Source organism: Tauraco erythrolophus, chromosome 4 (genome assembly GCF_009769465.1).
Source record: "Tauraco erythrolophus isolate bTauEry1 chromosome 4, bTauEry1.pri, whole genome shotgun sequence".
NCBI lineage: Eukaryota > Metazoa > Chordata > Aves > Musophagiformes > Musophagidae > Tauraco > Tauraco erythrolophus.
In genome coordinates, this window is record NC_141468.1 from 39,199,542 (window position 1) to 39,443,334 (window position 243,793).

Consider the following 243,793-nt stretch of genomic DNA (forward strand, 5'->3'; position numbering starts at 1 on the left):
CCTTGATGACATGCTGGCGGTGCACATCTGCCTGCCTCCTTGCAAGATTTGCTGGCAGCTGCAGCCACCACATCTGCTGAAGCCACCTGTGTCTGATACAGCAACAAAGAAGGTGGAACATGCACATTTTATGCTGAAAGGTCAACGAGTTTTGCCACCTTGGCTCATGTGGCTGCAACCGCTCTGCTGTGCAGAACAGCCAGCCCCGCACACGGCCTCAGAGCCGAACTAGTCACTACTGTCTATTGTCTGTTGCAGGATATGTCATGACATGGCGACAACAGAGAGGGGATTTGAGAACAGCACTTCTAGGGTTTCCTTACTTGCCTCATATATGTGTTTGATGCTCGATGCAATGCCTACCTGTCCAGGAGGTGACAATATCAGATAGTCCAGTGACACATGGTCCTTCCATGAAAGCCCCTGGCCACTCCTGCTGGAAGGTCTATAACTTACAGGCAGCCTGGCCTGAGGCTGAATTCAGGAAGCACTTGTGTGGTTTGTGCCCAGGAAGAAGTAAAGCTGCATACTGCTCTCCAGGGTGGTCTGTTGAGTGCTGCAGACAACTTGAGAGGATCTTATCTACTGTGGGGTCTTACGATGTCTCAGCTAGTGACCTTGAACACTGGCAGGATACCTGACAAGGTGAATCTTTCATCTGATCCATACACAGGCAATCTCGCTTTTGGACATTTTGACCTTTACGATGTATTGCAAGAGAGGCTTTCCCAAAAATTTTATAAAGGAATGGAGGAATCTGTGAACTAAATTTGGAAATAGAGCTCAGATATTAATGTAGATGCCATTAGTGTAAGAGCAGGACGTGGTATAAGTGAGATGTTGGGAAATTAAGTTTTGAATCCTGTTCACTACATTAAAATTACTTTTGTAATCTGCTTAGAATAGCATCAAGATGCAATAAGACTAATTTTAAGTATAATAAATAAATGAGCAGTAAGGGGAGTTCGCTGTAGGACTATTATGAAAGAGAAGTGAACACCTGCAGTGGGGCTTCAGTATCTGATTAAGAAACCTGTCAACAGTCATTAAGTCTCTGTCTTTCCTCCCAAGACTAGCAGCTCCTGCAGCTGTGGACTCTCTCCTCACCCTTTCTTGGAAGAAGAAAGCCTGAAGAAACAAGTCAGGCCCTAGATAGGAGTGTCTGAAAGAAACCCTGATGCTTTGGTCTGATTCTGAGGTCTCTTATAAAACAGACTTCTTCAAGTCAGTCTCCTTTTTTTTTTTTTTTGAATGAGCAAATTAGACAGGTCCCAGTCTCAAAGCTACTCTTCTCACGGGCGGTATTTATAAATGTTTTATGACAAACTGAAATTTTCTTTAACAGAAACAGCAAAAAGCAAATCTTTACCTACAATCATGTTGGTTTGTGCAAGCTGTCTCACCAATAACCACAGAAAAATTTTCTGCAAAAGTTTTCTGCAAACTCCCTAGTTTTGACTACTTATGAGCACTACAAGATTAAAATCAATGTATTTTAGAAGTTTCTAATCCACTTCAAAAGCTACATTGCAGACAGCCATCAACAGCCAAACCAGACAACTTGGTACTCTGAAATTAGTCAGCCAGGCTCCTGTAGCAGCCAGAGGTTGCCAATATCTATTTAGGTTCTGTGTCTCTACAGAACGGTTTCTCTCTGGTGAAACTGCCCATCTTCATGCAGCCCTCCAAATGTGTGCACATTATCCCTGTCGTATTATTATTCCTGCTGTCACGGCAGGGGGGTGGCACTAAACAACACTCTGAAAATGATGTTGATAAAAAGGCTAGTGGATGCCTGAAGAGGAATCATGGTAGGTTCCTAGTCCCATATTTTTTATTATTAACAGTTGAATTGGACAGATTCATGCCTGTGAATGTACCATTTATTTATTCAGTGGCATAATGACAGTACCATTTTGTTTTCTGCTTCTTCCCTAATGATCTCTAATGTGAGGCCTTTCTGACATTCTCTGAGCATTAAATTGATGTTTTTGGAGTACTAGCTGTGACAACTCCAGATCTTTTCTCCATGAATCATAACAACTTATTCAGAGACAATCAGTATGCATCCCTAGTTAGATAGATTCTTTCTTTTCCAAACCAAAAGCATTAACTGCTCTTATTGGCACTTAAATTCATCTGCTGTATTGCTGTGCTTTTATGCAGATGAGGTGTCCTCTACTTTAAATGAAGCATGCTATAATGCATACAGCAAAGAAGCCAATACTACATAATGTCCTTGTATAGACATCACGTAAAACACAGTAGAACCAAAGGTAAGAATTTGCAACACACATTACAGCCATTCAAAGGACTGAACTGAAAAATGATGTTACCCAAAGAAAAAGATCTCCCTCTCTGTTTCTCTTACTACCTGGTGGATTTCTCTCTTTCACAGAATATTCCAGAAGAGGATCTCATATTCAAGTATGAGAATCATTATCACTAACATTTCAAATTTAATGAGCTGTACTCTTTCAGTTACTTCATGTGAACAAAAGTTAGAAATAAAACCCTTTCTATTCATTTTACTGTTGGAACATATACAAACCGTGTTCATGCTATGCCGTATTTGTTAATGAACAACTCTATAGAGTTCTCGTATCTTATTGAATACTGATAAATATAAAGCATTAATCAAAATGGAAATGTTCAAAAGGTTATTTTAATTGGTTGCATGAATTTTTGTGAGGAACTCCTATCTTGAAAACAGAAGTTGGTCTAAAATTAACAGGAAAATAAGGGAACAAGCATTTAAAACAATCAATTCCAGCAATGACTGAATGACACTGTCAGCTGACCTCATACTGTCACTTCTCTGTCAGCTTCAAGCTGAAATTTTTGATGTTTATGGGGCCACATTGTTTTCAATCCTAGTAAATGAGCACGTACCATATGACTTCCTGGTACCATGCAAAATAAAAAGAGAAAAAAATGTCAGAGATTACCTTCTAGGACATCCTAAGAAAAGTCAACTGCTATTCGTGTTGCAGCAATGCTTAACACTGCTGATATGTCTTAATGCAGGCCATGGTGCCCTAGCAGGCAGATCAGATATGCAGTCATGAGGATCAAAACAGTGACTGAGTTATACAGGTTTTCTCTCTTCTTTTATTGATTAATGTTTGAATATAGAGAAAAATGAAGTATTAAATAGATTAGAATAAATTCCTGATCACCTTCCACATGATGTGTTAGAAGACTCAGTGCTAACACAATCTCTTTCCCTCTGCCTTCTATCTTGGTTGGTTAGTTTCTGTATTTGCTATTCAATTTTCTTGATTTTTGATCACTTAATTTCTATGACAACCGCTGAGCAGCTCTTTTACCAAATTTGCAACTATGCTGTTCTCAGAAGTCCCAAGGACTTCCAAATCAGGAAGCAATGGAAAAATTCCCTAAATATTGTATCAGATTCATCTGTTTCTCCCTCAACAGGAGTGCTGGTCCTGTGTCTCCTGTCTGGACCACTTCCTTGTAGAGTCCCCAGACTAGAGGCACTGACAGCAGGAACCTGACAGCATGCAATCTAATTCTCCTTACATATTTTCTCAAGACAGCAGAGGTTATGGATATCCCTACCAAGAGTGACACTGCCTCTGGCTGCAATAATCTCTCAGAAAACAGAAAATGTCCTTTCTGACTTAGTGCAAGCACCCACAATGTCAGCCATATTGACATGGCAACTCCCATATGCAATTGAAACCAAACTCTGTAACCAATAATTATAGATTTGTATTCAAATGTGAGTCTTTCAATATGTATTAGATCAATTAAGTCAACAGGTGATAACCTTGCGTTAACAATCTACTTCCCTGCACAGTGATCTGTGCAACGTCCATCTGAAGGCTCTCTAAAATGGAGAAAATATATACAAGTGGATCAAATATGTACAATCAAAACCACAAAATGAGTAAATCAAACATGTGCTAAAGTCTGCAACATTGACACATAAGCTCATTTCAATGGATTAGAAATCAATGCACAAACCCTTTCACTCTCACCCTGTTCTTGTTCTGGTGGGTGTGTAACTCACTGCCTGTAAAAAGTTTAATAGCATTACTGACTTGTCTGAGCTGTCTTTACCTGAGGACGGCATGATCAGAGGCTGCGGTTCCTCAGGTCCAATGTGCTGGGCTGGATTTTATCTTCTTATGACAGTAGGTGGTGTGTTAGGATCTCACTCTGGAGAAGCCTTAATATTCACAGCAGACCAGAAGTAGACTTCAGATTTAGGGTAACTAAAGACATTGATGCATGGACACAAGCAGTTTAACTGCTTCTGAAAGCCTGTAAGGAGGCTGCCACAGAGATGTAGCAAAAACTTCTCCTTAAACTGATAGAAATGTGGTAGATAACTTCATCAATCAGATCTTGTTCTTGTCAATGACATCTGAGGGACAAGTCTCGCAGCAGCACCCATGAGGTCCTTGCAGAGAAGAGATTCTCTTACCTCTGGTGGGTACAAAAGGTGTAGTGTTAAAAAATCAGTGCCTTCATTACGCCAGGATGCCTAAGCAGCTTCAACAGGAGAACAGATTTTGTCCCACCTGATGGACAGAGAAGACAAGCAGAGATTCCATACTGAAAGAGAAACATTCTGTTCTGATTTAAATAGTTTCACTTCTCCCATAACTTACTTAATCATCAGGGAACTGTGAGATTGCATAAATAGATGCCATTCAGAATATAAACTCTGGAGTCACTTTGATTTGTTTCCTTTCGGCAGAGTACATCTGAAAGGAAGATAAGCAAAGATAATGTATCTTGAAATTCCATCATAACAAATAATAAATTACCCTGCTGAAAGCAGGCTTTCAAAGTACAATTCACACAATTTCTCAGCCCAGCACACAGCCAGATGTCTTGAGGCCAAGTAGTCAGCGGTAGATGGCAGGTCATGTAAAGGATCAATAATAAGAGTACCACACAAATCTGTGAAAATAGTAGCAAATGAATCTCATTACAGATTCATAATCAGTTTCAGAAGAGTAGGAATTCTGAAGCTAAAGAGCAGTTTTAGTCGTCTTCCATTTACTATCTATCCGAGAATGCTAAAAGAATTTGTCATATAATTAAAACCTTTCAGTGATATGAAAGAGCTCAACAGGAAAAATCAGATGCTCAAAAAAAAAAAGGTGGCTTCTAAATATAAAATCATACTACTTGTTACAGCTTTCATAATTAGCTTCTTTTTTAGTTCTTTTAACTCACTTCCTACTGGGATATATTCAGAAAGCCGAGGGCTTCCATTATTTCCATGTCTAGTAGGAAAAAAATATAAAAATTAGGAAGATAAAATAGACACAAAGGATTTGATTCAGACTGCATATATAAGAAGAAGGGCACAGCTGTATTTCTTTAGGTAATTCTGGTATAAATAACTGTGAGCAATGCTCACAATCGCAAAAAAAGATGAGTTAGTGTTTCAAAAAGTGATCTTTCTTCCACTGAAAGTTGCTGCTTCTCAGCTAAGAAGCAGTAACTAACTGATTTTGTGTGTCTTCTTGAGACTTATTCAGTGCGAATTAAACAAGGTTCACTTAAACCACCTCAGGCTGACCACTAACATAAAACCCAAACACATCTGTGGCTAACTCTTCTAGGTAGCTAGCCAAACTAGCACATGGAGGAGTGAAGCTACCGTGCTGAAGGAAGAAGAAAGGTTTATCTCAGATCATTTTCTTCTGGTTTATTACCAAAAAAAAAAAAAAAAACCCAACAAATAAATAGCTTTTCTTCAACATGTTTTTTTAATTAAGCCCAGAATGAAGCGGAGGGTAATATATTTTATTTATTTGCACTGATATTTTGAAATGATAAACCAAACTGTTCATTTAAAAATCAAAACGCTCACGCTTTTTCACCTTTTTAAAAGTTTTTACAGAACTCATAGTCTCAGATTCATGAACAGATTTAGTTACTTGCCATGTGCTGTTCTCAATTAAATATTTGAGTGAAAGATCATCTACATACAATATCTTCTTGATTGTTCAAATGGCACGAAAGAGGGTTGGAACAGAGCATGCACAACAATAATTCAGGCTATGGTAGGCAGTAGAAGATGAAAGAGGGGATGAAACCTGAAAAACAGCCATTGTATGGAAGCATTCAGAGAAGTCATTAATTGTATGAAAGCCCCGTCCTTCCTGTTCAATACAAAAGTCTATGAGTTGGAAAATAATATGGCTCCTGTCTCCTTCTTGGAGGAGAAATCATTTTGAGAGAGAGGTCAGGGACTAAAGAGACATTCACAGGTGAGAAGCACAGCCTCCTAGGCTTCAAAGAGGAACGTGAGCCTTTGTATCCTGATGAGACAGACCATAAACCACACTGGCAGAAAAGGCCAAAGGGAACAGCAAGAGCATTATGATCACAGGCAGTCATGGAGGAACTACACTTGCTGAGCCTTTGAGAGATTGTAATAGGTGAAGTTTCATCCTATGAACCAGAATATCTAGAGTTATCCTTTACAGTTCATTCATGAGTGTCTGTTCCTTATTAAGCACATAAAAATCCTTCTTCATTGATATACAGGTTATAAGTCATTACCTCTATGTTCTGATCTTGTGGTCTGATCTTCTTTCATTCTGTTTCTAACTATATGATGCATTATTATTTTCTTTGGGATAGTGTGAAGATTCCTTTCTGACTGTCATGGAAGTTACTTATCAATTAACTGTATCACGATTCAGTATTCTAATTTTAAAATAGTAAGATTACGACTGCTTTCTACCAGAAAAGAAGTACCTTATGTCCGCAATTCTATATGGGCATTTACAGCAAGCATTTTCTAACCTTCTAAGAAAGAAGACATAAAATGGTTTCCATGTGCTTTATGATAAAGCAGTAGTGTAAATACACTGAATATGTGATACACCTTGACCATGAGGGCATCTGCACTTCAGCTAGAATATTAATGATGTTACAGCTGCACATTACATATCTGTCCATTTGACAGTATGGGAGCAGAAGACCAAGCCAGGCATCAGGCACAGCCAAAGCCAATACCCAGGTGGCAAAGCCACACTCTGAAGTGCTGTCGTGGTTTTAGGCTGATCCAGCAACTAAAACTCACACAGTCTCTCCTTCTCCAATAAAGTAGAGAGGAGAGGAAAAAAAAAAACAAAAGGACTGAGGGTTGAGGCAAGAACAGAGGGAGCACCCACCAACCATGGTCCTGGGCAAAACAGGCAGCGCTTTTCTCAAAGCAAAACAGTTTATTAATGATTACTTAGAAGGACAAAGGGAAATAAAAACCGATTACTTGAGAGGACAGAAAGAAACAAAACCAGATCTTAAAACCGACACCTTCTCCCCCCCCCCACCTTCCTTTTCCTCCCGGCTCTACCTCCTCCCCCCAGCAGCACAGGGGGCAGGGACTGGGGGAGTGCAGGTCAGTTCATTCCGTGCTGTTACTGCTGCTTCTTTCTTAAAGGAGAAGGAGTCCTTACACCCTTTTCCCCTGCTCCAATGGATCCCCTACCCACGAGGAAAAATCCACAAACTTCTCCAACGTGAGTCCAGCCCACTGGAAACAATCCTTCCCCACAGATTGCTCCGGTGTGGGCTTTACCACAGTCTCGGGTACTTAGGGAGCTGCAGCCACTCGCTCCGGCGTGGGTCGTCACGAAGACTCCAGATGCCTTTCTGCCTTGCCGTGCCCCCAACACGACCATCCTCGGGCTCAGGCATCTTCTCCCCACGGGCTGCGAGTGGGTCGCTGCTCCACCGAGGCCGTCCTGGTTGCAGGGGGGCAGCCTGCTATCTCACCATCAGCCGCAGGGGAAACTCGGCTCCGGCACACCTCCTCCCGCTCCATCCTCACTGACCTGCTGTCGATGCAGCTGTTTCTCTCAGATCTCAGTCCTCTCCAGGTGAACTCAGCCCAGTGGGCACCCTGGGAGTGGGGTGCCCCCGAGTTCCCCAGCTGGCTCCGCCGCCGCCATCCTCCGTGGGCAGCGCCGGCCCGATGCAGGCAGCTGCCCGGCCGGGAGCCAGGGAGCGGGGGCAGTGCCCTCCTCCCTTCTCTGGTCGATCCTGGGCGAAGCACCTTTTCCGGTTCCCTTGTCCTGACTTAAATAGGGCAATTCGCAGAGGCGCCCTATTGGCTCAACCCCGAGGGGGATGGCAGTCTGATCCGGTGGCCAGAACTAAGCCTAACCCGGATCCAAAACCGGGGAGGTCGCAGGGAGCAAAATCCCTCTCCTGCCACCAGAACCACCCCCCCCTCCACATCAAACCATGACATTCCACCCCTCGCCTCTGCGAATTCCATATTTAGGCACAACTTCAGTTACAGAAAGAGAACACAGAGTTACAGAAAAAGAACACAGTATCAACAACAACATCGAAGAAGAAGAAGAACACACATTTTACAAACAATCCACCCCTTGTCCCTTCACCAGTCACAACAATCAAAGTTTCCCAAGGTCCTTCTGTTTTTCAGCACTGTGAAGTCCATGTTTTGCCCGTTACCTCTCCCAGTCACTATTCTTATCTCAAATTCCTCGAGCCCCACGTTGGGCGCCAAAAGGACTGTCGTGGTTTTAGGCTGATCCAGCAACTAAAACTCACACAGTCTCTCCTTCTCCAATAAAGTAGAGAGGAGAGGAAAAAAAAAAACAAAAGGACTGAGGGTTGAGGCAAGAACAGAGGGAGCACCCACCAACCATGGTCCTGGGCAAAACAGGCAGCGCTTTTCTCAAAGCAAAACAGTTTATTAATGATTACTTAGAAGGACAAAGGGAAATAAAAACCGATTACTTGAGAGGACAGAAAGAAACAAAACCAGATCTTAAAACCGACACCTTCTCCCCCCCCCCACCTTCCTTTTCCTCCCGGCTCTACCTCCTCCCCCCAGCAGCACAGGGGGCAGGGACTGGGGGAGTGCAGGTCAGTTCATTCCGTGCTGTTACTGCTGCTTCTTTCTTAAAGGAGAAGGAGTCCTTACACCCTTTTCCCCTGCTCCAATGGATCCCCTACCCACGAGGAAAAATCCACAAACTTCTCCAACGTGAGTCCAGCCCACTGGAAACAATCCTTCCCCACAGATTGCTCCGGTGTGGGCTTTACCACAGTCTCGGGTACTTAGGGAGCTGCAGCCACTCGCTCCGGCGTGGGTCGTCACGAAGACTCCAGATGCCTTTCTGCCTTGCCGTGCCCCCAACACGACCATCCTCGGGCTCAGGCATCTTCTCCCCACGGGCTGCGAGTGGGTCGCTGCTCCACCGAGGCCGTCCTGGTTGCAGGGGGGCAGCCTGCTATCTCACCATCAGCCGCAGGGGAAACTCGGCTCCGGCACACCTCCTCCCGCTCCATCCTCACTGACCTGCTGTCGATGCAGCTGTTTCTCTCAGATCTCAGTCCTCTCCAGGTGAACTCAGCCCAGTGGGCACCCTGGGAGTGGGGTGCCCCCGAGTTCCCCAGCTGGCTCCGCCGCCGCCATCCTCCGTGGGCAGCGCCGGCCCGATGCAGGCAGCTGCCCGGCCGGGAGCCAGGGAGCGGGGGCAGTGCCCTCCTCCCTTCTCTGGTCGATCCTGGGCGAAGCACCTTTTCCGGTTCCCTTGTCCTGACTTAAATAGGGCAATTCGCAGAGGCGCCCTATTGGCTCAACCCCGAGGGGGATGGCAGTCTGATCCGGTGGCCAGAACTAAGCCTAACCCGGATCCAAAACCGGGGAGGTCGCAGGGAGCAAAATCCCTCTCCTGCCACCAGAACCACCCCCCCCTCCACATCAAACCATGACATTCCACCCCTCGCCTCTGCGAATTCCATATTTAGGCACAACTTCAGTTACAGAAAGAGAACACAGAGTTACAGAAAAAGAACACAGTATCAACAACAACATCGAAGAAGAAGAAGAACACACATTTTACAAACAATCCACCCCTTGTCCCTTCACCAGTCACAACAATCAAAGTTTCCCAAGGTCCTTCTGTTTTTCAGCACTGTGAAGTCCATGTTTTGCCCGTTACCTCTCCCAGTCACTATTCTTATCTCAAATTCCTCGAGCCCCACGTTGGGCGCCAAAAGGACTGTCGTGGTTTTAGGCTGATCCAGCAACTAAAACTCACACAGTCTCTCCTTCTCCAATAAAGTAGAGAGGAGAGGAAAAAAAAAAACAAAAGGACTGAGGGTTGAGGCAAGAACAGAGGGAGCACCCACCAACCATGGTCCTGGGCAAAACAGGCAGCGCTTTTCTCAAAGCAAAACAGTTTATTAATGATTACTTAGAAGGACAAAGGGAAATAAAAACCGATTACTTGAGAGGACAGAAAGAAACAAAACCAGATCTTAAAACCGACACCTTCTCCCCCCCCCCACCTTCCTTTTCCTCCCGGCTCTACCTCCTCCCCCCAGCAGCACAGGGGGCAGGGACTGGGGGAGTGCAGGTCAGTTCATTCCGTGCTGTTACTGCTGCTTCTTTCTTAAAGGAGAAGGAGTCCTTACACCCTTTTCCCCTGCTCCAATGGATCCCCTACCCACGAGGAAAAATCCACAAACTTCTCCAACGTGAGTCCAGCCCACTGGAAACAATCCTTCCCCACAGATTGCTCCGGTGTGGGCTTTACCACAGTCTCGGGTACTTAGGGAGCTGCAGCCACTCGCTCCGGCGTGGGTCGTCACGAAGACTCCAGATGCCTTTCTGCCTTGCCGTGCCCCCAACACGACCATCCTCGGGCTCAGGCATCTTCTCCCCACGGGCTGCGAGTGGGTCGCTGCTCCACCGAGGCCGTCCTGGTTGCAGGGGGGCAGCCTGCTATCTCACCATCAGCCGCAGGGGAAACTCGGCTCCGGCACACCTCCTCCCGCTCCATCCTCACTGACCTGCTGTCGATGCAGCTGTTTCTCTCAGATCTCAGTCCTCTCCAGGTGAACTCAGCCCAGTGGGCACCCTGGGAGTGGGGTGCCCCCGAGTTCCCCAGCTGGCTCCGCCGCCGCCATCCTCCGTGGGCAGCGCCGGCCCGATGCAGGCAGCTGCCCGGCCGGGAGCCAGGGAGCGGGGGCAGTGCCCTCCTCCCTTCTCTGGTCGATCCTGGGCGAAGCACCTTTTCCGGTTCCCTTGTCCTGACTTAAATAGGGCAATTCGCAGAGGCGCCCTATTGGCTCAACCCCGAGGGGGATGGCAGTCTGATCCGGTGGCCAGAACTAAGCCTAACCCGGATCCAAAACCGGGGAGGTCGCAGGGAGCAAAATCCCTCTCCTGCCACCAGAACCACCCCCCCCTCCACATCAAACCATGACAAGTGCGCTACCAAGTTTCACACCAGCAACCAAGTCTCAGCTTCTCAGCAACACTGACACGTAATGTAATAGCTATGTGCCTGCCTAACATTAACTTAGCAAAGGAGCACCTTCTGATACCATCGTTTCTAACCAACTGATAAGATGAAGCGCAGACAGCTATAGTGTCTGTCTGCATCAGGCTGCGCTCCAATCCAGAGATTGTGCAGACAGTAACCTGCTCCAGAGCTGCAGAAGGAATGTTCTGTCCAAGGGAATGAGGTGTCCAATCATTCTCCTTTCCATTTCATCTCTCATCAGCTGGCAGGATGCCACTCTTTTGCAAAATACTCAGTATTGGTAAGGGCAAGGTGCATATAAAGTAGAGTCATTACTGGGGGTCAAAGAATGTATTTGGGTTGGTACCTGGATCTGTTTTGGGAGGCTGGTATAGGAGCTATTCTGCTGCCAATGCAAAGTTGAACTGTGTTGTTAATTTGTCATCTTCCTGGGGTCAGCAAAACTCAGTTCTGCCTACAGCCAGAGCTGCCTCTGTAAAGAAGTGCTAGTTAGGAGCGGCAGAAGTGCTGTACCAGCGCTGGGCACCAGAATTGCACATAAGCTCTAAGGTGACTGCCTTAACTTAAAGTTGCTGCAAATCGTATGGAGACAAGCTGATGCTTAGACATCTTTTTTGTTCTTTACTCAAACATGAACCAAATCATCACTTTCCCACCCTTTCTGATGAAGGAAGTGCAGCTTGATCTCCATTGCAGATCCAGACCAAGGTCTCTAAATGCTCTATGCTCCCAAAAGCCTTTATTCTAATTGCGTCTGTTGAAAGGTTCATTCCACAGCAAACAGGCACTGGTGAGAACATCAGTGTTCAGGAATAACCGCACTTCATTCTGAGAATATGGTCGCATTCAAACACATCTATAGTTACATCTGGAACTATATTCTTTCAGATACAGGGAAGGTCATTTCAGTGATAATCTTTCTTCCTGAGATTAATTCACCAACATGGTCTTTAAAAGCAGATTTCTTTTATATCTTTCGTATCAATCAGGAAAAATATGAATTTGTTACAGCACATCATTCCTCAAACTATAGCAGCATAATAGCTCTCCTTGATGCTGTGCTCTTTGTCATGTTTTAGAGATGTGATGGTTGTCTGAGCACTTCCACGTCTGCTGATAAAAGATCATCTCCTGAAAAGAGTATACATAGTGGATTTAGATTTATGTGCAACCACAAAAACATTACTCATAAATTGTCCAGCATGAAGAACCCAAAATAATAGCTCTGATCTTCAAATACACATGAGGAGAAATAGAGCAGAAGTAACAAAATGAATTGGCATTTATGGAACTGCTCACACCCCAGGAAGGTCTCCAGCGTCTGCTACTGGTGTCCTTTGGAGAAAACCCAGATAAGTCAGACAGTAACCCAAGTTATTAGACAAGTAAGCAAGATTTGGAAGAATCCTAAGGAAGTTATGGTTCAGATCAGATCTGGTTCAGAAGATTTTGATTTAAATGCAAAGACGGCAACTTAAAGAGAATGTTTAAAACAAGGAGGCAGGGAGCCCTTGAACACCTTTTTCCATTGTACTTTTTTTCCAGTCAGAGACCAGGCCTATTGAAACCAGGATGAGTGAAACAAAACCTCTACAACAGAGCCCTGTGCTCAAGCTCAAGACTAGCAAAAGCACAACTTCTGACTGACTTTGGGTCTCAACAGCCTTCAATTCATTCAACTTTTGGCAGTGAGGTGTTGGGTAAGACACACTGCCATATATGCAACCCTTGTGCCTGTTTTCATGGGAGTGAGATCAGATTCCAGCAACAACAGATTCTGATCCAACTAGCAACAGCTAATTCTTCCGCTTTCCCCAAACCGTAAAACTGTCACTATTGATGCCATTAAAGAGATGTTAAACTGGAAGTTACCATGTGAGAATGACCAGCTACTACAGGGACTACGGGATGTTATCTAAAATTTAGGCTGTGTTTAATACTTAAATAAGAATTGAGGTTGACTCACTAACTCAGAGCCCTCCTCCAAATATCTGTGTCCTCTATCTCATGCATCTTTAAGAGATCGGGATTTTAAGATAATGAACACTGAATCTTGGGCATTCCCTACATGCTTCACCTCAAAATAACTAGAAATGCTGGTGGGAAGAATCATAGAAATCTTGGTAGGAAAGTATCTCTGGAGTTCTCTAGTCCTATCTCCAGCTTACAGCAGGACTATCACCAACATAAGATCAGTCAGAGTTTTGCCCAGCTGAGTCTTGAAAATTTCCAAGGATGAGGATTCACAGCTTCTCTGGGTAACCTGTTCCAGTGCTGCACTACCCTTCTAAGGAAATGGTTTATCTTAATGTCCAGCTTGGACCTCCTATGCTGCACTCTGTGGCACTCTCACCTTCTCCAAGTAATCTGCCAGTACCAAGAACATTCTCGCTTCACCATCTTTGTAACTGCCCTTCAAATGGTTGTAAGCTGCTATTAAATCTCCCTTTGTTCTCCTTTTTGCCAAACTAAACAATTTCAGCTCTCTAACCTCTTCTGGTTTTTTGTGGGCTCATGTGCTGACCTCTCAGTAGCCCTCCACTGGACACTCCAGTTTCTCAACATCTTTGCTGAGGTCAGGGTCTCAAAACCAGGTACAGCTGTGGCTTCATCAATATCAAGAAAATGTAGGAGTTTCCTAGATCTGCTCTTCACGCTTCCCCTGGAAGTGCCCAGTATGAGGTTCACCTTATTTGTAATTCACCTTATTTGTAAGGAAAACATTCAGTTGAATAATAGTAAACTTGGCATTTATTGTAACACCCAGGTTCTTCTAGAAGGGTTGCTGGGTCCCACTCTATACCAACACATGGGGCTCTTTGATCCCAGATGTGAAACTTTGCACTTTTCTTTGTTCAACTTCACATGACTTCTGTTGGCCCAAGTCTCAATTTTCTCAAGATCTCTCCAGACTGAAAGTTAAGCATGCCACCCACCCTCCTGCTCAGATTAGTAGCATCTGCAAATTTGCTATCTCATCATTCAGGTCATTAACGAAGAAACTGAACAATATAGTCCTTAATAAGGATCCCTAGGGAATTTTGCTCATTATCAGACACTAACTGGGCACAGAATCATTGACTGCTACTTCTTGAATGCTCCTTCTTTGATTTTTGGTTCATTAAGAATTTGAAAGAAGGCATTCTGCTGAATTTTACAGTCTTCCTACACAACAGGATAATTTGAGTGCTCAGTATGCTTTCCTTAAAATTTAGCCTGCCATAATGAAGCACCTTTCCACATTATGGCAGCTTCCCAGGTGATTCTGTCTAGCAATATATTACACAAAGAGAAGTCTGCTCTCCAGCAGACCAGAGTCTGAAGTCCATTGCTTACCATTCTAGCTTTCCTCCAGCTTTCAAGCAATTCATTGCCTTAAATAATTTTTAAAAGCCATTTTTAAAAGAACTTTAGCTTAAGAATAGGATAAACTCTTCAGCAGAGAAGTCAACAGATAAAGAAATATTGGGTCCCCAAATCCAGACACTTTGACCAAGTTCCAGGCAAGATATCATATTTGTCTATTTCATGAAATATTTCTCCACTTATTATAGCTAACTGCAATTTCCAAACCTACACTGAATGAAGCCTACTGCAAATCCATGATACCCAGCCTCTAAGCCTTTGAGCCAGAACAGCTTTCCCACAGACCTGCCCTGTCTCCTGATAAGTCCCCAGATACAGGCAGTGAATAAACTGCAGCTCACGTGAATTGTTCAGGCGGGTCACACACTGCCGCTCTTCACGAAGTCCTCTGTGTTCCTTCCGGTATCACCTGTGTAACTTCCATGTAAATGAGGCCCATACATGAATATCACAGGAGACAGTCTGATCAGGTGCCAGATGCACAGCTGCTCATGCGCCAGAGGGAAGTGTAAACTACAGCTCTAGAATTCCTCCATGAGAGATGACCTTGCTTGTTCTCTGGAAATTAATTTTTAAAGAAATTGCAGCTTCAATTTATTTTTAAATGGCACTGCAACCACCTCAATTAACACTGTAGACTTTAAATGTTTCCTTCTTTCCCATGTAAGACGTGATACAGAAACTCAGAGTGACTCACATCACAGTGTGGTATGCTAATATAGTTCTAATTTAAAATATGGCCAAAATTCCTGCTAGTATAAAAACCTATTACAGTTCTTTCTAGAAGAATAAATCCCTACCCTTGGAATCTGTTAGATGAATGTGATATACAAATGTGTGTCTTTATGCTACTCAAAGCAAGAATGGGAGGAGGAGAGATTATAATCCCATCTATCCACAAAGTGTTCATTTCTACTGTTGAAAAACTTTAGAGACTTATACAAAAGGCCAATGTAATGGTGTTGGTTTCATAGATACATTTAACACATTTATCTGTCTTAGATTTGTACTTAAAATGATAAAAGATTGTGAAAAGAATGGCTTTTAAGAAGGTGTACTTAGCCTATTGCAAGAGCAAATGAGCCATAAAGCTTTTATCTGGGTGGGAACATCCAAAGAAGTCTTAAAAGGAGCAAGGAACTGACTTTACTGCCTGCCTTCATTATATACCAACTTAACAAAACACTGGAGATGCAACAGTTATGGAAACAAAGGGAAGTATGGTCAAAGGTAGGCATGGCTAATATCAAACCCATTTGGGTTGTTGGAAAGGTCTGACCTAGTCCTGACATAGATATTAAAAAATGTGTAAGAAATGAAACAGTCTTGGAAACAGCAGCTATGAGTCCATCCTTTCTGTTACAGAAGGATTCACAGTGTTTTGAATGGCTTTATGCTTTGACTGGGTAGAATAGAATAGAATAGAATAGAATAGAATAGAATAGAATAGAATAGAATAGAATAGAATAGAATAGAATAGAATAGAATAGTTGTCTGTACAGACTACTACCTGCAGATACTTTAAACGTAACACATGCCACATGAGAGGATAGCATCTAAAAATGTTTTCAGATAGGTATGTCTTGTATATGAAATGTAGAAGAAATAAATACAGCAGTTGGTTTTGTAATTTCATTAGGCTGAAAAAAAACACTTTCTTTGGATGCTCCTGCAGCACATTAGTGTCTCAGGAAGAGGCTGTTCTCATTTAAACTAAGAAGCCACAACGCCACAGATGGACACTATCTTATTGATTCAGCTGTAATAAAAAAAAGAGGTTACTGCCCTTAATTCTTCACCACTATCAGCAGTTCCTTACCATCACTTCTCCGCCTCACGCAGTCACCCCGTGAGGTCACAGTTCAGCCACTGTAATTAGTTTCAGGTAAAAGTGAAGTTAACCTGAGCCTGATTCTGCCTGAAGGGTGATGTCAGCCTGTACTTGTGTGAACCAAAGCCAGCACAGTGAAGATGTGTTTCCATTAGTTGAGCAGTAAGGAGCACCAGGGGCCATTCTCTCTCTCAACACAAGAGACCTATCCAGAGGAGAACGTCTGTCAAGGCCCAGCAAGGGGCACTGTGATCTGCGGCCAGCAGAAAGGCCTCTCTCTGGATTCACTTTAATTGCCTCCTGCAGACTTCTCCCCTCCACACAGCCTTGTACTGTGCAGCCTAACAGGAGACTCGAGCTTTTGTAGAAAAACTGTTAACAGCAGCTGCCTGCTACATTCTGCAGGCGGCAGTAGAAAACCCTGCAAACTTCTTAATTAATGAAAACAGGACTAATAGAGCAGTAATTATACCCCAAAACCTTTCTGCAGGGATTCTGGCAACAACTGTCTTCATTCCATGTTCAGGTTAGATGTCGAACTGATGCTTTTTTTCATTCCTAGCTGTGCCCTAAAACCTTGCTTAGCTGTGCATATGTTACATATCGTTTCATACCATTTTCTAGAACTTCCCAGTGACATCTGTCAATCAATTCCAACCCAACAGTCAGTGAGCTGAGACTAAGATAAGTGATGCTGCAGAATTTAACAACAGGTTTTGTTGGAAGGTTTTAATGAAGACCAAAGAATAATTTATTGTGGGCAGTAGTGAGTAGCAAAAACAAGAATCAGGAAATATTGTTTTTATCATAATATGTACAGAAAAAAAAATCACTTTTCACGGAGAAAGAAAATGCTTGCTTTTACAGCTGCTTACTCAAATTACCCGATGTATAGCAGAAGGTATTTTGACTTAGGCTTCCAGTCACACTCATAACTTGGGATATGGTGCTTAGGGACACAGTTTAGTGGTGGATATGACAGTGTTAGGTTAATGGTTGGACTCAACGATCTTCAAGGTGTCTTCCAACCTGAATGATTCTATGATTCTATTTTATGATTCCACAATAATAATTTTGAAACTCCAGGTTAGTTTTCATTTGTTGCAAGGAACTCTTCAACAGAATAGGCATTTGTTGAATGCACTTGACACCTCTGTGCTCTTTTTTGTTCCTTTTCCTATCTCTAAACACTGTTATTGAACCTGATGATACATCTTTGTCCTGTATCTCCTAATTTATGATGCCTTGTAATCTAAAGAATTTGTAACGTTTGATTGTTTACTGCTCAAAGTCGTTATTAAATAGATTCTCCTTTTTGTTACAACTCTTCCTATCTTTATTTAGTACCTGTCATTTAAAGAAAATGTCAACTATTTGATATCAACTAGGATTCATAACACTCCCAGAAGTTCGGTGTTACGAACATTTTACAAGGAGTCAGCTGGTGTGACATGAGACAAGTTAATTTGCCACAAGATCATACAGCAAGCTGTCTCAGAGGTAAGGAAGAATCTAAGCCTCCTAATTTACTAGATGCGGGTTCAGGATTTTTCCAAGTCTCATTAGCTGCTACTATTGGGTTTTTCACTCTCTTCTACACTGTAGGACACATCTGCTTCTTAATATCATCTAGGAGATTTAATTATCTTGTTTGCACAGGGGTCTAAGACATCACTGATGCTCTCAATCTCCCCTCCCTTCTTGCGACAAATCACTTGGCTTTTGGTCTTCTACAACATAGAATCATAGAATCATAGAATGGTTAGGGTTGGAAGGGACCTCAAAGATCATCTAGTTCCAACCTCCCTGCCATGGGCAGGGAAACCCTCCACTACACCAGATTGCCCAAAGCCTCATCCAACCTGGCCTTGAACACTTCCAGGGATGGGGCACCCACAACTTCTCTGGGCAACCTGTTCCAGTGCCTCACCACCCTCTGAGGGAAAAATTTCTTCTTTATATCTAATCTAAATCTATGAATCTATGAATCTATGAATAAATCTACCCTCTTTCAGTTTAAATCCATTACCCCTTGTCCTATCACTACACACCCTTGTAAAAAGTCCCTCTCCAGCTTTCCTGTACGCCCCCTTTAGGTACTGGAAAGCTGCTGTAAGATCACCCCGGAGCCTTCTCTTCTCCAGGCTGAACAGCCCCAACTCTCTCAGCCTGTCTTCATAGCAGAGGTGTTCCAGCCCTTGGATCATCTTCGTGGTCCTCCTCTGGACCCACTCCAGCAGCTCCATGTCCTTCTTGTATTGGGGACTCCAGAGCTGAATGCAGCATTCCAGGTGGGGTCTCACGAGAGCAGAGTAGAGGGGCAGAATCACCTCCCTCAACATGCTGGCCATGCTTCTTTGGATGCAGCCCAGGATACGGTTGGCTTTCTGGGCTGCCAGTGCACATTGCCAGCTCATGTTGAGCTTCTCATCCACCAGCACTCCCAAGTCCTTTTCCTCAGGGCTGCTCTCAATCCATTCTCTGCCCAGCTTGTACTTGTACTTGGGATTGCCCCAACCCACCCACGTGCAGGACCTTGCACTTGGCCTTGCTGAACTTCATGAGGTTCTCACAGGCCCACCTCTCAAAGTCCCTCTGGATGGCATCCCTTCCCTCCAGCGTGTCCACAACACCACACAACTTGGTGTCATCTGCAGACTTGCTGAGGGTGCACTCGATCTCCCTGTCCATGCCACCAATAAAGATGTTAAATAGCACTGGTCCCAGTACTGACCCCTGAGGAACACCACTCGTCACTGGCCTCCACTTGGACATTGAACCGTTGACCACAACTCTTTGAGTGCGACCATCCAGCCAATTCCTTATCCACCGAGTGGTCCATCCATCAAAACCATGTCTTTCCAGTTTAGAGACAAGGATGTTGTGTGGGACAGTATCAAATGCTTTGGATAAGTCCAGGTAGACGATGTCAGCTGCTCTTCCCTTATCCATCAATGCTGTAACATACCTGAAGTTCATTATAGAGTACTAGGAAGAAGCACTTGGTCGGCCTTTTTAGGCCCCCTCCAGGCAATGTGTATGAAGTACAGGCATTTCCTAAATTTGATATCTACTGAATGTTTTCCCATGATTTCCAGTTTTATGTTCCTATAAGTTTTATCTTTATAGCCCCTAGACAAAGCTCCTACTCTAAGATCACAATTCACGTAGGCATTCTGTTAAGACCATCCCCTCACCCCTCCTTAGTACATTCTTAACGTTAAATAAATTCTTAAGTCCCACTAGTTCCTATGCGATTTGAGTTTGCATTATAGGACAACCATTTACTTGAGTCTGTCCTGAACTGGCTGGACATTTTAAACAGGAGCCAAAGCTCTTTCTATAAAATGAATACCCTTTTTTACGTTATGTATAGCTTTTTCCATCTTGTTTTGCCCAAGAAATGAGCCAATGCAACTTGCAAAATGTACAATGAATTAATAACGGTAGGAAATGTAAGATTAAGATGTTACGCTCAGAAGTATATGCTCTTCCTTCTCACACATTTCCACTTCTGCATTTGAATCTCTTTCCAAATGATCAAACATTGCCACCTGCTACAGTTGTTCTAAGACTTTGACCGCTATAGCCTGTTCACCTCACTTCGGTCGGTATGCCTTTCTCCTCTGCTGTAAATAAGACAACTGTATCATTGCTATTGTGAAAGACCTGCTGACCAAGGATCACTACTGTTCCAAATCACATTCACTTTCTGCTTTTTTTTATTGAAATGCACACATTCAAATGTAGACTTTCAAGATACTCTTATTTTTGAAATGGTCTATAATCCAAACTCTTCTTAAATTAATCCTTCTTGACTTTTTCTTTTCAAGTCTCTTCCGTCATTTTTATAAGAAATTCATCTGTGTGGCAACAAGAGAAAACTTTGTAATTATCATTCAAAGCAGTGAAGCTGTGCAATAGGAACCTGTGTTCCCAAATGATTTAGGTTTTAATTTCTTCTTAATTCATTTTTGTTACCCTCTTCTTTCCTTTTGGTTCTATGTTTACCATACTTTCATTATCATATTCTGTTTTACATTAAATATTAAAGTCTTTGAACAAGAGTTTTTTATTAATTTTTTGCAACTTAGCACACAGATCCCGTTGCTGATAGTCTAGAAAACAGACTGCAGATAAAGCTGAAAATAGTTTATTTTAATACGTCACTGTAGATATCATGCCTCTGATCTTCCCAAAGTTTGTGACTGTACCACTTCACTGTGCATTCACACAGACGCACTAAGCTAGAAAGGCAAGAGAGAAGCTCAGTCTTCATTTTGAAAGTGTTTATCTGGTGTAATTCTTTTGGAAAACTATAAATCACTATAAGCAAAGTGGCACGATGGTGTGTAACAGGAACGAGGGTATTGAGCTTCAACTCTGCAACAGGTTACTGCTGGTGCTGACAAGAGTCACCTGCATTATATGCAGGTTTTAAATGGGCAGGATTTCAACATACAAAGCGACCTCATATGAAAGATGGAGAGAAACTTTCTATCAAGGCCTGTAGTGACAGAAGTGCAACAGTTTTAAAGTTAAAGAGTTTGGATATAAGGAAGGAATTTTTTACAATGAGGGTGGTGAGGCACTGGAACTGGTTGCCAGAGAAGTTGTGGACACCCCATCCCTGGAAGTGTTCAAGGCCAGGTTGGATGAGGCTTTGAGCAACCTGATCTGGTGGAAGGTGTCGCTGCCCATGGCAAGTGGGTTGGAACTACACGATCTTTAAGGTCCCTTCCAACTCTTCCAACCCAAACCATTCTGTGATGTTGTGATCCTACGAAATCAGGGTTACATTTAGGATTAAGAGCTGAGATGGAAGAAAGTGATGAGTCGGGCTAATGCGGACAATCAGAAAGGGATGTCTGAATAAAGGACTCGTTGCTGTCACTGTGGGTCATCAGGCTAGATTTCTAGTTCAGTGAGTGTATAGATCACAAGATCAGATTTAGGATTTGGCAGTGGGGTGATTGCAAGCCTATTTCAGAAGGCCTGCTACGGTAACTAGTTACATTTTGGTTTGGAGCAAGCAGAGGTACATCGAATATATTCTGAGTCAGCGTTAGAACAAAGTTTAGTGTTCGCAAGGGTAAAAAAATTGATCAAGAAAAAACCCGCTCAGATGCAGGGTTGTGCACTGTGTTACAATCTATACTGTACTAGACCCTCTCTGCTGAGGGTAGGGGAAAGTCACTGCGCTTTTGGCTATTGTTAGGATCATGGTGTTTGGAAACAGGCTGGAGGATGCTTCACAGAAGATGTAGTATCTAGCCTTAGAAAGGACTGATGGACAACGTAAAAATTCTTCCTTCCTTTCTTTTACTATGTAACATGACTCAGTTTGGCTGGTCCACAGCTTTCCCTATCATACAAAACTCCCATGTCTTGGCAGTGCTCTTCACCTATCCATTGAATTCTCAATTCTAGGGGAAGTTAGGAGGGGGAACACTAAAACGGCCAAGCTGGACATTGGGAGAGCTGACTTTGGGCTGTTTAGAAGTCTGGTTAATAAAGTCCAATGGGAGACAGCTCTCAAGGGTAAGGGGGCGCAGGAGGGATGGTTACTACTCAGAAAGGAAATTCTGGAGGCACAGGAGCGAGCTGTCCCTGTGTGCCGGAAATCGAGCCGCCGGGGCAGAAAACCAGCTTGGATGACAAAAAAGATTTGGGAACATCTCAAAAGAAAAAGGGATGTCTGTAAGTCTTGGAAGAATGGGCAGGCATCCAGGAATCAATACAGGGAGGAAGTTAGGGCATGTAGGGAGATAATCAGGGGGGCAAAAGCCCAACTGGAACTTAGACTAGCCTGCTCCATAAGGGACAACAAAAAGTCCTTCTATAAATACATTAATAACAAAAGGAGGGCTAAAGATCACCTCCAGCCCCTACTGGACTCAGGGGGTACGTTAGTCACTAGGGATGAGGACAAGGCTGAGGTCCTCAATGCCTTCTTTGCCTCAGTCTTTAATAATAAGGTCAGTAGTTCCCAGGTGAGCTGGCCTTTGGTGTCTGAGAGCAGGGAGGGAGAGCAAATGGAAGCTCCTGTGATCCAAGAGGAACGGGTCAAGGATCTGCTCCTTCGGCTGGATGCCCACAAGTCTATGGGGCCTGATGGCATCCACCCGAGAGTCCTGAGAGAGCTGGCGGATGTCATTGCCAAAGCCCTGTCCATTATCTTTGGGCAGTCTTGGCTCACTGGGGAAGTTCCGCTGGACTGGAGGCTGGCGGATGTTACCTCCATTTACAAAAAAGGGCAGAAGGAGGATCCAGGGAACTACAGGCCTGTCAGTCTGACCTCGGTGATGGGCAAAGTCATGGAACAGGTTATCTTGAGTGCTATTAATGAGCACATACAGGTTAACCGGGTGATCAGGCCCAGTCAACATGGGTTTATGAAAGGCAGGTCTTGCCAATCAAACCTGATCACCTTCTATGACAGGGTGACCCGCCTGGTTGACGAGGGAAGGGCTGTGGATGTAGTTTTCCTTGACCTCAGTAAAGCCTTTGATACAGTTTCTCATAGTGTTCTGGTGGAGAAACTGATAACTGCTGGCCTGGATAGGCACACCCTCCTTTGGGTTAAAAACTGGCTGGATGGCCGGGCCCAAAGAGTGGTGGTAAATGGGGCTAAATCCGGCTGGAGGCCGGTCACCAGTGGGGTTCCCCAGGGCTCAGTGCTGGGTCCAGTTCTGTTTAACATCTTTATCAATGGCCTGGATGAGGGGATTGAATGCACCCTCAGTAAATTTGCAGATGACACCAAGTTGGGAGGCTGTGTCGATCTGCTCGAGGGTAGGGAGGCCCTTCAGAGGGATTTGAACAGACTGGATAGTTGGGCTGAGGCCAATGGCATGAGCTTTAATAAGGCCAAGTGCAGAGTCCTTCACTTGGGGTATAAAAACCCCAAGCATCGCTATAGGCTCAGGGAAGAGTGGCTGGAGAGCTGCCTGGCGGAGAAGGACCTGGGGGTGTTGGTTGACTACCAGCTTGATATGAGCCAGCAGTGTGCCCAGGTGGCCAAAAAGGCCAATGGGATATTGGCGTGTATCAAGAATAGTGTAACCAGCAGGAATAGGGAAGTGATCCTGCCCCTGTACTCGGCCCTGGTGAGGCCGCACCTGGAATATTGTGTCCAGTTTTGGGCCCCTCACTTTAAGAGAGATATTGAGCTCCTGGAGCGGGTCCAAAGAAGGGCGACTGAACTGGTCAAGGGGCTGGAAAATAAAACTTATGAGGAGCGGCTGAGGGAGTTGGGGCTGTTTAGCCTGGAGAAGAGGAGGCTGAGGGGAGACCTGATTACAGCCTACAAATACTTGAGAAGGGATGGTGGGGAGTTAGGGGAAGGGCTCTTTACATTAGCGATGGGTGATAGAACAAGAGGAAATGGGTATAAGCTTAGTCAGGGGAGATTCAGGTTGGATGTTAGGAAGTATTTCTTCTCTGAAAGGGTTGTCAGCCACTGGACTAGGCTGCCCAGGGAGGTGGTTGAGTCCCCATCCCTGGATGTGTTTAAGAATAGGGTGGATGATCTACTTAAGGATATGGTTTAATGGGGATTAGGGACGGTTGTACTCGATGATCTACAAGGTCTTTTCCAACCTAGAAATCTATGAAATCTATGAATTTACAACCTGGTTACACACCACCATCACACAGCTCTCCACAGAAGGTGGCTGCTGGTCAGGACCACCCTTCATCCCACATCCCCCAAGGCACCGAATCGCCGGGCACGGACAACAGGAGCTTCAGCCCATGCTGGGACTGCATATATCAAACGCTGAAGGCGACGTGTATTTACATGTTCCACAGCCTGAAGTTGTTTGACACTCCTGAACCGATCTTCAGCTCACATCGATTCCCTGTTTTCGGAAGCCCTGAGGAGAAGGAGGATCGCACACCGCCGAGCCTGCTGCTCCGAGCCGCAGGGGTGGCAGCTGCAGCCAGGGAAGCACCGGCACCGCCTGGACACCCCGCACCGGCATGAGCGTGGGAGGACAGGGCTGGGAGCACTCGGGTCTCGGCCGCAGGAGCCGAGCCGCCGCGGGACGAGTGCCTGCGTGCGTTCACCGCGCTCCTCAGGCTGTAAGGGCAACGCTCAGCGCGGCTGCTGGGCAGAGGCCGGTCCGGCAGCCCTCAGCCGCCTCACCCGCGGACGAGGCCGAGGGCCGCGGGCGGAGGCCCCTCCCGCCCCAGCGGGCGCGGCTCCCGTCGCCGCCGCCGCCTCACGGCGCCCCCCGGCGGGGCCGCCGCCCGCGGCGGGCGGGATGCGGGGCGCTCGCAAGCGGCTGTGCTCCGCCTTGATCGTCGCGTACGGCCTCTTCTCCCTCTACGCGGCCTACACCGTCTTCCTCCGGCCCCGCCGCCCGGCCGCCCCCCGCCCGCCGCACCGAGACCGCCGCGGCCCGCGAGGTGAGAGCGGCGGCGGGGCCGTTCCGCGTCGCCCTGCCGCGGGCTACGAACCGGTCCGGCCGCCACCGGCGGCGCAGCCCGCGGGGACGGGGAGCTGCGAGTTCGGTGCGGAGCCGACGCGGTTTGTCAGCTCCTGCCTGAGCCAGAGAGGTCTTGGCGCCCGCGGCGTGGGGGAGCGGCGGCGCCTCTCCTTGCTGTTGTCCCCGGCCCGGAAGGCGCGGGCCAGGCTGAGGGCGGCGCGTCGTCTCCCGGCGCCTCTGCTCGGCAGCGCCGTGGCGGGCGGGGCCCGGAGGCAGCCTCTCGGCGAGCGGGGCCCGGGCCGGGGTCGAGCCCCGCCGCCGCCACCACCGCCACCGCCAGGCCTGCGCTGGCGGCGGCCATTTCCCCGGTGCGTGGTGGGGCACCGGTCGGCGGGGGAGGCGGTGTGCCCGGCCCGGGCAGGAGGGAGGGTTGTCAGGTGCTGCTTGAGATTCTGAATTCGAGAAAATTCGTCAGTTTTCTAAACGTGTAAATCTGTTTTTTTTGTGTGTGTGTGAATTACGTTTTCGGGTTTCTTAGATCATGTTGCCTTGGGAAATGAAGAGTGGAATCCATGGGAGGGGGACGAGAAAAATGAACAGGTTGCTTCTCAGCAGAGATACGAAGCTAATCTTAAAATGATAAAAATGCAAGATCTCACTCAGAACAAACCGAGCTTAGAGTACAGATTTGGGGCAAAGCAGCAATTGGTAAGCAGATGTAATCAATGTAATCTTTCTGATGTAGCACTTTTCTCAGCTTTTTTTTTTTTAATGACTGAAATTTATGTGTATGATTAAATATTATAGGTATCTGTACATGAAGATTATTAAGGAAGTGGTAGCTGTTACTCGGGATTATGTTAATACCAGTATAAGAGTAGTTAGATTCCAGTTTCTTTGTATCAGTTCTTTTCAAGGCTTTTTTTCATCTGTCAAAGAAAATGGTTCAAATAGCAGAGAAACACAGTTACTTTTGAATCCAATCTAGTTTACAATACAATGTAAGGACAGGCCTCTTACTTCACTGTAACAGAATATTTAGGTTTTGTCGCATTTACACTTAGTGAAATAAAGTTTCACACAGAGAGAAATAAGTCATTTTCTGTACTGCAGTACTACTGCCACTGATGAACTTGGTAATTCTTCTGTTGTAGAAGACACGAAGTCTGTACATAAACTGGGGCGTAAGGTCCTCTCAAGCTCTTTAACTACTGCTGAAGATCTATCATTGTTCTTATTTTAGCTTTTTTGAAAACACAAAATCTCCAGCTTCAGTTGAACTTTCACGTAGCATTGTAGAACATGTTGGTATATTACACAGTGATGCATTTGATCACAAAAATTCGATGTGTTTCTCGAAAGCTTAAGAGAACTATGCCTGTTGATAAAATGCTGATTAATATTTGCTCATTTTTAAGTGGTAGGTGTACCGGAAAGAGATGCTAATGTGGTATATCTTCATCTACTGAAATTTTTGCAGCCAAAGAATGTTTTTAAATGCCTGCATGTGAGAAAAAAATCATCTTAATTAATTCCAAGTCATACAGAATTTGGAAAACATGTCTATATTGTATAGGAAGCTCTGACATTTTTTTACCTCCAAGTTCTTATGTTGTTATATTTTTTCATTTCCTAGAAATACTTTTTTGCTATTTGCTGGGTGTGTACAGTAGGCAAGATCTGTGCATTCAATTTCTCCATCATATCTTTATTTATGTAGGTCTTTACTTTTGGCAACATATTTTTGAAGGGCACCTTCAGCCAGCTGATGTGACTGCACAGTGGAGAGAAGGAACCCAAAAAGCAGGAAAAACATATTTCAGGTACTAGCTGCATGATGTTGACTTCATTTGTGTTAACTTTAACAAATGATACCCTAGAAAATTAAAGAACAAATTCTAGCCCAAACATGTCACTATTAAAGTATAGAAAACTAGGGAGCAATTTCATCTGCTGTTTTAAGATTTATGTATTTGAAAGAAACGTGGAAAGACCAATGCTGAGAGGGAAGGCAGCCAAGGGACCTCAGGATAGGAGGAAATACAGCCCTGATAAAAGTCTAAGCTAAGAGTCTTGAGGTTGTGAGGCAAGAAGATGTCTCCTGTTGTTTGGGTTCTGTTGTATTCAGGGAAAAGGGATTTCACTCATTCATAAATAAGATTGTATCGAAACCATAATTTGTTTGTATTTATCATACAATCTGTGAGACCTAGCATCTGGTTAACTACTTGATTTGCAAAACAAAATTTTATAGATAAAGGAAGATGACACTTGAAGCAGCTTTAAAAATGGATTTTGATCTGTGATCATGCGTGTTTTAAAACTGTTGTCAAACATTTTGTTTTACTTAGTGAATGATATAGAACTTTTCTCTAAGGTTCTATTTAAAGTCATTTTTAAGGCTTTCTGTAAAGATACAGTGAAAGTTGAAGGACTTTTCATCTATTTGTCCAGTTTGCCAGTCTGCAGTAGTAGCTCTCCTACAACATTTAGTCACTTGCACCAGGACCTGTTACAGAAGTTTTGTTTAAAAGCATAAATGACACACTTAAATGAATTTAACTTCTGAAAAATGTGTTGCTTCAGAAAGGTGTTTTTTCCTCATGTAATAAGACAGAGAGTTCTAGTTCAAATTTGCAGGTAATGTTTGAAGTAAATATGTGATTGTGAATTGAAAATGTTTTTTTTAAGTGATCGCAAAAGTTTTTTATCACTTTGTATTCATAGAATCATAGAATGGTTAGGGTTGGAAGGAACCTTGAAGATCATCTGGTTCCAACCCCCCTGCCATAGGCAGGGAAACCCTCCACTACACCAGGTTGCCCAAAGCCTCATCCAACCTGGCCTTGAACACTGCCAGGGATGGGGCATCCACAACTTCTCTGGGCAATCTGTTCCTGTGCTTCACCACCCTCTGAGTGAAAAATTTCTTTCTTATATCTGATCTAAATCTGCCCTCTTTCAGTTTAAATCCATTGCCCCTTGTCCTATCACTACACACCCTTGTAAAAAGTCCCTCTCCAGCTTTCCTGTACGCCCCCTTTAGGTACTGGAAAGCTGCTGTAAGATCACCCCGGAGCCTTCTCTTCTCCAGGCTGAACAGCCCCAACTCTCTCAGCCTGTCTTCATAGGAGAGGTGCTCCAGCCCTCGGATCATCTTCGTGGCCCTCCTCTGGACTCGTTCCAGTAGCTCCATGTCCTTCTTGTGTTGGGGACTCCAGAGCTGAACACAGTATTCCAGGTGGGGTCTCACGAGAGTTGAGTAGAGGGGCAGAATCACCTCCCTCAACCTGCTGGCCATGCTCCTTTTGATACAGCCCAGGATACGGTTGGATTTCTGGGCTGCCAGCGCACATTGCTGGCTCATGTTGAGCTTCTCATCCACCAGCACTCCCAAGTCCTTTTCCTCAGGGCTGCTCTCAATCCATTCTCCGCCCAGCCTGTACTTGTGCATGGGATTGCCCCGACCCACATGCAGGAGCTTGTACTTGGGCTTGTTGAACTTCATGAGGTTCTCACAAGCCCACCTCTCCAGCCTGTCAAGGTCCCTCTGGATGGCATCCCTTCCCTCCAGCGTGTCCACAACACCACACAACTTGGTGTCATCTGCAAACTTGCTGAGGGTGCACTCGATCCCCCTGTCCATGTCTCCAACAAAGATGTTAAATAGCACTGGTCCCAGTACCGACCCCTGAGGAACACCACTCGTCACTGGCCTCCACGTGGACATTGAACCATTGACCACAACTCTTTGAGTGCGACCATCCAGCCAATTCCTTATCCACCGAGTGGTCCATCCATCAAAACCATGTCTTTCCAGTTTAGAGATAAGGATGTTGTGTGGGACAGTATCAAATGCTTTGGATAAATCCAGGTAGACAATGTCAGCTGCTCTTCCCCTATCCATCAATGCCGTAACCTCATCATAGAAGGCCACCAAATTAGTCAGGCAGAATTTGCCCTTAGTGAAGCCATGTTGGCTGTCACCAATTACCTCCTTGTTTTCTATGTGCCTTAGCATAGTCGCCAGGAGGATTTGCTCCATGATCTTGCTGGGCACAGAGGTGAGACTGACTGGCCTGTAGTTCCCTGGGTCTTCTTTTTTCCCCTTTTTAAAGATGGGGGCTGTTTCCCCTTTTCCAATCATTGGGAACTTCACCAGATTGCCACGACTTCTGAAATATGATAGATAGTGGCTTAGGAACTTCATCTGCCAGTTCCCTCAGGACCCGCGGATGCACCTCATCAGGTCCCATGGACTTGTCCACCTTCGTGTTCTTTAGATGGTCTCAAACCTGGTCTTCTCCTACAGTGGGCGGTTCTTCATTCTCCCAGTTCCTGCCTTTGCCTTCCGTGACTTGGGCCATGCCGCTAGAGCTCTTGCCAGTGAAGACTGAGGCAAAGAAGTCATTGAGAACCTCAGCCTTCTCCATATCCTGGGTGGCCAGGTCCCCCATTTCCTTCCGGAGAGGGCCTACATCTTCCCTAGATCTCTTTTTATCACTGACGTACCTATAGAAGCCTTTCTTGTTGCCCTTGATGTCCCTGGCCAGATTTAACTCTATCAGGGCTTTGGCTTTCTTAACCTGATCTCTGGTTACTCGGATAATTTCTCTGTATTCTTCCCAGGCCACCTGTCCTTGCTATTGTTTGTTAATGTATCTGTGTACATGGTACAGGCCGTAGAATCTTTTCAGTAATGCCTGCATCACGTTTGTAAATGATTAAAAATGTTTTCTAGAAAGGCGTGTGGGCTTGATTTAAACATAGCAGTTATCAGAGTCTGTCATACATCTAAGGAAACAGACAAAATGACATAATTTTAAAGAAAAATAGCTGTATTCCTTGGCTGCAAATACAATCTGATCCTACAAGATTAGGGAATCAACTATGAGTGATGCTACTGCATCTCGTTAGTCTCCTTGATAGAGCCATAGAGCTTTCCATTCACGGATTTGGAGAAAGGATGGATGCGATACTTATTTGAATAGGGAGCAGTACCTGTAGTGTTATCTTGGTGGGAAGAGACTTGTTTGTTTCTGAAATTAATATCTCAGAAGCTATAGAAATCAATGACACTCTACCAGATAGATTGTCTTCTTGGTATGGACATGAGGATTTTTTTTCCAAGCCCTTGCTTTTCGTGTTTATAATATAAAAATAATTTGCTGCACTTAATGAGTCTGTCACTTGACTGATTATGGTTATTTTCTCTCTAGTGTGCCTGTTTCAGATGAATAATAACCTCACATGGTTCCTTAGGGTATGCATCTCTCAAAGAAAGACTTCTATACTAGCATTTAAATATCTTCTTGTTGTGTTTAGAGGAAGCAGGGATAATAGAGTCTTTATTTTAACTTTGATGCTAGATCCTATAAAAATAAAGTTTAAGTTTGGTACCAACGTAACAGAGGTTAAATTTGACAGGCTAGTAGGAACTTGTGCAAAGTACAGAAAATATGCAAAGATAACTGTTATTTTAATGATTAGGATTCTGAAATGAAATACCTGAAGTTCTACTTTTTAGTTAAATTGGAAATGTAATTTTCTATCTCCATTTGATTACTAAATGAGGGAACTAGCTGAGGTGACATATTTGGAGAATGTGTGCTGCTGTGCAGGTTTTTTTGTGGTAAGTCTAATGATTGATAAAACATAGAGCTCTCATTAATGTTTTTAAAGAATGTCAAATCTAAAGACACAAAAATGCCAAAATATCACTTGAACGCCGTTGTGTGAAGAAGCCCATTTTGTGTATTTATGATGGAGAATACACATATTTATTCACATATTTAATATACATTTTGATGACTTCAGGTTTTTACCAAAGAAATTGCCCAAAGAATGCTAAAAGTATCAGCTTCTACATTAAATGCAGGGACATTTGTTTAAAAACATGAGTGCTAAAGGAACTGCGTAGCTGTGAATTTTAGTGATATGCTGGCACATTCATACAAGAAGTAGGAGAGCAGGGTTTAGCACTTTCCTTGGCCTGAAGCAATTCATGTCCTTCTCTCCTGTCATCTAGGAGGATGTTGTAGAGCAGAGAGTGCCAAACTTCTTGTCTCTTACTGTTAAGTAAGAGCATTCCTAAATTTCCATTTCACTGAGATCACACCCCCTCTGTTTTTACATTCAGTGCTGCCTTGCCCCAGTTGCTCAGCAGTTCTTCAGTCCCATTCTTCTGTCCTCCTTATGCAAATTGCAACCATGCCAGAATGAAAGCATATTGGTCAACAAAGCTAACCAGCAAAAATTTCTTTACCTGCCAAAGGATTCCGCCAAGGATAGCTTGTGGTCATTTAGTTTCCTTAATAGCCTTTGGTGAAGTTTTTTGAAAGTTCAAATACACTATGTCTACTGGATCCCCTTCATCTGTATTCTTATTGACACTCTCATAGATCTCCATCAGATTAGTGAGACAGGATTACTCATTTCCAGCAGTGTTCATCCACGTATATGATCAGTGATCATACCTTTTTATAAGATCCAGTGATCTTACTATTTATTATGGACTTTTCCAGAGAGGAAAGTCATATTTCTCTGCTCCAGAGTCTAGTTGTGGAAGTGACACTGCCAGATCCCTTCTCGTCAGGCACAGTGTTACTTCATAATAACAGCTGCATACCTTTGCCAGTAGTTCTGCAATTTCATGTTTGCATTCCTTCAGAACTCTCAAGTGAATGCCATCCAGGTCCAAAGTCTCCATTTGATATTTGTGGTGTTTTACCTCATATTTCTTGCTGAAGAGAATGAGTTAGGAATGGGAATCCTCTCTGCTATGACTTTGTCATCCCTTTTTAAATCATTTTTAACTGTTGTCATCAAATAGTCTCTCCAGTTCTGTAGTTGTCTTTTTTGGTATATTTTTTATATATTTTGGTTTTCATATATTAAAAGAACCTTCACCTATTAGCCAGAACATCCTTTTACAAAGTGCTTTTCAAATTAGTTTTTAGCCTTGATTTTCTGTTTGCATTTTGTCAGCGGTATTTTATGAGCTTTGGTGTCCCCCTTTTTCGGGCAAGCTTTTCATTGTTTTCAATGCTGACCTTTGCCCTTTGACAGCCTCACTAACTTTTCTGTTAAGCCATATGGGTTTTAGGGAGGGTTGTGTTGTTTCCTTTTTGGATTGAGGCACACAGCATGCCTGGGCTTCTTACAGTGTTTTTGAACAGCCTACAAGCTGTTTGCAAGCTTCTTGTTATTTGGGCTACTCCTTTCAAAGTCTTTTTCTTTATTGTCTCATTTTTAAGTAATTCCTTTATTGCATATTGAGTATGTGTAAGCTGGATGTATTTCATACATATGTTATTCTCTCCTGCTGCAGCGTTGAACTTAATCGTATTGCTATTACAGAGTAGCTGTCTGACTAACACCTTTGGAATTAGGTCTGGAAGACCCAGTCTGGACTAGCGTCTTTTTGTATGAGTTCTAAGACTAGTAAGGAAAACAGGGACTTTACAGGAAGCACGTCATTTATTGAGTCAAAAAATGTAATCTCCACATGTCATCCTGATACGGCATTGATCTGTCCTACATGTGAGTAGTGAAAATCTCTTAGTACTACTGTCTTAATTTTGCAGCTTCTGTAATCTCCCTTAAATTTCCCAATCCCCATTGTATTGTTAAATTTCTTATTTTCCTACGCACAGGTCATTGCTTTGCCACCTGTTATTCCTGTAAAATTGATAGTATCGCAGCACTGTGTCCATAGAGAAAACTCTTTTCCCCCAGGTCTCTTTTTACAACGTGATTATTGGACCAGCTACATATTCTGTTTACTATTTTAGGCATTATGATGCTCAAGGTGTTCTTTCTTATGAATGCCAGTGATCTTTTCTCATTCTGTGTTGGACTTTGGATTTAAGTCTTGACCTGAGTTAACATTAAATCTATTAAAAATCTTGATTCCAAATCATGAGTCTCATGAATCTTCGCTCCAAAATATGCCACTCCCACTGACCAGCAGTATGTCAGCTTAACTCAGTTTTAGAATATGCTTGCCTAAGGTCAGACTGCTTAAGGTACCTTCACTGGAGTAGTTTTTACAGCTTTGCTGTGAATTTTCTTTTCCTCTTGAATCAAACTTGAACTGAAACAAGCTGTCAATCTCAGCACTTCATCAGTTAAAACTCATGCTCATTCTAAAATAAGTTTAGCTGGTATCTGAAAAACTTCAGTAATGCAGAAGACCTAGAAAACTAGCATTTCATTGACTCCTGGAAAATAAAACCACTAGTTTTTTTCATCTCCACTCTTTCCCAAGCTGCATAATCACTAATCCTTTGAGTTCAGTCAATAGTCTGTTAACACAGCGGTTAACTGAAGAGCAGGAGCTGGCAAACACTGGTTTGCTTCTTTGCAGTTCATAAATGGCTGTTGTCAGATACTTGTAAATGAACAGTGATGTAATGTTTTTGCCAAAGGATTGAAATTCCTCTGTTAAATAAATACATTGTGCAAGATCTAGAAATGCAATTTTTTCTCTACCTAAAATGTTTCTGCTAACTATCTTGTATCAAAGCCTCAAAATTGACTTTGGTCGCAGAAGCAACTTAAGTTTACATTTAGGTAGGTGCCCCTTGTGTTGTAGATTCTGCTCAGTATCAGATGACACAGTCTTTTTTTGATCTAACCTTAACCAAAATTACAGAGAAAAATATTATGCCAGACCAGCCAATTGGCCTTTGTAATGATACCTGGTTTGGTATACTCTCCCAGATTTTTGAGAGTGCCTCTCTCCTGTTCTAATCCTGTATTCATTGGTTATTACTGGAATTAATAAAAAGTTTGACCTCTAGTGGACATCAAAGCACATCCTTCTTTTAAAGTTGATTGATTTCCCCACGTTTTTATATTTGAATATGGTAGTAGTTGTGATTTATTGACAAAATACCTTATTTTCATTTAAGTCTAAATCTCTTTCTTTTTCGGAATGAAGATGAAGGTACCTTTATTCCTGTGTTATAGCTGTAGATATTAACAACAGAAATGGTTACAGCTGAAGTTACCTTGCGGTATATTGGGTTTACTCTATTGAATTAAAAAAAAAAAATATTCTACGGTGCAGACTGTGAAGTAAGGATTAAGGTCAATAATTTGTCTTAAGGGTGTTTACAGTTTGTATTTTGGTTTTCACAGCTTCATCACTGGTCCATCTGTAGTTCCTGGCTACTTCTCAGTTGAAGCTGAAAACATTGTGCTGGTTCTGAATGGAAGAGAAAAAGCAAAGATCGCTTACGCCACTCAGTGGTTGCATTACGCACAAACGTTGATTCAGACTCACAAAATACAGAAAGTGGCGGTTGTGCTGCTTGGAAACGAGCAGTGTAACAATGAATGGATTCAGCCGTACCTGAAAAGACATGGAGGTTTTGTAAATCTGCTCTTTGTTACGTATGACTATGCGTTGGTAAACGAAGAAGATATTTTCCAGTGGCCTTTGGGAGTAGCTACGTAAGTGCTGTAGACACAAATTACAATTGAAACTTAATTGTTATGCGTGAAGTATGGAAAGTACGTCTGAATGTTACTGCTGATACTCAAAACAGTTATAGTAAGTAAACTGTAGAATATGATCCTATTAATGATTTTCTAAATCAAGCATTGAAATCTTTGGAAATTTCATTTAGCAATAAAAATTATAACAGAGGAAAAGAATGCTAGGATTTAGGCAGCTTGAAAAAAATGAACCTGTGTCTAGTGGGGTTTTCTCTTTGTTTATTTTTTTCTTCTAATATTTTCTTCTAGATTTGATTTTGAGATTTATCATAACTGCTGATGTAATGTGTACCAATGACATGGCAATTTAAAAGATATTTATATAATTAGGTTCCAACTACTGCTTGTTTTGGAAAGGAAAGGGATGGTACTGGTGGTACTTTTTTTTAAGCCCCATTGTGGCTCTCAAAAGGAAACTGTATGCCTCACATCTAGAATTAGTATACTAAAGTATCACAGTAATGTAGTCTGGCTTAACTGCTTACTCACAAAAATGTTTTTGTTATACTTACTGCTCAAACTATTTACATGAAGTAGATAAAGGTTTGATTCAGTTAGATGTATTTTTTTCCAGCTTACTCCTTATTAACAGAGTTAATGATGTTTCAACTACTTAACATGGTAATATGAGAAGCATACAGAGTTATTTTCATATCTTGTGCTGAATTTGAATTCAATATCTCATATTGAGCTCATATTGAATTTAATATCTCCATAGTTGATAAACTGTATGGAGTTTTTATACATAGCTTAAACTTGCTCACAGTGTCATTGAAATACACTAAATTTGAATTCTTGATAGTGTCAGAATTGATGGCATTGGAAGTTCCTAAGCAAAAAGAAGTTGAGTTTTGAGATGCCAAGATTAAGGTGACAGATAACAGAAAGCAGTAACAGTTAAACGGTAAACCTGGGTCCAAAGCTGAGTGGAGAAAAGTAGGTATCAGAATGGGGTTTTGCAGCCCTTGCACACCAAGAGTTGTGAAAATTGTCGTTAAAGGTAGGCAAATGTGCCAGATTTTCCCAGTGAAGAGGGAAAGTAAAGATGTAGAATCTTGCAAGAGTATTTGGTATGAAGAAAAAAATTTTTTCTGAAAACAAATTAATATTAATCGTGTAGAAGAACTAGGAAAGGACTGTTCCTTCAAAATTTGGGAAGGTGAAGAAAGTGAGTGTGTCTTGAGAGAACCATTAATTGCAATAAAGAAATTATTGTGAAATAAAGTAGAAACTTTGAAACTAGTAAAGAACTGAGATCAGGTTATAGTCTTTCTTACAAAAAAAAAAGAAACAACAGGGAAGTAGAACAGTGATCCGTCAAAAATAATAACATTATGTCATGGTTTGATGTGGGGGGAGAGGTTCTGGTGGCAGAAGCTGCCCATCAGATCGGACTCCCATCCCCCTCGGGGCTTGAGCCAATCAGCGCCTCTGCGAATTGCCCTATTTACATTTGTCTTTATTCTTTAAGTAACTGTTAATAAATTGTTTCGCTTTCAGAAAGCCGAATCTGTTTTGCTGGGGACCGTGGTTGGTGGGTGCTCCCTCTGTTCTTGTCTCAACCCTCAGTCCTTTTATTATATTTTTCTCCTCTCCACGTTACTGGAGTGTGAGACCAGCTGCGTGGAGTTTAGTTGCCGGATCGGCCTAAAACCACGACACATTAGAAGGAATATCTGTCTTAATTTGAGAATGCGAAAGAGCAGAAACTTTTTTAACATTCATCTGTTCCAGAAAGAATATTAACTTTATGTAATGAGAAAAGTTAGTGCCAGCCTTTCAGCTGAAACAGTGTTTCACTAGCTGTCACGCTGACCAAAATAAGTGATGTAAGATTTGAGGAATCAGTCAAAAAAGAAAAATGCCTGATGTGGTGAAAATGTCTAAAAGGCTGGCGTACGGTTTGCATTGAATCCCAGGATTTTGCCTTGGTTTTGTTGAGTCCAAAAACACAAGATAAATAGTTTATATGACAAGCTGTTTAGTAGCCAAAAGATTAGATTAATGAAGTCCACCCAGATCAAAGTGACATTTTCCTTTGAGAGGTTACCAGTGGTATTTTCAGTTGATAAGCATGCCCGTGATTGAGGTAGCTCAGACTTCAACTCCATAGTTCCCATTAACCTGGCCATTTCAGTCAGAGCTAGTGCTAGCATCAAGAACAGCTGCTTTTGAAAAAGCAGGTTTCTCAAGAACATTTCGTAACATACACACACAATATCTCTGATGTTGAAAGAAGACATAAGTATTCTGGAATGTCTCTGAAGAGAGTGATGGGGACAAAGGGGATAAAGACAAACTTGTAGGACAGAACTTGCACTGGTTTGCTTGTGAGTCTGTGGTTATACATGTGGATTGGCAACAAGTAAGTGGTTTTAGTCTTAGAATCTGCTACAGTAAAGATGAAATGGTGCAAAATGCTTTTTCTTTGACATAAACCATGTCATTATCTAATGTGTACATTGTTTTTACAGCTACAGAAATTTTCCGGTTGTAGAACCCAGCTGGTCAATGCTACATGATCCAAGATCATATCTATGTAATTTCTTAGGAACAGTTTATAAGAACTCTTCTAGAGAAACCCTAATGGAAATTCTGAAGCAGGACGGGCTTGATAAACTTTGCTGGATTGCAGCCAGAGAACAGTAAGACTTTGGTTTACTTTGTGAAAATATTCAGACTTTTTTGCCTAGTTCATTATTATCAATCCTTTTCTGAGTGTTAAAAATAGTACAAGTAAAAGTAACCAGTCATCATCAGAAGAGAGAATATTGCCAAGACTCTTTATATTTGTAGTGTCATGGCCTTTCTGTTGCTATATTTTGCATAAAGCATGTTTTTAAATACACAGAAAAATCTCCTATGTATACTACATATAAAGACCTTTTTTTTTTTTTCTTGTATACATTTGATGATGGTGGGAGAAGAAATGCTTGTCTTGCACCTGTGTGTATTAATGTCTTACTAGAAGAAAAAGAGAACTGTATTTTGTTGTGTTCACTATAAGAGAGTGGATTTAATCTGAACGGCATGCCTCTTTTTAATTTCAAGTAGGTACAACAGACCTTTTGACTAACAGGAACAGAGTTCTGATTGTATTTCTTAATTTTGCCAAGCAACACCTGTAAAATATTTGATAGCAGGCACAACAGGACTTAGGAAAACTTCAGCTACCCTGATGAAGAGTCTCAGGAGGTGGATTGTATCTGTGACATAAACTCTTATCTCACAGATGTTTTGAGGCACTTCAGGCAGACGGATTCAGGTTAAGGGATTGCTTTATATCCTAACTTTTGAAGAGCAAACCTCTACTGATTTAAAGTATTAGAGGCTGAAAAAAATTCATTAAAAAGTCCATCGAGTGTCTCCCTGTATGTCTATTTCTGAACTGTGCTGTGAAGTAAATTGACATACATGTTATCCAAGTCATGCAGAAGATGTAAAATGGCGTTTCAATTTGCCTCTTACACTTCTGAGTACTAACAATTTCCTAAAAGGGCCATATCTGAAAAGTATTACAATCTATTTTTAACAGTGACATTTTCAATAATTTTTTAGAAAACTCTTTAAGAATGGTTAAGACTAAAAGTAAAAGCCTATTGATTGTGTGTGTAATATAAAATCTTTCATTGACAGCATTTGCAGTTTTATAAATAATTGAAATTAAAGCATATCTCTATTTTTCATTGCAATACCTGTGGGAAAAATGTTAATTTTCAACCCCGTTACTTTCCTAGGTGGCAGCCTCAAGAAACAAATGAAAGTTTCAAAAACTATCAAGATGCCTTGCTGCAGAGTGATTTGACATTGTGCCCAGTGGGAATAAATACAGAATGCTATAGAATTTATGAAGCTTGTTCATATGGATCTCTGCCTGTTATAGAAGATGTAATGACACTGGGTGATTGCGGAAATTCATCAATGTACCACAGCGCTCCATTACAATTATTAAAAACCATGGGGGCTCCATTTATCTTTATTAAAAACTGGAAAGAGCTTCCTGCTGTTCTAGAGAAAGAAAAAAAAATAGGCTTACAAGAAAAGATTCAAAGAAGAAAAAAGCTTATGGAATGGTATCAAAACTTCAAAGCATGGATGAGACAAAAGTTCATTAATACATTGGAAAATTCATTTTTGCCCAGTGATAAAGGATAAATGGTCCCTTTTGAAAATCTAGAATAGATTGAAAGCTGAATTTCCATTAACCTTCCGAGGAAGCTTTTATACGAGAGGAATCTCACAGGGCGGATTCATTCCTTTTGAAGTCAGCAGAATTGCAGTAGCTTAGTCAAGAGCTACATTTGGCCCTCCATCCTTAACAATGTTCAGAGAGGATGCTGACTTAGCAGGATGGTAGTCTGTAAGGGTGACAACAATTTTATTATTATTTTCACAATTTCCATGTTGGTGTGTGATCTGGTGAAGTTTTTTTTAAGATAATATCTCTTTCAGCACATGAACTTGTTAAGATCCAACATGAGTACAATAGTTATGTTTGAAGAAAGCAGAAGAATGAAAGCTGTGTGGTACGGCGTTATTTATTCTGTAAAGTAAAGAAGAAAAGTATGATTATAGCAAAATTGCCAGGTTTAGCACAATCATTAAGATACATCCTGGTAAGTGATTGTTTTGAAAATGTGAGCTCTCTACTTGATGGACATTTCATTTCCAAGAAAGTGGCTATAAAGCTGATTAAACACTGTGGAATAAAAATGTACGTTTCAAGGTAAAAGCAGAGAACTCTTTCTTAGAAATATTTCATAGCAATATATTTCCCCTTTAATTTTAGATATCAAAATTGCTTTCTTCCTTTTCGTTTAGTTTTGGGACATATCTTTCTGAAGTTCTGCTGCGGGAACATTCATTACCTGCAGTCGCAGCTGCGCGTTCTGAACACCAGGCCTTAAACATGAATTTGCTTGTAGCTGATCTGATTTCTCAAAATCTGCTGAAACTTGTCAGCTCCAAAGGATGACAGAAGTATAATATTGCATGTTTATGGTACTACGTGTACCAGGAACAGTTTCAACGGGTTTTGTTAAATGTAGCCAAAGGGATCTGTCACTGTTCTTGTATGTCAGAAATGAGTACGCATCAGTGTGTTTGGCTGAGCGGTGTTGCTGCACACACAACATTGGCATACTGAGGGTGGTGTAATAGCCAGTTTTCTGTCCTTAAATATCAGCAGGCCATATTTTCATTCTCATGCAGGAATTCAAAAGTCAGTGCAACTGTACTGCTCTGTAATATTCATTTGTGTAGTGATACTGTCGAGTTTTGGAATGTGTATTATACAAGAGCACTTTTGTGTTTTTTTCAGTTTTCTTCTGTGTGAAAAAGAAAAATCAAAACCCACCCAAAAAAAAACCCCAAACAAACCCAAAACATAGAAAAATACTGGGGTTTGGTTTGCTAACAGTGGATGATATTCACACTGGCTGCTCTAGATCTGGAATAAGGTATGTTTCAGAACACTCAGATTTTTAGGAGCTTGCATTCCATATGCTTAGTAGATGCTCTCAGAAGACAAATAATCTAAATCCAAATAATCTGAATTGTATGTCTAACGTGCATTTCCTGTGACCCCTCCACCCAATTTACCTGAAGCATCATGCGGTTGCAATACATTGCAAATTGACTCCATTCAGCTGAGACTGGAAGTACAGCTATCACAACTCAGCATTGAGTTGATGAGCCCTGCTTAGAGATGGGCCTTGTTAGACCAAACGTACAATAAATTTCCATACTGAGGATTTGAGGTAGCCATCTACACTGTAGCACGCAGCACTTAAAGGAAGCTTGAGTATCTGCAATAGTGTAGTTTTATTGCTTTAATTTACCTCTAGTAGAATCTTTCTACACAAGCTGCAAAACTGCAGAGCAATGTAGAGTGCTGTTTTTCAACCTGTAGTCAGCAGTTCCCTTGGCATTTCTGCAAAAGTTCAAGAAACTGCAAAAACAGCTGAGAGAGACAAGTCTTTACCAGTCAGCCTAGATTCTTATAAGAGGCTACAGCTCCTAAAAAGTTTTAATGGTATGCAAATTGCAGTCTGAAAAACAATTTGGTGTGTTACTTAGTCGTCAGTAGAAGAAATGTGCTGCTATATGTGTGTTCATTTCTAAGTAAACGTGTGAGTTTATTTCCAAACTCGTGGCAGTTTTATCTTGAGAAGCCAAGACATGCACCAGAATTTTATCAGAATTTCACATCGCAGTTGCTTGCCTGCTGTTGGAGTTCAAAGGGAAGTAATTCGCATTTTATCTATATTTGACCAATTCTTGACACTTCAAATTTACCTGCTTCAATCCAACAGGAATTAGCACTGGAAGTTTTTTCATGTGTTCTATTTCCAGTGCTAACGGAGCAAAGAGAGCAAAATATCTTGCAGGCAAGGGAGGGTTCCTAACACATCGAGCAGATTGCTAGTGTTTTAATTATTTCCTTATTCCACTGTCCAACTTGTGAGTGAGATTGTAGTTCTGTTTTTACTTCCTAATCTTTTCTTATTTGGAAAAATCGTCAGCTCCGTGCCGTATTTGGATCCAGAGATAAGCAAGACAGCAAGAGGGACCTTGGCAAAAAAAGTATGAGACTGAGGGAAGGGAGAGAAAGGTGCAAGAAATTTAAGAGGCAAGGTCTTACCAGTGGTAGAGGAAACTGGTTTAAAAGAAGGGAAGCGGTTAAGCCACTAGCAAAAAAGATAGTTTATCCCCTGCATGACATATCCAGGTGGGAGCAGATAATATCTACTGTCAGTGAGAAAATGAAGAATCAATTCAGTTATTTAATACTGAGAGGAGAATGGATGCTCTGGTTTTGCAGTTAGCCCTCTGGTTCGGGACTGGGATGGCGAAGTAAGGCCTTCCAGAGTACAAAACGAGGAGCTGAGGCCTCTTATAACCACACATGCTGCCTCTGTTGGAGAGGCCGACAGAACTGAGCCTGTCTTGAGTCAAGAATGCCAATTGTAACATCAAATGTTCTACAGATTGCTAATTATGCAGTGTTTTGCATCATACTTAGGTTTGAATGCAGAATATACAACTCTGCCGGTTTTGTTAACAGAGGTATTTCCTGCTCCTGAAGACTTCACGAATTAAGCTGGATTGCCTTGCTATACGAAGAGACAGATCTGGCTTCTCACAGTTTAGTGTAACTGTCTCTCCTACATAACTCTGAACCCCTTAAAAGTGGCTGTGAACACATGGTGTAAACTGTTTGGAAGATCCCCTTCTCGAGAGCAGCATGTTTCCAAAGAAACATAACCAGTCTTTGTAACTGCTGCTAATCCTCTAGATAAGGAAGAGGCTTGCAAAGGATCTGGCTGCTGACTGCTTACCATTCCTGGACATTTAAGTTGTGCTAGTGTATTTCAATAGTTAAATTTTTTGGTATTTTTAGATACTGTATTTCAATGTCTGAAACTTATAGAAGAAGTGATACAACTAAGAGTTCTGTAGAGGCCTCTCTCACAGCAATTATTAAGGACGAATTAGGATTGCTATGTGTTGGAATCGCCAGTTTCTCTCTTGGCTTACTGCCCTCACCAAAACACTTGCAAAGCCACAGAAATAAAATCCTGTTACTCCTTGGCAAACCTTGCATGTTAGCAATAACCTCTATGTCGTGGGTGAAATGTTTTAACAGTTATGATTTAGTAGCAATTCAATATTTATCAATGATATGAGGTATATCGAAAGCTCAATTTTAGCAGCACTCAATGATTAACCAATTCAAAGATTAACAACATGAATCAATAGGATATGTTATGATTAAAACAGTGACTTAATTACAGATTCGAAAATGACAAGATTCACACTAAATTACTACAAAGTATCCTGAATCAAAATATATATATATGCACATATGTATAAAACATAAAGCATGCAGACAGGTAGAAATATTTGGATCCAGTGAAATATAGACACCCACACTCAAGAAGGCAAATGTGTATATTCAAACACATAGATAGAGAGGTGGATGGAAGAGGCCACACTATCGGTATAATTTCCCTCTCGAGTTTAGAGTAAATACAATGCGCATTGGCATTCCTCAACGGGTGATAATTGAGGAGGGTGCCTCACCTCGGCCTTCCGTCACCTTTGTCGGCAGATGGACCACAGAGTTGATACCCGAGAGGTGTCCCAGCTCGGGGGAGATGCTGATCACAGCTTGCTGTGATCCAGGATTGGTCAAAGGATCTCACTTAGAATCACTACAGGGTCTGAGAACATAGACTTTTGTCAGATACTTTTCCATTTTGGCCATAGTTCTTGTCAGGTAATCTTGGCAACTTTCAGAGTGGGCTGCAGTCCAGGCAGGAAGGGTCTCGGGTACGTTTTCCAGGGGTGCTGTTAGGGAGTGCCTAACCACCCCAACTCACTGTACTTGTACCAAGGACAAGAAGGTACTGGACTGTTTCAACTCACTGCTCTAGTGGATGAGATCAGAAAGTGCCAGATGGTTCCACTGCACTTGAAATTGAAACAAGAACAATGTTGGCTGGTGCTGACATCCAATGCGGCCGGGCACCACACCCTAAGAGCTGGGAAAAGTCAGAAGCAGCTTCCATGCTATAGAGTCCTAAAATATTTCCAGGAATTCTTGCTACTGGGATGGGAAAAATGAATGACAGTTGAACAAATTATGTTTATTTTGGTGTGTTCATAAAGGCTGACGTTGGGACAGACAAAAGTATTTCAAATGAGATTCCAACTGTGCCCTAAGAAACTCTTCCTTCCAAGAAAATTGGTACCTTAAGGCATGTTGGGGCTACCATAAGGCACGTTGGGATTTCCATTTTCCAGTAGCTAAGAAGGAGTTTAATGTTTATGTAGTGCTGTGAGTCCTATACAAAGGGTTTGATGAATCAGCCAAAGAAGAAAAACCTGACCTGATGAAAATGTGCCTGAAAGGATGATGTACAGTTTACATTGGATCCCAGAACTTTGTGTCCGTTTTTTTTAGCTTCCTGAGTCCCTAAATACAAGTTAAATAGTTTGTACAATAAGCCCTTCTGGGATCAGGCCAAAGTGGTGCTATAAAAACCATTCTGTGCAGCGAAAGTGACAGTGGCTCTAAAGTCTTCTTCTCATCCCAGCAACTTATGCAGTCACAAAGATTTGCATAGATTTCTTACTAACCACCAGTCCATAAATCATGACTGCTAATTCTGTTGATAAAGAAAAAGCTTGCAAAAGGACACGTCACCGATTGATACTTAAACTCTTTGGGTGGGTGAAATTTCAGGATTTCTTCAGTGTCTCCTGAACAACAAAAAACAGTAAATGTGTATGTGTTTTTCTCTTGTCAATATAAATTCTTTTAGTATCTTTACTACCAGGCTGGGAATGGAGGACTGCTTTGAATGTTAAAATCTCTCCGTATGATTCTAGTTTTAAAGAACGTAAGAGCTGAAAGGCACTAGAGGTGAAATCCGAGGGCCAAGAGGAATGCTAATTGGGAAAAGGTTAATACCTACGTACATTTCTGATGTATTTAATTCAAAGTGTTTAAGAACTGGAACCACACAGCAGTAAAATTGTGAGGCAAAGAGTTTCAAAGCAGGCTATGTAACATTAGTCTCCTAGGGTCTGGCGTTTCAATGTGGGTAGTATTTTAAGTGTCTCTGATTCAAGGTCCCATAAAGAGACCTTAGTCTTCAGAGGAAAATGCTACAAGTTTTGAAAATCAAGAACATTTTAAGATTTCTCTAGTTCAGTACCCAAAAACCACTGTCTAGTTTTGAGAGGCTGGCCACACAGCTGGGTAGTTGTATGGTGGTACCTCCTACCACCTAATTGTGTTGAGAGCCCTGGCAGCACACACTTTGCTATGCACATTTTCTTCTCTGAACACCCTTGGGACCTGAGTGCAACTCGGCAAACACTGCTGTAGTAGAATACAAGATGTTTCTGATCTGTAGTCACACAACACAGATGTGTTTTGTCAAGCGTGCTACGAAATAACATGACTCATTCTCTCAGCCAGTCTTCCACCAGCTGAATCATAGAAGGATAGTTTTAGGTAAGTATCCTCAAACTGCTTCCTAGTTGATACTCTGTACAGTCCCATCTGATAATGCAAAATTTCTCGTTTTCAGGTGACAGCGTTCCCCATTCCTATGGTCTTCATTTTTTTTCATCTTCAGGAATACAACATTTGTAGTTTGCGCTGCGTTTTTAAAACAAATAGAACAGAAGTAAAGTATTACACACAGTTTCCACTGAATGGGTGTTTTCAGAAGATATGAGATGCAAAATAAATGCATGGAACAGAAATGAGTCATTCACTAAGATCCAGATGAAGACATTGAAAGACAGCAAGTTGTGCAGGTGGCCACAAACAAAGAAAAATGAATCTCTGAATGGCTGAAATTAGCCTGATTCTTTCAGATGAAGTTATTCAAACAGCATAAATCTGTTAAATGTCATATTTTGAAGCTTCCTATATTAAAGGAGTTTTGTTCAGGGCCCAAAGTGCAAGGTTTCTACATGTGTGATTTCTTTCTTTTCATGTTTTTCCCTCTGCAATGGAGTTCTTTTCTGAAGAATAAGGATAGTCCCAGGCCATGAGCAGAGATCCACCTTAAGTTATATTTACATAGGAGATACTGAAACGTCTTCCTCTGTGTCTGCTAGTGTACTGCTTTTTAGTGTTTGTGACAACCCTCGTCAGCAATGAGGCTATCACGGTGCTAGATGCTGATGCACAAAATAGTCTGGGATGTGAGATATCAAGGTTTAAGCCTTTCACCCAGCTTGGGCTGAGCCACCACTATTGCCCAGCTGCCCTTTAAGAAACATGAGCACAGGGAAAGTCTGTGTTGAATCTCTGCTCCTACTTTTGACTGGAGCAGGGGGTGGGGAGTGGAGCTTTCCTTTGTCATGGTGGAAAGCTGGGAATAATAAACAAATCTTGAAATTTTGTATGAGATGTGAAAACAGTCCTATTCTATAGAAGGCAGAGTAAACCATCTCTGTCTGAAGAAACTCGAAAGACCTAAAGAAATAATCTGACAGGCACAAAAAAATAATTATTTTTCTCTTCTCTTTCACTTCTGTTTTCTCTTTCTCATACTAATCATGTTTTCTGTTCAATAGCATTTCATCCAAATCACACTATGCTACAATCAATTAAACTATTTGAACAGTAAGATCTATCATGTAATGGTGGAACATAGCAGTAATGTTTGGACCTTGTTTGATGTTATGGAGTTTTACAGGAGAAGCAATACTCCAAGATGAATTTGAAGATGCCCTGTGTTCAGGACAGAATGTATCACTATTTAAGAACCTTCTATTCATGAAAACATGTGAAACCATGCATATATTAGGAAAGGTACTCTTTCACTGAAATTTAGACTATTATACTAGTCCTAAGCAAATTTAATAACAACTAAACTTCAAGATAAAATACTTCGTAGATTTTGATAGCCTTATTACTTTGTTTGCTAGTAACATAAATTAGGCAATTGCTACTTCAGGTTTAGCACAAAGATTTCTTTATATCCTTAGGAAAAAAAAATACTAGTGTTATATAATCATTGTATTATTGCATATAATTTTTTTAAGAATATGCTGTTGGCTGCTGCCATTGGCTATGTGGAAAGAGGTAGTTTGATTTCAAGAGTGTTGACAAGCACAGCCCAGGGGACTTCAGCTCATGGATTCTCTTTTTGAATACAGATCTCCGTATTTGTTCTCTCTGAATATGGAAACAGAGAATTAAGGACAGTTCTGTTCCCCTAAGGGGAAAGGGAATATACTGATTGATCACTATAGGAATTCAAACAGTGCTTCACACTTCTTTCAAATGCTAGCATAGATTTAAGACAGCCAGTGACAGACAGTGTGCTCTCTGGTATGCAGTCTTTAATTACACATTTCTTATTGCTGGAGGGTTCAGGTTATTCATTTAATAGCGATTATCAATCTCTGTGAATGCAGCCCTTTGCTGATGATTGTAGAGTATCGTGATTGTTTTACAGTAAAAACTAAGTAGTCTTACTAATGCTAAACTGAAGACAATATATCATCTGATGAGTATACAAGCAGGAATCTGCAAGTTATGCCATGTTGTACCAATTTTCCTTCCTTCCCCTGTCTAATCAGACTCTGATTGTTTCTTCTTGTATGTCTCCTTTCTTCTTTTCTTTTTTCTCCCTGTGAAGTGATTTTACCCAGCTGACCCTCTTTTCACATTGTTATTTTCAGATTATAGCAAATCGCTTTCTATCCGGTATAGATATAATTTCCTTTTCCCCGTGGAGAATTTCTACCAGGTACCCAATCTCCGTGTGGATGTAATTAAGCTTTTGCTGAATTTCTGCCTTAGCAAAGCTTTTGCTGTTACACAGCAGGCTGCCAAAATATCTCTCTGTAGGATATTACATCATCTGAGTGCTTGTTTCTTTAACATTTATAGTCTGCTGCTTAAGGTTTTTGACTGGCTGTATCAAAAGTTCAGGGAAAAGGATTACATTTGTAGGAGCAGAAAAGGGGACTGACTTGAAGCATCTCTTTGTGTTCCATTTTACAGCAAGGAATGCTCTTCATTCCCTGAATGAAACTTCACATGCAACTATAGATACCTGAACACAGCTTATGGTGTTTGACACTAAAGGCTTTGGCATTGGCTCATGACTTTTGAGATCTGAATTCAGTTCCCTACAACGTAAGTTACCAAGGGCCAAATCCATCAGAGGATATTCACATCCAGCATAAAACGGGGCAGTTCAGTTCTGCTTAGATTAACTGTCCAATGACAACCGGTGATGCTGGACCTGCTGGTGAGCCGTGAAACATCACAAAGCGGTCCATGGAGCAGTTACTTTTTTAGTTTCTCAATTGCAAATGCACATTCCCCACATGCAGTTAAATACAGAAGTTCCCCCTGCTGCCAGTGTTTGTGGTGAAACAAGATTCCTTCGTTTGCTACTGATTTTCGGCGAAGCATTTACAAATATGAAATATGACTTTGTTAAAAAAGTTATCTATATGGTAAGTGTTTTACCATTATTTCCCCCGTCATCAGAGAGCAGCATGATGTAATGGGGAGGCTAGGCTCTCCCTGGCCCCTCGCCTGTTATGTACCCCCTTGGTTAAAACCTGCTGGTTACTCCAGAGCTCCCACACTCTCACCAGTGGAAACCCCTCTACTTCTGCGCCTTCACATGCCCCTGAGTTGCCCGGTCTGGTCAGAGCTGAACGACTCTATTTTCAGCCACATATCACTCCCCAGACTCTGTATTCTGGTGTTCATTTCCCTCAGGGCCCATTACACATGCCCACAGCAAGCCTAATGGGCACCTCTTGGGTTGGGTCCTTCAGAGAGGAAAGACAACTGGTTTTGTTCAGAAAGCAGCACCTCAGAAGAAGGGGATTATGCCTGTTCTTTCATGTCACTGTTTGAGGGTGAGAGCACTTCCCCAGGACGTGTGAGAATTGGGCTCAGTTCCCTTCTCTACCTGTGAAAACTTGAACTCACATGTTCCAGCTCTCAGAGTGAAAAATGGTGTCAGCATAGGCTGGAGTTGGCCTTTCTCCAGTTAAAGTAATCCCACTCTTCATGAAACCTTCCAGTATTCACTGGGATAGCAAATAGACATGCATTGGTTATGGCATTTGCCTAGAGAACAGGCATCCTGAGCTCCTGTCTCTGTTCCAGATGTTAATGATAGGATGATCATTAGATAAAACATCAGTTTTCCATCACTTGTTGCAACCTCCCCTTCCTTTTATAGGGACTTAGATGCATAACTCAGTATGAGGGACTCCACTGCAGAGTGAACCTCAGTTGAACACGGCGACACTGAGCGTAACGCCACTTCCATGTCCTGGCCAAATCCAACCCAGCACACCTCTGTGCTTCTGGTCTGGCATGAATGAGAGTGACTACATCTATACAGCATAAACCAGTGCAAGGCTATATGCTTAGGTCTGAAAGCCATAATGCTACATCCCTCATGCATCCAAATGTGGTGATATGTCCACAGGCTTCTCAAAGGGCCTCTGGAGGAGCAGCAAGCACAATGTGCACAGCAGTCTCCCAGCTAGCATGGTTCCCATTGGTTCCTATTATTGCTACATGCCCGCGGCGGCAATGTAAATGTGGAATCAACTTAAATAATGTTAATAAAAATTAGCTTATGAATATTTTAGAAAGAAACAGAGCAGAAGGAGTGCTGTACCTAAATAGAAACTCATGAACTTCTGAGTTCAGCTCTCGCTCCACAACCTCCTCTCTGCCAGTTTCATTATTTGTAGAATAGCGATATCTCTCCCACTTCCCATGGATGCAGCTGTTGTGAAACTGCACGGATCTGCTGATGTTTGGTCAGTACACTGATGATTCCGATTGCTGTACAAATTTTTATATGCAATCCTTGTGTTGGACGTCTATACATTTTTAAACTTTAGGAGTTGGAGTGTGCCTTGCTATCAGTATCCCAGCAACTTTTACTCCTGGTTTGTATTTTATGATAGTGATTTTATGCATGGTTTATAAATGCATTAAAAATATTTTTTCTTAAACAGAGCTGAGAACTGGACATAGTACTTTTCTGCTTCATACTTAAATCAAGTACTTAACCTGCTTCTGGGAGTATAGTCAACAAGACATTTCTGCTGTGTATAGCAACTATCAGTCTCCTCCTTTTCCTCTGTTGACTTTAATTAGAGTGTTTCAGCTATTGATTGAACCTCCTTCACACAACATTAAACTGTCTTATCAAAGGATCATAGCTTTTCCCTGCTGAATTCACAACCTACCAGTATTTCCCTATTCTCTGGTGTCTTGATTGCTCTGATCTTTCATGAGAGGCAGCTCTTCTCTTTCACTGCTTTGGTTATTTTCATTCCTTGACTGCAAAGCCATGCAGTGTAGTCACCCCCTCCAAAGATTACTCATGATCATGGCTATCCTTCTGCCACCTTGTGCTTACAAATGGAGGTAACAGATGATACTGAAGGAAGCCATAATTTTGTTATGATCCAGAATCTTGGAATGATTATACATCACTTTCATATACCTAATCTCATTATAAGAAGTATAAATCTTTCAAAAACTTTGTTAACGATGTCTCAGCTGTTTAATGTAGCAGATGCAATGTAACGTTCATGCAAAGGGTGGGTGTGTTAGACAGCAAAATGTAAATGGCTGACTTGCAACAGTTCAGTAGGCAGAAAAGAGAGAAACCGATACACTCACTGTATATTTTATGAACTTGCAGCAACACTTGACAAAGAAATATTCAAGTTGCTAAGAAACAAATATAACTGCACCAAAATAAATATGAAGTTTTCACCTTGGTGTTTTCTCATTTATCACCCACAATCAAACAATAGTCTGAGTTTTGGTGACCTTATTGGTAGTTGCACGTTTATTAGCTTGCGTTTCACATGGATGGGACTAGGGGATGAGGCTGAAGGAGGGGCAGAAGGAAGAAACCTGAGGCTCCAACAGCATGGGAGAAATGAGGACTGGAGACAGCAGTAGCCAGGTCTGCTTTGAATATCTTCAAGCACTGCCCAAGACAGTAGCTCCACTTCCCACTCCAAGAAACTTGGCAGTGTGATACTTTTACTGCCCACATAAGGGTATATCCTGGGTGCCACTGTTTCAATAGTCACCAGGAAAGTGACACACAAGAATGCCAGCGACTGTAGCATTGAGGATTTGGGTGGATTTTTCCTGGGTTTATCCCAGACATGCTTGACCTGCTGTGTTGAGCTTGCTGAAAGCTCGAAGGGAGCTGAGATGTCTGAGCAGGTGTGTTTTATTTAGATAAGAAACTGCATGGTGGCAGAAGTGGAGTGAAAACAGAAGCACTGAAGACGACCACAGAGAATTAGGGGTTCTGGCAGTGGTAACAAGTCCTGCTACTCCAGTTTTTCAGAAACAAGATCAGGGATTACTCATTTTCAGGGCTATTGATGACTGGTTGAGCTGGAAAACAAAATTTGAGCATTTTAGATGAGCGCCAGCCCCTAAAGAGCAAAACAGAAGAGGAGCAATGTGTCTGATAAGATTACAGGCTAAACTGTAGTGCTGTCTTTGATTTTTGGTGACTAAAGAAGCCAAACATTATAATATTTTCATTAATGAGTTTGAATATTTTATCTCTTCCTGAGCTATCTTCTACCTTCACTTCAGAAAGATTAGAGGAGGATTCTGTGCAAATTTTCAGCACATCTCTCTTTTCTCTAAAACAATCTGGCAACATTATTGGCAAACTGAAATGAGGCATGTTAGGAAATCTAGTTTGCTACTGATTCAACACTTACAGCAATTGCAATGGCTATGCAAGTCAAGAATGTGAGGATGTAACAAGAGGTGCTGTGGGGTCCCAGTAATCCCATAAGCAATGTTTATGTCACTGCCCAATGCTGGTCACATCGAACATCATTCTGTTGCTCACCAGCCCAGGCTACGGCTCCAAGGATGTTGTTGCATCTCCCGCAGCCAGGAGGAAATGGCCCGCCTTTTGTAGGCAGGGTCTAAACCTTAGGCAAGGTCTAAACCTTAATTAGGGAATTCAATCAATTCAATCCAGCTGGGTAATCAGGGCAATAGCCACAGTTGCAATAGCCATATCATTCTAATAAAAATCCAGTCATCCTGAAAAGAATCAGACAGGTACAGGTAAGAAAAAACTATGCCAAATCACTGCATGCACCCGGTGTTGATATGTCATTAGATATCCCCATAATGAATGCCTTCTAAGAATGTCTCGTGGAGCAGAAGTCACGAAAGTGAGCAGTGTCCCTAAGGAAGGCAAGTTTCGCAGTCCAGAGCTAACTTCTGCCAACACCTTCCTATGATTAGATCTGGCAAAGAGACCTGAGCCAAGTCATTGGTCCTTGGACACTGAGACACTTCAGTCTCCTTCAAGATTGACAGAGGAACAGAAGTCATGACCAAGAAGTTGCATAAATCTATTTTGGTTTTCATTTTAAGCTCTATCCTACTGACAATAAACCTTTTGCACATGAGAAGATGCTTCTGCAGATATTCAGGATGTTGAACAAGCAGCTGTAATACAAGATAATATGTGTGCAGCCAGAAACCTCAGATCATCCCTGCTGAGCTGCAGTGGAAGTGAAGAAGGAGGCCTAGTTCACACATGGAACTGGGACAAGTTCTGGGCCACCTTTCATATTCACATCATCCTGTAATTCCCCTCCCCATGAGGAAGGCTGTCCACAAACAACTCCAAGTAATGGTCCACAAAGGAGTTATTGATTCAAGCATTGAACCTTCTGAATGGCACATGCCAACTCCACTGATGACTTGGAGCTCAAGAAAAATACAAAGTGTATGTGTTATCCCAAATAAGGTCCAACTGCACTGGCTGGAAAATGGCAAAATTCCCAGAAAACTCAATGCCAGACTTCGGGTTTTGGCAGATATTTCTGTTGGTAATCATTCTGTCTGAGAGATTCAGTCACTGGCTCTTTGGATTTTCCTCGTCATGTGAGACCTTTCAGAGAAAGAAGAGGCAGTTGTTGGAAAGTCTGGAAGCAATGGCCTGTTATTTTTACAATATTCCAGTTCATAATTCTGTTGTTAACACTAATAAAAATTACCTAAGCAAAATATTGCAAATACTTCAGGAAACCATACATCATCTGAAGCATAGCAAATGTAAGCTTCAAAAAGACAGTATTTTGCTTTTTGGGCCTCATAATCACTAGTGATACTGATTATTAAAGTAAAAGTAAGAATGAAGCCATTTTCAAAATGTTAGCTGAACCAACTCAAGTCACTGACATGAAACGTTGTTTGTTTATACTAATTTTTAAGGCAGACCAGTATCTGGAACTTCTGGTGCCTACAGCTTTTGCATGAGCTTTACGCTGGTTATTAACACCATTTTAGGAGAAGGCATTTTATTAGATCAGTGAGATTTTTATATCCATTCTGAATTTGGTCATTTCAAAGCAATCGTCACTTTGACTGATTTGTCCAACATCAAATACAACAAAATGATAAGGTGAGCTCTACCATACATAGAACTTCTGATACAGAGCAAATAAATTCCTAGATAAGGGAAAAAGAACTGGCAACCTCAGCATGTCAATCCTTTTGTGACTCTGTCGTAGACTTTGGTGCAACCAGAAAAACTAACAGCAAGCCACTCTCTTTTGGAAATGCTTTGGATCGCAATAAATAACAATTCACCAATATTTTATGATTGATTATTGATTTTGTAATCAATCCTCATAAATAACTCTGTATTCATTTATGATCCTTTATATATAGAATCATAGAATCATAGAATCGTTAGGGCTGGAAGGGACCTTCAAAGGTCATCTAGTCCAACCCCCCTGCAAGGAACAGGGATATCTCCAACTAGATCAGGTTGCTCAGGGCCTCATCCAACCGGGCCTTGAACGTCTCCAGGGATGGAGCATCCACCACCTCTCTGGGCAACCTGTTCCAGTGTTCTACAACTCTCATGGTAAAAAATTTTTTCCTAATATCCAGTCTGAATCTACCTCCCTCTATTTTAAAACCATTACCCCTTGTCCTATCACAACTGGCCCTCCTGAACAGCCTCTCCCCATCTTTCTTGTAGGCCCCCTTGAGGTACTGGAAGACCACTATAAGGTCACCCCGGAGCCTCCTCTTCTCCAGGCTGAACAGCCCCAACTCTTTCAGCCTGTCCTCATAGGAAAGGTGCTCCAGCCCTCTTATCATCTTCGTGGCCCTCCTCTGGACCCTCTCCAACTGGTCCATGTCCTTCTTATGTTGGGGACTCCAGAACTGGACGCAATACTCCAAGTGAGGTCTCACGAGGGCAGAGTAGAGGGGGAGAATCACCTCTCTCGACCTGCTGGCCACGCTCCTCTTGATGCAGCCCAGGACGCGGTTGGCCTTCTGGGCCGCAAGAGCACATTGCCGGCTCATATTGAGCTTCTCGTCCACCAGTACTCCCAAGTCCTTCTCCTCAGGGCTGCTCTCGATCCATTCTCCACCCAGTCTGTATTTGTGCCTGGGATTGCCACGACCCAGATGTAGGACCTTGCACTTGGCCTGGTTAAACTTCATGAGGTTGGTACGGGCCCATCTCTCCAGCCTGTCGAGGTCCCTCTGGATGGCATCCCTCCCTTCCAGCGTGTCGACGGCACCACACAGCTTGGTGTCATCGGCGAACTTGCTGAGGGTGCACTCCATGCCACTGTCCACGTCACCGACAAAGATGTTGAAGAGGGCCGGGCCCAACACGGACCCCTGAGGGACGCCACTCGTGACCGGTCTCCGCATGGACATCGAGCCGTTGACCACTACTCTCTGAGTGCAGCCATTGAGCCAATTCCTTATCCACCGAGTGGTCCATCCATCAAACCCATGCCTCTCTAGTTTAGAGAGAAGAATGTCGTGCGGGACAGTGTCAAAAGCTTTGCACAAGTCCAGGTAGATGTATATATATATGAAGCAGATGCACTGTGAAGAACTCTTGAAAGTTGTAACCAAGAAACTGAAGAACTTGTGTCAGCTAATCCTTACTGCCTTAGATCAGAAGTTATCTGAAATCCATCTGGATGTGAACCGTAGTTGAAATCTAATCAGCTTAGCAAGTCAAGAAAAGATCACCAACTGGCCAGGGGCCAAGTGATTTATCCTATCAAGTATAAAGTGATTTCTGATTACAGACTGTAATGGGGTCATGGACAGTAGATTGTGATACAAGATGGACCACTGATAACAGGATGATTTGATCATCCCTACAATCCTGCTAGCTAAAATTCTCCAGAGTCTACACGATGCACAGCATCAAGATATCACAAAATGCTGAGCAATGCAAACCGGCTAAAGGCCGGATCATATCTCAGGCAAGTACTCATCAGCACTGCCTGATACATCTGCATAAAGAGAACCACAGACATGGACAGTTGTTGTGGATGGACCATGGCCAGCAGCTAAGCACCCACACAGCGTCTCCACAGGACAGGCAAGAGAAGAGGAGGAGCAAAAGTGAGAACACTCATAGGTTGAGATAAAAACAGTTTAATAAGTGACAGAAAGAAGAAAAAACAAGTAAAGGAACAGTAATCATTCACCCCCTCCTACAAGCAGATCAGTGCCCAGCCAGTCTCTGAGCAACAGCTGCTTTGGAAGACAAAAATTCTAATTTGTTAGTGTTGAACATGATGCCATATCATAGGAAATACCCCTGTGGCCAGTTTGGGTCAGGAGTCCCCACTGTGTCCCCTCTCAATCTCTTACCCACCCCCAGCCTACTCTCCGCAGAGGAGGGGGAAGAGTCAGAAAACCAGAAACCATCAACACTGTGCAAGCACCGCTCAGCAGTAGCCAAAACATTGGTGGTATCAACACTATTTTAGTCATAAATCCAACCTCAGCACCACAGGGGCTGCTATGCAGAAAGCAAACTCCACTCCAGCCAGAGCCAGCACAACAGCTTCTGCTGCCTGCCTTCTCCGAAGATCCTCCTTCCCTCGAATGGTCAGTGATGGCTTTTCATGGCTGTCTGCTACTCATGTTATTTCGAGAAGACAAAGTCAGAGAGCTTTTTCTCCAAGGCAGCTACCACATGAATTTCACCACTGACAGACGTGATTGCCAGGAGACCCTGGTGAGAAGCCATACAGGAATCATTCCCAAAGCATCTCTCGTTATCGTAATAGCAAAAGACTAGTCTTACCAAGTCATCCCTTGCTGTTTACTAGAAACTGAGTCCACTGAGGCTGCAGTGAACATAATGGCATTTAGAGAAGGCCAGTGGTTCAGACCAGGCATTACTAGCTTATCATAATACCCCGTGTGCAAATGCTTTTGGCCCAACTCATGAAGAAGTGCTTCTGCACCACAGGTCGAGTAGTGAGTCTATTACAGTTTAAACATCCCTGGCAGCCACAGGAAGGACAAACAACACTTGGAACAACAAAGGAAGAGTTAGAACAGACGTTACACAGCATGACATCTTTGCGGGCTCTGGTTTAGACTAATCAGTCCAGATTATCAGTAGGAACATTGAACAGATGGACAGTTTGCCACATGGAGGGCACTGTAGACATCACACGCTTGTATGTCCTTCACTGCAAGTAGCTGAGGGAGCAATATAGACTCAAAGAAGATGTCAGCTGTGCTCCTGCATCCATGCCCTGTTTGTCATCCCAGCTTGTTGTTCCTGTTGTGCTTCTGGCTGGTAGTTCTGGTTCGTGCTTCTCCTGCTGAAAGCTGAATTAGGTATGAAGAAAAAAATCCTCAGAGGTTGCTTTTTCAAAGTCACATTTAATTCCCTTCATTGGACGTAGTTGAGCTCTTGCTCACCATTTCCCTACACCCTCTAGACTTTTCAGAGAAAGTACTGGTTTGCTGGAGAAACTGAATAAGCAGAGACAGCAGAGAGCAGTACAGTAGGTAGTTTTTATTTAAGCAATAAAAAAGCAATACTGCAATCCTTAATTAAAGGAAGTTTGAGACAATTGTGTGTTTTAGTGATCTAGTAGAACCATTTTTATTCCAAGAAGAGCTACGTTTGTCAAGAAAGGAACAATCAGGGAAATATATCTAGTCTATCTCACAACAGAACCAGTATCATCTCCTGAAATAGCAGAGAGTTCTCCATTTTAGGAAGCGGCTGTAGAGTTAGCTTCTCAGTCTCCTCTTTGTGCCTCTGAGTAAGTGCGTGTAGGGTTATTTGCACAGGAATACCCTCAGAAGACATGGAGCTGGCATCACCTGTTCTGTGGCATCTATTCTCATTCCTCACCTCATCCCAGTATTTTAGTCACACCAGATAACAAACTGTAGCACTGCAGAAGAGTATTGCAAAGAGTACTTGGCAATCCTGGACTACTAATCCGTGCAGTTACAGCAGATTTCTCCAACCCTCCTCTGCTCAGCTCTCTTCATCTCCTAATCCCCCAGGTCATACATGCACAAACTGCCTCTATAAAGCAAGCTGCCCTCTAGCTCCACACTGGTAACATATTCTCTACCTCAGATCCATGATCTTCCATCAACAGCAACTCCCCCGGGGAATGGGAAGGGACATGCAGAAAAGCACTTGTATCCTGCTTCGTCTGGAGATTTTCCCCTAGGATGCCCTGAGTAGCTACGACTACACAGAGCAGTATTGTGCACCATTAAGGTCATAAAGAGACATGTGACAAATGCAACAACACCTTGTGTTCTCAAAGGTCGTTTTGTTCAAAAAAAGTATTGAATTTGCACCTTACTTTTTGATAAGCACGATGCCTTCCTCAAAGCAGCAGGTGGCTGGAAACGTTTAGTCACGTTTGTTCCAGTAATTCTCCTCTGATGATCGCAGTTACTCATGTTTAACTCCTGAGAAGCTGATGAGACACAGGCCTACGGTATCAAGGGACTCTGCAAAAGGTTGGGAGAGATGTTCTCCTCCTCTGTGTTTCTAAGGAGCAGAAACAAAAGCTGACCCTGCTCAGACAAGGGGCTTGTTGCTGGAACCACTCTAGAATATGAAGAGTATTTTCAGAACTGTTTTATGAGTAGAATTTATAATTATCATGAAATACATAGCAGGAGAGGACTCTTTTCTTCTTGGGAATGCCCATAATTGCTACGATATTGGACTACCGTTTTTTCCAAGTGGCATGAGTAGAAAAAAAGACATTTTTCAGTGGTTACAGGTTGGTTTCAATTAGGAATATTCAAGTGCAGTTGGATTGGGTTTCTTTTTACCCCAAAATCTGCTAATAGAGCATTTCCATCAAGACTGTTTAGAAAAATGGTGTGTAGCCAGGCCAGTTTCCATATGAAAAAACTGGTGGATGAAGTTGCTAAGCCACTATCCATCACATTTGCGAAGCTGTTGCAGTCCAGTGAAGTTCCCACCGACTGGAAAAGGGGAAACATAGCCCCCTTTTTAAGAAAGAGAATAAAAAGAATAGCCAGGGAACTACAGGCCAGTCGGTCTCACCTCTGTGCCCAGCAAGATCATGGAGCAGATCCTCCTGGCAAATATGCTAAGGCATATGGAAAAAAAGGAGGTGATTGGTGACAGCCAACATGGTTTCACTAAGGGTAAATCCTGCCTGACAAATTTGGTGGTGTTCTACAATGTGGTTACAGCATTGGTGGATAAGGGAAGAGCAACTGACATCGTCTACCTGGACTCGTGCAAAGCATTTGCCCCTATCCTGCATGACATCCTTGTCTCTAAACTGAAGAGACATGGATTTGACAGATGGACCACTTGGTGGATAAGGAATTGGCTGGATGATCGCACTCAAAGAGTTATGGTCAACAGTTCAATGTCCAAGTGGAGACCAATGATGAGCGGTGTTCGTCAGGGATCGGTATTGGGGCCAGAGCTGTGTAACATTTTTGTTGGCAACATGGACAGTGGAAGTGAGTGCACCCTCAACAAGTTTGCTGACCACACCAAGCTGTGTGCCGTGGTCGACATGCTGGAGGGAAGGGATACCATCCAGAAGGACCTTGACAGGCTGGAGAGGTGGGCCTGTGAGAACCTCATGAAGTTCAACAAGGCCAAGTGCAAGGTCCTGCATGTGGGTCGGGACAATCCCAAGCACGAGAACAGGCTGGGCGGAGAATGGATTGAGAGCAGCCCTGAGGAAAAGGACTTGGGAGTGCTGGGGGATGAGAAGCTCAACATGAGCCAGCAATGTGCACTTGCAGCCCAGAAAGCCAACCGTATCCTGGGCTGCATCAAAAGAAGTGTGGCCAGCAGGTCAAGGGAGGTGATTCTGCCCCTCTACTCTGTTCTCATGAGACCCCACCTAGAATACTGCGTTCAGCTCTGGAGTCCCCAACACAGGAAAGACATGGAGCTGTTGGAGAGGGTCCAGAGGAGAGCCACGAAGATGATCCGAAGGTTGGAGTACCTCTACTATGAAGACAGGCTGAGAGAGTTGGTGCTGTTCAGCCTGGAAAATAAAAAGCTCCAAGGAGACCTTCTAGCAGCCTTCCAGTATCTAAAGAGGGCCTACAGGAAAGCTGGAGAGGGACTTTTTACGAGGGCATGTAGTGATAGGACAAGGGGCAATGGCTTTAAACTGAAAGAGAGTAGGTTTAGATTAGACCTAAGGAAGAAATTCTTCCCTCTGAGGGTGGTGAGGCACTGTAACAGGTTGCTCAGAGAAGTCGTGGATGCCTCTTCCTTGGAAGTGTTCAAGGCCAGGTTGGATGAGGCTTTGAGCAACCTGATCTAGTGGAAGGTGTCCCTGCCTGTGGCAGGGGGGTTGGACCTAGATGATCTTTAAGGTCCCTTCCAACTCGAACCATTCTATGATTCTATAACACCTTTTCACCAGAGGAAAATAGTGCTTTATTATATGGTGCTTTTCAATCCTCTTTCAATGCATATTTTGATGTAAACATTATTTATCTAATATATGTTTACATAACAAATTCAAGCTGTTTATTTCTGAAAGCTCTCACAGGTAGTGACTCATCCATACAGTGGAATAAAAAGACCTGAGCAGACCAAATGAAGCAGATCTGTTGGGTGTCCCGAAAAGGCCCAAGGTTAACCTTCACATCTGAAAACTAAGCAGTTTTATTAAACCAAACAACAGCAAGGCTGAATGCTGGCTGTAGTGATCACCAGGTAAGCTCATGAGATGGGACACAACCAGCCATGGCAGGAGGAGAACAGAGGATCCACGTTGCCAGATGCACACAGGATGCTCAGCATGGAAACTGCAGGTATTAACTCCGGAGCTGAACACCCTGTGCAGAGCATGCCCAAGGGTAGCTGCCAGTCATGCGGGAGATCTCCGCTGGGGTACACGTTCTGCTAGAAAGAGGAAAGAAAATCATCCCATAGGGGATAAGCTGGTAGCAGGAGGGTGCTGAGGGGTTCCTGGGGCCAGTCAAGGTAGGGCTGGATGGGTTTTGAGCTGAGTAAGCAAGGTTGTTGGTGGCCATGTGCTGTGGCCTCTCTGCACAGTCAGCACCCTCGGAGGAGTGTGGAAAGCAGAGAAATATTGAGATGACTTTGAAGCTTCCTCTTCACCACTGTAATCAGAGAAAGATGAAATTCTTCCGTGGTCAGGATCCATGGGATAGAAATTGTTGGTGCAGGCACAGCCAGTGCTGGAGTCTCTACCCTGCCCCAGCCCTCATGGCACCTTGACAAAAAGGAGGAAAAAATGAGCACTCATTTAACCTGAAATCAGGATGTCAAGAACAAGAACTGATCTAGATGCCAAGGAATATAAAGGAAAGAAAGGAATTAATTATCTGTGCACCAATGCTAAGATGCTGGGTAACCAGCAAGAAGAATTAAAGCTATTCCTTTAAGAACATAAATTTTGCCATAAATTCAAACCTGTGGGATGATTCAGACCATTAGACTATTAAAACCATGGCTTACAGCCTGCTGAAGAAATACAGAGAGGGTAAAACAGAAAATGCAGTAGGTCTTTGTGTCAAGCAACACCCTTTCTCTCTAAGTCACTAACAACTTGAAAAAAAATTGTCATGGTTACATCTGGGTTGGTGCTCTGTGAAGGCAGAAAGGGTCTCGCAGGTTGGTGTTTGCTACAGACCATGGTATCACTTTGGTAAACTCAACCACCAGCACACAAACAGATGTTCGTAACATGCAGGGAGAAAACCAGCATTAATTTGAGGCATTTCAGTATGAGTGATTTAAACAAAAGATTCATAAAGCCAGAATGAAATATCAGTATTATAAATGATAATTTATTGCTAACCAGAAAAATACTGCATGCGATATCAGGAGATTCTTGCAAAAACTTCATCTTGCAAAGGCGAGGAGAAAGGACTGTACAACAAAAAAGTAACAGCTGTTCAGGTTACACAAACAGGGTTTTGGCCATGAACAGCCTGTCTGCTATAGAGCAGAATCTCAGCCATCACTGCAGGCTTTGGTGATTGCCCCAAGAAACAACTCCATCCGGGTTTGGAGGGCTCCAGCACTGGAAGTGTTGAAATCAAGATTGGACCTTCTTTTCTGAAAAACATGTCTGTTTCAGTCTGAACTCTTGGAACTGAAGCAGCCATTAATTCCTGAAATCTCATGCCTTCTATAATGCAGCAGATCAGCCTAGAATATCATAGTGGCTTTTTTTTAAATAACTCAGTCTTCATAACTAAGCATTAACATAGGCTAGTGTCATAATTTACTGGTGATGCCATATGCCCAAGCACTTGGTATTCTCAGTGTAAACCCCATAAGCTAAACTTCAGAAATTAATGAATTGTAATGTTTGAGTTTCTTCATACATTTTTGCCTTTAGTAGGAGGCATTCACTTTACCTTTTGCTGTATATGCTATATGTTACTAAGCCAGAGATGTGCAGTCTTTTCTAACACCCAGATGATGTGGAATATCATGGCAAATAAAATGAGAATTGGTTTCATGTAAGACTGAAGAAGGGGAATGATCACCCATAGAGTCAATACTCTGTCAACAAGTATCCCCCAGTGACCAGGAGCTGGCGTGTTTACAAAAATAAAGGAGGAACTGGCATGGTATCAAGCCACTCTAGAACCTACACTTGTCTGTTACTTGCTTTTTATTGTCGTATTTTGCCAGCTTTATGATTTTATTCCTGGTCAGGACAGAATGTCAGGTCCCCAGAGCTGAGGGAGATTAGAAATGGGGAGCATTTAGAAACTATGCACTCTGTTACCATAGCTGAATAATAATATATAATTATTAATAATGATGATGATTATAACAATAATAACATTAATTGCACTAAAATGAGGTATTGGAAATTATGTCTTTTTTTTTTTTTTTTCCCTAGAAAAAAGAAATTATACTTTGAAATTTTAGGTTCGACATTGTGAGGATTAACTAGTTGTCATCCTGATTTGGTGCTAGGACTCCTAGATTTTATCGAATCAACAACATGTGAGTTTTACTGTTACAGATGCATATCAAAAGGAGCTCAAAAGGTTAGTAGAGTTGTTTTTTTTATTCTGCTGGCAAAACAGGTTCCTGTGTCTATCAATCAACCAGATCAGTTAGTCGAAACTCCAAATGGTCTTTTATTTGGCTGTAACTTTTGAACCATTGTTTGAGAAGACACTATTACATTAATCACTGTATCCCTTGGTCTAGTTGCCATGAGAAATACTGCCTTGACTTTTGTAAAAATGTCATATTCTATATTTCTCATGAATTGTACTTCCTGAAGCATTTTTATTTTAATCCAGCCACAGGAAAAACTTAAAGCAAAGATTCCTATAAAACAGCCAGGTTGAGCCAGTTTGAAATAACCAGGAGTATGTTGGTAACAGTATAAAGAAAGTGAGCTTTAAGCTAGCACTGAAGTGCATTCAGACTCAATTCTTGCTCAGTGGGGTCTCCTAAATTACATTTGTGGGAGGAAAGGTCAAGTCACTCTGAAGCAGAAGAAAAAGGATTATGTCCTTTCTGATAGAAACACTGTTCAGAAACTTTTCTTGTTTCTTAGTATATTTAACAATGCACTCATTTTTTATTCTTTTTTTAATCTTGTTTTCTAACTAGTCACTACAAGCCTCTGTGCTACTCACAGTTTTTGTTATCATTCAGCTAACAAGCCTAGTGCTACCTGTGTGCACTGAAACTGCTGCTTAGTGCTCTAATTAAACATTTTCTTTCCACCAGCAAAATTTACCCTATTCCCCTAAGTAAAGGCTTGTTGTTTCAGTTGCAGAGATGAAAAGCAAGCCTTCCTGAGAGTGGACTTAATGGATTACAGCAGACTGTGCATGGGCAGCTGGAGGAAAGAGATGTTTCCCTTAGCATCTCTGGCCTGGCAGCAGTGCTTACAGGAGACAGCACATCGCTTTTGGCCGCTGAGGAACCACCACGGTACCTCGCTGTTCTGTCTCGGTAGAGAAAAAGGCTGGCTGAATCTGAAAAGTCAGACAGTTCATCATCACTATTTTTCATCTGTATGAGGCTATTTTTTGAAATATTGTATTTACCCAATTTAAACCAAGAAATCCAGTAGATTCCATCATCTTAGAAATATTCCTCATGTTACATATTCTTTAGAGATTAATGCTCTAAGCCTGCTGTAAATTATGACAGGATGTGTGTAATCTAATAGTGACACATCTCAGTGCTTAAAAGCCTTTGGCCTCCAGCCTTGGGCGTATGGAGGACGGAGCAAGTTGTTCTTAGATCATCCTGTTCACTCCCTCACAGCTTAGTGCTCACACCTGCCCTCACTGAAGTAGAAGGCAAAGCCGCCTTAATCATTTTTGGCAGAAGAATATTAAGCCTTTTAGCTGTGGAGACATTTTCATTTCACAAGCACATCGTCAAATGAAACACAGGGAAGGATCCAAGTAGCTGTTTGTAAAGGTGAAGAAGGTTGGGATGGTGGAGAGAGCCCCAGCCTAAAAACTGAAAGATCTGAAGACCGTTTGCGGTTCTGCCATGGTCTTTCCATAACTTAGACTAACTGAGGATGGCTACAGTGCTAATCCAAGCCTGGGCTGGCTTGCTGTAACTGTTGAACTCCGCCAGCTCTCTCTCAGCTTCTATTTTCAAGACAGCTAAATTCGCGTTCACACTATAGATGTTGTTTCACAGCACAACTTTCCACATGGCAGGTGGTTTTCTAGTGAGATGACATTCTATTCTAGCGAGATGACATTCTGTTCCTAATTAACGCGTGCAGTTCTTTGCTCAGGCTAGGTGATCAAAATAAGCCCTGCCAAGAAGAAAAGAAAAAAGAATTCACAGTTTGAACACTGGGCCAGCTTTCTTATCTGTTTCAGACAATTAGTTTTGAAGAAGATGTAAAACGTATCTCTCCTTTCTCTTCTTAGTTCTGGTAAATTATGATTATATTGCCTTCTCCAAGATCATGGACAAGGTGAGACCATTGGAGAGCAAGCTGCTCTGGGTGATCTAAAAAGGAAGCAAGCCTCTTTGTTCTTCTCTATTCTCCCTCAATGATTTTTCATTCCTGTATAATGAAAATGAACGCTGAGCTATCTTGTATCATCAGAGAATTTGCAAGTCCATCCATGCAAAGAAGATCTTGGAAGAGGATAACCTTTGCAAGTTCATGATCCCTTCTGGAGAATGGACACCAGAAGACAGGAGGTGGCAATAGATGTCAGCTGGATCAGTGGAACTCTGCAAAACCACTGGAAACAAGGTTGAGAGTCTGCATTTATAAGTTGGGAAAGGAGAACTGGTGAAATAGTTTTTTTAGCAAATCCTGGCTTCTGACCCTGCCTTTTAGATGACCACTGCGTGGTCAGGAGATGCTCCTGCTCAGTGCTTGCATTCACATCCATACAGCCCAGTGGAGGCTGCTCATCATAAGCAATATATTAATTTTCTTGCCAGGAGCTCAGGTTCCAGAAGGCAAACTATAAAAGGCTACATGCAGACACAAGACATATTATGGCACATTTTGAAACTGAAGTGTGAGTTAGTCTGCAAGTGTGGAGACAAAGCCATTATTCACATGCGAGCGTATGAGACTGATACAGCCTGTCTCCAAGTTATTCACGAAGGGAAAGCCAAACACTAGCACAAGCCCAAGGTATCCCTGCACAGTGTGAGCACAACCAGCCCAGGTACAGCACAGGCCAATAAATCAATAGCCCCACACTCAGCTTTTCTCAAGTATGGCAAAGACATTACAGCCAGGCAGACAGGTCCTTGGTCCAGACAGAAAGCACGTCGTGATGGCTTGGTGTCCTCCTGAGGCAAAAGCACTAACCAAAACTGAAGACATGACTTCTGTGTCTCTGATTGCTGTTCCCAAATGGGGCATTGCAGAACTCGTCTCTCATCATCCGGCCTCAGTGAGGACTGTCTCACAGAACGAGCTCCAGCTGCGCAGAAGATGCCGTCGTAGGGGTTATGTGAGTACCACAGGTACAAAGTACCTGCCTTGCTCTTATGCCCAAAGGTTTGTTGCCTACTCCGAACTATTCCTCAAATGTAGAGTTTGCTTTAGTCACCTGGTTAGTGCCATCACATCTCAGTAAATACAGCCGGCCGTGTGCTCCCTGCCCTCCCGCAGACTGCACTAAAGTCTGATGAGCAAAGCCTGAATTGCTGTGCCCTGAGGCTTATGGTTTGTAGCCAGGCACTTGGAGGACACTTTGGGTACATCCATATGGTCATGTTAGCTCAGAGCACCATCTCACAGTCAGCCAAAGCTCCTTGATGCTTCATACCTTGCTTCGCCTCACTCTGTGCCCTAGTCCGGAGTTAGCCAACTGCTGCTACCATCTGTGCAACTCAGGTAGCCCAGCAGAGAGCGGCACTGGCCCATAGGTGTGTTCAACTCCCCTGGCAGGATGGATGCACCTAGTTCTGCAGGTTTGTACCTGGCAGAGCCGGCTTAGCCTCTGCTCACTGGACCAGCCAGGCCAGTAGAGCAACACGGGCACACTGCCCTACTCACTGTTCCTGCATCAGTGAAGCAGGAATGGTGGCTGCTGCAGTGATGGATGCAACTTGCAGTGCAAGTAGCAGGAGAGCTCAGTTGTCCCAAGAAAGTGGAGCACGCCACCTCCCCTCCTCCTCTCCCAGGGGGAGCCAGTCCTTTGTAACGCGCAGCAAGTGAAGAGAACAGGGTAGGTGTGTGATGGGACAGATATGGGCCAGAAAAATTGAGAAGAGAGACTGAACTGACTTTCTAGATCTGGAGTGAACATGTGGTGACTTGGGCTTATCATATACCCAGCAAGTACAAATGGCAGGTGTGGGCCCACGGAGATGCAAATACTCATCACAGGGGAAAATATGCAGTGGGGAGGGTGGCACGGCAGAAAAGTGAAGTCTGCTCTTGGGACAAAGAGGACCTGCTCTTCATCTAACTCAGGAGTCTCTCCTCAAAGGTTTTTTTTCTTTAATTCCTCCGATTACAGAAGGAAGTTATCAGAATATTAAAAGATGCTGGGATAAAGCACATACATCACTATGTGCTCACTTAAAAAAATCTACACCGATATCCTAATGAACTTCCAGCTAAGGCACAGCAGTCTCTTCTTACCTGGTACTGTGAGGAAAATTTTCTTATTTGTCCTCACAGTATGACTCATCTACAAAAAAGGAGCTTATTGCCTGTGTTTGCCATAATTAATGACACCCACATGAAATGAGACTTTTGCCCCCTCTATGAGCTAAATCTTAACTTGCAGAAGGATCCTTTTGAACACAGTGGTGCTAAACTTATCGGTGGCTTAGCACAAAGCATTTTCATCTTGCTTTGAAGCTGTTTATGAGGGTCTTGCAGCAGCAGAGAATAAAGTTACCTTTCTCTTCTACATGCTCCTTCATTACAAGTTCCCCAAGGATCATAGAGAAGCAAGGAAAATAACAAATATGCATTTCAAAAAGTTTAGTTAACGCTTGTGCATGAAGACTTTCAGTGAGTTTATGCAAAAGAACATCAGAGACTTTGCTGTGTTTTTGTGCATAAACCGCAGAATATCACCCACTCAGAAACAGTCATGGTTGATTCTTTCTCTAAATTGTACTGCAAAACTTTATTCCCCCTCTCCTTCATCTTTTTGTCATCAGACAGCTTTAAATAGCCCTTCATCTTGAGAAAATTACAGGGTATGGTGGACTAAATATGACATGCAATAATCCTTAAGAACTTTGCCATGGGACTATGGGTACAGCTGCATCTTTTTAATTATTTTTATACTTTGAGGAGTTCCTTCTTTAAAGTGTATATGTTGTCTTCTTCAATAAAATTAGTAATCACGCTGAATCATATGTCTTTTTCAGTTATATACTATGCAAAATAGATTTTTTAAAATGTGACCTCACCGCCCATATGATGTTTTACCTGCCTGACTTCAGTTCAAGTGCCCAAGAAGTACAGCCATCTACCTATTCTTTGCTTTCTTCCCAAAGTCCCTTCTAGTTTCCTCCTTTTGAAGACGAAAAAAAGGAATAAAATTATAGGTTCTGGTATTTTTAGCTTTTTCTTATTACTTTCAGTAATAACAGACTTCCAATTTTCATCATCTAAGCTGCTTTTCATGGTGCTGCAACAGAGCAAACAGAGCAGTATTTTGACCTGGGCCTCCACGACACGCCTGCTCTCACCACGATCGCCCCATCCTTATCCGTGAGGTGGCTGCTCAGGCAATGAAGCATCCTGATATCTCCAGCTGGAATCCAGTCATTTGGCATCCATCTCTCTGCTCTTCCAGATCCCATCAGCAGAAGCCCTGTCCCTGACTGGTGGTCACAGGGCCACCACCACCGCTGTCCCCAGGCTCCCAGCGCTGGGAGGAGCAGGGGTCTGCAACAGGTCAGGCTACATGCAGGAATCCAGGGGGATAGTGAGATTGACTCTGTCTTGATGACGGGTTAAATTGGTGGGGACACACTTCCTTGCAGGAAGGCTTAAGGGCAACAGGACTGTTGCAAGAGCCCTAGAGGTGCAGCAAAGTGGGGACTGAACTCTCTCTGTCTACAGGACAGAGTGCCAGTGCCAAGAGCAGTGGAAATTCCACTCATGGGCTTTGCTCCTTTGCTCCTAAACAGGGTGGTGTCAAGGGGAAAGAAGGGAGATGGATCAGAGCTACCTCCTGTCTTCTCCTCTCCAGCTTTACCTCCATACAGCAGCAAGGAAGTGTGTGCTGGTAAGACAGGAGCCTGTATCCCACTTCTCGTTTGGTCTCTTCTCACCCACCAGGAATCCATCTTGAAAAACAAGAATTAAAAAGGCTTACTTCTTAGCTGATACAACAAAAGAGAAGATACTTTGACCCACATATAAGAGTTGGGCTTCAAAAACCTTTGAATACTTCCAAAGAGCAACATGAAAATCAGTGTTGTGGCAGGACACAACAACTGAGAATGAGATGAGATTTCTGGAAACCGAGTTGAAGCTAAAAGGAATAAGAGCCCTGATACAGTAGAGCCATCTCACACGGGTGCTGCAATCCCCATGTTCTGCTCCGACAGTGAGGTTCAGCTGGGATGCTGTGGTTACCATTTAATGCCTGGTGAAGAAGCTACTGACAGCATAGCTGAAGGGGGAAAATATGGCTTTCCCAGCAAAGAGAATACAGAATATTGACAAGTAGAGAACTGTTCTCACCAGAATGTAATTTTCTCTTCACTTTTGAGTCTGCTTTCTGTAAAAGGAATTAACTCTGTACTACCTTGGCAAAGTCAACTGCAACAAGCATCCACAGTTTGAACTGTGCAATATATGAACTTTGAAATGTTCATATTTTGAATAATTATTCCATACTAACATTAAAATTTCCGTTGCCATGCTAAAAAAAAAAGTTAATGAGAATGAGGTTTCTGGCAGTGAGAGAACCATCTCAGATAAAATGCTTTCTAAACATTACATGTAGAATTATTGTATTGCTTTCTAGAAAGGAATATAAAATCAGAGTACTTGTCCTTTCTTCCCAGTTCAAGGTAAGTTGTAGCCAATCTTTCAGAGTACTCCTGGATTGTAGTTAAGTTTCAAGTTAAGTTCAAAGTTAAGTTTAAATGTTAAGTTTCTTAACATTTCAAGTTAAGACATGAACTTCTAAAAACAAAAGTGACAGAGGGTTTTTTCACTATCTCTGGCTTTTTTGAAGAGCTAATGGAAGACAAGTTGATTGAAATTCTGTTTGCCCAAGGCAAACAATTTTTTTGATGTGTGAGTAAGGTATTATTCGTTTTTTTCATCATAGTAAACATAGTACAAGTAGGACTGTGTGCCTAGGCTTGTAAATTTTCATGACAGCTTTGCATACTGGAATGATTCATATAATGAAATAATGCTGGAAGTTAATAAAAGAAACACAGCTTGTTGCATCATCCAGACACTCACCAAGATACAGAATCCTACAGATTCTTGAAGTCAGTAAAATGATACCAAATGATTTCAGCAGCTTTGGGACATGCACATAAAGACCAATTCAAATTTTCCTTCCACGTTTGTACCTGCTTTGTTATGCTGATTTATCCAGGGCATTGTTCTAGCAGAACAATGTTCTAGCATTGCCTTCTAGCAGATGGTAAGTAAAACACTAAAGACAGAAGAATTACTTCTGTGTTTCATTAGCACAGTAAAGAAAATCAGGGAAAAGGAACGGTCTAGCTCTAAATACCAATCTTGACACAGTCCTGTCCTAGAAGAGGACTCAAGCATATCTCAGATGTCTGTCTCCATAAGTATGATATAAACATCACTAAACAGTTGGCCAGACATCTAACCTCGCTGCATACATGCTTGTCTGCTCGACCTAACTGTCTCCTCCAGCCCTGCTTTTGGGCACGCAGAGGATCAGACTCACTCGAGCAGCAAAACTGCTGTTCTGGACCCGCAATTAAACAGATCCAGAAAACAGAGGCTGCTTAGCTAGAGAAAGAAGAAAAGGAAACGGTGTCTAAAATTGATATCATGAGCTCAAACTTAGGCACTGCAGGGCTTAATGTTCGATGTCTGAACCCTAAAAGGGAGTCCAGGAGCCTGCGCTACAGCTTCATATTGAATGCACAGAGATAGTTGGGCATCTCAGCTGGGCAACCAAAAGCTCTGTACGTAACACGGACAGACAGCCACTCGGTGTGAGTCAGCAGGAAAAGCCACTCCTCTCAGCACCGAGGGTCCACCTTCCAGGCAGGACCCAGCTGCTCCCAAGGGCAGGTGCTGGCACTCAGCTGGGGACTTACAACTGCCCTCAGCAAGAGAAGAGCAGTGGATTCAGTTTCCACTGCCATTTGCAGATTTTACAATAAGTAGTCACTGGATTACTGAAGGGAAAATAGACTTTGAAGCCAGGAGTAGTATTCAGATTTCTATGACTCCCACCGACTACCCTGAGCTATCAGGCTACAGAATTACAGTCCTCCTCATGGTCCCTTGCTCTCTCTCCAGACCACCGAATATTGCATACTTTGCCGCACAGCAGTGCAACCCCACCAGGAGGAGAGGAACATGTTACAGCATTGATGGATAAGGGAAGAGCAACTGACATCATCTACCTGGACTTATCCAAAGCATTTGATACTGTCCCACACAACATCCTTGTCTCTAAACTGGAGAGACATGGTTTTGATGGATGGACCACTCGGTGGATAAGGAATTGGCTGGATGGTCGCACTCAAAGAGTTGTGGTCAACGGTTCAATGTCCAAGTGGAGGCCAGTGACGAGTGGTGTTCTTCAGGGGTCAGTACTGGGACCAGTGCTATTTAACATCTTTGTTGGTGACATGGACAGGGGGATCAAGTGCAGCACCCTCAGCAAGTTTGCAGATGACACCAAGTTGTGTGGTGTTGTGGACATGCTGGAGGGAAGGGATGCCATCCACAGGGACCTTGAGAGGTGGCCCTGTGAGAACCTCATGAAGTTCAACAAGGCCAAGTACAAGGTCCTGCACGTGGGTGGGTCGAGGCAATCCCAAGCACAAGTACAGGCTGGGCGGAAAATGGATTGAGAGCAGCCCTGAGGAAAAGGACTTGGGAGTGCTGGTGGATGAGAAGCTCAGCATGAGCTGGCAATGTGCACTGGCAGCCCAGAAAGCCAACTGTATTCTGGGCTGCATCAAAAGAAGTGTGGCCAGCAGGTTGAGGGAGGTGATTCTGCCCCTCTACTCTGCTCTCGTGAGACCCCAGCTAGAATACTGTGTTCAGCTCTGGAGTCCCCAACACAAGAAGGACATGGAGCTACTGGAGCAGGTCCAGAGGAGGACCACGAAGATGATCCAAGGGCTGGAACACCTCTACTATGAAGACAGGCTGAGAGAGTTGGGGCTGTTCAGCCTGGAGAAGAGAAGGCTCCAGGGTGATCTTGCTGCAGCTGTCCAGTACTTAAAGGGGGCATACAGGAAAGCTGGGGAGGGACATTTACAAAGGCATGTAGTGATAGGACAAGGGGAAATGGATTTAAACTGAAAGAGGGCAGATTTAGATTAGATATAAAGAAGAAATTTTTCCCTCAGAGGGTGGTGAGGTACTGGAACAGGTTGTGCAGAGAAGTTGTGGCTGCCCTATCCCTGGAAGTGTTCAAGGCCAGGCTAGATGAGGCTTTGGGCAACCTGGTGTAGTGGAGGATTTCTCTGCCTATGGCATGGGGGTTGGAACTAGATGATCTTTGAGGTCCCTTCCAACCCTAACCATTCTATGATTCTATGTCTTGGTCTTCCACCAGCAAGTAATGATGGCATACCTTTTTCCTTCAGCCAAGTTTCAAAACTAATCTATATGCCACAGTCAGCCTTTGGGAAGAAGGGATGTAGGAAGAAAAGGAGATTTCACCTTGGATCCTGAACCAACTGATATTGGCACCAAAATTCTGGCAGTAACAGCTCATCCACCCTGGAGTGGGTGACATGTTGGTTTTCTAGTAATTCTTTCTCCCCATGCACATAGCCTCATACCTGACTTTGTTCAAACTTGGGAGACACCTGACACAAGCCCTGGGACTCTGTTTTGCATGCCAAATACCTAAAGGCCCGTACACCATCTGACTCACCAGCACTGAAGTCCTGCATTCAATTCAGCCAAAGGAAGTAGCAGTTTAAACCCATCAAACAGAAAATTGGGCCTGAGAAGAAAAGGGAAAGTTTAACTGCATGGATAAATGTCAATATTCTGTAGGGTGTTTTGAGAAGGTGCAGCTACAGTTTCTGGTGTTCTTGAGGAGTCGCCAAAAGCTGCAGCTCTGCAAAGTGAACCTGATTTGACTTGTTCCCTGCGGCTCCCAGAACTGAGTCATACTGTTCAGTATGTCCAGCTTTGGTACAAAACCTGTTCATTACATCACCTCCAGATCAACTATGCAAGTAAAGTGGATCTGGCACACATTTTTAACTTGTAATGATTGTCTTTGCCAACTTTTCCTAATTAGTGTAGATTCTCTCTATGACCTATTTTCAGGAACTGAGCAGTTCAGTCAGGCCTGGTTGATAAGAGCCTGTGCTTTTACTTCCACAAAATAATGAAAAACTCATCTGTAACTCCAAATTTCCTTCAAGTCCTCAGCACTGCAAGCATTTTTAATCAGAGAAATCTCTTCTCTGCTTCATCTCCACAATACTCTACATCCATATAGAGCAGATGTGACTCCCCCATCTCGGTTCCTCACCAGACTGTAGAATAAGTCTTGCTCTCATCTTCTTTCTCTTGTGGTCCTGTGTGTGTTATCCTCTTTGCACAGCCACACAGTTTAACCGGTGGAGCAGAGCCTACTTCCCTGGACAGCATTGCCTGTTGTCTAGTGGGCTGGACACTTTCTTGGGCAGTATGAGATGTCGATATAAATCCTCTTAGCTACACCTTTCTGAGGGAGTACTCTAACCCACAGGCAGGTACTCAGCGGAAAAGACTGGACTACATCCCATTCTTTAAAAGAGTAACTGTAGATATCAAGGGCTATCTGCTTCGTACAGCCAAGACAGCTGTTCCCATGCTGGAGAGGTGAGGAGGAGTTCCAGGCTTACCCCCATGCCCATATCTCCTGGCCCACACAAGGCAACTCCCAGACAGGACACAGGATTTTCTGGCAATCACTTGTGCCCATACACTATAAAAGAGAAGTGAACAGCTAAGACTGCATTTGGCATTAGGCATCACAGTGCTTGATTGTAATGATTAAAATCTTACGCTGGGCCAATCTGATGTATCTAAGAGACACAGATAACTCTGTGTCAATCCTTCATAGTTCTCTTTATGAAAAGAGATATAAAGCCCTTCCAGGCTAAAAATTTCAAACCAAAGCAAGAAACCCTCCAACAAAGAAAAATTTTGTTCCAGATCGTTCTGTCCTGACTGCCCATAAGGCTCTAGATTTAAGAACCAGCTCTTTCCTCTGCTTCATGGACTGAACTTGCCAACTTCTGGGTTTGGGTTTTGAGACTGGAGATTTTTCCTCTGTAAGCACTTCCAAGTTAGGTGTGAAGGTTTAGGGGAAGGAAAGAGGGAGAGACAGATAGTAACTGGGTCTTCTGATTAGATTCCCTTCACTATATGTTTAATAGAATCATAGAATGGTTGAGGTTGGAAGAGAACTCTGGAAGTCATCAGGTCCAACCCCTCCTGTTCAACCAAGGTCACCAGGAGCAGGTTGACCTGGAATGCGTCCATATGGCTTTTGATATCTCTAATGAGTGAGACTCCACAACCTCCCCAGGCAACCTGTTGTTTTATAATGCGTATGTTCATATTCATGGTAAATTTAGCACATTTCTTATGTTTTATGAAATTAGGTGAGAGCTCTATATACATAGTAGAACGAAAAAGTGTAACATGAAATTAGTGTTCAAAATTCTGAGTACGAAGTAATAGTGCCCCAGAAACTCTGGCCTTTGCTCTCATGTAACCATACAGTGAAAAAGCTGTACAGAGTTGAGTATGATATGAGGGAGTACTATTAACACCATCTTCTCTTAGATGATCTCCCAGGACTATTTTCTTAGCACTCAGTTATTTCTTGCGGGTTCCTTAAGAGGCCATTAGTTATAAAGGCACCATAAGAGCATAATCTCAATAGGGATTTGGGCCTATATATAAAAATAAGTAAATAAAAGGAAATGAAATGAAACGAAATGAAACGACATAAAATAAAATTAAATAAAATTAAATAAGATTAAATTAAATTACTAATGTTTTGATAAAATAAAGAAATCAGGTAGAACGGAATACCTGTGTGCAAGATTTCAAGTCAAAGAACACTGCAGCAGCTTGCTAATACTGCTGAAAGCACCTTACCTCACTAGAAACTTGCTCATGCAACTTGAAAGTTCTTGTCTGATGTGACTGAATTTCCACACGTATCTGGAATTTCTTACCTATGAACAACTATGTCCTTTTCCCTTAAACTGATCGAGACACAGTGAGAAGAGAAGGGAATTCCTAAGTCCCTCAAGTGCTCAAGTCCAAGAGGTGGTCTCAGAGTTTACTTAAGGCTCTCCAACAGGCAGGAGTCCACAAAAAGGAGACGTGGTGAAATCGTGGCAGTCTTCCTGTCACTTATCTTCTGGTTAGAGTATTCACTCCGAAAATAGGAGAGCTACTCATAATTCACTCTGCCAAAGTGGGCTTGAGTAGTGAGGTGACTCCCACACGGCAGAGTGCCCTGGCCAGTGTGCTGCAGGTGAGTGTTGACACCGCAGGGTCTCCCTTTCCTGCTGAAGCTGGGCCTGCAAAGATTCATGAGGTAGATACACAATTTCTTCTCTACACATGCTCTTCACAGAGGCCAGTGCACTGAAGACCATGGGTTAGAGCGTGCATCAGAACTGTGATTTCTAAAAACGTTTTACAAATGCGTTCCACTCTCAGTCTTTTTAAGATACAGTGCAGTAGCTACAGTTTACAGAAACCTGAGAATATAGTATATATTGGATCTAATTTTTCAGGTGTACTTATCTTACTTAAATCCAGATGAAGCGTGTTGTACACTACTGATATGGTAGAAGATGGTCTGTGTATTAGTGGCTTTCCTTACACAGCCTTACACAGTCCAAGCCATAGGAGAGCAAAAAGGCCCCAAATTTTTGTCTCTGTGGATACAGAGATGTAAGATCAAACTGATAGTGAAAAAAGGAGCAGCATCTGCTGACCACATGAAGGATATTTTATAAATTTTATAAACCCTGAAATATTGAAGGAAAATAAAACAGCTTCTGTGTAATTATCCTTGAACTGCAATACTGTAATGTGTGCTTAGGAACAACAGCAGAAGCACAGAATGCTTCATTAAGGCAAGGCATATTGATGATTGGGAAAGAAGCTTTATTTTTTAATAAATGTCACTTTTAAAGCAATCAGGCAGAATCAGTGCTCTTAATTCTGTGATCATGCAGTATCACAGGAACATAATTAAAAACACTTACTTTGCAGAGCTGCGAGACAAGCAGTTGCCAGGCAACATCTTATGTACCTTGAGAACATAACAATGCACGTGATTTATGTAGCGCTGTTGTGTCTCCAGATGCTGATGCCATTGTATTTAATGCAGATTCTCATAGGCTGAGCCACCACCTAGCTATAACCATCATACTGAGTCTATTCCTTGGTTTGCCAGCACCATCCATCAGCTGCAAGCTCGTTTTTAAACCTACAGCTTGAATCACTGCTTAATATAGTCAGTAATCTCAGCAGAAGCTGGTTGGAAAGGAGCAGTAATGAACTGCACTAAACTCCATTAATTAGTTTTCTTCTCATATCAAATTATCAATCCAATAATTATTAATACACACAGTGTGGTTTACTGTATTTGGGAAAATTAAGATATTTACAAAACACATATGTCACAAGGCATCATCCCTTCAGAAGCCACAAAGATTTCTGCTATGAAAGCACACAAAAAATTACACCCGAAATTAGAAATATTGGAAATCTCTCAAAATAATTGTTCTATGTTTTCAGGTTCTTGGAAAGAAAGAACCCATTCCCTTTCTGGATCTGTTACTTAGCCTGGACTAGGCTTTGTCATTCACATGGATGTGGTTTCATCCATGTCACACTTGCAAACCCATAAAAGGACACATCAGCTCCTGTAGACATTCAAAAATACCAGTCATCTGTATTATGAGACCAAACCTACACCAATCTACATACGTTCAAATGAACGACATGTATTTCATGTTGCATTTGTTGCAGTTATTTGATGCCAGAGAATGATACTTGCAGGATGCTCATATAGGAAACCTTCCTTATCCTAGTACATCTCAGATGTTGTGGTTTCATAAGCCCTGCCACCCTACCCAACATGAACAAACATATTTAAATGGAAGTGAACAGGAAATAACTGGTTTGAGTCTATATGAAAAACTGGTCCGTGTAGGTTAATTTTCTCAGATTTTATACAAAGCTTTGGTTCAAATATTGTTACATTGTGAGGAGAGAAGGGAGAATCAGGTACTGTATTCAGACAAAAAAAAAAAAAAGTGTTTTGAATATTTTGTTTTTGAGGTTTGGAAGCTTTGGGTTGGTGCCTGCAGAAACCTCCTCCTGGCAGCAGCCTGCTGCCCGCCTCTTCCCACTGGAGGGAGCTGTGACATTTGAAATACATCAACAGCCTCGGCTGGAAACTGCCCTGCAGGTCCCCAGGATGGATTTTCTACGCATCTTTTGTCTTCTGCACTTTTGAAAACTATGAATCATCTTAAACACATATTGTCAGTTACATTAAGTCTTTGGTCAAAATGAATTTTTGAAGCAGTTGGTGTTAACAGAAAGCTTTCAGTTATATGTGTGTATGAGAAACAGAGAGATGACTCTATAAAAAAGGTTATTCGCATGGAGACAAGTATTTGTGTGTCGTTTGCAATATTTGCACGCCCAATTATTGGGCCACTAAACAGAAATAACAAAAGGAAGCTAAGCCTAAGAAAAGTGCAAACAAATGCCAAAAATTAAAAGAAAAATTTCTCTTAAACTCCTTACTGATTTTCTTCCATGTGGGACACGTCTTCTTGGACACCAGAACAAAAGCTTAAAAGCTTTACTTTGAAGTCACACTTGCAAGGGTGAGATCATTATATTTTACCTTTGAACTACTGTGTGTCTCCTGTTGTTGAAAGCCAGCAGCCTGAAGTGCAGAGAAGGTCAGCTGCAACCTGAGGATATGACAGAAAACCGAGTCCAATAAAGGACACGGATACCCATAGCATCTCCTGCCTCCTGGCCCCTAGTGAGCCCGCTCCTCTGCAGCAGGCGCTTGGGCATTGCCTAAGGAATGATAGGCACCTCAAAACTCACCCTAAACCCCACATGCAGCACGAAGAGACTCTCACAGCCAGGCAATAAGAAAAGCCAAGACAGAGAAACATCTGAATCATAGAATCATAGAATGGTTAGGGTTGGAAGGGACCTCAAAGATCATCTATTTCCAACACCCCTGCCATGAGCAGGGAAATCCTCCACTACACCAGGTTGCCCAAAGCCTCATCTAACCTGGCCTTGAACACTTCCAGGGATGGGGCAGCCACAACTTCTCTGCACAACCTGTTCCAGTACCTCACCACCCTCTGAGTGAAAAATTTCTTCCTTATATCTAATCGAAATCTGCCCTCTTTCAGTTTAAATCCATTGCCCCTTGTCCTATCACTACACGCCCTGAAGTCTATCTGAATAAGACTATCTGATAGAAGACTATCTGAAGTCTCGCTCCTGCCCAGGGCTAGGTGTTTCACACAGAGTTTTGAGAGGCAGCCTGCAGCAAGGACCACCTTTCCTTTAGAGAATCATGCAAGCATCAAGCCTCTAAAAGAACGTCATTTGGATTAACTCTCATCTTTTAAAACTCTATGGCAGGAGAAGGCCATTGCGATGCCTTTTAATACAGGGGAGCTGCAGACCAAGAAGCGGGAGGTCTGGATTCAATTCCTTCTGCAGCCTGAAATCATTCCAGCAGCCACCACCCAGCTCATCCCAGAGAGCTCTCAGGCCACACTAGCAGCTGGGTTTTTGGTGATGTTAAACTGGAATTAGGCAAAACGTAGGTCTCCCCACACCCAGCTCAGTACCCGTATCCCACCCTCCTTCCATTTGCCCAGATATCATCACCTTGAGCTATTTGACACCCCTCCCGCATGATTCTGGTTCATCTTTTTGCAACAGTGAAGGCAGAAGTAGCTGAGGGGAAAAAAAGAACTTGGGAAAGCAGCACATTGCTACTAGTGATAATCAAAAGAGAAAAATGCTACAGAAATAGCCCTTCTTTTTCCACTCTTGTTTCTCTCCATGTATGCCTCGCTCTTGGGCAAGGGCTCAGCCAGAGGGTGGACCGAGGGGCTGAATCAAAGAAAAGGCAGCGTGCTGGGTCGACCATTAATAGCAAGGCACTTTTTTAGCCTGATAGGCTGCAGCTGTTCCCACCTCTCCAGCCCACACTAATGAACAAGCAGACTTAGCTAGATGTTTCTGTGAAAACGAACAAGGCTGACATTTGAAGTGTCACCGCTAGGCTTCAAAATTAATGCCCTTTTGAGATAAATGAGGGAGGTTCACAACCTCTAAACTACTGGCACAGACTGAAGCAGCGCAGAAAGCTGAGATTCTGCAAAATCTGGATGGCCTGTGAAGGCCATATAAGGAGAGCAAACCCAGGAGTTGCGTTCCCCTGTCTAAGTTCTGAGGGTACAATCCAGCAGCCTTATTCACATAAGCATTCTAGTTAAAGTCAGATAAGAGCAGCATGATGAAGTACATTTTAAAAAATACAATGTTCTTAATTATCTGATACTGGTTCAAGCAGTTTCTCCTCCTTTTAAACATAACCCAACTTTTGACATTCTCCACTCAAAACCATTAGTGGGAGGTTAGCAGTAATGAAGTAGCAGAAGTATTTCACTTTTAGCTGAGAACTGATGGAACAAACATAAACAATGCAAACGGGAAATTTAAAACCAAAAGCTAATTATCAGAGTTGCAATTATCTACTCATCAAAGACTTGAGTTACCACAAACATGGCCCCTTAGGCTCACTTGGAAGAGTTCTCTCAAACACACCGGTGTTCCCCCACCAGGCTTGGAAAGAAAAGCTAAACCAAAAACCATCCTAGTGCTTCTCTGGACAATATAGCTGTTAGATTTAAGAAGTAAGATAAAGATCCAGACTAATGCTAGCGTATATAAGCCAGCAGGTGTAAGGCACTTGCAGTTGCCTAAATTTAGGTGTGTGAAGCTGACAAATTGGAAGTTCAGCTCATTATGTTGAAAAGAGGAATACCAGAGTCTCAAAGGCTACCGACAGAACAAAAGTAGCCCTACAGAGAACACAAACCCTGCAGTGAGAAAGCAATTACTTCTATATTTCTTCTCCTTCAAAATGGCAAGACTGCCTCAGTCTCTTCTCATTAAGTGAGAAAATTATTACTCGGAATTCATTCCTCCTTGTAATTACTAATTGGGAAGTGACTAGCAATACCATATAAAAAAAAGATAATAGTCTTAACAACAGTAAAAGGCATAAAGTAGCCTCATCACTTTCTATATATTAGTTATGTCATTTGTCCTATTAGCACCGCTCAAAATGAATGCGTTAACAAGGAAACATTAAACTGCACTTAATGACTGGAAAGCCAAAGGACTAAATATTGACATATCAATTACTGCTTCAAGTCTTATTAATTTCTTCAAAGAAAACAGCAACAAAACTAACGTGTGGAGGTTTGGCTTTGGTGCTTTTCTTTTTGCCTTAGAAGAAATACAGTGCCTGTTCATGTCCCAGACTGTATCAGTCCTCTAGGGCTGAAATCTTACCTAATTGAGACAGAAGGATCTCTTTCATTTACAGTCAGTGATTTCACCTGGAAGATTATCTTTTTTCTGTGATGTGAACAATTCTCCACCAGATTCAGATGTATTTCATGCTGAGAGAGCTATCACATGTATTTGAACATGGCAAATTGGTTGTATATACAGGTACACATATATAGAGAAGGTTACCTAATGGTATTTTTTCTGAAACCTCCTTCAGACAACAGGTCGACAGGATTACTTTCCAATGCTACTGCAAATAGTAAATGAACAAATGCAATCTGCATACACTTAGCTGTGGATTTCATTCAGGCTCAAGGGACTATATATTTAATCATCATATTTCTAATGCACTGTTGTTAACATTCAACATATTACATTCAGGCTTCACAAAGACAATGTCATTCCTGTCTTATATGACCCCTGGTTACGACAATAAGGAAAACCAGAACAAAATCCATCCTAAACAAAGTGTCTAAAATAAATGAACTGTAGTGATCACCACCAAGGACATGCCCACCTCTCCTGATTGACTTTTGAAGGAGGTTAAACTCCTTGGTTAAAGAACTCATTTAGACCAGGCATATGAGTTTAGTTGCCTAAACGTAGGTACGTGAAGCTCACAAAACAGATACTCAGATCATTATACCCAAATCATTATACCCAGATCATTATACCCAAAATACCCAGCAATTGCTCAACAGACAAAACCAGTAACCCAAAGAAGTATGCAGTAAGCACCTAGAGCTTGAAAACTATTATGGACTCAGGTACAGCATCAATTTAAAGCACATTACCACCTCTACATACTCCACTTGCAGACATTCTCATTGTGAAATAAGATTGCCTTTTCTTCCTTTACTCTGCTTCTCGAAGAGATTGTGTCCACAATCAATACACCCATGCCAGTGGTCAGAGTACTATTCCTGAAAACGAAAAGTTAGCGACAGCTTAGGTGTGCTGGTTTAGAGTTAATTTTCTTCACAGTAGCTGGTATGGGACTACGTTTTGGATTTATGCTGAAAACAGCGCTGATAACACAGGGATGTTTTAGTTACTGGTGAGCAGCGCTCACAGAGAGTCAAGGCCCTTTCTGCTTCTCGCATCACTCCACCAGAGAGGCTGGGGGTGCACAAGAAGTCAGGAGGAGACACAGCTGGGACAGCTGACTCCAACTGACCAAAGGGATATCCCATACCATATGACGTCATGCTCAGCATACAGCTGGAGGAAGAAGAAGGAAGGGGGAAACATTTGGAGTGATGGTGTTTGTCTTCCCGAGTAACCATTATGTGTGATGCAGCCCTGCTTTCCTGGACATGGCTGAACACCTGCCTGCCCACAGGAAGCACTGAATGAACTCCTGGTTTTGCTTTGCTTGCATGCGCAGCTTTTAACTGTCTTTATCTCAGCCCTTGAATTTTCTCACTTTTACCCTTCTGATTCTCTCCCCTATCCCACTGGTGGGGAGTGAGCGAGCAGCTGCGTGGGGCTTAGTCGCCGGCTGGGGTTAAACCATGACATTAGGCTCACGGAGAAACTCAGGTGAGGGAAACATCTTTCCCGGACTACTGAAGTTTGGGCAGCTCACGATCCTCCTTCATTTCTGTGAAGATTCAGCTGAATGCTTTAAAGCCACTCACTTTCAGGTCAGCCAGGGTGAATTCCTGGCTCTTCTACAGCCTGTGACAAACCCTGTAAGCCCAGATTTCATCTCCATGTCTCAAGAGTTTATAAGGATGGAGCAGCATTAAGTGCTGCACTGGTTGGGGGCAGGGGAGAGAAAAAAGCCTCGCTGGTTTTATATCTTAGATAAGCAACTGTGCTTACTAAAATAATCTCATTTCCAAGCAAATAGATTTGATTCTATAGAAATGTGCATCTTATCAGTGACAAACATTTGAACAAGCTCTTTGAATGGTGCCTCTTACTGATTTTTCAATAACAATCAAATGTTTCATTGTTTCAATTAAAGCTTGGTCTTTCATTTAGAGACTTACTGTCCAGCTGTAAAATGACTGATTGACTGTAAGTATAAAGCACGACAATTTATATCTGTCTTCTTTTCAGCCTAAAGAAAATTAGTGTAGGGTTTTGTTGTTTAAGGGGGTCGATGCATTTCAATGCATGCTCGGAGAACAGCTCAGTGATATTCCAGCAATCAGTTATACGGTCTATTTTTATTAGCAGCACAAGAAAGCAAATACTGCACAGCTCATCAGGCTGTGTAAATGAAATGCAATAACGAAGTTCTCAAGCAAGCAGAATCCAGCATGCCCGCATTATTCCCTTTTAGCACTGAGTGCATGAAGTATTGCAGAAACTGCTCTCTGTATAAACACATCTCTGGTTTATCATACATAATTTAGGACTTCCAGTTCCCTGATGGGGTAGATTATCTAACTCCATACACTGAGGTACAGTCCACAAACCCTGCCCCAGTACTGTGCTGCTGTGGTACCCTACTACATGGCATTATTGATACAACTCTGCCTCTTGCAACAACATACGTGCTCTCCATCAGCTTTACCCTAATACTTTTCAAATGTCTAGAGTGTCTTCCCTGCCAAGACCTGGATATACTCTACATGCAATAATTCAGAGTTCATAGAACCACACTGTGGATAAGCAAGCATTCTCAAGCATCATCCACAGGTGCACAGGGTTTCCTGTAACAAGTATTCCACAGCTCCAGCACTTGCTGCTCTTGAAATTGATGGGAAGTCTGCAGGAACCTCTTTGGGAACAGATCTCAAAAGACAGGCCTTTCTATAATAATCTTCTGTCTCCTGTAAGTCACCTCAAACCTGGCATTGCAGAGCCCAGGCAGGGTCTGTTCCTGTGCAATCACCATCCTCGCAACAGGATTGTGGGCTGTGTAAATCAGTGTGGAATTGAGTCCAGAGACTTGAGCTGCCACAAACATCTTAAAAGAAGATTACACCCATGTAATAATGCACAATCCTTTGCCAATCCCCAAAGAAGGGCGGGTGGGGGGAGAATCAGATTTCTCAGGCAGCTCAATCCTGGTTGTCCTGGAGGCTAACCCTAACTCAGGGATCCAGAATCTGTGCAGCTCTGAGCCTGGCACGCTTAAGCCTCCTGTGGAGATGGGTCCATCCTCGGTCAGTGGTCCTGCCATGGACATGCAGCCCCGAGCTGAACAGCTGAGTGCAGGGAAATCAATCTCCAGAGCCAGAAGATGGTTCCTGCATCTTCACAGGCAGCTGCCCTTGCAGAGAAACCGAAATGCTCCATCTGCAGCCTGCTGTTTGGCTCTGTGGAGCCAAGTCCATCCTCTGGCTGAAGCATCTAGTGCAGGGGGAAGGGGTGGTGTAGGCATGGGCGTTCAGCCCTGATCCGTGCGCTTCTCCTGGGGAGAAAGATCTGGGCAGTATTTCCCAGCGGCAAGAGGGGGCTCTGTCTTTAGGAGAAGGCAGATAACTTCATGTCTACAACTCCAGCCACATCTCGGGCATGGTTCGCATGCACAGCTCCTGAGCAAGGGAGATGGAGACTGGCCTGGTTGGAGGTGCCAGCCTGCATGTCCTCGCCCAGGATATGAGGAGACTTGACCACCATTGTCTGTCCTCACCAGTTGTGAAAGCACTTGCAAGATCAGGCAAATTCACAGCTAATTTCCAGCTAGTGCCCTGTGTCCCCCCGGCACGTCGCCTGCTGTCTTGTAAATCAGCCTGTCCCCAGCCTAACGGATGAACTGGAACAGCCAGGAGGCAAGAGTGAGCATCAAAGGCTGAGATGAAAATCAGAGTTGGGTGGGATTACTGAGAAGACTGCTCTTTTGAGGCAGAGTGTCTTATTGAAGGGATGTAATTTGACCATCCAGCTTGGAGTTAAATTGACTTTGGACAATAACCTCCTGTACTAAGATTGCTTTAGGTGATCTGAATTGGAATCGGCACCAGAAAGAGATTGTGTTGGGAAAGCAAGAGGAAGAAATGTAATAAAATTACAGAGAACAACACATGAAGAGGGAAAGAACAGGAATCCTGTTACCCTGATCCCTTAGCAGAGGAGAGCACGGTACCTAATGATAATGAAAGACAAACTGCAAAGGACAGATGTACACTTAGTGCTGAAGGTCAGTGGTGCAGAAGTGAGTGACTGCAACACTAAGGCAATGCATTTATAAGAATTAAATATATGCACTGGCAAGAATGTCAGCATGAGTACAGTAATTGTGCCATTGCTCTCCGAGGGCCAGGTCCCCATAGCACTAAAGCTCACATCCAGCCAAATTACTAGGTAGCCAGCTTGAACTTTCCCAGCAGCAAATGAGCCCACTGTTCACTCCCATTTGTCTTGAAGGGTCAGGCCCTGGCAGTGTCAGGACTTGCTGTCCAGGACAGGGTCTCTGGGCACTTTCACCACACTAATCAGACAGCAGCCATCTTTGGAAACTCCTTGTGACAGCCTGCAACTTTGCCTAATTGCTCCTGGACATACCCGATATCAGTAGAGCCCTCTGTGCCTCCAAAAAGTCCCCTGCCTGCCTTTAACCTCCTCAGAGCCAACCTCTCTGCAGCCTGAAGTCTGCAGTTGTGGCCTTGGTGTTTGGCTTTTGGCTCTGACCCATGAACAACAGCCATATTCTTTGCCCATCACAAGGCAGCAGTGTCCATCACTCTTTGCTTTTTCCATATTTTTTTTAGCTTGGGTAAAGGATGAGTTTCAGGGCAGGTAGGGGAAAGGGGTTGTGCAACCTGAGTCACACCTGACTCCTTTTGCAGCTGACTCTCAAGCTTAGAGGCCAGGACCTAGGAGAAGCGTGGCTGCCAGGTCTGTGAACTGCCGCGCTTGGCTCCTGGCACACCAGGCCTCATCTCTGCCTGCAGAGCTGGCAGCCGGCTCATCCTCTGCAGCCCCGAGGGGTTGAGCCAGGTGCCAGCTCTGCAGGCAGAGACAGAAGCTGTCCTCCTCGCTGCTGGAGCCACCCAGGAGCAAGGACATGCCTGGGCCACCTCTCCCCCTTGCTGCCTGGCCCATGCTCCCAACTCCAGCTCCTCCCAACCTTCTGAACCACCTTCTTCCCCTTCTCACAGCCTCGGCTCCGTGGGGAGCACTGTGCACCATCGCTCGCGGGGCTGGAGCCCACTCTTCTGATGCTGACATGGAACGTGATCGCCCGACAGGGCAGCCCCTATGTGTGCCATGCACAGCACTTCACGGGAGAAACATTTCGGATGGCCTCCCGCGCCGTTTCGCTTGTTTCCCCTGCACACAGGGGTGCTCACAGTCCTGCCCTCAAGAACAAGCTGCATCCGGAGAAGCACACGCGAACGGGCAGAGGAAGCGAGACCGGCGGTGCCGGGGCCCACGGTTCTCCGCTCAGTGCTTCTCTCGGGCCTGGCCCCCGGGCACGCCGGCGGAGCCACGGCCCCGCTGAGCACCGCCGTGCTGCCCTGCTGCCACAGAAACGGGATCGGAAAACAGGGTCCCCAAAGGACACGTCTCCCCTCTGCGTGCAGCATGGCGGCTGCAGCAGCACCGGGCTTTAATTTTCCCCGCGGGATCAAGAGCTTTCTGTCACCGTATCGCCGCCTCACACCCCTGTCCCCCGAGGGCACCCGGCCACCGTATGCTCGGTGCGGGCCGCGGGGCGGGGGTGGCGGACCCCTCCTTCCCTCCCTCCTGCCCGGGCCCACCGGGCCTGCGAGGCCTCCTGCCGCGGGGCAGCCGGGGAAGCGGTCGGCGGGGCCTGCGGTGGGCGGCGGCCGCGCTCCCGCCCGGCAGCCGGCAGGGGGGGAGGCGGAGCGGGCGCCACCGGGGACGAGGCGAGCGAGGAGCGGAGGCGGGCGCGGCGGCAGGAAGGGAGGAGAGAGCGGCGGGAGGGCGGGGAGAAGTTTATTCCCGGAGACACCTCTCCAGGGCGCGGCGGGGGTGCCGCCCCGCCGGCCGCTGCTCGGGCTGCGGGGCTGGGACATGCGCCTCGGCGCTACTGCCCGGGGTTAGTCACGGCGGGGTGCCGGCCCCGAGTCCCCACCCAGGCGAGCGCGGCGGCGGGAGTAGCTAGTGCTTCTGGCGTGCGGACCGAGCGCGGTCGGCTCTCTGCCTCCCGCCCACCGCCCTCTCCCTCTTTCCCTTCTCCTTTCCCGGGTGCGTGAGGAGAGATAACAATGGTGGGGTGCAGCCGCCGGGCCCCCGCCCTCGCCTAGTGGAAGCGGGTGCCCCGCGGCCAGCGGCTGCCCCTCCACCGCCCCGCCCTGCGGCGGCCCCGGGCCGCGGACCGCGTTGCTGCCGGCGGCGCTGCCTGGAGGCGATGGTGCCCGCGCCGGGGTTAGTCTGATCGCCGCCTCCCCGCCTCGCCGCCTCCGGTGCCGGCGGCGCTCCCGCGGGGCCAGCCGCCCGCCGCCGCGCTCGCTCGGGCTTGTGGCCATCTGCTGCAACTTGGGAGCCCCTCCAGAAAAATAATAATAAATAATAATAATAATAATAATTTAAAACAAGCAGAAGAAGGGGGAGAAGCGGAAGAAGCCAGTGGATAATGTCAACCCCGAGCAGATTCAAAAAGGACAAAGAGATTATAGCGGAGTATGAAAGTCAAGTGAAAGGTAAGCGCGGGGCACGGGAGGCGCCTCTGGGGCGCGGGGCGGCGGCGGGAGAGCCCCCGCGGCGGGCCGGACGCCCCGCCGGCCCCTTTCCCCGGGCCGCGGGCCGAGCGGTCGGTCGGTTGGTCCGTGTTGCCTGAACTTCAGGGCGGCGGCGTAGGGGGGAAGTGGGGAGGGGGTGGCGGGCGGCGGCCGCTGCCCCTCCGCGCTCCGAGCGGCGCCGGTTTGTGTGTGGGGCCGGCGGGGCTGGGGCCGGGCGGCAGCTGCGGCGTTGTCCGCTGCCCGGCCCCGGCGAAGCACCTTCCTTTCCTCCACCGACTTCGGTAGCGCCGAGGGGGGTTGGAAATTAAAGGGGGGGGGGGGGGAGGAAAAGGGCTTGGCAGTTAAACTGAGGCGAGAGACAATAGTAAACCGTGCCCCTTTCTTAAGGCACATGGCTGATGTTCCCCACCCTTCCCTCAGGGCTGTAGTTTCTGTGCTGGGCTATAGAAGATGTCTAATAAAGAATTATCCTTGACTATTGAATGAGCCCTTTCAGCCATCCCAGGAAGTGTTTCAGCCTCGCTTCGCCCGGCTGTATCGCATCCAACTATTGTGCCAAGGACAGCGCCGGCAGACCCTGGCTTCAGCCACCAGCGCTTCCAGACCTTCGAGTTGTCTCTGCTCGCATAAGCGTTTTCCCCTCTGCCAGTGTCTTGGGTGGAACAGAGGATGGGAAAGTAGCGGCACGGGCGGTGGGGTGTGGGTCTCTTGGTGCACGTCCTTTTCTTCTGGATGCTGTCGGGGAATATATTGCATAATACACAAATTGCAGTAAACTCGAGCTTCGAGGATGGATGCGAACCTGAAATACTGCATCTGAAAAGCTATGTGACACCTGAACTCTGTTTATTAAAATGATGTGGGTGTGCTCTTTATGTACCTGGGGGGGACCCTCCTTGATACTGCCTGTGGTCTGCGATGTGCAGAGATGGAACGTGTCCCCATGAAGGTCCGTGGGCTTTGGGAGCCTTCCTGCTCCACAACAGCAAGGGCTGGGGTCCTTCAAACCGAGGTGTCTGAAACAGGGTGGGAGGAACCGCTCCTCGGCTGTTGAAAGATTTTTTGACTTTCTGTAATTGTACAATATTTTTTTTTCTCTTACTTGATCCTGTGAGATCAAATTTTCAAGGCAATTCTTGGGGTTTCATTGTTCTTTTTCTTCTTAAAAGGAAAGAGGTAGTTTTTGAGTTTTCTTCTTTCTAGCTTAACTTTTTGTGAAAAATACCTGTCACCAGTGAAAGTCTTTTTGGGTCCAGGAAGGGATTTAGGCTTAAAATAAGAGACTTGCCAGATAGGTGGGCAGTGGGCAGTGAGGGGTCTTCTCTGAGCTGGCAGGTAGGCTGTGCTTCAAGTGTCTGTTTGACATGGGCAGGGCTGAGACAGCGCTCACATAGCTGGTGGTTTCACTGCCATTGAGCCCTTGGAGGATCAGTGCTTCTGCCTCTCTGTGGAGATGGTGGAGATTTGTCTTGATCACTGAGCAGAAAAAATGTTCAAGATCGTAAGCTCTTTGCAGAGTGTGCAGACTGTTCTTTGCCTCCTCCTAACGTGATTGTTACGGGCTCAGCCTTTATTAACTACAGCCGGTTTCTAGATAAGCTCTTCTTTGCTTTTGAATAATGAAGAAAAAAATAGCCTGCCCTTCAGCCACATATATCGGATCATTTCATAAACAACAAAGATGAATATAGCAAGCACCTCTTATAACCTGGCTCCTTGATGTCATGGTCCCCCATCATAATGGCAAAGGGTGGTGGCATTTGTAAACATAGCTTAGTAGGAATTTTGACTTGCTTTTGCTCCTTTGTGGTGGTCTGTGGTGTGTCTGGTCCTGACTGCCTTGCACAAATTGTTGATTAGCAGCTGTTTGAAAAAGTGTGCTGGGCTAGAAATTGTAGCCAAAGCTTCTTTCTTTAACCAGCATCACTACAATTGTGTTTCAGGTGGCACGAGCTGTCTGTACTAAGACATAATTCTACTCGATGCTAGCTCTGTGATACCACAACAAAGTAATGATACCATTGTGTGGTAACTTGAAATTTTTTTGATATTGGGGGTGGGGGTGTGTGTCAAGGGCTAAGGAATCAGTCTTAATTAGCCAGAAAGGTAACTTCAAGTGAATATAACTGCAGGAAGTGCAGGTGCCTATATACTACCTGGAATTTCATGTATTAGGATAGGAGAAAGGGTGTGGCCAAAATGCTTTTGCTGCTTATGATTTCTGGTGTTTGCAGTGACTAGCTGATTTCTTACTGCTGACATGTTTGGTTGCCTGAAGGATGTGGACAATTTGGCAGCAAACTGGCCATTTGAGGTCCTCTGGACAAGCGCGTACAGAGGAGTGTAACACTACGTATATCCCTTACCGTGTTATGAGATTGCATTGAGCCCAGCATGCTGAACACTAGTGTTAGCGATTTAGAAGCCATACTACTGATGTGTGCATTTGTAAATCCTGTCATAAGGTATATGAATATTGATACTGAAGAATGAAGGGCCTCTAATGTGCATGGCCTGTAGGGTATATATGTGGTGCCATATGTGGAAATGAGGATTTAAAAGTGCCATTCTTCACATAGCTTTTCTGCTCTTAACTCCTTGAATAGGAAGCAGTAACAGATGTTAATTTTTCTGCCTGGCTCCTGGGTGGTGTAAACTGACTTCTCCTTGGACACTCAGCAATATCAGTAGATTGGCTGTTACTTTAGTGGAGGTCATACCGGAACAGTAGAAAGCCTGCAAATGTTACCTGTTTGTCAAGCTGAAGTGGACAAGGACTTCTGACTTGTTGGGCAGAACATCTTATTGCACACTTTTTTGCAACATCCCTGTTCTTCAGGCTGACTTTTGTCAAGAAATACCCCGATTGTAGCAGTAAAGGAATTGCGTTCACTTCCCCACGTATCATATAGAAAGCAGAAGGATATGTCTCAAGGATATCTCAGTACTGAAGTTAGATCTGTCCAGATGAATACCTACACCCATTGTTTTGGGAGATATAAGGATATTATGATGACATAGGTACCTTAATGTGTAGACATAAAGGCACTTTGGAAGTATTACTCTTACTCGTTGAAAGTGAGTTATCTTGATACACTTCAGTTCTGGTATGACCTTGTTAATAAGTAAAATTGCTGAAGCACCTACTGCTCTGCAATGTTTCCCTTTCTAATTCAAAAGCTTTAGGAAAGACATCAAAAGGTTGTTTATTCAAGAACATTTTGACAGTTCTGAGGAACAGTTTACGTTATTGTTAAATGGCTTGGTCAATGTGCTTTGTAGACTTTCTGCAGATCATATTGGATTACTGAGTAAAATTGCATCTTTAAATATCCCTGATCATCCAGGCTATCAATTGGATGTGTTTTTTTTTTCTGAAGTGTGTGATAATTTCATGGTACCTCTGAAGTCATTAGAGATAAGCTTACTACCAACCTTGCCACTGGGGTGAGGGATATGACTAGAGCTAGAAAGTAAAGGGAATCCTGTTTAAATTAGCAACAGATTGGTAGTATAGTTAGGAGTTGTGTATTAACTTTCTGATACATGACCCTACTTGGATTTATACGGAGCATTCCTTAACTCAAAGCTCAGTTGACTATAGTAACCTATTATTATTCTACCTTTTGTATTCTGAGAACCAGCTGCTCCTTGGTACTGCTGATAATGTAAAGTAGTATCTGGTGATAAAGTTACCGGGCAATTCACAGTAGTGAAGAAATACCCACACGGATATCAGAGGATCCTCTAGTATCTCAGGTATGGTGAAGGGTGAGCTAGTGAGGTCTTGAATACCTGGCTCACTTCAGAAATTTATTCTTCTGAAGAAACTTGTAGTAGTAGCAGAGAGTTGGAGATGCTGCTTAATAGCTTTCAGATGATTCAATTGTTAAACTGGCACGTTTATCTTCTTAAGACTGGTAGCTGGCCTTCTGTGCACAGGAGAAATGTGTTTTGACTGGTTATCTGGGCCTGTCTACTCAGTGAGATCCTCTGTGTGGTTTGAATTGTTGAGGATCTTTGAAGTTTAGCAGTCTCTTGGCCTTCCTACTCAACTGCATCTCCAACTGAAAAGGACTGCGGGAATAACTGCTTCGATGCTTCCTTTTTCCACCTTCATTTTCCAGCTGAAAGTGACTGAGTGGAAATATGAGCCCAAAAGCAACTTCGTGAAGGGAGATACTTCCCCAAGATCAATATTTATATGTGGTGGTCTTCAGAACTAAATACTCCTATTTTCCACCGGAAACAATTTGTTGCCACTCTATTACACTGCCTAATTAATTTTTATGGAAAATGAAAATTCTCATTTGTGAAACTGAATTTCAATTTACTCCAGATTAAACCAATCTAGAAATAAAACAACAACAGAAGCCTCTCTGAGGAAAGGCTGTGTTCCGAAATACAAATTTGGTTGATGTTTTAGGAAAGTTATCTGATAACTATTTTGAAAAAAATCTTCGTAATGAAAGGTCTGGTGCCTTGGATGATCCCAGACTTCTCAAGTTTATTTTGAAAAATTATGGTAAAGCAATGCTGGTTTCCAAAGTTCAAGTTTATCAAGTGTGGTTCAGTAGAAATTTTTCTGATCAAAGAACTTGACCGCAATGAGTGTTGCCTTACACAGAAAGGAGATTGTTCTTCATGCTGTTTTACAGTTGGAGTTACATGTTGTTTGAGAAAGGCTAATGAAGGATAGTTCCTTACCTTTTCCCCTCACTGCTTTCTTCCTGCTCTCTGATCCTTCCCTGAAGAATACAACAGGTAAATGTTAATGAGTTTGTAGTTGGCTATGCAACTAGAAGGGTTATCTGAAGGTTTAGATAGTTCAGTCATAAACTGAACAATTTATTTTTTTTTACTGGTTTGACCACACACTGCAGCTGCTGTCTCCCAGCACTGCAGCAAAACTACATGTATTATTTTACTTGAATTTAAAGGTGAATAAAGTCCTAATTGCTATAGCACGCATGAAAGGGCGAGCAATAAATAGACTATCTGACCAGTGTTTCATTCTGTCAGTACAGCAATCATAATGCGTACTTAATGTGTAAGTTTTGTGTGTACCTGCACTTTAAGAAAACTTAATTTGCCTCTGACTCTGAAGCAGTTTGGATCTTTTTATGATTACTGTTTTGAGGCTTTTTTTCCTTTCCAAATATACTTTCTGTGCAGTTTCACTGTTGCAGAGCAAGACTCTAAATCATGCTAAGGTTCATTTAATTTCCTGCCATTATCTTTTATTGGTCACTTTTTTATGAACTGAAGTTGTAGTTGCTAATAAAATTAAACTTATAGCTTTGAAATGGCTGTGGTAAGACAGAAAGGGATCTGAATTTCCTCTCATTTTCTGCCTCAAACTTTGCTTGGGTTAGTTTTTGCCTTTTGTGAAAACTGATCTCCTTGTCAGTCGGAGGTGATGGATGGTAGCACTGGAAAAAAGTGGGTCAGTGCTGTTGAGAAGAAATCGCTCAGAAAGTGCTGGATAAGAAATCACCTGCTGATCATTACACAGCCTATTAGAAATCACTGCCCATGACTTGACAGTGCAGCACGTCTGAACTCTGTTTTGGACAGGGTTGGACGTGGAGGAGAGCACGAATGGAGCCAGGCAGGTGTCTATGGTGCTTCCTCTCCCCTTTGCCTTTTTTCCAAGCCCCTGCTGCATCTAGCTGTCGCGCTATCCCATGTCTAACCTCTCTGGTCTCCCTAGTGGAAATGAGTGCTACCTCAACTTGTATTAATCCCTATTAGAGTCTAATCTACTCTTACTGCTTGGCTTTCACAGAACAAAATAGGCTTTGGAGCGTGGGGGTTTGTTTTTGTGTGCGAGTGATTAGTCTAAATGCGTACCGGGGCTCCTTGCACCCTGCGTGCTGTCCCCTCTGCTTCCTGCTGGTTTTAGCCTCATGGCAACGTTTCTGCTGTGACTGGCTTCTCCCACCTTGCCAGTTACTGACCCGACCTTCCTGGGACCCTGCTGTGCTTTCTGCTCTGAGCTGTCTGGGCTGATCCGATCAAGTGCTGGCCACCTCCGAGGCAAGGCTGGCTGACCTTGCTCTGTGCTGGTCAGTTCGGGAGCTGTGAGTCATGAATAGCTGGTTCTGCCTGAAGTTACTTTGTCTTTTCCTTCCCCGCTTCTTGTGTCTCAGACACGGTGCCAAATACCCTGAGGTTCAAGAGATTGTGGGGTTATGTATATATATCATAGAATCATAGAATAGTTTGGGTTGGAAGGGACCTCAAAGATCATCTAGTTCCAAGCACCCTGCCATAGGCAGGGACACCCTCCACTATGCCAGGTTGAGGGTGTTATTATTTAAATATGTATGTATGTACACGTGCACGCGTGCTGAGGAAGAGTAACAGCTGAAAACTGGAGGCAGTGGTTGAAGGTGCAATGGCTGGCATCGCCGCTTGCATGCAACTAATGGGGATGAGGCTGGTGGGCTGTGCAGTAGCAGGTACTTGGTATGAAGCACTGAGGACCATTGCTGAGAGCATATGACCATCTCCTGGGTAAGAGGCAGAGCTGTCTGTGCAGGAAGACTGCTTGCTGCGTGTGTTTTACGTTGCAAAGACTGTATCTGGCACCAAAACCAAAGGAGTTGGTTATCGCTGCTCCTTTTCCTTTGTTTCCAAGACTTAAACAGCTGCAGGCTGTTTGGGCAGTTTGTGTGGTGGCCTGGTCCTGTGGGAGTGCTCTGAGACAAACAATTGGCTTTGATGTCTTGTAACGGGAGCGGTAATTCTGAGACACTGCTTCCTCAGAAATCTGCTGTTTTCTGCAGCTTGTGGAAGTTATCTTCTGGTAGACACAGAAGTGTGTCACAAGTCGGTTATAGCCACCTGGTAGGCCGAAGGTGGTGTCTTACATTTTACCTGTGCTCTGCCCACTAATCCATCTTGTCCAGGCAAAACACTGGTATTCTCAAGCTGTTTTCTGTTAGCTACAGCTTAGTAACTGAACAAGGAAAATCACTTCACCAGCCCCTTCCCTCAACTCTGTTCATGCTGCTATTTATCAGGCACATACCTGTATGAATTTCAAGATGCAGTATTAAATCGTGCATGCTACAACCCACTGGAAACCTGGATTTTACCTGGCGGTAGCTGTTTGATAAATCCTGAGATTGAGCTGCAATTTCTTTATGGAAATCGAAGCCTGTTTTGGAAATAACCCCAAGCAAATCTAATGTTCTGTTTCCAAGAACTGGCTTGTATATAGGCATGGCCATGACTTTGTATTACTCTCTGCTAGTCAGTAAGTGCAAACATTATAATGAACAGTTTGTCTTCTCTAGAAGGAGAAAATGCTTGGTTTAGTTCAAAGAATCATAGAATGGTTAGGGTTGGAAGGGACCTCAAAGATCAGCTGGTTTCAACCCCCCTGCCATGGGCAGGGACACCCTCCACTACACCAGGTTGCTCAAAGCCTCAATGGTTGGCAGTAAAATAATCCCAGCTCTAGGTGCATGTTAATGAGGTGAGTATTACAGGTAGGAAGAGAAGGTGCTCTTTGTAGTCTTTCATTTGAAGCATTTGAGCAAGAAAAGAGCCCAGCCTCCTATGTCAGAAAAGTCTCTAGGAAACAAACACCAGCAAAACCACTAAATGCTCTCAGAAAATGCTGTGGAGAAAGTGTATGCTTTATGATTTGACTTTGTAATAATCATATCTGTGAAATGAGTTAAGGATGACATGTATCATTAACTTCTAACTCTATCCAGTGCAGAACAGTGCAGTTGATCTGGTTTTGATGAAGTCCTTCCAAAGGTGTCTAGGTACTTGTGAAGTATTGGAACAGGCTGCCTAGGGAGGTGGTGCAGTCCCCATCCCTGGAGGTGTTTAAAAACCTTGTAGATTTGGTGTTTAGCAACATGGTTTAGGGACCCTGACAGTGCAGGGTGAATGATTGGACTCAATGATCTTGAAGTTCTTTTCCAACCAGATGATTCTATACTTGATCTGTGTTTACTTTGATCGTAGCATCTGGGGGGGTTGTTTTTAATTACAGAGTGGTGAGAAGGGAAAAAAAACTTTTCTTTGTCTATAGTTTTTCCAGAAAAAGTTTCAGCAGAACTTGCTTAGAAGTGTGATCATGGATTGATCAGTTAGAAGATCCCTATTAACTTTGTTGTGTTATCTATTATTGACTGATAAAATGTGTTCAAATTTCAGTTGCAACCTCCTGAGACTTCCCATTACAGATGTAGACTTGCTGACAAGCAGGCTAGAGAGCTGTGTTAAATAAAGAAAACATTCTCAAAATATAGTAGACATATTTTTTTTTTAATTGTGAAATAGAAGTTACAAAAAACATTAATTAGAACGCTTTGTGGTGTAGTATTTCTTGTTAACTATATTGGAAAGAAAAAGCAAATGCAGCTGGCTTACCGGATGTTGACTTCCAGGATGTAATGATTGTAACCCTTTACGTAATTAGCTGTAACCAACTGCTGCACATTCATGTAAATGGACTGTCCAGACTCCTTAACTGAGTCAGTGCTTACTCATCTCACTTACTCTGTGTGTAGAATCTGCTAGCAGTTTGGTGCTGCCTTGTGTCGAGAGTCTTCAAGATGCTGCTTTGACTAGTTTCTTCCAAGGTGTCGGAAGTGGAGTGATGCACACTTTTGGCTTTACTTTGTGTGTTAAACTAAATAAGGAGATGTGCTGATCCCCTTTCGCTTTCCAGTGTACATTCTTTCATATGGTAAAAGAAACCAGTCTCTACTGTTCTAGCCAGTTCCAGAGTATCTGCTTCCTGAAAATCAGAGGAATCTGCTCATGTTTACAAAGTACAGAGTACAGCAGAAGTCTAATAAGATTCAGTAATAGCTCTTGTATGGCTCTGTTCTTTCAACAACCTGTCTTCTTTCAAGCCTTTCTGTTCTCCGTTCTTCCCCTCTGACTCTTTAAGAGAAGAGAGGATAAACATCTAAAGCATTAGGTCAGAGGCAAGATCAAGTAAGTGTTCATTCAGTACCAAGATGAGTGGGCATCTGAACAAAAACTTTCTAACTCAACAACTAAATTACTCTTTTAGAAAGTAATAGAGAAATTGAAAGGATTACAAGTCACTTACTTTTTTTTTGTTGTAGAACAAGGAGATCTATAATTCTACTTTTTCTGCTGGAAAAAAAAATCAACTTAAGCTTTCATCATTAACTTCTTTTTTTTCTTATTTTTCTTTTTTTTTTTTTTTTAAGATGCCAAATGTCCAATATATAATCTTTTAGGAAAGATTATAAGATAGGATTGCCTGTGTAACAGCAGACTGGACTTGATGATCCACACAGTCCCTTTCTTTAAAGCTTTATATTCCTGGTAGTTCAGGCACTGTGTCAGACAGCAGTATAGTGCCTCTAGTCATTGTTCTCCTTGCTTGCTAGATATGCTGCAATATCTACAATATCTGTACCAAAACACGCTGCCACAGAGTTGATGGGCATAAAGTTACTCTTACTCCTTTGACAGTATTTATGCAGGCATTCAAAAGGTATACTAAAAAGAAAAAAAAAAGTTATCACCCTTATTATAGGATACTTAACACACCAAGGTTGTTGTAAGTGTTTAGACAGCACGGAATGCTCCTCCTCTTGCAAATCACTGATTTGATGATTAGTAGAAATGAAAGTATATAAACTCTTTTTAATAGGTGCCTTATGCACGTGGCAAATTGGTGCCTCTGCATTCTTGGCATAAATAATATTGGCTCCATGAAGAACCAGCTGTGTAATGGAAAGCTAGCTTGTTTGTTTTGTGTTGCAAATGGATAACTGGTATGTTTAAGAACTTGATTTAAGTTTAAGAACTTGACAGCTATGCTGTCTTTGCTGCCCAACAGGCTACTTAAGATTAATACCCAATGTAGTAGGGTTTTGTCTCTTATGTGCCTTTTTTAAGGCTGCCTTTGTGTATTTGTGCCTTCCTAATTTCCAAGTAACAGTGCATAAAATTAGTGAGATTCTTAATGTCATAATAGAAAATAGAACGAAAGCATTAATCTCCTCACATAACCTTGTGTCGAAGTCACAGGCAAGTGTGGAGTGGGAGAAGGTCCCAACGCAGAAGAGATGAGGGAGCCCAATGCAGGTGGCAGGTCCCCACTTACTAGTGGCTCCTCTCCTCCTGGGGTGTTGCAGGGGAGCCTCATGACAGTGAGTGCTGTCGTGCACACCCGGCATTGCTTCTTCCCCGGCAGCCTGCTACGAGCAGCCTGCGTGCATCTGCAGCTGAGCTCATCGGATTATCGTTGACTGTATTGTAATCCTTTAATTGCCAGCCACTTCTGATGCCACGATGTGGTAGTTGTGGGTCAAATCCTGTGCTTCTCAAGCAGTACTCTTGCTGCTGTCTTTAACTTTACCTGTGGGATGGTGGAATACAGTACCCCTTGCAAACTTGATTGTATGGCCTTATTGAGAAACAAGCAGCCAGGAGCATCTCGAACCATCCTTTTCCTTGTACTTGACTGAAGTTACTGACTTTCACTGGACTCTGGACAGACAGCTCTCTATCCACAAACTTGTTTAAGCTAGAACCTATAAATTTAGAATATGGAATAAAATGTTACTTTTTCAGGTTTCTGTTGAGTCTGAGAGATTATAGAGTGTGAGCGTTCAGGGGGTTGTTTTTGCTCCAACCCTCCTTTGAGACCTTCCTGCTTTGGATGGTTTCTGCCAAGGTTTTAATGCATTATCATGATAACCATTCTGAATAAAGGCACCTTAGGGAGACACGATACCTGGTCTTGTGGAGATGTCTCTGGTACTTTACATAAAGAAAAACATGAAAACATTAATGGCAAAACTTGTGGACAAGAAAAATAGCCTGTATTTGAGCAGGCCTCCAGCACTGCTTCTAGCTGGTAACATAGCAGAACAAGGGGAAGTGAATAGTGAGTTGTGTGACTTTGGTTGACTGTACCTACATACCGAAAACTGAAGCATCTTTTCCTTATGAGACTGCTTTTATGTCTAAAAAAAATACCTGTTGAAGTATGTGTGTGTTGCACTAGGCTGCAATGAGGCATGCAGTACTGAGAGGCTGGTGAAAGAGAAAGGATAACTTTCACCACCAAAGGCCAAGTAGCTAATGTGTGTAAAATTTGCTTAGCAGCTTTTGCCCGTCTTTTAGAACATCTTTGGGAAACCTTTCTGGGCAATTCCTGATAACTGGTTTGATAATGCTGAGCAAGAAAATCTTCTTTTTCGTATCGAAAGCACAGAATCAATGGAAATAAGAGCCAAAGTGTAATTCCTTCAATGTGTACCTCCCTGACTAGCAAAATAGTGGGTTGCTGGTGAGAGGGGATGGGTTGGCAGAGGGACTGTTCAAGGAGATACCAAGTGCACGCCTTGCAGATGGCCCACCAGCCAGTTCACTATAGCTCCATGTCATTCCCTGGTAGTTGCAGGATGGCCTCTGTGTAACGGGGGTGGTCTCTGCTCAGGCCTGAGAGAACAGACTTTCAGGTTACGACAGCAGTTTTCACACTCTTGCATACGGGCTCAAAGAGGCTTAGGGTGAAAAATATCCCATGGTATTAAATCCATAAAACAGCTCTAGCTCCTGTGTTTGCCTTTCAGATGCCACATTTAGTTTCCCTCTGGCTGCTGTCTTACTTCAGGGATGTCTGTGGGAATGTTTGTGCAACTGTATATGCTGGCCTACATGTTTATTCTGCATGCTGTTTGCAGGAGTTATAATTTGAAATTCAGCATCTCACTAACGTAGTTCCCTTATTTATGGACAAGAAACTGCTTCACCTTCAGCTGGCAGAGGCAAGTGCTGGCCGCATCCATGCTAATGTCATTTGGGCCTCCAGGAAACCTGGAGAGGGCATGTAGTGACAGGACATGAGATGATGGCTTTAAACTGAAAGAGGGCAGATGTAGATTAGATCTAAGGAAGAAATTCTTCACTATGAGAGTGGTGAGGCACTGGAGCAGGTTGCCCGGAGAAGTTGTGGATGCCCTGCAAGTGTTCAAGGCCAGGTTAGATGAGGCTTTGAGCAACCTGATCTAGTGGAAGGTGTCCCTGCCTATGGCAGGGGGGGTGGAACTAGATGATCTTTAAGGTCTCTCCCAACCCAGACCATTCTATGATTCTATTCTATGAGTTGCCACCGGAGAAGACCTAAAAATTTTAGCGTCCTTTGCTGAGCCATGTGGAAATATGTATGAAATTACAGCATTAGGAATCTGATCAGTGCATCCTTCCTAGTGATCAGAGTATTTGCGTAAGGAGTCTGGTTTCATACCTTGCTACCTTTATCTTACTCAAAATTGAGTCTTGAATCCAGCTCTCCCACTTTGCACGCGATTAGTCTGAGAACTAGGGATCAGAGTATTCTGGGACAAGTCTCCCTGTTTTCTTGTTTGTTGAAGGTCTCCTGCTTTTTCCCAGACTTAATGAATATTTAATTATTTACAGAGTGATTATAAATCCATTGCCTGGTGCTTAGAGCAGTCACCTGAGAGGTACAGGTCTCATTATGTATTCCAGCAAGTGTATGTTCCTGCTCTACTACTTTTTTTAAAGAAATGGAAAAGGGAGAGAACTGTAGGATTGAGATATATGTGTGACCATTCTAAATTAAGAATACTTACTTTATTAATCTGGAGGGGGAAGTATTCAGAGGATGCCTTATTTATTGCATGTGGTCATACTGTATACAGAAAAAACCCCTAACCCTTTCCTTTGTATTGATTTTTAATTTTAACATCCTGACAGCGTGTAAGGCAATTTTTGGCAGATTGTCTCTAGTTTTGCAGGCAACCTATGAAAAAAAAAGTCTGTTCAGAATTATTTGAAAGGTTCATGAATGCATGTTTGTTTGCATGAACCTTTGCTCCGATGACTCTTCCTGCAGCGCTCCCTTCATAGAGCATATTCAGTCTTCTGTCCCATGGCGATTCTGCTCCCCACTTGCCTGAGTTGCAGATTCACCAACAGCTTTCATTGCAGCCACCAGAAACTTACTCTGCAAATATTCCTGACTTATTTCATATCTTTGATAAGTAAAGGATTTTTTTTTTTTGAGGTTGGAAAAATTACCTCCACTGATGTTTAAGGAGGAAAGAAGGGGAATGAGTCTGCAAATATTACGGAGGCAAGCCTGCAGTTGTTAGTCAAATAACAGTGAATGTTTTGGGATTTAGTGACTGGAGGTGAATGATTGCAGTGCATTAATATAGCTGTGAGAAGGAAACCTGAAGAACTTTTTATCAGTTATGGCAGTTGATCAGGTTATTTCCTTGACAGAACTGTTTTGGAGGGCAACAGACAGTACTTCAGAAAGCCAAGGTACTTGTAGTTATTGGGCTTTACTTGGGTGCATTAACATGCCTGTTCTTTACTTGTGCTACTTCAGCGGCATGTGGTGAAATTGGGTTGTTTGAACAGCTGTTTGCAAAGTAGCGTAGCTCAGAATCAGGCAAGAAGATGGAAATGATGGAAATGTCCACATTCTTTTCAACTTAATTTAAAAAGAGAATTTAAGACCCTTCAGGTATGTTTCTCAATTTATGCACTGGCATATTTTGTGTTGGAAAGAACAATTTGTTCTTGGTTCTGTCCTGCACTCTAGTCGGTTACCTGGTTATTTGTCTAGCTATTCATTTGTTTACTGTTTTTTTTTTTTATTTAAAAAGTATAATTGACTTTTGTATTAAATGAACAGCTAATGCATCCTGAATCAGTAGCAGTTCCTGCTGGATAAGAGGATGCATATAAGCTTATTAAAGATGCTGTAAATAAGGAGCTAGAATATACGTGAAAACTTGATAGAAATTTCAATTCCCTAAGTATTTGTATATAATCTGGTGTTTTCTGAGTTGTAACATCTGACTTGCAGAGCACATGCTGTTTACATTATGTGACTTTTTTTGTAGCATTGCTCTTGGGTTAGGATATTTGAAAGTAAATCTAATTCCAAACACATTTTTGTTTTTTTTTAATCACATCTCTGTGATTACTTTTTTCTCAGTTCATAAGATACCAGTAGTACATGAGATCATGGGGTTAGCTATGGCTACTACCTCTAGTTGAGGAACCTTGGCCTTGCTTGTAGGTCTATTTGCAAGATGCTCTGAAAGATTTTTAAGTTACAACTTACACATTGTGTAGTGCAGTGGGGATTCAGACCTGTTATTGGGATCATATGGATCATTATTCCTATTACAGTATGTTTATAACCTTGGAGTTACCCTTTTGAATCTCATCTCAAGAGTCTGTGATTTTGAGAAGACATAACTCTTCTGTAGTTCTTGTGCAAATAGACCTGACTTGGTGGAAAAAACACTTTCCGTCTCCCTCTCCAAGTCTCGGACAAGACTCTGCTCTAACTTGGGCAAGAGCACTTCATTTAAAGTGAAGAGAGATCTTAATTTCATTTGACTGAATGCGCCGACAAGAATCTCGAAGTGACTGAAGGTGGCCTTGCTCAAACCAAAAACTGAGTTCCTTGTAATTTGATGCAGACTTCACGAAGCTGAATGAGTATTGATGAAACTAGCATTTCCCTTTGCAAATTTTATTTCTCCTGTAATGGCTGAGATTTTTACAAACAGTAGTAATTAGTCAGATCCCCTTTACTTTTTAGCTTGGGGTTTCCCAGGCGATGAGGTGGGCCTTGCTGAAGCAGTGCCCCACATGGATGGGGTGGAGTGGGAGCTGGTAAGTGCTGCTGAAACTCCTCAGTTGTGTATAGACACGTCAATTCTCTCTAATGAGCCTTGGCTACAGGAAAAGCTGGAGACCCACTGCTGTAAAATTTCAGTCAGTTAAAGCATTAGGCTTTGTTACGTATTCAGTGCTCTGAATAGTTGCTAACGAATGCCGGGCTGGAGGGATGAATGAAGTGGTATTGCTTTTACAAGCAGTAGAGTAGCTGCCGTGTGTGTCCTGTTATGTACAGCCCTGTTTACTTTACACACATGAATTTGTTGACCTCACCAGAGCTCTTAACCTTCCTAGGTCTGCTAATCTCCATAAATGTCTGCAGGATTGGGCTTAATTTTGGCATGGAAATGTGCAAAACAAATGAATCAAACTGTGAGTCATCGTTTTTTTTACAGTAAAACGTTCTGACACAGTCTGCCTGCCTGGCTGATGCTTGCCTGAGAGCTTGTAGGATCTGACCCATGCTCTGGGAATCCTGACTTCTTAAGCGTAGCAGAGACTGTACTGAAACAAAGGAAATGTAAAGCAGAATATACTGAAGCAAAGCAAGAACTGTCACCTCATTCAGATGCAGCTCTCCAGATAAAATTAATGTAGGTTGCAGACAGGATTATGCACACATTACTGAATGTTTCAGTAGTACTTAAGATGCCTTGTGAAAACTGTAGTGGAGGTGTTTTCAATTTACTGAATGTTTTCCTTTTTTGCATATAGTTTAACTAAAGTATGGTACAATAGAATAAACTCACTTTTAAAATTTGTTGGAGACACTGAATTGTGGAGGTAATGCAGATGAATGATGTGAATGTCACTTTCGTGTCTGCACTATCAAATGCAAAAGCACATAGTAACCACAAGGCTCTTTTTGGTATTTTAATCTTTTAAACCTTTGAAATGTTGGTGTGCTTGAAAGGGCTTCTAAATCCATTGGTTAGTCTGCGCTACCTCGTATTGTGTTCAAAATCATAGCAGATAAAAGAAGAGTGATCAGAAAGCTTAATGTAGGCACAGCGTCACGACCTGTTATGTAAAGCAACATTTGGCAAGGCCTTCCCAGCTGCTGTAAATGAATGTTAACAGCATTTTATCGGCTGCTTTCACTGTCTTTATTACATAATCTGAATATTTATGACCCTATTAATATGTTTAGCTGTGAAATTGCAATATTGATGGAATGAAGGTTCCATAGGAGGTTGAACAAGGAGAATGACTTTTACCTTATGAACAAAAGTTGTGTTAATATTAAAAAGCTTTGAGTTCATATTTCAAAGAAGTTTGCTGAATTGCTTTACAGATGTAGCATGCTGTTTCCCTAAACATCGGTGTAAAGAAAGTACTTTGGTGACAGGATAGTGTTACTGAAGATTGTGTATGTATAAAATACAGAGCACTAACCAGAAAGTGATGATTTTTTTTGCTTTTAATGCAAGTCCCTGAATCCATAGTGATGATACTCTGTAGCCTTGAACAAACATAGCCAACCTGTGGACCATAGACCAGACTCAGTTTATCAGAATCGCCTTCATCCAGAGTGCTGCTCAGGTAGGATTTTGGGGCAAGCTGTGGGCCAAGTCATTATTACAATGATTTCTTTTTTTTTTTGTGAGTAAGATCTTGCTTTCTGCCCCACTTCCTCATGACCCTACACACCCCCCTTCTCTTGTGACTAGATACACTGTTGTCTTGTGACCTGAAATGCACATCATATAATTAGGGCACGTGTGCACCACATTATATGTCTGGGAACTGGTTGTAGATGCTGTCTCGTTACTGGATGTGCACTTGCCTGTATCGTGATCATACTTGGAATGTGTGAGAAGGTAATATGCTTGGTCCCGAGATGAATGAGGAGCTGTAAGGCATTTCCCTTGGGAGCCTCCTAGGTTATGTTATGTTCCCAAACAGAAGTAAACACCACCATTTCAATAGGCATCTGCAAATTTCTGACAAGATGATGTTCAGAGGCTTGATATGTCGTATTCAGTCGCTCCTACCTATGGAATTCACAAGTGATGTTAGTATTGTGCTTCTTTATTGTTCTGCAGGATAAATAGCTCAATTAGCTACAGGCTTGTGTCTGCAGGTTGCCTACAAAAAGCTGAGCTGGAAAAGTAAATTTTGCGTTTATTTTGAGTGGGATGGGGTTGTTGGTTGCTTTTATCTTTGCACAATCTAGCCTGTCTGAAAGCTGCTGTCCTGCATGTCTTGCCACTGATTACCAGGGCTAGAGTGTCTGAGAAGTGCAGCTGTTTGAGGAGGTCCCTTTTGTTTGCAAAAGTCTCATGGGTGGCAGTGCAAATCCTGTGGTGTGTTCTGATGCTATATGTAGTTGTAAGTAACTCTGTCTCTTAATGGTCTCTACTTCCACACTCTTCACAGTTCTAACCTCATGAGCTGGTACAGGAGGCAGCTGCACATGACTGTAAGTGTACAAAATGTTAGAAATGTAAAGATAAGTGAGTACAGGGTGTAGAATGTTAGAGTTGGGGAGAAAGTTTAGATTAATACATATTTTGTAATAGTATTTTGTCCCCGAGCCAGTTAGTTATATTTACTGCAGCGTTCCAAATGGACTCTCTTCCCTTGTGGGGATTAGAGATTTAAATATGTATTGTTCTTCTGGGCAACAGTATTGAGCAGTCAAGTAAGGTTCATAATAGAACAAAGAAACCTTTAATTAGGACAGGAGTTTCAATTACATTCTTTTTTGCTTTGTGTAAGAGAAACTTGCATTAAATCAGATAAATAAATAAAACAATGGATGGGGTGGAGGAAGTTTGGAAGAAGCACATCTGTTTACAAAATTAAGTGCTGAGTTTACAATAAACCAGTAATTTTTACTCAGGAAGCTCTTAAAATAAGATTCCCCTTCTTCACATCCCTGAGCATCAGAGTCAAGATATTTTAAAGAAATATTTTTGAACCTATTCAGTGGTTTGGTTTTGGGTTCTCTTGCTCATTTTAGTTTTTTCATACAGGAAATACATTTATTGCAATGTAAAATTAATAGCAAAGTTCATACTGTTATATTTTGGGTTTAAGTCTGTACATGCATTGTAATTATCTTACTCATCTTTGTACTTAGTTTGTATGATCTGAATACAATGCGATATTTCCTTTAAACATGAAGAATGACAATAAATCCTTTCTGGTCTGTTCTGGAGTGTACGTTGCTCTGTGTTGCCGAGGTCTTGAAGTCAGTAAGCTTCTGTGCAGCCTCAGCAAATTGCCAGTGTGCAATAAATTATAAAACTAGAACCTTTAAGGAATAATATGTAGTAGCTTCAAGAGTTTCTTAATTTGTCTCTTTGACCTTTGGCAAAAATACAAACTATAGTCTATTTCCAGCAGACAATGCTAAGAGGAACCCTACCAGATTTGAAGCTGGTTCCCTTTTGCACTGACATGTCTAATGTTTATTGGTTTCTTATGTGTGATGAGACAATGGAATAATCTTCCATCTTAAATGAGTTTTTTAAAGGAACACCTTAAAAAGATGGTTGTGATGAGGCTTTGTCCGTCTGTCCTATGCCTGTCCTCTGCAGTTTAAATGCCAAATCCAACAATGACAGAAGACCGCTGTTGTCTGGGAAACAATTGATTCTACTCCTTGTTTGGGTATAAGGGCTCTCAGACATGGCTCAAGATAGTCCGTTTCCCTAATTACCTATCTCTTTGGGTATTTTACAGCCTCCTGCTCTTTCCTATCAAGACAGTGCTTTCCAGAGCGAAATCCATAATGTCACTTTAAAAGACTTGCTAAATTCAGAAGAAAGCTACTCTTGACTTCAGTGGACTTTTGGTCAGGCTTTTGGAGAGGAAAGACATAGCCCTTTGCACTAAATAACTGATGTGATCTTCATTGGTCAAAATTTTATTTTGTGGGCTATTCTAGAAATGTAACATTCACGTTTTATTGGGTGAACAGTAAACTCCATTTCAAGTGCAGAACACGGTGCATCTTACTTGTGGAGGTGCAAAGGATACTTCACATTGACAATTTACTTGGAACTTGTTTGAATCTCCTGCCCTGACCCACGTCTTGCATCCCCTTTGCTGCATCCCATACAAGTAATTAATGTGCAGAATGAAACTATTGTCCTCTCTCCCCTTGGAACAACCTCAACTGGTGTGTGGGATCCTTTGCCAGGAAGGAGAGGCAGGGACATTGTGTTGCATTTATAGAATGTGCTAAATGGCTCTTCCTGTTGCCTGACTTGATCATGACTGGTTCTTGTTTGTCACAAGGATCAGTACGGTAACCTCACGTAAGGGAGATACTAGTAACTTGAGAGTGGAAATTTAAAAAGGTCTTTGTTTTCCTGAATGTCAGTTAGTGCCCATTGCCTTTCCTAGTGATTCCTTTCCCTAGGCATCACTGAGAAGGGTCTGACTCCACCTTCTATCTTCCTGTTCCCCATCGGATATTTTTACACATTAAGATCCTCTTTGAGTCTTCTCTTCTCCAGGATGAACAATCCCAGCTTCTCCCTGTATGTCAGATACTCAGTGCTTTAATAATCTTTGTGGACCTTTGCTGGACTCACTCTAGTACGCCCATTGTACTGGTGAGAGCTTACCAGTGCTGAGTAGAGACAAAAAGTCACCTTTCTTGGCCTGCTGGCATTGCCTTCCTAGTGTAACCCAGGAGACTGTTGGCCGTCTTTGCCACAAGGGCACATTGTAGACTCATGTTTGACATGGTATCCCTCAAGGCTTTTTTTTTGCCAAGGTGCTTCCCAGCCAGTACTGTGTACTGATGCCTGGAGTTATTCCTTTGCAGGTGCAGGACTTCGCATTCCCTTTGGTAAACTTCATGGGTTCATGTCTGTCCATTTCTTCAGCCTGTTAAGATCCCTTTGAATGGCAGCACAGCCATATGATCTATCAACTGCCCTCTCCAGTTCTATATCATCTGTAGACTTGCTGAAGATGCACTCTAACCAATCATGCAGGTCATTAATGAAGATTTTAAACAGTCCTGGCCCCAGTGTCAGCCCCTAGGGTTTAGTCAGGCTAATGACTGACCTCAGCTAGACTTCATACTGCTGATCACAAACCTTTGAGATTGACTGTTCAACCAGTTTTCAGTCCACCTTCCCATACTTTTATCAGTTTTTCCAAGAGGATATTGTAGGGGACAGTGCTGAAAGCCTTACTAAAGCCACGATAGACAACATCCACTGTTCTTCCCTAATCTGCCAAGCAAATCACCTCATTGTAGAAGACTATCATAGATTCATAGATTCATAGATTCATAGATTCATAGATTCATAGATTCATAGATTCATAGATTCATAGATTCATAGATTCATAGATTCATAGATTCATAGATTCATAGATTCATAGATTGGAAAAGACCTTAGAGATCATCGAGTCCAACCATCCCTAATCCCCATTAAACCATATCCCCAAGTAGATCATCCACCCTATTCTTAAACACATCCAGGGATGGGGACTCAACCACCTCCCTGGGCAGCCTATTCCAGTGGCTGACAACCCTTTCAGAGAAGAAATACTTCCTAACATCCAACCTGAATCTCCCCTGACTAAGCTTATACCCATTTCCTCTTGTTCTGTCACCCAACACTAATGTAAAGAGCCCTTCCCCCACCTCCCCACCATCTTTTCTCAAGTATTTATAGGCCGTAATCAGGTCTCCCCTCAGCCTCCTCTTCTCCAGGCTAAACAGCCCCAACTCCCTCAGCCGCTCCTCATAAGTTTTGTTTTCCAGCCCCTTGACCAGTTTAGTCGCCCTTCTTTGGACTCGCTCCAGGAGCTCAATATCTCTCTTAAAGCGAGGGGCCCAAAACTGGACACAATATTCCAGGTGCGGCCTCACCAGTGCCAAGTACAGTGGCAGGATCACTTCCCTGCTCCTGCTGGTCACACTATTCTTGATACACGCCAGTATCCCATTGGCCTTTTTGGCCACCTGGGCACACTGCTGGCTCATATCAAGCCGGTAGTCAACCAACACCCCCAGGTCCTTCTCCGCCAGGCAGCTCTCCAGCCACTCTTCCCTGAGCCTATAGTGATGCTTGGGGTTTTTATACCCCAAGTGAAGGACTCTGGTCGGTCAAGCCTGATTTTTCTTTCATAAATACATACTGACTACTTGAAGTCACTTTCTTGTCCTTAATATGCTTGGAAATTATTTCCAGAATTGCTCACTCCTTCACCTTACCCGAAATCAAGGTGAAATTGGCTGAACTGTAGTTCCTGGATTTTCCTCCTTTTCATTCTTGAGGATAGGAGTTGCATTTGCTTTTTTTTCTAGTCCTCAGGAACCTCTTCTGATAGCTGTGACCTTTTGAAGATAATCAAGACTGGCCTTGTAATGGCATTAATGAGCTCTCTCAGCGTTCATGGGTGCATCCCATAAGGTCTGGTGGACTTATGTGTGTCCAGTTTGCATAAATGTTTCCTAGACTAATCCTCTTTTACCAAGGGTGTCTTGCTTGCTCCTGACTTTCCTACTGGTATCAGGAACCTGAGATTACTGAAGGCAAGTCTTGCCACTAAAGTCTAAAGTGAAGATGGCATTGAGTACCTTTGTGTTTTCTCTGTCCTTTGTCACTATGTTTTCTGCTCCATTCAGCAGCGGCCCCACATTTTTCCGTAGTCTTCCTTTTGTTTCTGATACACTTGCAAAAGCCCTTCTTGTTGCCCTTCATGTTATTAGCCAGATGCACTACCAGACAGGCTTTGGCTTTCCTAACTTTGTCCCTGCACGCTTGGACACTGTCTCTGTGTTCTTCCTGGGTTGCCTGTCCTTGTTTCCACCTCTCATATACCTCATTCTTGCGTTTGAGTTTTGTCAAGAGCTCCTTGTTCAACCATATAGGCCTCCTGCCACTCTTGCTTGACTTTCTGCTCATCAGGGTGGACTGTTCTTCAGCTTGGAGGAGGTGATCTTTGAAAATCAACCAGCTGCCCTAGACCCTCTTCTCTTCAGGACAGTATCCCATGGGCTGCTAGCAGGTCCCTGAACAGACGAGTCTGCTTTCCTGAGGTTCAGGACTGCGATCCTACTATTTGTCCCATTCCTGCCACATAGGATTCTGAACTCTACCATGTCATGGTTATTGCAGCCATGACTGCTCCAGCCTTCACATTCCTGGCCAGTTCTTACTTACTTGTAAGTATGAGGTCCAACAGAGCATATCCCCTCACTGGCTCTTTGATCACCCATGTCAGGAAGTTATTATCAGTATGAGATTCCAGAATCTCCTGGAGAATCCAGAGACCTCCTGGATTGCCTGTGCTGTGCTGCCCTTCTAGCAGTTACTGGAATGGTTACAGCCTCCCATGAAGACTACAGCCTACAAATGTGTGACTTCTTCCACATGCCTGAAGAAGGCCTCATATTCTACTTCCTCCTGATTGGGCAGTCTGTAGCGGACACCCACCGCAGTGCTGCTCTTGTTGGTCTGCACACTAATACTGACCCATGAGGTCCTTACTGGCTCATTTTCCATCCTGAGGCAGAGCTCCATGCATTCCCACTGCTTTCTCACGTGAAAGGCAACTCCTTGTCCTCTGTGTCCTGGCCTGTCCTTCCCAAAAGAACCTGTATCTATCCATTGTAGTACTCCAGTTGTGTGAATCATTCTGCTGCATCACTATGATCCTGATGCACTTGTAGCTTTGCAACTGCAATCAAACCTCTAATTCCTTCTGTTTGGTCTCCACACTAGAAATGTTAGTGTACAGGCTAGTTTGAGGGATATCCCAGTCATGCTGGTTTCACAGAAGAGGCATGAGCTTCTCTCATGATCTCTTCCTGTAGGTACTCTTTTATTTCTGTGCATACACTTGAGGTGGTCTCCCTTCAGCCTTGTTTTGTTGAGTACAAGGTCTCCTTTGCCCACATTTCACTGGCCCCTTTGCTTGGCATCCTGGTCTACTGCTTCCTCACTGAATTGGGATTGTCTTCTTCCTCCTGTCTTGTTCCAATTCAAAAGCTCTCCTCATCAGGTTCACTACAGGTTCTTTTGCCACTAGCTTAATGTGGGATTGGAAGACAGATTCTTATTACGTGATGGTGGCAGTGTGTGCTTAATGAAGTGAAAATACACTGCATGAGCACATTGAAGGACTCTACTGCAAAAGGACTTGATATGTTCTTTTACCTTAGTTACTAAAACATTCCTAGCCATCTCATGCAGATTTGTGCTTCCTCCATGCCCTCTGCCTTCTGGACAAGCAGTGGGGAAAAAATTGGGGGTAGTTTTTGCTTGAATGTGTGTTTTTGTTTTTAGGAAGCATTTTCTTTGGAAATGAAATGCAAATATGTTTCTATGATCCCAACCAGTTAAAGATTGCCTGAGTCTTCTAACAGCTGTCTTGAAGTTTGCCTTCAGCCTGGAATAGGTTTCTGAATAAAGTGACCCTGCTTACTACCTACAGGAGAAAGACCTAGGGAAGCTTTCCTGATGTCCTTCTGCATCTACTAGTTTAAGGTCTGCCAACTTTTTCCCTGCTTACCCACTCAGACACACAAGGGGGTACAGAAAAAGGTAGTGGCCTACAAGTTCAGAGGAACTCAGGAATCAATTGCTGTCTGTCTTGATGGCTTTCCCTGTTGCTCTTCTGGAGATATTTTGTCGTACCAGGGCAACTCTAACACGAGCTGGCTCTGCTGCTGTTGGGTAATTCCCGAAATTGCTCTGTCCATAAAGAACAGAGAAGAATGTGTTGCTTGTAAAACTCCCTGTGACTGCTCTTCAAGTCATCTGTGTAGACTAGGACATTTTGTTTGTTCATTTTTCTCCATCTCCAATTTAAAATCAGTTCCTCACCTTCATCCAAGTAGGACGGAACAAGTAGTGAGGATGTGCTGGCAGTAAACATGTGCTTATGATGGATGGATTTATGGAGTTAATTAACTAAATTTAATACAACTTAGATTACATAATTAAAGCAATTGGGAAGATACTAGTACATAGCTATTAAAGTCTGGACTAAAGATTTTGTGAATTAACGTTTATGATTAAGTAGTGATATTCCTCTGTAAACTTTTTTAAACCAATCTTGTACTCAATAATTCTGGAATAAGTTCTGCAGTGTGGATTTAGGACAAGAATGTCCCTAGATCAGTGACACACTCTGGTTATAGTATTTGCAAGAATTTTCTCTGTGAGCAACCAAAAAAAAAAAACCAAAAAAGTGCATCTTCCATCTTAATTGAACCCTCGAAATTCATGCCTACACACCAAATGAAAATGGAAACTTTATATGTCTTGTCAGCAAATTGCAAGCCATCAGTCACAGCTACAGATGAAAGCGAGCACGACCTACATCTGTCGTGTTGCTACAATGGTGCTGGCGTTACAGTTCCATTGTTTAGGTTTAGGGTCAAGCCTGTTGAGACCTCTTTTTATTCAGCTTTGAATGTATCCATTTTCATTAAGTTTTTCAAAGCCAGATGAAAGACTCAGCAGGGCAAGATGTGTTGATGTTGAACCTAAGTTAGTCTTGCAACTATCAAACTGTCTCGTAGTCACAGATGGTCACTGCAATTGTCCACACCAGTCTACCACCGGAGCTGCTATTGAAAGGGCACAAAACTGATGGTACAAAGGGACGCCTTTTTTCCCGCCAATAAATGAGGCTTCTGTTGCTCTGAGCTGGCATTGTCGGAGATTTTGTGCAGGAGAAGAATGGCTGTTGACAAACCAGTTTCCATGCCGAAAAATGCTACTCTTATTCCTAAACTTAGAGATCTTTCCTTGGGTGAATAACATTGTCTGACTAATATCAGAGTGGCATTTTGCAAACTATTTTCATTGATTATGTGGATGGCGGCTGTGCCGGGAGATCTAATGCTGACAGCAGTAAATGCAAGCTTGTTAACGTGCTAAACAAGGCATGCTTCTGTTTCGTAATTCCATTAGAGGAAAATCTCTTTGGCTGTACACTGTTAAAAACATCGGGGGCATTAATGGCTACATTTCTATGTTTAATCCTCAGATGTTAATCCTTACATAGATTGAAAAAGCTTGGATGGTTCTCTCCCCGAGTTATGTAACTTAGTTAACCAAGTAGCAAATATCTTGCTCTTCATGCTATAAAAATGTAAGGTTTTGGAGCTAGTAAGTAAATCTTCCACATCCTCTGTATTGACAACATGAATGTGCTTTTTGTTTTGTTTTGTCTTTAAACAGAACTGCTTCTTCCAATATTAACTATGGTTTTCCTCCTTTTCTGGTGGGGTGGAGTGGAAGCCTCCATACGAATGACCTGCCTGTTTGTTAGCGGCCTGGTGAAGGTTCTGGTGAGATTAAAATAGTTCTTGCCTGAAAGAACGATAAAAAGCAATAAAGCTGATTGCTGTTGTACAGGATCCTTTGTGGCCTCTGACAGATCAGTTTACTGCTGGTGAGGGAACCCTTAAAATTCAAGTGACCACAGTGATAAAATGGATGCTTGTTCATGGGTGAGAAGTATCAAGCCTCTATGGAGACCAGTTGAGTGATTCACTCATAACACTTAGAATTCATACTTCAATAATTAGCGTGTGGGTTGGTGGTTTTTTTTGTTTGGTTTAGCTTTTTTTTTTTTTGGCACCCTTATCCCACCGAAGCTATCCATTGATTAGCCTGTGCTATAGTGGAATTCTTCAGCCCTCCGAGGCCCACCATAATTTCTGAGTGGCCTGTTGCCCCAGGAATTTCATAGCTCTCCAAGTACATGAATGTTTGAAGTTTTGTTCCTTCCTCTGGCCAGGGAATCTGTTGCTACATGAAATGTCTTAGCCAGACAGGTATAAGTTACAGCAGAGCATATTTCTACATGTGAGAGGTAAAGAACCTGGTAATGTACTTCGGCTTGCAGTCACTAGAATTAAATAGTTCTGTGCCAAAGATGGAACTGAAAAAGAGGAATATTTTTCCCATCAGATGAAAATCATTTGCAGAGGGATGGGTCTGACTGTTCCAGAAAGAAACTTCCAGCTTTCTTCTGCCTGGATTATTGTGTTAACAGCGGAATCTAAAGAATGAGACTTCTTGCCAAGAAAGAGATGAATATTGATGATTTTCATGATTCTGAAAGAAGTGAAAAGAATTTGACACTGACCAAAAGCCAGGTCGCTTGAGCAACTGGTCCTTGTTAATGACTTCAGTCAACGTCCCCTTGCTTTTATGATCATGCTTTCTGCTGCCTTGCTTGGGCTCAGCTCTAGTATTGTTTCTCCCCTTTCTGCTTTAAAGTATACTACATGCAAATAATCCCTAAACAAGCATAATGTAAAATATTAGAATTTGTCAAGTGATTTCCTGGAAGCTGTGTCCTGTTTGGGGGGCAGCTTCTGGGCTGGTGACTTCCTTTCGTATAGCTAGCCTGCATTTATCATGATGTCAGCATAGCTCAGGCTGTATATGATTCAGGCAGAGGCTTGTCCCTATTGTTTCTGATGTAGTGAGTGCTGGTTGAGTAAGCAATAAATGTACTTGAGCCAAGCAGTACAGATTTCACAAATTCAAAGCCTTGAGCACAAACTGCTAGTCATTGCAGGCTGTGGACTGCAGAGGTCTGGGAGTGGGGAGTGTTGGAGGTGACGCTCTGGAGACGTGAGCCAGAGCCTGGTCCCTCCACTGTGAGGTGGAACCAGCCTGGGCAAGCACTGGGGAACATCCGTAGCTGCTTCAGCAGCCCCTGTTCCAGGCAGTCCTGGCACCTCTTGCACCTACCTGATACGTGGAAGGGCTCTTCTGACTCCATCAGTTCTGTGTTCTGGGACCCTACCACCTACAGATAAACAGCCCATCAGTGAACTGGTCAGGCACTGGTCAGGTTTAATTACTAGTTTGAGTAATACTGAAAAAGAACTACTTCAGACTTTCTGTAGTTGCTGTCAGGACATAAATACCAGTTCAGCCCTCCCTTTTCAGCTTCAGTTTAACTTCGTGTCTAGGAGGAAATTGAGGTCTTGCCCTGTCAAATGCATTACAGTCAGAGGATCTTATCGACATGTTCATGGGTTGTACCAACACACAAGTACTTGTCGAGTTTCATTTTAAGATATGGTTTTCTGGCTTTGCACGCGGAGTCAAAATTCTAAGGATAAATAAATCTAAAGGAAAAACTTTGGAGTACAGTAGGCTCTGCTAAGGGAGTAGCTTCTGGTACATTTAGACCGGTTGTACCTTCTTTGTCTAATTTCAGATATGGTTGTAAGTCGGATGGAACAGCAAATCCAAAAACTCTGTTAAAAGATCTAAGGGGTCAGGTGTGGTTTGTATGGTGGAGTTTTCTTTTTAGCCTTACATTACAATTAAAGGAAAATCTATCCTATTAGTTATCTCACAGGAGTTAAGGTACTAAATAAAATGCAATGACTGCATAAATTACGTTGAGGTTTAAGGTAACAGCAGATCCTGAAAGAAATCAACAGGCTTGAGCTTTGGATGCCTGAAGAGAAACCTTCTTCCTTCGTAAGAAGTTACTACTCTTCACATTAGGGCAAAGCCAATGTGTTGCTGTTCACATTGCAAAATTAACCTCGTTTTCATTGCCCAATGTCATAGGAGTATTTTGCCCATTACCTACTTAGATGCCCACAGTGATTCTGTATGTGCTTCCTTACTATTCTAGTGTTTTACAATGTTACTTTCTATGCCACTTCTTCTAGAAGATACTTGTAAAATCAAGTTTGCAATTCCACACACAGTAGACTTTGCTGTAACTTTTTTGTTGATGGCTTCTGTATGTGCACAAAACCCAGAACAGTATAGGATTTTTTCCTCTACCTGATGGCATAGGTGAAGGCCTCTCTGTCACCTTTAGAGAGGTATCACGCTCTGTGATAGAATTAAAACATCTGGCCAAGTGTTCTGTATGCTGGTTATTACCATCATAATTTCCTTCAAGACACCTATTTTCAGTGACCTGTGCTACATTACGGCTTTTCTTCAGAAGAAAAGGAGAGATTCTGCCCCAGGTAATCGCCTTCACCCAGACCATTTTCTTACTATCTGGGAGCCCGAGGGATGTTTTAGCATTCCAGCCTGGCAGGAGGATATAAGATCCTAGAACTCGTCAGCTTGGGGCTGTCCTGACATGGGAGCATTCAGTGTGAGGACACCTGGCAGTTTGTGAACTACTTCTGAGAGGGTCTACAGCTGGAAAACTAGGAAGACAAACCTGTTGATAGTAGGCGTATATTTGCTGTGTATGTACCTCTTCTGGAAAATTCTTGAGGAGTTGCTCAACTGAAATGGGATTGAAATGCAGCACAGCCAGGGTGCTGCCTATTGCTGTATGCCTCAGCCTACGGTTTATTTTAACTGCTAGGACTGTATTTCATTGCTCTGTGATGCCTCCTTCTTTTTGTGTTCACTCCTTTACATCCTGGGTCTCAAAGATGGCTGTTGCTTCCCTTTTGCCTGAGGAATGCTGGCAGAGTCTCACTGAGCTCTTCCACCTAAATTCTTAATCAAACAGCCTGCGTCGTGAAAGCAAGCGTGCTGCCTCTGCGTCTCACCTGCCAACAGCACTGAACTGGTATGTTTCTGTGGTGGCTGGACCTTGCCCACGCTGTATCTGTCTGACCGTGGCAGGGTTAAATGTCTTCCTGTGTTTAAAGGTCTTCCTGTGTTTTTGGGGTGTTTGCTGGTGGTTATCAGTTACATGCTTCTACTTGACAGACTGCTGCTGCTTTTAAAGCTCCTTTCCCTCCATCCCTTGAATTCCTTTCAAAAATATGCAAAAACTAAATGCAAATATTTCAGGTACTGCTGTTAATATTAACACAAACCTTTCAAGGCATTCTCCTGAGGGAAATTAGCAACACCTTATTCATCATTGTTCTTTACAGTAGTCTTGCTGAGTTGGGTTGCTGTTGTCATTTGGTTACTTTGCGTTCTGGTATAAAAGCATGGGGAAAACTGTTTGCATGATTTATGAGTAATTTATATCAGGAAGAACTGGAATTTGCCTCTTTAAGTATGTAATTCCTTCATGAGTTGCTTATTAAGTTAAAGACTAATTACAGCTGGAGCTTTACATAAAACTGAGGAGTGGCAGAGAGTAAGAGTCTTCCAGTAATACCCTGAAAGTGCTATGTTGCAGCAGGGGCTGGAATTGGGCCTTGTACTTCCCAGAGGTAGCCAAACCCCTGTGCCTTAAGTTCATCATTCATCACCTTGACTCAAGAAGGAGCTCGTTTCTTTCTCCACCTTGCTGTGTGGTGCTGTCTGTTTGAAAGTAGCTGGAGTTTGATTTTTTTTTTTTTTTTTGGTGGGGGTGGTGTTTAACCTTAAAGCTACTCAGTACACTTTTAAAGAAATATTTTTGGAAAGCATGTGATTTAAAAATCTCAAAATGAAAAGTACAAAGGAACTTCTAACTGCTTGAGCTGCATATGCTTAAAGTTTATGAAAAGAGGCATTCAGGGACAGGGTGCAGTGTTGTGTCTTGCATCCTCAACACAGCTGCTTAGCAGTGATAAGGAAGCAATGCTCTTTTCATGCTGACCTTGTTTCCAAAGAAGCCTTGTCCTATGAACTACTGAAAATAAGGAAGAATTTCCTGTGACATGCTGCTCGTGTTGGCTTTTAAAGGGGAGTAGAATGAAATCTCTGAGCGCGACGCACACTGTATCTAACCACACAGGATTTCCTGTGCTGGAATGGAAGCTTAGTGGAAGCCACGTTTTTCTCTTCCTCTTAATTCATTCAGAAAAATAGAGGTCAGCGTCATGAATTGATATGGCTGCAGTCGCAGTGAAAAGCTAAAATCAGCAATTGCAAATGGATACATTGTGATGCCAAGAGGACTGCAAGGCAAAATTGTTTCCCTTTAACACAATAACGCCTACACATGCCCCTGATGGCACTTTTGAACTCTAGTAAGAGAAGAGTTGTGCAATTAAAAATTCTACCTCACTGAAGGTGAGAAAAATAATACATCCGTTGCGTTAGACTTCGGTGTCTTTTGGTAGTACGCTTCTTTTCTCTAACCAGAATGAATTAAGCTAGTGATGAACTTGCAAAAGACACAGGACCACTTGGATTTTAACTCTAAAAACATTGCTGCAGCTGGAAAGGGTTAAAAATAATTATTTTTCCTTAAATGAAACTTAATTTTGTAATACTTTAGTTAAATAAAATTTCCAGTGTTTTTTCTATCTGCTGCTGATTTGCAACATTATCTTCCTGCCAATGTTTCATGGGGTTTGACTAGTAAAATTGGAGCTTCCTGCCTTAACCACAGTGAAGTTTGGAGTTATGCAACTGATTTTGATAAGATAGAGTGCATATATTTTTAATCCTGTTTAAAAAATAATCACCCTGTTTGCGGTAGATCTTCAGAGAATGAGCTAACAGCCTGTGCCTTTTTCTCATGTCCTACCTGTGCTTAATGGCAAGTGATCTAGACATGCTCACACTATGTAGTGAGATCTCGCAAGCTCACTTTACTCCAGAGCCAAGCTGACCAAACAGCCTCCTGACTATGCTGTCTTAATGGTGAATCCAGAGCCTCCTCGGTAGTTACTGACTTAGGTTCAGTGCTTTTAAGTGATTAACGCATTTTTATTCTTCCTTAGTCCAAATTGTAGCCTGGTGTCATCCTGGAATATGAGTAAGAGTGTGTTTACTGACTCAAGTTGCTTGTGTGTACTCCATGCAAGTCTTCTCCCCAGCTATGGCATTCACAGTGAAGAGTGATTAATTCATCTATAGTTTTCACTTTTACTCAAGTGATGTGATTTGTGTTACTTTAATGTTATTTGGATTTTCTTGGGCTCGTGCCCAAGCAAATTTTTTTGTCTAAGAAGTAAAACTTTTCTTGCATCTGGAATGATTCTGCTCCTCTCTAACAATTCTGAGACATCTATTTTAAAGAGCTTTTTTTCAAAGGGTAAAAAGTCATCTCATGGCACGCCTACATCAGTTTTTCTTGGTAGGGTCCCTGTACTTCTTAATTTTCTTCCGAAGTATTCATAGCCTGGTCCTGCAGTCCCTCAGTGGCGTTAGAGCCAACAAATGGTATATTCAAAAGGTCTGTATGGAGGAACTCGACCTGCTTGACATGCTTTCGTGTTACACATACCAACCTAGCACATCAGCTGTTAATGTACGATGTCTTTGCAGTTCAGTCTTTACTTAAGCCAGGATTTCCGTTTGTATGTTACTGAGGGAATACTTGGATCTTACATGTCTCATTTAATTGATTAAATATTTTGATCTCAAAGCAAAATCACAAGAGGCAAACTGTTAAGGAATTTGTGTGTGTGTTTTACATGAGTACTTCCTTCTGTGCAGCTTTACATGTTATTTTGATTGTGTATTTATCTTGAAAGAGCAGAAGAGTACCCTGGAACCACTACAGATGGATAGGTATGTAAACAGTTTGCAGAAGCAAATATAACTTGTAGATGAGAACATTTCCACTCAATTGGATAATCTGTTAAATAAGGCAGAATTTAAGGGCACTTCTAAAGAAAACATGGTGGGTTTTTTCCGCTCTCTTCCTCCCCAACCCCCAACTCCTCCTTGTTTTTTTAACAAACCTTTTACCTGTTACTGGAATTGGATAGTTAAAGAGGGAATTTGATCTTTTTTATTTTGAGTTCACTATAAAACATTTTGACTTGCGTAGAGAAAGTTAGCATAGCTTTAAGAAATATATTTTACTCAGAACACAAGATATTGCAAGTTTTTAAACTGCCAAAAACTTTAAAATACAGTATATCTTGCAGCACATTTGAATATTGAGGTAATAATGTCTTTTATCTTTTTACCCAAAAGGAAGTGTTGTTCACCTTTTGGTTCTCATGTCATATTGCATGTTTTATTCTGAGTGAGGATAGTAGCATATGCTGTTTAGTCTGGGCAAGCCTGTAGGTGTGTTGGCCCAGCAGGAATAGTTTGGCAACTCAGGGTAAATCCTAGAAGTACTTCATTGAGAGGAATAACGTTTTCTCAATTCTTCCAGGGGTCTTACTAGTTTTAGCACCATTTCCAAGTTTCCCGTTTCTTTGGTCCCCAAAGGAACGACACTTCTGTTCATCGGGTGAATTTCCATTTCTAAATAATATTTTGGATTTGCACAGCACAATCAAAACTAAAACCTAGTATATGTGGGTCTGCTGTGCACTGCTTATCCTAGCCTACAATTTGTTTTACTTGCCAGTCACCTGTTACAACACAGCTAAATTCCAGTAACGGGTTTTACCTGGTCTATAAGAAAGCACCTAATCCATATATTAGTTCTGGAGCCCCCAACATAAGAAGGACATGGACGAGTTGGAGAGGGTCCAGAGGAGGGCCACGAAGATAAGAGGGCTGGAGCACCTTTCCTATGAGGACAGGCTGAAAGAGTTGGGGCTGTTCAGCCTGGAGAAGAGGAGGCTCCGGGGTGACCTTACAGCGGTCTTCCAGTACCTCAAGGGAGCCTACAAGAAAGATGGGGAGAGGCTGTTCAGGAGGGCCTGTTGTGATAGGACAAGGGGTAATGGTTTTAAAATAGAGGGAGGTAGATTCAGATTGGATATTAGGAAAAAATTTTTTACCATGAGAGTTGTAGAACACTGGAACAGGTTGCCCAGAGAGGTGGTGGATGCTCCATCCCTGGAGACGTTCAAGGCCAGGTTGGACGAGGCCCTGAGCAACCTGATCTAGTTGGAGATATCCCTGTTCCTTGCAGGGGGGGTTGGACTAGATGACCTTTGAAGGTCCCTTCCAGCCCTAACCATTCTATGATTCTATATGCTGTGTTCTCTAAAGCTTTCCATTAAACTGAAACTTAGCTGTGCTAAGAGGACGCAAGCAGCCTGCATTTCAATTTATGGCTCCTGAGCTTCTGCTTGACAATTCTTTCGAAATTCTGCAAGCGATGGCAGGCACAGCTTGGCATACTCTTATCTGAATTACAATTTGACTGTAGTGTAAAGTTTTGCGGCTGTGTACTAAGATAATGTGATAATTATGCTCTGTACCTGCCTTTAAGGAAGTAAAAGTAGTTTTAAAGTGATAATTTGCAGTTAGCAACAATCAAATAAGGTCTCAGAGTTGATAAAACTAAAAGGGAGATATCTGAAACTACGTGGCATGTACAAGCCTGTGTGTGTCCTGCTGGCTTAGAGGGAAATTCTGCTGTACACTGCTTCCCCCATGCGCTAAATTTATCTGAGAAAGACACCAGTGCTCATTACTCTGGTTATCGGCTTTTCTTTCAATGCTGCTTAGTGAGTGAGTCCCGAAGAACGGCTTTGCATCTGCAGGTTGTGAATGAAACGTGGGATTGCATATTAAGGTGATGGCCTTCCTGCGTGGCGGTTTGGTTGCTCAGAGACACCAACCACACTTCCTTTTGATACTTGATTTAAGTACATACGTACATTCATACATACTTTTTTGTGTGTGTATATATGTATGAGATAAATAGTAAGATAAATAGTATGAGTATTAAAATGATAATTTTAAGCATGCAGTCATCTTTTACTATGTTTGTGGTAACCCAAAAAAACAGTTAAAAAAAAGAAAATCTAGTGCACTTGAGAATCATACTGTAAACCTGCTGTATCAGCACTTTCCTGACTGTGCCTGCTGAAGGCTGCATGCCCGAAGACTGTGAAGGCGAAGGTGGGATGTCTGCTGACCTTTCTGGATATCAGACCGACTGTTGCTGGATGATAATGTTTAATGCTTGCTGTGAAGCTGCTGAAGGGCGGATGCTGAAGATTATTCCAGCTCACCTTTCTTTGTATTTTTTCCCTTGCTTGCTTGAAGACAAAAGAAGTTTTGGTCACTTGTCGGTAGAATATATACAGTGGAAAGAAGACAGTAAATATTTAAATTTCATTTTAAGCCTGTTTAATTAGAAAATATGAAATTACTGCTTTTACTTTGTAGTGGCAATGATTGTTTCATGTTGCCTGTAAACAGAAAGATTCATCAATAAACATGAATCGATCTACTAGCAACTGCATTTGTGTTTTGTGCAGGTGTTTATATATGATATATGGAAAATAAGAAAATATCCCTGATTTGGTGTATAGGGATTAGTAAGGACAAATTGCCAGAATTAAAAGTGGAGAATGTTTTGCAGACTAATAGATGAAGTGAGGAAAGAGGAATCCTTTTGTTTATGCACCATAATGTGTGTGTTGTGCACATGCAGAATAGGGAAAGTTGTATTACTGAATAGCAAATCTTTGATATGAAAGCACCTGAGAAAGATATCAGGACCTCTTTGGGTTGATACTTTCTATTTTCTTTGCATTTCTACTAAGTCTTTATTGTCATTGCCAATGAAAACAATTGCTAATCTGCCTATAGAGTCACTAGTTTGGTTTGTTTAAGTAGAATCATAGAATCATAGAATGGTTAGGGCTGGAAGGGACCTTCAAAGGTCATCTAGTCCAACCCCCCTGCAAGGAACAGGGATATCTCCAACTAGATCAGGTTGCTCAGGGCCTTGTCCAACCTGGCCTTGAACGTCTCCAGGGATGGAGCATCCACCACCTCTCTGGGCAACCTGTTCCAGTGTTCTACCACTCTCATAGTAAAAAATTTTTTCCTAATATCCAACCTGAACCTACCTCCCTCTATTTTAAAACCATTACCCCTTGTCCTATCATAACTGGCCCTCCTGAACAGCCTCTCCCCATCTTTCCTGTAGGCCCTCTTGAGGTACTGGAAGACCGCTATAAGGTCACCCCGGAGCCTCCTCTTCTCCAGGCTGAACAGCCCCAACTCTTTCAGCCTGTCCTCATAGGAAAGGTGCTCCAGCCCTCTTATCATCTTCGTGGCCCTCCTCTGGACCCTCTCCAACTGGTCCATGTCCTTCTTATGTTGGGGGCTCCAGAACTGGACGCAGTACTCCAAGTGAGGTCTCACAAGGGCAGAGTAGAGGGGGAGAATCACCTCCCTCGACCTGCTGGCCACGCTCCTCTTGATGCAGCCCAGGACGCGGTTGGCCTTCTGGGCCGCAAGAGCACATTGCCGGCTCATATTGAGCTTCTCGTCCACCAGTACTCCCAAGTCCTTCTCCTCAGGGCTGCTCTCGATCCAATCACCACCCAGTCTGTATTTATGCCTGGGATTGCCACGACCCAGATGTAGGACCTTGCATTTGGCCTGGTTAAACTTCATGAGGTTGGTACGGGCCCACCTCTCCAGCCTGTCAAGGTCCCTCTGGATGGCATCCCTCCCTTCCAGCGTGTCGACGGCACCACACAGCTTGGTGTCATCGGCGAACTTGCTGAGGGTGCACTCCATGCCACTGTCCACGTCACCGACAAAGATGTTGAAGAGGGCCGGGCCCAACACGGACCCCTGAGGGACGCCACTCGTGACTGGTCTCCACTTGGACATTGAGCCGTTGACCACTACTCTCTGAGTGCGGCCATTGAGCCAATTCCTTATCCACCGAGTGGTCCATCCATCAAACCCATGACTCTCTAATTTAGAGAGAAGAATGTCGTGCGGGACAGTGTCAAAAGCTTTGCACAAGTCCAGGTAGATGACATCCATTGGTCGACCCTTGTCCACCGATGCTGTCACCCCATCGTAAAAGGCCACCAAGTTGGTCAGGCACGATCTGCCTTTGGTGAAGCCATGTTGGCTGTCACCTACCACCTCCTTGCTCTCCATGTGCCTTAGCATGGTTCCCAGGAGAATCTGCTCCATGACCTTGCCAGGCACAGAGGTGAGGCTGACCGGTCTGTAGTTGCCCGGGTCCTCCTTGTTCCCCTTTTTAAAAATGGGGGTTATGTTCCCTCTCTTCCAGTCATCGGGGACCTCACCAGACCGCCACGACTTCTCGAATACAATAGCCAGTGGCTTGGCAACTTCATCCGCCAGTTCCTTCAGGACCCACGGATGGATCTCATCAGGTCCCATGGACTTGTGCACCTTCAAGTTCCTCAGATGTTCTCGAACCTGGTCTTCAAGTACAGTGGGCGGTGGTTCATCCTCACAGTCCCTGCTAGTTCTTTCCACAGCTTGGGTGGTAAGACAAGAGGCTTTACCATTGAAGACTGGGGCAAAAAATTCATTGAGTACCTCAGCCTTCTCTATGTCCCGGGTAACCAGAGCACCAGTATCCTTCCGGAGGGGGCCTACATTCTCTTTGGACTTCCTTTTGTCCCCTACATACCTATAGAAGCATTTCTTGTTGCTTTTTATATCCCTTGCCAAATTCAATTCCTTCAGGGCTTTAGCCTTCCTCACTTGATCCCTGGTCACTCTTACAGCTTCTCTGTATTCCTCCCTGGCTATCTGTCTCCGCTTCCACCCTCTGTAGGCTAACCTCTTCATTTTCAGTTGGTCCAGGAGCTCCTTGCTCATCCACGCCGGCCTCCTGGTCTTTTTGCCCGACTTGTTCTTCGTCGGGATGCACCTCTGCTGAGCTTGGAGAAGGTGCTCCTTGAATGTGGACCAACTTTCCTGGGCCCCTTGTCCCTCCAGGGCCACCTCCCACGGCACTTTGCCCATCAGGTGCTTCAAGAGGCCGAAGTCCGCCTTCTTGAAGTCTAGGGTACAGAGCTTGCTGAATGGTTTCCTTGCTTGGTAGACCAGGATCATCTCCTTTAACAATTTCCAATTCTGCCATTGGGTAGGCACAATTCTACCATGCCCCAGTAAATTCTGCAAGGTCCTCCACACACACGCGCTTTGATAAATAACAAACGGCAGGTGCAGCTGGTCACAGATGTTACCGAATTTGGCTGTCTGGTCAGATTGATGACGTTATTTTGAAGCCGTGACATGGAGTGAAGTGTTCCCTGTGCCTCTTCAGAGAGCTGATGCATGTCAGGTGCCAAAACTTCTCTGGCAAGCTGGAATCACAAAGTACACATGGGCTTTCTGGAGAAGAGAAAGTCATAATACATATTCAAGGAGGACTGCATCTTCTGGTAGACTGCTTATTTAAAAGAGATGCAAAACTTTCTTACAGAAATGCTCTAGTTTAGGAGTAGTCATTTTACCAAAGTAATTCCCAGAGTCCACAGCCTGCATTTTTCACCTCCTCCTTTGGACGAGGCAGAGGGTAGGCTGCAGATCACAATTAGTCATCACAGATCATGCTGTAGTTCTTTCTATCCCAGGGGACCTGTTTCCCTTCTGCTGCCACCAAAATGCTAAGGCTTGTCCCATCACGTGCTAGACACGCATCTCATCACAGGACTAGCTATATGTGCAAGACACCTGCGTTTGGGTGTATGGTAATTACAGGCAACTTCTAGTTGTATGTTCTTTTTATCTGGCCTTCGGACTCGTTTAGTTTCTCATCTTCAAAATGATAAAGGTACCTTTTGCAGTCTCTGGAACAAACAGAATCAGGATTAAGAAGAGGAGGGAGGAACACTGAACAAACCAGAAACAACCTTGTGATAGGAGCTTGAATAGATTAGAGCAGTGAAGAGGACCAACTGAGCTTTGAATTTTACCTGAACTCTTGATATCAAGATACTGTTGCATACTATTCTTTTTAACATGTTAAAGATAGGGTAGAAAGTGCATTTTCGATTTTTGATGAGGACTATAAAACCATAATGACATTCCTAAATATTTGGGTTTGCTTTGTGAATCAAATAATATGAGATAAATACGTGTTCTTGGCACTTGAGAAGGATCTGATCTTTGGTAAACTATTTTATTCATTCTGCACATTACAAGAGTTGATGAAAGTTCTCCAAGTTTTCTGCATGTTTTTAGTTCAGAAGTGCCATTAGTGTCAAAGATGTAGCAGGGTTGGGCCTGGTTATTCTTGCCTCCAGCTGAAGAGACTCAGTCTTACAGTTCCTTTCCCTGATGAGAATGCCCTCATCATCAGACAAAAGCCTCTTTTGGGGTAAGAACCTTCTCTTACCTTCCCTCTGGCAGCATTTAGCTTTCCATGGAGTCCTGTGTAATCATTAGAGAGTCTGAGGAAAAGGGAGAAAGAATGACTTCTTTTCAAAACTCACACATTTCAGTGGGAATTTTCTTGCAAGCCTCTTACTCATAAAGAGGGAGCTTACTTATTTGTTTTTAATTGCTGAAGACCAGGTGTGACCACTAGACTGTGGTCATTGATAGGGTGTTCTCTCCTAATCTCTTGAGACAATGAATCTCTGAACTTAGAGCATGAAGTGAGGTTTCTCAACATAGTCCACATCTCAGTTTTTGTGACAGCCTGGCTCTCATTTCTTTCAGACAGAAGAACTCCGACCTAGAGACTGTGTCATACTCGGTGACCACTCTTCCCAACAGGCTTTTGAGTATCATCCTTCTTTTGTCTGTCTGTCTTTCAAGGAAGAGTTAGAAGTTTGAATCCTCTCTCGAAGTGAGTGCCTGAGGGGTGTGTATCTCAGTATAGGGAGCTGTTTCTGAGGCTCAGATATAGCCTGCAAAGTCTCTTCTGTATTCCAGTGGAAGGCAGAAATCGTCATCCTGGGGTCTGGAAGCAGCAGAACTGCATTTGCACGATACTGCATTGGAGCAAGTAGCTCTTGCTTCTCTACCCAGTCCTCTCCCAACCTAAAGATTTGGAAAAATAAATGAATGCAAACAAATGTGCATTTTGGGATAATGTCTCTTCTGCGGTAGAAAGTGTAAAAAATTCTCTGGGGAGAGCAGGTAGAAGTATTATCGGGTTGTATCAAGAAACAAACTGCAAAGATTCCTTCTGACAGTCTCCTTTAAACAGGGAGTATAAAAACAGGAAATCGGACCAAGACCCAGTCTGCAAGTGTTACTATACAAACATCTAACCCTTACAAGTTAATACATATGGATTGGAGTGTCTGGATTTTAGTTAGGATACTTTTACAGTGAATATCCCAGAAGTTGTAATATTGGGTAATAAGTCAGAATAAGAGTAAGTTACACTGTTAGGATAATGGCTTTGTGCTTTAAGGAAAGTGAAACTGGATAGCATTAATAAGCCGAATGTATCAAGAAGTGACTCAGTCCATATGGATAGAAATTCAGTGAATAGCTAGAAATGATCCTGGAAATCTACCAGCAGTTATAACACACAGTGGTGTAAGTAATGCAGAATACAGAGGGAGATGAGGATTACTGTGATATTAGAAAATAATAGTGACCAGAGACTTCAGTTACCTCTGTGTACATACGGGAGAAGTCACAAAAGGTATGATTTGGAAATAATGGTAAAGTGTAAATTACTTTCTTGGAGAACCCACAAGAAAAATTCTGATTTTTGTCCTGGGGCTTCATTCACAATTTATATGCTGAAGAGTTGTAATAGACAAGGTCATCTATTTTAATTCAGTTTCCTCATTAAAAGTGAGAAGGCCTCCAAAAAAAAACCTCACTTCCCACTATAATGTTTCAGAAAGGAAGTAGATAAAAATGAGGAAACAATCAAAGGCATATTAAAAGGAGCAGCTGAAAGGGTAAAATACATAATAGACTATGGATTAAACTGCGGATGAAGCTATTAAACCATGAGTATGGTTTAATGTGTTGTCTTTAAGTGTTTAAAGTTTATAGTGTCCTATATATCAGAAAGAATCTGCTATATAGATCCATGGTGCAGAACTTCTTCAGCGCTGTATGATTGTAGTCACTTTGTCTCAGAAAGAAGGCAGCATAATTAAAAATGTTCAGAAGGCAATCAGAAGTATGGAACCACTTTGGTGCAAAAGGTGATTCCAAGTAGCCTGGGAAGAAATGGCTGGGGAGGGAAAGGGGAAGTTGTGTGCAACTGAAGTCAGCAAAATAATGAAGGTTATGGAGAAGATGACAAGGAACAACTGAAATGGTGACATTCTGGAACACTTCCTTCCTGGAGATTGTGAGTACAAAGCATGTGTAGATTTGGGAAGGAATTAGACAATTATTAACCCTCATTAAAAGTGTGCAGTGTGGAAGATGGTGATCTCTCACCTGGGAAGCAACTGCCAACTTGCAAGTTCTTCAGCCACCAGTGGTCTGAGACTGGAATGGCATATAGGAGCCAGTCTACATTTACTGTTTCTCTGCTTACCCTGGCTTTTGTTAGGCGTAATGTACAGGGCTGCATGGACTTGCGTACCGAGTTGTTATGGCTGTTCTTCTATTCTTATGTAGTGGCTACAGTGTTGAGTTTCATACGGATGACCTTGCTTCCTCCAGCCTGTGGACATGAAGCATTGCAACTCACAGGTAAAAATGACTGGCTGATGGAAAATTCTTACTCAAGAAACTCTTCATTCAGTGTTGAGTAGGTAGAAATATCTTCTGACTGACAATTGAAAAGAATGCCTTGTTGCCCTATGGATAGGATATAGTTCTGTCTTGCTGTGTTTAATTCCTTACTAAGAAGAGAATATTCAGTTGAAGGATGAAAACAAGTATTTGGGATGCTGGAAAGCCTTGTACTACGAAAAATGTCACCAATTCAAAGGCTAGATTTATTTAGGGTTTTTTTTCCAGAGGGCAGGTTACTTTTCTTTGAGAGTTGTTAGCATTTCACTGAATCATCTGAAACTATTGCTTTATAACAGAAATGTAAAGGAACTGGTTCTGAACCTCTTAGGAGAGATCTTCAGGGAGTGGTTGGGCTTTCCTTTTAACTTTTTTCTGAACTTGTCTCCATTAAGTAGTTTTGCTGGTATTTCGAGTATGTCAATTACATACTAGAATAGTAAAATTTAGAATACATATCACTTAAACATGAATATCTCAACATTTTTATTCATGAATAATTTTATTCCTATATCCTGAAACTGTCCTACATTCCTGCACAGACACTAAGTTACATTGAGAGATGCAAATTTTTTTTCCTTGATTTTTGTTAGGCTGATCTGCTCATGCTTACATTTTTGGATGACACTTCTTCCGAAAGGTAATGCATGTAGCAGCAGGATTCAGTGGCTATTGACCTTGTCATATTAAAAACATGAAAGATCTTTTAATCTACCCTGGTGCATGTCAAATAAGCAGAGTTAACAGTCACTGCCATTACAGAACTCTGTCTTCTTCCAGGAAGATCTAGATGTCTTAGTGATCCAGGCAAATTCTGTGCACAACGATATCGAGTATTTTTATTTTGAGAATGATTGTTCTCATTTCCAAGCCAGTTTAGCATATGATTCTGTTCATTTGAACAAAAATTCTTACTTGTCTAGGAGACTGTCTACAATGCAAGGAAAAGTCCAGTCCAGTTAAGTTTTCCTTAGCTGTAATTGTGTAGCAAAATTTATTTATTGAGAAATAGGTGTACATGAAGCAGAATATGTACATTCGCTTTGCTGGTGAACATGCAGATTATCTTTTCAGTGCCTGGATAGAATCGTATAATTTAGGTTGGGAGGCACATCTGGAGGCCATGTAGTCCAGCCTGCTCCAAGCAGCCCCTTAGGTCAGGTTGCCCAGGGCCATTTCCGCTTGAATTTTGCATATGTCCAAGGATTGAGATTTCACAACCTCTCCAGGGAAACTATTCCCTTTTTTGACCACCGTCACAGAGAATATTTTTTCCTTGCAGCTAATCAGAATGTCCTGTCATGCAGTTTGTGTCTGCTGGCTCTGTCCCTATCACTCCGCACCTTTGGGAGTAGTATGGTCTGTCTTCTGTATGCCTTCCCGTTAAGTAGTTGAGGATAGCACTAGTATCTTCCCTTGTATTTTAATCAGTGATTAAAAGTGGAAAAACATTCCAGTTGCCATTTTGTTTTCCTCTGAGAATTATAATATGGAAGTCTTTTGCCTCAAAAGCCTTCTGTCAGCTGAATTTTCTGATGTTAAGCATTTTTCCCTCTCTTTTTAAGGGAGTGTAGTCCAGTTGAACTTGTCCATTAGATGGTAGTGGAAAGTATAGATCACTTGAATTACATCTCTCTGAGAATTACAATTTCATTCTGAATCCAGATATTTTCAGCTTGAGGTGTTTTGTTTTTTCAGGCCCTCTTCCAACAAAATGTCAAAATCTTGTGTGTGTAAAGCAGTTTTTATAGGAAAAACTTGAACTTTGCCATGCAATATAAAATTTGGTTTTGACTTAATTTTGCCAGAAAGCTTTTAAACAGATGTTTAATACATCTAATACATCTGGATGCATCTCTGCTGCTGCCAGAGGCATTGTAGCCTAGTGTTTTCTGAAAACGATGGCCTTAATCATGTTTTCCAAGCCCTGTGAAAGTTAATCTTTGGCATATTCTAAGTTGTGACAGTTTCTGATGTTCCAACCAATTTTGATTTAGTTGGAATCGTTGACTCTTTTTAATAATCAACTAATTTTTCTTTACTATTACATCAAGAAGCATAGAATGAGTGTAGTTTTTGTGTGCTTTTCAGATATTAAATTTGAACTTGCTTTCAAATATCCAGAAAACAAAACAAAACAAAAAGGCAGGAGAAATTGCTGTCTTGAACTGTGATGTTTGGTTCTGATGTATCGATTCAAACAGATTTAACTGCTCAAAACATACCATGCATAAGCAGGCATACTGCAGTACTTTGACAACAGGACCATACTGCTTTGTATTATGGAACAAACATTAAATGAGACTATTTTATCTTCTAAAGTTTATAAAGAAGCGTTTTGTTGGTTGGAGGCTTATATGATTTAAAAGATACAAAATGCTGTTATTTTCAATTTAGTAAAAAGGAAAGAGAATTGAATACGATTTATTGTGGTCTCTCAAACAACATAACTCAACTTGTTCAGATGCGTAAAATACGACAGGTTCTTAGGGCCCAATGTTTGAAGCTGATGAACATAGTCCCATGGCTTTAATTTAGTTTGCATCACGCCTTGTTGTGTTTGGCCTGGTTTGAGCCTTTTAAAAGCATGAAACACCTTCACCTTCTCAAGTTCATTCCTTGGAGGGCAAGTTTTGAAAAAGTCTTTTCATCTTGAAAGGTTTTAAAATGGCTCATTGTGGCAGGCAGAGGCAAACTCTGTCCGTTGCTTGCGCTTGGATTCCAGAGGGAATTAAAAGAAAAATGAGAAGAGTTTTATAACTTATTTTTGAGGAGTAACAACATTGATAAAAGTTAATACAGCTAAGGTTAGAAAGATTGTGTGAAAGCACTGACAATTTCTTTTCAAGTATTTCTCATGACACATGCTGAAAGTGCTCGTAGCAACTATCACCAGGGAGACCGGTGAAATCCTGAAAAATCCTGAGGTCAGATGTGAGCACCAGGAGACATTCCATCTCGATTAACTGGGCTTTGAATCGAGCAATGCCTTTCCCCCCATTTCAATGTTTTTTAAATGGCTGAAGAACACCATGCTTTAGAATAAAGTTAATTCTTCATTGCTGAAAAAAGTTATATGGACAGAGAGAGTATTATGTAAGTCTAGCATGGGGCTGGCATCGTAATGATCTCAAACCTCAGAGTAAGCTGTCAGGATACTAAATGGCTGTGAAAAGTAGTTGTGATGGACACACTTAATGCATATTAGGCATGAATCCACAGTCTAACGACTTGCAGCTTCTTTACTTTTTTAAGTAAAGGCCACGTCCTGCAGACATTGCCTTTTTTTTCTTGTTGTTTCCTTTTTTCTTTTTGGAACTTAATGGAAAATTTTAAGTAACATCTCAACAAATTTCTGTTTTGAATACTGTGAAACAAAGTTGTTAGATGCAAAGCTTGGAGATACACTGAAAGATGTGTTGTTTGTGTTTGTTTTATTTTTAGCTTGTAAATTGGGAGGAAGTATTTCACAATACTGTTAGAATATTAAGTAAAAAAGGATATTGGAAATTCAAAATGTGTAATTGGCAAATTCTGGGACAAATTTTTAATGATTTTTGAAAGAATGACTGCTGAATCCAAATGCCCCTTTTCTCTAAAAGCACTTAAATAGTGGGTATGACATCCTTGGTGGCGCTATCAGAGATTTTCCAGTTGTTTTTGTTTTCTTACAGTGCTTTCTTGAAAGAGAATACCTTTGCATCTACTTCTTCATACCTCTTAGTTGCCTCCTTTTTTTCAAGTTTTATTTTGCTGCGTCCAGGGCTTCACTCTATTGCAAGTCATCTTGACGTGTATCGCTGGCTTGAGGTTTATCGGTAACTTTTGTCAATTTTATACTTGATTTCTGGGAAAAGCGCACCGATGGACATCACACCCTGGCTCGCTCTCCAGCCAGTCATCCTCTACTCATCTGACACGTCTTCTGTTTTGTGGCCTTTTTATTGCTGCTTTTTAAATTAAGAGCAATAAATAGGCCATTGGCTGTAAGAAGTGGGGATAGCTGTTTTCTGCTGTTGATTAACTTACGCATGACCACACTTTTTAATTTGTGTGGCTAAACAAAACAAAGCGGCAGGGCCAGCAGCTCATTTCTTACGTAACGTTTCGAAATGAGTCTCTTTGGGCTGCAGCCTGGATCGGTCTGTCTGGCTTGTATTGATGAAACTTAGCGGTAGTGGAAAGACATGGCAGCTGTTAGCATTGACCTGGCATCAGTGTTCTGTGACCTGAGGAGCTCTGCGTAAGACAAATAGATAGAAAAGTCATTGTTTTTTTTTTCTGGGGTGGGGGCATCCTTTAAATTCTGGAATAAATCAGATCTCAACATAGTAACTGCTATATTTAAGTTTTTGCTAAGAGGGTCTTCAAGGTGACCTATGCTGCTGTTAGCAAACAAGGTGTGAGATTGCTGACCATACTACTTGAATGCCAACGCGCTTCTGCTGCTGCCTTCCTGATCCCCCATATATGCCCCGACGAGCTGGCAGGGTTTTGCAGTTCCTGAGGAGCAGTTGCCAAGCAGCTCTGCTGGCTGCAGCCCAGCTGAACGCGCAGCAGTCTCAAGGAGAGCGCAACTCCAGTGGGGACACAGTCGGTGCTTTGCACAGGGGTGACCTGTCCAGGCGAGGCCAGCCTGTGTAGGAACAGTGACGAGGTTGCAAAGAGGATAGCAGAGGGGATGGAGATCTGTGTAGGAACAGTTGACTGCCCGTGCTGTTTTCCTGAAGGGCTGGAATAGATTTCCTTTCCCTGGGATGGCAGTTGTAAGAAGAAGAAAACAACAAAGGAAAGCACAATGCTTTCTTGGTAGAACAGACCAAATCAGATGTCTTAGTGTTGTATCATTTGCCCAGTGTACAGATGAAGTGTAACACTAGAGAGAAAGAAGTACCTGTTTTAAGAACTATACTTGGTGGTGCCTACACTTGCAAGGAAAATACCAAAGGATGAAGTATTTCTGGCATTTTCTGCTGGACTGCATGCTTATACTGCTAAAGCATTCGTCTTACTTTGGTATAAAAAAAAAAATCAGAATAGTTCAGAGCTGTCATTGTTTACAAGGGATGTCTTAGTTTTGAACTGGCAAACTGTCCCTAATGTTTTAAGTTTTTCCTTAAAACTCGTAATTCTGTGGCTTTCAGATGCTGGTGGCACCATCCTAGTTGTGTTATATGAAATCTCTAGCTGCCTTTGTGCTGATCTTATTTTCTGCTTAGAACAAAGCTGAAACTTCTCACCAAAGTTAATGATCTAGACCAGCTTAATTCAAGCTTAATAAAAAATAAGTTTTCAAAGAAAGAATCGATTTTTGTTCTGGAAATTGAAATGTTTTTAATACTGAACTTTCATACTATATGAAAGAAAAAATTGATTTGACCTTAAATTTTGATTTATGTAAAATAAACACAAAAAAATCTGAATTTTCAATATCTTTAACATAATTGCAGAGCTTTGGGGTTCGGATGACGGGATGGATTGTTTGGTTCACCTTGGGTATTTGTAGTAGAATTGCAAAACATGAGTAGGAAATAACTTATGAGACTTCTATAAATGCCCATAATATGCCTTTAATAATAGTAAACCTGCCCCTTCTACGCAAGAAATTACCATGGCAGTTGCTGAGAAATACATCCTGTACCATTTAATATTTTAGCTTCATAACGAAACACTTATGAAAAGAACACAGAATTGTATAAGAATGTGCTGTTTGCACTTAATAATAGGAGGAAATGCTTGTGACTTAAGAGACGTTTTTTATTTTTACTGATGGTGATGGTGAAAGTGTGTTCTGCGAGATGGCAGTTGTCTTATAGAACGTAGGAAAATAAATCTTTCATTTCACTAATGTGGTCATAAGCCATTGGTTTGTTTGCCAGTGTTACAAGATTCAGAGAATCTCAAGATGGAAAGAATTAAGTTGATTCGTTAACTTTGCCTTTTAAGTTTTTGATTCTTTACTGCTGTGATAGTTTGATGTGTGGGGGGTGTTCTGGTGGCAGGGGAGGGGATTTGCTCCCTGTGCCACCAGATCTGAGTCCCATCCCCCCCGGGGGAGGTTGAGCCAAGGCGGCGCCTCTGCGAATTGCCCTATTTAAGTTGGGACAAAGGGGCGGGAAAGGGGCTTTTTGCTCAGGAGCGAGGAGAGAGCAGGAGGGCGCTGCCCTCGCTCCCGGCTCCCGGCCGAGCGGCCGCTCGGGCCCGGGCCGGCGCCATGTGCTCAAGATGGCGCCGGGGGAGCCGCATGGGGGAATCGGTAAGCGCCCCACTCCCGGGGTGCCCGCCGGGCCGAGCTCCCCCAGAGAGGATTAATATCTAAGAGAAGACAACCACAACGACCGGGTCAGCAAAGATGAAGCAGGAGGAGGTGTACTGGAGCTGAGGCTTCCCTTGCAAATCGGTGTGAGATGGCAGGCGGCCCCCCTGCAGCCAGGGTGTACTCGGCGGAGCAGCGACCCACTCGTGGCCTGTGGAGAAACCCACGTCGGGAAGGAGATGCCTGAGCCCAGGAGAGGTCGTGGAGCAGGGGATGCGCGACCAGGTACTGTTGATAATGGGGCATGGAATGCACGACGAGGTCGTGGAGGCATCTGGAGACCGTGGGACGACCCACGCCGACGCGAGTGGCAGCAGCTCCCTAAGAGGCCGAGACTGGTAAAGCCCAAACTGGTGCGATCCATGGGGAGGATTGCAATCCTGCGGGCAGGACTTACTTTGGAAAAGTTTGGGGACTTTTTCTTTGTGAGTAGGGGATCCACCGAAGCAAGGGAAAAATGGTGTAAAGACTCCTCCTCCTTTAAGAAAGGAGCGGCAGTGAACAACATGGATGAACTGACCTGTACTCCCCCATTCCCTGTCTCCCTGCGCCGCTGGGGGGAAGACAGAGCCAGGAATGAAAGGGAAATAGGGGGTGGGGAGGTGTTGTTTTAAGATGTGGCCTTGTTTTCTCTTTCTCCTCTCAAGTAACTGGTTTCGTTCCCTTTTGTCTTTTGTTTAGTAACTGTTAATAAATTCTTTTGTTTTATTAAGAGAGCCTGAGTCATGTTTTGCCCGAGACCATGGTTGGTGGGTGCTCCCTTTCGGTTCTTGTCTCGACCCTCAGTCCAAAAAAACCACGACAACTGCCTTGATTCTTAATGAGGACAACATGGTAATTCTGCATTTAAAAAGGACTGGGCTGTGTCACCTTATGTGATCATTTATAAACATTATAAATTACTTAACTGAATTCATTATGTAGATGATGTAATTTCAGTCCAGTGAAGTTCCCACCCACCGACCGGAAAAGGGGGAACATAGCCCCCACTTCTAAAAAGGGAAAAAGGAAGACCCAGAGAACTACAGGCCAGTCAGTCTCACCTCTGTGCTCGGCAAGATCATGGAGCAGATCCTCCTGTCGACGATGCTATGGCATATTGAAAATAAAGGGGTTATTGGTAACAGCCAATATGGCTTCACTAAGGGCAAATCATGCCTGACTAATTTGATAGCCTTCTATGACAGGGTTACAGCATTGATGGATAAGGGCAGAGCAGCAGATGTTGTTTACCTGGACTTGTGCAAAGCATTTGGCACTGTCCTGCACGACATCCTTGTGTCTAAATTGGAGATACATGGATTTGATGCATGGACCACTCAGTGGATAAGGAATTGGCTGGATGGTCACACTCAAAGAGTTGCGGTCAATGACTTGATGTCCAAGCAGAGGCCAGTCATTCCTCAGGAGTTGGTATTGTGACCGGTACTGTTTAACATCTTTGTTGGTGACATGGGCAGTGGAAGTGAGTGCACCCTCAGCAAGTTTGCTGATGACACCAAGCTGTGTGGTGTGGTTGACACACTGGAGGGAAGGGATGCCATCCAGAGGGACCTCGACAGGCTGGAGAGGTGGGCCCATGTGAACCTCATGAAGTTCAACAAGGCCAAGTGCAAGGTCCTGCATGTGGGTCGGGACAATCCCAAGCACAAGAACAGGCTGGGCTGAGAATGGATTGAGAGCAGCCCTGAGGAAAAGGACTTGTGGGTGTTGGTTGATGAGAAGCTCAACATGAGCCAGCAATGTGCACTTGCAGCCCAGAAAGCCAACTGTATCCTGGGCTGCATCCAAAGAAGCGTGGCCAGCAGGTCGAGGGAAGTGATTCTCCCCCTCTACTCTGCTCTCATGAGACCTCACCTGGAGTACTGCGTTCAGCTCTGGGGTCCCCAACATCAGAAGGACATGAAGCTGTTGGAGCAGGTCCAGAGGAGGGCCATTGAAGATGATCTGAGGGTTGGAGTACCTCTGCTGTGAAGACAGGCTGAGAGTGTTGGGGTTGTTCAGCCTGGAGAAGAAAAGGCTCCAAGGAGACCTTCTAGCAGCCTTCCGGTGCCTAAAGAGGGCCTACAAGAAAGCTGGAGAGGGACTTTTTATGAGGGCATGTAGTGATAGGACAAGGGGCAATGGCTTTAAACTGAGAAAGGAGTAGATTTAGATTAGATGTAAGGAAGAAATTCCTCACTGTGAGGGTGGCAAAACACTGGAACAGGATGCCCAGAGAAGTTGTGGATACCCTATCCCTGGAGGTCTTCAAGGCTGGGTTGGATGAGGCTTTGAGCAACCTGGTCTAATGGAAAGTGTCCCTGCCCATGGCAGGGGGGTTGGAACTAGATGATCTTTGAGGTCCCTTCCAACCCAAACCATTCTATGATTCTATGATTTATATGTTCCCAGTTCTGATGACAGCAGGGATGATTTTGACTTTGAAAGATTGCTTTTGTTGGAACTTGCTTTTCTCCATGTGGGCTTACACTGAAATCTCGCTAGTCAGTTTGCCTCCAGATGTATCTGTAGCAGACTTCATTCAGGTTGTGTGCTCATTTTGCTTGCCTCAGATGATATTGTACGGTACAGTGACTGCCACAGAATACACATCCCGAAAAAAATTGCTGTAGCTAGGGTCTTGATTGCTGGGTGGGCAGCAGCCTGCCCATGCCTTCTTGGCATCTCCAGTTATGCCCTGTCTGAGCAGGAGACCTTGAAACCTCCCATCTCAGGGAGGAAGCCTGCAACTCTCTTACTCTTAGGCGGTACCCTGAGTTTCAGTCTCCAATTATAGGTTGTGATTTCCTCACCAAGCCTAATTTATTCCCTAGGCTGTGTAATCTTGTTCTTTCTGGAGCAAGGACATGCTGCATTTAGAACAAAACCTGTACAAAATAAGCTTTGGCTTTGAAAACAGTAAAATGGTTTAAATGCAGTGCATGTTTACCAAATGTTTAGCCAACGCTGGATGAGCTCAGATCCTTCTCCGGAGCTTCCCACTTTGCTACCTTGTTTGTGGGAGCGGTAACACTTTGGGGAACCCCTGGCAACTCATCCAGCCTTTGCGGCAAAGGTGCTGTTTATTCTGTCGGGTAAGCCTTTGGTCTCGTTGTGGCAGCTCTTGCAAAGCGCGGTTTGCACCTAATTGGAGACAGGAAATCAATTCCTTGAAGCTAACAGCTTGGCCCATTGTATTTCAGGAGTACGCTCAAATGTTCTTATCTGGGAACCCATTGTGTTGCTTTCATGTTTGCTCTTCCCACAGCCCCATTGAGTTTCAACATTAAGACAAACAATAACTGCTCTATTAGGCAGTGCTGACTTATGGAGTCTCAAGAACTGGCTGATGCTTAACCATTTTTTTTTTTGCATAGCAACTTTCTTAGTATTCATAGCTTTATTATGTATCACTTCTGTTTCACAGCTTGTATCATCCATCTTTTGAACCATGGCTGATATATTGATGTTTGTTACTCTAGGGGCAGAATACGGCCCTGTCATGGTATTTCTAATAAGTGTGCTGGACTCACACAACACAATGTGTTTTTCTTCATAGCTGCTTTGCAAAATATGTGATACTTCTGTCTTCAAAAAAGCAGAGTGATCTCTGTGCATCTTCTGGAATTTTTTTAAGACCTATCTCTACAGGTAAACTGCTTCCATCATCTCCAATAAAATGGACATTAGTAACCATTAAAATAAGCTGCTCAGAACAAAAGCTTAAATATTTGCAGCTAGAACACAGCATGACAAAATCACAATAAAATGTATGATATGTTAATGGTAAGTAGGGAAGAATTTAATGAGATATTTGGCCACTTTGAATTGAACTACTGGTGACTGTAAAATGCCAAATGACTCATTAGTGGGGGGAAAAAAAAAAAGAAAAAGAAAAAAAAAGTGAGCTGGCAATACAAGGGGAAAAGGGATGAAGGAGATCATACCTTGTGAGAGTTACTAGAGTGCTGAGGGAAGACCTCAGTTTGATACTGACAATGGCTGGAGGCAGACATTGTGTTGCAGTTCATCCATTGTATCAGATCTTTGCAGATGAGGATTCCTTCCCCCGCTTTCCTGCGTGCTTGAACAATGTAAAGCAGGGATGGAACTTTCTTTGTCATCCTGTTGATGGTAAACTTTGGGAGAATGTTGTGTTATTCTGCATTTGCATATCATTTAGCACAGTAGGGTTCCTTCTCAGCTGGGGTGTCTGGGAGCTTTTATGCTTAAGGAATAAAATAATTTTATCTACTTCAATTACTAAACTATACACACCTTCAAAAAAAAAAAAGATGATGACAGCTAACTTTTTTTCTGCCACAGAAATAAACTTAATACACTTAGCTTTCTTATTTAAATATACACTTGATACTGAAGAACATTAACCTTGAACAGAAACGTCCTACCAAATCTTTACACTCAAAACCTACTTTGAAAGAAGGAGAGTTTGTAGTCCTCTAATGTGGAAAGAGTTAGGCTGTTAAATGATATTCACAAATCTCATTAAAAAAAAAAAAGTCAAGATGCTGTCAGTGTCAGTGCACTCCTTGAGTGCTCTCATCCAAGATATTCTTTGCAGGTGGCAGTTCAGGTGAGCTATCGTTTTTTCCAATTGACAGAAGTAGGCAAAAAATTCTAATTACAAAGTGTGGTAGCAATCTTCCAGGGGATTCCAGTGAAATTAAGCTTCTCATGTAAGTATTAGCATCCTCTAGAAAAGCCTCTTGCTGATTTGCATCAAGAAACCCCAGGCCTTCTTGTCTGTAATTTAATAAATGAGACATCAAGCTGGCGTGTTATACAGTACAACACAAGTCCTGTATCTTCTTCATGAGGTCGCAGTGGTATATTCTCTTCTACCTGCTTTCTCAGAGTCAAGCTGGAAGCATAGTGCGGGTTGGATTAACTGTTCTGATAAAAGCCACCAACTCTACCTCCGTCATATAACTGAAATGAAGTTGATCCTTGTGTATCATTGGCATTTATAGAATCACAGAATATGATGAGTTGGTGAGCCACGAGAATCACGAAGTCTAACTTCTGGCTCCACACAGGGCAACATAAAAGTTAAACCATGTATCTAAATGCATTGTCCAAACGCTTCTTGGCCACCAACAGGCCTGGGGCCATGACCATTTCCTTGGGGAGCTTGTTACAGCACTTGACCACCTTCTCAGTGAAGAACTCGTTCCAAATATTCCAACCTGAACTTTCCCTGATGTCCTGATGATAGGGAAGGGAAAGGAACCATAGATGCCTCAGGAAGGAAGATGACAAGGGACACATTTTCATGAAAATGCCCATAACTGCAGAACACTCGGGAAAAACAGCAGCTGAGAGGCAGCTACACAAATTACTCTGATGACAAGAGACTGTTCATGCCCAGGCACCCTCCTGGAGCTCTCCAGCCTTGAGCAGGGAGGAGGTATGGATTTAATGGCAGAAGCATGTACTTGTGCCCAGAGTCATGCATGCCCTTTAACTCCAGTGCTCACAGGGAATGACCTGCAGCATGGATGAAGGTGACACATTCTGCAGGCACATGAATGATTGAGTTTGCAGTAAGGTGGAGGCCACCGTGTTTCACCCTTTTGCCCTGTTAAAGGCTGTGTCACCCACCACAACAGTAGAATTGGGAATTACTATGCTGTTACCAACTCAGTACTTAAAGCTTCTGTGATGGGCTTAATGGTTCTCCAGTTATAACTGAACCCTTTGAAATATGTTAGGCGTTTCCTGTGCAATATCAGCTCCTACCTGGTAAAAATCATAGTGACATCTAGAAGCTATTTGAATCTGTTTCCTTTTCCAGTTTTAACATCTCTGATTGTATTCAACAGTTGTCCCTAAGGTGGCTGTGCTGCTTCCTCAGACCTGAGATGGTAACCAAAGGAACAGGGCTGTCGTTTATGTGATTGGTTTTTTTCTAGTTGCCGATGACAGATGACATTTAAACAGTCCAACTTGCATTTATTAGAGGGCGAACGTTCAAGTGTAAGTGTATTCTGTCCTTTAGCAAGTTTCAAAGAGCATACTGTTGGTTGATAGTAGCTGTTGTGTTCACATCTGTGATCCTGAATCTCCTTTCTTGTTACTTTTTGTTTAGTGTTTATGTCCAAAGATAAGGCCTAGTTGTGGGTGTTAATAGACCTTATGAAGTTGAACTTGTGTCTTTACAAGGCTTGAGGGTGAAGAACCCCAAGTTAGGACCTGATGCCTTCTTCAGCAGAGTCTGCGGTAAAACTTGCTTTGGTTTCATTGGTGCAAAACTGGATCTTAAGTGAACAGTGGTCTCTCCATCCATGTATGTTTGCCTTGGCTTTAGTTTTCATTGTTTTCTGAATGTAAATTTTTTTTTTTCTATATAACTGTCTAACTTTCTAATTATCTAACAATAATTCATAGCACTGTTAAAAAAAAAAAAAAGGCACCAAAACACAGTGTCCTGGTTTTAGCTGGGACAGAGTTAGCTCTTCTTTTTAGCACCTAGAAGAGCTCCGTGTTTTGGTTTTACTCAGAGGCTTGCTCTGAGAAGAATGTTGATAGCAAGCTGTTTATAGTTGGCACTGAGGTCTCAAGGACTTTTTTTTCAGCTTGTCGGGTTCTTGCCAGTGTGCAGGAGCACAACAGGATAAGGGGGGAGTATAGCTGGGACAAGGGGGCCTCGACTCTCCTTACGATTTGTACTTGGACTTAAGATTGAGGGCCAAACTGGCCAATTAGTATTCCATATCACGCAGCATCATGCCCAGTATAAAAGTGAGGGTCAGCCGGAAAGAAGGGCTTTTTGCCCTTCCGGGACTCTCATTTTCAGGCTCTCAGAGTGGTGGGGTTTTTTTCTTCTCTCTCTCTCACTCTCTGTCTCGGGGCTCCTGTTTATCCAGGACTGCGGTATTGGGTTTTATCTGTTTTGGGATTGCAGCCTCGTAATGAGATGGGCCTCGGTCAAGGGGTGGTGAGCCATTACACTGTACATCACTCGTTTGTATATGTTTATCCTTGTACATATCTGTATATATATTTATATATATAGGTAGTGGTAGTAGTAAATTGTTCTTATCTCAACCCTCGGGTCTTTTTTTTTTTTTCCCTCTTTGATTCTCTCCCTCATCCCTGGGGTGGGGGCGGGTGAGAGGGGACTGTGTAGGGTATAGTTGCTGGAGCGGCCTAACCCACCACACACAGCTAGAACTGTAACCATCCTTGAAATATTGAAGAAATTGTGCACTGGATTTGTGCTGAACTGTCAGTGATGCCTTTTGCAAGACTGTGTTTTGTCTCTGATTTGCTTGTCTTGTATCTTACAAGTGTTTCTGCATACATGAAAACGGAGAGGCTTAGGTGATCTGTCTGAGATTAACTAAATTGCAATGCATGGAAAAGTTTCCTCTTCCTAAAGGTAAACTTTCAACAAAAGAAACCATTACTATTTTAATTATTCTTGTTTTATTTACTTGACCTTTCATGTAAAAATATAAACACAGTGCTGCCTGGGGCACTTGGCCGACTGGCCTTCATTGCATCATATTGACACATGGTTCTGTTAAAACACAAATATTCCTGTTTGCAGTCTGGAGCACCCTCTTCTTGCACTGGACTTGGGGAGCATGGTCTTCTCGTTTTTGTGGGGGTCAGGCTTTTCTGAGTTAATGACCGTCTGAAGACCGAGATTATGTTTCACTGTAAGTGCCTGTAGTCCCGCTGGTGCCGATATGACTGCTTGTGTTATTCATGCTGGAAATGTATGACTCTTCACAGGGTCATGGCTGTGTAAGAAATTTTTATATTATGCATGAAAGTTTTTGTTGAGGTAACTGCCAGTGGGTTTTGGTGGCACTACTGCTATGAGCATCAGAAATAAATTATGGTTTAGAAAACTTTAGGTTGTTTCAGATTTTAAGTTCACGCTTGCTTTTCTGACTTCCTCAATATATTAGGATTTTACGAACACAATTATGCTGGCATTTTGAGAAGCTGTCTTAAATTTTGACTTCTTAAATATGCAAAGCTACCCATCAGCATTCCAGTTTCCAGCCAGTTCCCTTTTCCCTCTTAAAAGTCTCAGAAGAGAATTTGCTTTATCTCAGCATAAGAAGAATGTGCTTGTTTGTATTCCTTCATCCTTCAGATTTTCGACCTGTTTTCCCAAGGAAACATGTACCACGAGATCCTGCTGCATCTGTCCGCTCAGCTGCCTGCCCTCCTCTCTCCAGCACCTTTGGAACTGGTGGGCAGATCTCAAGCGCATGGGTCAGAGGGTCAGTGGTCTGAAAGACAGGATGCTCCTGCCAGCTTTTACAATATGTGTAGCTGTCTGTAGGAGGGAGATTTTATTTCTGTTCCAGCTGAGGGATGTGCTAATTAGCTCATCTTTCATTAGCTATCAGGAGACAGAAGCAAACAGGTTTCATCACTTCCGCTTTTATTTTTTCCTTTCCTCTGCCCTTGCCTACACTTTTCGCCATTTGCTTCCCCTCTCCGAACAATGCCGCTCTCTTGGGAGATCCTGTTGTTTGTCATCCTGTTATTTTGACCGATACTCTTGTCTTTGCTCCACAGCTGCTTATCTTTTGAACTTTGCTTGCCTAAAAATTGTTGGAGATGCTGCAGGGAGGCCAGCTGGGAGTCAGAAAAGCCATCGGAGCTGTGAGGTCTGAAAGGAAACAGGAAACCCGAGTTGTACTGGAGAGGGGGAGGGTGTCTCTACTGCAAAGTTGCGACCAGCGGAAAGTCTAATCCTGCCATCCTTTGCTCAAGTGACTAATCCTAGTTTGTGTGCTCAGGCTTCAGGCTCTGAGAAGTCAGCAGAGGCTATCTGTGTGTGTAAGGAGTTGCTGGACCAAGTCCTTATTTTGAGAGCCAGCTAAATTGTTTCTTGCCTTTGAAATTGGTGCCAGCAGAAGCAGTCTGCGTGCACTGGAAAATGATGTACTTCGGTGAGCTAATCACTTGAATGCTCAACAAATGGCTAAGTGGTAAACTTTAAGCAGATTATGTTTCACTGAATTGTTTTCCCTGTTTGTTTTTTAAAATGTCAAATATATCACAATGTAATTTATGAAGACATGCCTTAGAGTAGAACCACAAACACTTATAGGGACACTTGCTTCAGACAGCATATGGCACATCCTATGAATTATGCACAGCCGACATACGGAGAATGGAGACAGCCTAAGGAAATGATTAGACCTGTTATCGTAGCACTGACTGTACATTATTTTCACTTGACTGGAAAAAATGCAATTTTACTCTAGATTGGGGCAGAGATTGTTGCTTCCAGGTGCAATATATTAACAATGCATATGAATATTTAATGGTTGCTAGGAAATGTGGTGGTTTAGTTTTGGCTACAATGTTTAGTTCATTGAAAAAACAGTTCTCTTCATGCTGAACCCTGTGTTTCTGATGTAGCTGTTACAGCCTCATTGCAAGAGTAGCAGCATTAAAATAATCTCAATTTTTCTAAGTGTATTATTGTAAAACATAAGTTACACACCAGCAAATATCACACTCCAGATGGGCGACTTTCAGCAAGTTTGCATTTACCAATTCCTGCTTTTGATCTGAAAAGTAGATTTTATGTTTTTATACTCAGGTTAATTGCATTGTTCCACCAACAGGATTTGCTCATCCTCCAGCGGAAATGCTATTAGTAAAATGCTGATAATGCAGAGTTTGGACTCTTCTAGAGTGAAAGGCCCAAAGGTTTTTAATTAAAATCCTGGCTCTGCTTCTGAGAGTTGTCAGATGTCTTCCATAGCGTTTAGTTCCTGGAAAAAGACCTAAACTGGCTTGTTCCACTGCAGCCTAACCCACAGCGCTTCCCTACAACCGTACGAGTGTCCATGGGTGACTGGGCGCCCAGGATATTTGGGCTATCTGTAGCAGTCAGTGTTGGGTGGCCTTGCTACTCCCAAAATTTCTGCTACAGTTAAAAAAGAAATCTGGAGGTGACATTTTATGTTTAGATGGTTCCAGTTTGCATCACAGAGGTGAAAAGCTTCTGGAAGTTCAGCTGTGTGTTTCGAGTATTTCAAAACCAAAGAAACAGAAGTCATTAAAAGACTGAGCTGCTTCTGCGCCTTAGGGTTTCCAGCCAGACCTGCCATACGCTGGGAACCTGACAGAAGCTTAAGCACCAGACCACTGCCCTCAAGCCTATCTGAAAAGCACTTGTACTGTCCATTATCTCCTCTTTTCTGATAGGGTTAGCCATTTAATTCTTCCCAGCTGACTGATAGTTAAATAGGTGTTCTTCAGCCTCTTAATTAGCTATGTTTCCATCACACTTTCTCCTAGCCGGCCTCCTAGGAGGAGCTATGTGCTGATAATGAGCTAAATTAGAATCCTTACTCCATGTTAACAGTCTTACTTCTGCCACTATCACTTTTAGCACCCTATATATTAAGTATGTGAAAGTATGTTTTATAAAGATATTAAAGCATCTAGCTTGTACACACTGTAAATCTGTAGAACTCCTATGCTTCTGAACCGTTGATAATGCTTTCTGGCTTTACCTTTCCTGAAGACATCTGTCGGAGCGCTATATAATAGCTTTCACCATAGACAATTCACAGATGCTTCACAATATTTATATACAAAAATTTTATGGAAAAGCTTTTATGTTTTCTGTGGAGGGAGAAGAGGAAAGGGCAGAAAGTGCCTCAGTTGAATGATGAACAACGTTATTAGTTTTGGAAAGGGAAATTTATAGGTAAATCTTCGTGTCCTTGTTTCTAGGCTATATGGTGAAAGATATTTATCTGATTGATTCTCTTTCTGGAAATTCAGAGCACTTTCCTTTAAGAGAAGTTGGAATGAACATGAGTCGTCTTCTTTTGAAATTATCAAGATTTAGAGCAGTGCTGCCTTGCTCTGCATAGGTACAGATTAAGGTAAGCATGCCCGTAATGATGTGCAAGACTGACAGATTTGGATGTCACATATGCAGCTGTAGATGATATAACTCTTAAAAGAAATTGAATTTGTTCAGCCTGATGCTGCTAAAAATTGAGATCATGGCTTGATCCTAGTTTACAGGAAAGGAGTCTAGAATCCTGGATGTTTTCCCGTTCTTGTTTGTCATATCAGCATCTGTAGAAATGAATATCCACACTACAGGAAGATCAGGCAATTCTGCCTTGTAGTGTATTGAACAAGATCCTTGTGCAGTTTGTCAAAATTCAACATAAAATTTGAAATATTTAAAATCAGAATAATGGCTTTTAAAAAGCTCTGACTGAATCAGCCTTCTCCTGTGTTATGTTTAGTGAGGTCAAGATTTTCTAAGAGAAAATGTATTCCAGTGTCTTTTCAACCACCTTGGCTTTTGTCTGTTGCTCCGACACTCCTGCCAAGCTTTGACTAGCTTTAAGTTGTGGATCTCTTGAAAAAAATAAGAGTTTCTAATATGAGGTTGTCTTTTGTTGTGGGTTTAACCCGGCTGGCGACCAAATATCACGCAACTGCTCACTCATCCTACTCCTCCTCTGGGATAATATTTATCTATAATACACTATCCCAGCCGAAACCAGGACATGTTTGTATGGTAATATCTCTTATTAGATATCCTGATCATTGAAAAAATACAGATGAGTTTTAGGACGTAAAGATGCAATGGCCTTGGAAGTAAGTGAACTGGAAGCTTATTTGTCCAACGGCACTCTTATTAACAGGCACAATGACCTCGGAGCTAACCCTGCAGTTCTGCTGCCTGCTACAGCACAAGTCACCAGGCAGGCATGTAATCAGAAAAATGTCCTTTTACTTTTGAAGCAAATATGTTTTTCCTTTTTGGGAGGCAATGAGTGTGTTGCCCTATGTTTTAGAGGCAGTCAAGAGTCACAAAAGGCTTGATTTCTTTGAGTCTGAGGGTTTGGACTTTAACTTAGGGATTTTCTACAATACTTTCTCCATTCTGTAAAATGCAGTCACTGTGCTGAGTTTCTTCAAACGAGTTGAAAAGTTTCAGGAGGGCAGTTTAATAATAGATTTTATTTGCAAACCAGAGTTGGCTTTAACTGCTGCTTTTCATCTCACTAATGTATGCATCAACTACTTTCCGGATCAAATAGCGTTTTTCAGACAGGAAACAGAAAATGATAAAGCAACTTCTTACTGGAGTTGGAATTTTAGACTTGCAGCCAAGATAATACAGAATAGCTACAACTTCATTTTTGAGCCTTCAAAGGTGAGTGAAGTTACAAATTATGAGCAAATCATACTGTAAATGTAGATTGGTTGAAATGTTGCCAATTTACGGCAGCTTTTATATTTCAGATGTTTTTACATGACTATGATCTACTTGTGTCATTCCTTTTTTTTCCTTTTCTTTCTTTCTTGTTTTTAGACATTTTGCCTTCTGTAATGGAGGCTTTTGCACTCTCCTTAACGGTAGCACTTATTTCCTCTTGTAGCCCCAGCTGTTGGAAGTAGATGTAGACAGCTGTAGGGCTCTCCTGCTTTCGAGCTTGGACAATAAACTGCTTGTGACTACACAGATGGTTTTTTTGCACACTGAAGGCAGCATTGCACACAATTTCCGCTCTTCATCCTACAGATGTCTGCATATTTGAATTGGAGGAATGGGCTTCTTGACACCTAGAACAAAATGTGTTCCTTAGGAAGCAGGAGGAAGTTATTCGTATGCAAACCTGCAGCAGAGCTTTCAAATGAGCTGTTTCAAAAGTACTAGTATGCGGGTAAATGTGTCTCATATACTCTCTATAGCCAAATTGTTCACTCCTTCTGGATTTCTTCTATCATCAATGCCAGGCGTTGTGTCTGTCAGTGTGCTATGGGGTCAAGCCTATAGCTGGCAGGAGGAGGTGTTTTTGGTATCAGAAATCTGCTCTCACTCACAGCTCATTGTCTTACTACTCAGCCGTTTCTTCAATGCGGTGTCCTTGTTTCCTCTGGTGGGATCTCAGACCAGTCATCCTGCCCATGCCTGTCTTAGTCCCCCAGGCACTGCAATAGCTGCGTCACTTTATACAGTGCTTTGGTAACAACAGTGTAGAAGTTCACTGTGGTATTAATTGTATGTTGTTTTAATAAGGGCTGCCTCTCTGAGTCATGGCTGATGAGCACCTGTAGCTTGGAGGCTTGTGTTGACCGCAGGAGACTAGGCTAGAGTCATGATGGGGGGGAGCAGCTGAGGAAGGAGCATTGACTGCCAACTCTGACAATGAGACATACAACAATCTCTATAGCTCTTAAGTCCCTTGTGCCTGACTTCATTAAGGTCGGGAGAGGGGAAGAAAATACTCCAATCATGTCAACACCTTTCTTCCCCTACTGCAGTGTGTATGGAGTGGCAAAAACACTCTTTCCTCCTCAACAATGATGGTAGCAAGAGGAGACAGACCCTGTCATCTCTCTCTGCCTGGCAGCAGGCAGGCAGGAAGAGATGAGATATATAAGCCTTCTCCCACACTCTCTCCATCCTCAGTAGCCTGAGAAAACTGAGTAGGAAAAAATGAGGGGAAAGGACACAGACTGAGAATGAGCTTTTGAGAAAGACAGACAGCCATGTCTTTGGAGCACAGAAAGGAGAAGACATGAAGGATAGGAGGAATAACAGAGATGGGAACAGCAGTGTGACACCCCCTGGCACTTGGCTGTGTGGAATAGGGCTGCTCGGGATCAATCACATGCTCTGCTTTGAGGACCAGCTGCTGGTGCAAGGTGTCATGGCAGACACCTGGGAACAGCAGCATTGAATCCTTGAGGGAGATACTTAGCTCAAAAGGTTAGGGGGCGAAATGGTTTTCATTCTGTTGGCTTTTGATCTTTGTGTATTTCAAACCTAGTTAGTTTGTCTCCTTTCTCCTATAGCATTGATTCCTCAGGAGCTTTCTTATTTTTTGTTGAGGAGGATGTTTTAACATGCCAGCAAAAAAAAAAAAAAAACAACAACCCAAAACCGTAAAGTCGAAGTCATACATCTGAGCCTGGTGACTCCTCCTGATGGCTTGGAGATTGGCTGAGTTGAAGTTGGTGGTATGCCTTTAAGATTGGAAATGATAAGGGAAATCAAGCCAGGCCAGCTGAGCTCTGAGGAGAGGCAATTCTGGGAATATTATCGCCCTATTAGAGCTTCTCATTCTGCCATAGTTATGGGCTTGTCATTACTGTGTTTTTCTAGCTATCGTCTTACACCTGGAAAGCATTAACACAGGATTCAATTCCTTGTAGAATTTCCTCAAATGCATTTGTTTGTGGAAGTAAGTTATCCGTTGCATTTGATGTGACATTTATAATAATTACAATTCCTTCCTCTTGAGACAAATCCTTGTTTTGTTCCTGTGAATGGGTTTTTGCCATAGCATTTCCTTTTTGATATATTTGCTTTATAGTTTTAAGTTCCTTTGAACAAAGAGATTTGTTTTTGTTCCTTATTTAATTGCCGTAACTGCACTCTTTCCTGACTAGTGCGTTCGTAGGCATTCATAACTTATTTTGTGTTAGCATTCCAACATCTGGACTTAAGGTCCTTACTAAGTGCCTCCAATCCATAATATGCTCTGGATATCATGTTACATGGAGCTCTTCTTTAAGCAGTTGACTTGGCACATCAAATGTATTGCATCCTATCTTCCTAGCAGAGAAGAAAAATGAATTGGAAAGACCAGGAGCAATAAGGGAAGCGTTGCTGTAGTTACAAAAGGCATCCCACTGCTGCAGGAGAGGTTGACTCAAGTCAGTCCGCTGTGGCGCACAGCGAGGAGGCATGTTTCTGCTCCTTCAGAAAAGAGCAGTATGTGTCCCTGTCTAGCATGTGTGTATTAGCCAGCTGGTGACCTGACCAAGCTCCTGTTTGGCAAATCTGCCCCTTTCATGCATTGATGCATGGACTAATGTGATATCCAGCCCTTCACAAAAGAGAGAAGTCCAGAGAGATGCCATAGATGGATGTCCTACCTCTCTGAGACTGGCCGTTTCAGAGTGCCGAATTCTGTTGTGGGAGTCTTTTTTCCCTCACCAATAAAAATAACTAGGCCTACAGGATAAGGTGTTTCCTTTTCCTCACAAGTGAATAACATCCTGACACCTCCATGCCTCAGGCTTAATGCACACATGAAGAAGTAATTATAGGACAGACTGTTTCCTCCCCAGCTTCCTCCATGATTCAATTGCTTCGCATTCCCATGTACTCCCAGCACTGGTTGACCTGTCCCTCGTCACAGGTGTCCAGGACCCTCGGGACCAGCAATCTGCACAGAAGTGGTGGAGGTGGTATACAACTGTGGGTGTTGTACCTGCTCTAAATTCCCCTTAGAACTCCTTTCATAGATGACTAAATGAGGAATAATTGGGTTCCTGAACACAGGTACCACTGTATCTAACATGGGTGTTTGCCCTCTTGAGGCACAGCATCCTGTGGATTGCTGCTGTGTGCCACTGCAAACCCAGTTGTGAGGTGGACGTGTTAAATGATGGTCTGATCCACAAAACCAAAAGGAAATTCTTCCACAGGAAATGAGGTGAAATATGTGGTTGTGTCTGCTGCAGGCTTTAGGCAAGAGAGTCATTTATCAAGGAGGAAGCTATATCATCCTTCTTGTTAATGCTTTACACATGCATTTTTATTCAAGTGCTTGACAATATCCGTTGTACTTTATGGCTGACAGTAATAGAAATTGCCCCTGTGCTGTAGGATTTGGACTGAAAGTCAGTGAGCCCTTGGCGTTAGAGCCATTACTCTTGCCAAGGCATCAGAGCAGCATTTTTAGGGAAATGTATCCTTGCAAGTACTTCACCGGGGTGCCTAATGCACAGCTGACAGATAAGACAGTGCCTGTGCCAGGCACTGCGGGAAACAGTAGAGCACGCCATCAGATGACAGTGTATCACGCAGGGCAAAGAGGACTTTTCTCAACCCTTTTTCTCCTGACATGTGTGACTGCACATCTGAATAATTTAGGTGAATTTCTGTCTGTGCCACTGCACCTGTGTGCAGTTGTTCTTTCTGCCCCTTCCCGACTCGCTGGCATGCTACTGATCTGTTCGCTGATGCAAAAGTGGATTATAGGGAAACTAGTGGATTATAGGGAAACTAGTGGTTTATGATCATCAAATCTTTTTTGGAAAGGGCTGGTTTCTCTGGATTCCCTCTGTCAGCAATGGAGAGAGGAGCACGTGGCGCTTGGCTGCTCCTCTGAATTGGTGGCTGAAAGAGAAGCAAGATGGAAGGCGAGCTCTCCTAGGCCAGGGTGATAATGCAACTCTACTATAAGGGAACTGGCGTGGATGAAAAACAAACCTTACCCTCGATTCCATCACCTGCTTTTTTTCTTCTGGTTGTAATCAGACCTTGGTCTGGCAGATCGTGCGGCCACATGTGTCTTATCTCTGGAGGGACTAGAAGGAAAGAGCAGGGGGTGGGCAACCAGGGAGAAGAGGAAAGGTGAGACTCTGTATTTTCTCAGTAGCTCCCAGCTGATCAGCTAACAGAGATCAGCCAAAGCTTCAGTCCCTCTGCACTTTAGGTCCCACGACTAGTCTGGTTTGTAATAGCCATCTCAGCCCCTGTCGTATGTTCTTGCCGTCTCCTTCCTCTCACACTGGCAGCAGTGTGGTTGCAGTGAGAGCTGATATGAAGGATAATCTTTTTTACCTCATTAATTTTTACCGAGATCAACACCCTGAGCAGACATAACACATGTTAGCACAGATGTGCAGCTCTAGATCCAGCTTAGGTCAGCTTAAGTTGCACCTCTGCAGCGAGCGAAGGGAAAGTCAAGTGGCGATTGTCATTTGACAGCAAGTGCAAAGATAGGCAATAAGGTTTCCCCTCTCTCGTAACACCAAATTTGATATAATATTACTAACAATTCTGCTTTTGATAGTAGCTGCAATAGATAGGGTCACTGCTGGGTTTCTTTTTTCCTCAAAGAATCACTTAGGTCTTGCTTTCAGAACATAAAGGTGGACTCATCCTCCCACTCCGTTGCTTTGTCTGAATATCAGAGCTTGGGTTTGCCTCCCTGCTGTTGTCTGAGGTCAACTGGCTTGTAGGAAGTGGTGAGTAGCCCACAGTAGAGAAAGCATGGCCAAATACAGTCCTGTCAAAAAAGTTTTTTGTTTTTATTCACAGTGACCACTCCTAGACAGCTTCATCTTAAAATAATATCCCTTCTTTTAAAAGTGCTTTTTTAAAAAACAAAAAACACAGCATGAAAGTAGGTGGTTGCCTGCTTTAGGTTCTTTTTAACAATCCAACTTTGTATTCAAATGCCCTTCCTCTTGTTAAAAAACACCAAACAAACTACTTTTTTTTCCTTTTTTTTTTTGTTAGAGAACTTTTAAAAATTGAGGGTACAAAAAATAATTGAAAAAGATGAATAAGCTGCAGGGCCACTGCGAATTCAGTCACAGAAGAAGGTGAACCACCTTCTCCTTAGATCACTCAAGAATTTAGTGAAAGCTGAGAATAAAATCCCTGTTTCCCAGGTGTGTTTGTACTGTCTTCACCTCTGCCAGGCAGCTCCTCTCTTTCCTGCATGGGTTCTGGCATGGGATACTCAATGCTGCACGAAAAACACATTGTGCAGCGTTTGTCAAGCAGTGGTTCGAGATTTAGATGGACATGATTGATAGAAAGGTCACCATTATGTACTGCACAAGAATGAACACAACTGCACAGCCGTTCATTTGATCAATGCAACCGCTGTTGTGAGCTGTAAATGGCTTCCTTGACTGAATCTTAACAAAAGATGTCTCATATGGAAGAGAGTGCAATATTCTGTCTTTTTATGCAAGAAAGATACAGCTTTCGGAGCCTACCTGACCTTTACTATATTTTATCTTAAGTAAATAGCACACCCATATTCAGATGTTTATGTCTACAGGCTTCAATAAGGAATGACCTTAATGGTGCAGAACCTTGTTCTGTATTTTTGCAGAAGAGTTTTTTAACTTAAAGATTAAAAATCTTCTCATCAAGTAGATTTTTCTATCCTCTTCTGCTCTTCCAAATGTTTCTCGTATAAGCTGCCTGCAACGCGGCAAATGGTTCCACTCCTCCAAATTTATTTTTAAAAAACCCCAAAACATATGGGGAATACAGAGGGAGCATATGCCTGCTAAGTAAAACATCTTGGTAAATAGAGAAGAGCATCCTGCAAATCAGTGTGTTTTACATGTGTCTGTCTAGTGCCAGTGTAAAAAGATAACGACAGGATTTCCTTTTGCCCCTTAGCAAGAACCTTAGGTGCTTGGCCTCTCTCCCCGCATTCAAAGAGCATCAAAGGAGGCTCTTGAGCAATGGCAGAAGGTGTTGGGGTATCCGTCTAGGACAGGAGGAATACAGGGCAGGCATCTAAAATCGCGTTTCCAAAAGGAGACCAGAAACTGATACCAAGATAGTTTGGGATTCATTTGCTTGAGAGCACCATACTAAAGTCACCCCTGCACAGAGAAGTTCAGAGGAAGAACATAGGTGGTGGTGAATCCAGCCCACAGCAGAGACAGATGTAGTTGGCATTCTACAAGCAGGGGCTGGCCAGGCTGTGTGTTCTGTCACATAGCTAGCTAAGATGAGAACGAGTGCGGGTTTCTAATCAGACTGAGTGTCTGAGACGTGCCACAGTGCTGAGCTGGTGGAGTATGTGCTGAGTGACAGCACGAGGAACAGGGACAGCACTTTTTCTTATTATATTTCAGTGAACAAATGCATAGATCTGAAGGTGTAAATTGGAAAAAGTCTGGGACCAGTGAGAATGCTGACAGGTTTGTCAGGTATCTCCCTGCCAGATGCAGCCTCTGCAAGGTTGCTGCTTCTTCTGGATCTGAAGTTGTTACGTCACTGAAAGCTTTTGTTTCTTCCCTTAAATTTCCTTTGATAGTAGTTGTTTAGTTCTTTTTGCTTAGAGATTCAAATTATAAAATTTGTCTAAATCATACTGACTAATGACATATTAAAAAAAAAAATCAGAATTTCCCTTTTGCAGGAAATAGGAAAGTTTTCAACTTTTGTTAACATCTTAATTACAAGCTTTTAATAGATCAAAAGACTGAAACTTTGCAGAGGAGGGAAGTTTTCATTAAAATCATTAGGTGCTTTAAACCTGAAATATATTTGTTCTCCTTTGTTCCACAGGAATGCTTAAGGGCTTTCCTGATTTGTTTAGATTTTTGATTTTTTTTTTTTAATCACCTCTGCTTACACTGTCCATGCAGCTTCATGGCTTGAGGTATGCTTTGAAAGCGTCTTTCCTTTTCTTCCACAAACCTCATGGTTCTGCAGCACCGGCAATGGTACTATTGGCAGGAGCGAGCCCGGTGCAGGCAGTGCCAGGAGGAGGCAGGCTGTCCGGCTCGGCTCAGCATTCCCAGCAGGACACCTGAGGAACAGAGACAGGTCAGGATGAGCGGCACTCTTGGTAGGACGGCAATGAGAGGTTTCTTTGAAAGGAAGAATCCTTTTCAAAGTTGTAAATGTCCTACCCTGAAATTGAAATCTAATACGTTTCTATGAAGACGCAGTTTTTACATCTAGCCTTAATGATGATTCAAGAAAAAAATAATTATTCAGGAGAGTTAAGCTGTTGCAGATGTGCTTCTCACTCAAAGGACATGAGATAGGTCTCCAGTCGTCGTCATCTCCTCACATTACTTCAGTCGGAGACTACCCTAATTCTGGGTGGCTTTTCCACCCACTCTTGAGTTGCTCAAGCAGCTTCTTTGGCTCGAGTGTGAACTGCTTGTGGGTCTGCTGGAAAACTTTTTCCTAGCAAACTGGCTCACAGCCAGATTTTCTATTTGAACTACTGGCTTTTCTGATCTGAATCTCTCCTTCAAGAGTGCCTTATACCTGTGTGGTTAGAGGGGTCTCTCTATGGAAAGTGGGAAAAGCTCACCCGGCTCAGCGGTGAGGACAAGGAGGCTGAGGTCAGCAGCCTGGCTGGGTGCCATGGGCAGTGATCTCCCAGACCAAGGGAGGCTTTTGCCAGCTCCTCTCTCTCAAGCAATTTTGTAAATCCAGCTCTAGAGGGGAAAAAAATGGCTAGTTGTAACTTCTCAGTTCATTTCAGTTATATTTGCAAACAGTTTCAGGGTGATTGACACAGTTTGGGGCAGTTGTTTGTTCTCCAAGCAAATTTACTTTTGTTGTTTGGAGGTAGGGAGAGGATGCTCCTGGTAAGGTTAGCTGGACTCATCTGCAGCAGGATCTGGATGTTACAATTTTGTTGAGTTTTCTGACCAACCTTTCTTCACGCATGAGGTTAATTTGTTTTCTCATGAGTCAAAACCAATGCTAATTTGGGATGAAAATGAGTTTTACAGATAAGGAAAGAATTGTTACCTGGAACAGTGTGTCAGAAAGACTTGTCTTGCAAGACACTTAAATACTATCTGAGCACTTAGTGTCTTTGCTTTCCATTCTAGATAAAGAGTTCATTTTTTTTCTTCCTAACAGCAGTTCATACCTTCAAAGTAGATAAAAACACATTATATTCAAAACCCTCTCAGCATCTCCTGGCTGTCTTACTCTTGTTCTCGTAACCTGAAAGTCTGTGTAAACAAGTAAATCTGTATCTCCAAACTTTTTGACGAGTCTACTTGGCTTAGAATTTGTAACTTGCCTTTGGACTTCAGACATTCAGACCTTGCTATTTGTAGTACAATAGTGTTTAGAAATACAATGTGGAACACTGGGATCATACAGTTTCCAACCGTGTGCGAAGGTGGAACAAAATCTATGGGAATAGTCTTGTCCCCTTCTGAACAGCACTTTTGCACATGCTCACAAAGAGATCGTGCCTCCTGTATGGTGGTGAGTCAGCTAAAGACCACTGCCTCAAACACAATTAGTGTTTGATGTGCGTTGTGTTACTGCCTACAGTCACATCTGGGTTTGGTACTTTGCTCAGCACCGCACAGACATGCAGTAGATTGGAAGTAGAAGCTGGATTATAGATGACTGTCCTGAGGAGGGTGCAACTAGTTGGTTGTTGGATGGAGAAACTGCAGAGGAGGTCTTTCAGACGTGCCCAGTTCGGATGTGACTAATCTACAATTTTAGACTTGTCAGGTGTCTGCGTTGCATGTACAGAATCGACAAGGATGACTGAAACTTCTTTCAAATGCACTTTTCATTTGTTTCGGTTTTTTAGGTGGCTGGATTATGACAAACTATGAGGATGCCAAAGTGATAAAGCAGTAGATTAGCACTAAGGTGGAAATATCTATCCAGGTAGAGAGGACAGGACTGATCCTTCAGTAGACACTCTGTACTTTGACAGAGTAGATGCAGGAAGGAAGTGATGGCCAAAATGCAGGTTTGTGCAAACTGGAAAGGTTAAATTCTTTTTTAAATGGGTTATTGATGTTTAAGGTTCCTCTTAAAACCCTTTAAGGTTTGTTGACAGATTTAAATGGAATGGGAATAGAATACTTTGAGGCTAAGGACTGCAGGTAACTTAAAACTGAAGGTCATCTGGATTTCAGTTATCTACTATCTGTTGATAAGCTCGAGTAACTTTAATAGCTTGCTATCTTACAGTTTTCTTTTCCAGGAACTGACCTGGTTTCTCCTTATCTCTCTATCTACTTTTGTTTTATAAGTATTTCTGATGTGAACTTTAGTAATTTAATTGAAGCAGAAGTAGTGATTCGCTTGTCTAGAACGCACTGGCATCTCTCTCTACTCCCCTTGCCCCTTTCCAGGAGATGCTCTCCAGCCCTTTGGTCACAGCAACCACTTTCAGGGAGGGGGCACACGTTCTTGTCAGCAGTTTGGCCATTGCGCCCGTGGATTTGCCCAGGCTGAGTAGATGTGTACTGCCCACACTTCATGACTTTTTGCTCCTTGGTTAATCCTTTCATTTCAGCTCTTTTCCCAGTACTGACAACTGACTCAAGCTCATCTTTGTTTCAGGAGAAAAGAGCAGGCCTAAGGTAAACATTTGGAAATTTAGCACTGTTGTAAAACCAGTATCAGGAGTATTCAGAATATTCCTGTCATCCTTAGCTGGGGATAAAGCCTCCTTTGTCAAATTGTCAGAAGCCTGTGAGACTCATATCACTTGCTGGCATGTCTAGTTTGTCCTTTCAAGTATCTTTGCTTTTTTCCCCAGTTGGTGTCCATGTTTACTGCATTTATTCTTTCCAAAAACTCCCCTTGTTTTTTGCGCATGTCTGGAGGACGTGCTTCTTACGAGATGGAGATTTCTCCATTGTAGGTGTCACATCTTTCATTTCCTCACTAAGAAGACACACCACTTTCTGTGAATTACCGAACTAACTTTTCTTCCTAGAATAATAAATAACTAATTCTGCATGTTGCCACTTTGCCGTCCAGCTGCTATGGCTGCTGATGCACTTCTGAAAACTGGCATTTTATATATATGAAAATTAAGTGGCTCAGGTTCAATTTGCTTAGCCATGGAAAGGGCCTAGGAGCTGCTGCTCCTGCCCTGCCCTTTGCAGCCCTTCTCCTTTACTCACTTGAGCAGGGCTTTTGCTACCAGAATGTCTACTTCCAAGGGGAGCTAGACTAAAAACATAGACAATAATAGGGTTTTTCACAGAGTGGTTTTTTATAAAGGAATACTAAACTAAGTAGCACATGAAGGATTTGTCCCTTGGCCTTTCACTGCAAGTGCCCTAAGTGGCACATCTGTTTCCTACAGCTGTTCTTGGTGTCTTTGTTTCCATAGAGCAGTCATCAGAGCCCTGCTGGAAACTCTAACCACCTGTATGTCTCTTGGAGAGAGACATTTGTGGAATAGACAAATTAGTGAATTAATGCAGGAAGACGATGCAGATAGTGGGTTCTACAAATCATCAACTTTAAATTTTGCTGGTTCTGATATTTCAGCTCATAGAAAAAGTATGAGTGATTCTTTTTTTTTTTAATTTCTAACAGATTGAAGATTGTTGCCAGGGGAGCTGGAAATATGCAAATTATTTTAACCCAAAGTTCACTTACTAGAGGATACAATTCTTCATCTTACTGTTGAGTGAGCGAGCAATGGTTACCTACAAAGAATCTCACAGTGGTTATTTTTTTTCTCTTCCTTTTAGCAGGAATCTGGGGAGGGGGTTTTCTTTTCCTTCTGCTGTAACAACTGAAGCTAAACTTGATTAAGTGCGATCCACAATCCAATTTGTACTTCCTTGTAGCAGGAAGATGGAACAAAGAACCTGCTCTGTGACACTGAAGGATTTGTTTTTTCTCAGCTGCTGTTAGTGGAGTCTGAGGCTCTGAGTAATTGGGTTCCAACTTGTCAGAAAACCTTTCTTTGAGGTAGATATTTTATTTTCTCATTTATAAATGCCATCTTTTAACAAATCAGAGCAGTACATAGACAAATGTATTTGAAGCTTGGCAGAATTTATATCATCTTATTAATTTGGTGACATCCAAAAATACCTGGCTGTTCCTATTGTTTGTTTGATAGTTATAATCAACCAACATGCTGATTATCATTTTATGTTTTTTTAGGATTCTCACAGACAGAATAAGTTCTTCTTTCATGATGGGAGTTACTGTTTTGTTTAATTAGTAAAAATACTAATTTTTTCTGCTCAAAGTTTGGCATATGAAACTTTTTTTTTCATTCCCAGAATGCAATGTTGTCATGTTTCTTGAATCATCTATTGAGTCAAATTCAGTATTATTTGTTATGTGAAATTGAGGCAAAACACTGAAATATCTTTTTGGATAATATAGTCATGCTGAGAGGACCAGTAATCACACAAAAGGACTTTCCTTTCGCAGACTCAGGCCGTGTCTCTACTAAAAGATGATGCAGATCAAGCTCCATCTGGTCTGACAGATCTATTCCTTAGCAAGGCTTGTGTTCGTACAGATAAGTCTGTACAAGAAATATGAAGGGTAGTGATACGATTTAGGTCAAAGATTTATTGGTCGTAGACATCATCCTTCACTCAGCACTGAGTGGGTGAGGGAGGAGCTCCAGTCCCCCACTGCCACGGGGACACCTCACCGATGCAAGGTGATGGCAACCATCCTCAGTCCACACCGTCCCCTGGGCCCTGCAGTTGGCAAGGAGTGCACTCATGGGCAGGGGCTAACGCTGTGCCCAGCAGTGTGCCAACAGCTAAACCAGACTGTGCAGCTCCAGTGTGTCACCTGAGACAGTGTCTTTGTCCCACTTCTTTGGCTACAGTAGGCAGGACCTTATGGAACTACAAGGATGTACTCAGGTGAGTAATTGGCATAGGATGTGGGCATAAAGTTTTAAAACTGGTGTTGAAGGCATCACAGAGTCATAACTGTTTGTCTCAGTGAAGAAGAGGAGCATCATGGATCTGTTGCATAAAAAAAATAGAAAGTTGTTTTAGAAGAAAAACACAAAAGTGCTCAATATGTTAAATTGGCATTTTTAGGAGTTAAATGTGCCAAAGATAAATGAGCAATAGAGAAAGTATTTTGCTGCATGTTAGACAGGTTGGGCTGAAAAGGGATGCGGGTAAAATCCTGGCACACAGAGCACAAATTGCGGTTTCCTTTTTGTCCTTAACTGGACTGTGACTTCACCCTGGGACTTAAAAAGCTGTCGCTGAAAGTCATGGCTAGGTCAAATGCATGCTCTTATTTATGGCATGCGGCGGGGTGTGTGTCGTACTAAAAATGTTTTACTGACCTCTTAAAGATGTGCCATGCATGGAGAATCATTGTCACAGGATGTAGGGAGGGCATCTTCTCTAGTTATTAATTCCTGAGTCTTATTGCAGTGATAGTCATCAACGTACAGGAGAGGCCGTATCTGATTGATGTGCAGATTTCATGGCTTTCCCACTCGTCCTGCTGCTCAGGAGTTCCTGCCCTGTGCTACTACCAGCATAACTCTCATCTTAACAGCTATGTCACCTGCCAGAGGTGCAGAAAATTTATTTTTTGTCAAGAAAAGACACACATCTCAGCATTTAGTTTATAGAAAAAGCCTTTAGACATTTTCAGTTGTCAGCTGTCCACCTGAGATATTAAGAAGGAAGGGTTTTATTGTGGCAGAGCTTAACAAAATGAAATGATGCTCACGTCTGTGTGATAGGGATGTTTCTGCTTCTCTGGAGGTAAAGGATGTGTGCCAGCACCAAGCCTGGGGTCATTTCAGGAAGGCACTGGTGGATGGGTGACGAAGTGTCTGTCACAGAGCGGATGCTTCTGACTGCCTGGAGTCAGCTCCATCCTCAGCCTTGCGGCAGCTGGGACACCAGCTTAAACTGGCTTCACTCAGCTTACGTATAAGGAAGCTGATGAAGATCATTAGGTTTTTGTTACTGTTCTGATCGTGACAAACTGGTCTTTTTTTCTGCTGCATATTTGCCTTTATACTGTGTTCTGCACTTTGAAGGAACTTTAGAAGAACCTTTTGAAAGCAGATACTGCAGCTACCAAATATTTTTGTGCTTGGTGCACAGACTCTACAGTGAGGTCATACGTACACTGCTTGTTGGAAGTACTGGTGCAGCACCTAGTAGTTGACTACTTGTTTCTGCTTGATCTTTGCTAGGGCAGAAAGATGCGAAATGTCATGTTACATCTTTAAAGACAATAAATTCTTGGAGGTTGGGGTAACAGAGGACAGAAAAGGCATCTAAAATGAGGTACTGAAGGAATGGAGTTGCCTTGAATTATTTCCAGGGTAACTGAGACCTTGCTTTTACTACAGATCTTATTTTCTCAACCGCACTTGCATATTATTCTGAAAGTCATAGCAATTATGAAAGTGTGAAATCTGTTTTTAGATATTTTTACCATCTAAGTTTAATTAGAGGAGGAATGAGTTAATAAAAACACTAAAATAATTTTTGAGTGCTCGAAGGGGGTGAAAAAAGTGGACCTGAATCTGCCATGTTGAGATCATTAAGCAGTGTCAGGCAGGACTCAGAACTCTCTAGTGCTTCAGCAGCTCCTGCACACTCAGAATGCCGTCTCCAAAGTGCAGCTCAAAATGGGAAAGGAAAGAACTACCACATCTTCTGTCTGCCTTACAATTTCCTCTTTCTTGCTGCTGCTTACATGAGAAATTGCTAAAACCGATTCAGCAGTGACCAAATATGGTTGCATGTGGGAAAGAAAAGATTATATCCAAAAGTCCTCCATGACAAGAATGGGTTTGTTTAACAAGCTTGTCTGCATTTTAGAACAAAGTCGACGATGGTGATCTCAGGGTTTATAAACCCTTGTACACCCAGCATTTGTTTCACATTGAGCCATCAACTTTTAAGACTACCAACTGCTGCCCCTTTTGTTCTCCATTTCTTGCCATTGGTTGCTGTAGTCTGATGGGCACATCACTCATCGCAGAGGAGCCCTTCGGAGGCAGCAGCCCACACCCCACTGTAAGGAGACTCCATGGCCAGTTGGCCACCACATCTAGTAGCTGAGGAGCTTAGGGCTGCGGGCCCAGAAATACCCACTGGAGGTGGGGTAGTGGGCCTGGAAATTTAATTGAGATGAGACTGTTTTGGGAAATGCTTATTAAGATACGTTTTCTTGACTTCTTTGCACTCTCATATTCATTTCTATATATGTAGAGGCTTGGTGATGGTTTACCTTGTATTGCTTGTTTCATTGTGCAGATAATTAGCTCTATAAACTGTGCCTTGAGTAGTAGGAAACTTTGTAACTATGTTCACAAGTCTGTTCTGCCTTTAAAAGAAAGTAACAAAACACAAACCAAGGAGAAATTAATATACTAATTTTAAAAAGCAAGCATTATGAGTTCTTCATTAAAATAGTGAATTCACAGGTAGAGAATATCTACAAAAATAAGGAGGTATTTTTTTGAAGTTCCTCATGGCCTGAAATGAAAGCTTACATATATGTAATATACATATGGAAAGATAAAACCTGCCAGCAGTTTGTATATGAAGAGCAAGAGAATTGACTGTCACTCAGAAAAATGATACCTTGTAGTTTGATTTAATTTATAATACAGATACAACATTTTAGGAACAGTAAAACCACCTCACTTGTACAGCAGTGGTATGTTTGCTTCAGAACAGCTTCTCTGCTGATCCCCAAAGATCATCCCCTTCATAAGGCTGTTTCTCCCATAGTCCCAGTCTTGTAGGACTCATACCTGCGTGCAGGCTCCACCGCTCTTTAGCCTGGCCACCTCCACCCTGCCCATGTCACGCTGCCGTCAATGCAAAGCGGGCAGCCTCTCCAAAGAGTTTGTGCATGTTCCTGCCAAGCCTGGTGAGAATATCATATTTCACTCACCAGCGTAAGCTACTGCTAGAAATGATCTTTGTTACAGCTACCAACTTTTGAGAAGGTTCAAGAAGAGATTGAGGCTGATCTGTAATGGCACCGACATGAGTGGTCTGAGGTACGCCTGCCGTTCTCGTCCTGCTCTGACAATATCTGTGGAGGCTAACCAGGAGGAAACACTTCTTTTCCCTCTATGGGTTAGTCCTTCTGTCTTTCTGCAGAAATTCTGGCACTGAGACATGGTGACCTGAGAGGGTTGTGTAGCCTGGATGTAAGAGGGAAAAAGACTGCCTGCTTTTGATAGCAGTATGTACTTTGGATGAGCGTAAGCTTCTTGTAAGTTTAGGTAAAGATAGTAATACCAGCATGAGTAAAGTTAGTGACAAATCTCTGTTGATTTCAGGGAGATCAGAATTTAGCTTACAAGCCTCGATCTTTTGCTGACATGAACTTTCTGGGAGATGTGAGCTTGACCATCAGTTGATTTAATGCTCTAGCAATGAAGAGATTCTTTTGTCTCAATTTTTGAAGTGATGTAACTGAAATAACATTTCCTCAGGTGCTAGTTCAAGTGTAGAATTTATGATCTAAACACAGAAGAGCAAGCATGTTACAAGGATATAGCATAGAGCATGTACTGGGTGAATTCTGTTGAACAGTTAAGAGGCAGTCTGTGTTCTGGCAAGAAAGAATTTCTATACAGAGAAAATAGCCAGAAGGAAGGATACATTTCATCTACAGATTAGAGCAATCACAGCACTCTGTAATAACCAAATTAAATAATAAACTTATAGGAAGGGGTATGCTTTTTTCTTGCAGAATGCTCTTGTCAATCTGGCATTCCAGACATTGCTGCAAAGAATTATTCAGAGGAGAGCCATGAGTCATTTTTCTGTTCCGCTGGCAGATACTTCATTGTTAAGAAGAGGTGAAAGATTTGGGCATACTGAGCTTCATTTAATTTTCACATGTGCCCAAAATTGAAGTCTGCAAGGAAAGGCTCATGGTTTCGTTAGCAAGCATAAAAAGCCCGGATGGTCTTAATCCTTCAGAAGCTTCAGAATAAGTTGTCACATTGATCTTGACAGTTTAGATGGTCTAAATAAATTTTTAGACACCTACTGCATCATCGCCTGTCTGCTTGGCAGACAAAGATGCCCACAGACTCCTTGTCTGTCTCTTTCTCTTTTTTTTTTTTGTTCCCTTCCTCTCTAAGGCTACAGGCCTTTGCCATGAATGCCATGGTTGGGGTAGTCTCTGCTTTGTTTTGTTCTTCTTACTGTGTTTGGGGCTTGTTTAATGTGGATTCTTTGCTCTTCTTTTACGTGCTGGTGGTTTGCAGAGCTGATTGCTCATCCGGAGGTGGGGCAGTTGGATTGCAGGAGAGCATCTGCTCCCGCAGCGGGAGGTGAGGGCTGGGTCAGGCTGGTGAAAGACCTTGCATCAGATCATTGAGGCAAAGGAGGCATCTTGCGCTCTGCTGTTTTCTTCTGGTTGGGAGTGTTTCTGGGGTGAGCTGGGATGTTACTGTTGAGCAAAACAACATTCCCTCTCCTCTAACAGGTAGAAGATTTTGTCCTCAGAGTCCCAGCTCCTGTGACCAGGAGGATAAAGTATGCCGTGCTCAAGTTTCGGTGGAACGTAGTGCCAGCACTAAGTTATGGGTGCAAAGGAGCAGCTGCCGCAGAAGCAGTGGCACTCAAAATGTGGTGCAGGCAGAGTGCCTGCCGAAAACCCACGGTCGCTTGGCAGTAGTGCTGTGGCAAGAAGGTCCTGCCAAGTCATGAGCTGGCGTGCTGCCCTCCATTCAGGCTCGGACTGTAGGCAGCCAAGTGACCAGCAGCTGTGGCTGTGAATAGCAGGAGGGCGTTAGTCCAGGAACAACAAGAAGAAAGCTTCTTCAGCTACGTATAGAGGTTTTCTTGGCTCTTCCAGACATGTCTTCCCATTTCAAGGGAACTGGAAGGTGCTCTAATGCAACCACCCCTTTTGGATCTCATCCCCCAGTTACATGGTTCTGTCGGGGGTCATGTTGTTGCTCAGTCTGTGACTGCAGTAGGTAGGAGTGTGTTTGCTTGAATGAGTAGAATGAAGTTTGCAGCTGCAAGGAGAGAATTCGTTCTTTCTCTGCTCTCTTTGTTTCAGCACAACAACTGAAGCAACCTGTAGATAATTGTATTCATCCTGCAAATGGCTTCTACACTAGCTTTCTTGCTAATGACTGCACAAGGACTGTTATCTCTAAGCGTGCCAAAGTGCTTGAATGAACGAGGTTTACAGTTTTTAAAGGGGTTGACAGATGTCAACAGGGGCTTCAGATTCCTGACCCTTTGTTACAGCCCTTTAGATACCAGGCATGGTTCTTACTCCCTATCCATTTCCACAGGCTACTACAGCCTGGAGATGTGTTCTGTCAAAGGCAACCTCAACCACATCCCCCAAAACCCTCAAAAAAAACAGAAAGTCTGACATGAATTCTCTGGGAAGTGGCACAAAGCCAAACAGTAAATTTAGAGCTGGGGTGTGCATTGCAGAGGTTCCACTTTAAGCGGCAACATGCATAAAGCTGTATGCTCAACATCTTAAGTGAAATCGACTGGGAGGGAGAAGAAAGTCCACAAAGTTCTGGCATCCTAAGCACAAGGGCATTCCTATCTCTGCAGCCACACTTCTTACTTTCATGTTGAACGCAGGGAAGTGATTTCCACTGGTCTGTCATAGAAAGTTAATGTTGTGGGACAGGCTCATGATCTATTTAAAGGCATTTCTGCAGCAGTCTGTGAGATCCTCACCCCAGCATCTCTCATCAGCTGTCAGGCTGGTGGAATTTCCTGGCTTTGAAGTGCTTGTGGTCCGGGGAAAATGGCAGTGAGGACCTGGAAGAGAGTGTAAGCCAGACTCCCTGCTGACCACAAAGCTTCCCTGGCCATTTGTCATAGAAACACTTAAATAGCTTTCTAGCTATGGCTCTGAGAAATAAAGCTTGTCCAGCACTATTACCTTTAGGCAGTGTATCTCAGAGAGGAGTATCCGCAGCTGGGCCAGAGCACCCACCACAGGCCTGATACCTCTCATCATCTTTATCTTCTTGTCTGCTGAGAGGCAGAATAACGTCCCTGGCAGGTTGTGGGGCATCAATCCTAGGGATGACATGACATTAGGGACTACTGATTGTGCACAGGGGTGCCTCCAGACCCCCCTCACTGATTCCTGCTGCGGTTTCTCTGCTGGCAATGTACTCGGTAGTCTGGAGCTAAGCACTTTGTCCTCAAACAAAACCTAAACTGCAGAATGTTGGCCAGCTGCATTCAGCTGGACCAAAGCTCTGCCCAAAAGCAGGTCCGTATGAAGGCAGAAGGCTGGGATGAAACTGGAAAGATCAGTCCCCGATGCAGCACCCTGGCACCTAGCAGCAGCCCCAGACCTGAGCCATTCTTAGACTAAGCAACTGAGGCACAGTGAGAGTCATGTAAGGCTCAAGTGTCTTCAGGGAGGAACTGCAAGATGATTAATGCTCCGATATCTGCATAATTACAGGTGCATGTTGATCACCAGATGATATCTAGACTGAATTTAAGGTCTGAATCTTTTCCTATGGAATATGATCGGGATATCATAAATGTGAGAATGAGAGAGATATGTGTTGATAGCTCAGAGGGGAAAAAAATGACAAAATTGTAATGTTTTGGAAATAGAGTCTAAGACACCATACATTGTCCGCCATGCTTTGATGAGACATTTCTGAACTAATTTAAAATTTAAATTTTTTTGTAAAGGCGGTATTTAAAGAAGATGGGAGGCAATATGGGTTTGTCTAAAGTTACCGAGCAGATAAAGACCTGCAAGCATAACTGTGCCTTGTGAGAGCCTATTCATGCTCTCAAATAATTCTGACGAGCTGCTTGCTTCTATAATCGTTCACAGGATGGGGCCCTGGGGCTGTTTGTATTATTATCCAGTAATACTACTGCATTAATGTGTCTGCGTAGTTTGTATATTGTAATAATGACTTAAATATAGCTCAGTGCCGGGCAGGGTGAGACAGCAGGTGGGAGGTTTGCAGTGCAGCCAGAGGGGTGACCAGGGAGGGGTGTCTGACTCTGCAGCACCTTCTAGGCCTTTGAGCAAACCAAAAATCATGGCAGGGCCTGCTCTGCGAGCACAAAAGTTAATTCCACTTAAACAGGACTTAAGGGTGGCAAGCTGCAACAGCTCATGGGCTGGCTCGGGTGGGAAGCAGCTCACAGCCCCACAAAGCTTTCCTTAGAGTTGCTTTGGCCAAGAGGTGTTCCAGGCCAGGCTGGATGAGACTTGAGCAGCCTGGTCTAGTGGAGGGTGTCCCTGCCTGTGGCAGGGGGGTTGGACTAGATGATCTTTAAGGTCCCCTCTAACGCTAACCATTCTATGATTCTATAAGAGCTGGTAATGAGGGTCTGCAGTGGTCTGGAAGGCATCAGGGTCGACAGGACCGGGCGCAACATGGCACAGTGTGCTGGGGCACTGCGCACTACGGGCGGGACACAGCGGGCCGGGGGGTGCTGCAGCGGGGTGGCAGTCTGCTGTGCACAGTGTTGGTCTGGCAAGCGGGCTGGTTTGGGTAATACTGCTATTTACGAGGTGTGCGGCATCTGAGGTCAGGAGGGGGCTTGCCATGGCTTTCAGGGGTATCTGATGGAACCTGGTGCTTTGGCATGTGTAGAAGCAAAGGTGCCGAGTTTTGTTGCTTGCTGGTGGGTGACCAGATCATCATTGTGGGTCACATTGCGGTATGTCTCACCACGAGTCTTCAGGTGGGGGCAACTGGCCTATAACTGGTTACACATATCTCTGCCAGGGTAATACGGTGTGTTACTGCAGTGACGTGTAAGTCGTTATTTGTAATACTCTACTGAGAGCAAAGAGGTACCTTGATGAGCTTATTTCTGATTATGATTTGGTGATGTCCATAGTTCAGCTTCATCCACTCTGTACTTAACTCTCAGAACAGCTATAATCTTGTCTCCTTGTTTTCATAGTGCTCTGATTAACCTCTTGTCAGGAGAAATACAAGTTTTGTTGAAAAGTTAGAGTTATATCTTGAAGACTGCCACAACCAAAACCTAATTTTATACTTAATGCCATGGTTCTAGAGGATAGTGGCAATGAGGGCATAACTGAAATAATTTTTAACATGAAAATCTTTAGAAATAAAACTTTACTCAGAGGTTATTGATTTAATTACGGTCACATTAGCTGCTTCCTTGTTTTTGGTCATGTGTGCAAATCTTGGACAAAGGGTGGGAGGTTTTTTCCATTCGATGTGAATTCAGTCTGTTCAAGCTGCAGTGTAAATGGATGGGACTCCTTTTGAACCAGCCCTTGGCCAGAAAACCAGTGAGTGTGTTTCAAAGCTGCTGTACGGAGAAGGAGGAGGTGTTAATTTGTCCGGGGTTAAAATGTGCTGTTCCCGGTACGAAATAGCCTGGCAATCATTTGACATCAGACACCCCACAGAGCAGAATAGGACAATGTCATTGTCCATTACAGCTGATATCAGTTCAACTTTGAATTTAAATGTGCCAGCAAAATAGGGTAAAGACAAGCACCCTTCTGTTGCCTGCTGCACCTGTCTCCGTATCTATGGAGTTTGGGCTCTACTAGTTTTTAACTTGGCACCTTCTCGACATATTTGGTATTTATTTCTTTGAATACAGTGCAACAGTTTTCCATGCTGCTCTTTGTAGCCCTAGGGAAATCACTCATGTGGACTGGTTAGAGAAGATGGCGTTGCCTCGGTGTGTTTTTCTGTAGCAGTAGGTAATTGGTAGACTGTGTTGGTCAATAGTACTTGGACAGTTGTGATTTTGTGATGCACAGCCACGCAGGCTGGCTGGCTCTTATGCCAATGTTTGTTGGAGGTTTATTGTTAGTTTTGTGGGTTTTTTTAAAATCCACAGCTTTCTCGTATCAGAAAATGAAAATCACAACATTTGCTGATCTGATTTCTTATTCATTGCCATCTCCTCAGCCTGCCAGTATGACATTATACTTGTTATTAGTAAAAGAGGAATTAAAAAGTGCAGGAGCAGAAGGATGGGAAAGACTGGAAGGAGAACTGCTATGCTGAAGTCTCTTCTGGAGAGATTTTGGTCAGCCGGCATGACTGAGACTTACTCCTCCCCTTTTTCTCCTCCAGTGGGAGGCCAGAGGCTCAGCCTTTTGGACCCAGCACGTTCTTTCTCCTTGCCGAGATTCAAATAGCCAGAAATTGTGGAACTTCCTTCATAAGGCTGCAGTCCCCCTGTACCCCTAACTTAGAACCTTACTCAGAGTTTGGACACCTCCAGCACTATCAGCTTTCAGAGGTCATACTCCAATTTTGTTTTCTAATACACAAATTGAAAGGAAGTCACTGCTGTCCACTGGAAATCCAGACAGCATCAGAAAGCTAATGCATTTTCTCATATTGTATCTGTCATCCCTTGTTCATTGTTTCCTGTATCTGTATTCATATATTCCTGTTTCTAAAATCTTTCGCTTTCCTGTTGCTATGGTAAAAGCCTGCCTAAAAAAGAAGAATTATAACAGCAAGATCCACTGACCTACAAAATAATCAGAACATAGTTCCTCTGTACAGAGCTCTGCTTTTAAAGTAACTGGTAGAAAATCTGTAGTGCGTAAGGGAGATGGCCAAAGTACAGGGATAATGTACATGGATTTTGATTTAGTCAAAAGTCCAGCTTATGGGCAAAATTGCTGCTTCTGGTCAGTGAATCTGTACAGCTGGTTTCCTTTACACAGGAATTTTCCATGATCGCAATAGTAAAACTCATGGCCACCCAAAAAAGCAGCCTTGGGTTTTCATTTCTGTTAATAACCTTCCAGCTCCAATGTGATTTTCTCCTCTGTGTACGTGAATGTCATTGATACAGTGTTGTATTACAGTGGCTCATCCTTGCTGGAGGCATGGTCCTTTTCCAACAAACTGATTTGAAATGAAATGAAAACCAAACCATGAATTTTTTGGTTCACCTCCCAGACTGTAAAAATGGATGGTCTCATTAATGATTAACACAGCAGTTGGTAGCTCATAGGAGGTCTGGAAGAAAACACTGCAGTGTCTCCCTCCTCCAGTAATATATTGGCTTAACAGTTTTCTATGCTCAACCTACCTTATTTCACTATATACGTTTAAATCCCAGCAGAATGAATCTCTGCCTTCATACCTGGTTTAAGATCAGTAAGGATGCATTAGTTCCTAGTTGCATCAGATAATTTTTTGCAATTTTATTACTACTTACTGGTTTGCACTTCTCTGTGCTGTTAGCAGTGGGTTTTAAAATGCTTTTCTGTTTCAAACCAGTGAGGCATCAAAGATTTCCAACATCTTCTTACCCATAGCATAGTTACATCATTAGGAATCAAGTAAAAGTTCACAACAATTTTGCATTTACATGGACATCACTTCTGGCATATAATTTTGCTATCAGTAAGTCCTCGTTATAGCATTAAACTGTTTAAAAATATGTACATATATTGTGGTCACAAAACATTTACCTCCCATGTTTACTCCACAATGTTGGATTACAATGTGCCTGGGCAGCTGACAAAATTCTAATGAACCAGTCTCTCAAAAGAACCAGAGGGATGTTTTTAGACAAAGTGTTCTCAGAATGTGATTAACTGCTTAGTACTCAAGAAATAAAAGTGCTAAAAAAAAAAAAAAACCAAAAAAAAAACACTAAAAGAAAAACCCTACCAAATAGCAATTTTGCATATCACAACAGCAGACAAAACAGTGGTAAGAAATCTGAGGCTTTTGCCTGTTACTCTAGACGGTCACTGGGGGCATATATTCTCTTATAAATGGACTGCTTTTGTTTCGTGTTAATAAATACACCTCAGTCTCTGGAACCTTGTGCAAATTTTCAAATAGCTATCTCTAAATAAAGGTCCACTTTTTTCTCTATATTCACTGTAAAATATGGGTGAATGCATGTATAGTACACCAGTTCCCTCCATGGCAGAGATGAGGCAGATGCAGAAGTGTGTGCAGTTATGGTGGATAATGCCTTCAGAGTTTATCACAAGGTTGTTTCCATGGTGTACATGATGATAGCAACCAGCATGGTCCACCTGGCAGTAAGCAGACTGATCCCAGCCCAGAGGGTGCCTGTTTAGCCTGCCTTTTTTCAGGGCAGCAAAAGGATCTGCTGCTCAAATGGTTGCACAGCATCTCCTGCAAGGATGTCCCTCCAAACCAGATGTTCATGCTCGTGCCAGTAAGAAGATGGGAGTGGAAGGAGTAGGCAGGTCTTCTGCTCACATGAGCCCAGCAGAGTCCTGAGCCCTATTGTGAGACATATAGCAGGTGGGAGGATGCTGTGGCCTGGGGCATTAGTGTGTGGTGGCCAAAACAAGACCTGCCACTGCTGCGTCCTACACAGGACCTGAAATCCAGATCCAGCTGGTGTAGCTGCAGAGGCTGAAGTACGCTGGAGTGTTTGTAGTTTTGGCTGATATGCTCAATTCTCATTTGCTTTTACTGACCTGAGTGGATATGTGCTTCTTTCATTAGAGATCCGAGCTCAACTCATCGAGCAGCAAAAATGCCTGGAGCAGCAGACTGAAATGAGAGTGCAGCTTCTTCAGGATCTGCAGGATTTCTTCCGCAAGAAGTCGGAAATAGAGATGGAGTATTCCCGAAACTTGGAAAAATTGGCAGAGAGGTTCATGGCAAAAACAAGAAGTACAAAGGACCATCAGCAGTACAAGTAAGAGAGGTTTCCTTCCCCCTTGACCACGATAGCCATTGCTGGAGTGCTGTGCTGCTCTTCGCTTCTGCTGGTTTTGAGTACTGCTAGATTGAGCAAACTGCTAGGTTTGTGTTCAAAGACACGTTTAAAATTCTCACCCCTATTTAGCAGTGTAGCAGTTCTTATTGCAAATGAAGGTAGCCGGGTGCCTAAATATTGTTTTGTTGGTTTGGCCCTCTGCAATTATTCATATAAGCTTCTGACAAGTGGTTTCAGTTTCTTAAAAGGTAGGCTGCACACGTATTATCCCTAACCTACCATATGGAGTTTAAACCACGCGGAACATAGCCAGTATGTAGAAGAGATGCAGAGCCTCAAAAGGGCGTGAAAGCTGTGTGTTGATCTGTTGCAGTGACGTTGATAGGATTTGAAAGTGTCTAAATACAGGTCAGTCACCATTACAAAAAAACAGACCAGGAATTTTGGAAAAAAAGGCATCAAGAAGGACAACTGTTTTGATTTGTTGTTGCATGTGAACTTGTGTTGCCTCTTGATCCCTCTTATTCCTGAAAATGAAGATGATGTGAATGATATGCCTTGCTTACAATTTAACATATCCCTTTCATGGCATAGTAAGTCATGTGCAAAACAAAAGTGGCCAAGTAGTATCTGGCAAAATGTGTGTACAGCGTGTTTTCTGAAATGTTTCAAATGCAGTACTTGTTGGCATAGTCTCTCCTGCTTATTTTTTCTGACTTGAGCTGATTAATGAATGCATTTGCCTGGCACTGTTATGCTTACGGGTGTAAAACAATATTTTGTGCTGCGTCCTGCACTTGGGTCACAACAACCCCATGCAACGCTACAGCCTAGGGGAAGACTGGCTGGAAAGCTGCCCAGCGGAAAAGGACCTGGGGTGTTGGTCAACAGTCGGCTGAACATGAGCCAGCAGTGTGCTCAGGTGGCCCAGAAGGCCAACAGCATCCTGGCTTCTATCAGGAATAGTGTGGCCAGCAGGACTAGGGAAGTGATCATCCCTTACTGGTGAGGCCACATCTCAAATACTGTGTTAAATTTTGGGCCCCTCACTACAAGAAAGATATTGAGGTGCTGGAAAGTGTCCAAAGAAGGGCTACAAAGCTGGTGAAGTGTCTAGAGCACAAATGTTTTGAGGAGCAGCTGAGGGAAACGGGGTTGTTTAGCTTGGAGAAAAGGATGCTCAGAGAAGACTTTATCGCTCTCTACAGCTACCTGAAAGGAGGTTGTAGCGAGGTGGATGTCGATCTCTTCTCCCAAGTAAAAAGCGAAGGACAAGAGGAAATGGCCTCAAGTTGCGCTAGGGGAGGTTTAGATTGGATATTAGGAAAAATGTCTTAACTGAAAGGGTTGTCAAGCATTGGAACAAGCTGCCCATGGAAACAGTTGAGTCACCATCCCTGGAGGTATTTAGGTGTAGATGTGGTGCTTAGGGACATGGTTTAGTGGTGAAATTAACAGTGCTAGGTTAACGGTTGGACTCGATGATCTTAAAGATCCTTTTCAATCTAAATGATTCTATGATTCTATGTTGTGTTTCTAAAACTGAAAAATACGTACCTTTTTCCGCTGTCCAGTACATGCTGTGCCAGAGATACACAGACAGAGCTTTTGTTTCAGGAGAAAAATGTTTTCCAAACACATCTGGCAAAGGAAAGGTTGATCCAAATACAGCTTGCACAGTTCAAAGAGCAATAACATGTATTTCTTAAAATAGTGACTCAGTGATTCCCTGAAATAACCAACGTGTGCATATGTCACCACTTCAGAGAGCGCTCTGGCTTCTGTTCAGCTTGTGGCAAAATCTTTTTGCCTTGTGCATACAAACATCTTTCCTCGTTCTTTAACGTGTTAAATCCCGACTGGCAGATGTGCACGAGGGTCATGACTGGAGTCCTGCCTTCGGCTTTGTTCTGCAATTCTCTGATTGCTTTGAGAAGAGGTTGCAGCAAAAGTCACTTTAACTGGTCGTCCCCATGCTGCTCCCACCATTCCCCCAAGAACAGGCAGAGAAGTCTGTAGGATTGGCTTTCAGACATGCAAAAGTAGTGAGGATCAAGTAATATAAGTGTGGCCCTTCAGGGGTGCTCATGTTGGTCGACCTGGCTGATAAAATCCTGAAGCTCCTTGCTGTAAGACTGTTAAGATGTCCGTCTCAAACAAAATGGGAAAGTTCCCTTAACTCGTTTCTGATTCATACCAAAGCAAAGCACTCATGATCAAGGAAAGACTTTTGTCTATTAATCATTTGTTGTTCCTGTGATTCTGGGAGTGAAAGCTGAAGGAAGACAATTAGATGAGGAATTAAAGGGCATATTTCTAACAGTGAGAACAGTTAATTATTAGAACAGTTTTACCAACAGTTGAAGGAGTTTCTCCTTCAATTCATCGCCGCCTCTGGCTGTTTTATCTTTGTGTGCTTGATCCTTTTGACTATAGGAGAATCCCTGCACAAGAGGAAAAAAAGAAAAGAGCGGCAAGTTTCTAGAGCACTTAGTTGCAAGGCAAACTTGAAATTAAAATTTCCACAAAATCATAAGACCAATTTTATAAATAGGTTTTTGTTGCCTGGGAAAGAGTTGTTGAACTACCTGTATTTTTATTTTGCTTTGTGTAAAAGTAATGAGAAATCATCTGGAATTTCACTTTTTACAATATTAAAAACTTGAAGTGGGCCCACAATGCAAAAAGTCTGTCAAGAAAATTCAGAACTGGACCGCTGCCGACACAGTCCAGTCCTGCTGTTTGTCTTGTAACTGAACCATCTGGGACTGGCAGTAGCAGTGTATTTATGAGAGCTGTGAATTTATGAATGCTGATCACAGAGTACCTATGCTTGTGACATTTCCTTCTGCTTTTATAGCAGCCATACAAATCCATTGCAGTGAAACAGCTACACCTATAATTTTGCTCATGAAGGATTTGGGATGCGCTTGCAGTGCTTGTTTATTTCTAACGTCAAAAATTAATTACTGTTACTCTTTCAGCAGTGACCTTTATTGATTTTGAATATTTACATGTACTTCATCTGTAAGCAACTGTAGGCTTTGTGGCAAGATTTTTTTTTATACTCTCAGGTAGCTTGCAGTGTTCTGAATTCTTACACTTTTTCAGTATTTTTGTATCCAGGCCTCATGGGTTTTGTAGAACATGTCTTAAAGGAGTGATCTGAATTTTGCCTAACTCGAATTATTCCAGGAAGAGATTGACTGATTGTTCAGAAGTAGCCATTTTTTCTTAACAAGTTATGACTGTGAATGTCAAGGGGATGTTTGTGTTAATAATGTAACTTTTTCATTTCTATACATAATACATGTGTGTATCTTCTCCTTAGGAAAGACCAGAACCTCTTGTCGCCAGTGAATTGCTGGTACTTACTCCTGAACCAAGTGAGAAGGAAAGCAAAGACCATGCAACACTGAGTGATATCTACCTGAACAATGTGATCATGCGGTTCATGCAGATAAGCGAAGACTCCACCAGAATGTTCAAGAAGGTAATGCCTCTCCTGCAGTCCTCCAGCTGGCTTGTAAGATGCATGAGGGAGGCAAAAGCGTCCTAATAGGTAGCATTTGAGAAGTTTCAGCACACGTAGCATAAAATCTGTTTTAGCACACATATAAATTCTTCATGACTGTTCTTGCAGAGCAAATCCTTAGTGCTGAAATGCCTGGGAACCTACTGTGTATGCTGGTGACCTTAAGAGCTGAATTGCAAATATCCAAAAGGCAGGGAAAAAAAGGCCTGTTCTTCTCTCAAAAGCATGCTTGTCTACCCATGCAGAAAGAAAACAGTTTTCACTTAGGACTACCAAATAGTAATGCTATATTAATGAATTATTTGTAAAAACAGTGTTTCATTGAAACTCTGTCATGAGAGAAACGAATTCAAGCCAAAGTATGGGTGTGCCTTGGCATAAAGATGGTGGCGTATGCTGCAATTCTCCTCAAAGTGTTTCCTTTCCTTCCCAATGTTAAACATGAACATACACTTTTGACAGTACTTCTATTAGGTCATTTAAGCATGGTCTCTCTGTGTGTTTGTCCTTGTACGTGCCTATTACGTGTTTTTGTAACACATGCAATGTGTAAATCTCTCTTGTGCTAAGCAACTGCTCTAGGCAGCGTTAGTTTGGAGATCTACATAATGTGTTTGCAATCATTGTTGTTATAATGTTCCGAAGTAAAACAAATTATAAATGCACATCCGTCAGTCACAGTGGGATGCTGGTAGGCAAGTGTCATACGAAAAAGAGTTCGAAAAGAATAAAGGTTAAAGAATGTAAAGTGTGTGACTAAATGATGGCAAGGGTACCAGATTAATGCTTTCAAATAGAGAACCGATTTCACATATACCTGACCACAATCCTAGATAGATGGCAATGGGAGAGAAGAATCATTTAGGGAGCGCACAGGTTGTACTTGGAGGAAAACAAGTGAAAACATGAATCAATTTATTGGTATGCATTAAAACCTGTAACGGTACTAGAGTTGACATTTATAGTTCCTCGATCAGTATGGTCCATTCACATAATAGGTCTGATGCATAGACTGCAGTTCACAAACCACTAAACTTACCAATGTGGAGATTATTACAGAAGTTGAAAAGATAATGATAGAAGAAATTTGAACATGCTGCAGTACTGTCTAGGGCAGTATCTCAGACTTACATGGACTAGAATTTTTCTGTATTGAATCTGGAATAGTTTTTTCAGTTATTTATGTTATCCAGAAATCTCTCTTTACTAGGTGTGCATTATTGGACTAGGCTGTTTGCTTTCAGAGTATGTTCAGTTCTTTAGCACTGAATCTTGCTTTTTCTTTCCCTTCTGTCGTGGGTTAGGCCGCTCTGCCAACCAAACCGCACACCCCCCCCCCGCCGTCCAGTCGTTCACTCACCCTCCCCCAGCCCCAGGGATGAGGGAGAGAATTAAAGGAAAATGGGATACCCAGGGTTGAGATAAGAACAATTAATACAGATGATTTACACACAGTGTAGATGCTCACCCCCCTCTTATGCGAAGCCCGTCTCATCCCAAAGAAGAGGAAGAGAGATGCTCCGAGAGTGGGAGTACTGGGAGAGAGAGAAAAAAAAAGGCAATAGAGCAAAAGTGCAGCAAGCGCAAAAGAGCAGAAGCGTCGAAAGAGCCAAAGCGCAAAAAGCCCTTCTTCCGGCTGCCCCTCACTTTTATACTGGGCATGACGCTGCATGATATGGAATACTAATTGGCCAGTTTGGCCCTCAATCTTAAGTCCAAGTACAAATCGTAAGGAGAGTCGTGGACCCCTTGTCCTGGCTATGCTCCCCCTTGTCCTGTTGTGCTCCTGCACACTGGCAAGAACATGGCAAGCTGAAAAGTCCTTGAGACCTCAGTGCCTACTACAAACATCAGCTTGCTATCAGCATTCTTCTCAGAGCGAGCCTCTGAGTAAAACCAAAACATGGAGCTCTTCTAGGTGCTAAAAAGAAGAGCTAACTCTGTCCCAGCTAAAACCAGGACACCTTCTCCCCAGATGCACTGTACAAAAATATCTAGATAAAGTTTTCTGTGGAGAAGTGTATGCCTTCTTTATTCACTCATAACTTATTAATGGAGATTGCTGTAGCTTACCTGTCAGAAGGAGGAAAATATGTGAATGTTTTCAGTGCATGAAACAGGAGGCGTATTGTCCATCTTCCTTGCAGACTTGTCTCTTTCCTCCATATTGTGCGCAGGAACATGTAACATTTCAGATTTTCTTTTTCCAAAATAGCTTCTTGAAGAAGAGGAAGCAGCTGCTCTTGCCTTTTTATCCTTAGCTTGGATCTTCTGAAGGGGAAAGAAGAGAAATTAAATTGAGGGAGTCATGTTGTGCGTAACCTGGAGCCCACATTAGTGGAGCCCAGATCCTCAGCAGCCCTATCCTACCTTTCAGCAGGGTTTGCCCGCTGACACTTAGCAGGACAGTGTCACATCAAACAGCTGTTAGGTGACATGGAGCACAGGCAGAGTGAGCTCACCAAAGGCTGTGTGGAGGGATCTGAGCCAGGCTGGTAATTGAGGGGAAGGGTGGCAAGAAGATGCACAGCACCTAGGCATAGTGTGAGTTTCACAAGCACATGACCTGAATGTGGCAGTGGTTGTTCACCAGTATCAATTCTGAGCACTTATTTTTAGGACAGTCTGTCAGGAATCAATACTTATTGGAGAAGATTTGTATTTCCACTGAGTCCCAGTGTGCACATTTCTTGCTGTGGTGCTTGCTGCAGAGTACTGGTGATTTATTTGCTGTTAGTTCCCAGCTGCAGAACTGATTATACCTTGAATGATGAAGTTCCAGTTTCTCTTCTGAGTAAAAGGGAAGGGAGTTATAAAAGGAGGTGAACAGTGTTGGACAGAGAGAAAACCGGGACCTGTGTGGGAAGTGCAGCTCTTGGCAAATTGTCTTGCTCTATTGATGAAGAACATAAGCTGCCTGTGTCTACGTGTAGTCCAAACGGGCAGCTTCAACCATAATTTCTGTAGATGTGAATGAGCACTCTAACTTAAGGTTCATCACAGACTGTCTCAGAAATGCTTAATGGACATCCACCAGGCAACAGAAGAAATTAGGTGCAGAACACGTGTCCTGTACTACAGTCCCCCTTGCAGAGAGACATCACCCTTGCATGCACATCAGAAGGTGCACTTAAAATGAGAAAGTGAGATCCAACACTCTCTTCCATCAAACTCTATTGTCCCTAAAGAAAATGGCGTGGAATTTGTTGGAACATCAAATAGATTTGTGGAACATCAAATAGAATATTTAACCAATTTCTGTCATTTTCTACAGATTACTTTTGGAAAAGACTGGATTTGGAATAAAGTTCTGTCTGAGAGGAGTATGATGAATCTCAATGGGTGTCATCCCTATGAAAGTGTATGGGATTTGTTCACTGTTCACAGATTTCAGATTAAAGTAGAGACAGGCCATATCCTGCAGATACTTCTACACTAGAGTCTGATCATATGGTTCTGTGAAATATGTACTCTCTCTCTTATAATAAATGAAAATTATAAGAACAGTAGTAATATGAAGATTTCAAAAACACTGACAAGTGCATACTTAATGTCGTACTGTGTTTATGATCAAGAGAAAGAAATACACCCATCTAATATATCTGTACTCCATTGGCTCTCATAGCATTGCACATAGGAGCACTTAATTTCCAGATACCAGCTAATCAAGCTTCTCTATATTCAATAATTAGATCATTTAATTATATATCTACGAGTTTATTAACCTAAGTGTTATGCATCCTATTTTCATCTTGTTTTAGTTCTCCCTTGGTCTTGCAACAGCAGCTTCTGCATCTTTAGAGGCGCTTTAGCTCCACATCCAAATCTGGAGAGTAACTACACCAAGTCTGTGACCAGAGCAGATCTCCATTGTTCTGCCCTGAACCCCCAAGCTGCCTGTTGCAGAAAGGGAAAGTGCCTCATAGTGGATTGCCCGTTGCTCACAAGCAAGATACGGGGAGACAACAGCAAAGTCACTCTGAGCTTCTTGGCTCTTTCTGCTGCCTCTTTTTCTCCCCCCCTCATCTCCCGAGAGGATGAGGCTGCCCATTCTGCTCCTCAATGGTAGCCCTAGCTGGCTTTTTCCACTTCACTGGTGAGCACGTAGGTCCTCAAATGAAACTTTATAATGAAGTGAGCCCAACATTTTCTGGAGGGAGACTGTTGTATGCTATGCTAAGATTGGCTTCAATTTGAACTGTAGTAATGCAAAGATCAAACCATTTCCTCATTTCCCGGCCATGCTTACCAGTAGAGTATTGTTTTGTCCCTCTCCTGCTGTTGTCTCCTATGTGGGATACAGCACAAAGTCACAGTCTGTAGCAACTCCTTTCTCTAGTCCTTCTGTAAAAGGTGTGTGCAGTACCCAGTGTTGGTCTATATAAATATCGTGATGAGGGATGTCTGTGCCCCTTGGTCTTTGTACCTTGCTCTTGTCTCACTGTCTGTTCTTCCTCATTCTGCTGCTTCTTTTTGTGTGCATCTATTCATCTGTCTCACCATTTGGATTCCTTTGGTGAAATGATCCCTGTTGGTTCTACCTTACGTGTTCTGATGGGCCAGGATATATCATATTCAGACACCTGATTGTACATGGCTTTTCTGTCTAGGCTGACCCGCTTCACTTGTGGATATTTGTCATTTTTGTTCTCCTGGAAGCTCTTTGTTATGTTTTTTTCCAGGGGTCAGGAACCAGCATCTGTTTAAATGTACTAAATGCAGAACAAAGATAGCATCTAGTTCAGAGATTGTGTAGCATTTATCTGATGATATTATGTCAGACCTCCTACTTCCAGGTAGGCACTTCTTTTTAGTTGCTGGCATAAAAGCAGTACAGATTGCTGTTCATGCCTGGCCTTCATGCTGCACATAAAATTACGGACATAAAGTAGCAGAGTTCAAACCTTGCATATTTGTGCGTTTCTTCAGGCAGATGGGGTAGATGGCCTCATGGGGACAATTAAAAAAAGTATAAAAGGAAAAATGTCAAGCAGAAGGGAAAAGTATTATGCAGAACATTTCATGCAGTGATTCTGGTTACCCCAGCATTAATAATCAACTGTATAAACACATACCCACAAAATCCTTAAGCAGATTTGTATATTTATAATTCATAAACATGTATTTTTTTTGGACAGAAACCATAACGAGCCAAGATGAACTTATCTTCCAGTGTTTACAGTAAAAGATGCTGGAGAAGCCAAGCACAAAATATTTTAGTTCCATAATCTGGCTATTAACAAAGAATATGACTACCTGCCAAATCTATTTGATGATATAAAGATTGTGGCATATAGAGAGATATTTTTTTTGCCTCATTTTCTTAAACATTTAAAGATTTAGAAAGATAACAAAGCTTTTTGTTGCTATAGACTGGCAAATCTGGGACAAAATTTTACTATGAGTTGGTTATGTTAGTGTCACAGCAGCTCATGAAAACCTCTTAAAAGAAGGGTTTGCACATCACTTACCCAGGGACCAGCAGCAGACTCATTTAAAAGCAGTAGTCACAAAATATTTTCCCTAAATGATGTAACTGAGAGTAGCATTGTGTTTGCTAAATACGGATACAAGACTTCCAGGAAGAACTGGACAGACTTAAATTTCAGTAAAAAAAGCAAAAGAGTAAAGTTTGGGTGCCCAATTATGCTTTAACTGAAACAGATGGAAAAATTTTTACAGGCTTCAATGAAAGGCTATTAATGTGGAATAAAATTTCAAGTTTCTCAGACATTAGTGCATAAATATAAATCTCGATAACATCAGCAGGACCACTGATGTGTTGAAAGTTGAGGACATACTGAAAACCTGATTTAGGTACACTTATTTTTTTGGTGCATGGGCATGATCTATCCTACTGTGAGGTGAAAAAAAATGCACTACTGTCTCTTAATGCTTTGAACCAGATTAGTAACATATATAATATTTTTAGCAAGAGTTTGCATGTGTGCTAACGTTTTTATTATGTTCTTTATTCTTTTGGTTAATAGATGCTAATACTTTTCTCTAGCACATAGTGAATAAAGCAGCACCTCAGTGACTGTTTATCAGGTTTTAACGGTGTGATTAGAGCTATGAACTCAGCTCCAGGAAAATGTGTTCTGCATCTTACATTCTGTTGTTTGGCTACCCTGAGGATAGGCTCCTGGAGGAGCACACCATTCAAACATGCTGAACTACTACAGGGAATAGGTAGCATAAAAGAGAAATAGGAGAGCCATTAACCGCTGAAAATAAATGCACTTATCTGGTGCTCTAACATGCTATATATTACACACTAAAAGCCGTATCACTTGCCACTTGAGTCAGTATTTCTTGATCTTAAATGCTAATGTAAAATATGTTGGTTTTTGAAAATAAATCCCTTTTATACTGCAAAGGTTAACCAAGTTTCCTGATTTTTATTGAGCAATTCCTACAAAATCTTTCATCAGAAAGAGGCAGCAACTGACATGTTATCCATCATACAGACACCCTCTGCAGCTTGGAGTGCCCAGATGAACTGGTGGAAGGATGACTCATCTGCGATCATGTGGCATTGCTAGGCTGTCTCTTCCTAATTTTCACTCTTTTTGCTGATCATCTCCTTCCTTCTCTTTTCTCTTTCCAATTTAGAGCCTATTGTCCTTCTCTAAAAACATCTCCCGCTTTCCTCTACTGTGATCTCTTCCATTCACCTTCAAATGTACTATTGATCAATGTTGCCTCGAAAAGATCACGTATGCACGGTGGCCAGTAAATGGTGAGGGCTGGATTGTGCTTCAGTGCTGGACAAAGCTCTAAAGGAGTAAAGAGAAGAAATGAGTCCTAGTAAATAGTGATCGTTCCCCTTATCTTTAACTTATCCGGTGTCCATTTGTGTTAAGGTGTAACTGAGGAGCAGAAAAGGAGAGCACATCTTTCAGTGAACTCCTCTGTGCTTTGCTTATGAGAAAATCTGCAAAGGGTAGAGAGAAGATTGAGTTGGGGGTTTCTGCCTCACCTTCTGAAACAAACTTTTGCCCTGTCAGGTTAAGGCATGCTGTCTCAGACTCAACTTTTCTGTATTTAAGGCTTGAGTTGTCATCAACTTTGAGGTAATAGTGAGCAACACTTGAAAGGGATAAATTGCTTGAAGCTGGAGTTCATGTACAGGGTTTTTTTTTCATATGCGTATGCTTTCATCTTCCAGTCTTATTGTCTACAATCTTATTTGTATGTTGTGTCTTCTTTCTGCTAAAGTAATTTAAAAAAACAGAGCACTCAAATTCAGCACTATAGAAGCAGCTATCCAAGAGAAAACAGGTGGCCTCCGCTTCTTGGAGCTTTGAGGAGATGTATAAGCTATGCTGGAGCTGCGCTGCTGACTTTTAAAGGCAGGATGCCAATGTAAAGCAATGAAAAACAATTCAGAATTTTTGCTAAAGCTTTTACTGTGTTTCCCTACAGCAGCTTGCAAATCTGCAATCCTTTTCCAATTCTTTACAAGCACTCTGTGCACTGTTACGCATATGAATTTTTGTCCTTCATATTAGATGAAAATAATCTGATACTAGCAAAGAAATGGAAGTAGTAAGCCTTACTTTCTAGAAGGTATACCTCATGAAAAATACCAGACTTTGAAAAGTTTAAGCAGTAGGAGAAGTTTCATAGTAGTTCTGTGTAACTCAGCTTCAGAGCATCTATCTCACGGTGCCTTAGCTACTATGGCTAATGCCCTTGGGAATACAAGAATTTCACTGAAGTGTTTTTGAATTTATATTTCTAGCTTCTTGTTGGTTAAAAATCGTCTTGCATATAAGGACTGGAGTGAATACTGATAAGTGATATGGCAGTTCTTTAAAATACTGCTCAGAGTTAGGACTACAGCAGTAGGAATATGAGCAAAAAAATGCAGTTATTTTCTGTTCCAGCTACTGTATGTGTCTATTTAATTCTCCTGGAAGAAGTAGTGGGTGGGATATGTGATGTGGTTCCTCCTCGTACGTGGACGTTGCACTGGAAATTCTCATTCAGAAACCATTATTGCTGCAGGTGTTTTAGCGATGGCCAAGTATGTGTTAGCAGCTTTGGAGATGAGTCGTCCCTGAGGATTGTGCTTTGGCTTCTATACAAATACAAAGTACTTCTCATGGCTAAGGCCATCATCTATCACAAAGTTGGAGATTTTAGAAGCCAGGATAATTATCAATTTATTCATAGCAAAAAAAGCTGACATTTCCAGCATAGATGTCATGATGCTGAGCGTCGCAGAAGAAATGTAGCCAGGCTGTTTGCCAAGTCCCGTAGCTCTATTCTATAGCTGTTTTCCAAAGGTTATGGTACAAATGCCTTCAACTCTTGCACAGTTGCCACAATTTTCATCTGATTGAACTGCTATGGACAGCTAACAAAGGAATATGTTTGAATGAGACTCCAATTAAATACTCTTATTTGACATACTTGCTTTCTTTAATAACTACTGCTAAGCATTTATTTTTTCTGGGTCAGAATGAAAATAAAGACACAGTCCAGAAAAGCTAAACAAAGCTGTTTCAGCAGCCCACTCTGTGGAATATTATGCAGTTGAGTATCTGTTTCAAAGAGGAGCCACAATTATTTCTTGCATAAATATTTAGATAGTTGCATGTGCTGAGAAACAAAGACTGATCTAGATGTAAAACTGCGGGATGTCCCTCTAGAATATCGCATTCCACATGGTTTAGTTTTTGTATATATCACAGCAGTTGTAAAACAGTACACAGTTTGTTCCATTAAAGGGCTTATAACATTAGCCTGAACTTCACCCTTTCTGTTGGCACCTAATTTCCCCGATGCTTCATGGGAAAAATCTCTCAAATTACTTTGGGTTTCCTTTTAGAAATCTTCTGTTCCAGATGTTGTCTGTCTACCTCTGCATCCTTGAATCGTTATTTTTAGTACACTAAAATTCTGTCAGGAACAATGTCTTTGCATTCATTATCTAGGATGAACAATGTGTATGAATATCAAGAAGCAAATGTATGTTTCTCGTTTTTGCATACCTTTTTCTAATGATTTTCTTTTTAATTACAGAGCAAAGAGATTGCGTTTCAGCCTTCATGAAGACTTAATGAAAGTTCTAACGAGCTTTACCCAGTAAGTACAGTTACTTAGCTTATCTTGTACAAATTCCGTGTCATACTTCTTCTATAAGCTTTAAGTGTCCTTTTTTCTAGCAAGTTACCTCTCAGTGGAGATGCTTACTTTTGTCTTTTTACACAAGTCTAATCTATCTCTTTGGAAAGACTACTCACTTGTGTACAATACATATGCTAATGCTTTCAGGATTACTCTTTACTTTCAACCCTTTTCCTCCCCCAGACTATGCTAAGCTCGTTTATTATAAGTTTTGTTTGATTATTAATGAGGCATTTCTACTCAGCTTACCAGAGCCAAAGCTTCTTACTTTTTCTGCCTTGTTTTTGTCCATACTGGACTCATGGTCTACACTTAGTAAATGTTGCTATGTGCCCTCTCCTCTCTCTGACTGAGATAAGTAAATAATGAAATGAAAACCAGAAAAATAGAGGGTTGTGTAGGGTGTCCATACCATTCAGAGAGGCCAAGAAAAAAACAGTCTAAGCATTCTGGCAAGCTGTTGCTAACCTGTTAGAAAATTTGAGAGAAGGTAAGTCTGAACTTCTTTTCCTCTTTGAAACTCATCTACACAACTTGTTACTAGAGGATGAAGTCTTGTCTAACCAAAAACATTTCTCAAAATACTTTTGAGGAGATATGTTCCAAGAAGAACAAAATAAGAATTACTCTTTGTTTTAAACACGGCTGTACAATGAAGAGGAACTGGTGACATCCCCCCTCTTACTAAAGTCTGTTGATTCCTGATCAGTGAGAAGTTGTACATCTAATTCTCCCTTCTGTCTGGAAGAACTGAAACATCTGTGCCCCAGTACCCTGCGTAACAGTCTATAGACTGTTCCCTTCCCTATCCTCAAGATTAGAGGACCAGGAGAAAAACCCAACAACATCTATATCAAGAAACAATTTGTGATTTTAAGGAGGTTTAGGAAGATATCAGAGACCAGCTCTCCTCAGAGAGAGATCAGTCAAACATTACTTTTATGCATCTTGTCTGTTTTTCTTTTGACTTAGGTAAAATTGTGCACCAATCAGCAGATGGGTTGAAAAGCATTTGAACTCAAGAACAACTTAGGTGGCAAAAAGAAGATCCAAAGAAATTTAGACCTGTCTCGCTGTCCTGAGTTCTTTTGGATTGTAGTTATAGACACAGATTCCTAAAACCTACCTAAATTTGTTTTTTTTGTTCCTTGAGGGCTTTTTTTCAGGGCTTTTTTTTTCCCCTGAAATCACCACTGATTTTGTAGGGTGCCTTTAGTCAAGTAGAGTATGCTGAGATCAGCTTCTGCAAAGCAGTGATAGCGGCAGACAATTCACACAGCTGCAGGGGATCAGCGACTGTAGGAGCCATTGCACAAGTGGGGCTTCAGTGGTGAGTAAGCCCTGGAGATAGAGTCTTGTTTTAATTAAACAGTTGTGTAACTCCAGTGCCTGATGATGTGTGGGATTAGTGCTTGTGCTCTCCGGGTAGGAAAACAGTGAAGCATGTGCTTGAAATACTTTGCTGAATCACCAGTGGGAATCTGCAGGACTGAATTTTGGTATTTTCACTCTTTTTCTTCACACTGGTGCTCTATCTTCCCACCGATGGCTACAGATTTATTCAAATATTAACTTCCATGTTATGGTTTCCAGTGAATGCTAGTTCTTTTCTCAGAATTTGCAATTTTTGTAAAAAAGGAGGTTTCTTGAAGTTAATAGAATACAGAGGATGTGCACAATTTGAATTAGGATACTGCTGCAGGATGGTTTCTTGGGACAGAATTTACTTCACCTAATTTTTAGGCATCTGCAGTGTAGGTACAAGTACAAGTATCTTAGCTTGCTGTCTGGGTTCCAATTATAGTCACTGGAAATCTAATATGGGGAGATCAGACCCCTTTGATCAGCAAGCATCTGCTTCAGATGAAATGATCTACACGGCTAACTCCATGTCCAGCTTTTCACTGGTTGCAAAGGAATTGGTCAGCTGTAGATGCCCACATCTAGCCAGATACAACTTACGCTTAGTAAAGTGACAATATGGGGCAGAGTAACATCAGTTCCACTGATTGCATCTTTAGAATTATCATCAGCATATCTGTGTAATATATGTGCTTGTGTACATAAAGATAGAAAGATATCTAGACACATGGAAACCTCATAGGTTTTCAATTCTGTGTGACATTTACTGTTTACAGAATAAGATCACAGTGGCCTTACCAAAACAAGTGTCTACAATTTTAAAATCCAGAAGGTATTTTTCTCAGTCACTTAGAAAAAGGAGAAGTCATCTTCTTTACCCTGTGATTTATGGAAAGAAAAAAAAAAAAGTCTTACTATTGTGGGAAAAATCTTTGTGTCCAAAAGAAAGCAAATTAATTTCAAGTCAGTGAATAATATACTAATATTGAAGTCTCTGCCCACTACTCGGTTCTAGGATTTTTAAAGGAATGGTGCATTCATGAAGTAGAACTGTTAAAATGTGAAGCCTTATTGGAGTTTAAATACCTCTGAAGCCTTTGAGTGAGGGGAAAGTATCAGAGCTTTTAACAAACTGAGGGTGTGTATGAAGAAGGGTTTAATAATCTGTTTATGTCTTATCATCATTCCTTACCTTACAAGAAAGGTTTGTAAATTAAGGTCACCCTCCAGAAATAAAAAACAAATGGTTGTGCATAAAAGTGTGTGGAAGAGAATGATAGAAGAGAATTAAAATCACTAAAAGCTAAAATAATAAGAAGTATATGTAAACCAATTGCATGTTTTATTTGTTACTTCTTGAATTTCTCAGGTGAGGAGTGGCTTTCTTAGGCAGATGTATTCAGGCACACACAGTAGTTCTGCAGCTCCGCAGTAATTCTTTCAAGCAAACACATTCGCTCCCCTGACAAGGTTTAAGGCATTACTTGTCTGGATTTCCCTAATGCTATGGGGTCAGGGGCTGGATTAAATGCTTGTTTCAAACCCACATGATGAGAGGCTCTACCCACCTATCTTTAGCATGCCAGCCAGACCTGAGGCTTCACCACACCTGCTTTCGGACTTCTCAAGCAGTTTGTCTAGAGTGATTCAGGATAAATGGGACGTTTAAAGGAATTGCTACTGGTTTGGTCCAAATATGTTTAATGGATGAGTTCTAGCACAGCCTACCAAGTATCAGAATAGCAACTGACGTTTCTTCAGGTGACAACGCTATATCAGGTGTCCTAATCTTCTGTATCATAGAAGGTGCCAGAAAAAAGGTGACTTTGGGACCCATCTCTGAAAATCTAGTCCTGCAATTCTGCCTCAGAAAATGCTTTTCAATCTCTTCATAGAGCCAAATCTAAAACCTACTGTAGTTAGGGAGTTGTGTCCATTGGTTTTGTCGGGTTTTAGATCAAACAGGACAATAAGCCGTGCTGTAGATTTTGCAAAGAGGAAGTTGTTTCAAGAGAAGAAAATAAGAAATCACTGAGGAATTGAAGAGACATGCCACTTTCCACTAAGAGTGCATTATGAAGATTTTCAGTTAAAAAAACTTTCTGCTCAAAGATATTTTTTAACTTGTGAAAGTTTGAACCTCTGCCTTTTGAGAGAGAGACTAGAAAGCATTTTGGCTGCTTCTTTAATGTGGAAAAGCTCAGAACTGCAGTGAAATGTCAAAAAAAAATCAGACACTTTGGAGTATTAAATACCTACTGTTCTTTAAAAATGCACACTAATAAGAGACCTTTGTTCTAGCTTATGCTTTATGTAATTAATTCCTTTTCCCGTTTTCCTTACTAGGAATTATCATGGAAATAGGAGATTTGTACCATAGGTCTTCCTTTACTCTCTGGGAGTAGCTTAGCTTGTGTTGACTTTGACTTGTGCCATTCTCATTAAAATTACACCTCATGTACGGGATTGTTGAAAAAATAAGAACAGAAGCAGGTGAACCGAGGCTTCAGAAGATGTTCTAAGAACCTGTGAGCAAAGCAGGCTTATTTTGCTTGAATAATCAGAATTTTTTAAGGGAAACTTTACGTCTTCATTTTCATCTCTTTTACATAGAGAAGATTGTCTTACATGTTTTGTTACATGTTTGTGTATTTTCTACATGTTACTCATGTGACTAATGAAAATGTGTTTTAAGACTATGTTTTCAATTCTTAGTATTTTATGCGCTGGTTCTTAAATTATGACTCAAAACATCATGCTATAAACAACTGAATAGCTAAGCTTCAGTTTGTATCTTTGCAAGTTCAGTAAATTATGAGTGGCGAGTACTTTTAATTATTCATGGCTTCTCCCTGGCTGTGCCAGCCAGTCAGTATTTTCAGGTTTGCAGCATCGCAGCCGCTGCATTGCTCTCTTACTCTTCTCCCTATTACACTTTCAGCCAATGTAGACTAGTAATTAGTCCCGTGTTTTACATAAGGATATAAGCTGTTGAAACTAGAGCAAGGCGTACTTTTTGAGTGAGTGGGGATGGGAAGGAGGAGTTCAGTTAGTTGTTAGGGGTCACAGAGCAGAGGTTATTTCCTGACAATTACAGGGAAAAAAATCAGTCCAACTGAAAACTGCAGGAGGTTTGCGTTGATGTTTTTTGTGGACTGAAAGATTTAGAGCCCTACTTAGATGTTGATTTAAAGAGACAACAGATTATTGATTTTACAGTAGATCATCTTTGCAACAGAGCGAGCTCCTCATTCAAACTCTTCTCTGTTTCACTGGAAAGCTAAAATATCTTATATTGTTGGATCAAATACCGGAATATGACAGTAACATCTGAGTGATTGGGAATGGCAGGAGAGAGAAGGTAGGCAGAGTCTTTCTTGCAATGCAGGGAGGTCTCAACTGGATTTATTTAGGGGTGAGGGCATATTCATAAATGCCCTCTAAAGGAGTCAGATGGGGATCAATGAGGTGACAAGTTTACTAAAAATACAGAGCTGTTCTGGTAATAAAGAGGAGTGTGAATGGTGGAGAAAAGTGATGCACATCATAAAAATACATCTTCATGTCTCCCACTTGGCTTTCCAAATTATTCCTACTGGCATCACACTTTTCACAAGCAATACAAATGTAAGACTTTCAGAAAAATGAAAAAGTAAGGACAGTCCAAAGCAAACAATTTAATACTAAATAAGACACGGCTGCTGTGCCGCTTGCATTTTCCATTGCTTTATCTTACTCTTTAAAAATCTTGGCTGTTTAATTTCTCATGGTAGTTGTTGCCAGACTTTCTTTTTCCTTTGCTGAAATAACACAGAATCTGGATTCTCTATAGAAAAGTTAAGTCCAATTTGCTGTAGCACACCAGAGATCTGAGAAGGTGAAATCAGTAATTCTGCATGGGTAGCAATATATCAGTGACAATTCCTGGAACCACATCAGAGGCTGGTTTGGAAGTGAACAGGAGGCTAAAAATGGCTAATAGTGAGCCTGTTTAACTGCTAGAGGCCACTGATGTAGTAAAATCGGCATAAGATTTTACTTATTTCTTGGAGAAAGTACTACCTAACCTGATTTAGTGAATCCCTTGGAAGTCCACGTTCTGATAAGAACTCACAACTTAGCAGAGACAATTCTGAAACAATTCAAACATGATAATTGCAACAGGGTTGAACTACCATTCCGTTAAATGCCTATTTCCTTAGAAACTCTACGAAAAAGCTCTTAATTGTGCAGTTTTATTAAAAGAATAAAACACATGGTAACACATGGTAATTCCAAGACATTATAACTTTGTAGCATTCAGTCTTAGTACATTGGGTTAAGAAGCTTTTTAGAAAAGAAGTGCGCATGTAGAAAAGGAAAGCCAGCACCTTGCTACAGGAACATTCCTCTTTTGTAGCCCACAGAAGTACAGCACTAATTACTGTCTTGTTGATGGATCTGCCCAGATAACAATAGTGGGTTTAAACAAAATAATTATCTAAGGGTTTGCACTAATGTGCCCTTCCCTGTGATAAGTGCTATCTTCTGCCCTAAGCGTACTCGCTGAGCTGTTATGAATGATGCTGAAAATTTGGCACACAAAACGAGACATTTATATCACTAAGTGAACAGTCTGTCACCTACAAGTGGAAGAGTACATAGTTTGGGTAGCATAATCTTTTTCATTTGCTTGTAGTCTGGCTTAGTTATCTGACAGAAATCTGTATTTTACATCACTGGATCTCCAGAATAAACCTGCTAAATTAACAGGAGATAAACTCACTGTTTAGTTTTAGAAAGGGACTAGTATGCATTTAACAATGCTTGTTCACTACAGCAGAGAAGTGCAGCATATGTCATGATGACAGTTCAGCATCTGCAAAATTACGACCTTGCTCTCTCTTTCAGTGCATACTTGATGGCTGATCAATAAGCACTTTGGGGACTAATTAAAGTCAGTTCAGTGATGGATACTCTCACAGGATAGTCTATAGTTCAACAGTTTGGTGGACATTTGAGAAGCGGTATTGCTTATTTCATCAGATTATTTGTCGTTTGAATAACAGATCTATGCATCTGTCACATATTCACAGATCGCACATCTGTAGATCTCAGAACTCTTCATACAGTAAGTCTGTTTACGAGAATTAGGCAAGTCTGTTACTGTCTTTTGTAGTATCTAACAGTCTTTTAAAAACTCCAGGGAGAAAAGATGTTATAATGTAAAGGGAGAGAGTCATATATGCAACTTAGCATGCAAATCCTAAGCTAATTTATTGAGGAAGCATGCACTGAAATACTTGGAAGCCAACTCCATAGCTTGTTCCCATTTATTTTCCATATGTGTCTGTCTAATGCTTTCTCAAGTTAAGTTTAGCTGCTGCAATATCGGCTCTTAAAAAACATTGATAAATCATGAAAAAGGCTGGAGCTGTCTCAGCTTTCCCCAGAGGCTTGCAAAATGATGATGTCACTAGTGCATGAGATAAGCAATGCTGTCAACATAATAGATTGGACAGGAGTCAAATGCATAGGCTGAGCACTGCTTTGATTTCTAAACCAGGGTGGCTTGGGTAGGACAGACTCTGACTGTTGTCCAGCCCTCAGTTTGCTGGCAAAGGGAGGGCTTCTTTTTCAATTTTAGTTATCTTAGGGATCATTTGTACCAAGAACTTACAGAGTTTGAATTTCAAGTAGGCTTCTTGGTTCTCCATAGAGACTATGAGTTCCATGTTGTCCTCACGCAAAACTTGTCTTTCAATCAATGTATAGTGAGATGTTTTGCATTTGGTAACATGTGCTGTAAGCAGGCAGCGAGGGGGAGAAGTACTTTTCAGTGATGTCAGGTTAGCAGAGTCAGCGTGGAGGCATCTGAGCTTCTTGGTGAGAGCTGGTAGTGATGCACTTGTACTCCTTCCCTCAACAAGGAGACAAGCTGAAATGTTACAGCTGCTGCAGAAGGACATTTCTGAGGGCTACATGGCACTCGGAAAAAGTGCTTCAAAACCTGCAGTGCTTACTGCTTTTGTCCAGCAGAACAAATCCTTGCTTCACCACTTAAGTCAGATGCTTTGAGATGTGCTGTTAGGAAAGCCTGAGATACTGTTGTTGTTCCCTCTTTGCAGGCAGAAAAACTGAGAGAGTACAAAAGAAAGAGCTTTCCTAGGTGGTAAGACACATGAGTTAGCCTTGTACCACCAACTAAAAAGTCTCTGGAGCTGACACAGAACAAAAGAAGAAAAAAGAAAAAAAGCGAACTCCTGTAGACTTCTGTAAAGAAGCACTCAAAAAATTTAATAAAAAGGCCAAAAGAGAAGGGCATAACCTTGTTTTTAATTTCCTTTTCCCATAATTTTCAGTAGAGCCATGTCACTTTCTGTGCTTCTCAGGTTTGTTTTATAAATCGTTTCTTTATAAGTCCATTTATTCTCTTTTCAGTAATTTTTTTCCATGTGGCTATACAAGTTAGACTCCCCGGGTACAGATTATCAACAACTTTAGAAATGCCTTTGGTAACAGTGCTGGATATAGGGAGCTGAATGTGCTGTTTGGGTAAGCTGAGAAACGTGCAGATCTCAGCTCTGCAGGCTTGCCTTCTCTTCCCAGCTCGGCTAGTTTCATCTTTGGGTTTTTGCCTCATCCATGTAGACTGTGAGTTGCTGGGGCAGCCGCTGCTCCTGGCGGGTGTAGGCAGTGCTCGGGCAGGGAGCTCTGCACTCTGGTCGGGCCTTGGAGGGCAACTGTGCTACGAAATAGCAGCAGCAGAAGCAACAACACTATGCCCTGCTCTGGGCGGTTTGGATTTTTTCAGTAGAGAGACGTAAAGATACGTTTTTAAAAATAAAACCAGGGCTACTCTTTTTGATGCATGTCTCCAACTGTTCTACCTTACTACAGGAAGTTAGTGAAGAGTTGCCTCCTTCATTTGTAATATCAATCTATGTCAGTTGTATCAGCAGCATGGCATCGGTATGAAATGGTGGCATACACAGTTATGGTGTGTAACACATGCATACCATACATAGTTATGCAAAATTGCAGCTCTCTAAACGCTTCTTTCTTTCTGTTGCACAACACTTTAAATATGCGTCTGTTCAGCTATCAGTTGGTGTGCAGTTGGTTCACGTCAGTGCACACTACGCCGTGCTGCACCGAATTTGCACCATCTAGCTTTGGTGTCCCCAGTGTTGCCATATGGATGCTCCTTAGGCTGGCCTAACTACTCAGTTACAAAAACTGCTCCTCTCCCTAGGGAATGTTTCAAGGCAGCTCCCCAAACTAGTCTGTCTCCTCCATGGGTCACACAAAGCTCTGCTGAGAGAGGAAAAGCCCATTTGATTCCTCCCTGGCTGTGTCCTTCGGAAGAGATGTGAGTGGCTTGCATGGCCTCAGCCCAAAGATAACATCTGCTGGAGAGAGCACTCTGGCACCCTGTGAAGAAGAGAGGAGGCTGCTGGCTGCCCAAGGATGCCTTCATGCTTTGTTCCTTGCTTGAAACTTAAGACAACAACAAGAAAAAACAAAGCAAGCAAACAAACAAAACAAAACAACAACAAAAAAAAAAAGACTGGGGAAGGTGGAAAGAAGCTTTCTGTGTTGGAGATGGGCAGAGACAGCCCTCCCCAGCAGAGGCGGGTGGTTTGTGGTGGCTTGCTGTCCACTGTGCAGCATTCAAGCTGAGGCTTTTCTTTCTTGAAGAAGAAAGGGAGGACTGGGATGAACCAGTCCCTCTCCCTCTCTGTGGTCTGGGCAAGCATGTATTTGCAGGCTGGCAGCCCAAGCTCTCTTGGCTGCAGAACCAGCGTGCGTGTAGGGGGAAGATAATGGTATTAACTAGGAGGCTGTGGGGAAAGCATCTTCACAACTTAGTTATCAGGCGGCTCCTTCTCCAGCTCTCATCTGGTTTTAGGTTGCGCCCAATATGTTTTCTGCGCAGGTGGGAGCTACCTCTTTCCAGGTCATGGACAGCTGTCCAGCTGACTGAGGATGTGCTCCCGGACAGAAGCTTCCCATTGCCTCTGCTTCCTTCCCCTTTCCTCAGTGCTGAAGGGCTCCTGCTTTCAAACATTTGACGTCCACAGCTGAGCTGTTATCTTAATGCTGAAGAAGTCAGATAGATATGGCACTAACATAGATTTAGGTTTATTGCTCATTATTTCATGTTTTCATTCAAAGTTAGGAATCCTGAGGTTTAATAAGAAAGATTTTGCTCTTTCCTATCAGAGCAGTGAAAAAAAAAAAAAACCACACAAATTTTCTACACAATTTTTGACTGAAATGTTTGATAACTTGTTGCCTCATTACCTATCAAAAGGTTTCAGTGATGCAAGGCCCTTCTGGGCAGAAGTGAGGCAGGGTGAGAGATGGTCTCACATGCTTACATTACAACTAGTTCTCCATCACCTTTCTCTTTATTCATAGTGCTTGGTAAAGCATTCTGAACATTTAGAATTTTAGATGTATAACAAAAAAATGAAACTGCAACCAGAAACCCTCAATCTCTGTTGGCAAAGAAACTTATCCAAGTTCCATGTTTTTAAGAGAATGTTTTACTCAAAGACCCTGTGTTTCTCTGAAGATACCGTTGTATTTTCATTTTGTCCTAACTCTCCTTTGACTCTGTCTTCTGCAGGTCATGAAAACATACCACATGTATCATGCAGAGAGCATCAGTGCAGAAAGCAAACTGAAGGAGGCAGAGAAGCAAGAAGAAAAACAGATTGGGAGGTCAGGAGACCCCGTTTTTCATATTCGACTAGAAGACAGGCACCAGAGACGGAGCTCTGTGAAAAAGATTGAAAAAATGAAGGAAAAAGTAAATAGTCCTTTTATTTAGCTTCATTTGAAGTAAATTGAGTGCATTTCTGACATTCTTTAGCATGATATTAGACAGAGAAGTCCAGCTGGGAAATAAAATTAAGTAAGATACACATAATAAACTAGCAGTGGATTACAGATAACTTGACTTAACTGCAGTTCAGAGAGGGGAATACTTATTCCCAATATACTTCTTACTATATGGTTTGTCACATTTGAAACGAGATACTAAATTATCACTTTGTATTACATTTGTTATATGATAACTGGTTGGCAACTAAGATTCATTCTTGTTAATAGGAGTGTGTACTGAAATTGCTACCGGTTTTGCTACATACCAAAAATGAAGTAATTCATATACATTAATATATACAATCTTTTTCCTAGCGTCAAGCAAAATATTCTGAAAACAAGCTGAAATCTATTAAGGCCCGTAATGAATACCTGCTCACCCTTGAAGCAACCAATGCTTCTGTTTTCAAGTATTATATTCATGACCTTTCGGATTTAATTGACGTAAGTATTGGCATATTTGTTTTTATGTTTATTCTGTTCAGGAATAATACTTTTTCATTTTCTAAGGGGAATACATTAGTCATATGTGTTACCTCCAATACACTTACCGTTTGTAGTATTGTATGGTATAATCATGTATGATTTCCCCTTCAGCTTTATATTTCACAAAATAAAGTGCCAATAAGATGCTGAACCCATTCCTTCAAAGTTAGAATTTTGTTTTCTCTCCATGTGGTAAGAGAAAATATGAAGGAATAACACAAAAAACGTAGACATTTCCATTTTGCACTATAAAGGGATTTCTGGGGTACAAATATTTTTTACAAGATAAGCTTCTTAAGTGGGCATCTAATAATGGTATTTTAACTCAAAAGAAGGCATTTCTTCCATGTCTTCAGAATCATTTAGTTTAATTAATTTAGTCACTGAATTGAATATGCACTGCTTTTTATTCTTATTCCATGTAGTCTGCAGAACAGACGCAATCAATCCTGTACTCTGTACTGTCAACAGAATTGTGACTGATTTTCATTAAGTTATTCCTGTGAGAATATCCTAGGAGAATGAGGTTGTACACTGATGTTGACTTGCACTAGAACCCATATTACTGACATTTCTAAAGATATGGAGGGAGGATCCCACGCTCTATCATGTCTCACTCTCTTTGTAAGCTGACCTCTATCTGCATTTGATAGAGAAAATTTGAAGGCAGCAAATGCAAGCTCAAGAGTGTTCATTCACTAGCAATGTAGTGTTAAATAAATCAGTGGGTATACCTCTGTGGCCCATATGAAACGCTAGATGTTTGAATATGCTTTCTACTGCAACAATAGCATCTTATTTACAATAGTAAATAACATTTACATACAGTCATTTCTGGTGGGATGTTCATCACAGAGCTAAGCTCTGATTTGTAATATAGTGTAAGTTAATGCAGCATTTGACAAGAGGTTTCTCATTTCTACTGTCTGGAGAACCAAAGCTTGATAGAGAAGAGGGAAAATACCTTCTTGAGATGAATAGACTAAAATAGCTGCACATATGTGTTTTATTGTATGTTTTCTAAATACTGAGAGTAAGTTTACTTTGACGTTTCTCTTTTCCTGTAATTTATAAAATATTGCCTGATTTTGCTATAACTTTTTCCTTTTCCCTTTCAACCTTGTTCTCTCCAAATAGTTTTGCTCCTTTTTTTTTCTTGCTTCTCTCTAGTAAGAGATGGTGATGTGTCTTTTTTATGTTTTCGATATTTCTTGCTGTCTATCTCAACATTTCTTTTCTTCCTCTTTCCTACTCACTGTTGCATGTCTTCTCTCTTCTGATTCCTTCTGGTTTATTCTGCTGTGTATTGTCCTTGTCTAATGTATACCCATGCACCTGCACATCCTGCTCCACCCACCTGGCCTGCCCAGGCAGTGAAAACATTTATCAGGATCCCGATAAATAGATGATCAGGGCAGAAGACAAAGGACAAGCAGCATACCTGCTAGGATACCACTCAAGTGAGAAGTTGTTCCTACTTAATGGATGGTTTTCATGGTACTGCTCAAAGGATGATGGATTTTTAGCTTCTAGTTGGGGCATGTCTGATAAATGTGAACTTTATGAGTTCTTCCTGGCTGCTGGAAGGAAGGAAAGGTCCCTTTCCCTCTGTTCCCGGCTGATCTTTCCCAGCTAGAAATATACTGATTTTGTCTTCTGTCCTGCCTTCTCTTTTGGAGCTCACCTTTCCCAGCGAATGTCTCCAGTGGGTGTTTCTACTTGGTCAAAACTTTCTCAGGTTGGAAAACGCACCTGTTTTTTGCCCATTTCATCAGTGTCCACAGAGGTTGCCGTAGCAGTGAAAGCTGAGGGGAGGAACCAGGGACCTGGAGCTTCAGAAAGAATTGCAAGGAGAAGCGAAGTGAAGCTCTCTGCATATATATATACAAAGACAACACTCTTTGGAGTTAGTGCTTGAAAAGATATTTGCATAACCATGAAGACTAGAGTTTTTGAACTTCTAGTTTTTAATACAAATATGTGTTCTGCAGTATTTAGTAACACAGGAAAATGATACCTACTTTGCGAGGCTTTTTCCAAGCCACAGACCAATGTAGACAATAACATTTTTCTGGCAAAATGGCTTTAGAAATGACTCTTCCCGAAGGAATTTAAATGGAAAGTCTAACTGTCCTTTGCATCACAGTTTTGTAAGAGTAAACTGTAAACATGTGCAACCAGAATTTGCTTCAGAGCCAATTTAATCCGATTGTGAGCTTGTTTAAATGAAGTGTTTTTCAGACGTTTGTATTTAATCAGAATATGCTGTGAAAGCACTGGTATCTAGACAGAGTGTTTACTACTTGACAAAGGAAACACTTTTTGTAAATGCAAAAGTCTTGGCAAGATTTTAGGGTTATATCATTGGAATGTGAGACATGCTTCCCACTGTCCGTATGTTGCAACAATCCAGACTCTCTCATTCTGTAAATCTGTTAATGTAATGGTATGAGTTGGAGTTTTGAGAGCAGTAGTGGCAATTTCCTTCTTTGCCCTCTCTACTTTGTCCCTATCTGCCTGCCTTTCCGTGCTTCCCTGAACTCTCTCTCTCTCTTTGCCTGTGCAGAAGGGGATTACTTCTCCTCTATGTCTGAATTCCAGTTAACATGGAAGGGATTTAGATCTCCCCAAGCTGTTGGTGGTGCCCATAAATGAAACTGAATGCTTTCCTACGTTACTGAAAAATATGTCTGATAAAAATGAGATAAATATATGAAGGAGTGCAGTGAACTGTAGTTTTTGTAACAAGATAGGGGAGAGTTGTGGGATATTTTTTAAAAAAAAAAAAAAAATATTTTTTTGAATTTAGATTCCACAGCATTTTCTATTTGTGAGGCTCATATGAAAAATCCTAAATCACAGTTCCTTAGTTGAACTTGATCTGAACTGTTCAACTCCTTCATTTCATTAACCAAGCTCAGAGCTTCTGACTTAAAAATGATGATGTGTTGCTGATCTTAAGCTCTAGTGATAAAAGCAAGATAAAAATATTGCTAGAGTCTTAGCTGGATGTTTTAATGCATTTAGTGAGCTGAGGGTTGGAACCAGCATTTGCAAAGTAGTAGAGGGATAAACATGATTTGTTATGCACAGTGTATGTCTGTCTTCTGCATGTTGTGCTAGAGGAATTTGAATTTTCTGTTGAATGTTTCTTCTCTGCTGACTGTATAGTAGGATCTAGTTCAACTGGAGGACATGATTAATCTTTTTCTTTATTTGTATTATGTAAAAAGTAGCAAAGATTACTTTTTAGCTGAATTAAATAAGCTTTATCTAGTATGTAGAATTATTTTTTTTAAGATTGTGGGTTTTAGAGAAGCAAGAGTACATACCCCTGCTAATCTGTCTGTTAGTACCAACATCTGTCCATGTGGCGCATACCATTGCTCATTTACTTGAAAATTTCCATGTACTTGAGTTTATTAGATTTATCTGGGTATAAAAGGAAGGTAGGGACCTTTTTTCAGACTTACCATGCACTCATGATCTGAAGGTAAATGCTAGGAAATAGTGATCAAAACAATTTGACTGTAGTTCTACTGCTAGAATGAATAAAATATTCATGTGTTGGTCTTTCTTAGAGTGGAGTTTCTGAATCTCTAATTGCAGTCTGCGTGCTTTGTATGGTTAGGAAGTTAGGGAACATTTAGCTATTATGAACTTCATTTATTCTGTAAAGGTTCTTTGTTAATCATTCATAGAACCAAGTTTAAAACTAGGCTAGAGTGTGTGGAGCTCACAATCTTTATTACATAAGATCTCATAAATATGATATATACAGCCAGATCCCTTTGATTTGAGTGTTGATGTCTGTAACAGAATGATTAGAAAGTGACTTATTCAGAGGTTAAGGCTTTTTTTTATTAATTTCTCTCTCCAATGGCATTAGAATTTTATTATTATTCCTGAAATGAAATGAAGAGCAGCTTGCTTGTTTGGTTGAAGGTCTGTGATAAGCACTGCAATTTGTTTTGTTCAAGCCTAAATATACTCTGAGGAGCAATAAAGACAGTAAATGCTCTTGAGACTGTTTCAGATTTAATTCCAAATAAGAATAAAATGCAAATTACAAAATTAATTTTTCACACGTATGCCAAATGCATCACTCATCGCCCTCCACTTTGCCCAACCAAAAGTCTTTATGAATCCAGAAATGCAATAAAACTCATAGTCTATGACTTCATTCTCTTGTTTCTCATCTTCATGTCTTGCTTCACCAACTGACATCCCATCTCTCTAGCCTGTAGATTGATAGCAGATCTCATTAGCCATGCAGGCTGTATTCTGGGTGTGCTGATTAGTGAACCTCAAAGATTCATATTTATTTTGGCTAACAGTGTGGTTGCTGGCTTGAGCTTTCCAACTCTTTCTACAAATCTACAGATTTTTGCTGAAAATCTTGTATACATACCTGCGTGTGTGTTTGTATCTGCATATATATGTACTTTTTTGTAACACCAGAAAGGTTGGTGATTTTTTTTGCAAGTGTGGTCAGAGAAGATGTGGTAGGGGCAGCAGTTTAGTGGTAGTACCTTAAATTTAGTCTTAGTCATGAACAAATACCTGAAGTGCCACCTCTGTTATAGACAACTCTCTCTCTAAACTATCGCTAGTACTAGCAGATTAAAACAGTACTCTTCTTTCTGAGTAGCCATGAAGTGATATTGTGACAGAACCATTCCTCAGTTAAAATTATCTTGTCTGCAAATTTTGAAAATCTGCAGCAAGTGAACTATGGTCTGGCAGAAGTAAGAGAGTTTATTTTTGCTTTTAAAAAATAGCTGTACTCGTACAAATTCTATTTTTACTTAAATTATTGAAACAAAATTCCAAATTCAGGCATTTTAAATTCTGTTCAAAGAGCCACTGGTGATAAGGCATTGTTTCAGGTTCTGGATTTAGTTCTTGTTTGCTCTGCTGGCATTGGCATTGCAAGAAAATGCCTTAGTGTGGCAGGATATTATGCTTCACTTGAAGAATCCTTCTTCTTGGCTGAGATGCTGTATTTGTTACCCTGTTCAGCTGCCATCACCTGCAAAAGATGACCATGGTGACAGTTATTGAGCAGATCAAGGGTTAAACAATGGAGTTCTTAGTACTGTCACAGCATAACGACTGCAATCTTACATTCCAACTCGCAAAAAAGCTGCATCAGAAACCCACACAGTTCTAATTGCAGATCAATAAGCTTTCTGTTAATACTCAGATTAATCCTCTAGAGCCGAAGTTCAGGCTCTAGATGCCTGTAGTTTTGTAATACATGGATAGTTGGCCATGCTAAACCTAGCATTGCCCTCTATTTCTCATTTCCTCTCAGTTTAATCTTCCATGAGGTCTCTCTGAAAGTAATGCACATGAAATAAAACAGCTGTCCTGATCCACTTTCTTATCAGCACTTTTAGTCTGTCTTTTTCATCCAAGATAGTGAATTAAATATGAGATCGGATTTGACACAGAACAAGAGAAAAAGACCAAGAGAGTTTTCTTTTTAGAAACAATATTTTTTAGACTGGAGGTCTTTGAAATATGGATGTGCTTTAGTATAAAAGTTGAGTGGCTGTTTTAGTAAGTGTAACACAAATTTCCGTTCTATAAATGTAAAAGAAGAGAGAGGTTAACCTATGTGTGTTTGATTGAACATGACATCTTTTTCCCATTTTCTTTAAATGGTTCAGCAACTGGTTTTTGGAGAGCCACTGTCCCATCTGCAGTAACTACCTGGAGTGCTTACTAGGACTGGGACCTTAGTCTTTCTGGAAGTTTTGTTGTGAATAAAACAGCCCTCTGTTTTCAGATTTCAAAGAGCGGTTTGATCGCTAGTCATTAGTGCACCTAAGGCAAGCTGTAAGGGGTTTCTTTCTCTTCTACACGCAGGTTTAGGTGTGGTAAATAGGTTGAAAACTCTTTCCCGTGCAGTGTGTGCATCTGTATGTCTGTCTGTCTCCCTCTCTCTCTTTTTCTCCCCTTTTTCAAATAAGTAAGAGGAAAGGGAGGGGACAATGATCCCAGGAGTCCTAAGGGTTTGTAATAGCTGTGAGGGAGGTATGCCACATCAACATAGTCTGCAGTGGACTGAGTTCAAATTGCTTCTTTACCCAAGTGCTGCAAGGAAGGATGATTTTAAACTGCGGGAGGTTACCCAGGACGGGTGGCTGGGGGCTGAGAGATACCCTAAAGCAGGGTACCCTGACTGCCCCAACCAGGCATTGGCCTCAGACTGGGACAACTCTCTCCTCTTCAGATAAAGAAGATTGCTTCATATGCAACTGTTAGCAGACTGATGTGCCAATATTGAGGTGACAGAGTTTTGCAATATATCTGCCATTGCCTGGAAGCTCACTGAGCAGAAACTGAGGCTATTGTTTACTGTGTAATGTGGGGGAAAAAAATAAGGAAACAATCACTTGATACGCTACTGCTGTGACATTTTAAAAATATATTCAGCTGTTCCTCTAAAATATTAACTAATCATGAATAATGCAAAATGAGGACGTTTAAAATTCAAGAACAAATGCAATTTTATGTTCTACCAATTAGGTTTCAATTACATTCCAGTGTTACTCTCACCCCTAGAAAAAAAGACATAAATTATGACTTTGTGCATTTAGTAACATGTATGTTGCTGGCTCTGTCTGAGCATGGGAAATAAGGTATTTACAGTAAATACGTTTTCTATATCAGAGAAAAGGATGTTAAACCGTTCTTGTTGTGTCAAAAAACATCTTAGATGAATCACACACGTGCTAGAGGCAATTGTCAAGGTTTTTGTTTGGGCACAGACATGATGAGCAGGAATTGCTTCATTTTCACTTTGGTGCTTGGCATTGACTTAGATGGTAGAGTTATACTAGAGTGGGTTTAAACGATGATCCGAGGCTTACATGAGACAATCATACTGAAAAGTCACTTTTGTGTGGACTCGCAGACCTTTTCTATGGAAATACAGTGACTGCACATCTGTAGCTGGTAAATGTAAACATACTGCCATGCACGTACACTTGATCTCTTTTCTAGAACTGTCCTTTAATCTTTGCAACAGAATGAGAATATTAAATACTTACTGTCTTGACACCAGTATTGTATTTTACTTTAGAAGATATTTTATAAAATACTTCAGACGGAGGAATTTCAGGACAGAAAGTTCTAGTGATAATTTGTGGCTTGGGATATTGGAATGGTGTTCCTCCTTTTTAATTTGTTTTCTTTTCCCTTTATTGTGTTTTTAGTGTTGCGATCTTGGATACCATGCTAGTCTGAACAGAGCCCTAAGAACATACCTTTCTGCAGAGTATAACCTTGAAACTTCCAGGCATGAGGGCTTAGACATCATTGAAAATGCAGTTGACAGCTTGGAGCCACGAAGTGACAAGCAGAGATTCATGGAAATGTACCCCACTGCTTTTTGTCCACCAATGAAATTTGAGTTCCAGTCTCATATGGGTGATGAGGTCTGTATACTGAGAAGTATCCCCATGGTGACTGTTTCTGTTTCTATATAACAAGACAGAGAATTTATCCCCTTTCATAAAGAGTTTGGTAAAAGCTGTTATTGTTACCCAAAAGCAAGTGGATTGGCAATAACATTTTGCAAAACTGGTAGCACTGTTCTCAGTTTCTTTGGAGTTCTCAAGTAAAAATCATTGTGTGTTATTATCCTCTGTATTACTCATAACGACATTGCTGAAAATTTGCTGGCCAACCTGTGCTCAGCCCAGCACAGGTGTAACTAATGGCTTTATGTCTTCACTACCTGCCTCACCCATAACAGAGCTTGCAGGTGCTATTTGAGAGCAGCTGCAGAGCTGCTGCAAATTATGCATGCTGAAATGAAGCCTTTTCCCCCTTCCTTCTCTCCCATTTTATCATCCGGAGTTTTCAAGCATAGAGGGTACCCCGCTGTGTCCTGTTTTGCTACACTAAAGGCCAGTAGCAAAGCAGAATGCAGAATCACCCGTGTACATCTTTTATCTGAAGGTAACTCCAGGGTTTGCATTTTTGCGTGGTGGAGAGGCAACACAAAACAGCCATACAACAAGGCTGTGCTCTGTAGTCGCGAGATGTGGTACATAGTTCCACGCCTTGTAACACATAAATACTTTCAATTTAGATGGACACATGTTACTGTCTGCTTTATTAAATTTTAATAGCTTTGGCAGGAATTCACTTAGTTTTAAGGAGCGCAACCAAAGACTATTGACTGCTTTTTTAATCTTGCATCTTACAGCTCTTTTTGATTCTTTGTTAGGTTTGTCAGGTCACTGCCCAGCAACCTGTGCAAGCAGAGCTTATGCTGAGGTATCAGCAACTACAGTCGCGATTGGCCACACTCAAAATCGAAAATGAGGAGGTAAGATCTGTGTCTACATTGAGCACCATTTTCAGGAAGGCGCAGTGTTTTCTACCTTGTGAAAAGTATGTAAATGACCCTGAAATTACTTCAGTCTGCATGCGCTGTTTTGATTTTAAAAAATAATACTGGCAAATATGCTAAGGTGGATCCTTGTGTGCTTTATAGAGGTTTGGAAACGTCATCTTTTACCTGTCTATACGTTCACATTACTGAGTTCTGTGTTTTGCAGAGGCTTCAGTGTAATATGTGCTTTTTAGAGCACATATTTTGAAAGTTTTGTGGCAGAAAGCCACTGAGCACAGTTACTGTCTTCTGTGACCATCCTCTGTCCAGTCCCCAAATTGCTACTTTTGTAGTACAAAGGAATTTGGACTGTCTTTTGTGGTAGCTGAGTCAAAATCTCTTATGCTCTCAGCTACAACTATTTATAAACACGAGTGCTGAATGCCTGTGATGGGAATAGCTCACCTAGTAAAATAAAACGCGTTTTTTTTTATAAAATGCAGAAAAGCTATGCTGTTCTCTTTCCTTTGCTCTGGAGAGGCCTCCCAGTGGGTATAAATTGCACTTTTATCTCGTTTAAGGCAGTGTTAAAGGCCTTCAGTTTAAATGAGAATCTGTTCCTAAATTAAAACATAGGGATATTTTCATTTCTTGGTGTACTTTACTGATAGGTTTTCAAGATTCCAGTTTTTCTCGTTCTATGTTATGTGCTGAATGCCTAGAACAAAGTATTAATGTCCATGAGACATGTACAGTAGTCTTTAAAAGAACCCACTTGAATTCAGAAAGTACCTCAAGGTAACAGACAAAAGGAAGGAGAAAGATTATTTCTTTCAGTAAAACGAAGTGCAAGGGTGTAGGAGGAGAAATCATATTGGCAGGCATGGAAAGGATATTTGCCTACACTGGAGATATGTGTAGAAGTGTGCATGATTTGGTCAAGCTGACCCTACTAGACACTCTTCTGAAGCAGAACTGGGAGGTAAATCACATCCTCATGAATCTTGCCGGTTACTTTATTGCATTGTGAGACACTGCATGCCCTGTTGCACGGCCTCCATGCCCTGGTTTCCACTATGAGCGATGGTGCTCCATAGCTCATAGGAAGTGCTATGAGGCTGATGTAAATTGGTCTTTCTCCAGCCCCCTCCTCCAGCTGTGTATTCCACTTCTGCAGTCTAAACATCACTGTTCTCCTCACCATAGCACTCTGCAGAACGGTGTCACAGATTTTTATTTTGTAAGAACATGTTATTGTGGCAGCCAGATCCTTGGATGTTCATATTCAGTGTAGCACATTGACCATGCTTAGGAGAGTTGACTCTTCAAAGCAGTGTATCATCTCTAAAAGCTTTAAACTAGAGCATGGGTTTTTGAAAGGCAGGTCCTGCTTGACTAACCTCTATGACAAGGTGACCTACTTAGTGCATGAGGGAAAGGCTATGAATATGGTCTACCTAGACTTTAGTAAAGCCTTTGACACCATTTCCCACAGCATTCTCTTGGAGAAACTGGCTGCTCTGGACTTGGATGAGTATACACTTTGCTGGGTAAAAAACTGTAAGGATAACTAAGCCCAAAGAGTTGTGGTGAATGGAGTTAAATCCAGTTGGTGACTGGTCACAACTGGTGTTTCCCAGGGCTCAGTATTGGGGACAGTTTTGTTTAATATCTTTATGATTGATCTAGATGGGGGAATCGAACGCACCCTCAAAAAGTTTGCAGATTACACCAAGTTAGGCAGGAATGTTCATCTGCTTGAGGGTAGGAAGGCTTTACAGAGGGATCTGGACAGGCTGGATCGATGGGCCAAGGTCAATTGGATGAGGTTCAAAAGGGCTAAGTGTTGAGTCCTGCATTTGGTTCACAACAGCCCCACGCAACGGTACGGGCTAGGGGAAGACTGGCTGGAAAGCTGCCCAGCAGAGAAAGACCTGGGGTGTTGGTCGACAGCTGACTGAATATGAGCCAGCAGCATGCCCAGGTGGCCCAGAAGGCCAATAGCATCCTGGCTTGTATCAGAAATAGTATGGCCAGCAGGACTAGGGATGTGATTGTCCCCCTGTGCTTGGCACTGGTGAGGCTGCACCTTGAGTACCATGTTAAGTTCTGGGCCCCTCACTACAAGAAAGACACTGATGTGCTGGAGCTTGTCCAAAGCAGAGCAATGAAGCTAGTGAAGGATCTAGAGCACAAGTCTTCTGAGGAGGGGCTGAGGGAACTGGGATTGTTTAGCCTGGAGAAAAGGATGCTCAGAGAAGACCTTATCGCTCTCTACAGCTACCTGAAAGGAGGTAGTAGCAAGGTGAGTGTCAGTCTCTTCTCCCAAGTAACAAGCAATAGGACAAGAGGAAATGGCCTCAAGTTGCGCCAGGAGAGGTTTAAATTGGATATTAGGAAAAATTTCTTCACCGAAAGGGTTGTCAAGTATTGGAACAGTTGCCCGTGGAAGCAGGTGAGTCACCATCCCTGGAGGTATTTAAAAGACATGTAGATGTGGTGCTTAACAACATGGTTTGTGGTGGACTTGGCAGTGCTAGATTAAGAGTTGGACTCAATGATCTTCAAGATCTCTTTCAACCTAAACAATTCTATGATTCTGTGATGCTATCATTCTATTGCCTCCCAGATTAGGGACCATAATCAAATCATGTCGCATTTCAATTCTAATTTCAGGAAGCAACTGCTTGAGAGTGCTACACAGTCAGCACAAGAGTATATTCGTGTTTGTGGGTTGGACCATGACAAAGCGGAGAACTAGATAGGAAACCTTATCATACCCTTCTTCTTTACATGGATATCTAATACAATGCACCTAATTTTTCACATTCACACACCAGTTTGTTTGGGGGAGTGTGGCAGAGAATTATTTTGAGTAATGAGCTTCCCTTCTAAGCTGTCCTTATTATATATTTATCCTGCATTTGGCAAACTGTGCTTTTTAACACCAGGTTAAGAAAACAACAGAGGCTACCCTGCAGACAATACAAGATATGGTCACCATTGAAGACTACGATGTGTCAGAGTGTTTCCAGCACAGTCGCTCAACGGAATCTGTGAAGTCAACAGTCTCTGAGACATACCTCAGTAAGCCTAGCATTGCAAAAAGAAGAGCTAACCAGCAGGAAACGGAGCAATTCTATTTCATGGTAGGTTGGTTGCTTCCTCATTCATGTGATACAGACCAAACACCTGAAGTAAACATTAAGCAGAAGTTCCTGGAGTTTATGTGCCATACATAGTAATAGATTGATCTGCATCTCTACAGAAATTCAGAGAGTATCTGGAAGGTAGTAATCTCATCACGAAACTTCAAGCAAAACATGACTTGCTGCAGAGGACACTCGGAGAAGGTAAATATCACAAAATAAACTGAAAAATTATTCCAGACTATTCAATGAACCCACTGTAATGCCAAAGGTATGGAGGGAAAATAATTAAAAAACTTAAAGCTTAATTGTCCAGTAAGCATAGATTTGATTTTTACCAGTCATAGTCTTGATGCAGTGGTAAGAGTACGAACTATAAATTGATTTTATTTCTTCAACAGATATTTATTTCCACTGTGCAGATGTTTAGATAAGTGACTATATTTGGAAGTGGAACTGTTGAGCTAAAAATCTCCTGTCTGTAAGGAGAGCTGACACAGTCAGTGCAGGGTGATTTAAGAGCTGTGACAAATGTACTGTTTCTACTTCTTAACGATTTGTGTTGACTTGAGTTTTTTTTATGAGTTGGGGGAGAGTGATTTTTTTTTAAGCATATAAAATTATCCAGGATGCATCTCTTACAACAAACTCACTAGTGCAACATTTCTGACACATGGACATGAATGTCCTTCTTGCAGCCTAACAACTCAGTGGAGCATTTATGAAAGGTAAAAGGTGAAATCCTGGCCTCACTAATGTCAGTATTGAGATTCTTATAGACTTAATCTGATGTTAAATTTCTACGAAGTATTTGCATATTGTGAACTGGAATGAATGAAAACTTAATGAATAGCTCTATACCTGTTGATTGTCATTATTACATATAAAGTTATTGCATTACCAAAGAAAAATATTGCACTACAAATTATGATGGCAGAGAATTATTCATTGTCCTGAACACCCTCCGTAATTTTAAAAATACATCTTAAAATACAAGCCAAGTCAGAACATGTCTACGGTCAAATTAAGTAAAACTGAATTAGGGCAGTAATGAATCAGACACTATGCACAGTTCCAGCCCATCTCTTACCAGTCCTCCCAAAATGCACTTCCTCATGGACCAAAGAGAGAAGGAAAATCACACTGCAAGCCTTGCGGACTAGCCACAGAGTGTTACAGACTTGAGAGGAAGTGAATTACACTGCAAAGAGTAAAAATCCTCTTCTGCATGTTAAAGACTATCATTCAAAGTTCAGACTCAAGACTTGTTCTGTAACAAGTGTCTCTAAAGGATGTGTCAATTTATTTTCTTTTTACTGCCAAAAATATGTTGTTAATCAGATCTCTTCTTGCTTTTAATGCTAAATCCTATATCCACAAATCCAGTTGTAGAGGTTCCTAAATATCTATTAACAGTTCAGTGGCTATGACTCAAACAAAGCTGGTCTAGGCAGTGACCCAGGTTGGGTGCAGGAAATAAACAGCATTTTCTTGCAAGGCTGGACTACAGAAGATGACAGCTGGTTTTACACAACTAACTACATAATGTTCTTTCTCATGAAAGTTTTCATTTAATAGGATTTTTTTAATGTGTGCATTGAGCAGTTTATTCACGCAAAACAATCTGCAGCTGATGTTAGTCAAAAAAGAGGAACATTTTCCTGCAAAGGCTCACAGAAAAAGTATTTAGAAAAATAAAGTGAATATTTTTTATTTATAAGCCCTGTAAAATACATGATCATCTACTGAAGGGAGAAAGATAAAGGGCGACAGAATCTGCTGCCTAATGCATGTTGGAAAGAAATAAGGAAAGAACTGTGTGAAAAGAAAAACTTCTTAACAGAGTGACCTAAGTGATAAATTACTGTCAAGCTCTGGGCCATTCTGCCATGCTCAAGCACACTTGGACCAATCTGTTTGAATAGTTCCCTTCGACCCACCAGCTGTAACCCCAAGTAGTTAATCTGTGTTGCCCACAGTGTTTTTGCACATAGGAGTTGTCACTTCATCGTAGCATAGCATGTACAAATAGTACCCCAAACATTCATGTTTACATTCAAAGCTGGTATTTGGAGCAAAAGCCATCATTCTTACAGGTTAAAAAGTTCAACCCCCTTCTCTTCAGGCTTGTCCTGCATTAAAATGCACAGGCTTGGGAAGTAGGACTGAGATTCTGTACGTTCCTTGAATGGGAATGATTGAAAGGATAAAATTACAGAGGAATTATGAACATTATTGGTGTGGCTGGTATGGAAATTAATTTGTAGGAAGTGAACTGCTCACTTGCTCGACTCACACTGCCTTTTCTGGAAATTTTCACGTCAGCAAGACCGCAGACAAATAACACAGGGTGCTGTATTAAGTAATGCAGGGGAGAATGGGAGGAGAGGGAGAGGATTGTCTGAACTGCAAGTTTTCCTTTGGCAACCTATCTTACTTTTATTCAGCCTGTGGAGTGTAAGGATGTAGGCTGAATAAATCCAGATTCTAGTCTGGTATTCACAATGTTGACAGCATTTGGCTTCTGTTCCAGTTCATCACCTACCTACTACAGTCTGTTGCTCTTTATGGACACAGCAGATACATATTGATGATCTGCACAAGGGAGATAGATGAAGTACTCTGTGCTGAGTCTGCATCTACAAATTTGGAAAAGTAAATGAGAAATACTTGAATTAAATTGATACTAAACATAGGAAGCACACTGATACTTCTATTAATTCTGACCTAAGGCTCATCTATTGAAGGAACAAATGAACAAAGCAAAGTGAAATGCAAGAAAAGGAATAAGCAGTTGTAAAAGAAATTGCCCCTGTGTCCCAGATAGTTTTTGCCGTAATCTGTTAAACATCAGAGATGTATTTAAAATCCCCCAGACTTGAGATTTGTAACATCTTTTGTTTTACTAGCCTTTATTATTGGGATTCTTAGTCTCAGTGAACTCCCCTTGGTTACATGAGTAGGGGGAAGTCCTTGGTTTACCCATTTTCTGTCACAGGTTGTTTTATATACTGTTCTTTCATCCCTTTTATTCACCTCTCTAAAATAGATGCCAACAATCTCTACATGTCTTATTAATGCTAGAGATTTTTTTTCCCATTTTTTTTCTTTTTTTTATTCTTTGTGCCACCTTCTGTGGATCTCCACTCTTCTGGTACTGCAAAATGTATTTTCAGATTAGAGTTTTCAGTACTGTGCAGTATTTCAGGTGCACCTGGACATTGCCACTTAATACTATGTTTTGCATATTACTGTTTTTCATTCTTTCTGGAGTCTGACAAGCGTTTTTGGTGTCACTTTCGAATTGAGCAGTGTACTTAGACCTAACCCAAGTGATGCTCAGAATGATTTTCAGAGTCAGTATAATTATCCATAGTTCTGTTAACTGTGTTTAAGGTTTTAGGTGTTTAATTCTTTCTTCCCTAATATCTTACTTGAACCTGTTAATACTGAATTTCATTTGCCATTGCATGTCTTGTTCCTTAACGTGGTTAAACACCTCTGAAGAGCTTCACAGCAATACACAGACAAAAGAGAGGAATCAGTCTTTCAATAGGAAGCCATTGGTGTCTAGAGCTCTGTATTTTCAGCACTGAACAGGTTTACACACAAAGGGAGATGTAATCTAATCTTGGTGCAGCTTTATTTCCATACTGATTTAGCCACTAAAAGACATGAGCACAAACAATAGATATTGTTTGGATTTTTACTTCAAGTTATTTACAGTGTCAAGTCACTCTTTAATCTGTGGGCAGGCTTCTTAAAAGTTGTTCCACAACATGGGTTGTGTTTGTATTTTAAAAGTAACTGTGGAGATGGTAGAAAACTGCACTGTCCTGATTGTTGTTTGATTTTATATCTTTTGCTGGTAACATGAAAGTTAGGGTTAAAAGTAATTTGCCAAGCCTAATTCAGATACCAAAAAATCTACCTAAAACCTGCAAAGGGTTGTTTACTGTTTGTTGAACTTTTCTAGGTCACAGGGCTGAATACATGACAACAAGGTAAGATATCTTTATTTAACTTTATTAGAGTTATAAATGTAATACAATCTTAGAAATTACAAATTTTAGAACAAGTTCGTAAGGGTATATAACATTGTTGTTGCCGTTGTTACATAAATTGTGTTAAGACCCTGTGTGTTTTAACATTCAGCATTTCTGTTTCTGCATGCCAATGGGCGAAGGACCAGACTGTTCATCTTCCTCATTCTTGTCAGCGGCTTAGGCCAGTGTCAAGGGTTGGGACAAGCTGGGAGATCCTTGAAAATATTTGTGAATCATACATCAACTTTGGAAGTTGCAGGGAGCTTTTTGGTGCTAGAAAATACATGTTTTTCAGTTGCTAGAGGTACCTTGCCTCTCGTGGCTTGTAATTCACTTAGTCAGGATACAGCATTCAGAAGCCCCTGATACAGAGATGAATTTAGGGGATAGGCTGCATCTTTGATAACCTAGCTCTGGATAGGAGTACCTGCCTCCCCTAGCATCCATGTATTCAATCCTTAAGTGGGTCTGTTGATTCACAGGAGAGAAGCAATACAGTGTTAGATCTCCAGGCTTTGTGCAGCACGTACTTTTTCGCATGCGTAATACCACACCTGTGATGCTGCCTCCAGACGTAAACACAGATGAGCACACTGCAGCCTGCAGGGTATCGAACCATAGGGAGGCAATGGGAACTGTCTGCCACTTGTGTATATCACTGCTACAGGCACCACCCTTCTCCTCCTGGTGACACCAGGAACATCTAGCCCAGCTTTCCTGGTCTCACTCTTCCCTTCCCTTTCCAGGCAAATACATCTTCACTCGATGCCTTCTCTTTCTCCTTTTTGCTTCCTAGACAGGAACGGCCTTGCCACCACCCCTCATCTTTGGATTAAAAACAAAAAAAAAAAAACAGTCTTGCCCCCCCAGCTAAGAAGTTTGGATCCTGCTCTGGCTCTGCCTTTGCTGGGCCACTTGGTTTTGTATAACTTCTTCTGCTTGGTCCCCATATTCCTGGGAACATCAGTACAGACTTCAGACCAGCCTTTCTCCCACCACTCCATGGTCTGTTTTAGCTCTGTATGGTGGAATTTATTCACCTTCTTTCCTTACCTTTTGTGGTAATAAATCATTCTTCCCAATTGCTGACATTAATTCTGTGATCTCTGCCTTTAACTTTAACTCTGTCCCCAGATGCTACCAGGAATGCATGAAAGTCAGCAAGCTTATGTCTAAGGAGAAAGACTTTTCTGTCTTGACTCCAAAGCAGGTGACTCATCAGGCTCACATCATCCTAAATTCCCTGCTCTGTAAGCAGTGGAAAGATAATGGATTTAGGCAATGATTTTACCTTAGTAAAGTGGGAGAGCAGCTTGAAGGCATCTTACCTCCTGTCTTCTCACATCTGGTCACTTAGGGAAGGAAACTCTGAGGGTGTAGGACCTGCTCGGTACCAGTTCCTCTGTTCTGTCTGGGACTTGCCCATTGCCCCAAGGTTCAGTTAAGTTTCCAGACTGTAAGACATGCAAATGGAAACATGCCTCAAAGTCGAAATTAAATTGTAGAAGGGAAGAGGATATCTTTAAAGATGAGTTTAAAATAGCAGGTAGTACCCAAACAGACCAAAGTCCCACGGTTTAATGTTCTATGCATTATTGTTCCTCACAGTTTTCCCCAAAGCATTTGCTTTTTTGCTCATTCCTGGAAAACCCATAGAAACATTAGACCGCTGGTGCAGGGGAGCTAGGGAAGCTGTTGACATGCCATGCCCTGACATTCACAAAAGAAATTGTGACCTAGAGAACAACATTTATTTCCTGTAATCTCTTTCAGTTGTAGTCATCACATGTGTAACACACTAGGTAAATGTTTTGCAGACCAAAGTTTTGTGTGTTCTTCTTTTTCTTTTTTTGCATTATGCTGCTTTTGTTTATTTGTTTCAAGTTGATTATATTCTTTTAATTCCTTTAACTAATTTGCAAGGTGTTTCTTTTCTTGTGTGAAGATGTTGATGGTTGGATGTGGAAGGCTAAAGCTGTTTAACCTTCCTGGCTCTAGTTGAAACTGCAGACGGTTTGGTTTTGAAGCATCTTAGGAGTGTGCTGAGCGGCTTTAATTTGCATTTGAAGCTTGTCCAGCATGAAGCAACTTTTCTGCTTGATAAGAGGCGCTTCGAGTGGCCTGTGTTCTGCCGCGGTTGGCAGAATGAGTTCCAGTGGTTGCTGCACATTTCATGCATGACCGCAACAAAAAAGACCATTCCAATTGTGCAGTGTTTGGAATAGATGTATATGGTGAAACTGCAAAGCAGGGATTCATAAAGTATGTCAACATTTATCCATAGGTAATGTGTTTTTAATGGGGGAGTTCTCCACTCTTTAATCACTGTTACACTTAAATTTGATGGACGGTCTTTATTTGATAAGTACTGTGTTTATTTCTCCCTTTACAATGTTCTGTTGTTTTGCCGTAGCTTACAGACATTTCGTTTTATTGTGTGACTTAATTCTACCTTGCTCAGTAATCATATTCCCTTCCCTTAGGCCTCCAAATCTTCCCCCTAAGCCCCAGAAACACAGGAAGCCCAGACCCCGATCACAGTATAGTGCTAAGTTGTTTAATGGTGATTTGGAGTCATTCATCAAGGTACTGGCACCAGCCACCCCAGTGGCTGATCTCAACACTTCTTACTATAATGGTCACCGCCTTGCGTGAGCAGAGGCAGATCATTATGTTAAAGTCTGTCCTGGGGCTCTTTCCTTTCCCGGTTGATCAATATAATACTTCCTGAAGTCAGAGGGAAAGAGAGGGATTAATTTCTCACCTTAGCCTCCCTACGATTTCGTTAATCAAGTAGGGATAGTATTGGCAGCCTGGTTTTATTAGGAAACTTAGCATCACGTAGAAGATAGGATGTAGTGGTGCATCCCACAGCTTAGCACAATTTCCTGCTTGCCGTTTCCATTACATTCAGTATTCAAAGCCTGTGGAGAAGCAGTATTACCCTGGGTTTGATATCCAGCTTTTGATTTCCTATGACTTTAGGAATTTATTATATTGTATGAAATTGTGATCACCACTATTCTGGATCTTGTATCTTTGCTGTATTTACTATCTTCTTCTTTCTCATACTTTTATTTCTAATAATGCTTCTAGCCGAGGCCGAAGGAACTCTCACACGAGACATCAGGTACAGTTCTGGTGACAAGAGAACCACCTCCGCCTCGCTCTCGGGTTGCGTTCACGCCTGGCTCAAAATTAGTTTCAGAGACCTGGAGGGAGAAGTTTGCATTAAGAAATGAGTGTAGAAGTACAGCAGGCAAAACTGAATCCGAGCACAACTCTGGAATGATTTTAGTCTTAAATGATGCGTATTTCATTATTTATTAACAAGCATCTGCCCATCACAGTTAATTAGTGCCCCTGGACACTAGCTGACAGAACTAAAGGAAAGAAACCTTCAGAAAAAATCTAACAATACGTTTATAAATGCAGTGAATGAAATTCCTGACTTTGTGATCTGGGTTTGAATGTTACTGGGATTTTTTTTTTTTCTCTTCCTGCACAACATAGCTAGCAGCAAATATTTTGAAGAAGAAATTCTATGCTCAATGTCACCATACCAGTTTAACTGTCTTTGAATAGAGCTTTCAGCCACCCTCAGTACAACTATAGGGAAAACTATTATTATTATTATGCGGGTGGTGCTGTGAGATGCAAAGACTTTCAGGAAATCATCACATGATGCAAGAGATTAATATCATGAACAGTTTCTTGCTCAAAGATGAAAGTAAGCAAAGAAGCGGGAACTCCCACGACAAAAAGCTCTTGGGTTAGAGAAGCACAGAGCGAATCGGGAGAAATGCCACTCCGTCATTTTTCCTCACAGAGAAAAGGTATTTATGCTACATGGCAGTGTGGGTGACAGGGCTTACTTGCAAGTGGAGGGTCCTACATAGTCTTTCAAAAGGAAAGAGGAAAAGGAAGCTGGTAACCTTATGGCAGATTTGCCAGTATGGGAGCTAACCTAGGAAAGCATCCCTGCCCAAAGACCATGTCATTCCTGATAGGGGTGAGTCATTTTGACAGGCACAAAAGGCTTACAGCTAGTGAAATACAGTATCACTCCAAATTGCTTTTTGTTTGGTTTTTGCATCGTAAGAAATTATAATTAGTCTCAAACATACATTCACAACTACACACATCAGATTAAATGCACAGCAGCGGTAGGGTCACTTGGCATTTCACCAACACAGACTGTTACTTCAAATTATTTTCCTGTTATTAGATCCAAAAATCCAAAGCTGTTAGTTTAGATTATTTCAGGAAATTACTTCACTACAAAGTTGTGCGTGGTTCTGAACAGATTCTCCAAAACCAGGTATGAAAGTAATTTATTTTTTTGTAATTTCTTACTGCAAACACTGTCTTTTCCGAGGCTTCATATTCTTTGCATGAAACAGTGTACTAACAGGAGATACGAGTGCATGTTGTGCATGTTTTCTAACACTCTACTTTTTTGGAGGGCCAGGCTGCTCAGTGTTGGTGAAGATGACAGCGTTCCTGGTTTTAGCAACTGACCTGTTCCATGGAGGTTTTTTATTCAGCTGTTACTGAATCATGACACAACTCAAACAGAAAACACTCATCTAGACATTACCGATTCTTGGCTAGCCAGTCTTTGCTGGGTTTTAAATTAAAAGACAAACAAGTCACAATTTAAACAGTGTATTTTGCAGTACAGTCTTTTGTAAGCCCCACTAAAACAACATGGAGCACACAAAAGACCAGGGGTTAGGTTATCTCAGGAAGTCCATTGTTTCATTGCTTCACCCTGTGTTATTTTTCAAACTTTTTTTAGTAGTTGGCTTTTCTTCTACTTGGGCTTAATTCATAAACTTCCCATGAGTGTAATTTAGCACAAAAATGAAGGACTATTTTGTAAGAGAAAACGTGTATTCTGAGTTACAGGGTGCTTTTGAATTCACGATTTTGTAGTACAGAGTGGGTTTGTATTAAACTTTCAAATGAATTAGTCAATTCTCTGAGCGCTTACATGTTTGAAATTCATTTGGAAAGAAAAATTATAGCTTCCGAGACAAGAATTTCAAAGGTACCTATTATTTATGAAACAGTAATTTTTCCAGCATAAGCATGAACTTTTCTGAATAATTTTTAATCATATGATTTGTGTCTTTAATAGATGTTTGATGACTTGTAGTCATTAATGTGCTGGGATAAAACATCCGATTTTTAAAGTGCCAAAACACACAGACAAAGGACTGTGACTGTTCTTTTGGAAAATCAGCAGTTTAAAAGAGAAAAGCAAATAACTAACTGAAAATAGTGTATAGTCATCTTCTCCCCCTACCATCACGAGCATTTTTTTTCTTTATTAAAACATCCCCACTTCACTGAAGATGTACCTATAGACCTGCTGTTGTATTATGGCTGAGAGCAGGAGCTTTGATTCCTGAGCTCTGCCAGATGCAGGTGGGAGGTGTAGGCTGTGACCTCCCCTTCCCATTACCTTTATGCCTACAGAAGAGGCAGCTGAACCACATGCTCAGCTCAGAGTGGCTGCAGTTCACCACCCGATTTATTACCAGCTGGTTAGAGCAGCCTGAAACAACGTGTCAGGACATCGTCTGCACTGTGTTGGGAGATGCAAATCAGCAGAGCACGTAGGAGTGCTCAGGTCAGGAGGGAGACGCCTGGTATACCCCATGCAATGTCATTTGGTGGCTCTTCTCCAAGAACTTTTCTCATAGTCCAGGAGGTCCAGAAGAGGCCTTGTCAGCTGTTTGTGATCAACATTTTTTACCAAGAAAAAAAACCTCAAGGAATTAGGTCCTGTGTAATTAGGTTCATGTAGGATTTTCTCCACCAGGAAAAGAAAGGTGAGTTAAATAGATGCAGAGAGATTGTCTTATCATAAATTATCATTCTCAGTAGTGAACTTTTTAAAAGGCAGATTCACTGCTTTAACTCATTTTGCTTCGAAAATCTAAAACACATGCATGAGCTTAGATGTCACATACAGTGTTAGCCAGATACAGTGGCAGAGGTAGAGATCAAGGTCTCTGAATTTCCAGATTCAATTATTTTAATGAAGAACCGTAATCTTTGCTCTTGACCTGTTCCTTTCCCTCCCTCAATGGGAAGAGAACTCTGTTAGAAATGATATGTTTTCTTATGTGTGTTTTTTTGCCAGCACTGTATGTCCATCTGGATTGACCAAGAAAGTGCATTTCACATTCAGTCCAGAGTAGGGAGGTTTCCTCTTTCTGGTCTGCAGTTCACTCTTTCTGCTCTTGTTTTTTCAGGATTCAGGACAAGTCATTCCTCTCATTGTGGAAAGCTGTATCAGATTTATCAATTTATACGGTAAGCTCTGAAACATGCTATGTAATTTCATTATTGCCCTCACTTTTTTGTCATAATTTTGCATAATGCATTTACGACTACAGCTTTGTTTTTAAAATAGAGATTAAAAGTGTTTTGAAAACTAGATTCATTTCTCATCCCTGTCTTCCGTCTTTGCTGCAGGTCTTCAGCATCAGGGAATTTTTAGAGTGTCTGGTTCCCAGGTGGAAGTCAATGATATTAAAAATTCATTTGAGAGAGGTAATTGCATTTTCATTTATTCGAGCACCTTAATATCTGACATTTAAAAATCTTTTAAATTCTAATTACTTTCTTGGCTGTTTAAGAAGTTTGTATGCACTTTGTGTACTGCACCTAAAACTTTGCATCATCATATGCTTAAAGATGAAGCATGATGATGACATGTACATGTTTTTCCGCTGTTATGTCCTAGGAGCTTGAGGTTGTTTTTCATTTTGTTTAGACAAGGCATATGACTCTTGAATCAACTGTAAACTTCAGTCTTTTGTTAATAATAAACTGCAAATAATAGTTTGTCTGTATTTTATTTTTAAGATCCTCAGAAAGGAAAGGTTAAGTTTTTTATTTAGATTCAAGAGACTACTTAACACAATTTGAGAACCCTGTTACTTGATATTCTGGAATTCAACTTTCTGGTCCCTCTGCCAAAGCAGCATCGCGATAAATGCGAATACGGGCTGTGAAAGAGTCATTCCATTTTCAACCACTGTTTTCATTCCTGAAAGAAACTTCAGCCCCAGAGGAGGAATTATGGGAAAGATACCAGGAAGCAAAACCAGCTTTTTAAGCATGAGTGGCTTGCAACACAGCCTGGGATTGCTCTGCTGCAGGAGCCAGGATCCAGCAACCCCCTAACTGTGTTAAAACAATACTAGTTACAGGGTTTTTTTTAAATCTTACATTCTCTTTTCTCGGGTTTTAGAAGCTGGTTTTTTAATTTGCAGGAAAACCTTTTGCAGATCATCTGCTAATGAGAAAACCCTTGGAGCAATAAGTCCTATGACTAAGAGCATGAAAAAATACGCACAGTATTTTTCTGCCCAGGATTAGTTACATATCTTGTTAAACCTGATCTTGTCTTTGACAAGATACTGTGAAGCAGCTGTTTTTACATGCTAGGTGAAGCGGCATCCTCCTATTATCCACCTTTTAAATCTGCCTCATTGCTAGCTGCTTCTCCTAGGTAGTGTTATGCTGGAAGATACACACATTTTCAAGTGTTTCAAAATAACATTAAGTCTTTAAAATTACATGTAGTTCAGTCATGGCCTTTAGGGTTTCAATTCCCATACAGTGTTTTCACAAAATGGTTGCACATATTCTCTAATGTTTTAGTTTTTCAGAATGAAGATAGATTTCCAATTCAAAGAGTTATCTAACTAGATTTGCTGTATGTATGCTCCCAAAGAAAAGTCTGAGAAACCCTATTCGGTTAAGAACATTTGCCTTTTTTATTCTACTAACTGTAAATCATAACATGTCCATAGATACTTAGTTGGAAGTTCAAGACCTTAAGAGATCACTAGGTTATGTAATTTAAAGGAAGCTTTATTTAGGCTGCCATTTTTAGTTTAATCATAGCCTGAGATTCCTAAATCAGTGTTTATTATCTTACTTGAATGCTTGCATTGCCACCTCCCACACACTAAAAACAAAAAACCCCAAAAATGTCACTCACTTACAAAAATGTTGCATGCAAGAATGCTCCTGCATATGTATCTCATTTACTTTATTTACTTTTTAAGGTGAAAATCCTTTGGCAGATGACCAAAGTAACCATGACATTAACTCAGTTGCTGGAGTACTGAAGCTCTATTTCCGAGGGCTGGAAAATCCTGTCTTTCCTAAGGAAAGATTTAATGATCTTATTTCTTGTATCAGTAAGTAGAAGTCTTTATTTCTTTCTCAGTAGAATTTTACTTTCCTATATACAGTAGCGGCCTGAAAAAAGAGCTAACCACAGATTTTTCTGAGACAATTCGTTTGCCATCTGTAACAGTCTGGGTCAGTTATTAGTCATACTTGCAGCTGTGGTTGTTCCCTTTTTCCAGTGGGATTAATGTACAGTACAACTCTTTGTTTAATAGGGCAAGAATATATTTTGGTATACAGGAGATAGTTAAATTTAAACACATTATTATTTTCTTCTGTGCACTGGGGCAGACAGAAGTAGATGAAGTCACGACCGTGCAAAAAGAATACGTTACTTTCCACAAAGGTTTTCATGCCCTGCAGCTCAGAGTCAGTGCTAGTGAATAAGTAACCAACTGCTCAACATTGTGTGATTCTGGACCTCCGTTGCACCCAGTTTAAAACCCCCAGTCCAACTGGCAGGAAAACCCTTCAGTGCAGGAACAGAGAGGATCAGCTGACTGTTGTTTGCAGAAAAGCCCTGTCTGCCTTCCAACACACAAGCATGACCAGGATGTAATGGCATGCCTTGGAGGAGCGTTACATGGGTCTGTGCACTGCTGGTGTTTGTAGCCGCACACAGAGAGGTTGTAGTAATTTAAGAAGTCCTCAGTGGATGAGTGAATTGGTCCATCATGCACAAAACCTATTCCAGTTCACAGAGCCCTGCAGATGTTAAGGAGAGGTGAGGCCAAGCCAAGCATCAGTAGGCATACTGTTCCCTGTGGGTCCATTAGAAGTGGTCAGAGGTGCTAGTTTGTGGAAGAATTTCCTCTGTTCAACCCTTTCTTTGTAACTTGCCTGCTTCAGACGTATGGAGAAAGAGGCAGTTTCACAGGTAACGAGGGCCAGTCCTTTGGGATATTAATTAGAGCAGGCTCTCTCCAAACTATATTATTTTGGCAAAGGGATCTCAGCCCAACATTCAGGACCGCAGATCGATGTGTGCACAGTGCCCCTGGGCTGGCCAGCATGTGGGCTTTTCTGCCTCCCTGCCAGGGGAACCCAACATGTGTGGTTTCCTTCCCAGATAGGGAGGATTGCAGTAATTCAGCCTGGAGGCTACAAATACGTGGATTGCTGTCACTAGGTCTATGTGCAATATTTTGTGTTTGGTATTTTGTGGAGTTTTCTACAGCTGTTGGTATTTACAGACTCAGTGGTACTGAGGAGTCCTGAAGGACCTCAAAACCACAGTTTAACAGTCTGATCCCTGATGCTGAGGGGGACATTGTCTCGTTAGGAAGCATATTCTTGGTTCTGCCTGAGTTCAGCTTTAGCTAACTGCAGTGCCACAGCCTAGAAAATGTCTAAAAACCTAAAAAGGGATTGTTTTGATTGAGTGATTTTCTGCATGACAGGGATGATGGAACTTTACCTAATAATTCTGCACTGATTTCCATAACTTCTGGATGAATTAAAGCATGTCTGCTGGAAAAATTTATTGATTTAATGGCTTCAGTTGACAGAAAACCTACCACATTCTTGGATAAACTGTTCAAATGATTAATCACTTTCATCATTAAACATTTGTACCAGATTTCCTTTTCGAAATTTCCACTGTCAGATTCTGCCCATTGGATCTCTTTATTACTTTGTTGTTTTGACTAAGCATTGAGAAAACCAGAAATTATATTTCTTATAGGTGGAGATGGTGTTACACTCTGCTGTGTTGAAAAGCTTTAAATAGAATTGTAAAGTACCAAGAATGAGTATTCAACTTATAGAGATTATTCAAGTCAGTGCTTAGGAGATGCAAAAGCATTTGCCCAAAACAACCTTTTAAATGTGTTCCAAGAGGAGGAACCTGGATGATTTCAAAGAGTTTCCATTCACCATTAAACTTCTGAGGACAGGATGGGGTATTTGGAAAGAGAGGTAGAAGTTCAATGGACTGAGTATGTGTACATGGGACCTGCATAGGCGAGAGAGATTTACCAGCCTCTCAAAGCATCACTGTCTGAGAGGGATCCGGTTCAGTTATCCCAATACCATCTTTTGTTATTAAGAACTTCAAGGAAAATGGCAATAAATACTAGATCCTTAGCGTTAGGCCTTGCTTTCCTTAGAGGATGTCCAACTATTGCATGTTCATAGGCAGTGGATTATTTTCTTGCAAAAGAGTTGACAACCTGTTTTTTTTTTTAAATAATAGTGTCATTCAGCAGAGCTGAAATCAGTAACAACCAATAGCCCGGAACAAAGTCATTGCTTTTCCTAGCCACATTTTTAAACAGGACAGTTATTGGGAAAGAGGTGTTACCATCTGATCCTGGTTTAGACTGGCTGCTCTCTGAGGCTGTCGTAAGTCTGGATTATCATCTCTACAACAGCTTGTCAAAATGAGGTGTAATGACTGAGTAGTTCTGCTAGGTTTGACTTCTGCTGTTGCTGTTCAAGAAAAAAGCAGAGGAATTTCTTCCTGATAAAGTGTTGTAAGAGCCCCAGATCTGTTTCTGGCAAGTTTTGCAAGAAGCTAGAGAAGGATGATTTTGCCGTTGTTTGGTTTGGTTTCCACAAGTTTATCTTTCGGAGCTCTCTGAAATGGCGTGTCAATGCCTTCCTTCAGCAGAAGGAGGAGAGGTAAGTTTGGAATGTGGTGGGACAAAAGAAGTTTTCCTCTGAGCACATTGGGGTGGATTTAGTTTGTGTTGTCACAGTGGGGGTTTTGAATGTGACTTGAGCAGAGAAAAGAACTTTCTTCTGTCTTGCACCCACAGCCAGCTCCAGAATCGCACACTGGGAACAGTGTGCCTGTGTCTTCTGATTATCTGAGAATCCTGAGGTGGAGTGTTTTTACAGCTGTAGCTAGTCTGTGCACTTCATTAAGTGGCCCACTGCTTCCAGGGAATAAGATGTTGTAGTTTTTTTTAAAAAACAACAAGTATTTCAGAATACACCAGTTTAGTTTAAATAGCACCTATGTGGTATATACTATCAAAAACTGTCTTGTCTCAAAGACCCTTTCCCTTACTACCTCTTAACCTAAATGCTTTGTGTATCTTGCAAAAAGGAAGACACTCTAGGCAAGATTTTTCTCCCACTTCAGACTTGGAACCCGTCATAGTTGCATTAGTGTCTTTTTCTCTCCTCTTGTGGCCTCACATATTAAGTATGTTGATCTTCAGGTGAATGGGAGCAAGGCCAGACTCCCTTTCCTCTGTGATAACACAAGTCACTGTAACTTCTTTAGATCACAGTTGATATGTAAAGTCCAGAAAGCTTTCACATTTTTAATTAAGGGGATTTAAATATTCTTAATTCATATTGCGTTCACTATCTGATAAACAGCGAGGAAAGAAATAACCATTAAGTGGTTTTCAAATAGTTTTTTCAAGATAAATGTCTGTGGGTTTTTTTAATCGTTGGCAGAAATTGTTATAAAAGGGGGGAGGGAGAAAGCAAATTCATAAAGTTAATTTTCACATAAAACCGTAAAAGGGCAGAATGTCACACATTTTATATGGAAATGTAATGTTGCCAGTGAAAAACTCCTTGAAACTGAAGTACTTAGTTATGGATGTCAAGCATAATTGAGGCTACAGCTGCAAAAAGAACCTTTCCTCAGTACAGCCACTGAGGAATTCCTTTGCATTTATGCATATATTTCCAAATGAAATAGAGCATTGTGATTTAATGCTTTCCCTTTTGCAAATACAGTGAAACAGTGCAAAATGACTGTGACTTTTAGGGCAATTTGTATTAATTAGGCTCGTGAGAACAATGTTATTCTGTTTGGGCTTATGAACTGGTGTAGATAAAATGTGGGCCAAATTATGACTTCTCCAGAGCAAGCATGAAAGGTAGGACAGGACGTAAAGAATCCATCTGATTATGGGCTATAATTCTGCATTCTCAGCAAAAGGAGCAGCTACTATTGCTCCCAGCAGCACTGGGCAATCCAGAGAGTAGAATAAGGTGGGGGGAAGGGAGGAGAGTTACACTGTACTTCTTTTCTGCCCCTTTGTAGAGGCAGGTTGGGCCAAACACAAGCAAAATATTTGTAAAAGGAGTTAGTTGTACTGAAGCTGTGCTGAGGGCTGGCCATGATTCGCCTTCACTGCTGGGGAACTGCAGTTCCTCTCCTGGTGTGAGTTCTTGAACATGTGAATCACTTTTACATAGACAGCTGTGCAATGCAGCAGCAGACACATCTCAGCTACCCAGACAGCTTATCTTCTGCTCAGGTCATTATAATTCGTCTTGGTTTCATCTCCCTTGCCTTAAATTTGATATACTAAGATGCCAGGATGGATGAAACTTACATCTTTTTTCCCTCTGATTTTCATCATTTCAATCCCTTGCTGTCAGCAGTGTCCATTTACCTAAAGGCATAAATGCTATAGAAGGAAATTATTTTACTGCTTTTCCTGACTATTGCCCATTACTTAAAAAGTAAAAAACTATATTCTGAATTGTCAACTCTTCCTGAAAAAGTTTCAACAAAATGACAACCGTTTCCTTCCCTAAGTGACAGTGGAGATCGTTGTGTTTGTCCTCCAGTAACGCGTTCTTAAATAGATCTGAAAGAACTGTAAGTGGCATTGCTGAGTTAATATCTACATTATCTTTGAGTTGGATTGGACCTATCTACCAAGGTGGAAAGAGGCACAAATTGTTAACTTTGGCACTAATACATATTCATGTAGATTGCTTGTCAGCTGCAAATTGACCATAAAAATTACATCTGCAAGTGTAATTCAAACCCATTTGACATTCAGCGGGTGTGTAAAATATGCATTAGGCATTCACTCTGTTACTAGTAGGCGCCAGTCCAAGTGGGAGTAGCGAGTGACCCCCACACAGAGATACCACATTGGATTGTATCCTTCAAAACAGTGGCCTTAAAGGAGAGAGAGAGCTTATGTTAGTTACCACTGTTCACTTTCTTCTTCCTCCTTTGTGCTGCCCTTGCCTGTGGAATATGCTTAGCTTGCACAGCACTGGCTGTTCGTGAAGCAGAGTTCATTCATTGCTGAAGGTTCTTCTTCCACATGTTCTGATCAATAATATCTTCCCTTTGCAAAAAGTTTGCATTTCTGTTCCTACTTCTGAGATTGGCCCATGGAGGCTGCCTTTTAACAGAGGATGGTAGAACAGACACAATTCAGAACTCGTGTTTCTGAGCTCTGACTGCTCCCAGGCTGGATGTTATCCTTGTGGGATAACTGTGTCTCACCATCAGTGCAGGAGAGGCCATGTGTAGAACCATGACCAGGAAAAATACAGTGCTTTTGTAGCATTTTTAACTAAAGCGATGTGATAAAGGCATGTAGCTGTCTACTTGGCCCAAAATATTTCGGAACCACCAGCAAGTGCTGTCTTGCAAAAGTCCTTTCTTCATAGTCACCAAAGCACTGCATTTATATATTTGAATATTTATTGCCTTTTTCATGCTCCACTACTTCAGGATTATTTCTGAATTAAACTTCAATTTACATTTTCTTAATGTTATTTAGGATGAATGTATCCCTGTCTTTGTTTATAATTTAGTTTTGTTTTATTTGTATTTAGGGGCCGCGCTGTAGCTCCACTTGAACAGGAGTACAGCATTCCTACACCAAACACCTTCTCCTCTGGCTGTCAGGAAACTCTCTTGCTTGTGGGTTTAACCCACGTGGGTGAGACGGGTCTGGGAGGCAGGAGTGTCAGAACAGAGCTCCAAAAGTCTTGCTCTGCTCTGAGAACTGGGAACCAGAAAGTCATAACCATTTCCATTTGTGATATTTACTTGATGGTAGTGTTGATTTGTGGTTGATATTCATGTGTCCTTCACACACACATGTCGCGGACTGCCTGTGTCTTCTTCCGATGGGTCGCAACCAACCAACTGTTGCGACCACAAGGTATTCTACAATCAGAAGGCTCTTCTAAACTCACTGCTACCTTAATCCAACAGAGAGCTCCAATTCACGCTCTCCCGAGGGCTCCTACCTCTCCAAACTCCAGGAGGGAAATGCCCCACTCCCTCTTGGGAGTGCCCCACCTTTAAACTTCCCATAGGTCACGTGGTCTCCGGCCAACCAACGTGACTCAGCACCTGTCTTGATGAGGCACAGGTGCTTCTCATGTAGCAGCCAGGAAACTTCCCCGACAATTCCCCCTTTTCTTTAAAAAAAAAAAAAATTGCCTCGCAGCCTTTAGGGGTTTCCAACGTTTCAGTTCCATTTTCCGTCGCCGTTTGTTAAACACCTTGGGACCGGGTCATGGGGAAGTCGTTCTCATATTTTTTTATCATACCACGTTGGCGGTGGATATATCCATTGTTCTGACGACGATGGATACATCCACCCTGGCTGTTCTGGCTGCTTTAGCATTCCCTCTGCGGTCTTTTCCGGACTGTTCTGCGGCTGTTGCAGCGTTCCCGCAAAGGGCTTGCCTGGGCCATAAGACGTCTGTACACGCTTTCTCTTTCTGCTGTTTCCCGGCCGGCCGTTTGATTTGCAGTTTTTGGCGAGATGACCTATTCTCCCACAAATATAACATCTTTGTTTAGTTAGAGCAGTGGCCAATGTGGTCATCTCGCTTTCTACGGGCCCAACTTTGGCACATGCAATCACCATTTCTTCTAGAGAGGGGTCCCCCGGCAATACTTCAATGACTCTCCGACAATCAGGGTTGGCATTGTCCTTTGCCAGCTGTTTTGTCAACAGTGCCCGTAGTCTACTGTCAAATATCTGCTTTTCTATTGCCCCCTGCAATCTCTCAACGAACCGTAGAAAAGGTTCGTTGGCCCCCTGTTTAATTGTTGAATATTTTGCTTTAGGCTCAGCCATTTCTGCTGTACGTAATAGTGCCTGCATCCCTATTTGTTTAACCTGTTCGAGGATCTGGGGATGCCATTGAGCCTGTATTGCCGGGTTACTAAATACTTGACCCGTTCCCATCAATACATCGGTACCTATAGCATAGCATGGGTCGCTTTGGGGTAATTGGATATTCTGTAATGCCTGCTGGTCGGCCAATTGTCTCCAAACATTTGTGAAAACGGAGCGCTGCACCGGTTGGAACATGACCTGGGCTAGATGTTGAAAATCGTACGGCACCAAAATTTCTAAGTTTAATAATCGTAATAGTTGTGTTACCGCCGGTGAGTTTGGTCCGTATCGCGCTACCGCTTTCTGCATGTCCTGGATCACTTTCCATGACCAGCCCAAATGTTTATTGGGCTGGTTGGCACCCGGGAGGGCCAGTTCTACGGGAAACGCACTCGGCTCTCCTTCCATTTTCATTACCGATAGTTTTTTATTACTAACTGGTAACCCCAAAGCTTGTATCAAGTTCCAGTCCCCGGCCTCTATTGCCTCTTTCTTAACTTCGTTCCAGAAAAGTACTGGATCACGATGGGCTGTCATGGCAGGCGGGGTAATTTCTGTTATTTCTAACTGTGGAGCGGGGGATAAGCATGTCTCTAGAGGGGCCGGCGGGGCGGATTTTGGCGACTTTTTCATTGGTGGAGAAACCGGTGGAAACTTTCCAGCTGAACTGTCGCTTGCTTTAGGGGTTTCTTCTGAAATTTCTTTCACTGCAGGGGGGGTCATGGCCTGCTGCAACATGTTCACTACGGTTGCTAACTGCTGGGATATACCTTGCAGCATTGTCATGGCCTGTCGTACTAATAACGGCTGCATTGCTCGTACTTGTGCCATGTATGTCGCCGGATATGAATTTGCCAGGGGTGGGGTTATTAAATCAAACGGCAGAGCTGTAGGCTCGATACCTCCTGAGGAGGAAGGGGGGGTTGCTGGGGCAAAGGGTGGGGGACGCTCCAGTATCTCCTGGAGGGTGGGGCAAAGTTCCTGCATAGTCCCCGCCACTTTGTTGACCTCTGTGAACAGTGAGGACACGTCTAGTTCATTGTCCACACTGTTTCCCTCAGACAGTTCGTTGCCCCCTTCGTATCCTTCGCTTGCGGATACATAATCTGTAAATTCCTCTTCCTCCTCTTCCTCCTCTTCTGCTGACCCCTTTTGAATTATATTATCTAGGGCCTCCCATGTACGCAGAAGGTCGGTCCGGCCTCTTTGATTAACCACGGCTTCATAGAGCAACTTATCCCCCAGCTTTTTCCAAAGTTCTAGGTTAAAGGTGCAGGTAAGGCTGAATAGATCTTCGTGCCCCGCTGCCCAGTTAAGTAAACTATATAGGTCTTCATTACCTATGTTGAGCCCCGCAGCCATCCCTGCAGATTTGAGAAAGGTGAAGGTCTGATTCTCCTTGACAAAATTCTGGCCCATTTTAGCTCCCAGCAGCTCACCTTGTTTCAGGCGTCTAGGTTGAAACAGATCAATTCACAGCTCTCCTGCTGCTCTCGAGCTTCACTGGGTTTTATCTCCACCACAGCTCACCCTGCGGTCCAGGCAGTTCGCGTTTCGACGAATCACGTCGGGGTCACCAGATGTCGCGGACTGCCTGTGTCTTCTTCCAATGGGTCGCAACCAACCGACTGTTGCGACCACAAGGTATTCTACAATCAGAAGGCTCTTCTAAACTCACTGCTACCTTAATCCAACAGAGAGCTCCAATTCACGCTCTCCCGAGGGCTCCTACCTCTCCAAACTCCAGGAGGGAAATGCCCCACTCCCTCTTGGGAGTGCCCCACCTTTAAACTTCCCATAGGTCACGTGGTCTCCGGCCAACCAACGTGACTCAGCACCTGTCTTGATGAGGCACAGGTGCTTTTCATGTAGCAGCCGGGAAACTTCCCCGACACACACAGATCTTCCTTCTCTCCCTCACTCCACAGTCAGAAAAAACATGTTAGTTCTCAGTGTGCTTGGCCTTGCCAGAGGCTTGTCCTGTTGCTTGTGTTTGGGAATGTAAGTCTCATCGTATCATTAGAGTAATGAACCAGTTTTCAAATCCCCTGATGTCTATTTTTGCTTGACAGCTAATTGCGTTATTAGGACGAGACGTAGTAGTATCAGCACTTCAGTTTTCTTAGCTGAGAAATGGGCAGTGCCTCACTGAGCACTGAGGTAGGGCTAATTGCAGTTCTTGAAAATCGGAATAACGAGAAGAGAGCCTCCAACAGAAGTGCTGCGAGAGGGAAGACACAACTAGCTTTCTGCAGTGTTGGGATTGCCAGTGGTTTCTCGCAGCAACCAGCTTGTAGCCTGGATGGCCATTCTGCTCCAAGGCTCTCTTCAGCAAATCCAGTGGAGGCAAAGCAATGTTTCTCTTCCCTCTGCATGGGAAGCAGCAAAGCTGGAAATTCTTTCTTCCTGGATGCAGAAAGATCACTCTGTATTCATTCCTTCTTTCTTACATACCCAAACACTCACACACTGCGTACACACAAGCAACTGTGAAATTTGGCTCCTCATTTAAAATCAGCACACAAATACATAACCTTATTACCTATCTGCTTTAAACGAAATCAGTGCTGAGAAAGAAAAACAAGCCTTTCAAAATAACGTGGAAAGCACACGGATTTACCACTTGGCAGTAGTTTGGATTTTCAACAAAGGGGCTTTTGTGGAAACTGGGACTGGGTGTCCAGGAAGGTATTGGAAATACATACCTTATTCCAGCACATGTAGCTTGTAATTGCTTCAGTATAGCGGTGACCTGCTAGTACTTAGGACTGGTCATGATCCTAGTAGGGCAGCTGGGATGGCTCAACACATGGCCATACAGCCAAAATCTCTGTACCTACTCTTGCATGTCCGTGCTGCCTACTGGGATCAGTTCCTGGCTCATGCATCCTGTGAACCATGTCTAGGAACTGCTCGGAAAAGTTGTAGTTGGCGCAGACCACAAGCACATTGGAGAGTGTGATAACTACTATGTCATTGCTGCCTGCCAGCGTTCCAGACTGCGGCCCATCCTGGTTTAGCTCAGTCATTTAGACAGAGCTGCTGCATCCAGATAGGCAGCACACTGCTGGAAGGAGCTGCTGGACCTACCTGGGAGCCTGGCCAGTGCATTTCTCGGGTCTGATTTGAGTTCAGTGATGACTGAACCTGGTCCAGGGCCAGTCTCCAGAACTGGCTGGAAGAAGCAGGTCTGCAGTACAAGGCATTAGCCAGGAAAGGCTTTAATGCAGAAGGCAGGTCCCGGTGCTGCGTCACAACTTCCCTCCAGCTTCCCACATCCAGTGCACCAGGCAGAAAGGCTGGAGAGGAGCTGTGCCACAGCACCGCACAACAGTGCTGCTGGAACAGGAATGTCGAAAGACGTTAGCAAAGTGCCTTTGGTCCTTCCTCCCTCAGCTCCGCTCCATAGAAAATCCACCTGGGCACATGCATGCAGGCTCAAAACCACCCAGACCTCCAAGTCTGTGTACAGAGACTCGGAGACAGGCTTGTCAGGGGGAAGGTCAGCTGAGCTGGAGACTCACCCGGGGCCACTGGCTGTAAGAGCAGCTGCTTTTGTTGGAGGATCGAGAACTGAAGATATAGTCAGGCTCCTTCCACTTAGTTTTGGAGAGTTGCTTAGTTCAGGCAGGTGGAGAAAGGCCTTGCACTAAAACTGGTGTCTGCAGACTGTGCAGAACAGCACTGTGGCACTGCAGTGCAGAAGTGAGGGTACGTATCATTGGCATCTCCAAGATGTGGTGTGCACTGGAAAGAAAGAGGAGAGTTGTGGTTGCTCTGCAGATCCTCGCTGTGCGAGCAGCTCCCAGGCTTAGCACATCCCTGCCATGGACTCCGGTTCTTAACCAGTTACCAGGAATATTTCTCCTTGATTCATGCAGTCCAGGTTTAACAGAAACATAAAAATAAATTTGAAGTCCCGTACTCCACCGGAGAAAGTGTAATGGCTTGAACTGATTTTCAGCTAGAGTTTGGGTTCAGTGTGACTCATTAGGTTATAAATTATACAACTTGTCCGCAGTCCTTTTTCCCACGAGCTCCGCAGCAGTCAGTGGCATCTCACCAGGGACACCATTCCAGCCTTCAGCCTATCTGCTAGGAAACAGGATTTTACCTCCTGCAGGAGTTTCGCTTCGCTGCTCCCACAGTAAATACTGTAATCCAAATGGGCTTCCTTCATGCAAGCGGTGGTGGGCTGTTCTCCTGCAGAAACTCCCAAGGAGCTGAGCTTCACCTCATCCCAAAATCTTCAGTTCCACAGCACACTAATGGTGCTGAGCCAGTGGGATCTCCCATAAATGCAGGTGTGGGAACAGGTTTTCCTGCTTACTTTACTACACTGGCATTTCCTAATGAAGTACAGCAGTTCCGTGTGGTAAACAGAAGTCTCACTGCCAATGTGCTCTGCTTAGGCTTAGTTCTTGGTACCAAAATACTAATTACTAGACACCAGTTGTTCTTCCAAGAAACATAGATCAATACACATTTTACATCTATAAATAAATGCTGATTGTAAGAAATAACTATACCAAAGAGCACAAATAAACACCAGGAACTCTGTTTACAGTTAGCATGTTTTTATGTAGGTAATTACTTTAGATGTGTGCTGTTAAATATCACGTTTTGTGGTACAAGTGGCTTTTCAGCTGTTGGAACAGCTCCTGTTTCTCATTTCCAAATTTTCGAATATCCATTTCAGTGCCACTGGACAGTATTTCTCATGTCTGCTAAGATTTCCCCTAAACATCAGCATTCTTTCCTGGCTGATGTAAAAAGCATTACTGAAATTTTAGGTTATTTCTAACAGTGTCATTTACACAGAAAACATACTGAGTGAAAAATTGAGATATTACTTATTTTGAAAAACAATTTATCCTTTTATCCCATCACTACCCCACTTGGAGCCACGTAATATTTCTGACCAACACAGAGGATATGCATCCTTGTTATAAGATGTTAGGAACTGATGCTTTTATTAAGCTGACTTTGTTTTTCCCACTTCAGAAGAAATCTGATGGATTGCTATAAAATCATTTGAGAAAATACATGTGATCTTTGTGTTCGTTGCTTACACGCTGTAAAACATAAGGCCTTTCTCCTGCTTTGCCAGTAAGAGAGTTATAGCTGGACATTTCATTAAGAAAACCCATTAGAGAAGCTCAGTGATTGGAATATTATGTCTGATATGAACATTCAAATAAAGAGAATGAATCTGTCTTTGAAACTGATGACAAACATCTCTCCTTGGTTCCATTGATTTATGTACTGATATTGTGCTTTTGTGAGCTGTCTAGCTCAGCAAGTGGCACAGGGTTTGACTTAGTCAGATTTGTGACTTCTTACATTTAAAGATGTTACTTTTAAACTGTGTGGTTTTAGTAAGAGGAAAAAGGACTTTTAGATCTTATTTTTCTAATAGGCCAAAATAAGAAGATATTGGCTAAGGACCTGTGATGGTTAAGAGTTGAAGTAAGTTGAGTAAACTGACTGAATGCTATTTTAGGTCACTATATGAAAGGGAACTTAAAATACTTTCTTCTGTTTGCAGGAATAGACAATCTCTATGAGAGGGCTCTTCACATCCGCAAACTCCTCCTTACTTTGCCCAGGTCGGTCCTTATAGTGATGAGATACCTCTTCGCCTTCCTCAACCAGTAAGTGCTTTATCATTCCCCAAGGTTCTGTGTCTTTATCTGCCTTCCTCTGCTGGTATTGAAGTTCTTTGGGTTTACTCACACTCTATGTAGAATTTACATTTAAGCTCCATTTAACACAAAAGATGATCTTCTAATTGGCAAAGAAAATAGAAGGAAAACACTAGTTTTCATTCAAATTAAAATCCCATTTTTCCAAAACTAAGCAAAGTTGTAATAAGACAGATTAAAGTGTTGTCTGCAATGAGGAGTGCAGGCTACAGCATTAAAGCTGATAGAAAAATAAGCTGATAAGAAAAGTAACAAATACAAACTGTAACTATATTTAAAATAATTTACATAATTTAAAAGTTGTTTTTTTTTTTCTCCATATCTCAAGCTGATGTTAAGCTCCTGTCAGGAAAAATAATCAGTATATTCAAGCAGCACAGGCACTACAAGCTACCTATTTGATGCTAGGCACTGCCAGGGTAAGACTTTGTGTTGCTGCTTCTATTTTCTGGTAATAGGGCTACCAGTATAGCGAACATACATCCCTTGTGTACGCTTTGATATAAAGTAGCTTGATTCTCACATTGCAAAACACAGGCAGCTGCTGCAAGGAGGGTTGTGTGAGAAAGGGAAAGTGGTGTTCGTGTCTTCATCATCCCAGAAAAACTTCTTCATTCTCAAAGATAAAATAAAAGACAGGTTGGGCAGTTGCACTGTGCTTCTTCCATTAGTCCTTCACAGCCCTCTCCGGTTTTGCTGACCCCAGTATTTTCACTGTAAATTTTGCTTCTTGTGCACTTTGCCCTGATTCTAGTTCTTCTCTTTCTGCTGCCATATAGTCTGTTTCCTGTTATATCTGTTTTCATATTGCCTTTTTCCTCTTTTTTTTTTTTCTAAATTTGCCCTCTGCTGATTCATTCTGTTTGTGACCTTCCCCATTTCATCCATCCTGTCTGTTCCTATAGAAACAGGGTCTTTGCAGCCAGGTTGTGTGTGCAATGCCTGTATTCACAGCTGTTCTCGTTTCCTTTCTTCTAGTAATTTCTGAACCTCTTTCAAGCAATATTTAAAAGAGGCGCAGAGATCTAAAGTTTTATGAAAATAACCGTTCATTGAAAACATGAATTCATTCCTCTATAGTGACACTGTGTAAATATCTCATAGGTTTATATTGCAGCTTCTTCTCTACTTAGACATACAGATTGGCCAGAATTATACGAGGTTGTAGTTGTTGCACAGTCATAGCTACGTCTGTGCTCTCCACAGGAATGCAGTTCAGAACACAGGGTAAATCTCACATGCCTCCAAACTGCTCCTGGTGCATCCACAGGCAAAAGATTCCCGTAGTTTTACTTTCTGCAAATCCAGTTCTGCTTTTTGCATATGCAGTTCGGCCTGTTGGCCACATGAAGTCATCAAACCTCATGGCTTGACCTCAGCTGGTCTGGCGTCCTGCTCAAAGCTTCTAAAGTTAGATCAAGTTGCTCAAGGCTTTGTCTTGACTTCATGAGCACCAAGTGGAAGGGGAACTATCAATTTCCTTGACCTACTGGCTTTGCTTTTCCTAATACAGACACATATGTAACTAGCCTTCATCACTGGAAGACACTGCTGAATCACGTCCAACTTCTTGTCCAAGAAGTGTTTTTCCCAATGCTTTTTCTTGGGAGCTGATACTTAACAGTCAGCTCCAGACTGTACTAATACATGGGATTATTTCATCTCATTGGCAGGATTTTGCATTCATCCGTGTTGCACTTTACAAAATCCCTGTTCATCTATTCCTCCATCTTGTCAAGGTCCTTCTAAATGGTAACCCTGCCCTTTAGCATATCTGCTGTCCCCCACAGTGCAGCAGCATCTGTAAGCTGGCTGAGTGTGCGCTCCATCCTGTGGTCTAGGTCATTAGTGAAGATGTTGAACAGTGTCAGCCTCAATATTGAGCCCTGAGGATCACCACATGTTACCAGCCACCAGCAGAACTTCCTATTTCACGATGATAATCTTTTTTTACACATTCTTTCACACATATAAAAGCTGAATCATCTTATAAATCAGTAGAACAAGATGTCTCTGATTAACACACAGGATATGATAACAAATCATGGCATAAGAAAGAGGAGAACATGATTAATTTTACAAGGTAGTTACAAAGGAAATAGTTAAGGAGGTTTGCCTCTTCAGTTTGTGTTCTTTGTACATGTATACTCCTTAAAATTCCTTTCTAAAGGGGATATAATGGTGTATTTAAACATAACTAGACATATTAATTTGTATGCTGCTTCAGAGTGCAGAACAACTCTGAGGTAAAGGCATCCCAGTGCTTCAGGTTCTGTCTGACTGGTCCTGCTCAGAACCACTCAAAAGCCAGTATTTCCACCAGAAATGCCAGTGCTTTTAAAGAAGGGAATAAACAACAACTTTTCATTCAAAATCAAAATTGAAAACTAATGATGTTGAATTCTCTGGAGGAAAGGAGACCTTGCAAAAACTGGTTAATAAGAACAATCAAAGGCTTTTGTTGTTTTGTTTCCAAAATGAAACCACAGTGGGCATTTGTGGGCAGAGGGCAAGGTGCTCAGGGATTTTAGGTTGTATGGTAAAAAAAAGAAACCAGAAGTCACAAGAACCTTTGCAAGATCCAAGAACTTAGCTACCTCCAGAAAACAATTCAGTCTGCCTAGGTTATATAGCCAGTCAATGGAAGAGATGCATCAGGGCCTGATGAGAAGTGATAAGCATGATCCACTTCGGATCCAGTCCACTTTGGCCCCCAAGGATAAGTGATGATGAGATACAAGCAGCAGCAGTTGATGCATTTTACGTTAGCCCAGTAAGTCAGTGTACACTAAACACAATAGTGTAGAAACACATACATCTAGGTACATATATATGCTATAAACTCACTTTATAATGTGTATAGCCTGTTGAAGAAATCCCCTTTTTTCGTTTGTTGCATTACGTGGGATTAAGTGTAAAGGAGAACAGGAAATCTCTAAGTCGTGACGGAAAATAAAGTTTCTCCAGTTTTCAGAATAAGGTTAGTCGCAGTTGAAAAGTCAATTTTTCTTGATTTTTCTGTTATAACAGCCTGTCACAGTACAGTGATGAAAACATGATGGATCCATACAACCTGGCTATTTGTTTTGGGCCAACCCTGATGCCTGTTCCAGACATACAAGACCAGGTGTCTTGCCAGGCACACGTGAACGAGATAATCAAAACTATCATCATCCATCATGAGGCTATTTTTCCAGATGCTAAAGAACTTGATGGCCCAGTGTATGAAAAATGCATGGCTGGAGATGACTACTGGTAAGTCAGAATATTACCCTTCTGTCTCCTTAACAAAATTATTAGACTGGTTGTCTGGATAACTCCTGTGACACAGAATGACTTTCGCACACAGTAGAAGCATGAAGATAAAAGAGAAGAGCAGGAAAGTGTTAGCATGTAAAAATCATGAAGGAAAGGCAATTATGAGGTTCCCTACATTATTTTTGGAGAAAGCTACCCTTGTGTTCAGCCAGACACAGCCAGAATTCCAGGTGTACTATGTAGAGCACATAGCCAGAAACTGACTTTCTGTGAACCATCTTAACAAATTTCAGCTTATGATGCCTTCCCCCTGCTCCTTTCCTCTCAGCAACACACACATCCTTTTCATAAATGGAAGGATTCAAAGGTTCTGGGAACTTCTTAATAACTGAAGATGTTGTATGGAGGAGAGGTGTGTGGACTGCTTCAGTAATTGTGTATTTATAGCACGTCATGAGAATTGTGTTGCACATAACTGTATAACATCAAAAGAAGAACTTTAAATAATCTGATGGGGGTGGCGTATTTTCGATATGCGTGGAGGACATCAGTTACCGCAGTGGACTGAGGAAGAAAGGGACCGGGGTTTAACGCCCGCTGAAGCATCCTTTTCATGCTGTGGTTTCTCTCTCTGCTCCACCTTTTGTTTCCCTTCAGCGACAGCCCGTACAGCGAACATGGTACATTAGAGGAAGTGGACCAGGATGCTGGGACAGAGCCCCACACCAGTGAAGACGGTATGTCTGTTACATTACTGCACCTTTGATAGGAATAAGTTTTACAGGTGTTTCATGCGGGAGCCCTTCTTCCTTTCCTACTTGTGTCTTATTTGAAAGAGGAGGATTTCAGTCCTGGTGGTCTGTAGCAAAGCTGGCTTCTTTAGTCTCTGTTTGTGTGCCTTTTCACACTGATTCATCTATGTTTAACCAGCTGTTTCCTTGTTCTCTCCTGATTTGTCCAGTCACAGGAAGGGCAAGAGAAAAACTATTTCAGTCAGCACATATTATTTTCTGATATAATGTTACATTTTTAGTGACTCTTTATCTTTTGTCTGCAAAAGCTAAACTTATCAAAAATGTGTCTTTAAATATTTCAACTAAGGGATATTTGCCATTCAGTGGGCTCTGTTTTGACATAAATTTAAAAGCTGTTTCATCTAAAGGATTTATAACTACTGAAAAATATATGGGTACCCCCCCACAGTGAAACTTCCGAACAATAGCCATTTGCTATAGATATTAATCACGTATACTCCGTTAGTTCTGAGTACGATAGATATCCATGAAAAATTTGATGCATCTCTATTATATCAGTCCTTTTTAGCCAGGTTTCCTAAGGGTGTATTTGACTGTGACATATTTCAGTTGGACCATCCTTCAGTTGTCCCTCCCAATAACTTCTGCCCAGTTTCAGGCAAATGCAACAGATGGAAAGAGTTGTCAAAATTGTTAAATAGATACCATTTCCCTAACAATTAGTAGCCAGTTAGAGATGAAGGATTAAGAATAACAGTCTCTATTAAGAGCTGCAGTGTGAGTTCACTGCATGTCCGGCCGGCAGGCACCCCAGACAGAGCACACGTGCACTCAGCACTACAGAAACAAAAGCTGCCCCTTGTCCATCTCAGAGGATGTGTGGAAGGAGGAAGAGGAAGAGACAGAAAGAGGGAAAGGGGAGGAAAAGAGCTACAGCAAAGACGGAAATTTATTTTTCTTAAAAAAGGATGTCATAAGGATACTGGTTAGGAGCTGGGATGATTGCCATAGGAAAGGGGAACAGGAAAGTATATCTATAGGAAACCTGGCTACACTGCTCCCATTGCACACTAAACAATGTAAACAATAGTTCCACTCTAGCTGTACCCGTCTGCTTTGTCACGTAGACAAGCTGTCAGTGACAGATTGCCTGTCTCTTCCCCTTTGCCGCGGTGAGGAGGGGCAGGCAGAGTCTATCAGTGCAGCTGTTTGGAGAGGAGGAACAGTTGGGTGGGCAGGCATCACATAAGGGGGAAAAAACTGAGAATAGGAGAGAAGTCAATGTTAATCTTCTGCCTGGGGTGTATACCCATGCCTGCACACACCATAGGGAGCGCTGACAGTTTTACAAGACAGCCTGTACGTGGGTTCCTCTTCATGAGCTCTGTAGAGCTATGCCCACTGTCTTTATGTAACAAAATATACACTAAATGGTGTGGACAAACTCATAATTGCACTTTATTTTTCCAAGACAGTATAGCTATACTTTACAAGAGCTCCTTCTTCCATTGGAGGTATGAAGCAAGAGTGGAAGCCAAATAAGTCTGTCTTTCTGCCTTATTTAGAGCACAAGTGAAGTAGTGAAATGCAGGAGACACACCAGTTCAATATATTGGGGCCAACTTTGAGGTCCTATGACCAAACTGAGAGATGAAGGCCGGAGTGGACATGGAAAAGAAGTGCAGCTTTTCAGCAGCAATCAAAAGCGGTTGCTTCACTTTGTTCACCAGATTGGCCAGCAATTTAATTCTAGTTGCCCCATCACACCTTTATAATTAATTCAGTGCTGAAAGGAAGCAGACATTTCTGTTTACAGCAAAATAATTATTAGCACAAAAATATTTATATTCTAGTGAAATACTGCTGCAAAAATCAAGATTAGCAAGCCTGGATCACATACAAAATGTTGTTGGCCTTCAGTTCTCAGCCTGCAAACTCTAACCCATTTTTTTTCCATGGATACAACTTTCCATTATAATAGCACATTTTTCTAATGTAAGTTACAGGCTTTAAAACAGATGCATTCACCGGCTCTTTGCACATACATTCACATGTTTATCCTTTGGACAATTCCTTTTTTAAAGTGTTCTTGGTACCAAATACGAAAGTGGGTGAGAATTTTTTAGTTTCCATATTGAACTTCATGAGTCACTGATTGACCTGTGGTGGACAAAAAAAAGTTTCCACTAAAGAGTCTGGAGTACTTTAGGGTTTAATGTGATTGATGCATTGATTATAAGCTGGGTACATCACTGGCAGCTGTATGTAGAGAGACAGAAAGGGAGTCGTAGCATTGCTGCTGTATTGATCAGACATGTGGTAGTTACATATTTCCCTCTGTTAGGAGATGAAAGAAGCAGGTTTTTTAAACGTATTTTTTTAATGTTGAAAATCTGGTTAGTTTTATGCTAAAACTTAGTATGCATACACAAAACCAAGCAGCTAACCCCATGGGAATTGCAGGGTTATTGAAACATAATCCAGAGGCTATGATCAAAAGTGAAAGGATTTATTTTTCTACTTTAGTTATTGTTGTTATAAGAATTACTTGCTGTATAAAGTTAAACTACAAGTGAATCTCTCTGTGCCTACTAGAATTAACCCGTCTGTAGGGGCTGACTCACTAGGACTAGGAATGTTTAATTACAATTTAGAAAACAACAAGACTTTTTAAAAATCAAAATGTAAATTATGTCTGCAGAGGTGAAATCTGGTAGCATGGAAGAAGGCTGGAACTTATAATTGAGCATACAAATACTTCATAACTGCTTAATTTTAAGCATATAAATTGCCTTTTTTTTCCCTAAGATTACTGGTGTTCATATATTTCTGTTGATCACTGGAAAGGGAGGAGGGAAGGAGATGTGTGTTACTGTAGTGTTTTCATTCTTTTTTAAATGTACAGAAAGTATGCCTATTAAGGAAAATACATAGGTTTCTTCTTTCTCCAAGATCCGGAAACTAGATTTAATTTGTGAAGTTTAGAACATTTGTACTCAAGCTCAGACACAAAAAAAATCTATCTGTATTTTTGCTGCATAAAAATCTTTACCTGAAAGTGCCTCTTCAGTAAAGATTCAAAGGATGTTTTTCATGTTTTGCTGAAGCAGTTTATAGCGTATTTCTTTTACCTTCAGTTTGCTGGAGATTTTTTATTCTTGTTGGAGGCATATGGAAAAGGGTGACTAGGTTTGTTTTCAAAGGAAGTAAGAGAGAATTTCCTGAGGAAGTTAAACGGATGGGTTTCTCCTGGGAAAACATACATACAATGGATATCATATTGTTCATAGATACCTCATAAACATAGGGTTAAAATTGAGATGGTAGTTCTGCTAGAAACAAAAATCACAGGGACACGTAAGGCTGTGAGTTACTGTTGTGTCCCCAACACATAGTAGTTTTCCTGCTTTTCAGTAGCGCATGCTGTGATCGACATTTTGCCAAATTCTGTTCTGTCAACACCTTGCGACATTTCTTTGCTTTTGCTGTTCCCCAGTCAGAGAACTGCTGTCCTCAGGACAGGACTTTGAAATTGCAAAGCTGCTGTTCTCTGATGGGGTGCGGAAGAGGATAAACACCCCAGGAGATAGTGTCTTCCCAGGGAGTTCAAGGACATACTCTATTCCCGACAGCCAGGGTACATCAGGGAGAACTGAGGAGGAGCAGAGCAACAGCAAAACCCTCCCCAAGAGTGCAGGGGATGATCTCTGCTCTTTTCTTTATCTCCTTGGGCCCTGAGGCGTAGAGGACAGCGCAGTGCCACTTCGGTGCCATCACCTCTGTAGGGAGGTCAGTACTACATCTGGCACTCCCATCCCGAAATTAAAATTAGCTCTTATGTTTCCTCTGCCCTTTCTGCTCTCCCAAGCTGTTGGATCTGGACAGCTCTACTTGGCATCAAACCTTGATTTTTAAGCGCACTGCAACAAAACGTGTCGTCAAATGGTGCTAATGATCATAATAAACTTTGGGGGTCATAAGTAAAAAAGCGAGAACAGAGCTGGATGATTAACAAAGTCCCTAAAGCTTTTCCCACAGTTCTTCAGTTTGTCCTCATTTTTCATTTTCATATCATTGCCTGAGTCACTAGAGGTGATAGCTGATGAGATCCTATATGTCATCAAATACTTCTTGCTATTGTAGGCGAATGCCCTCAGGTATAGACAGAGCAGTGCAATTATATTTCCCTCCAAGCTGTCAATTTTACTGTTAGACATTCAGTACCACACAGAATTTGAGTTACAGATCCCAAATTCAGCTTTCATCACCTTTGCTTTTCTGGAAATGCCTGTCTGTCATTCAGTAACCTTGATATTAAATGGCTTAGCTTTTCAAAATGCATTTATTTCTGGGAGTAACTGTCATGGTACTTTGGTTTTAACTATTAAGGCTTGACCTGTAACAAGGTGAATTACTATTTAAGTGCAGTCTCAGTGCTGTTTGCTATAGGAAAGTTCTCTCCATGTAAAAGCAACATTCAAGCAAAGAAAATGCCCCTTTCAAAATAGTGAAATCTATCTGAACATATTTTTGGTTCTATTAAGAAAACTGTTTGAGATCTACTGGGCACTTCTCCCTGAGGAGGTAGGATTTGTTAGCCAGGCAATCTACTGAACGTGTCTCAAAAGTCACATCCATTATGAGTATATTACCAATTCATACAGCTGGTTCCAGTGGGGCAACTTTCTTCAGCCTCTGGGAACATATGTGAGTCTTGCAGGTGATGGAAGGATGCAAAAAAAAAAGATTCCCACCATGCACCATGCTTAGATTAGTGTAATTCCACTGAGGGAGATAGAACTATTTCTAGATTAGTCCATTAATTTGTACATAAAAAGACCTGTATACTCAAATGTGGGATACTGTATGGTCTGTTGAAATGAGCAAAGAAATGGGAAATCCCATAGCTAATCAGTGTGGGGGTTTATCAATCAATCCAGTACCCATAACTGTTATCAGTTAACTTCAGAGAATGTCAAAGAAAAGTAAGTACAGGAAATTTTGGATTTTCTTACATAAAGGTTTTTTTATTTGGTTGTTTTTTTTTTTAGTTTTGAAGTACTACCTTTTAGTGAGTGACTGGCTCTCTGAAACCTGGGAGCTTTTGCTTTTGAATTCCTGACCCACTCTAACCCGTAACTAACCTGCAGTCTGAGAACAGTATGTTCATACAAACGTCTGCTCCTGTTCAATCCTACCTGATCCCAATACTTTCTTATAATGAATTCCACAAGCAACATGCAAGATATGTGTAAAAATAGCATTCTTTTGTCGGTGTTACGGTATGGCCATTTGATTTCATATTGCCCTCTTAAACACAATGCAAGATAAACGGGCATGTTTAGTTTTATTTCATTTCATTTGGCAATAGTGTCTTTCCATGCCTATAGTTGCTTTGTCACGCTTGTACTTTCTGTTAGAGTTATGCTGTAGATAGAGTATCTAGAAATGAAACCAGGATTGTATATTAGAATATAGCACTGATACATACACCAGCATTAAAGTTTTCCCAGTTTTCCAGAATGTTTTTTTCTGTGTCATCTTTACATTTGCTTTGCTTAAAAACGTAAAACTAAGAAACCTCTCACCCCCCCCACCCAGCCACCAGGAACGCCTGCCAGCGAGTCATCCAGTAGCGATGCATTTGTAGGAATTAATACTGTTACTGCTAGGTGCTTATTTGTGTTTATATATTCAAAATAATTTACACCAGTGTTTGTTACTTTTGCATTTGTAAAAGTGATTTCCCCATACCACTGTATGCCATCTCTGGAAAGTTTCTGGATTTGTAACTCCTAAATACCCTGCAGTTCACCACCGACGGCAGCTCTTAGCGTGACTGCAGAAGCAGCAAACCACAAGACAGCCTTCTGCAGGCTGGGCAAGTTATTAAAAAAGCCAGCTGCAAACTATAACCTCAATAAAGATGCTATCATTATGTTTTCATGCTGCAGGATGAAGTTAATTTCAAAAAGACATTCCTGCACAAAATGTTGTCGTAAAGGGACAGTGGCTTTTATTACCAGCCTGGTTCTTTGGGGAATTACAACCTCAGCAATTTTAATTTGCACCAGGCAGAAAGTTGCTATGCTAGTCATTAGCCCAGATGTTAATTTCCATCTAAATATTGCTCTAATTATGTAAAGAAATTTGTCATTTTGAGGACTCTGAGTTATTGGAGTCAACAAAGTGTGTGATTTTTAAACCTCTGTTTTGCAGTTTTTTCTTTATGTTTTGAGACTGTGGTGACAAATTTTACTCTATTTGAGTTCAGGTGCTTTTGTGCAGAAGACGCTAGAGGTTGTTAAAATCACAGCTGTTTCACTGATGTCTGGGCACAGCTCTGAAGATACCTGCAATCAGAGACTTTCAGCAGGGGCCCTTCATGGACATCAGTAGGTTTCCGACCCAAGCATAGGTTACAGGATGGAGTCCATTAGCCAGCATAAGGCTGAACTTACCAGCATCCTGACAGAAGATTAGCCAGGACTGCTGTAACCAATATTTGACTTCAGAAGATACCAGCCTCCGCTGCAGAAACCAGAGGAACTTGGGATGTTGGAGCAGGCAGAGGTGCCTTAGGCACCGTCAGGCCACACAGGGACTGCCCCTGCTGAGGATCGTCCTTAGGTGGTCTGGAGCCATCTGCCTCACTCAAAAACGGCATTAGGGAAGCAGATTAAAGCACTAGGCTTCGATGTTGTGTAGTTTTTCACTGGTCTGCACAATCGTCACGTAAAACACGGAAATCTCATAGTCCAATTAGACACAGCATTCCTACTCATGCACAGGGAAATCCTGTCTTCCTTCCTTTGCCACTGCAGATGTTAAAGGCGCTGCGGTTTACTTTTTCTTCATCACACTGCTTCCTCAGGCCTCTGATTACATCTGGGTTTGTTCATCTGATTTTCGGAGGTGGTCGTTGCCTGGCCTCCCTCCCACGCCCCAGCCGTGAAGGAGCCCTTGCAGCAGGGGGCAGAGGCCTCTCTCCCAGCAGCAGCTATCCTAACATCCGAGTATGCTGTTATGTTTTCTGCAGCTTCTGAAGCAACCCAGATGTTTCACACTTGGTGCATAGATTGATTAGGTTTCTTTGTAAGGGACATATTATAATTACTGCCTGAAGTCTGCCTTAGCTGCCCTGATTTATATCAGCTCTGCTCGGTAAGAAGAAGCACTGAGAAAATACAATAAATGGGTTTTATGAAACCGAAATGGGCAGAATCTGATATCTGTTCTTCCTTTCTCCCTACACAGAGTGTGAGCCCATAGAAGCTATAGCCAAGTTTGACTACGTTGGAAGATCTGCACGAGAGCTGTCTTTCAAGAAAGGAGCTTCCCTTCTGCTCTATCACCGAGCATCTGAAGACTGGTGGGAAGGAAGACACAACGGAATTGATGGCCTCGTCCCTCACCAGTACATAGTGGTGCAGGATATGTAAGCAGTGTCTGGTGTGACTAGGTTCTTGGTGGGGTGTAAAAAAATGCTAAAGCAACTAACAAAGTGATTTCCAAACGGGACAGTGGTTGGAGGCTCATATAGGTTAAACATTAGCCTTCTGTGCAGGATGCCTCTCTCTTCATTGCCCTAAATTGACAGCTCTTAATAAAAATCTACTACTAAGCTAAGCTACTTTGTTTATGGATGTGTTCCCAGTACATTAAGAGACTGATGGTGCTGCACCTATTTTAATTTGACTATCTCTTTGTAGCGATTGCTGACATTTGACTTCAGAATAGCAAGGGCTGGAGAAATGCAGCCCTGTAGTCAGTCGTCTTTTACAGTATTAAGCATGTGCTTTGCCAAGGAAGACAAAGTTCTTGTTTACAGAAAGGTTACACTCTAAAGAGCTCACTAAACAGAAGGATTATAAGCAATTTTTGGAGACATGGAGGAGCTGTAGTGCATTATAACATGCCTGCTTTTCTTAAGGGGATTAAAATCTGGGAGTGCCAAGATGCTCTCTGTCACACCTAACTCACTGACTTCTCATCTCACCGTGTGTGTTCTGTTCAGGGATGATACTTTCTCAGATACACTGAGCCAAAAAGCAGACAGTGAGGCCAGCAGCGGACCCATAACTGAGGACAAGTCATCATCAAAGGACATGAATTCTCCCACTGACCGTCACTCTGACGTATATTTAGGAAGGTAAGCTTGAGCATAACGCGTTTCCAGTAGTACTGCTCTCAGCTCGAGTAACACAGCAATTACTTCTCCATGTGCTTATGGTGGGTCACCACAACTTGTCCTATAACCACTTCTTCATTGGTGCAGGCAAAGAAAGAGATCAGAACCTCCACCTCCTCTGAGACGCCCCGGCAGGAGCAGCGACGGTCACTGCCCAGTACACCCACCTCACCCTCTCTCCAACTCGTCCGTGGAGCTAGGTTCCCCCAACCTGGCAACTCACTGCAGTCCCAGAGCCCTCCTTCAAAATCGCAACCTCAATGCCGACAGCCCGGAAAGGAGGCGTAGACCTGGACATGGCAGTCTCACTAACATCAGTAGGCACGATTCTCTAAAGAAGATTGATAGCCCTCCAATTAGAAGATCTACATCATCTGGTCAGTACACAGGTTTCAATGACCATAAACCACTGGACCCAGAGTCAATAGCTCAGGTTTGTGTCTTTTTTATTTTATGTCACTCTCGGATTTTCAGAGGAGCAAGTCTCAGTGAATAGCGTAGCGCAGAGCACGTACACTGGTAGGAGTATGTGTGCAGAAGATCCTACTTAGCTTTTTAAAGAGAGTGTGTGTGAAAGAAGATGCACCAAGGGATCCTGGATAGAAAAAGCACAAGGGGAAATAGACACTGCAGTAGCAATAAAACGAAATTGCTTCCTGTTATACCATAATGGGATTGCCTCTGCCACCCAGAACACTGCGATAGTATGTGATGACAACAGCTGTGTAAATCTGTGTGCTCTGATGAAGGCTGGCCTGTTCTAACTTGCATGTAATTAGTGTTCAATTATTTCTCAGTATTATGCTTTGCAGAAAAGTGCTCTGACTGGCTAGTAGCAACCATTGCCATTCAAAGCACAGATTTACATGCCAGGGTCTTGTGGATTTTACATATAGTTCCTACTGTATGTTGGTTCAATGCTTGTAGTCATGCCTAACATGATGTGCAAGACATAAATAAATCATGGGCCATCTTGTCCCTGTGTGAGCACTCACCTGTCTCATTCCTGGCAGCAAAGAGGTGACAAGGATGGAATAGGGAGCACCCCAATCATCAGATTGGTCTATTGTACAGAGCTGGTAACAGCTGTTGAGCAAATAGATACTGCTGTCTTCAGAACTCGCCTTTTGGCTAGGTAGTATAACATGATTACTAGTTGGCACCCTGAGGGTACGAAATGATTGCAAAACTATTTTACAATAACACTGGCACTCATGTTTTAAAATTTAATGGACTGGTGATGCTTGCTTTCAAACTCTGCTTCCAACGAGGGATAGAAGTGACTGTCATGCTTGGGTCAGAAAGCTGAACCATATATTAGAGAGTTAGAAAGTGTAAATGTTGTTACTGTTTTGGTTTACTCTAAGTTATTTATTTACTTTCCTGGAACCACACACAGTGCTGTTTGGTTTAAGCTATTTTTTTTTGATGCATAGACTAGTGATCATTCAGCAGTAATTCAGAGTCCAAACTTTGGTTAAACTGCATGAAAGTTACTGTGAGCAAGCAAGGAACACCAGATATTTAACGTCAGTTGTATCTCAATACCACTGAAAAATAGCAAACTAGTGTCTTGGTGCATTCTTTTAGCATTTGTGCCAGAAATCCTGATGAAAAAACTAATTTATTTGGTAAGCTCACTGAACAATGTCGTGCAGTTTTTTCTGTTTAAAATTTAACTCAGAGAAACAGGAGGAGAGAAGAGCTGATAGACACACAAGCTTTATTTCCTTACAAAACCAGGTTTATAATCTCCTTGAGGGAATACAGATGCTGAACACCTGGGGCAGTAGATGAAGGGAGCAGTCAGCTAAGAGGTAGCAAATGGACTAAAATCTTTACAGCTGTCAGATTGACAGAGATGACAGAAATCTTCACAGTTAAAAATGCTGCCAAGCAAATATCCATTGGCCTGACAATCACTTAATAAAATGGCTCGCAGGACTTAGTTTAATTGATTCTTTTAAATTTTTTTGGCTGAATTTTGACTCTCTCATGTGAGCAGGTTAAATACTTGTAATGCCCAGCCAAAGCTGCCATCTTGTCAATCGTAGCCTCTTTCAAATAAATCTGGTGGAAATTGGCTTTAGCACTGTTAATATTCATTAAAGAGGGGACGGCTGGCAAATTAACTCTTGCACTTTTCACCCCCTCCTCCTGCTCCGCCAGTGCTTTGCGTTGGGTAGCAATTGGAATGATGTGCCGCTCTCTCTGTGCTCTGACCCAGGACATCGAGGAGACGATGAACACGGCACTGAACGAGCTCCGTGAGCTGGAGCGGCAGAGCTCGGCGAAGCACGCCCCCGATGTCGTGCTGGACACCTTGGAGCAGATGAAGAACACCCCCACCCCTGCCACCTCCACGGAGTCACTCAGCCCTCTCCACAGCGTGGTTTTAAGGAGCTCCGAGCCTCAGATCCGCCGTAGCACTAGTTCTTCCAGTGACACCATGAGTACTTTCAAGCCCATGGTGGCCCCAAGAATGGGAGTGCAGCTGAAACCTCCTGCTCTTAGGCCAAAACCTATTGTTCTTCCAAAAACAAATCCTAGCATAGGGCCTTCCCCTCCTTCGCAGGGTCCAGCCGACAAATCTTGCACAATGTAGACAGCTCAGCCACCCACAGTGCCCGGCTGGGGTATGCTAGGGAAAGGGATGGATTAACGATAGAAGTCAGGGCTCCATAACATCGTGTGTTCATGTTTGTAACTGGAGAGGCTTGGTTTTTCAGTGTTTTTGAATGTATTGTCTGAAACTAGCTACGTTAACATGGGCATTTGTATTTTGTATGGTTTCAATTAAAAGAAAAACTGGACAATTGTGCATCGTTTTAAAAAACAAACATAGACTTACTTGAAAACTTGATGCTGCACCATTTGTAATAAAAACAACACGGATCACAAACAGTTTGCCACGTTGTACCATACTTCACAGTCTTACTGTAGCGATATAAGAACAGATCCTGCACCAAACTAAGGGGTGGGGGGGGTCAGGGGAGGTGGGACCTCTCATTTCTGGGTCACCAAACTAAATCTCAAGCAGGTTAGTAAGAGCTGAAATCTAGCATGTGAGGATTAAGTGTCTGTGTGGAACGTCTAAGTCATCTCAGGCCACATTTCTTATTTAAGACACACCAAAAAAAAGCCACCAAACCCTTACAACTCTCACAATTGGCACTGAGTTTTAGCTTTCTTATTGGCAGTCTCACAAGAAACAAGCGCTGGAAGGATCTGGAGATCACATTACTCTCACCAATAAAAAGCAACATTCCAGGTCACAACTAAAGCACATCTCCAGAAACTCTTTTTCCTGTCCTCTGTAATAGTGTACCTTTACCCATGAAGCTAGACCTTCGTTCCCTGATATCACATTTTTCACAAAAGCTAAATTCATTTAAAGTTCATAGTTGAGCGAGCCAGGCTCTGGGGAGCGCGTGAACCAAGTGTTGGTCCATTAGGCTGGCTGATAGGTGATTAAAAGGATCAACTGCACAGTAATTTAGCAAAGTATCCCATTGACTTGATTGCTCTGTGTCCAATTAAAGACATGACTTGAGCTGTAATAGCCGGAGTTTCGAGCTGACCCAGCTCCGCCGGCGGCCTTGCACAGCGCAAACGTTCTGCGCGCGTCCTCGGTTGCGCTGACGGCAGCAAGATGGGGACTCTGGGAAGAGGGACTACCTCCTGCCAGCGATGCAAGGGTCACTCACAGGACAGACAGCTGAGTTTCTACTGCCTAGATTCAAGCTGACTAAAGCTTTCCATAACCACTTTTCTTCCCTTCCCCTTTTTTCTTTTTAAATGACAGAGGTTTCTCATGTCTGTGTGAGTGAAGACTGTCAACTTTGCTTAGCTCTCTGTCGTTCAACTTTGTTAGGCGTGAACTAAATGTACAGCTGTTTTGCACATTGCAACAGTAAGCCATAATATTAGTTCTGTTAATATATTTTTCCAACATCCAATCCATAAAACAAGTTTCAGTGAAGAAGACGGCAGGGGGGAGGGTGAAAATCCGTTGTGGTTCACCTACTGGAGTACAACTGGCTTTAAGTTTAAAGATCTGTCTTTCCAGGTATTAAGATCTCACCATTGGAAAGCTTGAAGCTGTACCACTCGCTATATGTAACTGAGATTGGAAGGAGACGAGTAGGGACAAAATTTGATAGGTATAACTACTGAGGAGACAGGAGTAATCTCCTGTTGTTATTTAGGAGCAACTTATTCCTACTCTGGTTTACGCCCTGTAGATTGGTAAGAGCCTCAGGTGTGAAAAGTACCCAGTGAACCGCCTCCGAGAGCCAAACCGCTCCTGATATTTGCAAACCCATCTCGATCCAGCCGCAGACTTCACGCTCGTCTCGGTGAGAGGCAGAGTCTTAACCCACCAGAGCAGACGGGGCAGCGTCGGTCAGTGAACCTCCGGCCCTCTCGGCCGTGCTGCCTGGTCCTGGCACCAGGACAAGAGCCTTCTCCAGGCCAGCCCTAGCTGTGGGCCAGTGCCGGTCCGTAGGGTCTGTCCACTTGATTCGGACCAGAGATGTTTTCAAGTAGTT

The 243,793-nt window shown here is 42.2% G+C and overlaps 2 protein-coding genes across 2 annotated transcripts; both read left to right on the top strand.

The window, feature by feature from the left end:
- Positions 1–36,935: 36,935 nt before the first annotated feature.
- On the top strand, positions 36,936–38,594 carry RXYLT1 (ribitol xylosyltransferase 1). Its single transcript, XM_009989921.2, has 2 exons — positions 36,936–37,084; positions 38,177–38,594. The coding sequence occupies exons 1-2, from the start codon at positions 36,951–36,953 to the stop codon at positions 38,592–38,594; spliced, it is 552 nt and encodes a 183-aa protein (XP_009988223.1). The 5' UTR covers positions 36,936–36,950.
- Positions 38,595–85,098: 46,504 nt separating this feature from the next.
- Positions 85,099–241,848, top strand: SRGAP1 (SLIT-ROBO Rho GTPase activating protein 1). The gene is given in 23 exon segments (XM_086609868.1): positions 85,099–85,165; positions 167,101–167,296; positions 170,649–170,707; positions 170,710–170,810; positions 179,886–179,948; positions 189,967–190,149; positions 190,539–190,667; positions 197,936–198,157; positions 198,955–199,056; positions 202,014–202,211; positions 202,331–202,415; positions 206,188–206,215; positions 208,741–208,843; positions 212,524–212,584; positions 212,747–212,824; positions 214,351–214,485; positions 226,883–226,988; positions 230,070–230,294; positions 230,955–231,034; positions 238,310–238,490; positions 239,070–239,204; positions 239,331–239,676; positions 241,471–241,848. Coding segments are annotated over 23 exon segments (3,261 nt in total).
- The last annotated feature ends 1,945 nt before the right edge of the window (positions 241,849–243,793 follow it).

Bases quoted from the DNA above. Each gene is read 5' to 3' on its own strand.
- RXYLT1 (XM_009989921.2), top strand. From the start codon at position 36,951: ATGCTACATGATCCAAGATCATATCTATGTAATTTCTTAGGAACAGTT. The intron at 37,085-38,176 runs GTAAGACTTTGG...TTACTTTCCTAG, and splicing joins TGGATTGCAGCCAGAGAACA to GTGGCAGCCTCAAGAAACAA.